The 265,818-nt window shown below is 43.5% G+C and overlaps 1 protein-coding gene and 2 non-coding genes across 5 annotated transcripts; 2 read left to right on the top strand and 1 right to left on the bottom strand.

Moving 5' to 3' along the window:
* Positions 1 to 22,557: 22,557 nt before the first annotated feature.
* trnaa-ugc lies at positions 22,558 to 22,629 on the bottom strand. The gene has a single exon. It is a non-coding gene; the product is annotated as a tRNA-Ala (tRNA).
* A 24,031-nt stretch (positions 22,630 to 46,660) lies between these two features.
* Positions 46,661 to 236,689, top strand: tsnare1 (T-SNARE Domain Containing 1). Of its 3 annotated transcripts, XR_006084846.1 has the most exons (13): positions 46,661 to 46,731; positions 79,360 to 79,484; positions 125,124 to 125,201; positions 131,242 to 131,311; positions 155,954 to 156,044; positions 157,442 to 157,516; positions 161,880 to 161,933; positions 172,157 to 172,345; positions 182,071 to 182,143; positions 183,731 to 183,813; positions 214,680 to 214,780; positions 234,541 to 234,653; positions 236,347 to 236,689. XR_006084846.1 is itself a non-coding variant. In XM_042332044.1 (12 exons), the coding sequence occupies exons 2-11, from the start codon at positions 79,400 to 79,402 to the stop codon at positions 214,773 to 214,775; spliced, it is 894 nt and encodes a 297-aa protein (XP_042187978.1). In that variant the 5' UTR covers positions 46,661 to 46,731; positions 79,363 to 79,399; the 3' UTR covers positions 214,776 to 214,780; positions 236,347 to 236,689. The 3 variants fall into 3 exon arrangements, 2 of the variants coding, with proteins under 2 accessions (XP_042187978.1, XP_007894950.1); XM_042332044.1 differs by lacking the exon at positions 234,541 to 234,653 and having other exon boundaries at positions 79,363 to 79,484; XM_007896759.1 differs by lacking the exon at positions 234,541 to 234,653.
* An 18,742-nt stretch (positions 236,690 to 255,431) lies between these two features.
* On the top strand, positions 255,432 to 255,503 carry trnav-cac. Its single transcript has one exon. It is a non-coding gene; the product is annotated as a tRNA-Val (tRNA).
* The last annotated feature ends 10,315 nt before the right edge of the window (positions 255,504 to 265,818 follow it).

Below are 265,818 nucleotides of genomic sequence, written 5' to 3'. Positions count from 1 at the left end.
TGGGTGAAGGACAACTTGAGAACAGATCTCACTTTAGAGGAATTACTGTACAAAGAGAGGTACAATAACAGGATTACTACGAAAGGTTTCCAATAAGGGTTGCATGGTTTAGGACTTGTTTAAGAAGCAGAATAGGGAGAGGATAAACTGGTTATTCTGAAACAATGAGATCAAATGGGCTGAAGGACCTTAGGTGTCCAAATCTCTCTTGTGGTATCCGGTATGTGGACAAATCAATAGTTTTCTGAGAGTTAATATTGCCAACTTGAAATTGAAAACTTGTTGTTTGACTCGCTGAACTGAGCCTTAAGTCTCCATGGAAGGTTGCTCCAAGATTGTATTACTTTCGCCCTTGTAGATGAAAGGAAACAGCTAGCTTAGGTGAAATTGTAAACTTGCCGACTTTGAAGTCCTTTCTCCTCTAAGACACAAATGGTTTCATGTTCGTTATACACTCAGTCCCTTTAGACAGGAAGAATTACATATTAATCAAAAATTCCAATCTTGCAGTTAATGGCCAGCATCCCCCTATCTGTTGAAAAACTTAACATGCGTAAAACTGAAGAGAAAGGAGATGGATAAATAGCGCAATAAAATACTGCAGAGGATTCGACTTACACTTTGGGATTTAGCTTGACATCTTATTTTATGCTGTCTTTATACCAACATATTAACACTGCGGAAGGAATTGTGCAGAGAGTTAAGCTGCACATTGAGCTTGAATCATGCTCCTAAAACAACCTGAAGCTAGTTTCAGGCACAGTGCACTTGTTCAGTATAAAGTTTCGCCCACAAAATATACAGTCAATTCACTTCATAGTATATTCTGTGAAGCGCTTTGAGATGTCTTAAAGGTGTAATAAGGTGCTATACCAAATGCAAAGATTATTATAAACACTCAGGATCCACTGATCCTCTGCTTCCCTCTCCACATCACTATATGTCGAGGGCAATCCTCTTCACTCCTGACAGTACAATCACAACATTTAAATTCTACACCCCTAACCTCTGGAACTCCCTCCCTCTACCCCTCTATGTCGCCTACCTCTCTATCTCTCTTTAAATGATCCTTGCAGCCTATTTTTTCCACTGTCACCTCTCCCTTCTCTACCTCCCATGTCCCAATGTGGGACTTGTACTCACAGCCTTCTGACCCAGATACGAGCTTGCTACCAACTGAGCCAGGCTGACACCTATTGCGTCATATATGTGGAGTCCTGCAGCTCAGTGATTAGAGCACTTTCCTCGCAAGTGAGAGACCTGGCTTCAATTCCTGGCAGGGCAAAATGTTGGGCAAGTTTCCTTACACCACACGCCTTTGTAGCAGTAAGTAGGAACCTGGATATTAATCAATTAGTGGATAGCTTTTATGGGGGTAATAATTCCTTAAAAAAAATTGGTCAATCCACGACAGTTTGTGGGATACTGCTGTGCGCAATTGGCTGCTACGTTTTGCCCACAAAATATACAGTCGATTCATTTTACAGTATATTCTGTGAAGCGCTTTGAGAGGTCTCGAAGATCTGATAAGGTTCTATATCAAATGCAAGGATTATTATTATTATTACAGAAAGTTGTGATACAATTACAATGTCTAATAAGTTTTAAAGAAATAATAATCCTTGCATTTTGATATAGTGCATTACCACGTCTTCTAGACGTCTCAAAGCTCTTCACAGAATATACTGTAAAGTGAATTGACTGTATATTTGTGGGAGAAACGTGGCAGCCAATTGCACACAACAGATAATAGAGTGGTTGAAAAATAAGACTTTTTGGTCACCCTGCACGATAAACATGAAGAATTCTGATATTTAGGGGTGCCTCTTCATTGAAAATAAATATTCTTAGCTGTGTAAACATGCATTCATTGTGTTTGTTATTATGTTCATTATTCATTATGTTCATTCATTATGTTTTTTAAAACATCCATTATGTTTTATATTATCCTGGCTTATATATCCCCTCCTCAGCCAAATATTTCCCTGAATTTAAATGATTTGGCTGCTCATGCTGTTCTCTATGGAATGTTGCAGGCTGCTGTGTTTGCCTCTAGAACTCATATTCATTTCTAATCAATTTCTTCTGCAAATCACTTTGGGATGCTTATTTTATGTGAAAGATGCTGTATAAATACAAGTTATTATCATTATGAATTGTTATTGCTACAAACCCATTCAGATTTCCATATTTAATGTTCAAGATAAGATACAGAGAAGCAACAGGGAACTGACCTTAGCTTGAGTGGAGGAGTTAGCATTGATTCATGCTCAATGGTATTCTTCTGTGCTGCATGTCATTCCTGCAATTTTAGAGATCAAATTTTGTAATCGTTCAGTTGAAATAGGGATCGAGTGATAACCTTCTTCTTCTACATATTGTTAACATGTCTTGACATAAGATAAATTTATGTCTAATGACCAACAAAAAATATTATTATTGTTATGTCAACTGCTTGTCTAATTGGGCACTATTTGGATTCCATATTGTGTGTCAAAACCAAATGTCATTTGGGCATTGAGTCTTTGGGCAAATATATAGTGGGGGAGTATAGGCCCACCTCTCAGTGATTCTATGCATGTTACATAGTTACAAAGAAACTTGCTGATGCTGCTGTTCCATATTGCTCACATCAATTTTTTATTATAAATAATAATAATCCTTACATTTTCTATAGCACTTCTCACATTGGAATTATGTTGCAGAGCATTTCACAGGAGTCATGCAAATTCTGTCCAAATGACATTGATGTTTCACATGCAAAAGCTTTTATATTTTAGAGACAGATATTTTAGGTAACATTTTTGCGATGTTACTTTTCTCCGTCCATTCTCCACCACCTCTGAACTCAAGATGTTCCCAGGGCAAGCACAATGGGTGACACTGATAATAATAATAATAATAATAATAATAATAATAATAATAATAATCCCTGCATGTGATATAGTGCCTTATCACGTCTTCAAGACATTTCACACCGCTTCACAGAATATACTGTAAAGTGAATTGACTATATATTTTGTGGGTGAAATGAGGCAGCCAACTGCGCACAGCAGTGTCCCACAAACAGTTGTAGACTGAATGAGCAAATTATTTTATGCATTTTGAAGGGATTATACCCCCGTAAAAGCAATCCTACAATCGACAAACAGCCGGGTTCTTACAGAGGCATATGGGAAGCGAACCCAGGTCCTCTCACTTGCGAAGAAAGTGCTCTACCCACTAAGCTACAGGAATCCACTCATCTCATTTCGAAACGTGGCTTCGCCCTATCTCTTTACCCCCCTTTCTCCAGCCCCCTCCCCTCCTGAGGCCTTCAACAGTTCAAAATAACCCTTTTTATTTAAATTCTTCGACCATTTCCACGTGTATGGCGAAGGTTGAATGATTATTGAGGGATGGAAAGGGCAAGTTAGCAGGATTTCCCTCAAGCGGAGTTGCCTCTAAGATGACATGCTTGACACTGAAACGTGATAATCAAGTCAACCCTAGGTAGTCCAGGTTCCTGAGCCAAGTAAATCCGCAGTACTCCAGGGCACTGGTCTACTGATGACAGCACAGCCAGCTTGGCTCAGCAGCAGGACTTGGAGGGATAGACATTGGACAGAGATTCTTCCAACTAAGCTCCTGTTCATGCTGCAAGCCAAAGCTCTATCAGGTAGGGTGGTCCTAGCTGGACAAGCAGTGGGAATCTTGCCAGGCAGTGCTGTCAATGGCAAGCTATGTGTTTTTAGCTCACCAGATGCCAGCAAATTACTCAAATACACACTCTGGGGTCCCTAAGCCTTGGCTCTTGCCAACTACTCCTAATACTCTCCTGGAATTAGGTAAGCAAGGTGCGTCCCTCTGGGGAGAGAATGCGCATTCCATTTCCAAACCCAAAGAAATTTCCATACGTAGGTGGAATACCTATGTGAAACTTTCAGTCTGTTTGAATAATCTTACATAAGATCATGGATTTCTGCATGAGTCAGACACCTGTCTGACCAAAAAAAGATTGAAGCAGACATTGTACGAGATAGAAATATTTAATACTTTAGATAAGAAAAGCTTGTGGATTCTGCAGCACCCCCCACCCCCCCCTTACCTTGCCCCAATTTTAATTATTAACTGTGAATATAAATCGTGACAGAATTAAAAGGTTAACATCCCACATGGCTGCCATATATGGGACATATTTGCGAAAATGTGTGGGAATATTTGTCTCCCATGACACCCCCGATGGCACACAATTTTTTTCATCCGGAATCTACACTCATTTACCTGAGAAGCTTCTTTCAGTGACACATCGCCCAGTGCCACTAAACAATTAAATCAGTAATTCACTGCCTGAAATCAAGTCTAAATTGAAGCAAAACTGCGCGCTACTCTAGTCAGGGAGTGTGCATAAGGCTGATCCGAGAGTCAGAGCAACGCAATTACTGCCCGATTTCCCTCTAATTGGTGGTATGTGCAGTTACAATGGCTGAAAATGGCTTGCAAAGCAGCTCAATAAAACGTCATGGGAGATGATGTGGTTTCAGTCACAAAAGGGAGATTCGAAAAAAGTTTATTGTCATTTTGACTGGAGCAGAGAAAGGTTAAGGGCTGACTCAATGAAGGTGTTCAAAACGGCCAAGGGTTGAGGCAGGCTAAACAGTAGCTGTTTATTTACACTGGTTGGTGAGTCAGTGACAAGAGGGCACTTATTTCAGGTAACCACAAAAGTAAATAAAGGGAGGTTAGAAAAACAATTATCCATATTATTCAGAGGGTGTTGAGGATGTGGAATCCTCTGCCTGCAGCTTATTGGGGGAAGACTGTATAAATCCTTGCAGAACAGAATTGGGTAGGTGCTTACATACAATACAAGTTAGATTTATGCAGCATCTTTCACGTCAGGAGGATATCTCAAAGTGTTTCAGCAAGCTAGCTGAGCACCTGCGAATGTGGGTGGGGGGTGGCAGGGAAGGAGCTGAAGAAGATGTGGTGGGAGAAACCATGACCAAAAGAAGAGTGTATTCATCCAGCATTTTCACTGTATCTCTTAACAACAGCAACAACAACAAAATTACATTTATAGAGCGCCTTTCACATCGGGAGGACGTCCCAAAGCGCTGAACAGTCAGGTGTCAGGGCCCCGTGCATGGGGGAGGGGGCTGGTGTAGGGGTGAGGGAAGGCAGAGAGGTGGGAGGGAGACCAAAGGCATGGTCGAAGAGAAAGGTCTTGAGACCGAGCTTGAAGGAGGCAAGGGAGGAAGTGATGCGAAGGGACTGTGGGATGGAGTTCCAGAGCATGGGGGCAGAAAGGCTGAAAGCCCGGCCACCGATGGTAGGGCGGGTCAGGCGGGAGACATGGGGCAGGCCGGAGCCCGATGAATGGTGGGAACAGGCAGGCTCGTAGGGAGTCAGCAGGTCAGAGAGGTAGGAGGGGGCAAGGCTATGGATGGCCTTAAAAGTGAGGATGAGGATCTTGAACTCGATCCTCTGGGGGATGGGGAGATAGTGAAGTCGGGCGAGGGTGGGAGTGATGGGGTACCGGAGCCTGGTGCGTGAGAGTACACGAGCTGCAGAGTTTTGGATGATCTGCAGCTTGTGAAGGGAAGAGTTGGGAAGGCCGATGAGGAGGGAGTTCCCGTAATCAAGCCTTGAGGTGACGAATGCATGGGTAACGGTTTCAGCAGAGAAAAGAAATAATAAAGGGTATGGGGGAGTGGATCAGAAGTGGACTGGGAGAGTGGAAGGGGTGGGGGGAGGCAATCAGGAGATTGGGACTATCTGAGGCGACTCATTTGGAAAGGTCCAGAGTGTTTGCTTGGGGTGCTGCTGGAATCTAACCAGCTAAAACCTCATAGCTTGCCATTGAGAGCACTGTCTGGCAAGCTTCCCACTGCTTGTTCAGGTAGGGCTACTGTATCCATTAAGTCTTTGGCCTGCAGGGTTAACAGAACCTGAGTGGGAGGAATCCCTGCTTACAGTGCTCTTCCCTGTCCTGCGGAGTGAGCCAGGTTGGCTGGTCTGTCATCAGCAGTGCTCTGGAGTACTGTGGACCCGCCTGGCTCAAAAATCGAGACTACCAACTACTGAGACCGCTAACGTGGGTTGACTCATTTCCGACACACTGTTGGCAAGTATAACACTTTGGTGCCAGCCTTCCTGAAGGAAACCGTGCATACCTCTCCACCACCCCACCTCTCCTGCCCGCCGTTCCCTTTCCTGCCCACCCTCTTCTCGCCCAGGAGGTTAACCACTGGGTGATCATTTAACATTCTCTGATTTAGGTTATGTAAAAAAAAATCCAATTCCACACAATCTACTGGCATATTATTCACCAATAATTCAAAAACCTTTTCGCCTTATTCATTTAACAAGCGGGGGATTGCTTGCAGTTCAGGTTTCCATGGCGACACGAGTGACTTGTTTACAATCTCTCAGCGCTTGTTCAGGGAAGGATGTTTATTCCATCGGTAAATTCCATAAAACCTCTTCTCTCTGAGATGATTCTCCGCAACAAAATTAAACAGCGGATACCAGCCAGGGAACAGCATGTTAGTAGACATTAGGTCAGAGGCATTAAGTCACCCAATGTTTTTTGCAGACATCTGAATGGTCAGAGTTCAGTGATTTGCGCTCATTTCAGTGTTTCTTTTCTGTGCCTCATTATCCACTGGAGAGGATGGTGTGAACTTGCTGTCCGATTCTGTCATCTACCCATCATTTTAGTGCATTTGGAGGCCTAAGGTTTCCACCTAGCCTGTGAAACTATTTTGTCTTAAAATCGAAGGTCATGTAAAATTGTGGAAAATTCTTAGTCTTTCTTTTGGAAGCCTTTTCAGAACTGTGGAAAAACGACTTCCAAATTAAGGTTGAATTTCAGGAAAATTTACGCAATTATTCATCGACCATCAAAAGGTGGCCTTATAGCCTAAGACTGGGAGAATTTCAGGGCTCATCTGGCTTCCAAATTCAGATTTAATTTAATTATTTTCTACAGTTCTTCATGATCTTACATTTTAAGTGTAAGTCTAAAACTAAGTGGAATTTCAGACCTTTAAAATCATTTTGGGAGAGCAGATTGAGATGTTAGCATGATTTAAATGCAACAACATATACTTGTATCTGGTGTCAGCCTGGCTCAGTCGGTAACACTTTCACTTCTGAGCCAGAAGGTTGTGAGATCAAGCCTCACATCGGGAGTTGGAACTCATACGGTGTAAGCTGATACTCTAATGCAGCGCAAGGGTTGTGTGCATTGTCAGAAGAGCATGGTTGAGATGTTAAGCCGAGGTCCTGTCCAACTATCCATGTGAGCATTAAATAATTTGAAAAGAGAAGGGAATTTGTCCTGGTGTACTGACCAACAATCCCTCAGATAAAATTGGTCACTCACTTCATGGCTATTTGTGGGATATTGCTGTATACAAATTGGCTGCTCTGTTCACATTACACTTCAAAGTAAATCCTATGGGGTACTTTAAGACGTGTTAATGATGTGATAAGGCAGTGTATGAAATGCAAGGATTATAATTTATTATCTAAAGCTTCTCTTGTATTTGTATGTGAGTATGGCACTCCTGTGATCGAAGAGGTGGTTGCCCTTTGCACAGCAGTTGTGCACTGGCTGGTGGCTCAGTTGCCTTGCAGTTTTTGGTTGGAGACACTCTGTCAGGATGTCTTAGGGAGTATTAGCATAAATCGGAGATCCTATTGGGGAGTTCCTCATCACTGACAGCAGTGGCTATCTATGGAGTACTATTAGTGACCAGCTAGAGTAAAACAACAACAAAATTACATTTATAGAGCGCCTTTCACGTCGGGAGGATATCCCAAAGCGCTGAACAGTCAGGTGTCAGGGCCCGAGCATGGGGAAGGGGTGGTGTTGTAGGGGTGAGGGAAGGCAAAAGCACGGTCGAAGAGAAAGGTCTTGAGACCGATCTTGAAGGAGGCAAGGGAGGAAGCGATGCGAAGGAACCGTGGGATGGAGTTCCAGAGTGTGGGGGCAGAAAGGCTGAAAGCTTGGCCACCGATGGTAGGGCGGGTCGGGCAGGAGACATGGAGCAGGCCGGAGCCCGATAAACGGAGGGAGCGGGCAGGCTCGTAGGGAGTCAGCAGGTCAGAGAGGTAGGAGGGGGCAAGGCTAAAAGAGTAAAGGCTTATTTTCATTGGAACAGAGAAAGTTGAGTGGAGCCCTGGTAGAGACATTTAATGATGAATGTCCAATGATCAAATCTCTAAAAACATACACAGTGCAGATGACGTGCACTCTCCAACTCACTTGATGTAGAAATTTGATCACTGATCATTTCTTCTTAAGTACTTTTGAAGAAATTTCATATTATTGACTCCATTAATGTTGTCACAAGATCACAAGACTGGTTTGGATTTAACAAGACTCTTCAGCCCATCTGATCTCATCCTTCCAGAAGACCAATGCTACCATCTTCCTGTTACAACATCAAGCTGCTTTTTTAAATGAATCCAGTGTCCTGGCATCAACCGTCTTTCCTGGCAACCTGTTCTACTCATTATTTATCCTCTGAGTAAAGACAACTTCCTGTTGTCCATCCTGAAGTTGCCCATTATAATTCAAAACCTATATCTTCTTGTTTTATTATCTATATTCTAAAATATTGTTCTGGGTTTAATTTTTCATTCCCGTTTAAAATATTATACATCTTTATGAGGTCCCTCTGAGTAATCTTCTCTCAAAACTGAAGAGCTTGTCTAATCATTGCTCATAGCTCATTCCTTTAACACTAGTGATCATCCTTCTTACTCTTGAATTAAATAATCCTCAAATTATGAATAAAATAGTTGCTAATTGAAGTGAAGGGGGCCATGGGGTAATAGGGAGGAAATAACACTGGGAGGAATTGTAGGAATTTTTGTAAATCAAATTAAAATGGATGTTAGACACAGAGCCCAAGAGATGTAGAGCCAATGATGCTGAGCAAATAGCATCTAATAACTTCTTCCATGATTAGAATATTAAAGGAATGGGTGAAGAGGATGTGAGAGCTGTATGGGATAAAAGTGTTCGTGAAGTTAGAGAAATACGAAACAAATAATTTTTTCGCAATATTAATGTGACCTTTTCTCTGATGCTATTTCAAAGCAATGTGGAGTTTTGTCCTCCAATTAATCGGACTTCTATTCCTTCTGCGTCCAGATTCACCCCCAAAAGGCTAATCATTTTGCTATTTCTGGGTCCATATCAAACTTGATATGACATCTGACACACAAGGAAACCCATCACCATGCTCAAGTTTCTGCAAAATTTCATGTTTGGTTTCCATTGTCTGCTACAGAACATGAATTTTTTCCCCAGAGAGATGCACCCAGCAAAGTTTGCACCTTGCAGAGTTTTAGGTGCAGTTTTGTAAGCATCAGGGCTTAGGAACCTCCAGAGTGTAATTGCTGTATTTTAACCATCTAAAACCGTGCAGCTTATTGGAGCTTATTGAAAGATTTCCGCTGCTTGCCTAGCAAGGACTATCCTACCTGTTAAGACTTCTGCTTGCAGGGTTAACAGAAACTCTTCCAAGTCCTGTTGACAAGCTCGTCTTCAATACAGTGGGCCACTCCATTCTCCTCCACTGCCTCTTCTCTCAAGGTTCTGCCCTTGAATAGTTTAGGTCTTATCTCTCACACCACCTCCAATTTGTCTCTGCCAACGGTTTCTCTTCCAGCCCCCAAACAGATTCATGTGGTGTTCCTCAGGGCTCTGTCCTCGGCCCCCTCCTCTTGAACTTCTACATGTTCCCCCTTGGTGACATAACTTGCAGACATGGGGTCAACTTCTACATGTACGCGGATGACACCCAACTCTATCTCTCTTCTTCCACCCTCGATTCCAGGACAACCGACATACTGGTAGACTGTCAGTCTGACATCAAGTCCTGGATGAAAGCCAACTTTCTACAGCTGAATGTCAGCAAGACTAAGGCCTCCTGATTGGCTTGCGCGAGTGCCTCAACACCTCAGGCACCTGCAGCATCAGCATTTATGGTTGCACACTCCACCTCACCATGCCAGTCAGGAACCTGGGCATCTTGTTCAATCCTCAACTGTCCTTTCCATGTCCCATATCTGTGCCATGAACCGTTCTGCCTTCCCCCACCTCCACAACATTGCCCTACTCCGCCATTTCCTCACCCCTCGGAAACCTTTATACACGCCATTTCCTCACCCCCCGGAAACCTTTATACACGCATTTGTCATCCCAATGCTCGACTACAGAAACTCCCTCCTTGTTGGCCTCCCCAACTCTTCCCTCCATAAGCTGCAGGTCATCCAGAACTCTGCAGCTTGTGTCCTCTCCCTCACCAGGCTCCATAACACCATCACTCCCACCCTCAGCCGACTCCACTGGCTCCCCATCCCTCAGATGATAGAATTCAAAATTCTTGTCCTCACTTTCAAGGCCCTTCACGGCCTTGCCACCCCCTACATCTCTGACCTGCTGACCCCCTATCAACCCGTCTGCTCCCTCTGCTCAGCAGGCTCCGGTCTGCTCCATGTCTCCCGTCCGACCTACCCTACCATCGTCGGCTGGGCTTTCAGCCTCTCTGCCCCCATTCTTTGGAACTCCATCCCACAGTCCCTTTGCCTTGCTCCCTCTCTTGTCTCCATCAAGGCACCACGCAACATCCTCCTTTTTGACTGTGCCTTCAGCCGCCCTCCAAACCCCTCTGCCCTCCCTCATCCCAACCCTGCCCTCCCACGCTCGGGTTCTGATCCCTGACTGTTCAGCACCTTGGGATGTCCTCCCGATGTGAAAGGCACTTTAGAAATTTTGTTGTTGTTGTTGTTACTCTGGCTGGCCTATCATAGGCTATGCCTTAGAGTACTGGCTCAGTACCAGGAATATCAAGATCACCACAGAGGCTTGACTCATTTGCATGACTGCATTGCCAAGCTAGTCACCTCGAAAACAGCACGGCCTATCCCTAATGACATGTATAACACAATAATGGAAACCATTCTGAAGGGCAGCCTGAAAGTGCACCTATACAGTAATAACTTAATAAGAAACAGCCAGCAAGCATTTAGAATAGGAAGATCATCGTTGACAAACCCTCTTGGCTTCTCTTTGAAGGTGCTAGGAGATAAAGTAGATCATGTTCTATATTTTATTTAGATTTTGAAAAAGGTCCTGGGAATATTCCGTGTGAAATACTCCACTTAATCAAACAAAAAAAACGGAGAAATCTGAGGTAAACACGGACTCGCTGTGTTTAGAGAGAGAGAGGGAGAGAGAGAGAGAGAGCACGCAAGAGAGTGAGATGAGAAAGAAAGAGAAAAGAGGAAAGAGAGTGAAAGAAAGAGAGAGAGAGAGAGAGAGAGAGAGAGAGAAAGAAAGAGAGAGAAAATGAAAGAAAGAGGGAGAGAGACAGAGGGGAGCATACATTATGTGCATTGAGTTTTCTGAGATTCAAGATGTGGACGATGTTGGTTGGCTTTTATTGCCTGTCTCTGGTTGCCCTGACTGAGTGACAATATCGGGTGTACCTAGTGTGATGGTATGTGTATGTGCGGGGTGCGGAGAAGGAACTGGAGTCATATGCAGACCGGACGGACCAAATCAGTGGCAGTTTCAATATAATCAGTTTTTTTAAAATACTTTTGTTTAAATTATTGGGAAGGGGGAGGAAGGAAGATTATCTAATAATAATCCTTGCATTTTATATAGCGCCTTATCACATTGGCAAGACATCTCAAAGTGCTTCACAGGATACCCTGTAGAGTGGTGTGACTGTATTTTGTGGGCAAAATGCAGCAGCCAATTGTGCACAGCAGTGTCCCACAAACAGTCATGGATTGAGTGACCAAATTATTATTATTGTTTGGGAGGGATTATCCCCCAGAAAGCGATCTGCCAATTGACTGACTAATCACCAGGTTCCTACTTACTGATAGGTCAACAGAGGTGTGTATGTAGAGTAAGGAAACTTGCCTAGGTTTTTGCCCTGCCCGAGAACCAAACCCAGGTCCTCTCGCTTGCTTATGAGACGAGTGTGCTAACCTCTATGCTATGGGATTCCGCTATAGAGAGAAAGAAAGAGAGAAAGAGCAGTCTGCTTTCAGACACAGTTACATCTGAGTGAAGGATGAACTTACATATCTACTAACTCTGCTATGAGCATTTCCACACCTAACGTAAGTGATGCCCGAATCTCTCTCTCGCTCTTGCTCTCTCTCTTGGCCTCAGCTAGATGTATCCAGTCTCTGAACCATCTCCTCTCAACTTCTGTCTCGAATAACGCTGCTAGTGTGCCTGTGCCCTGCAGATAGGGAGTCTCCATTGCCACTAACTTGTGTGTGTGGGAGCGGAGAGAGAGATGAAGGAAGGAGAGAGGGATGGAGAGAGAGAGAGGGAGGGAGAGTGCAAGGGAGGGAGAGAGAAGATAATCTACTTGGTTGGAAGTACCTAAATGGAGCTTCCATTGAAAAGTTGCATGATGATCTGAAGGCATATAACATAGAGGAGTTAGTGTTCGATTGTTATGATGTCCAACCTGTTCTGCTTCAAGCTCTTGAGTGCAGAATAGATGCTTCCAGGAAGGACTGTGAGATATGCATTCAGGAGTGAGTCACCATCTCAAAAGAAGGAGGTGTAAGAAATGAAAACCATTGGAATAATATTAAGCTAAGCTAGCAATGATATGGAGAGAAAAACAAAGCAGTGGTAATTCCTAGGCTATAATATGTTGTGTTGCAAGCTGTGCCACGCTTCTCTTCAAAGGCTGTTGCTAGGAAGCAGTGCCTCTCACCTGCTTATCCCCTCACTCACCCTTTCTTTACTGAACTATGAAAAGGGTTCATAGAAAGAAGGCTGCATAGACTGTCCGGAAAATGTAACATGTTACATGCATACCTTTTGGCTTCCTCTTCAAAGTATCAGGTACCAGGTATAAGCACAAGCCAGACAGGTATTGTACGTCCATTCCCAGCAAAACTAACATTGAACCCCTGCATGAAAAAATATCCCTTCTTCCACCATAAGTAAAACAATAATGGATATATAAATATATATGCAATAGTAATAAGCCTGCATTTGATATTGTATCTTTCACATAGGGAAGCAGCCTCAAAGGATTTAATGTAGAGTGCAGTGACTGCTTATTTTTGTAGGGGTAAATGGCAGCCAAGTTCACCACAGGAAGGTCCCAGAAACAGTAATGAACTGAATTGAATTATTAATTTTAACTGAGGTATCGTCGGCTAGGACACTTGGAGAAACTCCTTTCTCTTTTTGAATAGTGCCATGGGATCTTTAATGTCCACCTGAATAGGTAGATTGTTTTAAGGTCTCATCTGAAGAATGGTACTTCCAACAATGTAGCACTCCTCCACTACTGAATAGCTGTCAGCCTGAACTGAGAGTTCAAAGCCCCCCAATGTGGGAATTGAACCCACCACCTTCTGATTCAGAGGTGGGAGTGCTTCCAACGTGACTAGGCTGACACCTATATATGAGACTTATCTTTTTAATTCTAAAGTTAGATACTTATTGCACAAACTAGACATGGACAGATGCACCTCTCCATGTCCCCAGCAAGTTCTTTACAATCCAGTTTCAATCTTTTTCTTACACCATTATCAATGTCAGCCAAAGAATGGACTGAGTAAGCTAAGTGACCCCTTTGTGTCCGATTAGAGGTAATTGCAAATATGTCCGCTGGAAATTGACTTGACCACAAATAATTTTTAAAATATATTTTCTGATTCTCTCCCAAGGACCTTGAGTTTATGACTGCTGTAAAGCCACTTCAGAGTGTCCTTGTGAACAATTTACCAGAGCAGTTGCCTGAGAGAAACTGCAGATATTTGCTTAACCCACTGCTGTCTGAACCATGAAAACTTCCAACTTTGAATCTGTCTATTTCCTCAATCGATCATATGATTTGCTTTCAAAATATGCGGTGAAATTATTGGTGCTCCATATTGTGTTTGAGTGCAACATACCCTCTTCCAAAAATTCTGTACTTCGCTATCCCTTTTCCTGCTTTGAGAAAAACAACTTAAAATTCACCTTAAAATTTCTCCCTCTTGTTCAATCTCTTTACGAATTGTGCCACGGCTTCTTTGACATCTGTCTTAAGAAGCAGACAGAAACCATATTCAGTATCTCATCTGAAGGATGGTGTTTCCAGCAATGCATTGCTCCACTCAGTACTGCATTGGAGTGTCAGCCTAGACTACGAGCTCAATGTACTGATTGAGGAGTTTGAACCCTTCTCATTGAGAAGTGAGAGTGCTAACTTCCTAGTGGAACCAATACAGTGTAATAATAATAATAATCATAATAATCCTTGCATTTCATATAGCGCCTTATCACGTCTTCGAGACATCTCAAAGCGCTTCACAGAATATATTGTAAAGTGAATTGACTTTTGTGGGTGAAATGCGGCAACCCATTGCGCACTGCAGTATCCCTCAAATAGTCGTGGATCGAGTGACCAATTTATTACTTTTCTTTTAAGGAATTATTACCTCCGAAAAAATGATCCGACAATCGACTAACAACCGGGTTCCTACTTACTGCTAGGTAAACAGAAGCGTATGGAGTAAGGAAACTTGCCCATTGTTTTGCCAATCTACATTTGGTACTGTAAGCCAGAATGCTGGACGTATTTGCAAAACAGCTTGTGACTATAAAGGGAGGATGGTAGGGTGGGTATTCTGGAAGGATGGGATCAAATAGGCTGAAGTGCCTTCTTCCAAAGAAAGAAAAACTCCTTTGCAATCCTCTGAAAAGAAAGACTCATATTTACAATCTGAATTCTTTAAAACAATTCCCCCTAAAAATCGTCTGCTAATTTCTTTCCGGGGTGCTTCTTAATTTCACAGGCGTTTGAAGGATAAAGCAATGAAAGTGGTAGCATCCTGCAGCTTTTAGTTTGGATAATATATCATCAAACCTCGCTTAACAGCGGTGACTAAAATAATTGGATTGCACAGGTTCTTCGGCTGCAACACCCAAGTGTTCTCATTTGAGGTACTCAAATATGTGTTTGTGCTTTATCCAATGTACTTTTGCAACCACAATAGGATTTTTGATGACAGTGCTCATAAAATAAACAACACAGCCAGTCTGCTTCTAATTTGCAAAGGAAATAACCAGTAAGTTTGTGTCTCCCATGCGTCTCTCCAATCTGTACACATGTCATGTCCACCTCAGCTATTTCACAAGTCTCTGAGGCCCTCACTGTCTTAGCCTTAAGATGATTGCCTTAAAAGTTAAGATTATGCAAAATATTGGCAAAATTCTTAAACTTGTTTGTTAATAATGTTAATAATCAATGCAAATGAGGCAGCGACTGTAAAGTTGGCAATGTCTCAAAGGTCTTCTGATTATTATTAATTTGAAAAACTAACTGAATGTAGTGATTCATTTTCTTTAGTATATTGGAGTGAAATGAATAGAATGTGTCCCACCATGATGGTGGAGAGAGTGCACTCTCTATTTTAAACAAATGGAAATTTCCACACATCTGCGCAAGTTTCAATGGTTCAGTGGTTTGGATTCTCTTTAAATCATGGTGATGGAGTTTTGTGTGTCAAACACAGTGACGACCCAAATGAAAAAAAATCTTTGTGAAACATTTCAAGATGTCCATCCTACATGAAAGGTGCTACATTAAATTAATGGGCCAAATGGCCTCCTTCAGTGCTGTAGTTTCTAATTTCTCCTGTTCTAATATTGAATTGTAGGCATTTTGCTCTGTATGATTTCATGACTTTACAGTGGGTGTATTTTACATTATGGGAGGAGCATCCACTAAAAATGGAGTTGAAAGTCCTCACATTAATGTCACTTAGACATCTCAGCCCCATCCGTTTGGCCTAAGCCCAATTCCCAGAGTCATGGTTCTAATCCACGAGAGCACCCTCTCCTACAATTAGAACAACCGACCTTGTCATTCCACAAAAAGCTGTAGGAAAGTGAATTTTCCTTCAATTTATCGACAGTTGACTTTATGGTGTACAGTGAGGTACTGTGCTTGCAACTGATGTACTAAGGCTTGAAGATGTAATGCCACTAAAGCATTGCGATTCATGCCCACGGGAATTGAGTTTAGTTTGCTCCAGCCAAACAGATGGAGAAACAGACTCTTACCCAGATCTGACAGGGTGAAGGACATTGCATCAAATATTTCTTTTCCACAAGTACTTTGAGTCTCACTGCACTACTTTTGAGAGCTGAAATGTGAGCAGGATGAATGCTGTTATATCTGAGGATATACTGCCTGAGGAGCGCAGTGGGTCAGCACCATGGAGACTGGAATTGGAATGCAGCCATTACTGATGGACTGAAAGCCTCCTGTATGTCAACTTTCACCTCTCAGATCTGTGTGGTCATCCATCCAGCTTCAACTGATGGATTAAAACCTTCTTCTGTCTGGCAAGCCCTATGGTCCTGTGCGGTGAGTAAGAGCTGGGGCTCACAACACATTTTTAAGCATGACTAACTGTGTGGAGCTTCATGGCTGTTTGTGGAACATTGCTTGTGGGTAATTCGGCTGCTGCTTTCACAATCACTACACTTTACAGAAGTGGTTGAGGCATTCCCGACAATATAGGCACTACCTTAAATACAAAAGTTAATATTAAGTCAGAAAACTGACTGAATTTAAGAATTTGAGACAATTCAATCACCTGATAAAGCTCTATATTAAACGCAAGGATAATAACAGAGCTGCAGAATCTTGTAGGGAGTAGGAAGGAATTTAAGTACCAAGATAAAACTCTGAAACTATATAATCTTTGGCACTAAAGCCATTAAAATTTGGCAATGATGGGTGGGTCCTCAGTTAAATGTCACATCTGAAGGACAGCACCTCCAAACGTCCCAACATGAAGTTTGAACCCACAACCTTCTGACTCAGAAGCGAGAGTGTTACCAACTGAGTCAGCCTGATGCAGTCTATAATGGAATGGAGTCCTGTAGCTCAGCGGTTAGAGCACTCGCCTTGCAAGCGAGAGACCTGAGTTCAATTCCAGGCAGGGCGAAACCTTGGGCAAGTTTCCTTACTCCACACGCCTAATAATAATCCCTCCAAAACCCAAAACAATAATAAATTGGTCATATTCAATCTACGATTGTTTGTGGGACACTGCTGTGCGCAATTGGCTGCCGCGTTCGCCCACAAACATACAGTCAATTCACTTTACAGTGTATTCTGTGAAGCACTTTGGGAAGTCTAGAAGATGTGAAAAGCACTATAACAAATGCAAGGATTATTATTATTATTATTATAATCACACCTCCTATACTTTCACTGAAGCTTTTGAATGCATTTCCTTCTTCAAATAGCTTTTATGGAGGTCAGTGAGAGTTATATAATGGTATACCTTTTAGTGGGGTTCCCCCTCTCCACCAGTCAGTTTGTCATGATAAACGCCAGCAAGCTATGCGGCAAGAAAGCTGGCTGGTCAGTGGTGACTACTATCTTGTGTCAGGAAACCATCAAAAGGTACACAAACCTTCTACGCTGTATTTCTGGAAGCTAGAAGTGTACCTCACCTCTGGTCCACACAATACCCACATTCTATACAGACCCAGGTTACACTCACTATAGTTTTCTCTAGATTTCCAACGCAGCACTCTCCCAGAATACCAGAATATTCTTCATGCTGGTAACACCAATTAAATGGCTTTATTAAAAGCATCCACAACAAAAATTGAACAAACAGAACTGTTTACCCATAACTTGCTATACCTTCATGCTGTACCTGGGACAGAGGAATGTATCAGATCGAAAAGACCATAAAAAAAAGTTAAAAAAATCAATCCATCTCTGTCTCCTTTAGACCCTATCAATTTATTCATCAAATATCTATCTCAGACTTTGGTTCACAATGCAGCACTCTCCCAGTCCTGCAGGGCAGTGCACTGAACTTAAATGATCACTGAACTGGTAAAACCTTTTATAGACACACATGGTTTTGACCTCAATATTGCTTGAAATTGCAATTGGAACTTACTCTTCAATATCTTTGATTCATAAAATCTATGACAATTCATGAAATAATAGGACATCAGCCTGGCTCATTTGATAGCACTCTTGTCTCTGAGTCAGAAAGTTGTAGATTCAAATCCCCTTTCCCCACCTTCAACATCAGGACATTGAGCTCATAGCCAAAGCTGAACCTCCCAGTGTAGTACTTCTAACCCCAGTTCGGGTGCAAACCCTTCACTGTCCAACGCCTTGGATGTCCTCCTGACATGAAAGACACCATATAAATGCCATTTGTTGTTGCTATTTACTTGAAAGCTTCAGTGATGTTTTGACGTGACAAGACACTATCAAATGTAATTTTTTCTTTAATGTTTGAATTGATATTCTGTGTGTGGTATGTATTCGTTATAAATAGGGATAAAATTATTGTTTGAGAATTGGATAAAATAGTGTGTACTGTATCAGGAAAGATTTGGTAAGGGTTCCACTATCGCTCCTAATCTAGTCTTTCATCAGTGATCTAATTGCCATTTTACACTTTTGTCCGGTCCCTGTTGAGCAGTGCAACAAATGAACAATTTTGCATTGAGCTGTCTTGCTGTCTTGTGAACTCTTCACAATTTACTTTGTCTCCTGAGGGACATGCAAAACTACAGGCACAAGAGAAGAAAATGCTCAACTTTCTTCCTGACCCACAAAAATAATTGAGCAAAAACAAAACCCTCTAGGATACCAGTCCAATTTTGTAATCTATAATACTCAGTTGTTTCTTATTGAACAATTATTAATCCAGTATTCCAACCTTACCTTTAGCATGTTCATCCATCATTCTCATTTATATTGATCACCATGACCATACAATTATCAACCAACACCCATGGCCTTTAACCCCATGAAGTTTAATCCAATTCTCAACCTATATATGACCACTTGAGCCCATTCTCAGCCAATATATATGATTTTTAACCCCAGTCCCAACCAATACTAATGATAAGGAAGCTTGCTAGACAGTGTTTTCAATAGCAATCTATGTGGTTTTGGGTGGTAAAACTCCAGCACAATTGGAAGGATGCACCATGTTTATCTAATTTTGGAAAATATTAGGCACAGGTTGGCAAGAGTCAAAGGCTAGGGGACCTCAAGATGCATGATAGGGGTAACTGCTGGAGCTTAAATAGCTAAAACTGCATTGAGAGCAGTATCTAGCAAGCTTCCAACTCTTCATCCAGCTCGGACCATCCAGCCTGTTAAAGCTCTGGCTTGTGGGGTTAACAGGAGCCGAGTGGGAAATAGACTCAAAAGGTAATTAAATACTTGATAGGTAAAACCTGTCAACTTATAAAAAACAAGTGTGAGTCTCAATAACCTCCAGATCAATCATCATAAGCTGTACCAAAAGAGAGTTTTAGGACACAAATCAAAAATGCAATCACAGAAATAAAACTACAAAGAAAGCCTATTGACCTATTCTGATTTTCCCCTTTGTGAATCATATGCCCAGAATAAAAAAAATTGACTGCCACTATATCCTGTACTATATTTATCTGTCTTTATACTTATCGAAAGAAAAAAAAACCATCACGATACAGAAAGCTACAATTTTGGCCTTTTAGCGTTGCTTTAACTTCAGAAAAGTAATTATCCCCTTCACTGCTGTATACATCTTACAAGTGATAAGGTGCATCTTCTCAGTTGCTTTTTTTAAAATGTGTGCTGTTTTCCCCAGTCATTGGTATTGAACACATTTTAACAAAAGACATTCAGCTAATATCACTTAATCACAAGATTAGTTCAGATTAAGCAGACACTTCGATCCGTTCGATCTTATCGTTTCAAAATACCCTCCCTAACATACTCCCATCACTCATCAAGCTCTTTGCTAAATGAGCCTCAGCCACCCTTACTGGAAACCTGTTTTCTGTCATTGATCAACCTCTGGGTAAAGAAATACTTTCTGGTTTCTGTCCTGAAATTGCCCTTTACAACTCTAAAACCTATTTCCTCTTGTTCTACTGTCTCAGCACTGTCTAAAGTATTGTCTAAAGTAGACTCTGGGTTTACTTTCTCAAACCCCTTTAAAATGTTATACCTCTGTAAGGTACCCTCTGAATAGTCAAAAGTGAAGAGATCTAGCTTGTTTATTAATTTCTCATAGCTCATTCCTCTAACACTGGGGATCATCCTCATTGTTTTCCTCTGCACTACGTTTAGAGCCTTATTTTGCAGTGACCAGAACTTTATCCCAGAAGTGCTACGGGACGCTATCCTGTGTGAAAGGCGCTATATAAATGCAAGTTGTTGTTGTATACAGTACTCTAGATGCAGTCTGATTGCAGCAATACATAGCCTGAGTTTGAAATCTGGGTATCTAAACTCAACTAATTTAGCAACATAGCCCAGCATTCTGTTAGCCTTGTTTATCACTGCCTCACACTGTTTTAACGTAGTGAGAAATGAGTCAACTAACACCCCTAGATTTCTTTCAGCTTCCCCCTTGGTAAGTTCAGTCCCATCCATGTATTAAATGTGTTTCCCATTGAGTACTTGTATAACCTATTAAACTGGAAAAACAACAACAACTTGCATTTATGTAGCAACTTTTAACATAGGGTAAGGTCTTGGTAGGCTTTTCAGGACAGTTTCAGATGACGAGCAAGCCAGAGGGGAAAAGGAGAAGTGCCATAGGCACATTCAGGGGTAAGTTTTGAGGTGGGACTTCAAGACATAAAGAGAGTGGGTGAGGTGAAAGGATAGAGGGAGGAAGCTCCAGAGGTTAGCCACTAGGAACTGAAGTCTCACCCACTGATATTGGTGCAAAGAGTGTGGGGGATGTGCAACAAACCTGAGATAGCACAGTATTGAAGTTATAATAATAATAAATAAATAATAATAATAATAATCCTTGCATTTGATATAGCGCTTTTCACGTCGGGAGGACGTCCCAAAGCGCTTCACAGAACACACTGTAAAGTGAATTGACTGTATATTTGTGGGCAAACGCGGCAGCCAATTGCGCACAGCAATGTCCCACAAACAGTCGTAGATTGAAAATGACCAATTTATTATTGTTTTTGGTTTTGGAGGGATTATTATTAGACGTGTGGAGTACGGAAACTTGCCCAAGGTTTCGCCCTCTGCCTGGAATTGAACTCAGGTCTCTCACTTGCAAAGCGAGTGCTCTAACCACTGAGCTACAGGACTCCACCAGGGTCTAGATTTACTCCATTATACCATATTTCAGATTTTGGCAAATTTTGGACACACTGAAATGTTTTCTTGATAGAGTAAATCTAGTAAATCTAGTCCCTAGTGGAATTTCTACCCATATTAGTTTCTCAGTCTAGCTGTTCTATTGTAAAAAAAAGTGTGATTTTCCCCCGGAAATGGTTTTAATATATTGTTGTTAATAATAATATCCCTTGCATTTGATATGCACCTTATCACAAAACTGAAACATTTTAAAGGCTTTCACAGGATTTTTAAGGTAAAATGTAATGATTGTGCATTCATAGGTGCCACTTTGCATACAGCTATATCTTGCAAAGAACCTTAAAGTGAGTGACCAATTTTATTTGAAGAGGAAAGAACTGAAGGAGGGAGAAAGAATTGTTTTGAAGATCTATTTAAAAACCTTCTATGTCAGGTAATAGAGTATTGCAGCCTTAAAAGAGAGAGTTTGGCACAGGCAGAAATTAAGGGCTATTAAGGGCTTCAATCTCCAGCGAGAGGCGCTGTGCAGTTTACAAATACTGGTACAAAATCAAATTTTCTGATTGTACTTTCTGATCAGTTGTGCCGATGCATGCAAACTGCAGCCCTTTTTCAGTCACAAGGACTTGTGTGTACTTGTGTGTATATAATTTTTATCATTAATTACCATCTGTTTACTGATTCTAGAGGAAGGAAATGGCTACACGTACAGACCACTCATCAAATCCTTAGGGGTGTCCTGCAGAGATCCTACGGTACCTGTAATTAGAAACACTGTATGTGAGCCCACAACTTACACTGGTGAAAACAATGTGTTTCTGCTAAATGGTGTCAGCCTGGCTCAGTTGGTAGCACTCTCGCCTCTGAGTCAGAAGGTGGTGGGTTCAAGCCACATGTCATAACTTCAAGCTCACACATTCTAGGCTGACACTGTATTGCAATGTTGGGAGCAGTGCTATATTGTCGAAGGTGCTATCCTTCTGAAAGATGCTAAAACAAGGCCACACTTTCCTGTTTGGGTGGATATTAAAGATCTCACAGCACTATATGAAAAGAGAAAGGAGTTTCTCCTAGTGTCATGTCCAATAACCTCAAGATAATATTGATCCTGTTTGTGGGACATTGTTGTGTGCCTGCCTGCCTCCATCTACAAAATACTGTTAATAATAATAATAATCCTTGCATTTGATATAGCGCTTTTCACATCTTCTAGGCGTCTCAAAGCGCTTCACAGAATAGACTGTAAAGCGAATTGACTGTATATTTGTAGGAGAAATGCAGCAATCAATTGCGCACAGCAGTGTCCCACAAACAGTCGTGGGTTGAAACGACCAATTTATTATTGTATTTTTTTGGAGGGATTATTATCAGGTGTGGGGAGTAAGGAAACTTACCCAAGGTTTCACCCTGCCGGGAATCGAACCCAGGTCTCTCGCTTGCAAAGCGAGTGCTCTAACCACTGAGCTACAGGGCTCCACAAGTTGCTACACTTTGCATTATATTCTGTGCTACACTTTGAGAGGTCCTCCCCATTTTGATTTAGTGTTTGGAAACTGCACAGTGCCTTTCATTGGAGGTTGAAACTGACTAGCCTTTAACTTCTGCCTGTGCCAAACTCTCTCTTTCAAGGATGCAACATTCTATTATCTGACATAGAAGCTTTTTTGTAGATCTTCAAAACAATTATCTCTCCCTTCTTCCATTTTCCCTCCCTCCCAACAACATCAGCACAGAATGCATGGACATAAATCTTCCTGTTTTGTAGACAAAAGTAGAAATTGGATTGTCCTGGCCAACAATCCTTCAAATAAAATTGGCCATTCTCTTCAAAGCTGTTTGCAGGACATTGTTGTGCACACAATTAATTCCTTTAGCCCAACAATTCATACCAATGCACCTTCATATATTATGTGAAGGCTGCTATACAAATGCAAGTTGTGGTTGTACTTGCGAGTCAAACATGCAGAAAAGTTGGTTCTGTGCGTGACGAGTGGGGAACATTTACTGCATTTCAATAGCACCAATAGAAACTTCTATATTGAAAGCACGAACGACGAATGCGATTTGTTCCACTGTGACATGCGCTGCTAAAGTGTGTAACTACAAGGTTCCAGCTTCAACACAGTTGGCCCATCGAAGATAAGAGATGAAAGCATAAAGGGGGTAAGAGGGAAATGCTTTCATCCTGAAACATTTCCTTTGACAAAAAAAAACTATTTGGAAGAACAAAGGGCTGTGAGAGAATTATAATCTTCTGCAAATAATTCACTAATTTATTTTGTTAGAGAGGGAGAGGATATTTGGGAGGTTGATGTGAATAGGGACATCGGTGGGGAAGGTTACAGGGGTTTGGGTTTGGGGGGGGTGGTGGTTTGTGGGAGGAAAGCGACTGTGTAGTTTGAGAGGGTAGGAGAGTTGGGAAGAATAAGGAAGCGGTTTTACCTTTTGGAGGTAGGAAAGGCTGGCCTTGCAGAGAGAGTGGGAGATGGGGCCGTCGGTGTGGCTGCTCTGGGACAACCATCAACGAGTGCCACAATGAGCCCGGCGGAGGATGCCCTGGTTGGAGAATTGGGAGGCAGTGGAAGGGTCCAGGAGGGAGAGACAGTGAGGAGTTCAGGAGGAGAGAAGAAATAAGTGGGATTGGAGAAGATTGGGGAGTAGAAATGGGGACATTTTGGGTTGGGGCGGGTTGTTGTAGTTGTAATTTATTTACGCTGATTTGTTCTGGTGCAAATTGCGTTTTGATGAATTGTATCAACAACAACAACAATTTGCACTTGCATAGCACCCTCTATGCAGGGTAGAGTCTCAGAGTGCTTGTTGGAGGTGCAACAATAACAACATCAACAACAAGATTTCATTTATAGAGGGCCTTTCACGTCGGGAGGACGTCCCAAGGCGCTGGACAGTTGGGTCGGGACCCGAGCAGGGGGGGAAATGGTCAGGGTGAGGGGAGGGAAGGGAGGGAGCGAAGAGGGGGTAGAGAGTCGAAAGGGGAGCTGAAGGCACGGTCGAAGAGAAAGGTCTTGAGACCGGCCTTGAAGGAGGAAAGGGAGGAAGCGGCGAAGGCACTGGGGGATGGAGTTCCAGAGCCTAGGGGCTGAGAGGCTGAAGGCCCGGCCACCGATGGTAGGGCAGTTGGGGCATGGAAGAAAAGATTACAAACATTTCATCCCTGGGTTCAAGTGCTCATACTCTAGGCAGAAACTCGAATATATATATTGCTTGAGTTTGCTACATTGTCAGATTGAGTGTGAAAAAAAATTAGATTAAAAAAATGGATTGAAAATGTGAACCCAGAACAATACTGTAGGATGAACCAACAACAACAACAACTTGGATTTATATTGTGCCCTCCACGCCGGACGGCATCTCAGAGCACTTTACAGTAACGGATCCCGGGACCGAGCCAGGGGGAGGGGGAGGAAGGTGACCAAAGGCACGGTCAAAAAGAAAGGTCTTCACAGAGACCTGAAAATGGGAAGGGAGGGAGCGAGACAAAGGGAGTGAGGAAGGCAGTTTCAGAGCCTCGGGGCATAGTGGCTGAAGGCACAGCCGCCGAGGGTGGAGCGTAGGACTCGGGAGATGAGGAGGGGACCAGATCAGGAGGAATGAAGGCAACGGGTACTGTTTTGAGGAGAGAGGAGGTCAGAGAGGTAGGGGGGTGCAGAGGAGTGCAGAGACTTGAATACAAGGGTGAGGATCTTGAAATCAATCCTCTCTGAGATAGGCAGCCAGTGCAGTCTGGTAAGGACTGGGGTGATCGGTGAGCGGAGTTTCGTGCAGGTGAGAATGCGGGCAGCAGAGTTTTGAATGATTTGCATTTTATGGATGGTAGTGGATGGGAGACTGGTGAGGAGGGCATTAGAATAGTCCAGCCGAGAGGTGACAAAGGCAGAATAACAAATGGATGTACATTTAGAGTTGCAAAGGGCTATTTCAGTACAAACACCAGAAACTATTTCTTTACCTAGTGACAAACAGGACTGATAGCTGAGGCCAGGACACTGGACCCATAAAATATTAGCTCAATACTGCGAATGAAGAATGGTAGCGTGGGTTTCTGAAAGGATGAGATCAAATAGAGCAAATGGTTTTCTTCATCCACATGTTTGCTCAGCCAACACTGGCCTGCTTTGTGTTCCCTGCCTATCCGCCCCATCATCAGGAGGTGGGTTTTCAACAATTCTGCCCCACTCTCTGGAACTCAATCCCAGACTCCTTTCACTGATTCCTCCTCACCTTGAAAATCCACCTTTCATTTGGCATATAAAATTGATCATTCACTTTCACAGCTGTTTGTGTGACACTGTTGTGCACAAATTGGCTGCCACATTTGACCACAAACACATAGTCCCTATGCTATCCAGTAGTAAGGCGCTGTTTCAAATTGTAAGGATTATTTTAAGGGGTACAAAGAGAGGAGGTATTGTAAGAAAGTGGTATTGTAAGATCTGCTATAATCTATTATGGCAAAATGGCTGGGCAGGCAGAATGTCCTACTCCTGTTCTGGTGTTATTAAGTCCATTACTGTATAATAATTTTTAAAAAATGCAATGCTCAGAGCAGTTTCTAGCTGATCAGCTGCAAACACAGGTTGGTCAGAACATGCAAACAGCTGCTGTGAGTGGCCTTGGATGAATGCTTTTTTGCAGTCTGGCATTTGCTGCATGCAAATATCAAAGGAGACCATGTTAAGAAAAGCAGAGAGTGCGAGAGAGAGAATGAGAGAGCTATCAACAATCTAAAAGAGCAGCAAAATCTAAAATTAACTGATGAAAAAATAGGTCAATTGCCTTTAGAGTCACATTTTGTTTGTGTGTGTGTATGTGTGTGGAGATGACAATATCATTATCTATATGAGAAGTTTTGGATGCGGGTTTGGCATTTTTAGTAGTGATTTCCCCCAAGACGAGAAATATAAATGAGATCTCAAGCAACATGAATCTCGCAGGAGGGCTGGCCATAACATTACCGGGAAGAGCAGGTTTTAGGGGCAGTATGAGTTGTGGTAGTTCAGGATAGATGAGAAATGGAGAGTGAGAGAGAGGGAGAGAGAGAGAGAATGAGAAAGAAAACATTTTTATTGCACCTGATCACAACAAAATGTTTCAAAGAGCTTCAAAACAGTGACAATCTTTTTTTTATTATTATTATTAATAAGTGGTACAGATATTTTACACACGACAGGATTCAACAAAAGGGTAAATGAAGTGAATGATCAATGTATCTGGAGGATTGTTGACCAGGACCATGGGAGAAAACTCTCTTCTCTTTTCTAATATATTCTTTGAGGTGCTTTCAGATGTCTCGAAGACCTGATAAGGCCCTATATCAAATGCAAGGATTATTATATTATAATATGACGGGATCTTTAACATCCAGGGAGTTTTAACGTCTGAGTTTTAACCATCTGATCTCATTTAACATAATGTATCACAATTCCAGCAGCAGATTTAAAATTAAATGATAAATGACTAAACAAAACCCATCTTGCTGAATAGCCTGCACTGTATGGCTCTCAACAGGAATATAATTGTTTCATAGAATTATTTCTATTCCATCAGCTGACTGTCAAGCGTGACCATTCGTAGTTCTGGACTTAAGAAATGTGACAACTTGTGAATTTTAGTTATATATTTTTCTATGTGACAAATGAACTGTAGTAAAGTTTGAAGAATTGGATGTTATTTTCTTAAACAGATAGTTTTAATTTATCATTTTTGTCATCAATTTATCTCCTCCAAATTTCTCCCTACTCCTAAAGGCATTTAGCTCCTGTTAGGTTCAGCCTAGCTCGGTTGAGTTTTTGAGCTTACAATCTAGCCCGACATTCGAATGCAGTGCTGGGGGAGTGCTGCATTGTTGGAGATACTGTCCTCGAGATCAGACATGAAACCAAGTTCCTATCTGCTTGTATCGGTGGACTTTAAAGATCCTGTGATACTTTTGAAAAAAATAATGAATTTCTGCTGTTGTCCTGGCCAACTATCCTCCAGATTTTGTGGTGGGATCTGCGAAGCTGTGAGCTAATTTGGTTGCTATTTATTTTATTATTTTTATTATTTTTATTATTATTATTATTATTATTTTACTAATATTATTTTTATATTATTATATTATTATTATATCTGGAATTATTATTTTACTAATATTATTTTTATATTATTATATTATTATATCTGGAATTCCATCCCCCAATCACTCCGCCTTGCCCTCTCCTTACACTGTCCAGTGCCTTGGGATGTCTTCCCGATGTGAAAGGCGCTATACAAATGTAATCTTGTTGTTGTTGCTATGTTCATCGACAAAAATCCAGTTACTGCTTTGGACAGCAATTACCTTTGCAATGTTTCAATGTTACTTACATTACATTAAATGCAAGAATTATGTTCCCTACCGTGAATACCAAATCGATTCTCAGTCTTTCATCCTAAAGACTGATTTCCTGATAATCAATATTAACAGCAGTTTACATTTATAATCTCGGTACTCAAATAGGTTCCTCATTTGCCTACAAAGAGTCACTACACTCAGCAGCTATTACCTGTGAAACACCCGTCAAAGTTATAGGCTCAATAATAAATGCATGGATTATTATCATTATAATTTTCCCAATGCTACCATGTTACCAAATTGGAGCTGTGTAGAGAGTTACTATGGACTAGCTACAGAAACCTGTGCAGACAGATAATGGTATGGTAGGTACAGTATGCACACTGCATTAAATTCTATGGGAGGGGTGTTTTACACAGTGAACATATTGCCTACAAAATACAAAATCACTACACTTTATAGTAAATCCTATGAAGTACTTTGAAATGTTTTGATGACGTGATAAGGTGCTGTATCATATGCAAAGATTATTATTTGTTATGAATTCATGAGCTGTTACACCATAGGATGCCTCCCATCCTTTGGAGCCATTAATACTAATAACAGCCTGTTGGCTATTAATTAGCTCTGAGCGCAATACTGCAATGCTTCTCTGCTTGTCTGTAAATTTTAAGTTAAAACTCATTCTCCTTGCCAAAGTTCTGCAATGTTCCTTTTTNAACCTTCCCTTGAGGAAATTACAAAAACAATAACTTTGTACAGAGCCTTACACGTAGGGCAACATCTCGAAGCGTTTTACAGAGATGGTGCTGGACAGGAAGGAGCAGGGACGCAAGGATAAAGAGGAAGCTTTCCACAAGACTTTTAAAGTCAGATAGGGAGGGGGTCTCTGATTTAAGTGGGGATAGTGTACAATTTGCCTACAAATATGCAGGCACTACATTTCACAGTAAAATCCTATGAAGTGCTTTGAGACATCTTGACAATGTGATAAGACACAATATCAAATGCAATGATTATTAATATTGTATGATGAGCCCAACTCAATATTAAATTAGGTGTCAGCTTGGCTCAATTTGTAGCATTGTCTCACCTCTGAGTCAGAAGGTTGTGGGTTCAAGTCCCATGTCAGGACTTTGAGCTCATATAGTCTAGGTTGACGCTGCAGTGCAGTGCTGGAGGAGTGCTGCTTTGCTGGAGATGTCATTCTTCAGAAGAGTCATTAAACTGAGGTCTCATCTGCCTTTTCATTTGGATGTTAAAGGATGCCATGGTACTACTTGAAGAGAAAAGAAAGTTTCTCCTGATGTCCTGGCCAACAAACCCCTCCAATAAAATTAGTCATTCACTTTATGGCTCTTTGTGGAACATTGCTGTGTGCGAAATGGACTGTGACGTTTGCCTATGAAATTTTATGTGACCACATTTTACAGTATATGTTGTGAAGAGCTTTAGGACGCTTTCAAATCCCACATGAAGACCTCTTTAACTGTGTTTTCAGCCATCTTTCCCTCCATCCACCCCCAGCCCACTGCCCAAAGCTCCTACCCAACTCAGGGTGAAATATAAGTGTAAATTATTGTTTTAGTTCAAATGTAATTACTTGTTGCAATTTAACAATATGACAAAGTAGATGAGATGGGTCGAATGGCTCTGTTGTGCTCCTGTGTTCCTAACAGCATCGACCTGAAGGGCAGCTCCCCAGCCTGTATGTCTCAGCCACCCAATCACTCAACACACTGACTGAACTGATCCATTCTGGGCAGCTACAATTTGGTTTGAATTTCCAAAACAATTGCAGAGGGGTCCAGTTCTCAGAGATAGCTGCTAAAAATAGACATGGCAGTATAATTCTGTTTAGTTTGTAGATATTTCATTCAAAAGCACTATTTACAAAGTTGTTGTGCACTGTTCTGTACAGCAGCAAACTTGTGACCTCCCTAAGCAATCAGACAAACTTTACATTTATCTCGTGGAATACTTAAAATGCTGCGGTGTTTCAAACACTCATGTGATTTGCAAACATGGTCACAGAGGAGAAATTGCGAAACTCACATCTATGAGACTGGCTACTGATGTTCTGGTTAAAGATAACTACATCTACTACAATTTATGGAGCAGTAGTAGTAATCCTTGCATTTGGTAGAGTGCCTTATCTCATCTTTGAAACATGTCATAAGCACTTCAGACGATTTACTCTAGAGTGTAGTGACTGTGTATTTTGTAGGCGAATGCAGGACCATACTCAATTTCCAGGACTCTGCAGCCCCTGCCCTCTTCTCCACCACACTAAGCGGGCCTATCTCTCCCATCACTATTGCAATGCAATCCTCATTCGGCTTATCCCCCAGGAATGGAAATTAAGATCCTCATCCCCATGTTCAAATGCCCCACCTTACCTCTGAGATCTCCTGCAATTTTACTGCTCCATTTACTTTGTCTGCTCAGCAAACGCCTGCCTGCTCCTCGTCCCCTGTCTAATCTTCCCAACCATCAATGAGCGAGCATTAGTCATTCTGCCCCTACTCTCTGGAATTCCCCTCTCCTTCAATATACACCTGAAGATCTCTTGCTTTGACTGTGCTTGGGCTCCTCTCCAGCTCCCACCTCAGCTCCCACCCACCCAAGCTCGGACACCCAGTTAGCTGTATGAAGTGATTGAGACATCCTCCTAATGTGAAAGGCACTTTTTTAATTTAAAATGTAAAAAAATGAGTATTGATAATCCTTTTTTGATTTAAAAAATAAAAAATTAAGTAATTCAAGTCAGCTGCGTGGGATGTAGCTCTTCAAACAAGTAATTCTACCCAATCAATTGATAAGACTTGTAACATAAAACCGGGTTGTTCAAACGTCTCAAAGGTTTGCTCTCCGATAACTTGTTTTTTTTTCCTCTTGCAAGTCTTGCCGACAAAAGGCAAAGGGCTCACATCGCTATGGTTACAATGAGTAAGCGAGCTCACACTTTCCATTCTTACAGGAGCATCGGCTGGCTACATTGTTCAAGTCAACAAGACTGAGCAGCTTTGCCACCACAATCAACACTCATAGAATAAATACCCAGAGTTTCATCCCTCCTGTGGGAGATAAGCTTTTCCCTTAAGCTGTTTGTAGGTTAGCGGGGGTTACTAACTTATTACCTGTTATCAAAGCAGAAAGGGTCAATGCATTGAAGAGGAATCTCGATGGATGAATGAAGGAGACCACAATAGAGGGATATGGGAGAAGGGATTGGGAAGTGTGGATCTTCGCGTAAAGCTTAAGCACCAATATGGACTAGTTCTAATTTCATTATTTTATGAAGAAAGAAGCAACCACCTTAAGTTATATTAAGTGTCAGCCTGGCTCAGTTGATGTTGAATCTAGGTCAGATCTAGAATCATAGAATTATACAGCACAGAAGGAGGCCGTTCAGCCCATCGTATCTGTGCTGCCTCTTTGAAAAGAGCCATCCAAATCAATCCCACTCTCTAGCTCTCTCCCCATAGCCCTGCAAATTGATCCTCCCCAAATAATTATCTACTTCTCTCTTAAAAGTTGTTATCAAATTGGCTTCCACCACATTTTCAGGCCATGAATTCCAGATCTGGACAACTTACTGTGTGAAAAAATGTTTCCTCAGCTCCCCTCTGTTTCTTTTAACAACTATTTTAAATCGGTGTCCTTGGGTTACCGACCCACCCGCCAGTGGAAATAGTTTCTTCTTGTTCACCCTTTTCAATCCCCTCATAATTTTGAAAATTTCTATTGAGTCTCCTCTTAACCTCCTCTGATCCAAGGAGAATAATCCTAGTTTCTCCAGCCTTTCCTGACAACTGAATTACCTCATTCCTCGTACCATCCTGGTACATCGCCTTTGCACTGTCTCCAATGCCTTGACAACCTTCCTAAAGTGTGATGCCCAGAACTGAACAAGTATTCCAGCTGAGGTCTAACCAATGTTTTATAAAGGTTCATCATAACTTCCTGACTTTTGTATTCTATGCTCCTATTTACAAAGCCAAGTATCCCATATGCTTTTTTAACAGCTTTATCTATCTGTCCTGCCACCTTCAAAGATTTACTTATATGAAACGCCAGGTCTCTCTGTTCTTTTACCCACTTTAAAATTCTAGATCAAAAACAGCAATGGTCCCAATACCGACCCCTGGGGGACACCACTGGACAACCGTTCACCACCACTCTCTGCTTTCTGTCTCCCAGTCAGTTCTGTTTCCATGCTGCCACTGTCCCTTTAATACCATGGGCTTCTATTTTGCTTACAAGTCTCTTATGTGGTACTTTATCAAATGCCTTTTGAAAATACATAAAACCTACATCAACTGCACTACCTTCATCTGCCCTCTCCATTAATTCATCAAAAAACTCTGTCAGGTTTGTTATACATGATTTCCTTTTAACAAATCCGTGTTGGCTGTCCTTTATTAACCCATATTTTTCTAAGTGAAAATTTATTTGTCCTGGATTATAGTCTCTAGAAGTTTCTCCACTGCTGATGTTAGGCTGACTGGCCTATAGTTCCCGGATTTATCCTTCTGCCCTGTTTGTACAGGGGAGTAACACAACCATCCAGTCCTCTGGCATCACCCCGGTGTCCAAGGAGGATTGAAAGATTGTGGCCAGAGCCTCTATTATTTCTGTCCTTACCTTACTTCCCTCAGTAACCGAGGATGCATCCTGTCTGGACCGGGTGACTTATCTACCTGAGCACTGTCAACCTTTTTAGTACTTCCTCTCGGTTTATTCTCATTGTATCCAATTTCTCTATCCTCTCCTCCGATACTGTGGCATTGGCTGCATCCTCTTCTTTTGTGCAAAGTACTCATTCAGTACGTCATCCATGCCCTCTGCCTCCACAAGAAGATTTCCTTTTGGTCCCTAATTGGCCTCACTCTACCTTTGACTAACCTTTTATTCTTTATAAGCTTATAAAATGCCTTAGTGTTTCCTTTTATGTTACCCACTAGTCTTTTCTCATACAATCTCTTTGCCCCTCTTATTTCCTTTTCAGTTCTTCTCTGTACTTTCTATATACTATTTGATTATCTTCTGTGTTTTGGACTGGATATTTATCATAAGCCTTCTTTTTCTGTTTTACTTTAATTCCAATTTCCTTATTCATCCAGGAAGGTTTGGATGCTCTACCTTTCCCCTTTGAACTCCCTTCTCACTCCCTTCATCTCGCTCCCTCTCTTCCTATGTTCAGGTCTCTGCTGAAGACCTTTCTTTTCGACCGCGCATTTGGTCACCTTCCTCCCCCTCCCCCTGGCTCAGCCCCAGGATCCGTTACTGTGAAGTGCTCTGAGACGCCATCTGGCATGGAGGGCACTATATAAATCCAAGTTGTTGTTGTTGTGGGAATGTATTTGTTCTGTCCTCCTTGAAGGCTTCCCATTGCTCGTTAGCTGTTTTACCTGCCAATCTTTCTTCCCAGTCCACCTTGGCTTGGTCCCTTTTCAACTCACTGAAATTAGCCCTCTTCCACTTGAGTATCTTCACCTTTGATTGGTCCTTGTCCCTTTCCATAAGTACTCTAAGTCTGATGATGTTGTGATCATTTCTCCTTCTGAAATCTGATTCACTTGCTCACTTCATTCCCCAGAACTAGATCCAGCACTGCTTCCTTCCTCGTTAGGCTGGAAACATACTGATCCAGAAAGTTATTCTGCATACATTTCAGGAATCCTTCCCCATCCTTCCCCCTCCTTCCCCTTTACACTGTTAATTTGCCATTCTATGTTAGAATAATTGAAGTCTCCCATTATCACTACTCTATTGGTTTTGCATCTTTCTGAAATTTGCTTACAGATTTGCTCGTCTATCTCCTTCCCACTATTTGGTTTGAGTTTATATTATATCCTGTGAAGAAGTGCTTTGAGATGTCCTCCCGATATGAAAGGCACTATGTCAAACATAAGGAAATTACTGAGAAGGATTCATAAGATCAACATTGTCACTGGAAGAGTTAGAGGCCGATCATTTTCCGACAGAGGGGAATTCATATATAGGACTACAATGCTATTTCAGATTAAGACCATGACAACATTTAAAAGTAAATTGGATAAATATTTGAAATGGTTGAAAAGTATGTAGTGATCTTGCGACAAATTGGGATTTAGAGCAGAGCAGATGGTTTCAGTTGGGAACAGGAGGCTCTATGGCTGAATGGAGAAGCAGTTTGATATCAATCTTATTTGTTAGATGGTTTTATGAAGTCCCTAAAAAAGGAATCGAGTTTTCCAAAATTCTGTACAATCTTAAACATTTGATATAGAGCTTTTCACATCGTAAGGATTCTCAAAACACTTCACAAGATTTACTGTAAAGTGTAGTAGTTGACTATATTTTGCAGGTGTACTGTTGAGAGAGTCAATAGATATTTATAGAGGGAATCACAAAAGCATTCGTCAATGGACTCAATTTAGTTCAATATTTAGCTCAGGGTGGTCCAACTTCGAACCACGTCAGGCCCCTGGGATGCTTTTATCCAGCCCCCAACCCACTTCCAACTTCATTGTCCAACAAGCAAATATAGGCAACACAAAGGTCTCGACAGGAGATAGTCACTGGGGATTCAGGCTCCCCACGCTAGCTCCTGCCTCCCATTCTGACTACCTTCCAGTTGCTCTCTGAGATGCCTTGTGGAGAGCAACAGGAAAAGAGCAGGAGCATGAGGTAAGTGCATTTGTGTAATGTATTATGTATTTTTTATTATTCAATATTATCTGCATTTAATGGTAGATACACGTGTTGTAAAAAATGTAGGGCTTCAGTAATTGAATAGTGGACCGTTGCTTTAAATGTTGCTTCCTGTCTTAACCAATATGTTATATTAGCCGAGCAAATAAAATCATCTTGTTCCATGCAAAAATACTATTTCTTAGAAAGAGGGGTGTGCATGGGATATGAATCTGCGAAGAGGGACACAGTAAAAAATGTTTGGGGACCTTTGCTTAAAAGTTTCCAAGCATTCATGTCACCTACGCATGGAGAATGGACATTCTCCTCATGGAAGGATGCACCAACGAGCATTCTGGAATGTATTGCTGGAGGGCGGTGAGAGCCATGGCTTGTGCATTGGGAGCACTGTTAGGGTTTAACCAGCAAAAAACACAAAGCTTGCCATTGATAGCATTGTCTGGCAAGCTAACCACTGCTTATCCAGCTAGGACCCCCTACCCTTTAGGTCTTTGGCTTGTAGGGTTAACAGGACCTAACTGGAAAAAAAAATGCTGCCTCAGTCATTTTGCATTTACAGTGGAATTGGTTACATCAGCACTATCCTTACTTTGTGATAATTAAATATGTAAAAAATGTGAATTTCTAGTAATTAATATGTAAGTAGTGCCTGAGGAGAAACATGCCAACCAAATCAACTATTGTTGAAGATTTTGACCATACTGAGACACCAGCAATAATGCAGCACTGAAATGTCTTTGTCCCCTGCAAAACTCATCTGAAATAGGGGTCAATATAACCAGAAGGCCTGCAATTTCACAGAGGCTTAGCAATAAGACCATTTTATCTTAAATGTTATTATGGCACAGAAAAGAAAACTTAAATTCAGTTTTCTTTTAGATTTAAGCATAGTTAAAAAAACTGGCTTCCAAATTATGACTTAATTTATAAATGTTCTGCACAATCTTAAAAGATTAAAAACAAATCTGTGTGATTGATAGTCCTAGCATTCGATATAGCGTCAATCATATCATCAAAACCTTTCACGGAATTTATTGTGTATTTTGTAGACGAATGTACAGACTATTTATGTACTGCAAGATCCCCAAAACAGTCATGAAGTGAATGATCAATTTTATTTGAAGAAATGTTGGCCAAAACACCAGCAGAGTCTCCCTTCTCTTTTGAAGTAGAATCACAGGAACGTTAATGTCCACTTGAACAGACAGACAAAAGTTCAGTTTAATGTGTCAATTAAAGGGCGGCACTTCTGACAATGGAGTGTCAGAAGACCATGGAGTTCAAAGTCCTGACATAGGGCTTGAACCCACAAACCCACAATAAAATTGATCATTTGTTTCATGGCTGTTTGTGGGACATTGCTATGCACAATTGTGCTGCGGTATTTGCCAACAAATACAATGCATTTGATCATATATCCTATGATGCGCTTTGAGATGTCCTTCTGATGTGATAAGGAGCTATACCAAATACAATGATTATTTATATTCTGATACTGAGGTAGGGGTGCAACAAACTGAGTGAGCCAGACTGACACCAAATAATCCTTGCAATTTTACATAGCACTTAGAATTCCAAAGTACCTCAAAGGTCTTTAAGGGGAATTGCTGCTTTATGTAGCAATTCTGTATTTGTAGACAAAGGTGATTTCCAAATACACACAGCAAGACTCCCCACAGCCAAGATGAATTCATCATCACAGAAACAGGCCATTCAGTGCATTCAGTCTGCTTTAGGGTTCTTCTCCAACAAGACACAGCGTCTAATCCAGGCTATCCTCACTATCCCCTCCCCTCACTCTCTACCATTCCTCTCAAGTGTTAAATACTCAAGTCAAAAATTTGTCACAACAACAACAACAACAATATTACATTTGTAAAGCACCTCTCACATCAGGAGGACTACCAAAGGCGCTGGACAGACAGAGTTACGGACCTGAGCTGGGGGTCCGGGTGGGAGAGAGTGGAGGGCAGAGGGGGAAGCAGGGAGATCAAAAGCACAGTCGAAGAGGAGGGTCTTGAGATTGGTCTTGAAGCCGCCAAGGGAGGGGGTAAGGCGGAGGGACTGCGGGATGGAATTCCACAGGGTGGGAGCAGAGTAATGGAAGGCCCGCCCGCCAATAGTGAGATGAGCAAGGCAGGGGAAAAAACAGGCCAGAGCCCGCTGAGTGGAGAGAGCAAGCAAGATCTCCAGAGCACACATTAAGGCTCATTTTCTCCTTTTGCACAGGTCCACTAAACCAAATCATAATGACCAAGTATTCAAACCCAAATTAAGTCACCCTCACAATTCCTGGTTAAGTCTCCTCTCACAGGAATGTGCACAATTTATTGTGAGAAATACAAAGTGGGAATTAGAATACCTTGAAATAAAAACTGAATGCATGAATTTCATATGATTCATATGGACTGATTTATCTGGATTGATTATCATGGTTATGAAGAAGAGCCTTATGATTTTTGAACAAAACCACGATTATTATAAACTAGCTGTACCCGTTGCAGCTACGCTTGGAACCAAAGGATCCAATATCGAATGTAGATTTCAGTGATACCACTCACAAACCATTTGACAAAACATAAACACAGTGTGTACACTTTAAGCAAAACTGCCATAAATGTTTGATGAGCTTGTTTAGGTCATAGCTCATCAATGATAGAAGATCCTACCAAAGGGTCATAGCTCATGAATGATAGAAGATCTTATCAAAGCTACGCTAACGAAAGGGGTTTACTGTGTGATCGTCAATTCCTCGAGTTATTGCAAGGTTTCCGTGTAGACAGCATTTGCAGATTTTCCTCCTTCAGCCATGATGTACAGGTTTTGAGATGAACCTAATTGTGAGCATCCAACATAGAATTGTCATTGGGAAAAACAGGGTGTATTCAAGAGAAGGCCAGCAAACCTGCCCGTGTGCTTTGTTAATTGACATGGCAAAACACATTTGAACAGGGAATTGAAGCCTTTTGAACTCAAACGGGTAGTCACTTGAGAACAGTGGGATGCGAGGAATAAATACATCTTCCCTTTTGAACTGAACAGTCAGAATAGTTGCTTCTATAACGTGGCATCAACTGCTTTACTACCAACCTTGCGCATTGCATAGCTTCAGTGCATCTAGATTCCTCAGCAGCATGACTATGTATCCAACCTTGAGTATGAGTTTGTGTGGAGGCATACCGGTTGGTTCCAAAGAGTTTAAAAACTCAGTTGGGTAGTTGACACCATTTTCAATGTCAGGAACAGTATCTATGGACTTGCGCACAGTTTCTTGGCCAGGGATGTCACTGACTAGCTGGAAATTGATCTTGCTGGCAGACTGATTTTCTGGAGCAAGGATTGCTCATTGACACAATCACTTATGGTTTGTGTAGTTATGGCTGAGGTTCGCGAAAAAATTGTTTTTGAGCTCTGTTATATCTTGTGCAATGGTCCCACAACCTTTGGGGATCTGAATTTAGTCATCTTTGGATCCACTTGAACTTTGCCATCCCCAATTTACAGAAGGAGGTCAGCATATGCCCCAGCTGCAGAACTGCGATGAAGATGGACTTGCATTTTTATCCCAAGGCTCATCTTCTCCACACAAACCCACAGCCTGGAAGACTTAAGACTGGCAGTCAGGTCATCAGCATGGGTACCACATTGTATGACAGGTAGTATCTGGTGGAAGTCTCCTGACAAAATAAGTGTCATCTCTCCCATTATCTGGGTGTTTTCCCTGATGTCCTGAAGTGTCCTGTCCAGAGCCTCAAAGGCACGATTGTGCGACATGGTGCATTCATCCCACATGATGGTTTTACATTCCTTGATAAATGTGGCTGCAGCTGTACCCTTCTTGATATTGCACACTGGATCCTCTTTATGAGAAAGGTTCAGTGGCAGCTTGAAGGCAGAATAGGCTGTTCTGCCACTAGTAAGTAGAGTTGCTGCAGTATCAGAGGACGCAACAGCAAGTGCATTTGGCCCCTGGACCAAGATGAGATTGAAGAGGTATGTTTTTCTTGTTTTTCCAGGTGCATCAAGAAAGATAATGCCTCCTTCATTGTGTCAACTTTGCGAAGGATTCTCTGATCTTCTATCAGCTTGATCTTCTATCAGGGTCGATTCTCTCTTCTGGACAAAGTGATGCATTTCATCTTGGTTATAGTTGATTTCCCACAAAATTTCTCTGACATCTTCTGTTATGTGAGTACAGGGCAGAACATAGTATGGCGATGCCTTTCCCCCCAATGCCATTAGCTTGTCTTCAAGTGTATGAGAGCCTGGTTGAAGACGGCATCACTCTAGTCCAACTCAGTTTGTGGATTTGACTACGTAGTTGATGGAAAACTTCTTCTGAGATGCTTTCTTTGTGGCTTTTCCACAGCTGTCTTGGATTAGACTGACCACAGGTGTGCAGCATGATGGCAAACAAATCCCTCAGTCTGATGGTAGACAGTGCCACAGCTGCTTCTTCTAATGTCGAGTTCCAGTGGGCATCATCTTCTAGGAGACTCTTGCAATGGCATGCTTCTTGGAAAGTATTGCAGACTTCGTCATCAACAGTTTTAAGCTCCTTATAGCTTGTTGGGCATCTCACAGCGTGCAGCAAAAGCATTAGGAAGTAGCATTCAAAGTTGTTTGAATGCACTTTGTATACCCTGCCGAGTGTGTCACTGGATAGCCTTCAACAGGAGTACCTTGAACCCTTCTCTTCCACTTCTTGTTTTGAAGAATGCAGTTAGTGTAGTTTTCGGAGGTTCAAATGAATGTTCCCGAACATTTGCTTGCGTAAAAATTTTCAAGGTGAACCTGAAGGTGTTGAACCACTGGATGTCAATTATGTATGTGGATGATTATCCTATAATCTTCTGCAGTCATTCTTTCCATTGCGGACGTGAAGCTCCTGACACATGTGTTACTATCGTGAAGCATGTTTTACAGATCTAATATGAGGGCTTTGTTCAACGCCAGAACATTGCTTCAACATTGCATGGCTCAGTTCACCATGAAGTAGATCTGCAAGAATTTTGACGACTCATTAGGCAAAGTGTTTAGAGATCCTGATAAGTGATACATTTGGCCTTGCACTTTAAATGTAGTCTGGCTCTTTAATTTCTCTAATTGCGCCAAAAAAGGTCATCTGGAAGCACAAATTGTGTTGCCTAAAGTTTACTAGAAAATGCTTAGAATCACTTGATGTGTCATCCAGCAGATTTTCAGGGGTGTAGGTGGCTCTGTGATTTGCTCTGCTTTCACCTTACTAAGCGAGCAATACATGGAAGGAACTTCTTTTGCCCATTTCATGGCTCCACAGTGGGCACATACATTCGACATTTACCCAATATGACCCAAAACGCCACTCATGTGTGATGAGTTTGTTTAGATCATAGCTCATCTATGATAGAAGATCTCCAAAAACAAAAATACCCAGGACACTCCCAGATGCAAGACCTTTCCGATGAGGTATAAATCATGTATCTACGTCAATCGGTTATTGAGATCTTGGCTGATACACATACACACACACACACACATACACACACAGACATTGTCATTTTATTAGTGTAAATTAATCACAATGTTTGCTCTATATATTAGAGATTAATTAAAGGCGCACTGAAAATATTGCATAATGGAAATTACACTCTCTATTATGATATCTATAATCAAGGTTATAATGAAATACCTGGCAGAAAACAAATCCTGTGTTCCAACCCAAATTAAGTCACCTCCCCCATTTCTGGGTTAAGTCTCCTCTCACAGAAACCTCAGAGCCTCATTTCCCTGTTTCCAAGTTAAGTGCAATGCACAGGAGGTAACATCAATAGTGACCTGACCCACACTCTTGAGTGTCCTATAATGAGGGTACATACACACAGTACTCAATGGCATCGACTGTGAAAGTTGCCTTTGGCTACCGATTAGCTTGATGCCAGGATGTTCTGCAGATTGGATGTCCATTGCCATATGCCCAACTTCGCAGACTTCACCATTGGGAACGAGATGGATATTGGGCAGTGGGTCCATTTCACTAAATATCAAATTAATCTCAGTAACTCCTTGGTCACTGGGACCAGGAATCTGTCCCACTCAGCTCTTGTTAAGCCTGCAAGCCAACACTCTAATGGATAGTGTGGTTCTTGCTGGACAAGCAGCAAGACACTTGCTAGACAGTGCTCTCAATGGCAAGCTATGTAACTTTTAGCAATTACCCTCTCTGAGTTCCCTAAGCTTTGTCAACCTTGGAATAGGGGTGTGCATGCATTTCATTCCAAACACAAGGCAATTTTTTGTGTATATGTAGTTTGGTTTGGATACTCCTAAGCATGTTCATGGGTTTTCATATGTTTCAGATATCCGACTGACTAAAACATATATATAGAAAATAGTAGTGTATTATTGTAGTGTAGATAGAAAAACAATTATTTATAATTAACCTTTGTGAGATATGTACTGCATGCTAACGTTACTGAATATAATTTTGGGAGAGAGAGCAGCTGATCGCATTATGCATTGCAGAATGTGCTGGAGGACGTTCATATTTTAAATTATTTACAAGAGATGGAAAAATTATATTGGGGATAGAGTCACCTTTTGTAGTAAGGGAGGCTGCAAAGTTATTATAATTGTAGATTAAATTGGAATCAGTGGAAGCTTTACATTCCTTATTTTCCACTTTATGGGAATCGCAAATAGTTCCTACCTGAAAATATCCCATGATATGAGTAAGTAGCCTGGCTTGTGTCAGCTTAGCTCAGTTGGTAGCACTCTTTCTTTTGGGACAAGGCAGCTGTATTTCCCTTGTGCACATGAGTTTTCACGTGGTAGCCTATTACACAAATTGGGTCCCATAGCTTCTGTCAGCCTACATTAGTTAGTAGCACTCTCTCCTCTGAGTCAGAAAATTGTGGGTTCAAGCCTATGTCAGGGTCCTGAACATATAGTCTAGATCAGTGATGGCCAACCCATGGTTTGCAGACCGTTAAGTAATGGTCAGCCGAACATTTGCTCTAGTCTAAGTAACGTATTCAATCAACAGTGCGTTTCTAGTTTTTTCTTGATTGTTGAAGGTGTTGTCCTTTGGATGAGATGCTAAAACCGAGGTGCACTGTTTGAAAAAAGCAGGGAGTTTCTTCTGGTGTCCTGGCTAACAATCTTCCAGATAAGAATAGTCATTCACTTCATGGCTGTTTGTGGTACAGTGCTATGTGCATATTAGCTGTGGCATTCCCCTACAAAATGGACAGTTATTACACCTTCACAGTAAATCCTGTGAAACACTTTGTGATGTCCTCCCGATGTGAAAAGTGCTAAATTAAACTCAAGGAACATTATTATTTATTATTATTGTTATGATAATACAGTCCCAAATTATACAAGAGTTGGAGCTGGGGTTGTGAGGGTTGAACATAGATTGCCTCCTATTTGTCACTTAAGGCATTTAGTCCACTGATTCATCTGTTATCCTTTCTTCAAGATGAGAATCCCTACTGTATCCTTTGTCACTTCACTCCTTCTGATTCAAAGCACCAGACCACTTACAAGACTAAATTTGACATTGTCTGACTCTTCAGTGTTAACCAAAAGAAAGAAGCCTTTCTGGAGGAAGCTATTAAGTTGAACAATTCTCTGCAACAGCAGAGAGCAGGCAATTCTTTCATCACTGTTGTATGTTAACCAATTCCATGTTGTACCAAATCTAATGTTGTAGTTCAGTGATGTTACTTTGTGTTTTTCTATGTAGTAACATAACAATCTCCATTGTCACAAGGTTGTGGGCTGCAACTTGAGTCCAGGAGTGTTGTAGTCCAGGCTGACACTCCAGCACAGTACTAGGGAGTTCGCTGCACTATTGGAGATTCAGTCTTGTTAAACCAAGGTCTTAAAGAACCTATTATACTATTCGAAAAGAGGATGGAGGTGCCTGACAGTTCTCCACATTGATTATTCACTTCATGGCTGTTTGTATGACTTTACTGTGAGCAGAATGGCTTTCTCTGATCGCCTACCAACCATCATTTCCAGTAAATAACTTTGAGGTGTTTCCATGTTGTAAGTGCTATATCAAGCATTGTTATATATTAAAAGATTACATTTTACCCCTCTTCGATTTGTAAATTTACAAATTTCAAAATTGTAAATAAATATTAATGATTATTAGTTAACTAACTACATTTCTCTTCCTCTACCCAAATTGGTTGCTGTTAATCATTCAAGCCAAAACCCTAATGGGAAGGTTGATCCTGTCTAAGAAGAAGCACGCAAGTGCTCAACAGTGCTCATAATGGCATGCTTTTAGCTGGTAAACCTTCATCAGGACCCCCACAGAAATTTAAGACAGATATTGTCTTAAAATTCAAAAGTGATTTTTGAAGCTAGATCAATAGAATTCAAACAAAATTAACATTGTGGACCTCACAAAATTGTTACATGGAGTGATGTGGCACAGAAATGGGACATTCCCCCTAAAGAGTCCATGCTTGTGCAGATACCAAGTGAAGCTGCCTTCTTTTTTCAAATAGAGTCGCAGAACAAGCAAATACGGGAACTTTGATTTCATGTCTAATTTGAAGGGCAACACCTTCAACAATGGAACACACCTCCACCATTGCATTGGAGTATCATCCTAGACTTGAAGACCTAACGTGGGGCTTGAATCCACAATCTTCCGACTCAAAGGCGAGAGTATTATCAACTGAGCTTGACTGACATATCTTATATATCTCTTATATAAGATCCCCTCTGTGATGTCTCTTTTGAAGAACCCTAGCTTATCTTTTCGTACTTAGTAGCTCATCTCTTTAGTACCCGATTACTGTGCTGCAGCTCACATGATGTTGTGGTGAACAGGCCTGCCATACACTGGGTGTTGCCTGACTAGAGGTCTGGATATCTTGTACAATACATGATGATCTGCTCAACTGATTTAATGATATGGCCCAGCATTCGCATTTGCCTTGTTTGCTGCTGCATCACACAATTTGGACACGTTGAGCGACAAGTTAATTAATATCCTCAAGGTATCCTTTAATGTTCCCATGATAAGTTCTATCCTATCTTTGGAATACATTTCCCTTGTATCGAAGACACAGAGCAATATCTCACCTGAAGTAAGTAGGCGGCTGCTTTGCACAATTTTCAAGCAATGGGGATAAATTTCAACGGGAATGCCTAAATAAACAGGACTAGCTAGCGCAAATAAGGATTCAAATGTACATTTGACTTTTAGATCATTAGAGATCATTGGAAAGGTCATTTCACTTGTAGCATTATTCACAGATTGTCAGCTGTGGGAAATACCACCCACCTGGTTCAGGAAACTGAGGTTGCTGTGGTGATGTGCTGTACTATAACCAGCTCTCTCTGTCAGTACTGATTAGGGAGTGCTTTCTGTCAGTAGGTGGTAGATCAGAGAAAGCTCCACTTACGGTGTGCCCAGCATTCCTCGCTAAGGAATTTCAGCTTGGAGGATTGTTTTTCTAAAAAAATTAAGATACAAGATCAACAGTAATTGTTGCACTATATAATTAATATATCAGGAGGAAATCTCAAACACTTCACAGGAGCTATTGTAAGATGGCACACCATTAGGGATAATTGGTAAAATTTAGCCTGAATTTGGATTCTGGCTCTTATTTTAAAAGAAATGACTTCCAGAATTTTTTGTGACCTTAACATTTTAAAATAGTTTTGCTGGCTAATCTATGTCTTCAGACCTCAGATGCCAAACAAAATGCAGCACGGTTGTACAGTACATGACAACTAACAAATGATGGAGTAAAATTCCACCAGCATTTACTGTATTTACTTAGGATTTTAGAGTGCCCAGAATTTGAGAGACTGTTGAATTGAGACTTTCCTGAAGACTTCAAAGAAAGTTACAGAATTTTTTTAAAATTAAGAATGTAATAATAATAGCTATTTGATATAGTGCCTTATTATTGTCAAAAGGTCTCAAACGGTTTCACAGAGGCTTTCTGTAAAATGTAGTGACTGTATATTTTGTAGGGGAATGTGGTAGACAATTTGCGCATAGCAATTTCCCAGCCATGAATGACCAATTTTGTTTGAGGGATTGTTGGCTTGGACACTGGGAGAAACTCTCTTCTTTTTTTGGAAGAAGGCCATGGGATTTTTAACATCCACCAGAAGAGGCTGATGAGATGTCCCTTCAGATTAACATCTCATTTGAATGATGCAAAGATCCCCCAGCATTGTATTGAAATATTAGTCGAGAGCACAAACTCAAAGTGCCTATATGACGTTTGGTTCCAAACCTTCTGACACAGAGGCAAGAGAGCTACCAGCTGTGCCAGACTGTCACACCATTTATGCTAAATTCAAAATACTCTGAAATACTACATAAATAGGGTAAATCTAGATCCAGGGGGAATTTCCCCCCATTTATCTTGATTCTTTTTTCAAAAGGTGCTGAGTTTATTATACCAATAGTGTGATGGCACAAGCTCGGGTGAGTTAAAGGGAAGGTTAGAAGATGTTTTGATTAAAAAAAATAATAAATTGGTAATTTTCAATCCATGACTGTTTGTGGGACACTGCTGTGCGCAATTGGCTGCCGCGTTTCGCCCACAAATATATGGTCACTTCACTTTACAGTCTATTCTGTGAAGTGCTTTGAGACTTTAAGAAGACGTGAAAAGCGCTATATCAAATGCAAGGATTATTATTATTATTATGATTCATGTATAGTTATTGGGTCAAAGAATGCTTTGCTACAAGAGCCTGTTGAAGCTTAGACCATTACAAGTCAAATAAGCTAATAAGATGAACACAAAAACAGAAGGCGCTGGGAACACTCAGCAGGTCAGGCAACATCTATGGAGAAAGGAAAGTGAGTCAATGTTTCAGGGCCATGACCGTTCGTCAGAACTGGGGCATGTTGGGAGGGAGAAGTTTTTGAGGACAAACAGAGACAAACAGACAAACAGATAGGCAGGGCAAGGAAGACAAAAAAGAAAATGGGGTAGAGGACAGGGGATGACGGGTTAAAGCGGTGTTAATGATGCAGAACAAAGTGGGGGATTGCACGAAAGTAGTGGGAAGTGGGAGGGGGAATGTGAGCTGTTATGCTCTGAAATTGTTGAAATCAATATTGAGATCAGAGGGCTGTAAGGTCCCTAGCAATTAAATGAGGTGCTGTTTCTCGAACTTGCGCTGTAGCTCATTGGAACCAGCGAAGGAGACCGTGGATGGAGAGTTGAAGTGCGAGTGGGAGGGAGAGTTGAAGTGTCAAGAAACTGGAAGCTCAGGGTTGTGCTTGCGGACAGAACGGAGGTGTTCGGCAAATCCATCACCCAATCTGCGTTTCGTCTCCCCAATGTAGAGGAGACCACATCGTGAGCAGCGAATACAGTAAACTACATTGGTGATAGTACACATAAATCACTGTCTCTGAAATCTATGTTTGGGGCTTTGGACAGTGGTATGGGAGGAGGTGAAAGGGCAGGTATTGTATCTCCTGTGCTGGCATGGGAAGGTATCAGGGAGAGCAGAGGAATTGTTGGTGATGGAGGAATGAACCAGGGAGTGACGGAGGGAAAGATCCCTTCGGAATGCTGAGAGGGGAGGGAAAGATATGTTTAGTGGAAAAGATGAACAATTGTGCAGTGCACTATGCACAGCGTTAAGGAAACTGGGAGGAAATTGTTTTGGTCGTACAGGACTCACTGAGGAAAAGCAGCGGGAAGAGCATGAAAATATTCTTTGATAGGTTAGAAAAATCTGAAAATCCTCAATCTTTAAAACTATTGTCTTAAATGTTATAAGATAATATCTGATAAGCAATAAGAGTGTTGCATAGATTTACATAAAATCTACTTCAATGAACCAGGCTATTCGGACAAACTATGTCACTCCATGTTAAATTGAAAGCTTATTATTGGGGATGGGGCAGTCAGGGTGGCTGCTGTTGGACAGTCAATGTTGTGTGCCACCACGAGCCCAGTGGAGGATTCCCAGGCGAGAACGGAGAGAGGAGATGTGGGACAGTCTAGGAGGGAGAGGACGGAAAGAAAGGAGAAGTGAGCAGGAGCAATGGATGAGGGCGTTTTGGGAGAGATGGCACTTCGGGCCATCATCCTTCCGATGTGAAAGGCGCTATACAAATGTAATTTTGTTGTTGTTATTATTATTAAGCACAGGTTGTTTTTTTTTCAAAAGTACAATATTTGGGATTCTGCAATTGCCCAAAGGATTCGGTCAAGAAACAAAAAAAAAACATGGACAGGAAATGGCTAAACCAGGAATTCCCTGGGTCATTCATCACTAATTGCAAACATTTCCTGGAAAAGGTAAAGGTACATTGAAATGACCCACAGCACTGAAGCCTTGAGGCTGGGTGAAGGAGCACAGTGGCCGCGGGGCTTGCTGGGAGTTGTAGTCTGGTCGCGCGTGAAGTCTCGGTGACGGCCACTTTCTTCCCGGAGCGAACTACGAGCCCCGGCGTGCGCCGCGCGACGCCGGTCACGTGGGAGCGGGCCACTGGGATTGTTCCTGGTTGCCTCTGAGCTCTGGCAGAACCCAGTCACCACAGGGGTAGGTGCTTGTTTTATATCAAAATGCATATTTATTCCTTCAGCCGGTAGCAAACCTGCGATGCCTTTGGTTGCATACTTGACAGGGGTTATCTTTTGCAGCAGTTGGCTGCTTTATTCCTCTCTTGTTTCTCTTCCCCCCCCCCCCTCCAGCTCTCTCTCCAATATAATGAGTCATTTTGCTCATATCTACTTATGGCAGAGAAAGGATGTCTGTCTCATCACTGCCTCTCCTTCCCAGGGCATTGCTTTCTGTTAGCATAAGTACGTAGTTAGTTCTCCCCTGAATAAATCTTTCTGTTTTGCAGGCCATTGGTTCCTGCACTGTGCTGAGATAGGAGAAAGGGAGAGAGAGAGAGAGTGACTAGTGTGGGGATATTGAACACAAACTGTTGTTTTTGTTTTGTTTGTTGCAGGCAACAGAAATGTTGTGTAATGTGGTAGTTGCAATCCAATACACAGACCAGGAAATTTGGCGTGTTGTTCTAAATTTAATTTGCAGCCTGAGTTATCTCAGTGGGTTACAAGGCTGTAACAGCACAGCTGAGAGGTGTGTTTCATGTCCTGCGGTATGTAAGTCCGGCTTAGTTTACTTTGCAAACACTGTAACTAACAGCCAACAGCTCATTCCATAACCTCACCATTAGCTTTTGGAAATAAGAAAGGCGCTTTCCAACCAAGTCATGTGGGTGTTGCACCATCGTGGGAAATAGTTAAGTGATGAGTTGGGTAAGGCACAAATATTGCGACCAGGAGTTAAAGGAGGTTTGTGATGAGAACTGAGTGAAAGGCAAGATTGGGTCAAAATGTAACTGGAAAGTAGCCCAGGGCTGATACAGCGGTGAGGAGTGATAGAACTACATAGAATGTTAGAGAAAGGAAACAGTCCATTCAGTCCAAGAAGTTTTGTGTCGATGTTTATACTCCACATGAGCCTCAATCTCTCCCAATCCCCTGATGCTAACACACTGGAAGTAAAGGCAACTTGTACTCATATTGGGATTTGCGCATATCAATATTTCATGAATATTGAAGAAAATTTTGTTTCAGTAATATTTCTTGCCTCCCCTATCTTCGCAACACTGCCCGACTCCGCCCGTGTCTCACCCCTCAGACAGCCGAAACCCTTATACACGCACGCATTACAACAACAACAACTTGGATTTATATAGCGCCCTCCACGCCAGACGGCATCTCAAAGCTCTTCGCAGTAAAGGATCCAAGGACTGAGCCAGGGGGGAAGAAAGTGACCAAAGGCGCGGTCGAAAAGAAAGGTCTTCAGCAGAGACCTGAAAGTAGGAAGAGAGGGAGCGAGACGAAGGGAGTGAGGAAGGGAGTTCCAGAGCCTCAGGGCGTAGTGGCTGAAGGCACAGCCGCCAACGGTGGAGCGGAGGATTCAGGGGACGAGGAGACCAGACCCGGAGAAACGAAGGCCACGGGCACTGTTTTGAGGAGAGAGGAGGTCAGAGAGGTAGGGGGGTGCGGAGGAGTGGAGGGATTTGAAAACAGGGGTGAGGATCTTGAAATCGATCCTCTCTGGGATAGGCAGCCAGTGCAGTCTGGCAAGAACTGGGGTAATCATGGAGCGGAGTTTGGTGCGGGCGAGAATGCGGGCGGCAGAGTTTTGAATAATCTGGATTTTATGGATGGTAGGCTGGCGAAGAGGACGTTTGAATAGTGCAGCCGAGAGATGACGAGGCATGGACCAGGGTTTCAGCAGCCTTTGGAGTGAGGTATTGGTGGCTTCCATCTTGTCAACGTTCAGCTAAAGGAAATTCTTGGTTTTCCATGTGGAGGTGGGGTACATGGAAATATCAGCTTAGTTTCGATACTCTTTTAAGCATGGTGATGGGTTTCCGCGGGGATTGTTGGGATGGTGGAAGTGGCGCAAATGGGAAATTGGCTTCGCTCGGCCTAAACTGAGCTCCTCCGACCAATTCTTGGTAGGGGCTGTAACTATTCAAATTAACATTCTTAGTATTTTAAACGTAACTACATGTTCAAGAAATGTGTATCTATAGTTTCCAAAAATGCCCACTTGTAAGGCAGTGATATCTTGTCCATGAGTGTAATGACTTTACAAAAATGGTTCCCATCATAATGGACAAAGTGCAGATCTGAAGCAACTCAAGCATGAAGCCGTGCATACCAGATTTTTACTGCTGAAGGGGACACACAGGGTGCCTCAACTTAGGGCGTAGGAAGAAGCATCGTAAACAAGCAACCTACCAAGTAAGAACCTTCATAAGAAGGATGCCGAGAAATGAGTCCAGCATTAAAAATGGCACTAGTCAAAAGGTCATTTTGCCAAAGACCGACATCTTAAATCATGTTGTGAGGAAGATACGTTGCTTTCAGTGCTTTTGCTGCTCTAACTAATCAATAAACATCAAGCCTCATTCATGAAATGATTTGTGTGCCTTGTGTTTAATATTAAGTTCTGGATATTGGAGTCCTATAGCTCAGTGGTTAGAGCACTCGCCTCACAAGTGAGATGACCTGGGTTCGATTCCCACCAGGGCGAAACGTTGGACAAGTTTCCTTACTCCACACGCCTCTGTTTACCTAGCAGTAAGTAGGAAACTGTTTGTTAGTTGATTGGCGGAATGCTTTCCCGGGGATAAAATCCCCCCCAAAATAAAATAAATAATAATTTAGTCACTAAATCCATGACTGTTTGTGGGACACTGCTCTGTGCAATTGGCTGCCTCGTTTCACTCACAAAATATGCAGTCAATTTACTTTACAGTATATTCTATGAAGCGCATTGAGATGTCTCGAAGACTTAATAAGGCCCTATATCAAATGCAAGGAATGTTATTATCTCAGGTTGGTTTGGATACTCTTAAGCATGGTAATGGGTTTCTGAATGTTTCAGATACCCGGGTGACCAAAAGCATTTAATATCCACCTGAACAGGTAAACAGTTGAACGTCTCATCCAAAGGATGGCACCTCTGACAGTGCAGTGCACCCCTATTATTGTGCTGGAATGTTAGTCTAGGCTATAAGAATTTGAAGAATGGCACAGTGGTTACAACTTAAAAGATAAATCACCAGACTCGAACGGTCCAAAGCCCAGACTGCTGAGGGAGGTTATTGATAAAATGGTAGAGGCTCTGGCTATAGTCAATGTTGATTTGTGAATTGTACTTGAGACCAACTTGATTCTCTTGCTTCTTGAATTATCTTTTCATCATCCTTTTAGTGACTGGGAGTGATAGACTTACCTGATGTGGAAGGCCATGAACCGCAGAGTCCTGGATAGGTTTTTGTAGGAAGGAGCTGGGAGTCTGGTGAGCAAAGCACTGGAATAATAGCGTGTGAGAGAGAGAACTGTATAATATTTGTTTTATTACACAGGGACTCAATAGGTGGACCACAATGCTCTTGTCCTGTCTATTCATTTGTTACATCTAGGCTCGCCAACGCCAACTCCCTGCTTGTCGGCCTTCCCAACTCTTCCCTCCACAAGCTGCAGATCATTCAGAACTCTGCAGCTTGTGTACTCTCCCGCACCAGCTCCGTGATCCTATCAACCCCACTCTTGGGGAATCCTCTTCCTAGCCTTCAAAGCCCTTCATGACCTTCCTACCTCTGTGACCTGGTAACGCCATATCAGCCTGCTCCTCATCCCCCTCCCGGCATGCCCCACCATTGAGGGTTGGCTTCAGCCTACCCTTTGAAACTCCTTCCCACATTCCCTACGCCTTGATCCCTCCCTTGCTTCCTTCAAGGCAAGTCTCAAGACTCCTCTTTGACCTCTCCTTCAGCCACCCTCCTACCCCTACCCTCGCTGCCCTCCACCCCTCCTGATCTCAACCACCAGCTCGTCTCCAAATCCCTGACTGTCCAGAATCTTGGATGACCTCCCGATGTGAAAGGCGCTATACAAATGTAATTTGTGGTGGTGGTGTTATTCCCATGTTAGCCAGAGGCATTATATAGTGGCCTGATGCGGAAGCACATATAGTAAGATATCCTTTGGGATAGGAAGGAAAGTTCAAATAGGACATGAGATATCAGACAGAATGTGGCAAGAAGTTGGAACCAAACGTCTGAGTTGGGCTCAGATCCTAAGTTGACAGTAAAAGATACACAGTATGTGTGTTCTCCCTTACCCACATCAATGCAGAAGTAAAGTTGGTCTGTAATGTGCCTCACTTCCCTTACTTTCTGCTAAATCTCATAACTTTTTATATTTTGTGGGCGACTATATTTCACCTACAAAATATAGTCAATTCACTTTCCAGTATAGTCTGTGAAGCGCTTTGGGTCATCTGGAAGACACGATAAGGCACTACATCAAATGCAAGGATTATTATAACCTGTCAATTCTGTACTAAACTATATCTGCCACCTTGCTGCCAATTTCCTGAAATCCCTCTTCTGTGGGTTTGTGCAAGTTGATTTTCGTCATTTCTTCAAGTTTGTTGTCATCTGTAAATTTGGATGCCTTTGGCTTGATGCCAACCAATGTCTGAGAGAATAATGTTGAAAAAGATTACACAGAACTTATGTAAATGTAATGCTCAGGCATTTTTTCTATAAAAAAAGTAAGATGTAGTGATGCTGTGTGCCCACTAGATGGTGCGTGCTTAGATTTTTGGTTCCATGGCTCATTGAGTTCAATAAAGATGTTGAGTGGGATTAAGCAAAGTGGTTAAAGTGCAAACCATATCAAGAAGATGTTAGAAGAAAATTATAGAGAACGTCTAGGTGTCTATATCTGACACTATCATTCCCGGATTACTCTCTGAATCCTATGTGTCGTAGGATTCAGAGAGTAAACCGGGAATGATTGTGTCAGATATAGCACTGCACCAAGCGAAGAGCATAGGTTGAGGGAGATGAAATGTAGGATAAACATTAGCAAATTTTTTTTTTACATAGAGCGAGCAAAATCAACTGCTGGGTTGATCAGTGCTGGAGGCCAGGGTGTTAGATTCAGTCTAGCTCAGTTGGTAGTACTCACCTCTTGAGTCAGAAGGTTGTGGGTTCTGGTTCACTTTGAGTTTCTGATCTAGGGTGACACTCTGGTGCAATGACAGGTAGTGGAGGTCCATTCCTCAGGTGAGATGTCAGAAACCCCATGGCACTATACAAACAGAGAAGGGAGTTTCTCTTTGCAGTGTCCAGGCCAACAACCCCCGAAATAAAATTGGTCATTCCCTTCAACGCTGTTTGTGGGACATTGCTGTGCACAAATTGACTGCTGCGTTCACCTACGAATACACAGTCACTACACTTTACAGTGAATCCCGTGAAGCGAAGCGACGTGATTAAGGTGGTACATCAAATGAAGGATTATTATTTTATTACCGTTTACTTAATAAACCGTTTGATGGGAGGGCAGGTATTCAAATCTTCTTTGTGTAAATCTATCTTGCGGTTTTGTGAGTCGAGCTTTTCAGTTCCCCAATCTGAAAACCAAAAGCCACAGCTTGAGCTTTGTGGGGAAGACCAGTGTATCTGTGGTTAAAAAAGCAGCTTCAAAAAGTTAATGAGAAAATAGGCTCAAAATTAAGGCTGTGTTTAAGATTAGCTAATTCTAGACTTTCTGAAATGCCAACAAAGTAGATCGAGACCCAGGTGAATTTTTTTATCCCATTGCATTGTTTTGGGGAGGGGTGTTGTGAATGGGAGAGTGGAATTAAGACCATGTAGCTCAAGTGGAGAAAAGTACCAGTGGAGTCGCTATGAACCGGAGAGCCTATTTCTGTGCTGTATAGCTCAGTGATCTTCAAATGCTGACAATAATAACGGAGCTCCCCAGTACCTTATCTTAATTTCCTAATGTGTGACTGTACAGAGTGATCTTTGCATTGGCAATGGGTAAAGGGGGAGTAGGGGCTCACATTTGTTTGTGTAATGTGTGTGAGAGGAGATGTGGCAGATGAATAAAAATCTGATTCCTCACGAAACACAAGTCTGGAGGCGATGATGAGCTGGTTGCTGATAGTAAACTTGACCTGCCACTTGTCACTGCAATCCGTGCTTGAGAAGATTTAAATATTGGAGATTTTGTGCAAAACTGGGGAAGAGAGAGAGAGAGAGAAAGAGAGAGAATATCTGGAGTCCACTGTTGGTGTCACTGAAGGTTTATTAATTACTTGTCTGGGCTTGACATCTCGGCAACTCCGGGGAACAAGAAAGTCAACATCAGAGTTAAAAACAGGCACATCTCCAATGAACTACTTTCCGATGGTGGCAGGGAATTAAATTGATTCATTTCACTACAGATTGAGTGTGGGACCTCTCCAGTGCCAGAGAACAATGAACTGTTTCGTGATATTGGACTCTGCTTGAACCAGATCTAAACTGGATAATAATAATAAAAATAATAATCCTTGCATTTGGTTTAGCACCTTTCACGTTGGCAAGAAGTCCCAAAGTGCTTCATTAACTGTGAAGTGTCGTGACTGTGTATTTGTAACATAGCAGCCAATGTGTGCACAATGGTTTCGCACAAATAGCGATGAAATGGCACTTGGAGAAATTCCTTTCTCTTTTTGAATATTGCCGTGGGATCTTTAATGTCTGTTGAAACTGGCAGATAGCACCTTCAACATTGTATCACAACCCCCACATTGTATTCTAGTTCCAAGTCTCCATGTGGGCTTTGAACCCACAACCTTCTGACTCAGAGGCACGAGCGCGACCAACTGAGCCGGGCTGACACACCGCACTACATTGTCAGGTGGAGATTCTGAAAGGATAATTCTCAAATGGGCTGAGGGGCGTCTTCATCAGAATCCCTCTCTCTCACTCTCTCTGTCCCTCTCTCTCTCTCTCGTAATTTTTGAGTTCAAAATCTAGGCCGCTACTGCAGCGTTGTGCTGGGGAGCACTGTATTGTTGGAGGCTTACAAAAATCATACAAAACTCTGCCGCTCGCATTCTTACCCGCACCAAACTGCTCCCCGATTACCCCAGTCCTTGCCAGACTGCACTGGCTGCCTGTTCCAGAGAGGATCGACTTCAAGATCCTCATTCCTTGTCTTCAAATCCCTCCACTCCTCTGCACCCCCCTACCTCTCTGACCTCCTCTTTCCTCACAACAGTGCCCGTTGCCTTCGTTCCACCGAGTCTGGCCTCCTCCTTGTTCCCCGAGTCCTCCGCTCCACCCTCGGCGGCTGTGCCTTCAGCCACTATGCCCCGAGGCTCTGGAACTCCCTTCCTCACTCCTTTCGCCTCGCCCCCTCTCTTCCTATTTTCAGGTCTCTGCTGAAGACCTTTCTTTTTGACTGCGCCTTTGGTCACCTTCCTCCCCCTCCCCCTGGCTCGGCCCCGGGATCCGTTACTGTGAAGCGCTCTGAGACGCCATCCGGCATGGAGGGCGCTATATAAATCTAAGTTGTTGTTGACATGTTTCTGTGTTTCTTACCAATACTAGACTTTTAGGAATGAATGAAGCCATGACATTTAGTAACTGATTTGATAATACATTGAATCCGTCCTTTAAGAAAGATTAGATTTTCCATCCGGTTAATCTATATCCAAGTTGTGAGCCTTCAAAGTCAGCCTGCTTTGAGATAAATTACAGAGCTTGGCTCCTTGTCTTCTCTGCATCTCTGGCGCTATTTAGCACTGCTTGAGAGCCATCTGTTGCCTCCTCCCCTTCATCTGTGGCTCTCAGTGAGATCCGCTGCTCCGCATGTCTCTAGTCGTGGCCTTCATTGCCCGGTAGGATGTTGCTAATAAGCTGAGATTTGGACACATTCCTTCCAAAATGCTTGATCGATTAGAAATGAAGTGCGTGCTGTTATGTAGGCAACTGTAGCAGCTAATCTGAATCCAGCAACATCCCACCAAAGAACAATGAGATGAGGAGCCAATTCCTCCAAATTCCCAGGAAAGTTTGAGCCAGGATAATTTGAGGGCTGGTGAGAGAGAACATTCATACTTTTTTGAAATATGTTTTGGGGTTAAGGGGTTGGAAGCGGACAGGTCATCCCGGATAGTTCTAGGTTGGCGTTGGCAAAGGCCAGCGAGTGTACAGAAATATTACAGCTGTCCCTTTGGCACAAGTGTCTTATCTTATCCACAAGCTTAGCCCCGAGGTTCCACTTTGGCCTTTTTAAAGCTTGGGCTTTGTACAGGATGGCAATGGGCAGATTTAGACCAGAGTTCAGTAATGCCAGGCTCTGACGCCTAGCTAATTGAGGGTGTCGGAGCTTGAACCTACTTTCCAGGTTATTCACCGTCCTGGATCGTGACAACTTGAATGCAGTTCGCATTACTAATGGTATCTTGTTTGACAAAGTGACCTATGATCCCATTCATTCCTATTAATAACTGACCCGATGGTCCAGGCAAAAAAGCAAAACATCTGCACTGCGCTTTTTTCCCTTGGAAGCGAAACCATTTCCTCTGTACTCAAATGTATGGCATTTATTTCAACTCTTGTAAGTATGCTACCTGATGACCGATCATTTCTCATCCTGACATGAAAGATCCCATTGGACGACTTGATAAGAGAAAGGAGTTTCTTCCCGGTATCCTGGATGACAATCCCCCAGATAAAATTGGTCAACAACAACAACTTGGATTTATATAGCGCCCTCCATGCCAGACGGCGTCTCAGAGCGCTTCACAGTAACGGATCCCGGGGCCAAGCGAGGGGGAGGAAAGTGACCAAAGGTACGGTCGAAAAGAAAGGTCTTCAGCTGAGACCTGAACATAGGAATAGAGGGGGCAGTCATTCACTTTGTGACTGTTTATGAAACATTGGGATGCACAAAATGTCTGCTGCGTTCACCCACAAAATGCACAATCACTACATTTAACAGTAAATCCTGTGAAGAGCTTTGAGACATAATCCCAACTTGCTAAGATATTATGCAATGCAATTTACATTTATGTAACATGGAGCATGTAATATACAAATTACATTTATATATTATATGCCCTATGGCCTCCGCCCTGCCTGGCCCATCATTGTTAGTCGGGCCTTCAGCCTTTCTGCCTCTGCCCTCTGGAATCCCTTCGCCTCGCCCTCGTCCTTGCCTCCTCCAAGGCCAGTCTCTTTGATTGTGCCTTCGGTCACCCTTCAATCCCCTAACCTTCCCCATCTTGCCCTCCACTCCTCTCAAATCCAACCCCCAGCTCACATGCAAACCCCTCGACTGTTCAGCGACTAGGAATGTCCTGATCTGAAAGGCGCTATATAAATGTAATTTCTTGTTATTGTATAGCGTCTCTCACATCGGGAAGATGTCTCAAAGCGCTTAAGCTTGCTGGTCAAGCACCTGAGCTGGGGGTGGGGGCTGAAGAAGAACAGCAAGATTAGATTTGTACAGCCCCTTTCACGTTGGTGGGGACGTTCCAAGGCACTGAAAGAGGGGAAAAAGGACCGATAGCACGGTCAAAGCTTCTTTGAAGAAACGTCCATCTTTGGATTTTTTTTAAAGAAAGGTTTGATTGACATTAACATTCCAGCAATATCTTATGTTCTGCAAATAGGCTGTTCTGTGTTGAAGAGAAAATATTCCAAGCTGTAGCACATTGCAACCTGCTCCTGAATACAGTATTAGGCACCTCCCTGTGAAGACACAACAATGATCCAGCTGGGATGTATTCAGATGAAATAAAAAAAAACGTCGCTCAGTTTTGGGCATTTGTGGGACATTGCTGTGTGCAATTGGCTGCCGTGTTTCACTTGTAAAACACACAGTCAATATATTTTACTGTATTTCCTGTGAAGCGTCTTGAATACGTGATAAAGCGCTCTATCAAATGCAAGGATTAATATTTACTTAAGACCTATGAGGTTTTCTACTATACTGTGGTCGATGTATCAAAAAGGGGTCACTTTATAAGCAGGTACAGAAGTTTAATAGGCTGAAAAGTGAAACTGAAACAATAGGTTCAGGTAGACAACAACTGTATTTATGTAGCACCCTTCACGCCGGACGGCGTCTCAGAGATCAAGGCAGCAGGATTGGAGTGTATGGGTCCAGGGATAATATAATAATTGTTGCATTTGATATAGCACCTTATCACGTCTTCAAGACGTCTCAAAACGTTTCAGAGAATATACTGTAAAGTGAATAGACTGTATATTTTATGGACAAACTGTCAAGAGATGTGAAGAGGACTTTAGGACAGCCACCGAGATGTCTTCCTGTATATACAACAGGTAAATCAGCAGCTGGGAAGTGATTCCAAAGATGCAATTACATGGATTACAACAAGGAAACAAGCCATTCAGTCCAACTAGCGTGTCGAACAGGCGCTATATCAAATGTAAGGATTATTATTATTGAAGGGAAGTCAAAACCAGGATGGCTGACTTGGTTTAGGAAAGAGTTTGATGCTGTAATAGGAAGAGGTTTAGGAGAGATGGGATGTGGAATGGTAAGTGCTCTGAAGACAGCTTCTCACCATCAGCTTTGAAGTATAGAATCTGTAACAGGGCTGACTGAGAAAATGACACTAGCGCAATATCTCCCTTTGTAATGCTGAGGATTATGAGAGAATGCAGAGGCATATGGTTCTCATGGTATGATGCACAAGTCTAGCTCACGCATTTTGCATTGACCAATCCCTTCCTTTCTGACTTTTGATTCTTTTTCCCTTTTACGGGGTGGGGGGAGTAGGGAAACAGGTGCAAAGATGTGATTGTTGCTTTCAACAAAAGGGAAAATACTGCGGATGTTGAAAATCACTGGGAACACTTAGCAGATCAGGCAGCATCTATGGATATAGGAAAGTGAGTTAACGTTTCAGTCGATGACCTTTCGTCAGAACTGAAACAATGACATTGAATCTTTTAGGGATATCGCCTTCTGCCTTCTCTTTACATTCTGATTTCTGTTTAGGTGAGACTTGTTTGTAAGGTGGAACTCCTTTTTAGGGTATTCCCTTTTCTTGGGTCTTAGATACTATTATGTGCTGTGTATACAGAGGACTTAAAGGTGCCGATAGTGAAAAGCATTTATTACACAATTAATCCTTTTCTTTGGGTGATTTCATAATTCTAAAGGTATCTGTAATTCCTCTGTATACATGCTTTAATGCAGTTGGCCTCTGTGTGTCTCAGTTGTGTGTGTCTGTGTGGGAAGGGAGGAGTAAACCGCATGTGTGCGCATGGAGCAAAATATACTCAGGATAAACATACTTATAACTGACACTCCTAGCACAATGCTCTTGGAGTCCTGTAGCTCAGTGGTTAGAGCACTCGCTTTCAATTCCAGGCAGAGGGCGAAACCTTGGGCAAGTTTCCTTACTCCACACGCCTAATAATAATCTCTCCAAAAAACAAAAACAATAATAAATTGGTCATTTTCAATCTACGACTGTTTGTGGGACATTGCTGTGCGCAATTGGTTGCCGCGTTCGCCCACAAATATACAGTCAATTCACTTTACAGTGTGTTCTGTGAAGCGCTTCGGGACGTCCTCCCGATGTGAAAAGCGCTATATTAAATGCAAGGATTATTATTATTATTAAAGAGTTGGAAGGTTACATGTTCAAATCTCACATGGGATTTGGGGTTCACATTCTAAGCTAACGCTCAGATTCAGAGTTGGGCGGTGAGGGGAGTGCTGCACTGCTGGGTAAAGTACATCAGAGAGAGTAAAATATTTATTTTGCCCACAAAATATACAGTCAGTTCACTTTACAGTATATTCTGTGAAGCGCTTTGAGACATCCTGAAAACATGATAAGGCGCTATATCAAATGCAAGGATTATTATTTATTATTATTTAAACAAGTGCACCACTGTAGAAAACCCTGTTAGACTGATGCCTTCGCCTTTGTTTTCCGTCGCAAAGCGTTTCATCGGCATCATTGGGCCGGGGCAGCACGAAGACCGACAACCAGATTGACGACTCGGGTAATGTAATTTTCAGAGAGCGGCTGCCTGTGTTGTACTAGCACTGAGTGCAGATCATAAGAAAAATGTAGTGATGTTGCTAGACAGTATGTATGACAATGTATCCCTTTGATTCAGGCGATCTTTCCAATCTCTTCCTCCTGAAGCTCAGAGGTGCCTTAAGGGAAATAACTTGGAGTCTTCTGAAATGGAAAATTGTTGCCTGTTATCTTATTCAATATACTGTGTTGTTTCTAAACATAGTGTGAGTTTCTACCCTCCAATTATTCTTGCAGCTGGTAGGAATCCAAGCTTTAAACCATAGCCTTAAAAGTAAGGCTGCAAGAAATTCTGATTCTCTAGTTGTACCTAATATATCATCCTGCTTACACTGGGGATTAGCCATTGCAAAGTTTCCAGTGCCGAGGTGGAGCATGTCTGGTCAGGATACTCTTAATAAAATAATGATTAATCCTTGTATTTCATATAGTCCCTTACCATGCTGTGCCAGATTTTTATTATGAACAACAAAATTACATTTTTAAGCTCTTTTCACGTCGGGAGGACAACCCAAAGCGCTGAACAGTCAGGTGTCGGGGCCCGAGCATAGGGGATGGGTGGTGTAGGGGTGAGGGAAGGCAGAGAGGTGGGAGGGAGACCAAAAGCACGGTCGAAGAGAAGGGTCTTGAGATCGGCCTTGAAGGAGGCAAGGGAGGAAGCGAGGTGAAGGGACCGTGGGTTGGAGTTCCAGAGTGCGGGGCAGAGAGGCTGAAAGCCCGGCCACCGATGGTTGGGCGGGAGACATGGAGCAGGCCAGAGCCCGATGAACGGAGTGTAGTGACCTTGTATTTGTAGGCAAATGTGGCAGTCAATTTGCGCACACTAATCCCCCTCCGCCCCCATTTAATTGTTGTTCAGAATGGCAGTGGGTTTTAGTGTGCATGTGATTCACCAAAAAAAAGTCATTCTCATTACCCTGCTTATACTGCCTCTGTTGGACCCCCTCCCCCTCTAATGTTACAGTAACTAAAACTGTCTGTCATCTTTATCCAATATTGGCAAAAGCACCAGTAATTAGGCTTGGGGACTCCAAGGTGTGTGTTGGGGTACGGCAGCCATTCATTGCCCGCTGAGCCTACTCTGGTACTTTATTGTATTATAACAGAACTTTTCCTTTTCTCTTCAATACCCTTACTTCCCAAGTACCACCTATCTCCCTTTTAAAATCTCAATTGATGCTGCTTATATGCCTCTCTGGGGCAGAGTTTTCACATTCTCACAACAACTTGTATTGGCACGACGTCTCAGAGTGCTTTACAGTGGAGAATAATGATCCTTGTATTTTGATATAGCGCCTTATCATGTCTTTGAGACGTCTCAAAGCGCTTCACAGAATATACTGTAAAGTGAATTGACTATGTTTTGTGAGCAATACAAGGCCAATTGTGCACAGCAGTGTCACACAAACAGACGTGGATTGAGTGACCACTTTTTTTTGAAGGATTCATTATCCCTGAAAAAGTGATCCACTGATCGACTAACAACCGGGTTATTCCTTACTGCTGGGTAAACAGAGGAGTGTGGAGTAAGAAAACTTGCCCGGCGTTTTGCCCTGCTGGAATTGAACCCAGGTCTCTTGCTTGTAAGGCGAGTGCTCTAGCCACTGGACTCCACGAATAGAATGACACTTAGCAGGGAAGTGGGGGCGGGGGGGGGGGAGGGCACGGTTGAAGAGGTAGATTTTGAGGCAGAACAAAGACGGATAGAGAGGGTTAGATGGAAGAGTAGAGGGAGGGAGTTCAGAGTTTAGGGGCTAGAATTGGAAAGCTCTCTCGGTGAAGAAATATTTTCTGGTTTTACCTCTCGCGCTCTAATAATGGTGCCATATTTCAGATCTCTCCCTCAACGAGAGGGTAGAGCCATCCACTGCCTAGTTTGTGAACTCCCCTCATTACTTTTAAACACTTCAATCAAATCAACACTTTACTACAACAACAACAAGATTACATTTGTATAGAACCTTTCACATCGGGAGGACCTTAATCTCTTCAGCTCTAAGAAACATAGCTTATATTTATTTAGCTAAGTCCTGCCTTTTTGGGGGGGTCAGCCGGTTGTCTGACACTTGCGGAAATCCATCACCATGCTCAAGAGTATCGAAAACCAAGGCTATCAACAATTTCCATGCATTCCACCTACACATGGAAATCCAGAGATAGAATTTTGGTATGAAATGCGCACCCTCTCCCTGGAGGGACGCAGGTTGGCAAGAGCCAAGGCTTGGGGACTCCAAGGTGTGTGTTGGGGTACTGCTGGATTCTAACCAGCTAAAACCGCACAGCTTGCCATTGATATTGATGTCCGGCAAGCTTTCCCACTGCTTGCCCAGCTGGGACCACCATACCCATTAATGCTTTGGCTTACAGGGTTACCCCCCCTCCCTCCCCTCAAGGAGGATAGTCATCCCAGGAATTCTTCCAGTGAATCGTCACTGGAAGCCCTTTAAGGCCAGTAATGTTCATAGCCTAAATTAATGCAGATCTGCAATGGAGCAATTTCCTCCAGCAGGTATCATCCTTGTTTGTGCTTTTGTTTCGTGCTGAAATGAAAGAAGGATGGGAAATCAGTGGGAGTAAAATTGAAGGTGTTTGTATGAACCTGATTAGATTCAGTTTGATTCACACAGTGTTTACAAATTGCTGTGGGATGGATTCTTCATTGTTAAGTTTTGTATCTCCACGACTGGTCGGAGAATCAATGTCGGTGTAATTTGTGAGCACTGTGCATATCACAGTATCTCATCGTCCGCATCATAAAGGAAACCAATTCTCTCAGCTACAGATTGTATTAGAAGAGCCTTTTTCTAAGGAACTCATTCGAACTGTGTGTCTTGTCGTAAGGGGAGGGAAACAAATTTTTAAAATTTTCATCAACTTTCCTTTTAAAAATATGGCAGAAAATAGGTTCAGTTGCCTCTTTCATCTTCTCAATCCTGGACTTCCACCATCCTCCTGTCATAGATGTTCACCGGCTCATTCATTTAAGATATTTATTCATTAGAAACAGAAATTTTCTGCTTGGGAAGAAGCCATACTTTTATTTAAATGGTTGTTTGTCTTGTTCATTCTTGAATAGCACTCTTGAGTCAGAAGGTTTCAGATTCCAGCTTCCATGTGGGGATCTTGAACTCGCTGTCCAGGCTGACATTCCGTTCTAGTGCCGGGGGAATGGGTGTTTGATTGGAGGTGCCGTCCTTCAGTTGAAACGTTAAACTGAGGTCCTCGGGATCAAACTCCCGTCACTGCTGAGCACTCCGGGTCGCTACCTGATGTGAAGGGTGCTGTATAAATACAAGTTGTTGTTGTTGTTGTCCTGTCTACCTGTTCAGATGGATGTTATAAAAATCCCATCACGCTGTTTGAAGAGAGATAGGAGTTTCTCCCGTGTCCTGGCTAACAATCCACCAGATAAAACTAGCTATTAACTTTAGGCTGTTTGTGGGACATTGCTGTGTGAAACTGGCTGCCGCATTCACTTACAAATAGTCTCTAAAAGTAATAGTAATTACTGTGAAGTGCTTTGAGGTTGCTCTCGACATTATAGACACTGTACCAAATGCAAGAATTATTTTAATGTACCCATTCAACTGGAAAGGATAAGACTGTCCATTGCAGTGAAACCAATTTGCTGCCATCAATGGGTACTTTTGTTGTAGAATATTATGATGAAGGGTCCATTTGGTTATTCTCCCCCCCCCTTCCACCGACCACAGAGTCTGACTCGCCTGAAGGCATTCGATCTCTGAGAGTTGCAGGCACAATGCAGTACAATTGATGCCCTTTTCATTACAAATTACCTGAAGTATAGGTACGTGCTTTTACTGTAGTAAAGTGCGACTTGAAAGAGCAGCAGTGACATTCTGCATTAGTATTTATTGACTGTGCTTGAAACTTGGCAGACTTGCTTAACTGGGAGGTGGTAGGGGAAGAAACACTGTCTATGAGGAGTTAATGCCCGGTAGGCGGGGGGTAGCTGGCTACAACCATTGTACCCGAGTCGATTTATTTTCAAGAAGCTAATGAGATGACACACTTCACTCTGTATCCTAGAATGAATGACGAGGCGGGTTGAGGGCCAATAATAACAATCCTTGCCTTTGATATAACCTCAGGAGGATGTCTCGACATGCTTTATAAGATTATATATTGTTAATGTACAGTGACTGTATTTCATAGGTGATTGATGTGGCCAGTTTGCAACAGCAATGACCCACGAACCTCTGTTAAGTGAATGACCAATTTGATCTGAGAATGCAAACCTAGAATAGGTTGCACCAGGACAGCTGAACAAGAGGACACAGGTTTAGGGTTGCAAGTGGTGATTTTAGGGCACACATCAGGGACTATTTCTTAGTCAGAGTTTAATTCATGGCTGGAATGGAATTACCAGTTAGGGGGATTGAGGCCAGGATTCTGGGACTTGTTTAAAAAAGCAACTCAATACTGTTCACTTTGTCTCGACGAATGGCTTCTCCTCCACCCCCCGTACTGTCTCATGTGGTGTCCCTCAGGGCTCTGTCCTCGGTCCCCTCCTCTTCACCCTCTATATGCTCCCCCTCGGTGACATCATCCGCAGACATGGAGTTAACTTCCACATGTATGCGGATGACACCCAACTCTACCTTTCCTCCTCTACTCTCAACTCCACGACCCCCGATGTCCTGACAGCCTGCCTGTCCGACATCGAGTCCTGGACGAGAGACAACTTTCTTCAGCTCAACGTGCGAAAAACCGAGGCCCTCCTGATTGGCTCACGTCAGCGCCTCCGCACCTCAGGCGCTGACACCATCAGCATCCAAGGCTGCACTCTCCACCTCTCAAAGCCAGTCAGGAACCTCGGCGTTTTGTTCGACCCTGAGCTGTCCTTTCTCCCTCACATCCGCACCACAACTGGCACCGCCTTCCATCACCTCCGGAACATCGCCAGACTACGCCATTACCTCACCCCTCACGCTGCTGAAACCCTGGTTCACGCCTTTGTCACCTCAAGGCTGGACTATGGGAACTCTCTCCTCGCCGGCCTTCCCGCCACCTCCCTCCACAAGCTGCAGGTCATTCAGAACTCTGCAGCTCGTGTACTGTCCCGCACCAGGCTTCGGGACCACATCACTCCCACCCTCGCTCGCCTCCACTGGCTCCCCATCCCCCAGAGGATTGATTTCAAGATCCTCATCCTCACCTACAAGGCCATTCACGGCCTTGCTCCCTCCTACCTCTCCAACCTACTATCCCCCTACCTACCTGCCCGTACCCTCCGTTCCTCTGGCTCCGGTCTGCTCCACGTCCCCCGCCCCAACCGCCCTACCATCGGTGGTCGGGCCTTCAGCCTCTCAGCCCCGAGGCTCTGGAACTCCATCCCCAGTGCCTTCGCCGCCTCCTCCCTTTCCTCCTTCAAGGCCGGTCTCAAAACCTTTCTCTTTGACCGAGCCTTCAGCTCCCCTCTCGACTCTCTACCCCCTCCTCGCTCCCTCCCTTCCCTCCCCTCACCCTGACCATTTCCCCCTCCTTGCTCCCTCCCTTCCCTCCCTCACCTGACCATTTCCCCCCTGCTCGGGTCATGACCCAACTGTGCAGCGCCTTGGGACGTCCTCCTGACGTGAAAGGCGCTTTATAAATGGAATCTTGTTGTTGTTGTTGTTGTGATGGAAATAAGGTAGAGGAGGTATTCGTGAAGGATGAAATGAGCCCACATAACGTTGTACAGCAAACTTCACCTACATCCTAGCAACTTGCAACACCTCCAGTTCAGGATGCTGTGTCTAGCCCACATCCGTGGAATGACCCACTCCATCTTCCCCCACCTCCACAACATCGCCTGGCTGTGCCACTGCCTCACCCCTCAGGCTGCGAAACCCTAATCCATGTATATATCACATCTAGGCTCGACTACGCCAATTCCCTGCTTGTTGACCTTCTTCCCTCCACAAGCTGCATATCATTCAGAACTCTGTAGCTTGTGTCCTCTCCTACACCAGACTCTGTGACCCCACATAAGAAAGGCGTGATACAAATGTAATTTGTTGTTGTTAGTTTTCTTACACACTTTATTTACTCCTTACAACTCTTTCAGTTTAGCTCAGTCGATAGCACTCTGACCAGGAAGGTTGGCTCTGGGAATTTGAGCTCACGGTCTTGGCAGACAGTTCAGTTTATTGTTTGAGGTGCTGTCCTTTGGATGAAACCTAGCTGAGAATATTGTTTACTGTTATTACTCATTTTTTTGTTCTTATTGCTGTATTGCTCAGCAGTTATTCCTCTGCCAGAGACTAACTGAGTCTGCCTCTCCTGCAGCGGGACCTTGAGGACGAGCCATAGATCAATGGTCTAATCCCTCAATCGATCTATCTTCTCAGTTCCCACACTGATACACACTGATACAGGATACACCACCACTTATCTTTGACCCCCTTGTAAGATTCCTAGCCTTTGTGGGAAGATGCTTGGAGTTTGGCCTTGGTAATGTGTAGTCTTGCTGTCTTTGCTAATTTATGACCTTGTGGCTATGTAGCCTAATGAACAAAGCGTTTTGTATTAACAAATCCTTTCGAACTCCATCCCTCAGTCCCTTGGCCTTGCCCTCTTCCTTCAAGACCTGTCTCAAGACTCTCCTCTTTGACCGCATTTTGGTGACCCTCCTACCCCTACCCTTGTTGCCCTCCACCTTTCCTGATACCCAATGCCCAGCTTGGGTCCAAATCCCTGCATGTCCAGTGCCTTGGGACATCTTCCCGATGTGAAAGGCGCTATACAAATGTAATTTGTTGTTGTTTCCCAGGATTTTACTATAAAGTGAAGTGATTCTGTGTTTTGTAGGGGGATGCAACAGCCAATTTGCACATAGTAATATCCTGGCCCAATAGAAAAGTGTGGAAATATTTGCCCAAAATTGCAGGGAGGTTTGAAAATTTTGCGGGGGTTGGTTGGTGCTGTTGAGGTACATTTTACTGCCAACCTACATTTTTTCACTAATTAATAAAAACTAAACAGGAGGAATTAACACATTGGTGCAAAAAATACTAATTGCTTCTTTAACAAAAATTGGGTGGCCCTTTTTTTTTGGTGGGGGAGGGGTGGAAAGGGAAACCAGCGAGACTACAGGAGCTCACCACCTCCTGTCTCTCAGGGTCCTGCACTGCACACAGACACAGAGACCCAGCGAGAGACGCACACACAGGCACACTCAGAGACACACACACAGGCACATTCAGAGACACACACTCAGAGACACACACAAACACATAGAAAGAGACACACAGACTCGCACAGAAACACACAGAGGAGAGGGAGACAAATAGACACACTCACAAACACAGAGAGAGAGATGCACAGACACACAGACATTCACAAACACATAGAAAGAGACACAGACTCACACACACACAGATAATCACAACAGCGGGGCTTCTGAGTGAAGCCCATTTGTCGCTTGTGCCGCAACACGCAAGCGCGTCCGGAGCCACCCTGCTCACAGTGACATCAGGTAAACAGCAATCAGGCTCGCGGGCCAGAAACGACATTTATACAGGGTTTGTAGCGGAGGATGGTTGTTTAAGGCGGATTCCATGGAAAAAGTGAGGCCGCACCTTTCTTTTGGCCCAGGTAATATCCCGTAAACGGCCAAGAAATGAGCGACGTATTTGGAGGATTATTGGCCAGGCCACTGGAAGAAACTCCTTTCTCTTTTCTAGTGCCATTGGATCTTTAATGTCCACCTGAAAAAGGCACATGGGATCTTGGTTTAATGTCCCATCCAAAGGACGGCACCTCTGACAGTGCAGCATACTCTCAGTACTGCATTGCAGTATTAATCTAGACTTTTGAGTTTAGTCTCGACATGGAGCTTGATCTCACAGCCTTCTGACTCAAAGGCGAGAATGCTATCAGCTAAGATAGGCTGACACCTAAGTATATATGCATTTACACATGGGTACTGCCACATGCATATGAGACCTTATTGGAGATACTGAAGCTATGCTTAGGCTCTGATATTTACTACTCTTTGAAATTTTCACGTTTCGCCCACAAAATATACAGTCAATTCACTTTACAGTATATTCTGTGAAGCACTTTGAAGACATGATAAGGCGCTATATCAAATGCAAGTATTATTTATATTATTAAATTTGTTCAAAGATTTGAGGACTTAAAGAGTAAACGAGACAGAGCATTGAGAAAGGGAGTTCCAGAGTTTAGCCCAAGTTAGCTGAGCTAGGGGAGGGGAGCATACATAGAACTCTTTCAGGTTTGGATAATCTTAAAACAGGGTGTTTGGCTTCCATATGTGTCAGACATGGCCGACCAAAAGAAAATTTCTCTCTAGACCCCCTATTCTAGATCCCCGTGGAGTCCTGTAGCTCAGAGGTTAGAGCATTCGCCTTGCAAGCAGGACACCTGGGTTCAATTTCAGGCAGGACGAAACCCTGGGCAAGTTTCCTTACGCCACACGCCTAATAATAATCCCTCCAAAAAGCAAAACAATAATAAATTGGTCATTTTCAATCCACAACTGTTTGTGGGACACGTTGTGCCGCGTTTCTCCCACAAATATACAGTCAATTCACTTTACAGCATATTCTGTGAAGCACTTTGAGACGAAGAAGACGTGAAAAGTGCTGTATCAAATGCAAGGATTATTATTATTATTCTCTGATAAATAGTGTAAAGCTCTTAGAGACGTTTTGTGATGAAACATTCTAATAGTCCAAGGCTTTTATTCTCTCTTTTGGTTTTGTTCCTCTGCCACTTGCAGTTAGTGTTAGCTGCTGGATTCAGTTCTTTCTATTGTGTCCTCCTTCAGTATTAAACCGTCTCTCTCCGTCTGTGCAGACTTGGTCATATCATTGGGCCGCAAAGCAGATTCTTCCCTTCAATTCGTACAGCACATTGCACTGAGTTGTGATTCGGGCAAACCCGTCTCTGTTCCCTTTGGAGCTTGATGTTGATGTGATTTGATGAACTCGAGTATCGAGGCTGCAAAATGCCCAGTGTAACCCTTGTGTTGTAAAGGATGGAAGCAGTGATCTGTGCGCTTCATGTTGTTTGGTTCAGAAGCTGAGGCACCTTTTAGCTTGAAATCGACTGTAATTCCTGATGACCTGAAGAAACATTTTTCTGGGGAAGTGCTTGACAAGACATGGCCCTGACGTTTTGAAGGGACTGACTGCTGGCCAATTATCTTTATTTTTTTGCTTTCAGTTTGCATGCAATGGAATATATAGCAATGCAGTCAGCAAAGAAACAAGGAAAGGACGGCATCTACAACATTGCAGGGCTCTCCCAGACAGTGGGAGCTCAAAGTCTTCTTAAGTGAGGCATAAATCCCCAACCTGCTGGCTCTGAGGCGAGAACCAGGCTGACATAGCCATGTAGAAGCATTGTCACAGATGCCCATGTGCCAGTCTCAGTGGCTCACCGTTCACAGTAGGCACATCCCCAATTGCTCACTTCGGCTCAGTTTTCAATGAGGCGGAAAGTTTGAGTAAGAAAAGGAAGCCAATTAAATAGATAACCTTTGACCTTCAATGCATTCATTATAAGGACATTGTTTCAATGGGATTAAAATGTGAATAAACTGGGCGAGTGCTGATTGGAGCTTTGTTTGCTTTGTGCAAATTATCCTATCAGTTCCCCCCCCCCCCCACCACCCACCGGCCGCACAAATGTGGAATTAATATTATGTGAATGAGATAATAAGTGTCAGTTTGGACTGTGAGGTCAAAGTCCTAACATGCAGCTTATACCCAAAATCTTCAGATTCACAGGTGAGAGTGAGAGATGGAGATGGGACATGTAAGAAGGTCCGAACCCCTCAGAGCAACAACAACAAATTACATTTGTATAGTGCCTTGCCTGTCAGGAGGACCTCCCAAGATACAGGACAGTCAGGGATCCGCACCTGAGCTGGTTAGGATCAGGATGGGGTGGATAGGGGTAGGATGGTGACCGAAGGCATGGTCGAAAAGAAGGGTCTTGAGATGGGTCTTGAAGGTGACAAGGGAGGCAGCAAAGAGGAGGGAATTTGGGACGGAGTTCCAGAGGGTGGGGGCAGAGTGACTGAAGTCCCACCCGCCAATGGTGGGGTGGGCAAGGCGTGGAGGAACAGGATCTTGAACTGTACCCTCTGAGTGATGGAGAGCCAGTGGAGCCCAGGCGAGGATAGGGATGATAGGATCGCGGAGCCTGGTACGGGAGAGGACACAGGCCGCAGAGTTCTGGATCATCTGCAGCCTGTGGAGGGAGGAATTGAGTAGGCCGACAAGCAGCGAGTTTGCATAGTCAAGCCTGGATGTGATGAATGTGTGGATGAGGGTCTCGGCGGCCTGCAGTGTGAGAGAGTGGCGGAGCTGGGCAATGTTGCGGAGGTGGGGAAAGGCAGAGCAGGTCGTAGCTTGGATGTGGAGTATGAAGGACAATTGAGGGTCGAATAGGAGGCTGAGGTTCTGTATTGGCTCCATGAGGTGCAGTGTGTATCCATGAAGAGTGATGCTGTCAGTGCCCGAGGTTTGGAGGCGCTGACAACTGACATTCAACTGAAGGAAGTTTGCTCTCATCCAGAACTTGATGTCTGTGAGGACAGCAGTGGTCCTGGAGTCCAGGATGGAGGTGGAGAGGTAGAGTTGGGTATCATCTGGTTACATGTGGAAATTGACCCCATGTCTACAGATGATGTCACCAAGAAGGAGCATGTAAATGTTGAAAAGGAGGGGACCAAGGACAGAGCACTGAGGGATGCCACACGTGACCGAGCGGGGGCTGGAAGAGAAGCTGTTAGTGGAGACAAAGTGGAGATGGTTGGAGAGTTAGGATTTGAACCAGGCAAGGGCAGGTCCGTGATGGTTGAGCTGAGAGGCGGTGGAGGAGGATAGAATGGTCGACAGTGACAGAGAGGTCGAGGAGGACAAACAGGCAGAGAGAGAGTCCATCATAGATGGACAGAATGTCATCACCCAGCACAGACAGGACAAAGCCAATGGCTTTCTTCTGTGCTGTAAATTCCTGTGGTTCTAAGTGACTTGTGCTCTTCCCGAACATCAAAATGTTGTTTCTTAATTTCTCTTGGTTTCTTTGCTGACTGCGCTGCTTTTTGTTTCATTGCACACAAACTTCATTTCTTGACTCCATCCAGGAGTTCCTCTGATTCACTCTCTCTGTCACCTTGACTGCCCCAAGGGCTATGTTTTTGATCTGTTAGTCATCTTTCTCCCTACCCACTCCTCTTGGCTTTTACATGTAGCTTAAGTGCCAAGCCGGCATTGTTAAGCACCTTGGAACATCCTCCCAATGTGTAAAATGCTATATAAATGTAAATTTGTATTGCATTGTGTCCTTAATCCTTACATATCTTTACGTACATCTTGGTCCTGGGTCTCATGCCATCCTAGTCTCTTTTATTTCTCGCTCCTTCTCCTGTGTTTTGTTTCTCACTATCTCTTTGCTCCTCCATCAGCTTTTCTCTCTGAGGGTGAAGTTATTTCAACCCATCATGCTTCCTCACTCTTGACCCCTCACCCCCTGGCTCTTTCACCTCTTTTATCTCCCTTTTTCTCATCCTCTTTTGATCCCATTTTGCTGCAATTGAAACAGACTCGGGTTGTATACAAAGGGCTCTTTGTAAATGACTTCCTTGCAGATAGTCAATTTTCGTAACACTGAAACCTTGAGCAGTTTCTAATAAAAATAGGACCAGAACTCCAGGGTTACTGCGGCAACCCTCATAATCCATCAGCAGAGTACATTTGTCAAGACAAATATGATAGGTGTGCTCCTCGTGGAGCTTATTAGATGTCTAGCTCTTCTGCCACTAAATCCCCTTCTTGAGCGAGATGGAAGTTGCTGGGAGGAAAACACAGCAGAAGAAATAAATGGCTGTTTGTAGTAGACACTGACTTCTACTGACCAGCCCTATCCAACTCAACCCAATTCAATTGTCCTCTAAGGATGGTAGTCAAATTATTAAATAATACACTAATAATAATCCTTACATTTGATATAGCGAATTTCACATCAAGTGGAAGTCTCAAAGCGTTTTATAGGATATATTATAAAATGTATTGCGATGTTGAATACCATTTGATTATTATTGGGGTGATAATGATAATCCTTGCATTTGACGCACGTTGAAACATCTCAAAGTGCTTCAAATGTTTTCTATAAAACGTAGTGATTGCAAACGGGCAGCTATATAGAATAATAATCCTTGCATTCGATCAAGTGCCTTATCACGTCATTGAGACGTCTCAAAGCACTTCAAAGGATATACTGTAAAGAAAGTGGCTTGACTGTGTATTTTGTGCAGCAGTGTCCCACAAACGGCCATTTGTTTCAAATTTGGGGAATTGTAGCACTCTGGAGAAACTCCCTTTGAATAGTAATTAGGATTAGTTCACCAGAACAAGCAGGTGGGATCTTGGTTTTGAAGTCGCACCTAAAGGAAGCAAATTAAAAAGGGATGCTGATTTGGAAATGAATCGATTTTGAATATAGTATGGCTCTTCAGTCTTGAGAGAAGACACAGAGGGGACCTTTATAGAGATGTACACAACTTTTAAATGACCTGAAAAAGAAAATCCAGAACCATACTTTGGGATGATCAAAACAAGCAGACAAAGTGGACATGGGGTTAGAGTTTGTAAAGGGCAATTTTAGGACCGATAAAGGAAATCTTCCTGATACCCAGAGGATAATTAACAACTGGAACAGATTCCCAGGAAAGATGAGTGAGGTCAGGACACTGGATATATTTTTTAAAAAGTTTGGTGGCAGAATGGGAGGGTAGGTATTCTGGAATACCTCCTTTGTGGGTTTCAAGAGGGAAGTGGATTGGTATATGAAAGTTTAGAGACTAGAAAGAGTATTGGGGTTAGGGCAGAGCAGTGGGATTGAAAGTGTGGCTTGCCCAGAGAGACGGCACAGATGCTTGGCCTCCTGGTAAATATCCAAGGTTACAGGTTTGAAACCAAGTCAGCTGAATGACCTTCTTAATCCAAACTGATCTTCTGATCTATTGTTATGTAGGCAATGAACCTTATCGGTCTGGTCAACTTGACAGAGAAGACAGCCTATTGAAATTGCATCGCAGGATGAATCCGTCTGCTCCAGTCCCAATTCCCTGCTCAGTCCCTGCACCCTTTTATATTATTTCTCTTCAAATGCTTATCCAATTCCCTTTTTAAGTTGCTGTTGCAGTCTCGGCTTCAAGAGCCACTCGTGGCAGGGCAGTCCGTGTTCTGGTGATCACTCATTTTAATCCCCCCCACAACCCTTCTGCTGAAAGTTTGTGCCCACCCTGCACCCCTCCTGCCCCTGCTCCCTTGTCACCTATTTACCAACCTGCGGGAATAATCTTAAAGCGAATATCACAAAAAGAAAAGCATTTTTCTCCTTGAGCGAATTGGTAGAGGGTTTTTCTATATTGTAATTTCTTTCTTCATGACAATGCTTTTTCTTAACGCTCTTAACTCCTGCACAGACAAGTAACCAATTGGGAGGGAGGTTAGAAGCACAATTTAAGATGTTTTTCCCAACTTCTCTTAGCACAAAACGAACACCCAATTTACTATGTCCCTTTCTGTTAGGGATAATGTGCCTATAATAAGCCTTTACATCTAACAGTATGATCCCTGTTACTAGTGGAGCCAAGTAAAAATAATAATTCTTGCATTTGCTAACACCTTTCACATGAGAGAATCTCTCAAAGAGCCTCAGGATTTTACTGTAAAGTGCCTGTATATCTAGTGAATAAGACAGCCAATTTGCGCTGCAGAACGCACCTGGACCAAATCAAACCTAACGGTCCATCAGCAGAATTGGCTTTACCACATTAGGACTTACCGTTCCACCTTCGCCTCTGCCAAATCATCCTTTTATTCCAAGATAATCTTGGAGGCCAAGGACAATCCCAGGCTCCTCTTCTCCACCACTAACTGCCTCCTCTGTCCACTACCCTAGCATCACCTGCGAGGAGATGTTGGACTTCCTCGAATCCAAAATCGAGGGGATTTGTTCAGCTACCTCTCCCCGTCCACCGCTACCCCCTCGCCACCTTCCTCTCACGCCCTGGCCCCCACCCATACCTCCCTACACATCTTCGACCCTGTCTCCCACTCTTCCCTCACCTCCATCATCTCAAAAAGGAAGCCCACCACCTGCTCCCTCGATCCCATCCCCACCCGTCTCCTCATCTCCCAGCTCCACCTTCTGGCCCCTCTTTTAACCAACATCATCAACCTCTTCTTATCCACTGGCACTGTTTCCACCTCTCTAAAAACAGCTGTCATCACCCTCATCCTCTAGAACCCTTCCCTGGACCCATCCCTACTCTCCAGCTATCGCCCCATCTCCAACCTCCCATTTCTCTCCAAGGCCCTGGAATGAGTCATCGTGTCCCAGCTTCACTCTTTCCTCTCTTGCCATTTCCTCTTTGAACCCCCCACAGCACGGAAACAGCCCTGGTCAATGTCACTAACAACATTCTGAACATCTGCGACCAGGGCTCTCTCTGCCTCCTTGTCCTCCTCGACCTCTCTGCTGCCTTCGACACTGTTGACCATTCTATCCTCCTACACCTCGTCTTTTCTCAGCTCAATCTTCCCGGACTTGCCCTTGCCTGGTTCAAATCCTAGCTCTCCCACTGTCTCCACTTTGTCGCCATTACAGGCTTCTTCTCCAACCCCCTGCACCGTCACGTGCAACTCCCTCCCTTGCCTCCTTCAAGACCCATCTCAAGATGCTCCTCTTCGACGTGCCTTCGGTCATCCTCCTTCACCCCTGCCCTCCATCCTCCCCGATCCTCCGATCTGATTGTCCAGCGCCTTGGGACATCCTCCCAACATGAAAGGCGCTATACAAATGTAATTTTGTTGTTGTTTCTACCAACTGAGACACGCTGACACTTAATTAAACACAGAGATTAGGATCCATAAAATCCCAATATCTGACATAAAGCAATGCCAATGCTTTTGCCCCCTCCTTCCGTTTCCCCACTTCTCCCGGCCAAACTGTAGGTGACTTATCTTCTATCTATCTATTTTCTTCTATCTATACTATTAAAATGGCAATGTCTGTCTGCGCGTCTGCACTGTGGCATCCTGTGTCACTGAGCACGCACATAGCCAAGCGGCGGGAACAAATTAAAGAACACAGATGAAGCTAAGCCACGGCAACAACAACAAAATTACATTTTTAAAGCGCTTTTCATGTCGGGAGGACGTCCCAGTGATTGTACATTATACATTTATATTTATCATTATAAAGCTGCCGAGGTGAAAATCAAATCTTTCAACGATAAGTAATAATGCTAGACAAAAGAGAGAAGTCCCATTAAATGAAACTGAATAACAAAGAACAGTGCATTTCTAATCTAAAAGAACTGCAACAGCACACCAAAATGAGTTGCCCACTCAAAGAACAGCACGGCCAAAGAAAGTCCTCCCACAGGAGTCCTCCCAGATGAGTATAGATAAAGATGAAATGTCTGTCTGTATGACAATCTACCTTCCACATTGGATCCTTTGGTTGCAGGCATAGCTGCAACGGGTACAGCTAGTCTGATAAAGTTAGAAAACATAGTGTCACTGGAAGCTCTGAGGCCCTGCTGGAGATTCTGCTTGCCTGGCTAATTAGGGAGGAATGCCTGTCAAATGAGGATGGGGGAGAGGAGGAGAAGCGGAGACTGGAATTATTTTTGATTTGTGGCTCTCTCCCATGTTTTCTTTTTTGCCTCAGAACTCTGCGGTCATCTCCTCAGAGCACCGCTTGACAATTATTTTGACAGTGCCAGTTGTGAAGAGATAGCCTGGCTGATGAAAGGGTGAGTGGAAAAGAGAACAGCTGAGCAGACTTTGCAGATTGGCAATGGAGTGCCAACTTGTGTATATAGACCGACCACTATGTCTCTCCCAACCACTTCCAAATTGCCAGCCGTCACCTTGTGTTAATTATTAAGCTGGGCACTTGGAGTTGTTGTTTGGACATAGTTGTAATTTTCCTCAAAAGGGACAATGCGTTCGCCCACAAATATACAGTCAATTCACTTTACAGTGTGTTCTGTGAAGCGCTTTGGGACGTCCTCCCGACGTGAAAAGCGCTATATCAAATGCAAGGATTATTATTATTATTATTATAATGCTATTTTCACTGACAATGCAGACATGAGAGAAGAAAGTCAATGTGTCTACTCAGTGTAACAACTTTTTTTTCTCTCTCTAGTTTTACAAGGTTGTTCCAGTTCTTCTCTTCTGTGGGTTGGGGGGAACGGGGAATTGAGATTAGCAAAATATAGCAGCGACTGGTGGAGGGGAGGTAGGGGCTGAGTGGGTAGGCAGAAAGGAAGGCAGCTGTCAAAAACACCAATTGAGTTTAGTTTCAATGATGCTTCCATACAACAGAAATGTTCTGGTTGCCCATGAGGGGGTGGAGACCGAAGAAGATCATCAAGGCATGATTCCTCCACTCCATCCCTCTCCCCCAGTATTAAGACAATGGGATGGGCTCGCTAGAAATATAAAACAACATGGCTAGGGAAGAAATGGATTATATTATTTTGTTGGTCAGCCAAGTATCTGACACACATGAAAACTCACCACCATATTTAAACCAAACTGAGATTTCCATGCATGCCACCTATACATGTAAATTCTAGAGATGTTTATTGAGTGGAATGCATAATCTCTCTCTTGGGACGTATCCTGTTTATCTACGTTCGGAGAGTATTAGGTGCAGATTTGCAGAGCCATGAATGTGTGTTGAGATACTGCTGGTGTCTAACCCGCTAATACCGCATAGCATAGCTTTTAGCTGGCAAGCTATCAGCAGTACTGCGGGAGGTGCAGTGCTAGGGAACAACTGCATTGTCGGAGATGCTGTTGTTTGGATGAGATGTTGAACCAAGGTGCTGCCTGCCTATTCGGGTCAACATTAACAATCTTGTGGCACTATTCAAAAAGAGAAAGGATTTTCTCTCAGTGGTGTCCTATATGAAACGCCAGGATAATTATTGGTTTGTAAATTACAGTGGTTCTATGAGGATCGACATAATATGATAGGGCTCTTCAACTTTGAAAAGAGACAACTTGGACAGGGATATTAGATACTAAATGGTACATGGGTGATGATGAGAGCACTGTTTGCAATTCCGCAAGATGCCTCGAGAACATCACAAATCCGTGATCCATTCCCAGCCACTAGCTGCTGTTTATGCTCATTCAAAACTATTTTGAGTGCAACCTGCACTTACTTATACAGTGTAATTCATATGGGGTGGGGGTGTGTGGTGTTGTTTCATTGTAGCTTGAAGTGTTTTAAGAAGTCGATTGATATCTATCCCGAGCAGAGAAGAAAAGGAGGGGAAGAGGGAGAAATGAAAGAATGTTGACCAAGTGCACGGTCAAACAGATATATATTCTATAGGTAGCAAGTGGATGGAGTTCCAGAGCACAGGTTAATGCATTAGTGGTTGAAGCGTTACCTAGTGATGATGATGTGGAGAAATAGATCCAAGTCAGTTGAATGGAGGGCGTAGGCAGCAGAATAGGTCTGGAGAAAAAGCAGATATACAAAGGAGCAAAACTTTTTAACATTAGGAGACAGGTTTGAAGTTGGTGTACTGGCAGTCCGTGGAAATTGAAGAGGATGGCTAGCTGGCTGGATAGGGTTGGGGAGGAAGAGTGAGGCTGGGGTGGTCGTGGGGAAAGAGGGGCCTGGGGAGGTAATGGACATTGGAAGCCTGTTGTGTGAGAGAATACAGGCTGCGAAGTTTTGGTTGAGTTAGTCGGAGCTTATGAAGGAAAAACCTCCCTCAGAGGATTACGATGATGAATGGTAAAGAAAATAATGCCGGGGGGATGATTGTCAGGATGATTCAGGATGCTGACGGGTACAATAGAGAATGTATGAAAAAAACATAGTGTACTATAAGTTTAGGATTGAAGCAGAACAGCTGCAGGGTGATATTATCTATGATTAGGTCTGTGTTGCTTTTGCCCATCAGTAGCCACATTTCCCTGCAGTTCCCTCAGAATCCGATCAGGCAGTCCGAAATATTCCTTGTGTACAACAGCACTAGCCTCAGGTGTAGCCTCTTGCATGATCCATCTCTCCACCACCACCCCCAAGCTCTTTCAGTCTGTTTGTGGTGAACAAGACAAAACATTGTTGGTCTTCGCTAATTGGAGAGATGTTTATCTTGCTTAAAGCAGAAAAGTACTCATGAGATGAAGGCAGAATTGGTTTTGTTCGCTTCACAAATGCAATCTCAGCAACGGCAGAACTGGTCCAGTTTTGAACGATCTTCAGAACTAAGTTTGTCTGCGAGGCAGAGCAATCTTGAGGGCAAAGAGTATTAAAAGAGAGAGCATCTTAAATTGTCACCTTGGTATAGTTGCAAACTCCTTTGTTGTACATCAGCCGAAAGTTGAATGTGCCAAAGGTGGAAGAACAACAACAAATTACATTACTCCTTTGCCTCCAGTTTGACAGATGGTTTTCACCCAGTGGGGAGTCTACAATTTGCAAGATTCACAAGAGTTTCTGAATCCCTCAGTCAGTCTTTTTTGGTGGTCACCTGAGTGTCTGACACATGTATAAACCCATCAATCTGTTTAAGCGTATCCAAACCAAACTGGGAGTTCCACATGTAAAATGTCTTTGTGTCTGGAATGAATATGCACTTTTCCTAAAGGGACACATCCTGCTTATCCAAATTCTGGGGTATATTTGGTGCAGGTTGGCATAAGCCGTGGGGTCTGGAGATCCCTGAGTTTGCGTTTGGTTGATGCTGGACTTAACCAGCTAAAATCACATAACTTGCCATTGAAAGTAGTGTCTAGCAAACTTCCTGCTGCTTGTCCAGAGAGGACCACCCTATCTGGTGGGGGTTTGGCTTGCACGGTTAACTGGAGCTGAGAGGGAAGAATACTGACTCCCTGTATCTGATTTTCACTTCCTGGAGGAATGGTGCACCTGCCACCATTGGCGTTTGCTCAGCAAACATTGGAGGTTGAATGCACAATGCAAGGTCCCACGGACCACCTTCAGGCCAGCAAACAAGTTTATCTGGCGAATTGTTAGTCAGGACATGTGGAGAAGCTGCTTCAGCCTTTTGTGGAGTGTCAAAGGTTCTTCAACATCTGCCCACCTGAAGAAGGAAGGCAGGTTTAACATCTCAGCTGAATCTTTGCACCAGGCTTCGGGACCACATCACACCCACCCTCGCTCGCCTCCACTGGCTCCCCATCCCCCAGAGGATTGATTTCAAGATCCTCATCCTCACCTATAAGGCCATCCATGGCCTTGCTCCCTCCTACCTCTCTGACCTACTATCCCCCTACCTACCTGCCCGTACCCTCCGTTCCTCCGGCTCCGGTCTGCTCCACGTCCCCCGCCCCCATCGCCCTATCATCGGTAGTTGGGCCTTCAGCCTCTCATCCCCCAGGCTCTGGAACTCTATCCCCCAGTGCCTTCGCCGCTTCCTCCCTTTCCTCCTTCAAGGCCGGTCTCAAAACCTTTCTCTTTGACCGAGCCTTCAGCTCCCCTCTCGACTCTCTTCCCCCTCCTCGCTCCCTCCCTTCCCTCCCCTCACCCTGACCATTTCCCCCTGCTCGGGTCCTGACCCAACTGTGCAGCGCCTTGGGACGTCCCCTCCTGACGTGAAAGGCGCTTTATAAATGGAATCTTGTTGTTGTTGTTGTTGATTGGTTCCTACTGCAAGAACCTCAAGCTTCAGTGTGCAGTAAAAGAATTGCAGGGGAAATGTCTGCTCAGAAGCATTCACCACCAGTTCCCTGAAGAGTTTTTGTCTGCTGAGTTTGGTGGATTCTTTTGGAGAGCTTCTGATAACAAAGGAACTCCCAGTCTTTACTTCTCAGACTTTATCCACCAGAGTGGCTTCTTTACAGTGGATATTCAGTAACAGGAACGTAAGCTAAACCATATGATCAGAAGGAAATTGTGCTCAATCCCAGCAGATGAAAGGGACTCAATTCACCAATGCTCTTTGGGAAAAGGATGTAGCTGGTGAAGCTGCGAGAGAGATGGTGGGGGGGTGGTGAGAGGGGGAGGGAAGTAAAGGGAGATAGCTGAAGGATAGCCAGAGATAGGACTTTAAAAGAGTTTTCTGGGACAAAGAGCAAGATGCTAAACATCGGGGGGCTAATGTGCATGAAGCCAGCGAGTCAGGGCCAGAAGTGAGAAGTGTACCACACATCCGGCATATTGCACGTGTCCACCTTACGCCTGCATTGACCTGAGATATACTGAAGACGATATTTCTGCATGTCCATCTATCGCAGGTTTGGCTCCTGCTTCGACTTTGTAAGGTGCTTTGTGAGGGTCTCCTGACGTGAAAGTCGCTGTATAAATTGTTGTCCTACGCAGTTCTGTGCATTTTGGTAGTATTGGTTTCTCTTTGGGATTTGGCAGGATCAGAATTGCCTCTTTGGGAAGGTAAAGGGAGGCTAACACAGATTTGGTTGGAAGGGTGCGGGTAGACTTTCTTTCTGCTCTAGCATGCGATAGCATGAGACCAACCTGAGGCATTCGAGGGTGAGTTGTTCAAAGCTTTTCTTTGTTGTGTTGGAACGCACTCTGTAGGTTGAACCCATGTTATGTGAGGTAGGTTTGTATCCTAAGGCTGAGGGTCAGCGAGCAATTATTCTGACCTTGAATTATACTCTCTTAACACGTGTTTGCACATACAATCTTTTGATGTGGTTTAGATCAAATGATCGTTCTAACAGGGATGTGTCTGTTCCCCAGCAGTGTTCAGAGGCCCACAACTTGGTCTGCCATCAGCAACATGTCATACGGGGCTATCGATGGCAGTGGCTTTGGTGCCCGGAATCCATTCGGGGGACCTTCCAGGCAAGGATACCAGCCTGTAGGTAAGTGTGACGGTCTTTCGTTAAAAAAAATTCACTATTATTATAATAGTAATAATAATAAAAAAACCTTCAATTTATTAGAGAGCCTAAAATGTTGTATCATTTCAAGAGCATTTCACAGGTAATTGCTGTACTGATGCATTTGTTGGCGAACACAGCAGCCAATTTTCTCACAGCAAGGTCCCAAAATCAGCTAGGCAGGGAATGAGCAATTTTACCAGGTGTTGTGGGACAGTTAACGGCTACAAGAAGCGGCAGACGGGATCACAGTTTAACGTCTTATCTGAAGGATAGCACCTCCAAAAATACAGCCTTTGTCGCCCATTCTCCTAAAAGCACTGAACTGGATGATCAATCTGGACTATGAGCTCAAAACTTTCTGGCCTTGAGGCAAGAGTGCAACCAAATGATCCGAGTGGTTGTTATGTAGAAACATGGTTGTACAAGATCTTTGCGCTCAGACCATCTGTCCAGAATTTAAGCATAAAAAAAATCCTCGCAACTCCATCTCACATCCAACATCGAAAATTCACCAGGGAGTTAGATAGCTATTTGGTGAAAAATTCTATTGAGTTATCAGCCTGGTTCAGTGTAGCACTTTCACTTCTGAGTCAGAAAGTTATAGGTTCAAGCTCCATGATGGGACTTTGAACTCACAGTCTAGGCTGGCATTCCAGTGCAGGAGCATGGGTTGTCAGAGATGTCGTCCTTCAGATGATACATTAAAACAAGTTCGACTACAAAACACAGAGTCATTGCACTTTACAGTGAATCTTAAGAAGCACTTTTAGACGTCCTGCCGACATGAGAGGTGCTTTGTCAAATGTAAGGAATATTTATATGAGTTTTGAAGGATCCAGGTGGACCAACTGCAACAATCTTGAGTAGCTCTCCCTGCGAATGTTCCTAAATGTTTCTCTGGAGTGCCTGGAGCCCTGACAATCCACATCAGTGAAACCTGTGAACTCAATCTTCTGAGATGAACCAAGCTTGAAGCTGCATATGAGACTCTGACACTGTTACACAGAAATGTATCTGACTCACTTCATGAATGTATGTCACCAGGTTGCTAATGTCTCTCTGCTAAAAGTTGGGTTCCGAAGGAGTGTTACGAATTCTGTAGGAAACCATGCAGCATAGGACAAAGCAAAGCCATCAGAATACAACAACAACAACAACAAGATTCCATTTATAAAGCGCCTTTCACGTCAGGAGGACGTCCCAAGGCGCTGCACAGTTGGGTCATGACCCGAGCAGGGGGGAAATGGTCAGGGTGAGGGGAGGGAAGGGAGGGAGCGAGGAGGGGGAAGAGAGTCGAGAGGGGAGCTGAAGGCACGGTCAAAGAGAAAGGTTTTGAGACCGGCCTTGAAGGAGGAAAGGGAAGAAGGAAGGCGAAGGCACTGGGGGATGGAGTTCCAGAGCCTCGGGGCTGAGAGGCTGAAGGCCCGACCACCGATGGTAGGGCGGTTGGGGCGGGGGACGTGGAGCAGACCGGAGCCAGAGGAACGGAGGGTACGGGCAGGTAGGTAAGGGGATAGTAGGTTGGAGAGGTAGGAGGGAGCAAGGCCGTGAATGGCCTTGTAGGTGAGGATGAGGATCTTGAAATCAATCCTCTGGGGGATGGGGAGCCAGTGGAGGCGAGCGAGGATGGGAGTGATGTGGTCCCGAAGCCTGGTGCGGGACAGTACACGAGCTGCAGAGTTCTGAATGACCTGCAGCTTGTGGAGGGAGGTGGCGGGAAGGCCGGCGAGGAGAGCGTTCCCATAGTCCAGCCTTGAGGTGACAAAGGCGTGAACCAGGGTTTCGGCAGCGTGAGGGGTGAGGTAGTGCCGTAGTCTGGCGATGTTCCGGACAACAGCTGATTTCATTTTTGGTTCTGACTTAAACATCACCATGCTTAAGAGTATCCAAACCAGGCTGAAAGTTCCACATGTGCATGCCACTTACATATGTAATTTCTTGATGTCTGGAATGGGACCCCTTTTCCAGACCACCTGCCATTCTGTCATCTTGTCACAGCACCACTTTTTTTTAACAAGTCCAGCATCCTGGCCTCCGCCAGCCTACCTGGTGACCCCTGTCAGTTACACTCTGTGTGTAGAAATACCTCTAAAAGAGCAATTGCTCTTTGCAATCCTGAATCTCTGCCCATTTGTCCTACTGCTTTGCGTTATCTGATAGTAATAATCCTTGCATTTGCATTCTCACATCATTTAAGTGTCTCAAAAGTTCACTTCACTGTAGAGTATATTGACTGGATTTGTTTGTGGGACATTGCTGTGAAGCGCTTTGAGATGCTGCCCCACTTGAAGGGTGTTATATAAATACAAGTTGTTGTTGAGACATCCTCCCGGTGTGAAAGGCACTGTGTCAATTGCAAGAATTATTATTTGGTTGTAGACTTGCATAAATGATTAAAATAAATGACCTGCAATAAATAAAAAAAAACAGAAAAAGCCTGTTTTTTGTATTGAACTGCGAGATACAGATTTGCAAGCTGCTGTGCAATGGGGCTGATCTTAGGATATCTCTGACCCAAAGGTTTGAAGTAAAGGTCATGTCCTGGTGTTAGGGTTTCACAACACTGCAAATAAAAAGACATCAAATGCTCTTGTGTTCCCATGCACCAGTCTTTGGCTTGAAAGCTGATCGCTCCAAAGGGACTCCGCTAACGAAAACTGTTCGCAGCTTCCCGCCTTTGCCAGCATCTTCTGCCTCTGGGAGCTTTCTCACTGAGTTTAACTGTTGCTTGTCCGGGGGAAATGTGCGCACCTCTGCTCTGTCCTGTGCTTGCTTACGTGATGAATCGCACAATGTGGTGATGATAAAGATAATGAAGAAGATGGTGATGAAGGAGACAATGCTGATGAAGACTATCTGAAGACTTCATTCAGATATTGACAAAGATGAATTTGACAAAGAATACAAAAATGAAGAAGACAAAGATGACAAGATAACTATCATGGAGAAGCACCACCTTTCCCATAGAACATCTCAAAGCGCTTCACAGAGACCTAAGGAGAGTCTGAGCATGGTGGGAGATGGGGGGGGGGGGGAGGTTGGGGGTAGGGAATAAAGTGGGGAGGTGACTGAAGCAACAATCAACGAGGCATAGATTTTTAAGAAAGGTTTTGAAAGTGGAGAAGAGGGTGAAGCAGAGGCTTTGGGAGAGTTTCAGATGGTGGGCCAGAGTGCTTGAAGACTCACCCACCAATGGTGAAGGGAGTGAAACCACAGGAGATTAGAGGTCGGGTGGGCGCAAGTAGGTGGAGGCATTTAGAAGTTTGAACAAGAGTTCTTAAAAGAGGTATTGAAGACTCCATTGGCTCCCTGCCCCCCAGCGATTGATTTTGAGATCCTCATTCTCATTTTTATATCCCTTAACGGTCTCACCCACCCTATCTGCAATCCCTTTCAACCCAATCGACCCAGTCTCTCCCTTCATTCAGCGAACACAGGCCTGCTTCATGTGTCCTGCTCTATTTGCGTTACCATCGGCGGGCAAGCTTTCAGTTCTTCTGCTCACGCTTTCTGGTACTCCATCATGAACCCTCCCCTCTTTTAAGGCATATCTCAAAATGTACCTCTCAGGTTGCTCTTTCACTCATCTTTCCCCTCCTCATCGCCCCCCTCAGAACCCACCCCCAGCTCGGGTGCCTCATCCAGCATTGTAAATTGCTAGAGAAATCCTCCAGACATGAAAGGCACTCTATAAATAGAAATCCCCATGTATTGTGTAAAGTCACTTACATTTAAGTCTCATTAAAGGAAATTTCCCAGAGATGTAGAAACCATAGGAAAGTGTGACCCAATGCCTGCAACAAATTCTGGTCCGTGTGGTTCCACGTATAGTTCCTGCTCAATTGAACCATCAAAGTGTGTGTGAGATTCAAATGGATATTGTGCATTAATGTGTGTAAGTCACTGCAGATCATGGTTTCCACAAACCACTCTATGTAACTAGCTTTAGCTGCTATAGTTATCATTTGGTTAATGTACAACTATTATTTGAGGACATGGTTCCGGCCCCGGTGTGTAACCTTTTGAGCGTTTCCTCACAGAAACCTGTTCGTTTTATCATAGCCTCGACCTTTTAATTGGTCCAGACATCTTTTGAACGCTATTGATTTTGTCTTGCATTTGTCAGCTGTGTGCCTTCAATACATTCTATCCTATTACCTCTTGTTGTTTTCTTGTGTAGTTGGAAACAAAGTTGTACATCTGCCCAAGTCCTGTTGAATTTCCTATTATTAATAAGTTTTGCATAATTCCTACTTTGCATAAGTCATATTAAATGGATAATCCCAATTGATACGACTTATGTGAGGTTTACTGTACCACCAAATTCCTAACCTGCAAGACCGTTTTGCATTAGTGAAAAGTTCTGGACATTTCTTAAATACTAACTCCAGTATGAGAGGGAGAAAGTGTGCATTATAGTCCAGACACATGTAATTTCTATGTGTAGGTGGCATACAGATGTGGAACTCTCAGTCTGGATTCCATCCTCTTCCACAAGTGTCAGACAACCAGCTGGTGAAAAAAAAATTAAGATTGAATTCATGTATTTTTCACAATTGTGAGCGATCTTTAATTTCAAGACACAGTGGTCTCGTAGACTAAGACCATGTGGAATTTGAGGCCTTGGTCCTCTAGTATTGCCATGCCTGTATTGCCTTGTGCTGCACTGCTGCCTTTCTCCACTAGGGGGCGCCACATTAATCTCTCTTGGATGAGTTTACAAGTGTACTGTGGTGACAGCTCTTGTGTCAATGAGTCTCTCCAGCCTCAACCAGGTGTGTGCAAGGCTTGAGTGTTGTTTACTGCTTAGCAAATGATCATAATTAACCCCTTGCTTTTCGTCATATAACATTTTAAATGGGATTCTACGTCTAGCTTGGGTGACTTTGCCAGCATTGTCAAGCGCTTTGCGATGGCCTCCCAAAATGAAACTGCTATATAAATGCAGATTATATTGTAGTGTACTTTACAGTAAAATCCTATGAAGCGCTAGATGCTTTGGTGACACGATAAGGCACTATATCAAATGAAAGCATTATTATCATTAATAATAATAAAAATACCAGGGTTGACTTTTTTCAGTATTGACTGATTAGCGGCACTGAATGCACCTGTTTTCGTTTCTTTTGCACATCTACGATTTTTCCCACCCTTTCCCATCTGTTGTGATTCCATTCCCCATCTGTCCCAAACATCGGTCGCTGGGTAGACACGCTTAAATAGGGATGTACCGGACCTCAAAGGACCATTGCAGCCAATCTGCTTCTGCATCAAATCATAGACCTCTTCAGCACAGGACGAGGCCATTTATTCCATCATACCTGTGCTAGTACGTTGTGAGAGCTATCTGCTTAGACCCACTCCCCTGCCTGTTCCACATATCCTCTTATAGTTTGCCATTTCAGATGTTTGTTTGTAAATTTGTCACACCCTTCTGTTGATTTCTATGCCATTAGTCTCATTTCCTTTTGAATTGACTGATGCAGTCTATCCTCACTCCTCTGCTACCCGGACTACTCTGTTCCACTCATTACATAAAATTACGTAGAACGGTAGAGCATTGAAACAGGCCATTTGGCCCAACTAGTCTACTAATCCCCCCTCCTACAGGATCACTATTGGGACAGACACTAGGGTAAAAAGGGATAATCTGATTGCTGCTCCAGTTGTCTATTTGCTGGTGAACAAATCCATTCCTTGTTGGATTCTGCTTCACAATGAGAGGAAGGGTAGACTTTGAAGGATCAAAAAGCAGTTGCCCTGTGAACACTTTACTGCCACAAACCAGTTATCACCACTTTTCTCTCTCTCCCATGCAAAGGGCTCCGAACATCACATAGTTTCAGAATCTTGCCACATGTAATCATCTCAAAGTACTTCATACAGTAAGTTGCGATGAGGTGAGGCGACTATATGTGATCAGGCACAACAGCAGCTGATCAACAACACGCTGCGAGCCACATTGAGATCATGATAATGATCTCTGAATTTGATAACAGCGGCATTCATGTTGGGAGGAAGTTCCAAGCATTTCAAGATTTTATTGTAAAATGCAGTTAATGTCTATTTTGTGGGCAAAGGCAGGAGACAATTTAAGCACAGCAACCCACCACAAAGTGAATGATCAATATCCAGCACCTTGGGACGTCCTCCTGACGTGAAAGGCGCTATACAAATGTAACTTTGTTGTTATTGTATTGTTTTGGGGATTACTGGCCAGGACACGGAGAGAATTTTTGAATAGTGCACCTGATGTCCAACTAAACGGGTAGATGAGGTCTTGGTTTAATGTCTCTCATCCGAAAGACGACACTTCTGTCAGTGCTGCTACAAACTGAGCCAAAATGATGTTCTGTATCTGAAATACCCATCAAACACAGTGAATCAGAGCAACAGGCAAAGTAGTTGTGTGCGATGTGGGATCTGGCATCTCTGGCTGATACTGAAGCTTGGGAGCCAGGATCAGTGCTCTGTACTGATAATCCATCACTGTCAGCTTTGTGGTGTAAGGACTGCATTTGGCAGTCTTAACAGAATGACAACTAAATCAAATGTATATTAACATGTAGATTAAATCCAAATTTAACAACTGCTCCATTAGCTTGGTGATTGCGTGAGACAATTATTCTGTACTTAGCGCAGGAGATAAATGCCCTACATTCTACCAATGCTCCGCAGGGGGTTGAAGGCGGCAGTGATATCTGTATAGTGGACACCGGTCCTTTGGTTTCAAACAGTGACTCACTGCACTTCAGTCACTGTGGGAAAGAGAGAATTTTCAAGGAACAAGGAGGGGGCCAGAGCCAGTAGAGTGGAGGCAGTGGGTAGTGTTGTGAAGAGAGAGGAGGTTGGAGAGATACGGGTGTACTAAGGCGTAGATTGAGGATTTTGAAGTTGATCTGTTGATCTCTGACAGGAAGCCAGTGGAGTTTGGGATAATCGGGGTGTGGAGCTTAGTGCGGGTAAAAATGTGGGCGACGGAGTTTTGGATGAGTTGAATTTTGTGAATAGTGGAGGAGGGGAGACTGATGAGGAGGACGTTTGAGTAGTGCAGCTGAAAGGTAACACAGGCTTGGACAAGGGACGAGAAGAAAACCCATTTGCAGAAATGTAGTGCTCCGCGACCCCATCACCCCAACCCTCGCCTGATTCCACTGGCTCCCCATCCCCCAGAGGATCGAATTCAAGATCCTCGTCCTCACCTTCAAGGCAATCCATGGCCTTGCCCCCTCCTACCTCTCTGACCTGCTGACTCTCTACCATCCTTTCCTCTCCCTCTGTTTGGTGGGCTGCTCCATATCTCCCACCTGACCCGCCCTAACATCGGTAGCCGGGCTTTCAGCCTTTCTGCCCCCACACTTTGGAACTCCATTCCACAGTCCCTTCGCCTCGCTTCCTTCCTTGCCTCCTTCAAGGCCGGTCTCAAGATCATTCTCTTCGATCATGCCTTTGGTCTCCCTCCCACCTCTCTGCCTTCCCTCACCCCTACACCACCCCTCCCCTCCCCCATGCTCGGGCCCCGACTGTTCAGCGCTTTGGGACGTTCTCCCGACGTGAAAGGTGCTCTATAAATGTAATTTTGTTGTTGTTGCTGGCGATTAGTAAGATAAGACTTAAACCAAGCGATTGCGGTCCCACTGAGGTGAATGATAGAGAAGAGGTGGTGGAGGACAATGGCGTGATCGACTGTGTTGAACGCAGCGGAGAGGTGCAGAGGGAGGTGAGAGGGAGTCATGGTCACAGATAGAGAGGACATCGTTTGTGACTTTCAGTGTCACAACCAACTTCCTGAGGAAGCACTGTCGCTCTGTGGGCAGGGCGGAACCGGACTGGAGGGGTTCGAGTAGGGAGTGGAGAGAGAAGTGTGCGTGAAGTTGGTTGGCAACAACGCATTCCAAAGATTTGGCCAGGAAGGGCTTGTTTGAGATAGGGCATTAGTGCACGAGGTTGGAGGGATTGAGGGTAGATCTTTTAAGGCGGGCGGTGATGACGGTGGTTTTGAGGGGGAGTGAGACTGATCCTGAGGAGAGTGGCTTATTAATGGTGTCTGCCAGCAGTGGACAGAGAAGGGGAGCTGGGTGATCAGCAGTTGGGTGGGAAGGGGGTCGAGGCAGCAGTGGGTTTCATCGGGATGTTGGAGAATGAGAGGGAGGAAGGAGAAATGGGGGCAAAGGAATGTAGGATGGGGGCTGTGTTAGGAACTGAGCGGGGGGTGAAGGAGACAGAATGTGGGGAGGGGGAAGGTAGGGGAAACAGGCTAGGCGGATGTTTTCTATTTTAGAGGTAAGGTAAGTGCTTACTAAAGCAAATTTCAGACACAAAGCAAATGATAAATTTATCTGGAGGATTCCCGGCCAGGGCACCGAGTGTAACTCGTCTTTTGGAATAGTGTCATGGCATCTTTAACATCTGTTAACAACTTTGCATCTGAAGGACAGCATCTCCAGAAAGCAAATTACCATCAGCACCATATTGGAGCGTCAGCCTACAGTGTGAGCTCAAAGTCCCCGACCACAATCCAGAGGCTGACAGCTGGTCAGAAAGTTTTGGGTTGCAGCTTCATATCGAGACTTGAGTTGAAGCTTGAACTCCAGTGCAGTCTATACCAGTGACTGATTGTTTGTTTGTAGACAAATTCTGCCTGAATTTGCACTCCCACAATTGGCTGTGAAGTGAGTGAATAATTTACCTGGGATCTGTGCAAACCAAAATTTTCTTCACCATTGGGATATCCAACTGAAAGCCTGCCTGTTCAGTTGGTCATTCATTACGCAGTCTGAGTCTTATACACAGCAATTTCCCCAGATTAATTTATAATACAAATATTCCTTGCATTTGACATAATGCCTGATCGTGTCGTGAAAAATTCTCAAAGCGTTTCAAGATTTATCCTAAGGCGGTGTGACTGTGTATTTTGCAAGGGAATGAGGCAGCTAATGAGTGAGTGACCAGTTTTATTTGGGAATTGGTGACCACAACTCCGGAAGAAATTTCCTTTTCTTTTTGAATAGCTCCATGGGAGCTTCAACGCTGATTTGTTATTCAAATTGCTGTTTATGGGGCCTTGGAAGTGTGCAAAATGATTGACATGTTTGCCTACCAAAAAAAAGCCACCGAATGGCTGTTGACAAGCAATTCAGGAAGATTTTGACAGGTTAAGATACTGCAATAATAATAATCCTTGCATTTGATTTTTTCATGCAGCGAGTTGTTTGGATCTGGAATGCATTGCCTGACAGGGTAGTTGAAGTTGATTCAATAACAACTTTTTAGAGAGAAGTAGATAAGTTTGCAGGGCTATGGGGAGAGAGTGGGGGAGTGGGATTGATTTGGATAGCTTTTTTCAAAGAGCCGATACAGACACGATGGGCCAACTGGCCTCCTTCTGTGCTGCATGATTCTATGATATAGTACATTCAGTGGATCCTTTCAGCCACCTCCGCCCTCCTAACTGCCACCCCCTTCCCATCTCTCCCTCACACTCCATCCCCTACCCATCCCTCCCTCCACACCTTTGAACTTGTCACCCCCTCCTCTCTCACCACCACTATAACCCGCATAAAGCTCACCACCTACTCCCTCCACCCCATCCCTACTTCTCTCCTTACCTCCGAACTCCACCTCCTCGGCCCTTTACTCTCTGATCTCGTCAACCTCTCCCTGTCAACTGGCACAGTTTCCACCCCCAAACAACAGCTGTCATCACCCCTATCCTTAAAAAAAAACCTTGGCGTGACACTGTGGACCACTCTATCCTCCTCCACCGCCTCTCACCTTAACCTTCAAGGTTCTGCCCTTGAATGGTTCAGATCCTATCTCTCACACCGGCTCCACTTTGTCTCCACAAATGGCTTCTCCTCCAGCCCCTGCACCATCTCGGGCGGTGTTCCTCCGGGCTCTGTCCTCAATCCTCTCCACTTCAACCTGTACATGCATGCTCTTGGTGACATCATCTGCAGACATGGGGTCAACTTCCACATGACTGCCTGCCAGTCATCAAGTTCTGAATGAGAGCCAACTTTCTACAGTTGAACAACAGCAAGACCGAGGCTCTCCTGATTGGCTCGGGCCAGCTCCTCCGCACATCAGGCACTGGTGGCATCAGCATCCATGGATGCACTCTCCGCCTCACCAAGCCAGTCAGAAACCTAGGCGTCTTGTTCGACCCTCAACTACCCTTTCTCTCCCAAATCTGTGCCATGACCCGCACTGCCTCCCCCCCACCGCCGCAACATTGTCTGACTCCATCACTGCCTTACCCCTTGGGCCGCCAAAACCCTCATACATGCCTTCATTATAACCAGGCTCGACTATGCTAGCGCCCTGCTTGTCGGCCTTCCCAACTCTTCCATCCACAAGCTGCAGATCATCCAGAACTTTGCAACTCGTGTCCTCTCCCGCACCAGGTTCCGTGACCCCATCGCACCTACCCTCGCCTGGTCCACTGGCTCCCCATCCCTCAGAGGATCGAGTTCAAAATTCTCGTCCTCACCTTCAAGGCCCTCCGCGTCCTTGGTCCCTCTTACCTCTCTGATCTGCTAACCCTTATCAACTTGTCTGCTCCCTCCGCTCAGCAAGCTCTGGCCTGCTTCATGTCCCTCGGACGGCCTGCCCCACCATCGGTGGTCGGGCCTTCAGCCTCTATACCCCCAGCATTGTATTGTACATTATCAGTTCAAAAGGTCTCATAGCGCTTCACAGTTATTACTGTTAATTTTAATGATTGTGTATTTGTAAACAAACGTGGCAGCCAATTTGCACATAGCATTGTCCTACAAACAGCCATGAGGTGAGTTACCGATTGCATACCCTTAGTTGCATACCCTTAGTTGGAACTATGTATGCATACCTTAGTTGGAACTTAATGCATACCCTTAGTTGGAACTTAATTACAATGACAGTTAATACGTCGGGAGGATGTCTTAGCTGCATAAAAGAACTGGAAGTGCTATCCTTCAAATGAGGCATTTGCCCAAACTGATGTCTGCCTATTCCGGTGGTTATTGTTGACGTTAAATGATCCTATGGCACTGCTTCAAAGAACAACAGAAAGTTTGGTCTGCTCCTTGGACAATATTCCTCCCTCATCTAAAGTACATTTTTTTGTAAAAACAGATTAATTGGTCATTCCTTTCATTCTGTTTGTGGGATGTTGGCTGGTTTGACTCTATGTTTGCCCATATAACAACAATCACTGGACTTCAATTAAACTGAGCGCTTTGAGTTGATAAGGCACTGTGTGAAACGCAAAGTACTGTTAAAACCCTGTGATGGATTAACTTGAATCAGATCATTGTTTAAACAAATCTCCAGAAGGGAAGTAGATAGATAATGGGCTACTAAATGAATTCATGGGAATAAAAGGTTAGAGCAAAATGCAATCCTTTCACTTTTATTGTTTTACACGCAAACTGCGAATAATGATAAATCCTCCCATTCAATGTAGTGTCGATGAATAACACAAAAAGGGCTTCATGGATAATTTTGCTGTCAAATTTAGGGATTTTGGTTTAGTGTCTCTTTGCCTTTCCTATTTTCCACTTTTGTGCTCTGCTCCTCCACTTGGCTAACACATCCCCGGGCCATCAGCTACTATTGCAGCCCTAACCTCTGCATCTCCCTCCCTCTATCCCTCCCTCTGCACCTTGGAGATGGAGTTAGCTTCAGAGCGGGCAACAGATAGGGTGGTCCTAGCTGGACAAGCAGTGGAAAAACTTGCTGAACAGCAATATCAATGACAAGCTATGCAGCGTTAGCTGGTTAGACTCCAGCAGTACCCAACGCATGCTCTGGGGTCTCCAAGCCTTGACTCTTGCCAACCTGTGCCTAATACTTTCCGGAATTAGGTAAGCAAGATGTGTCCTTCCAAGGAGAGAGTGCACCTTCCATTCCAACAGTCTATCTCTGGGATTTCCATGTCTAGGTGGGATGCATAGAAATCTCAGCTTGGTTTGGATACTCTTAAGCATGGTAATGGGTTTCTGCATGTGTCAGACACCTAGCTGAACAAAAAAAACTCACTCTTTATCTGTCTTTAAACCCTGTCTTGAAAAAATATCCTTTTGACTGCACCTACACTCTCCTCTCCCCTCCCTCTTCTCCCTTGCTTGGAATCCGATCCCATCCTTGTGAAGTGCGCTGAGACATGATCTTTCGTGAAGGTCCTATATAAACACAAGTTGCTGTTATCTCTTCGGCAAACAAAGGATCAGGTGGATTTTTCTAATTTTGCATGTTCCTATGTTTCTATATGTTTACGGCCCAAACATTGCTGGATGTTGTTTCTTTAGCACAGATGTTGAAGATCGGAAAGCTTGCCAGAACATATTGTTTCATACAGATCTGATTGAGGTGTTTTAAATGAGGAAGGGAATTGACAAGCTAGATAGTGGATGGCTCTTCTGTCTTCACAGAACATTGGCGCTATACACCGTTACCAGACCCCAGCGTTACACAGTCTCAGCAGTGCGCAGATCATAACAGATGGCTAAGATTTGACGGTAAAATGGATCACTTAGTTGTTTTCTCCTGAAAGGCTCCTGAGCCTAAAACAGGTGGTGTTTCCTTTTGTTCAAAATCATCACTTCAGGTGACTGAAGTAAACTCATTAATAATGATGAGTTTACTTCCAACGTGTCGACGCAGACTTTGGGACCGGTGCTACTACTGCAGTAACAGGATGTTGAAGCATTTTGGAAGCTACGCTGAATCTGCATGGGCTCAGGTCACCTGTCTTACACCTATCCTGGTGTAGATAGTGGGATGGATTATGGACATCGAATGCCCAGCAAAGTGCAAATCGACGGAAAGTCTCAAAGGACCTCTGAGGATTCACTGCAAAGTCCAGTGACTATTATAGTGAACGTAGCAGCCAATTTGCATACAGCAATGTTCCACAAATAGCCATGAAGTAAATAACCACTTTTATCTGGTTGGAGGAGGAGGATTGTTGACTGGGGCATTAGGAGAAACACATTCATGTTAATATTATGGTCGGTAAACTCAAAACCAATTCAGAATTTTCATCAGTTTCACTTAGCAAAAGAAAAGTCATACATCTATTACCAAATCAAATACAGGAGTATGCAAATGTCTGTGTATTAATCAGTAATGATCTTTCCCTGTAGCTAATTTACATTTACATTTTAAATTTATTAAATCCCCTTAATCCAATTACACCACCGTACCTGCTCTTTAATCTTCTCGTTTTATGGTCTTTTTTTTACAAAACACAATTTGCTAAGTTATCATTAAAGAGCTGTAGCACCTCCAGGTTGCGCTTCACACGAAGGATTGAAATACATGGTTAAATCTCTCGCAGAGACGTTTAGGTTTTAGGGTAAAGTTCCTTCTTTAGGAAGCTGTGGACTGCATTGGCACATTGCATGTAAATGAGTTGCACAAAGTGGAAGTGGGGTTTGAAAAGGCCCCTTCCTAATGACTGCCTTCGAGCTGCAATGACTTGCAGGTGCCTGTAATGATTTCTGCAATTATTCCATGTTGTGCAAGGCTTTAAAGGCTGGAGAAACCGCACTAAATATCCCGATAATTACCACAATCCGACCCCTTCTTCAACACAGTTACCAAGAAAGACTTGACAGCTTGGAGCTTTTTTCTCTAGAGTTGAGATGATTGAGAGGGGACCTGACAGAGGTGTTTAACATTGTGAAATTATTTGATAGGGAGGATGTTGATAGGCTGTTTCCACTTGTTGATGAGTCCAGAATGCGAGGACATAAACACAAGCTAGCTAGTAGCAGATTGAATGCCAGAAATTGTGGTTCAAACGAATAGCATCAATGTATTTAAGCAGAAACTTGATGCTTAGTGGAGGGAGAAGTGAATAGAAAGGTGTAAGTGAAGGGAATAGAAGTGAGGACTCTTATCGTGTATGTACACCGCATGGACTCATTGGACTGAATACCACAAATTAATATTTCCTCTATTCACTCTCCGAAGACGCGATAAGGCACTATATCAAATGCAAGGGATATTATTATTATTGCTGCCCCTTTTGTTCCCCCCCCCACCATCACTTTAAGCTTTGTGTCACCTAAATAACAGCAGTCACTCTACTTCAAAGTAACTGCATGCAGAGAGCATTGAGCCATAGCTTCTTTTTAAGCAATTTCAACCTAATAAGGAGCTTTGATGGAATGCAAGTACCACTTGATTTTATTTATAATTGTAGGGATATTTTTTGCTCTGTGAGTCACAGGAAGGTTTTGTTGGAACGTGAAAGAGAGAGAATTTTTAATAAAGTGTTTAACTAAGGTAAGATGAACGAGGAAATCCATAATTAAGTTGCTGAAACGAGGTCTTTATCAAAGCTCCAAATCCTCAGTTTTCAAATGTGATATTAATAAAAATAATTATTGTATTTGATACAGCACCGAAACATCATTAAGTCTCAAAGCAGCAAATTCCCGTTAAGTATAGTGACTGTGTATTTGTGGGGAAGAACAGCAGTCAATTTGCACAAAGCAAGGTTCCACAAACAACTATGAGACTTGACCAGCTGGGAACACCATACCCAATAGTGCTTTGGCTTTCAGGGTTAACAGGATTTGAGTGGGTAGAACTCTGCTCCCAGTGACTGCCCCTCCATGTCCTGCTGCTGAGTCAGGTTGGCTGGGCTGTTGTCAGAAGTGTTCTGGAGTCCTGTGGACTTGCCTAACTCAGGAACTGGACTGCCAGGACCACCCCAGATGATTGGCTTGACTCTGATATTCCGTTGCCAAGTACGTCAACGTGGAACCAGCTCAGCTCCAAGAAGACCACACTAACATTCTTCCCCTTACACTTTCCGAGAAGAGAATGGCATTCAGTGGCGGTATTGATACACCCAACAGAGTGGGTGTTAATGGTGCCGGAGCTCATTAATACCCAACAGAAAGGTCCCCCTTCAGTTCGCTTGTGGAAACTGGATGCCATCTTACTCTTGCAGCTGGCTCCTCCTGATTGTTCACTGGGACAATCCCCTGAATTTCCAGGATTATTTTCAGACGATAAACGGCCACATCCATCCAGGCACACTCTTGATGTCATTTCCCCTTCATTCTTCCCTGTTATAAAAATGAATGAAATTAAAACTCTCTGCTGTGCGCTCCAACAGATTACATGTTCTCGTCTAGGGGGTCATAGGACTAAAGCTCCATTCACTAGGCATTAAGCTTTGCCTGAGCTAAATTAAAATGTCATCGCTCTTGACACTTCACTTTGATCTTCACACCACCATAATGGGTGTAAGGTTCCTGCAAGATATGAGAGTAATAGGTGTCTGTAAGAAAGTTCTCTTAACTTTGTTAAGAGAACTTTGTGATCTCATTGTTTTTTAAAAAACAAGAAAGCCTTGATACCATTCAATCCCCAAGATTTATTCTGCCCATTAACCTAGGTTATGGTGAGGTGGGCTGCAGGAGGGGGCTGAAGAGAGAGGGAATTGACTAAACTAAGCGTGTAGCTTTTACTATTTTGTTAAGAGAACTTTCTTACAGACACCTATTACTCTCATCCTCCCAATACAACAACAACTTGCGCTTATGTAGCTCCCTCCATGCAGGGTAGTGTCTCAAGAGTGTTTGATAACAATATTATATATTACATTATTAGAATATTAAATAATACTAATTGACTTATCGTCTTTGACCTGTCCTTCAAATTCCTTAATTGCCTCCCCCCCCACCCAGTCATATTCTCCCACCTGTGCTCTCCGCTGGCCGCGATCTCTGTTCTGTTTTTTTCTCTCTCTTCCCCTTCACACACTGGGAGGCTGAGCCTTCAGTCTCTGTGCCCTTTTCTCAGATGAGGATGAGAGGTGCTTTCTCCCTAGACACCTCTGCCATGCCCCTTCTTTTCCTTCTTCAAAACCTTCTTAATAATAACAACAGTAATAAAATAATCCTTGCACTTAATATCATGCCTTTCACATCAAATTGACATCTGAAAGTAATTTACTGGTTTTACTGTAAATCCAAATGACCTATTCCTGTTGCCTTTCATTCTGAGCTTGTAACCATGACCCCACTGGGTGCACCTCTTGAGCATATCGACAGACATAGATTCTAGCTTGTCTATGTATGATCATTTGTTGTGCACAGATTGGCTGCCATGTTGGCCTACCCCCAAAAAGTAGATGCAGCCATGACATTTAACAGTAATTGCTGTTAACTGTTGAGGTTGTTTGACATGTTTGCCTCCAAAGTACACAATGGGTATGCTGTTACACAATGGGTACACTTTACAGCATATCCTATGAAGCACTTTGAGATGTTGTTCCAATATGAAAGGCTCTACGTCAAATGCAAGTATTTTTTTTTAAATGTGCTTGAAAAATGCTCGCTCTAATGTCTGGATCAGTGTCAGGTGTCACCATGTCATAGTTTAGCTTTAAGTGCTGACACGGTGTGCAAAGAAGTATCTTGCTGCGACGCAGTGTGGGCTTTCAGATGTGTTTGCTTGTGATCAGAGAAGCATTCGTTCAGATTATAATTTCACTTCTTAACCACTCAATCATCATTAAGCGAGGGTCTTATGGTACGCCTGCTCTCTGAACATACTTCAAAATTTCCCGGCCTCTAATCCTTCCTTGAACGCCTTTGATTTGCAATTTGCGAGGATTTGACTTTGACATTATTGCCCATGAGGACATCTTTAGGTTTTCAGAAGTATATCTTAGTAATTAAGCCCTAGTGGACTGTGCGGTGAATGTACAGACTTCAAGTACTGCGGTTGAATAGAATGGGGCCCTGTTCAGTTTTATAAAATCCCTCTCGAGATGCATGTCTGAAGCACTTCAAAGGTAGTATTTTGAAAGGGAGGCCAGCTTGACAAACTACAATGTCTATTTCCTGTGTCCTTATGTAAGAAACTCTGAGCCCAGTCTTATTAATGCAGAGGTAAAACCCTGCTGGTTTAGGATTCTGTTATGTAAATGATATTAATCCTTACATTTGGTACAGTGCCTCTCATGTAAGGAAGACATTTCATAGTGCTTCACAGGATTTACTGTAAAGTGTAGTGACTGTGTATTTTGTAGGCAAATGTGCTGCCAGTTCGCACACAGCAATGCCCCACAAACAGCCGTGACGTGAATGACCAATTTTATTTGGAAAATTGTTGGCCAGCAAGTTGTGAGAAACTCCCTTCTCTTTTAACATTCAAGATCTCACTTGGCGCTGTTCAAAAAAGAGAGGAAGTTTCTCCTGGTGTCTTGGTCAACAGTCCTCCCAGATAAAATTGGTCATTCTCTTCAAGGCTTAGTTGTCCTAGCTGTTGCTGTGCAGGAAGAAGCTGGGCTATAGAGATCCAGAACATTGCAGGTTCAATCCCAGACTTGTGTTGAGTTCTCCGATGTCAGCAGAGCATCTGGAATTGCTCTCAGGCCAGAGGAGGGAGAATTTCAGCTTAGGTCCTTCTTCCTGAGCCCTGAAATTTCTCATTGTGTTAGCCTTCAGTCCATTACCCTAAAATTTAAGACTGCTTGTTTTGTTTTTTCAGGTCACTTGGTAGCAGTCTCGACTTTGGGTCAGAAAGGTGTAGGGTCATTGTCTGTTTGATTCTGGATTCCAGATTCGAGCTCCTGAACAAAGCTTAGTACTCCAGAGGACCAGAATGGGGGTCAGGGCGATGTCGTTCTTTAGGTAACGCATTAAAAAATCCAGGTCCCATCTGGCTGTGTTTTAGGCACATATCAAAGATCCTGTGACACTGTTGGTAAATGGATGGGAGTTTCCCCTAGTAGGACTGCCCACCTATTAGAGTTTTGGCTTGCAGGGTTAACAGGAGCTGAGTGGGATAAATCCCAGCCCCCCCAGTGAAAGCCGTATCAACGTTTTAGCAGCTTAACTATCAGATGATTAATCAATTATTTAATTTTCTGTCGTTTATGAATTTTAATTGATCTGTTGCAATGGATTAATCAATCAATTAATCTGGCTCGGCAGCAGCAACTTTCCAGAGAGCTTCAAGCCTTTGATTCTCGCCTCTCTTCCTGTTATCTTCTCTCCCGCCTTCCCCCTTCCTCCAGGCACGGCAAGATCAAAGAGAAGGGAGCAGCGTTCTCAGTTGTTGCTTAAAATTGGCTAACGATGAGATAAGTTAATGAATTACTTGCAGATTTTTTGAATCGTGTTCCAGATGTCTCTTTAATATTCTATGCACTTTGCCATGTTGAAGGTTGTTCTTCCTCTTAACTCAGTGCAAATGAAGCTCATTTATAAGAACCTGCTGGGACTCCCCTTAACATACATTGTTATTAGGCATTCTTATTATCCAGACTTCCCAGAATATCCAGCAGTACTTCCATTGTCTACTCCAGCTACTCCAACACGCAGAATAATATTTTTGTTGGACTCCCGATGTCACTTTAGGAGAGAGAAAAAAAATAGCATTATTTTTGAGTGCTCTGGAGATACTATGGAAAGGTTTTTTATTCCCACAAACTGTCATGAGTCGCCTCTCCCCCCATGACCTCTACCGCTACATTCTTTGTTCTTTGCACAACGCATTTTTTATTTTCTTATGTTCCTCCGTTCCTTGTAAGGCCATTGCACAAGATCATAAGATCCTTAAGCCCCATTTGATCCCATCCTTCCAGGATGCACACCTTACCAATCCTCCCATCACAGCATCAAGCTCTTTCTTCAACAAGTCCATTGTTCTACCTAGTAACATCATGATATTGGCTTCTGTGTAAAGAGATTTTTCCTGGTGCCTGCCCTAAACCTGCCCTTCACAAACCTGAACCAGTGCCCGTTTGTCCTGGTTCCATGTTTGCTTTCAATATCCTATTCTATTAAGAGTGTTGCACACAGAGATCCTCCCTGGAATATCTTTTGAGACACAGTTAGCGATAGTTCAAAGCTCTTAACGGAGGGGATTATCCCCATTTTTCTCCTTTGCTCTGCTTCAAAAGCCTGGACATTCTCCCTTCCCATCCCAATATCAGGACAAACAAAATCCTGATCTACTTGGGACCACTTTGGACCATCTCAGAATGTCTGGTACGGTGTTGCTGTTTGGTGCATATATATATAGTTTGGGTGAGGACAAGACATGGACTTGCCTTTGATATCCTCTTCCCCCGTGTACAGTGACAAGTTTCTGCATGTGTCAGACACATGGCTGATAAAAAAAATCTATCTGGGCAACAAAGGTTTGAATCTAGTTTACACATTCAAGATATCATTTTAGGGGAGAAATTCCACCCAAGTCTAAATTTACTCTGTCAATATAGTACTTCAGAGCATCCAGAGATTGTCAAATTCTTCAATTCAGTCTTAATTTTAGAAGCCTTTTTTGTAAGTTTCCTTTGGAGACTGACAGAAAACTGACAAAGTTAAGACTCAATTCAACAAATGGACAAATTCTGCAATGTTCTGAAATGCTACATAAATAGAGTAAATCTAGATCCCCTTATATTTTTAATCTAAAAAGTATATGAAAGATTGTATATCATTGTGCCATTGCTTGTCAGTATTATCAAACTAAGTTAAAGGAGCCATTTTCATTTTTCTTTTACCTCACGTTCATTACCAGTGGAATCACTAATATAGCAATTGTTTAAACAAGCTTTCAGTCAATTTACATCTGCTCTCTGAAGCTCTCTCCCTAAATTCCTTCCTCTGCATTTGCCCTCCCTCTCTGCTTTCTAAACCCTTCTAAATCCCTACTGCTTCCCTGTTTGGGCTCCCACCCGTGCCTGTGTGAAGCACTTTGAGGTGTTTTCCTGTGTGAAAAATGACTGTTTGCCTTTATTGTCAATGTGTTAAATTGACTTAAATGAAAAATCAATGTGTATTGCTGGAAATTCTTAAATCCAGACCTCTCCTTGCTCCACCCTCCCTTCTTCCTTCCCTCCGTCCTTCTCCCTTGACTCATGGAGTTTAATGGGAGTTGAGTAGATTACATTGAACGTAAACTGGCTGCAAGCCTACTGCAGGGCTTAGTATTTGCACAAAGCCCAACTTTGGCTGTGGATACACATTAATGCTGCTAATTTATGAATAAGAATGAACCACATACTATATCTCTCTGCAAACTGCTGTAGAAAGCTCTTCCTGAACGTATGTACATCTACTTCCCTGCAACACCAGGGTGAGGGGAGGGAGGGAGCAAGGAGGAGGAGGGGGGGGGTAGAGAGTCGAGGGGGGGGAAAGAGGCTTTTCCTCTACACAACAGTTGAAGAAAATGACTTGATAAATAAAGGAGCTTCAGCTGGCTCTTGTATATACTCAGTCTCAGTTTCCCATCTGCACAGGTCAACTTGAGAGAGTTGCAAAAATTCCTCTGTGACTTACCGGCTTTACATTTTCGCACAAAAGTTTGTAGAATAATAGTAATGACCTTGGCATTTGATAAAGTACCTTTCATGTCGGGAGGCCGTCTCAAAGCACTAAACAGGATTTAACTGTGAATAGCAGCCAATTTGCACACAGCAGTGTCCCACAAACAGCCATGAAGTGAATGACACTTTGGATTTAGATGAGCAGGGTGCGTCCTTCTGTAGAGACAGTGCCCATTCCAGGCACAGGGAAATTTTCATGCATATGTGGCATACAAATGTGGAAATCTAACTTTGGTTTGGATACTCTTAAGTGTTAGATACCCAGCTGATCAAAAAGTAAAATTCTGATAAAGAGCCATTCTTTATGCTTTTTTAAAAAAAAATTTAATACGTTCAATTATATTTCTGATTCTATTCCCTGTGGACCTATGCCCGGGATTAGGTGTAATATCAGAAATATAATTGGATGTATTAAATCTTTTTAAAAAAATACAAAACAAAGAAAGAATGTCTCTTTATCAGATTTTTACTTTTGACCAATGAACAAAGACTACTGGAGGAAATGGGCCTGTTTTCACTGGACAACAACAACAACAACACGATTCCATTTATAGAGCGCCTTTCACGTCGGGAGGACATCCCAAGGCGCTGTACAGTTGGGTCAGGACCCGAGCAGGGGGGAAATGGTCAGAGTGAGCGGAGGGAAGGGAGGGAGCGAGGAGGGGGTAGAGAGTCGAGAGGGGAGCTGAAGGCACTGTCAAAGAGAAAGGTCTTGAGACCGGCCTTGAACAACAACAACAACAACAAGATTCCATTTATAGAGCGCCTTTCACGTCAGGAGGACGTCCCAAGGCGCTGCACAGTTGGGTCATGACCCGAGCAGGGGGGAAATGGTCAGGGTGAGGGGAGGGAAGGGAGGGAGCGAGGAGGAGGAAGAGAGTCGAGAGGGGAGCTGAAGGCACGGTCAAAGAGAAAGGTTTTGAGACCGGCCTTGAAGGAGGAAAGGGAGGAGGCGGCGAAGGCACTGGGGGATGGAGTTCCAGAGCCTCGGGGCTGAGAGGCTGAAGGCCCGACCACCGATAGTAGGGCGGTTGGGGCGGGGGACGTGGAGCAGACCGGAGCCAGAGGAACGGAGGGTACGGGCAGGTAGGTAGGGGGATAGTAGGTTGGAGAGGTAGGAGGGAGCAAGGCCGTGAATGGCCTTGTAGGTGAGGATGAGGATCTTGAAATCAATCCTCTGGGGGATGGGGAGCCAGTGGAGGCGAGCGAGGGTTGGAGTGATGTGGTCCCGAAGCCTGGTGCGGGACAGTACACGAGCTGCAGAGTTCTGAATGACCTGCAGCTTGTGGAGGGTGGTGGCGGGAAGGCCGGCGAGGAGAGAGTTCCCATAGTCCAGCCTTGAGGTGACAAAGGCGTGAACCAGGGTTTCAGCAGCGTGAGGGGTGAGGTAGTGCCGTAATCTGGCGATATTCCGGAGGTGATGGAAGGCGGTGCCAGTTGTGGTGCGGATGTGAGGGAGAAAGGACAGCTCAGGGTCGAACAAAACGCCGAGGTTCCTGACTGGCTTTGAGAGGTGGAGAGTGCAGCCTTGGATGCTGATGGTGTCAGCGCCTGAGGTGCGGAGGCGCTGACGTGAGCCAATCAGGAGGGCCTCGGTTTTTCACACGTTGAGCTGAAGAAAGTTGTCTCTCGTCCAGGACTCGATGTCGGACAGGAGGAAAGGGAGGAGGAAAGGGAGGAGGCAAGGCGAAGGCACTGGGGAATGGAGTTCGAGAGCCTAGGGGCTGAGAGGCTGAAGGCCCGGCCACCGATGGTAGGGCGGTTGGGGCGGGGGATGTGGAGCAGACTGGAGCCAGAGGAATGGAGGGTACGGGCAGGTAGGTAGGGGGATAGTAGGTTGGAGAGGTAGGAGGGAGCAAGGCCGTGAATGGCCTTGTAGGTGAGGATGAGGATCTTGAATTCGAGCGTAAAGTAGAGACCTGAGAGTGGTCTTTTAAATGATCAGCAGTTTTGAAAAAATAGATAAAGCAAAATTATTCCCACTGGTAAGTGAGTCAGTGACTAGAGGGCGGCAATTTAAAATAATTAGCAATTATTTTTCCCCACAGAGAGCTGTTAGGATATGGTGTGGCTGCTGGGAGCAATGGTCAAGGCAGAATCCATAGGGGCTTCCAAGAGAGAGTGAGGTAGATATCTAAAAATGAGTCATTTGCAATGGATTGGGGGGAGGGAAAAGCAGATAAATGGGATAGAGCGGATTTGCCTTTCGAATAGCAATCATAAATATGATGGGCCGAATGGCCTTCTTCTGTGCTGTAAAGTTCTGTAGTTCTGTGGCAAAGGATTAGGATTAGGAAGGGCGGGTGGCTTGTTGGACAAGCAAGCACCAATGTGAATGATTTGAATGATTCCCTACAGTGTTGTACATTTCTATGTGTTGTGTGCATAGGTGCAGAAATGCTTACACTTCATCCTGCTTGATTGGTAACCTGCCTTTATTTTAGCTCTTGGTGTGTGCCGGGATAGGGGGGGGAGGGAGAGGTTGGAATTTTGCTCGCCATCCATCCCAGCCCCTCTCAAGCACATTGAGATGTTAATCTACGCAAATTCACTGTATGAATGCAAGTTATTGTTGTTGTGAGCAACTTTGTACTGATAACACCTCAACTGCTGCTGCAGTCAATTGGAAGCAGTTTAGCTGGGATGGGGAGAGGGTGGAAGAGGGGAGATGAGGGGGTGCGGAGTGAATGGTTTGGTTAGAAGTAACCTGTGCAGTGTCACATTACGCCTGCCCAACAGTTTGTAAATGCAGCCAGAAGTAGAAGAATAAGGATTTATTATTCCCCCAAAATGACATCTTTGGGCAAAGAAATACACACACACACACTTTACAATGCCCTAGTTAAAAAAAATTGAAAATTTACTTTTATGTTTTCAACAAATGCTTATGCTTTGTGATAACTGGGAATTTAGTTCTTAAGCTCCAGTCACAGCGGGAAGTCCAAAAAGATACTGTTTGGCTTTTAATGAACTTAAGATATTTACTTTGCAAAAAAAAAACTCTTTCTATGTCTTTTGCTGTCTGTGATTACTGTTATTCAGAGCCCTGAAAATGGATTACTAATTCCCGGCCTTTCCGAACAGTTTCATGCAGAGAACGATGTGAAGGGATAAGCACATCAGTCACCGCAGAAGGCAAAACGCTGAGCAGAAGTTATTCATTGAAGTTAATTCCCATTGCAGACGCAAATTGAAGTGTGGGCAGGAGAGAGACTGCACCGTTCTGCTGACTGCACCGGCCTATCCTTTGTCCCTTCCATGTTCAGCAGCAAATATTTGAAAAGAAAAGCATCTCGACTCTGGGGATTAATTTAGTTTGTCTCCGCTCAATTACTCCAGATGCTCTTATCTTGAGGAGAGCACTGAGTGCTGATTGGAAGGGTACAGTTTTCTTAGCTGAGAGAGAGAGCATGAGCAAGTGAGAGGAGTCTTCCTGTGTATTTACAGTAGGCTGCTAACGTGACAAATGAAAGGTCCTTGATGGCTACTTTCATTGTCGGCATTTCTCCACCGCTGAGTGAAGTTGTGCCCTGAACAGGCAGCAACGGGAATGAACGTGCGAGATCCACTCAATGCAAACGGAAAACTTGAGTGGGTACACGATATCGATGTTCACAATTTGTATGAGGGAGGAGGGAGAGCATTGATAAGGTAAATAAGCAAACTATTTCCATTGGTCAGGGAGTAGAGGGCATGAATAAGTTAATAATAAAATCTTTGCATTTGATCGTCACTTATCGATATCCTCAATATCTCAAAGCACTTTGTGGGATTTCGTTATGATACACACACGATTTCGTGTGTGTATTTTGTAGGCGAACACGGCAGGCAATTTTCACACAGCAAGGTCCTACAAACAGCCAAAGATCTGAATAACGTACCAAATTTAGTGGATTAAGCGGAATCCGCAATTGCTTTCAAAAAGGAAACGAGGCCAAATATTAGAAGAAGCATTTCATTTTTTTGGTGCTCATTAATGCATACCTGCTGTGTCTGATGCAAGCGTCTTGTCATGTTGGAAACTTGTTGGGGGCTTCATGCAGTGGGTCTTACAAACGTGCTCTGTGACACTGGGTGTTCACTGGGATTAGCAATTTCTGGCATTTTGTGCTGCGGAGAGAGCAGTGAGTTGAGAGTTGGAGGGTGGGGTGGTAGATTGGAATGCAGCACTCTCCCCAGTACTGTGTTGGATCATCAGCCTGAACTGTGTGCTTATCCTGCATGAAGGGCACTACTTAAATGCAAGTTGTTGTTGAGCCTCACTCAAGCTGTTGTGTGATGTCAATGCAAAGTCTTCCACTGGAGCGTTGGATGTGGTCCTTGCTTGGAGCAAGTACCTCTTGTGATAATGACCAGAGCTGCTCGCTCTTCACGTTGAGCCTCACTCCTGGGTGGCTTCGATTGCAGCTGACAGAATGATGCCAGGTCTCTGCCCTTCTCGCTGCAGGAGGCCGGCAAAGTGGTGCCAGGTGCTGTGGAACTTGATCCATTATTGAGTTCTTGGCTCTAAGTCCAAGACACTCGGAAACATAACTAGTCTTAGGCCATGAGACTATTACCTATTAAAAGCTTAAATAAATTGATTGTTCACTTCACAAAATTGGTTTGATCTCATCCTTCCAAAACAGCCACCGTGTCATCCTCCCATCTCAGTGTCAAGCTGTTTTGTTTTAAACAAGTGCCAGCTTCTTGGCCTCAACCACCCTTCCTAGTAACCTCAGTTCCAGTCGTTATGTTATACAACTCGCATGAAGGGCATATGTAAATGCAAGTTGCTGTTAATCAACAGCTGGGTAAAAGTTTGTGACTGTTTGTGAGACTTTGGCTGCCTTGTTCCACTATAAATACAGTCATGACATCTTAGAGCAATCCAGTGTGAGTGCAAGTGTATTGTATGTTATGTTTGTGGGGATTATATGTGTATTCGTGTTTTTGTTGCATGTTTATGTGCATATATGTCCAATGCCTTGGAACATCCTCCTGATGTGAAAGGGGCTATATCATTGCAATTTATTGTTGGTGGTGCTGTTGGTGTGTGTGTTGGGTTGTGGGTGTTATGTGTACATGAGTATAGCCTGGAGCAGTAATTCTGTGGCATGACGATGTGGATCTTATCTGAGCTTGAACAGTAATCACTGTATAACAAATCCACCTCTTCGCTCTCTTAATATTTTAGATAAAAGAACACCCCACTCCTCCCCTCGCCTCCTCAAGTTTTGATTTTACTTCAAAACTAAATATTTCAAGAGCTTTGGTTGATTATTTTGCACCTGTAATGTTTGTGCTGATGAATTCTCAGATGTTTCTGCAGCTATTCCAGACCATGAATGTCCCTTGTGTTCAAATATAACAGCACAAAATAAACAACAGCGAGTCTGGAATTCTGATCCTGTTCCATAACAGATACTAAGAATTCACTTTCCTGTGCTGAGGTATTCACAAGTTTTGTTTTCCCTCTACTTAACACAGTCGGAATGAGCAGGACCAGGAAAAATCTGCAGATTATGTTCTTTAGCAATGCATACAAAGAAACACACAATTGTAACACATCACAGAGTGAGTCACGGCAAAGAGAAAAATGAAATAGGTCTGCTGGGTGTCCCTTCCTTTCTCTGGAGACTCCAAGCTCCGGCACCTCTGCTCAGATTTGGGAATCCCACAATGTTACACATTTCAGATAAGCGATTGACAGTTAATAATAATAATAATCGTAAATCTAAAGCCCTATCGGGAGGATGGTCCCAGCTGGACAAGGACTATCATTACTAATAATAATTCTTGCATTTGATATAGATCACATTGTCGAGACCTCTCAAAGGTCTTGCAGTGTAGCGACTGTGTACTTTACATGAACGTGGCAGTCAATTTGTGCGTGGCAAGTAGCAGGAAGCTAGTCAGATAGTGGGGTATCCTCCTGACATAAAAGGCGCTATGCAAATGTAATTTGTAATTTGTTGTTGCTCTCGAGTGTAAGAATGGGATCCAATGGACAATGTTGTGTTTTTTTTGTTGTACCAAATACTATATTTTCTAATAAATATATATTTTCAAAAGAACAAAAAAAACTAAATCTTGTGTCATGCTTAATTCTTTTCAGAACTAGGTAAGCAGGGTGGGAGAGAGTGTGCATTCCATTCCAGACATGGGAAAATGTGTTGGGTATGCATATGTGGAACTCTGTGTGGTTTCAATATGGTTTTCCTCAGGTGTCAGAGACCTGGAAGACCAAACAGAAAAGTTTGTTTATCCTCAAAGTGGCACCCACTGCTCTCGATGTTTGCCCAGGGATGAGTGGGCAATAAGCACTGTATCAGACCTCCAGATATTCTCTTCTGGCAATGTTGGACACAAAACCGTTTTGTCAGCTCTCCTTAGTCTTATTATGCATGGACGTATTTCTAACCAGGAAGAAATCCTGGCTTTGAATCTAATTTGCATTCCTTAACAGCGTTGCTTGATAAGGAATCCAGTTCTCATTGGGGAGGGGTGAGGTGGAGAGAAATTCTTTCTGATAACGATCTGCCAGAGCTTTGGGCCAACTCGATCAGCTTCTGAAGTTTGTCAGTGTTTACAACCCCAGTGCACTCTCACCCCAAGCCTTGGCTCTCGCCAACCTGAACCCAAACTCTCCGGGGTTAGATGAACAGGATGCCCATCTCTCTTGAGCGAACGTAGGAATACAACAACAACAACAAGATTCCATTTATTGAGTGCCTTTCACGTCGGGAGGACGTCCCAAGGCGCTGTACATTTGGGTCAGGACCCGAGCAAGGGGGAAATGGTCAGGGTGAGGGGAGGGAAGGGAGGGAGCGAGGAGGGGATAGAGAGTCGAGAGGGGAGCTGAAGGCACGGTCAAAGAGAAAGGTCTTGAGACCGGCCTTGAAGGAGGAAAGGGAGGAAGCAAGGCGAAGGCACTGGGAGATAGAGTTCCAGAGCCTAGGGGCTGAGAGGCTGAAGGCCCGGCCACCGTGGTAGGGCGGTTGGGGTGGGGGCTGTAGAGCAGACCGGAGCCAGAGGAACGGAGGGTACGGGCAGGTAGGTAGGGGGATAGTAGGTCGGAGAGGTAGGAGGGAGCAAGGCCGTGAATGGCCTTGTAGGTGAGGATGAGGATCTTGAATTCGATCCTCTGGGGGATGGGGAGCCAGTGGAGGCGAGCGAGGGTGGGAGTGATGTGGTCCCGAAGCCTGGTGCGGGACAGTACACGAGCTGCAGAGTTCTGAATGACCTGCAGCTTGTGGAGGGAGGTGCCGGGAAGGCCGGCGAGGAGAGAGTTCCCATAGTCCAGCCTTGAGGTGATAAAGGCGTGGACCAGTGTTTCAGCAGCGTGAGGGGTGAGGTAGTGCCGTAGTCTGGCGACATTCCGGAGGTGATGGAAGGCGGTGCCAGTTGTGGCGCGGATATGAGGGAGAAAGGACAGCTCAGGGTCGAACAGAACCCCGAGGTTCCTGACTGGCTTTGAGAGGTGGAGAGTGCAGCCTTGGATGCTGATGCTGTCAGCGCCTGAGGTGCGGAGGCGCTGACGTGAGCCAATCAGGAGGGCCTCAGTTTTGCGCACGTTGAGCTGAAGAAAGTTATCTCTCGTCCAGGACTCGATGTCGGACAGGCAGGCTGTCAGGACATCGGTGGTCGTGGAGTTGAGGGTAGAGGAGGAAAGGTAGAGTTGGGTGTCATCCGCATACATGTGGAAGTTAACCCCATGTCTGCGGATGATGTCACCAAGGGGGAGCATATAGAGGGTGAAGAGGAGGGGACCGAGGACAGAGCCCTGAGGGACACCGCACGAGACAGTGCGGGGGCCGGAGGAAAAACCATTTGTGGAGACAAAGTGAAGACGGTGGGAGAGGTACGACCTAAACCACTCAAGGACAGGGCCTTGAAGGTTTAGGTGGGAGGACAAGCGGTGGAGGAGGATAGCATGGTCGACCGTATCGAATGCTGCCGATAGGTCGAGGAGGACGAGGAGGCAGAGGGAGCCCTGGTCACAGATGGTCAGGATGTCATTGGTGACCTTGACCAGGGCAGTTTCTGTGCTATGGGCAGCACGGAAACCCAACTGAAGGGGTTCGAATAGTGAATGGTTGGAGAGGAAAGAGCGCAGCTGGGAGGCGACAACTCGTTCCAGGACCTTGGACAGGAAGGGGAGGTTGGAGATGGGCCGGTAGCTTGATAGCTGCGACGCATCAAGGGAGGGTTTTTTTAAGGTGGGAGTGATGGTGGCAGTTTTTAAGGGAATGGGAATAGAGCCAGAGGAGAGGGACAGGTTGACGATGTCTGTGATATGTGGGGCAAGGAGGTGGAGCTGGGAGATAAGGAGTGGGGATGGGGTCAAGGGAGCAGGTGGTGGGTTTCAGGGATAGGATGAGTTTGGTGACAGAGGGTGGGGAAACGGGTACGAAGGTGTGTAGGGGAGGATGGGTAGGAGTCGGAGTGTGGGAGGGAAGGGGTGGGTGGATGTTGGAGGGGAAGTGACCGCGGAGCGAATTCCCTTGATCTTGGATTCAAGGAAATCCAGCATCTCCTCGCAGTGAAGGTTGGAGGAGATGACCTGCGCGGGGTGGCGGGGGGGACGGAGGAGTTGGGATGTGGTAGAGAACAGTAGCCTGGGGTTGTCCTTCGCCTCCAGGATTATCCTGGAGTAGAAGGACGATTTGGCCGAGGCTAGAGTGGAGCGGTAGATTTTGAGGAGGTCCAGCCAGATTTGTCGGTGGACCGTTAGGCCAGATTTGACCCAGGTGCGTTCAGCGGCCCGCACCTGGCTCTTCAGTGAGCGGAGGTGGGTGGTGAACCAGGGGGAGGAGCGAGAGTAGGAGACAGTACGGGAGGTGATAGGGGCAAGAGTGTCAAGTGTGGAGGAGAGGGTGTTGTGGAGGAGGGTGAGAGCAGAAGAGGGGTCGGTGAGGGTTGAAGGCCAGAGGGAGAGGAGTTCAGAGGACTCCAAGGCAGAGGTTAGGGAATGAGGGGTTAACTTCTTCCAGGGGCGGTAGAAGATGGTGGTGGGTCTGGTGGAGGTGGGGAGGGGGGTGGAGGTGGTGAAGGAGATGAAGTGGTGGTCGGAGATGGCCTTGTCGGTGATGGTGACATCCGAGACACTGAGGCCCCGGGTGATCACCAAGTCGAGTGGGTGGCCGTGACTGTGAGTGGGGGAGTTGATGTGGAGGGAGAGGTTGAGTGAGGAGAGCAGGGAAGAGAAATCTGAGGAGATTGAGCAGGAGGGTTGAAGTGCAGGTTAAAGTCGCCCAGGATGATGAGGCGATCAGAGCAGAGGCAGAGAGATGTGAGAAGTGTTGAGATATCAGAGATAAAGGTGGGAGAGGTTTTAGGGGGCCGGTAGAGGAGGAGGATTTTAAGTGAGAGGAAGGAGGGGTGGGAGAGGGTGAGGTGCTCAAAAGAGGGGAAAGAGCCAGAGGAGTAGGGGGATAGGGCAAGTGGTGTCCTTGAGATAAGGGCAACACCACCGCCACGGCGGTTGGGGCGAGGGATGTGGTGGGAGGTGTAGCCGGGTGGTGTGGCCTCCGTGAGGGGGAAGGTGTCGCCTGGGGTGAGCCAGGTTTCCGTTAAGGCCATGATATCAACGTTCTCATCAAGGATGAGATCGTTGATGACCAGGGCCTTGTTACAGAGGGAGCGGACGTTTTGTAGTCCGATGTGGAGGGAGCGGTTGACAGAAGGGTGTGTGGGAGGGGAGGGGGTCCAGGTTGTGAGGCAGGGGTGGGGGAAATGGGGATGAGGGAGGAGAGGTTGGCTCCCCGGGTCTGTGTCCGGGGTGGCTGGCGAGTGTGGTGGGGAATGGGGCAGTCGGTGTGGCTGCTGCTGGACAGCCAACGCCGAGTGCCACGGTGAGCCCGGCGGAGGATTCCCAGGCTGGAGCAGAGGGAGGTTGTGGGAGGGTCAAGTGGGGATAGAAGGCGAGAGGGACGGAGAGAGAGGAGGAGAGAGCGGGAGAGATGCAGAGGGGGGAGGGTTTGGGGGTAGAGAGGGGTGAGGGGGTGAGGGTCATAGCGGCAGCCATATTGCGCACACGGGGACCGGGAGCAAGCGGTCAGGTGGATGGACACATTATCCCATGGGCTGGGGCAGCCAACCTAACAGGGCCATGGTGGGCCCTGATGTGAGCCCTGGGGGGGGGGGGGGCGCAGAGGATTTTTGTTTTTGTTGCGCGCGCACACTTCTGAAAACTACAACTATGACGTCAGCTCCTCCCCGCGCTGTCCTGGCGCCGCTCCCTGTATCCAGATTTCTACCACCCTTTTGAGTGAAAAAATGCTTCGTGATTTCACTCTTACATGACCTGGTTCTAATTTCAAGACTATGCCTCCTTGTTTGGGATTCCCGCACCAGAGGAAGCAGTTTTCTCTTTATCATCTTAAATACCTCAATCAAATCACCCCTCAATTTTTTAAACTTAAGGGAATACAATCCAAGATTACATAGCCTTTCCTCGTAACAACCCTTTTAGGCCTGATAACATTCTGGTTAACCTGTGCTGCACCCCCTCCAGGGACAATCTATCTTTCCTGAGGTGTGGTGCCCAAAACTGAACGCAGTACTCCAGATGGGATCTGACTAACTCTCTGTACAGCTGAAGCATCATTTCTTCCTCTTTGTATTCCAGGCCCTTGAGATAAAAGCCAACATTCCATTCACCTTTTTGATTACTTTTTGCACCTGAGAACTAGTTTTTAGTGATTTGTGAATATGGATACCCAAATCTCTTTGTTTCTCCACAGTTCTTAATTTCTCTCCATCAAGAAAATATTCTGCTTCCATCTTTTTTCAGTCCATAGAGGATGACCTTGCACTTCCCTACATTGAACTCCATTTGCCACAGCTTTGCCCACTCACTTAATTTGTCTAAGTCCCTTTGTAACTTCCTACTCCCATTTACACAGTTTACTGAGCCTCCTAGCTTAGTGTCCTATCTTAGGAGAGAGAAGGAGCATTGCATTGCTCTGTTCCCAGATGAAGGGAATAGATGAAGGGAATCCACAAAACCGCATATTTGTGGAACCCCGAACTGCTGACACTCCACTCCGCCCAAGCACTGCACGGGAACATCAGCCTGGACTGTTCACAAACCCAATTTGTGTACTATCTGAGCACCGCCGCTTGCTGTAGTTACACATGCTGTGAATTGATAATTACAGATTAATTCAGTCGAGTCTAGTTGAACATCTTTTGCTTGCTACGCGTTGTCTACCTGTTTGTTGCCTAAAGTGGGAGATAATTGAAGCTCACCACTAACCCTAATTGCTGTAATTCACATTAAATAGAATTTTTTTTAGATTAGTTATTGATTTAATCTCAGGCTTCATCAAACTATTGAAGCTCTTGTGCTTTTTTTTTGATAATGTGATTTCAGTCTCTATGTCTATTTCACAAGCCTGGGAATGCACGTCTGTCAGCACTGTAATACAATGGAATAGGTTTGGTGACGACACGCATTGAGCAGCTCAGTGTTATATAAGCCAGTCACATTACCGTGGGGAGATTTGGATCAATTCCAAATGGATAGTTTATTCAGAATTGATCTTACAGATCATCCAACAACAACAAAATTACATTTCACATCGGGACGACGTCCCAGGGCGCTGAACAGTCAGGGATAAGGACCTGAGCGTGGAGGGGCCGGGTTGGGATGAGGGAGGGTAGAGAGGTAGAAGGGCGGCTGAAGGCACGGTTGAAAAGAGGATCTTGAGTCGTGCCTTGAAGTAGGCAAGGCGAAGGGACTGTGGATGGAGTGCCAAAGAGTGGGGGCAGAGAGGCTGAAAGCCCGGCCACCGATGGTAGGGCGGGTTGGGTGGGAGACTTGGAGCAGGCCGGAGCCCGCTGAACAGAAGGATCGGTCAGGTTGATAGGGGGTTAGCAAGTCAGAGATGAAGGGAGGGCAAGGCCGTGGAGGGTGTTGAAAGTGAGGACGATGTACACTCCACCTCACCAAGCCAGTCAAAGACTGATGTCAGCCTGGCTCGGCCCATAGCATTCTCTAGCCTCCTGAATCAGAGTGTTGTGAGTTCTAGCCCCATGGCATGTACTGAGCTCACAGTCCAGGATGATGCTCCAATGCAGTGCTGGGGCACTGATGCATTGTTAGAGGTGCCATCCTTCAGACGAGATGTAAAACCAAGGTCCTGTCTGCCTGTTCAGATGAACATTATAAAGATCCCATAGCACTATTTGACAAGAGATTGCCCCAATGTTCTGACCAACAATCCCCCAGATCATTTGTGGCTGCTAATCTTACTGTGTTGTGTGCAAAGTGGCTGCTGGCTTTACTGCAAATACACAGTGACTCTATGTGACGGCAATTATTACAAAGCAGCTTGAGGTCTCTCAGTATTTAAGGTACTGTAAAAAACCTGTAAAAATGCAACGTTTCTCTTTCTACAACCATTAACATGCTAGTTCCCAAGCATGACAGGTCCTATGTGCTGTCTCGTCCTGCTCCGGTGGATTTAATGCCTTGTTGTATCTTGATTGTTTGGAGATTGTGTCTAATCTTTACATTCCCCACATTACACTCAGGCAGTACTTCCCCTCTCCATGTCATTAGGTACTCAATCTGCCATGCTGCTGTTCAGGGGCCCATCACCTTCACCTGGAATTACTGTATCGAAATCCTTCATAAACTTTCTCAGACTGCGAGCTTTAGGTGTCAGCCTGGCTCAGTTGTGGTACTCTCGCCTCCATGTCAGAAGGTTGTGAGTTCAAGCCCCATTTCAGGACTTTGAATTCACATACTCTAGGCTGATGCTCCAATACAGTGCTGGGGGTATGCTGTATTGCTGGAAATGTTGTCCTTCAGATGAGACATTAAACCGAGGTCCCATCTGCCTGGTCAGCTGGACACTTGAAGATCCCTCGGCAATATTTGAAAAGAGAAGAGAGTTTCTCCTGATGTCATGGCCAACAATCCCTCAAATGAAATTAATCAGCACACATCATGACTGTTTGTGGGATATTGCTGCGTGCAAATTGTCTGCTACGTATGCCTACAAAAGTACACAGTCAATGCACTTTGCAGTAATTCCAGTGAAGTACAAGAATTTAAAACATTTAAACCATTTTCAAACCTCCATAGTACAAAGTGACAAAGCATTGATGCAGGTTCCCCTGAAGTACTGGGTACAAATCTGGTCATAGGTTTTGTTTTTGGTTAGCCTGGTTACTGGAACACGCAGAAACTCATCACCGTGCTTAAGAGTATCCAAACTAGAGAGTTCCATGCATGCCACCTAGACATGGAAATTTCTCTGTGTCTGGAATGGAATGCTCACTCTCTCCCCGGAGGAACGCACCCTTTCTACCTAATTCCAGAGATTATTAGGTGCAGGTTGTCAAGAGCTAATTATTGGCTACTCAAATTCGTAGTAAAAACTTGTGAAGCACATTGATACGTCTCGATGTTATATCAAATGAAAGGGTTATTACTGTTTTATTGTCCAACCAGACCACTGGACAGTCTTTGGCCGTACAAACACTCTGGGCACTACCATGAGTAAGGGACGCTATATAAATGAAAAGTTGTTGTTATCACGCAGTGAACAGAACGAGATCAAGTAACTTAACGCCAGCATTGCAGAGAGCAGTTGCCAAACAGTTGTTTACTCCCCTCCTCCCACTCCCAAAGAAATGTTTACATGAATTATATTCTCCTAAATTTGCATGATTAATTAATATCAATTAATAGGGCCTTCTGTTCGTGAATCAGTCTGGGAGTAACTGTCAGTAAATCTGAACGTCAGGCCACATTTTGCATATTACTACGTTGTTCCCTCTGTTTTTTTAACTCTGATCATCAGCAGGATGTTGAGGCTTGTAATCCCTTGCGGTTTTAGCTGTGTTCACAACTATAGCGTTTAAGATCACGAAAGAGTATTTTTGTGAAGGTGGGGGAGGGGGCAGGGAGAGAATTCTTAATTACACCTCAATTTGGAAGCCAGCTTTTCCACATTTCTTAAAAAGAAGAAAACCGGCTGCCAAATTAAGACTGAAGTTTTGGCCAGTCCTGATGGTGCGGTAGATCGAGAAACATTTTACATCTGAATCCAGGTCTATGCTGAGTTTCACGGTTGGAGCTGCTAAATTGGCCCTCCCCTTCCTAGAGTTAACAGAAGACAGGGATCAACTGGGTGGAGTCTGAAGGGTGTGGGATCCAGCCTCACTTTGGAACTTTAATAAAAAATAATTATCTTTATCTTTGATATAGTAATCCCAATAATCCCAAGATTTGTCCACAAATATACACAGATAGTCACACCACTTCACTGTATATCCTGTGAAGGTCTCTGGGATGACTTGATGACATGATAAAGTGTTATGATTCTTTTGTAATGATTTTTATATTTGTTATTATTATTATAAGCCTATTAAATCAGATGGGATTACTGCTCGAGGTCTCTAATTGGTTGTAAAGCATTTTTGAGACATTCATGTTCAAGGTGCTTTATAAGTACAAATTGTTGTTGTTGTGGGTTCATGCCCCAATGAGCACTTTGAGCTCATGATGCAGTGTAGTACTGGATTGTCAGAGGTGCTGTCTCTCAGGCCAGATGCTAAAGTGTGGTACCCAATACCCTCTCAAGTGACATGTTAAAGTTGACATGGCACAATTACATATAAAATATTAATTCACTTCATGGGACCTTACAGTGTACAGATAGCCTGCTGGGCTTGCCTACAAATTCCCAGTTAAAATACTTAACAGCAATTACCTGTAAAATGCTTTGAGATTTTTTGATGTTAATAAGTGATATATAAAGTGTTAAAAGTTTTTGACTTTGGGAAGGGTTGTTAACTTTTACGTGGTAAAATCAACCTCTGAAGGAGACACACAGTGGAGGAGATGTCCAAGAATAAACCCATTTACAGCCATCATTATAAGCAAGTGTGGCAGCTGTTTTCAAGTTCGTCAACATATAGCAGAATGGGACCACTTTACTTCCCATAACATTCAATTATTTAAATAGGCACTACTGCTAAACTATGGTTGCTGGCTCTTCAGCAATGTCCTATTATGCATTATTCCTTGAGAAATTCTGTGTGTGTGTGTCTGTTTTTAAAAATCTCTTTCACCACAACAATACCCAGAGGCAAATCCTTAACATGTATGAATGAAGTGCTCACTGAGGGAGTGTCTTTCCACAATCCCTTGCATATAAACTGCACAGTCACTGCACTTTACAATCTGTGAAGGACTTTGAGATGTCCTCCTGGCATGAAACATAATAATAATATTAATCCTTGTATTTGGTATAGCGCTTTTCACGTCTTCTAGACATCTCAAAACGCTTCACAGAACATACTGTAAAATGAATTGACTGTAACTTGGTGGGTGAAACGTGGCAGTTAACTGCACACAGCAGTGTCCCACAAACAGTCATGGAATGAGTGATTTTTTTTGCTATATTACCTGTATGGATCATCATTATTATTCAAGTAGGGCATGAACTCACAACCTTCTGACTCAAGGCGAGAGTGCTACCAAATAAGCCACGCTGACACCAGTGTTTTAAAGCCACGTGAAAGTATGCCAGAATAACTCTGCACACTTTGCACACTTGTTTCAAAACAATTCACACAACTAATAAGTCTGAAGGAGAGTGACGTGCAGATAATGTAAAGTTAACTTATTCTCAACACCGCTGCTGAGTTTACATTGGTCACAGTGTGTGAGTCAGTGTTGATGTAAGCCATTAAGTGAACGCCATTTGTCAAGGGAACGTTAACAGAAAAAAATGTGACTGATGACAAATTTTTTTNCTGATCACACACTGTCAACAACATTGGTGGAAGATGGATTAAAGCATTAGGGAAAGCGTTAAAAAAAATGCTATTAAATGCTATTAATTTTCCGGACGAAAAACTAATATTGTGACAGGACTGCCAGGGATTTATAATTTTGATTGACAGAAAAGCAAGATGAGGTTCCAGAAAGTGAGGGGGAGTAAGGAGTCAGGTGGGCGAGTCTCTAGTTGAGACTTTTCTGCTCCTTCAGGTGGTGAGAATGCGGCTGAGGCACCATCCATTCTTTTAAAAATATAATAATCTTTGCATTTGAGATAGAGATTGTCTCAAAGCCTGTCACAGGATTTATTATGAAGGTTTGCGACTGTATTTGTAGGTAAACGTGGCAGCTAATTTTGCGCATTGCAATGTCCCACAAAGAAAGTGAATGACCATTTACTTTTATCAGGGGACTTGAGCAGGACACCGAGGTAAACTATCTTCTGTTTTCAAACAATGCAGTAAGATTTTCAACTTAAACAGCCAGACGGAATCTTGGTTCAACATCTCATCTGAAGTACGTCACTTCTGACACTGCAGCGCATTTCACCCACCACTGCAAACTGGAGGGTCAACTCAGATTCATCATCTGCCCATTCAGGTGGATGATAAAGATCTATGATTCTATGATCTCATGATACTACTCAAAAAACAGACGGGAGTTTCTTCTAGTGTCCTGCCAACAATGATCCAAATAAAAATTGGTCATTCGATTCATGGGTAGGATATTGCCGTGTGCAAATGAGCCACTGTGTTTTGTCGACAAATGTGCAGTCTTTACAGTACAATCCTCTGCACTTTGAGACATCCTCACAAAGTGAAAGGCATTATACCAAATGCAAAGATTATTATTACATTGTTATTATAGTACCAACGTGGGGGCTTGAACCAAAGCTTTCTGTCTCAGAGGCAAGAGTGCTACCGACTGAGCTGACACTTTTAAAAGGGAATTTATACAATTTTCCAGCACAGAAAGAGGCCATTTATGTGTGCCGGCTTTCTTTACCAGAGTCATTCATCCAGTCTGACTCCTCTCCTTTCACCTGCTCTCATACCTTTCTATACTATTGCTTTTTTAAGTATATGTCTAAATTTATCTGCTTTATATGACCCGAACTTGAGTATAGAGAGTACAATTTCCAAGTTTGCAGATGATACTAAGCTAGAAAAAGTAGTAAGTGGTGAGGAGGACAGAAGCAGACTGCACGTGGACATAGACAGACTTGTAAAATGGGCAGATGAGGTTTAATGTGGTGAAATACGAAGTGATGCATTTTGGAAGGAAGAATGAGGAGTGGCAAAATAAGCTAGATGGTAACAACAACAACTTGGATTTATATAGTGCCCTCCACGCCGGACGGCGTCTCAGAGCGCTTTAAGAGGTACAATCTTAAAGCGGGTGAAAGAACAGAGAGACCTGCACATATAAGTAAATCTTTGAAGGTGCAGGACAGGTGTTAAAAANGCATACGGGATACTCGGCTTTATAAATAGGGGCATAAAATACAAAAGTCAGGAAGTTATGATGAACCTTTATAAAACACTGGTTAGGCCTCAGCTGGAGTACTGTGTTCAGTTCTGGGCACCACACTTCATGAGGGATGTCAAGGCATTGGAGAGGATGCAAAGGAGATTTACCAGAATGACACCAGGAATAAAGGACTTCAGTTATCAGGAGAGGCTAGAGAAGCTAGAATTATTCTCCTTGGAGCAGAGAAGGTTAAGAGGAGACTTAATAGAAGTTTTCAAAATTATGAGGATATTCGATAGAGTGAACAAGGAGAAACTAATTCCACTGGCGGGTGGGTCGGTAACCCGAGGACACCGATTTAAAATAGTTGTTAAAAGAAACAGAGGGGAGGTGAGGAGAATGTTTTTTTCACACAGTGAGTTGTTCGGATCCGGAATGCATTGCCTGAAAGGGTGGTGGAAGCCAATTCAATAACAACTTTTAAGAGAGAAGTAGATAATTATTTGGGGAGGACAAGTTTGCAGGGTTATGGGGAGAGAGTGGGGGAGTGATTTGGATAGCTCTTTTCAAAGAGCCGGCATAGACACGATGGGCCGAATGGCCTCCTTCTGAGCTGTATAATTCTATGATTCTATGATTCTAACCAGTGTCTTTTGGTTGTGTTTCATATCTAATAACCCTGTGTGTGTAATAATTCTTCTAACCTTTTTTGTTCCTCTTTTTGCTCTTAAATGACCTTCAATTTATGCCTTCTGTCACTGACTCACTGACCAGTGGAAATAGTTCTGGTCTGTTCATCTTAAGAAACCCCATCATAGTTTTGGGGTTTTTCGGTATTCTTGTCATCATTGCAGTGAAAACAGTCCCAGCTTCTTCTGAGGGAAGTGGCTGCAAAACGACTGGGATTTAACAGAATTCCCTTACTAAGGGATCCCACTAAGAGATAATAATAATAATCCTTGCTTTTGATACAGCGCTTTACACGTCTTCTAGACGTCTCAAAGCGCTTCACAGAATATACTGTAAAGTGAATTGATTGTATATTTGTGGGCAAAGCACAGCAGCCAATTTTGAGCACAGCAGTGTCCCACAAACAGTCGTGGACTGAGTGACCAAATTATTATTGTGTTTGTTTTCTTCAGGGATTATTGTCAGGCGTGTGGAGTAAGGAAATTTGCCCAAGGTTTCACCCTGACGGGAATCCAACCCGGGTCTCTCGCTTGCCAGGCTCTAACCACTGAGCTACAGTAACCTGCCCAATTCAGCCCATTCACTGTGGTCTGTGTCTAATCAGCTGTTCCTGCTCTTTACTGCTACTAATAATCATTGTACTCATCCTAACATTTGACATAGCGTTTTACCATTTCTTCGAGACGTCCCAAAGTGCTTCAAAGAATAAACTGAAGTGAATTGGCTGTACATCACATGGGTGAAAATTTGAAGCTCATTTTTGCAACAATCAGTGAAATGTTATCAACACAATTGTGCAATGTTGTCTATCATGGACACTTTCAGCAACAACAACTTGTATTGACACAGCGACACTCACGTAGGGTAGCGTCCCAGATCACTTGAAGGTGGCGGAGCACGACTCCGAGCCGGAGGAGTGGGGAGGTGACCGTAAGAACGGTCAAATAGGAATTATCTAGGAGATATCGCAAGTTAGACCTCCATTGATTGAAAGGATGTTCACAGGAGGTAAACAATTCAAAATGAGTAATGTAGAAGCTTTCGCACCGAGCAAAGACGAAGGAGGCTCGGCTTTTGGTGGCGATCTCACTGCCAGCGGGAAGAGAGCTGGGAAGGTGTCACAGGCATCCTTGTGAGGAGAGACAGAGTGGAAGTGTTTCCAGCTCCTGCTTAATATGGGAACTGCTTTGTGACTTGTTATAAATCAAAATGCCGCTCCTAGACAATCACAACCTCATATTTCATGCACAGACTTTGCTTCTTGACAACATTTGACAACGCTCCCATTAACTGCTCTGTCATGCCAGTCACAACTGGAGCAGGTCTGCCCTCATGGTCTGTAAGCCCATCATTGATTCCGTATAAAGGAGAGAACCTTACAGTGAGTTATGTACCTTGTAGTATGTACGCACAGTAAATTGTATAGTATACGTATGTACAAACCTTACAGTAAGTTATGTAGCTTACACTGCATATGTATTGTATGTGTTTGAACCTTGGAGTACATTACAGTATATATATATTGCACTGTATTTATGAAACACAGTAATCTGTGTACTGCACTGTAGATATGAACCTTGTATGTAGGCTACTCTTTTTCACGCCCAAGTTAATTCACGCAATATCCACCACAAACCATTGTTGAGGTCAGAGATTATTATAAAAGGCGGGTAGAGAGTTGGCATGGTCAAACCTTAATGTGATAAAAGCATGGATAAGGGTCTCCATGGCCTCAGGGGAGAGCTAGTAGTGGATGCTTCTATGCGGGCTCAAAATTCACCCCGTCTTATCCTTAAAACTATTTCATCTTAATCTTAGAAATTTGGCTCTTCTTGCTAAAGAGAAGTGGACAGTCTGGATTCATAAATATTACACAGAGAGCAGCATGCAGTAATGTGTGGTTTTAGATTTATGCCTATTTAATTTTGTCCTCGTAAACCTGAAATATGGCCAGCAGCAATAACAGCATAATATGTGTAGAAGGGATAGAGAACCATTTATATTTAGTCACCAAGAAAGTTTAATATAAACCACACTGATAAATTCTTTATAATGAATGATTTGCATTGAGACCACTTCATCTTCCCACACCCGCTCCCTCAGTAGACATCGGTAGACTGGTTCTTTCTAGACTTAGTGCAGAGGAGAGCGCAAGGCTGATACCTTGTATTGGGGCATGGGAATTTGAGGAATGATTGGATAGATTATGGCTCTTCAATCAGAAAACAGACGTCTGAGAGTGGGTTTTCTCCAATAGCAGGGAATAGACTGACCTTGTCTGGTTTTACTGGATCCCCATCCCCTAGAGGATCGAGTTTAAAATCCTCGTCCTCAGCTTTAAAGCCCTCCACCGTCTTGCTCCACCCTACCTTCGTGAGCTCCTAAAGCCCCACCAACTCCCCCCGCTCCCCCCTCTCAGCGGGTACTGGCCTGCTCCATGTCCCTCGCCTTGCCTGTTCCAACATCGAAGGTCGTGACTAGCATTTCTGCACCTACCCTCTAGAACAACAACAACAACAACTTGGATTTATAGAACTTGTCCCCCCTCGCCTCCATCAAGGCCCATCTCAAGATCTTCCTGTTCGTCCTTGCCTTCATTCATCTATCCACCTCCACCCCCCTTGCCCTCCACCTCTCTTGACTCCAGTTCGCAGCTGAGTACAAACCCTTGACTGTCCAGCACCTTGAAATGTCCTCCTGATGTGAAAGGCACTATATCAATGCAATTTGTTGTTGTTGTAGTTGACCTAACAAGGAATAGACTGACCCTATAATAATAATAAAATAATAATCCTTGCATTTGATACAGCGCCTTATCATGCCTTTGGGACGTCTCAAGTGCTTCACAGAATATACTGTAAAGTGAATTGATGTATTTTGTGGGCGAAACACGGCAGCCAATTGTGTACAGCAGTGTCCCACCAACAGTCATGGATTGAGTGACCAAATTATTACTAAAATATATATATTTGGAGGGATCATTACCACTGGAAAAGCGATCCACCAGTCGACTAACAACCAGGTTCCTACTTACTGCTAGGTAAACAGAGGCGTGTAGAGTAAGCAAAGTTGCCTAACTTTTTGCTCTGCCCAGGAATCAAACCCAGGTCTTCTCCCATAGACTAACCCAATAGCAAAGAATAGACTGACCCAACAGCAGGGAATGGATGAACCTCATAAAAGAGAATACACTGTCCTGATAACAGGGAATACAATGACTGATTCCCAGGAGTGAAGGGGGATGTAAATATAAGTACTTTCTCCAGGAGTTAAACTGGCTTTGTGAAGTTAAGTTTGGGAACAAGGGAGCTCAGCACTTGTCAATGTTTCCCGCTGTCTAGTGCGTCTCCACAGGTGGTTCAACGACAGTCACTTTGCCTTCACATGGCTGCAGTGTGTTTCAGGCGTTTAGGATAATGTCAGCGAAGAGAGAGCGAGATGCTTTGAATGAAGAGTAACAGGCTGTACAATAGAAACGTTGTATATCATGCCTGCATACCCTGCATAGTAATCAAGACAACATTGTTTCCTATTGCTGGGACCTGCACGTCAGTGATGTCCTGCATGACTTGAGAGATTTATTCAATATATAATGACAAGTCTGAGATATAGTCACGTTAGACTCTTCACATATATTGATGGTGAGTTGTTCGCTGGCCCCTGCAGTTCTGTGAAATAAATGACAATCCTTGTATTAAACATAGCATTTTTGCATGTTGAAACACTTCAAAGACTTTTCCTCAATGTGTAGTCTGTGTATTTTGTAGGCAAACATGGTAACGAAAGTGCGCACAGCAGTGTCTCAAAAACAGCCACAAAGTGAAAGACCAATTTTTTTAATTTGGGGGATTGTTGGCCAGGACACCGGGAGAAACTCCCATCTCATTTCAAATAGCCCACAGGATCTTTGATGTCCACTTGGACAGGAAGCAGGGAGGTTGGTTTAATGTCTGACACAAAGGACTGCACCTCCGACATTGCTATCCCCCCCCACCACCGATACTGGAGTGTCAGTCTTGACTGTGAATTCACTGCCCCGACATAGGGCATAAGTCTTCAGCTGTCTGACCCAGAGATAAGCGTGCTACCAACTGAGCCAGGCTCTGTTATGGTTTTAGCTGGTCAGACTCCAGCAGTACACCAACGCACGCTCTGGGGTCCCCAAGCCTTGGCTCTTGCCAACTTGAGCCTAATACTTTCCGGAATTAAGTAAGCAGGATGCATCCCACCAGGGAGAGAGTGCACATTCCAGCAATCTATCTCTGGGATTTCCATGTGTAGATGGGACGCAGGGAATTCTCAGTTTGATTTGTATACTCTTAAACATGGTGATGAGTTTCCACATGTGTCAGACACCCAAGCTGGCCCCAAAAAATGACACTTAACCTTAACTACTCTTTTCAACCCATTTGCGTGGCAATACATCTCAAATAATTGGTTAGTTCTAGCTATTTACTTGCTTGCTCATTCAACAAACCTTTTCATTAAAGTCCAGTCAGTATTCATTCCATTATTCAGTGGAGTCAATAAACTGCATATTTATTGAAAGGGGTCGGCATTGTGAACAGCTGTTAAAAAAACAAGTCTGTGGATTAATTATTTGTTTAAAACCAATCAGAAGGGAATTGATTCCATTATTTAAAGCACTGAGTATTTCCATTATTCATTAAATTAATTTGCTAACTTACTCAATAATGTTATTATACATCTGACTGTTCTACAACATTAAAAAACAGTAAGCACCTGAGCATGTGAATAATTCTGACACCAGAGGCCAGAATTCCCCTCAGTCTGAGTCTACGAGATTGTTCTGTCCTAAAGTTTAAGATGACACAGAATTATAGAAAATTCTTTTGTTTTGATTTGGAATTTGAGATCAACAGTTACTTGGGTAGTAGATGTTTTAAGAGGAGTGGCCAAAAAGACAGGACATTGTCTTTATTTATTAAAAGATCTGCTACGGTCTAAATAAACTAAATAAACTAGTGGAACAGGCTCGGTGGGCTGAATGTTGTCCTCCACTTCCTGTTTTTCTATATACAATGGGTTTGCTTACAAAATACAAAATACAATAAATCATGTGAAGATCTTTGATACAACTTGATCATGTGGTAAGGCGTCATATCAAATGCAAATATTATTCTGTTTTTATCCCCACGGAAAAAAAGAGACGGCTTTCCAAATCGAGACTGAATTTAGGAATCAACCACAATTTGTTGAATTCATTCTCAGTCTTGAAACCATTTTTCTTTTAGTTCTTAAGAGAAATTTCCAGAAAAAAAAGGCTTCCAAAATTAAGGCTGTGTGTAATAGCCTGCCAAGCTCTGGATGTTCTGAAATGCTGCAGTAATAGAGTAAATCTAGACTCCGGTAAAATTTCTACCCCCTTATTTTTTACGTCACTGATACATTAAAATAATAAAAACATTAAAATAATAAAAATGTTTGCATTTGATATAGTGCCTGATATTGAGAACATCTCAAAAGCATTGAATCTAGACCCAGATGGAATTTCTCCCTTAAATGGTCTTGTCTTACAGGCTAAAGTAGGTAGAATTTCAGACTTCCAAGATATAGAACAAAAGGACATGAACAATAATTACAATCCATGCATTATATAGGACCTTTCAGGTCATGAGGACATAATAAAGCACTTTATACTGTAAATTGTATAACGGTGTACATTATGAGCGAATTGGCAGTCAATTTGTGCACAGCAATGTCCCATAAACAGCTATGAGGGTTTTTGGCCAGGATACTGGAAGGAACTGGAAGAATAGTGCTGTGCAATCTTTAACGTCAATCTAATACAAGGATAGCAGCTCCAATAATGAGGCGGGCCTCCTAACACTCCATTGGAGGGTCAAGCTAGATTAGATAGGTTAGGGTTGCAAAGACAGGATCAGGGTACAGATACTAGTATATATTACTATCCTAATTAATGACTGGCATAGGGGCTACTAGGATTGGTGGCTGAGGCTAAGACACTGGGATTAATTTAAAAAGAAGCTCGATGCTGCAATGGCAGGACGGTAGGATGGATATTCTGGGATGAAATCAAATGGGCCGAATGGCCTTTTTCATCCAAGCTAACCTTGTAATCTTGTGATTATGGACAGGAGTCTGGATTGCAGTACAGTATAATATAAATCTGTTTTACTGTTGATGGAAGTGAAGTGGGTACCAGCGTTTAATAGAGACCATTGTTGAATGCAATGGGAGAGGGAGGAGAGGTGGGGTGGGTGGAAGGAGGGGAGCAGCAGAGAAAACACAACCCATTATTAGATTTAAATTACATTTCCCTGTGGCGAAGCCTTTATGTGCTGGTGTATGAAAATAGTAATTTAACCATTAATTCCAGCAGCATTCACAGGAGTTATTGTACAGCCGGATATATTTTTCCTGGAATCCTCTCAGCTATGCTGAAGGCACGTTTATTGCTCATTTGCTTTAAGAGCTCATGGCTTTAATGGAGGCCCTGGCAGAGGCTTTATCATCCGCTAACAAATTTCTCCTCACCTCCTCCTATAAGAAACACTTGCCTGGATGGTTACATTCCATAATAACAAACCAAATCTCTGGGATATCCCTACAAACTCTCCAGGGTTAGGTTAGCAGGTTTCGTCCCTCTGGGGAGAGAGTGCTGTGCTCCATACCAGTAACGGGGAGCTTTTCATGAATGTGTATGTGGGTAGAACTCTTCAGTAACTTGTTTCGGAGGCTCTTCCAGCACGGTGATGGATTATCGTGTGTGTCCCAACAACCTGAAAAAAACAAATGCAGATTTTTAAAAAATTAGTCTCAGTCTGTTTCTCTTTCTTTTTCTCTCTTTCAGGCTAAAGGTCTTGTGCTTTTGGTATTGCTAGTAGGATTCCCCCCACCTTTTATCAATCGCGTAACGTCGACTAGACGTTTTAACCCAATCTGTGCCCTGACCATCAGATGATTCACCAGATTATTCACCCACTCACCTCACGGTCGGGATGGGGGTCGCGATTGTCTGCCAAAAGAGAAAAACAGTTACTACACCTGACATTAATTGCTGTGAAGTGCTTTGAGATGTTTTGGCATGATACAAAGCATGGGAAAAATCGAGTGTTGTTTCTCTCACAATAACTTCAGTGAGATGCCTCACTCCTCACCCTGCTCTGATTTGAGTACTGTTCACCCGAAGTGTTTCTGCCCCCATTATTGACTGATGTCAGCAAAGTTGACGCACATGAGGCCGAATGGAATTGTTAGCCAATGTCAATTAATTGAATGCTTACTTTTTTCTCTTCCCCCCTCCTCCTTTCCCTATTCCCCCTTTCTCCCCTCTCCAAAACAGCATCACAGATTGATCCGAACGAAATCCAAGAAGTCTTTCAGGAGCTCACAGCAAACATCTTCCGCATCAACACAAATGGTGAGTTAGTTTCCTCCATTGTTCGTAGCCTCAGACCAGTGGCTGGTTCTGATGATCAGAAGGAGAAGTTTAGGAAGATATTTGTAATAAATGGACGAGATTTCATACTTTGTGTCAGGTAAGAGAAGATCCTTTCACAATTAGATACCAACGAAGATTGGTCACAGTGAGATCGTTGTAATTGGCGGAGAAGCTGAGAAATGTATTATGTAAAAGGGGGCATGATAGGGAAACAACAGAGATTTTTATGATAACACAAAGAAGGAGAAATAATTTCCACTGGTCAGTGAGTCAGTAATTAGAGGGCACAGAATTAAAGGATTTCAGAATCCTCTCAGTCTATTTTTTAGTCAGCCAGGTGTCTGACTCATGTAGAAACTCATCACCATAGTTAAAAATATCCAAACCAGACTGAGATTTAAGGTGATTGCCCAAAGAGTAAACAGGGAAGTTAGGAGGGTGGCCAAAGGCACGGTCGATGATGGGGTGGGCCAGGCGGGGGATGTGGAGCAGGCCAGAGCCTGATGAGTGGAGGGAGTGGACAGGTTGATAAGCGGTTAGCAGGTCACAGAGGTAGGAAGAAGCAAGGCCATGGAGGTTGAGGACAAGGCTTTTGAACTCTCTCCTCTAAGGGGTTGGGGAGCCAGTGGAGCCGGGTGAGGGTGGGGGTGACAGGGTCACGGGGCCTGGTGCGGGAGAGGACACGAGCTGTAGAGTTCTCGATGATCTGCAGCTTGTGGAGGGAAGAGTTGGGAAAGCCGACAAATAGGGAGTTGGCGTAGTCGATCCTAGATGTAATGAAGGCGTGTATGAGGGTTTCGGTGGCCTGAGGGATGAAGCAGTGGCGGAGTTGGCAATGTGAAGGTGGCGGAAGGCTGAGCGGGTCATGACACGGATGTGGGAGAAAACAACAAAATTACATTTGAAAAGCGTCTTTCACATCGGGAGGATGTCCCAAGACGCTTGACAGACAGAGTTACGGACTGAAGCTGGGGGTCGAGGTGTGGGAGGGTGGAGGGCAGGTCGAGCTGGGGGAAGCAGGACGATTGAAAGCACAGTTGAAGAGGAGGATCTTGAGATGGGTCTTAAAGGTGGTAAGGGAGTTCCAGACGGTGGGGGCAGAGTGGTGGAAGGCCCGCCCGCCAATAGTGGTGTGCGCGAGGTGGGGGATGTGATGCAGGCTGGAGCCCGCTGAGCGGAGGGAGTGAACAGGATGGTAGGGGGTTAGGAGGTCGCAGAGGTAAGGGGGAGCAAGACCGTGGAGGGCTTTGAAGGTGAAGACCAGGATCTTGAACTGTATCCTCTGTATCCCTCACGACCACATCACTCCCACCCTCGCTCGCCTCCACTGGCTTCCCATCCCTCAGAGGATCGAATTCAAGATCCTCATCCTCACCTACAAGGCCATTCACGGCCTTGCTCCCTCCTACCTCTCCGACCTACTATCCCCCTACCTGCCTGCCCGTACCCTCCGTTCCTCTGGCTCTGGTCTGCTCCACATCCCCCGCCCCAACCTGGCCTAGGGGCCAGGCCTTCAGCCTCTCAGCCCCTAGGCTCTGGAACTCCATCCCCCAGTGTCTTCGCCTTGCTTCCTTCCTTTCCTCCTTCAAGGCCGGTCTCAAGACCTTTCTCTTTGACCGTGCCTTCAGCTCCCCTCTCGACTCTCTACCCCCTCCTCGCTACCTCCCTTCCCTCCCCTCACCCTGACCATCTCCCCCCTGCTCGGGTCCTGACCCAACTGTCCAGCGCCTTGGGACATCCTCCCGACGTGAAAGGCGCTCTATAAATGGAATCTTGTTGTTGTTGTTGATGGGAAGCCATTGGAGTTGGGCAAGAATGGGGTGATAGGTTTACGGAACCACATGTGGGAGAGGACACGGGCTGCAGAGTTCTGGATGATCTGCAGCTTATGGAGCGAGGAGTTGGGGAGGCCGACGAGCAATGAGTTTGCATAGTCAAGCTTTGATGTCATGAAAGCATGTATGAGGGTCTCAGCAGCCTACGGTGTGAGACAGTGGCGCAGCCGGGCGACATTGCAGAAGGGGGAAGGCAGAGCCGGTCATGGTGCAGATGTGGGGTGGAAAGGATAGTTGAAAGTCAAACAAGATGCCAAGTTTCCAGACTGACTCCGTAAGGTGGAGTGTGCAACCATAGATGGTGATGCTGTCAGTGCCTGAGGTGTGGAGGCGGTGGCGGGAGCCAATCAGGAGAGCCTCGGTCTTGTTGACATTCAACTGGAGAAAGTTAGTTCTCATCCAGGACTTGATGTTTGATAGACATTCTGTCAAGACAGCAGCTGTCCTGGATTTGAGGGTGAAGGCAGAGAGACAGAGATCAGGGTCATCCGCAAACATGTGGAAGTTGACCCCACGTCTACAGATGATGTCACCAAGAGGAAGCATGTATATGGACATGCCAAGGACAGAGCTCTGAGGAACGCTGCACGAGATAGTGTGGGGGCTGAAGGAGAAGCTGTTTGTGGACACAAGGTGGAAACGGTGTGAACCACTCAAGGACAGAACCTTGAAGGTTAAGGTGAGAGGAGAGGCGGTGGAGGAGAATAGATTGGTCAATGGTATCGAAGGCAGCAGAGAGGTTAAGGAGGATGAGGAGACAGGGAGTCCTGATCACAGATGGACGGAATGTCATTTGTCACTTTGAGCAGGGCTATTGTGGGCAGCATGGAAACTCGATTGGAGGGGTTTGTATAGGTAGTACCGGGTGAGGAAGGAGTGAAGCTGGGAAGCACAACACATTCCAGGACCTTGGAAAGGAAAGGGAGGTTGAAGATGGGACGTTAAATTGAAAGCAGGGATGGGACCAGGGAAGGTTTTTTTGAGGAATGGGACTAAACAGGCTCTTTCAGGTACGATGGGCTGAATGGCCTCCATCTGTGCTGTTTGTTGGGCATTGCTGTGTGCTATTTGACTGCTGGATTCACTATACAAAGCACAGACACTACACTTTGTATTAAATGTGAAGCTGTTTGAGAGGTCCTCCTGATGTGAAAGGTGCGAGATTAAAAGCAAAGATTACTATTTTAATCAGATTGCACTATGCTAGCAACAGGCACAAATTTAGGATGTTGTTAGATCCATTCAAAGGCTCATCACATGTAAAAAAAGCCCATAATCATTATTATAGGGGGTGTTGGAATAATAACCATGGGGTTATTTCAGTGCTGCTGACAGTCAGGAGAAATGCAGCACTGAATAAATGATCAGGAAGACAGTATAGCCTTTATAGCAGTTCTCATCTGACCCCTTCTGAATCTCTCAAGGTATGACGTAGGATGGAGATGATTCCCTCTATGACTTGAGGGGGGGTGAGGGGGTGGGAGGCACTGCATTGCTGATTGCTGTTGACTGGAAGTAGATACAATTTGATCAGAGGCCACTATAATTCTCTCTGTACTGGGGTCACTGCATGAAATGGGAGCTGCTCTTCCTGCTAGCTTGATTCGTGGAGAGGAGACTCAGCGATCAGAATAATGCTGTGGGACCCCCGGCATAACAATAATAATAATACTTGCAGGAAACCTTGGGCAAGTTTCCTTACTCTACACACCTGATAATAATACCTCAAGAAACAAAATAAAAAACAATAATAATTTGGTCACTCAGTCCACAACTGTTTGTGGGATGCTGCTGTGCACAGTTGGCTGCCGCATTTCGTCCACAAAATATACAGTCAATTCACTTTACAGTATACTCTGAGACGTCTAGACAACATGAAAAGTGCTATATCAAATGCAAGGATTATTATTATTTGAAATAGTGCCTTATCACGGCTTTGAGACTTCTCAAAGCGCTTCCCTCAATATATACTTCTTGCAGGTCCGAATGTCATTGGGCCCATCATGCATATTAGAAGTCTGGCTTCCAATGTGAAATGTGCTGCTTTGTTGTTATTGTATCTACAGTAGGCAATGAGGACAACTCACTGGAAGCTGTATAAGGCAAGGCCTTAACTATTTAGATTGGAGCACTGAGTGCGTTTCTGCTCTTATGATTATTATTATTGTCCTTGAGTAAATCACAGAGGTGAATAAGCAAGGTAATTCCAGGTATTAAGAGACCTTTCCTTGACAACAGCAACAACAACAACTTGGATTTATATAGCGCCCTCCACGCCGGACAGCGTCTCAGAGCGCTTTACAGTAACGGATCCCGGGGCCGAGCCAGGGGGAGGTGGGGGGGAAGGTGACCAAAGGTGCAGTCGAAAAGAAAGGTCTTCAGCAGAGATCTGAAAATGGGAAGGGAGGGAGTGAGACGAAGGGAGTGAGGAAGGCAGTTCCAGAGCCTCGGGGCATAGTGGCTGAAAGCACGTCCGCCGAGGGTGGAGCGGAGGACTCGGGGCACGAGGAGGAGGCCAGACCTGGAGGAACGAAGGCAACGGGCACTGTTTTGAGGAGAGAGGAGGTCAGAGAGGTAGGGGGGTGGAGAGAAGTGCAGGGACTTGAATATAGGGGTGAGGATCTTGAAATCGACAAAAGGATTGTGACAAAAGGGTCAAGGAAATTGTTTCTGTTTTCTTTGAATCGTGGAGAATTCAAAGTGCCCCAGATTGAAGTTTTCCAGGATATGAAGGAGCATCAAAGGAGCTGTTAGCCCATTATCACTGTACTGAATGATTCAAATCCCAGAAGTAGGGTGGACGGGGGATGTTGTTGAGACGCAGGTTGACAATGGGAAAGATAAGAGGAAGAAGGAAAGGCAAGCAGAACACTGAGGGACGACTAATAAAGCAGTCAGTGAGGTTTGCAAAAGGATTGCATTTTTGGGGGTCAGTTGGTATCTTGGCATACACAAATGCTAAAGACTATCTAAATGAGATAGAGTTCAACTTGTGCATGGGAATTTTATGGCTATGGATAGCGCTTTCATCTCTTGAGTCAGAAGGTTGTGGGTTCAAGCTCCATATCAGGGACTCTGGGCTCCCTGTGGAGGCTGACGCTCCAGTGCAGTGCTGGGGGAAAGCACTTCACTGACGGAGATACCATAATAATAATTCTTGCATTTGATGTAGCGCCTTGTCACACCGTCGAGTTGTCTCAAAGCGTTTCACTGAATATACTGTAAAGTGAATTGACTGTATTTTGTTGGCAAAACATGGCAACCAATTGTGCACAGCAGTGTCCCACAAACAGTTACGGATTGAGTGACCAAATTATTATTATTTTGATGAACCCTCATACTTTGGATGAGTGTTGAATCAAGGTTTTCGTCTGTTCAGATGGATGTTAAAGATCCCATGATACTCTTCGAAGAGAGAAGGAAGTTTCTCCCCCAGAGAGAAAAAAATGTTTTTTCAATTCATGGTTGTTTACAGGACATTGCTGTGTGGACTCCAGTGCTCGGGAGAAATGCAGAGCTGTTACAACAACAACAAGATTCCATTTATTGAGCGCCTTTCACGTCGGGAGGACGTCCCAAGGCGCTGTACAGTTGGGTCAGGACCCGAGCAGGGGGAAATGCTCAGGGTGAGGGGAGGGAAGGGAGGGAGCGAGGAGGGGGTAGAGAGTCGAGAGGGGAGCTGAAGGCACGGTCAAAGAGAAAGGTCTTGAGACCGGCCTTGAAGGAGGAAAGGGAGGAGGCGGCGAAGGCACTGGGGGATAGAGTTCCAGAGCCTAGGGGCTGAGAGGCTGAAGGCCCGGCCACCGATGGTAGGGCGGTTGGGGCGGGGGATGTGGAGCAGACCGGAGCCAGAGGAACGGAGGGTACGGGCAGGTAGGTAGGGGGATAGTAGGTTGGAGAGGTAGGAGGGAGCAAGGCCGTGAATGGCCTTGTAGGTGAGGGTGAAGATCTTGAATTCGATCCTCTGCATTTTATAGAAATCCTCTATGAAGCACTTTTGAAATGCTACAAAGTGATAAGGCACTGTATCAAATGCAAGGATTATTAAGTAAGTCGTATGATTCTTTTACTAAGCGGTAAGATTGCTGATGGCTGAACCAAACTGAAGAAATTTAAGCCTTTATTTGGCCTTTGCTTTGGTCTCTCTTTCTCAGGTTTAATTTCCTCCCACCTTCCCTTCACAGTGACTTCCCTGGAAAAGAGTCTGCCAGCCTTGGGGACACCCAGTGACACTCAGCAGTTGAGAGATGGACTGTAAGTAACTTTTCCTTGCCGTATAGATTTTTGTGAAGAGACTAATAGCGTTGTCTGAGGCTGTGCTCGGGCCTCGATGTGTAATTTTATATACCTGTGAATAATGGACACGGTGCAAAATAGCCATCGATTTCACCACTCTGTGACCGACTGGACTGGGAGCACTGTGCGAGAAACGAAAGAAACTTAAGATCGTCATAAACAGTGGAGCTTGAAACTGGCTTTGGCTTCTCCGTCAAGGGCACAGAGAGCGAGGTTGAGGGTTGAAATAGGGGACATGCACGAGTTTGGTTTGTTAAGATGACAAATTCAGACTGATTGTACTCGGGATACTTCTGACTGAATGCAATTACTCCGTAATAAGGATGAATGAACCATTCTGTAGGGTTTGGCTTAAAGGGAAAGTCACTTTATTATTCACTTATTTTGATTTTCTGCAAGATCCACTCAATGGGTTGAGGGCATTGAGTGATGGAGATTGAACGAACGTCTGATTTCTTTTTCTGCAATCACCGGCTCATCCCAGTCCTCTCCAGACTGGCTGGAGTCAGTCACCTTTTTACATCAGGAGCTAACATGAAGTTGGGCAGTTTTGCTACCTCACGTTGAGTTAAGATCTTCACAGACGTTAGGCTCAAGCTGAGCAGTGATCTGTTCGTTCAGCTCTGGAGCACTGCAAAACCAAGCGGGCCCTAGAGGCAGTGTAGAGGAGAGAGTCAAGGGTGATCCTCGGTGTTAGAGGAATGAGTTGTAAGTAGTGTTGGTGGAAATCAATACAAATCAGCAAATATTCATATTGGTTGTTTTTTGTGAAGTTTCACAAATCAGCAAAAATAAATGTTTTTTTATTGTATATGCTGCTCAATTATTTTCTCTTTGGGCACCTTGACCACAGCCTCTTCTCTCTGGAGTGCTGTTCCACGGGCTGTTGGCCCTTCAGTAGCTCCTTGCCCAAGTTGCCATTGTTTATATGTGAGCCTCAGCAGTAAGTGTCGGCAGACTGTATCTAAATTCAATGTGAATGGAGGGATCAGGACAGGACACTTATGACAGCGTCTCATAGTGCTCGCATGCTAAGACTAGGTGGCATCTCAGGCCTCTGACTTCCAAATGTCTTCTCTGATTTTTATTCTGTCCTTTGTACACTGCTTCTACGACCATTAAAACACAAAGATTGAATTGGTGGCTTGTAGCATTCCTCCCTAAAGCCCTTTATTCTCCATGTTCTTGCTTGTTAATTAGTAATAGGCTGGGACAGACTGGCCTCTTGGGCCTAGTTAGAAATTATTTTTTTAATATTAATGTAGCTTCACAAGGCTATGTGTGGCAGATAGGAACCTTCCCATAGACATCCCACCGATAAAGATAGTTTCCCATTGGATCAAAAGTGTGCATGCTGATACAAATGTGAGAATGTAGAAATTCACGTTTATACTTTTTCCCCCCCATGTCATTGCTGTTATCTGAACAAGCGCTCACTTTGTAGGTTTGTGTCTTGTATTCTACCACGCCTTGTACTTGTGTTCAGAGTGTGGTCACAGTGCTCACTGTAGTGACGTTAAAGGGTGTGGAAAGCTATACTTTCGCCCACAAAATACACAGTCAATTCATTTTACAATATATTCTGTGAAGCGCTTTGAGACGTCTCAATGACTTGATAAGATGTTATATTAAATGCAAGGATTATTATTATTATTACTTCAGACAACAGGGAGCTGGAACAGCACTTGAGGTCTTGATGGGTGTGACGAAAGGGCATTGATGTTAAAAAATCTGCCAAGACCTGATAAAGAGTGATGGCTCAGAAAAGTGTCAGGTTGACTCAGTTTGTAGCAATCTCACATCTGAGAAAGTTGTGGGTTCAAGTCAGAATTCAGAACTCACATAGTCTATCCTCACACTCCAATACAGTGATGGAGAGAGCACTGCATTGTTGAAGGTGTAACCCTTTGGATGAAATGGTAAACCTAGGTCCGTCTACTTGCTCAGGTGGATGTTAAAGATATGTTGATGCTATTCAAAAAGAGAAGTTAATTTCTCCTTGCGACTTGACCAACAAACCCAAACAACAATGTTGTTGTTATTCAAGACTTTTCTGTGCGTAAATTGGTTTGCCTGCAAAATACACAGTCACTTCACTTTACAGGGGAGGAGGAGGAGAAGGTGAAGAGAAATTTGAGGTGCCCTCTTTCAGCTCCTTTAGATAAAATGTCAAACAAATGTCCATTCTGACCGTTTTAAGGTGGGCCTTGGCAATCTTTCACCCCTTCCCTTGCTTCTCTTCTTGAATAGGATGCTCAAAGTCCATCTTAACAGGCAGGTGGGACATTGATTTAACATCTCATCCGAAGGGCAGCGCCACCGAGAGTGCGCTGGGAGTGCCAGCCTGGACTGGGAGCTTAAAGGCCCCAATTTGGGGCTGGAACCGTGTGGCCCAGAGCACTACAGGCTAAACCAAGGAGATACCTGGCCAAGGTGAAACCGTGCACAAAATGACCAGTAGTATTTGCCGTCGAGCAATCTCAACAACTATCTGAGTTGCTGGAAAATGCCCTAAACTGCAAGGATCATCCAAGGTGGATTGGCATTTTATATTAAATTGAATGCATTCCTGCACAGTTTAGTGGGATTGACTAATGGAACCATTAATAGCGGCCTTATCTTCAGAGCAAGACTCTGGGAATTGACAAATAGACAGTGTTCCAGGTTGCAGTAAAATACTGCCGTCACTATCTCAGTGGAATTACTCCATAGGATTAAGTGATAAACAGCAGATTATTCATGAATGGAATAAATGGGTTATGTACAATTATCTTTTAAACCATCTGGATTAAGGATGCTTTGCAATGTTATTTTGGGTGGGGGTGGGGGGGTGGTTTAAGGGGCTCATAGAGTGATTTTTTACCCGAGGCGTTTTTATTTCGAGTGAGCACCTATCTCGCATGTTCTTCAGGCCAATCCATCCTCTTGTTCGAGATCCCTAGCAGAGCAGTTACCTTCTTGGGGCCTGCACAAATCAGATTGTTCACTCAGTCTAGTTATCCTCATTGTGTGGGAGAAGTAAGCACTATCCTTTTGAAGCTGAGCTGGCTCCAAGGTAATTTGCTTGGCAACAGAATCCTGGAATTGAGTCTGTGGTGATCTCGATATTCCAGTTCCTGAGCCCCACGGGTCTACAGTACCTCAGGGCACTGCTGATGTCAGACCAGCCAAGCTGGCTCATTGGTAGGACTTGGAGGGGCAGACAAGTTACTGGGAGCAGGGATTCTTCTCACTTGGCTCCTGTTAACCCTGCAAGTCAAAGCTCTAACAAGAAAGGTAATCCTAGCTGGACAAGCAGGAGGAAATTTGCAACAGTAATATCAATTGAAGCTGTGCAATGTTAGATGGTTAAACTCCAGTAGTTACCCCAATACACACCCTGGGGTCCCTGAGCCTTCCTCTTGCTAACCTGGGCCGAATACTCTCCAGAGTTAGGTTAGCAGGGTATGTCCCATGCAAAATACGCAGTCTTTAGAGTATATCCTGTGAAGGCTTTGATTCATCTCCTGATATGAAAGGCTGAATATCAAATGTGCACAATATTGTTATTTCCACATCTCCGTTCAATCCTGGTTGGCCTGCCACCCTCTGTTAATGCTTCCCCCCACTTATTCAAGGAGTAACGGCACTGGCACAGCAAAGCCAAAGTAAGATCAACATAATCTTTAAAGTAGAGCCAAGATGATTTTATTTGAATCCAGAACATATTTCCTTCACACAGAGGCTTGCGAGGATGTATCCCAGAAGCTACTTGCTGCCGAATTGATTAAGCTGTTTAGAAGGGAGGCAGCAAACATTCTCGGGTGCGGTGAAAATTGTTTCTCTATACATGGTGCGGTTCCCATGATAACAAGAAGGTTCAATACAGCACTGAACTGTTTACAGCAGGGACGAGACAAATCCCATTGACTGAGGCAGCGTGCAGTTGATCATCTCTCAAGCTAAAAATGGCCGACTTACGGGTTTTTAGGTCGCCGTCAATGTCACTTCCTTCTTACTGCGCTTATGCAGCAAACAAGAAGTGACATCAGTGGAGGCCTGATAATTCGGGCGTCAGCCATTAATGTTTAATAATCATAATAAGAATGCTTACATTTGGTACAAAGCCTTTCGGGTCAGGAGGACGTCCCAAAGCACTTCACAGGATATACTGTAAAGTGGTGTGACTTGTGTTTTATGTTTTTTTTAGCTCAGGAAGCACAGCACATTAGCGGTGAAGCCATCTTATTACAAGGTGAGTTGGGATTTTATTTATCCCAGTCACCACCTTCTAACCTCCACTCTTATTTTTTAACGGTGAAAAGAAAACAAATTAACGATTACCTTCCTGGTGTAATCATTTGCAAGATTAATTTCCACAAGTTGCAGCGAAATAACATTGCTCTGTATGTGATATCGTTTAAAAATGTTTTTATCGAATTTAATGATGTTTGAATACCCTGGGACCAAGACACTTATTAGTCTGAGCAGCCTTTGCACATTGGAAAATGTGGGGAAATACTTTTCACTCTTGCCAGTTAATTGGTGTCAAGCCTCCAAACACTGGAGCCACTTAGCCAAAGCATCCTTCGGTTCTGTTGCATTTGTTCTGCCTGTGTTGTCATTGTGATTCACATGGTGATTCACAGGCTTTGTTTCAGGTGCCTGCCAGTGCACTGAAGAATTATTTAATGAAGCTCCTCAGTTGAACGTATATGTATGTGTGCGTGTGTGTGTGTTTTTTTGCTTTTGTCTTTATTTAACAGAATGTGATCGGTAAAATTCCTGGCAAGGTAAATAGTTCATTTGTCACCCTGGCTCAGTGGATAGCTCTCTCACCTCTGAGTCAAAAGGTTGTACATTCAAGCCCCGTGTCAGGGATGCATGTAGTCTAGACTCATACTCCAATCCAGGGCTTGGGGCATTGCTGCACTGATCGAGGTATCTGCCGGTTCAGGTGGATGTTAAAGATCCCATGGCACTACTTGAAAAGCAAACCAAGTTTCCTCCAGTGGCTTGGCAAACAATCTCCCTGTCATTCATTTCATGGCAATTTATGGGCTATTACTGTGCAAGATTGGCTGTTGCATTACAAAAATACAAAATACAAAGTCACCGCATTTTATACTATTACTCCTGACACTGTGTAAAATGCAGTAATAATAAATAATCCTTGCATTTGATATAGTGCCTTATCACGTCGTCGAGACATCTCAAAGTTCATCACAGGATGTATTGTAAAGTGGAGTGACTGTGTATTTTGGCAGTGAAATATGGCAGCCATTTGCACACAGCAATGTCCCACAAACAGCCATGCAAGGATCATTATTATAATAATTATATTTTTACCTCGAGGCATAATGGAGGGAGAAATTCAACTTGGATTTAGATTGACCCTGGATAACATTTCAGATCAAGCTAATCTTCTTTAGTTCTCAGAAAAAAAGGTACAGAAAAAAATGGCTTCAGAATTAAGGCTGTTTTTAAGAATTTGGCAAATTCTGAAATGCTCTGTTAATAGATCAATGACTGTGTATTTTGTAGATGAACAGAACAGCTAATTGTAAACAGCAGTGACTCACAAACAACCAAGAAATGAATGACCAATTTTATCCTGGGGGATTCTTGGCCAGGACACTGGGAGAAATTCCTCTTTTCGATTCGTGCCATGGGATCTTTAATGTCAAACTAAATATCTCATTCAAAGGACGGTACCTCTGTACCAGTGTAGCATCTGCTTTGACATTTTGCAGAACAGAAATCAGTCCCAGCGTATGACTGTCCCCCTTCACCCAGTCACAGTAGACAGACACAGAGGCCCAGGGTGTTTCATAAATCATGCCGACGGTGCCAAGATAATTGCACTGACACACGACTCTTGTGGGTTTACTACCCAGCACAGCGCTGTGGTATTACATGCTTAATTACTGTGATGTATCCAGTTCCCACTCATTCCCGCCGATGAATAAAACATTTCATGACACTTCCTCTAATGCTGCAGGAGCTATCTGTGGCCGGGGCCCTACCTCCTGCCGGGAAGCCAAAGCATTTCTCCACCCTTGCCCTTGTCTGTCATTTCCCATGTTTCAAAACTCGCTACTTTCCTCCCTGGGATAACCTTGGATTTCGCTAAAGCTTGATACTTTCCCCTCAGCTGAAGCTAGTCAGAATTGGAGGCAGGCACAGTAACAACACAGTGTGCAAAGAGGTTGGAATCCTGTAATAATAATAATAATCTTTTCATTTGATAAAATACCTTTCACCTTGGGAGGGGATCTCAAAATGCTTCACGGATTTAGCATAAAGTGCAGCACGTTGTGTAGTCAACTGCAGCAGCCAATTTTCACACAGCAATGTCCCACAAAGAGAAAGGGAGTTTCTCTCACTGTCCTGGCCAACAATCCAACCTTCCAACCTCCAGATAAAATTGATCATTCACATTACAGCTCTTTCTGGGACAATTCTCCCGCACAAATTGGCTGCTGCATTGGCCTACTTTGGAAGTGCTTTGAGACATTTCGACATGACAAGCTGCTGTATCAAGCACAAGGATTATTAGTATTATTATCACTGTGATGAGTCCATTCAAAGGAGTTCTGAGATGTGGAATATTATCTGGCAGAGGTGCCACTGACTAGAGGGAGGCACTTTGCGGCAAAGTTAGCGGGCCTGACAATTATAAGAGGCAGATGAGCCGCAGAGAGTTGAAAGGACAGGATGGCCAGAGCATCCGCAGTTCATTTTGCTAATGATTCCATCACCGGTGATGTTTATCTGGCACTGTCAAACACGATAGCTTCTCCACTTGCCACTTGTCCTCTCATTAATGTCCTGAGGGTTCAGTGTCTCTGCACAAATATCCAAGCGGCCAGAAGAAAGGGAACAACAAAACAGAAGTTGGTCATAATACTGTTAAGTAGTGTAATCCTGTCACCCCCCCCCCCCCCAATCTCTGCCTCAATTCTTCTGTCTGTATCTATCTGTCTGCCTGCCTGCCTATCTATGTGTCACTTGATGACATTACTCTTTGACCGTGCCTATGGTCACCTCCTCCATTTCCCCTGCTTGGCATCAAGCTCTGCCATTGTTAAGCGCTCCAAGACCCTGCCCCCCCCCACCACCCCTTGCAACCCAGATACTCTCAAGTCTGAGGCAGTGGTTGTGGATTTAAGCTCTACACCGGGGCTTTGAACTCAAGTCTAGGTTGTGAAAAGGTTCATGTAGAAAAACAGGTGTCACAGACACGATGGACTGAATGGTTTGTTTCGGAGCTGTAAATTTCTATGTTGCTGTTACTGTGCTGTAGGGTTTCTTCATCTGGGACTGAGGTAAACGCTGAAGGAATTGAATTAAAAGGAACTTTACCAAGGCTTCTGTAACCTTCAAATGCCCCTGAGTGAGAAAATCTTCCTCCATTTCCCAGTGGCAGCCTCCCTCCCCCAACCCTCCCTCCCTCCCTTCTGGGAGCAAAAGTGAACACGAGATGATTGATACAGAATTTGTATTTGATGTGAGATTACGCTTCATAGATGCAATTGCGAACGGGGAAACTATTCCCAGCAAAAGCAATTAATGTTGTGTCAATTAGCTCCTTCCAAAGGAAACCTGTGTAAACTTACAGGGGTGCATGTGAAGGTTACAAGGACAAGCCAGACCTACTTAAAGTCAGCTTTTGTCTGCTCAATAAAATGCTGGTTATTTTTAGGGGTTCAATTCTCATGCTGATGAACAGTTGGGGGAGATTTGGTTAAAAAAAGAAGGCAGCTGGATTTGAGGAAAAGTCAATAAAAAAACATCAGCCTCCAAGTTTTGTTGTCATTGAACGAACACCACATCAGAATCCACACAAATCCCACGCTCCCAGATCGCTGACAACAAATGCAGGCTCAGGTTCACTGGGGTCTGAGGCCTGATACCCCTCGAGACCTTACTTAACCTGTCGGAGGGTTGTCATAGAATTTAAGATTGTGCCCAAACTTAGAGTATTCTTACATTCATTCTTAATTTGGAAGCATTTTTCCAGTCGTTATAGTGTGTATTTATAAATGTAAGTGAGTGAACGTGAGTGTATTCATGAGGGAGTGTGAATGTGTGTGTGTTTATGTGTTAGTGTGAGGGAAGGAATGAGGGTCGGAAGGAATGTGTGTGTGAATATCGGTGTGTGTCTGTGTCTCGCAATGGGAGTTTTGTGAGATCTTGCTCCCTCCTGATGACAGGGTCCAGCCCTCGAGGTTAAGCGTGCACTAGCTCAGACCCCATGCCAAGCTCTCCTTCTGCTACTCTGACAAGATTGTCACAAGGCTCCAAAGGGCAACTCTTGCTATGCAAATGTGACAGCTTCCCCAAACCAATACTATAACCTTCCTCTGACCGCTCATTTCTTGTCACAGTATCTTCTGGAAGATACTGCTTTTGCCCATTTAATCATCATCTCACTTGTCTGAACCATTAAAATATTATTAAAGTAATGTTCTCTCCCAACTCTTTTAATGGCACAGTACAGTTGATCCTCATTTGCAACTTGTGTGCTGAAGTTATTTTGTATAAAACTTTACAACTTGTTGGCAAGTCAAAAAGAAGGGGCATAAGAGAGTCAGTAGTAGCCATGAACAGAAGAGGAGGATTTTCTCCTAAAGGGTGGTGAGAATGTGGACCGCAATGCCGGAAGTTTATAATACAATAATAATCCTTGCATTTGATATTATGGCTTATCACATCGTTGAGACGTCTCAAAGCGCTTCATAGAATGAACTGTAAAGTGAATTGACTCTGTATGAAACTGGGTGGGTGAAACTGTGGTTGAAGCAACATTATTAAGAGGAAACTTGGCAATAATAACAATCTTTTGATTTGATACAGCGCCTTTCACATCAGGGAGATGTCTCAAGAGGGCTTCACTGGATTCACTGTAAAGTGTAGTGACTGTGGTTTGGAGGCAAATGCGGACGCCAATTTACACATAGCAATGACCTGTAAACATTGTGAAGTGAATAGCCAATTTTATTTGGGGGAATTCCAGATTCTGCCCCAATATTGGGAATCAGAAGGAAGTTTCTCCCAGTGTCCTGGCCAAAAGTCCCCCAGATAGACATCATGGCTGTTTGTGGGATGTTGCTGTGCACAAATTTGTCTCTGTGTTTGCCTATAAATACAGTGACTGCACTTGAATTTATTAGTAAAGGTCTTTTTGACATTTTTACGTTATAAGTGCTATATCAAATGCAAGCGTTATATACAAATATTATACGCGCATAAACCCGCATAGATATACATAAATAGGTATACAATGAAAGATGCATATCAAGACACAAATACACACTTAATAATGTTACAATAAAAATAATCACAGATATAGAAATACACACACACACACATCAATACAGAACGCTCATGGAGATTGTATTCATAAGATCACAAGATTGGTTCAGATGAAGAGGCTCTTTGGCCCATTTGATGTCATTTTTTCAGAATATCCTTCTTCCCATCTTCCCATCACAGCATCAAGCTGTGTTCTTTTTATATGAATCTAGTGTATAATTGTGAAATTTACAACTCTAAACCAATGTCATCTTGTTCTACTTTTGGTGCATCCAAAACTATTGTTCTGGGTTTAGTTTCTCAGACCCGTTTAAAATGTTATCAATCTCTAGTATAATAATAATATTTAATAATAATAATCCTTGAATTTCATATAGCGCTTTATCATGTTTTTGAGACGTCTCAAAGCGCTTTGCAGAATATTCTGTCAAGTGAATGGACTCTATATTTGCAGGCGAAATATGGCACAGCAGTGTCCCACAAACAGTCGTGAATTAAGTGACCAAATTATTATTGTTATAATTTTTTTGTTGAGGGGATTATTAAAAGGTCCTGTCTGAAATGTCTACTTTCAAGAGTGAAGAGCCCCAGCTTATCTAAATTGTTGCTCATAGCTCATTCCTCTAACGTTCGTGATCATCCCAGTAACTCTTCTCTCACTGCCTCAACAACGTAAAGGCTATAGATAAACTGAAACCTGTCATGCTTTACATGGTAAAAAAAATTGACGTCCTGTGGACATGGACTGAAGCTCAGATGAGGGACAATGAACAGACAGTTCATATTTAATTACTTGACACAGAGAGCAATGAACGTGCGACTATATAAAGTCATCCCTGACTGCAGCTTACACTAGCCCTTGTCAGTGTTAACTTTTTCTGTGACAGTCATTCTGTCAGGGGGAGTGAGCAGCGGAGCAGAAAACAAGGCTAATTTATCTTCCATCCAGACTTCCTCTTTTGTGTTAAGGTGTCAGCCTGGCTCGGTCAGGAGCACTGTCATGGGTTCAAGACCCCACATCATAACTTTGAATTTATATATTCTAGGCTGACACTCCAATAAGTGCTAAGGGTGTGCTGTATTTTTGGAGGATTTTTCGGATGAAACATTATTATAATAACATATAATAATAATAATAATCCTTGCATTTGGTATAGCGTCTTTCACATTGGGAGGACGTTCCAAAGTGCATCATAAGATATACTGTAAAGTGCAGTGACTGCATTTGTGGGTGATCGCCAAGTAAAATGCCTCTTTGGCTGTTTGGGGGACATTGCTGTGTACAAATTAGCTGCTTCATTTACCACACGTTACATTAAATCCTATGAAGCGCTTTGAGACGTCCTAATGTGAAAGGTGCTATATCAAATGAAAGAATTATTAATTTGTAGACTTTTTCCATTTGCCATTGCCTGATTTATTTGTATAATTTACATGTCAGCATTGCAGGTTCACTGCTCCCTATGACCCTCTTGTCTCAGCCTTGTGGAGCATTTCATTAGCAAGATGCAAAGCAAAGTAATTGAATGACTTTTTTCTACTGAGTGTTCTCAGATATGTGTGTATTACACGGTTAAGTTAAGGGGTCTGAAATTACTCATGTTCTTAAATTGTATCGGTAGGGAGGGGAACAGGGCGGTAGAGCTGTATAGTTGGAGGTGCCATCCTTTGGACGTTAAACCTAGATCCAATCTGCTTGTTCACATGGATATTAAAGATCCTGTGACACTATTTGAAAAGAGAAGGTAGCTACTCCTGGTGTCCTGGCCAACAATCCTCCAGATAAAACTGGTCATTCACTTTTTGGCTGTTAGTGGGGTTTTGCTGGGCACAAACTGACTACCGCGTAACCTGCAAATACACAGTCACTGCACTTTACAATAATTAGTCTAAAGGTATTTGAAGTTATGTGCGCTGTCTCAAATGCAAAGGTTATTATTGATTCATGTTATGAAAAAGGTCTCAAAAGTTAAGATTTGGAACATTCCTCAATTCAGGTATAATTTGCAAGCCTGGTTTTCTTGATGGTCTTTTTAAGCGCTGGGAAAAAATCAGCTCCCAATTTAAGACTTTTTCCAAAATAGAAAGTTGGAGACTCGGAGAGAGAAAGATCCTCCAGAGAGACAAACAGAACTCTGAGCGAGAAAGGGACTCAGAGAGAAAAAAAGAAAGAGGAAGGGACAGAAAATCTGAGAAAGAATCAAAGATAACAACAGAGACTAGCAGAGAGGAAAAGAAGGGCTGGCACAATGTGGTAATATAGAGGTAGTGTTAAGTACTGATGAAAGAAGCTTTTGATTAGCACTGTATACAATTTATATTTTATGTGATCACTCACTGTCCACATTGAGACTGGTCTCAATCAGTATGGATAACTGGCTTTCCACAATCATCTGAAATGTTAAGTTGAAGAAGATGTATTTACCCTTGGTTTACTCTGGAACAGGACTCAAAACCTTTTATGTTAAATTTAACAAAGTCCTGTAATTATCTACGCAGCACAGTAATAGATTTAAATGCTGTATTTTTCAGTGTTTGTGTAATGAGCATTCAGAACCTGTATATTTGAGAATTGCAGGGAAAGTTGATAATTGGTGTGACAAGATATCCATTTTAAATTTTTCGCAGCAGCGATGAAAGCACAATTACACCAGTGACAGATACAATAAGTCACAGGGAGGATAGTAGCGTTGAATAGCACATGGAGACAATCTTTAATTAACTCTTCATTTAAATCACTTAGAAGGCTGTTCTGACCGTCTCGTAATTAATCCTACGTACAGCCTATTTCTTCCAACAGGCGCACAGAATGGGTGGGGGGGTTGCTCCCAAAGATTTCCTGCACAGAGGGTACAGAGCAGAATTGACCTGCGTCTAACATTTTACAGGATTCAATGAGAAGGGCACGCGTCCCTCCAACAGGAGAAAGAGAGAGAGAGACAGTGCGCTCCCCATTACGAACAAAGGGTACATTTCAATGTATTGTTGGGAGCTCAGTAGCGATTGGTTTGGATACTATTAAGCACGGTGTTTCAGATTCTGCATGTGTCAAGAACTTCTCTCCCTCCCCCATCTGTAGCCTCGTACTATAGGGGGCAATGGGGGGCTAAAGGATTTTCCGTATTAATAGCACTACATTTGCTAGCATTAGCAAGCTCCCAGTTTAGCAAGAACGCTGCAGCAAAATTCCCTGTTAGTTTTCAAAGGAAATGAAAGGAACGTACGAAATGGAGCCAATGTGTTAAGCAGAGATAGGGAGTCAGGTCGGTATCAGTAGTGTTCAGTGCATTGTAGGAGTGCGGATTAAGGATCTGTTGAGTTTTTGTGTGATGCTAAACTGGTCAGTTTGTTATTGGCGGCTGCCAGTAGGTGTGTGCTGGGAATAGAAAACATCTGATATTCCCACTGGAGTTTTGTGGGCCTCTAATCTTCTGGAAAATAGCCTGAAACATTGAAGCAAGTCAGGCACTGGAGCAAAAACAAAAACAGACAATATTGGAAATCTGAAATAAGAATATGTATAAATAATCATTAATCCTTGTACTTGAGACAACATTTGCAGCTGTTTCAATGAGGTTTTCGATTTTGGACACTTTGATGCTCGGTTGCTGTCCAGGATCTCGTTAGAAGAGTGCAGAAGAGAGTAATGAGATTAACTTTCATTTGCTTCCAAACGTAGATGGCTCCCTTATGTCCTAGCAGATTGACTTTATAAGAGCCCTGTCTTTGCCCCATCCCCATCACTGCGATCTCTTCTTTAACCCCTTCCCCGCACAGCCTTCCCCGGGCCTACTCCATTCACTCCAACTCTAGGCTGCTTCATGTCCCTCACCCCTTCTCCCACCCCACCATCAGTGGGCGAGCTTTCTATCATGTTCCCTCCCCAGGCTGTGGATCCCTCGTCCAAAATCCCTGTGCCTCACATCCTCACCCTCATTCTCCACTCCAAAAACCCATCTGAAAATCTTTGACCGCCTTATTCTCTCTTAAGCTCTTTATAACAACAACAAATTGCATTTTATGTCAGGAGGAAGTCGCAAGGTGCTGGACAATCAGGGTTTTGAACCCAAGCAGGGGAGCAAGGCAAAGGGTTTGTGGGATCAAGTTCCAAAGGTTACGGGCAAAGAGGCTGAAGGCCCGACAACGATGATGGGGCGGGCCGGGCGGGGGACATGGAGCAGGTCGGAGCCTGCTGAGCAGAGGGAGCAGACAGGTTGATATGAGGTTATCAGGTCACAGAGGAAGGAGCAAGACCGTGAATGGCCTTGAAGGCAAGGATGAGGATTTTGAACACTTCTGGAGGATGGGGAACCAGTGGAGCCGAATGAGGGTGGAGGTGATAGGGTCACGGAGCCTGGCAGGGGAGAGGACATGGGCTGCAGAGTTCTGGATGATCTGCAGCTTGTAAAGGGAAGAGTTGGAAAGGCTGACAAACAGGGAGCTGGCGTAGTCGAGCTTGGATGCAATAAATGCATGGATGAGGGATTCAGCGGTCTGAGGAGTGAGGCAGTGGTGGAGGTGGGGGAAAGCAGAGCGGATCATGGCACAGATGTGGGTTAGAAAGGACAGTTGAGGGGCAAACAGGATGCCAAGATTCTGGACCGGCTCAGTGAGGTGGAGTGTGCATCTATGGATGGTGATGCTGCCAGTGCCTGAGGTGTGGCAGCGCTGAAGGGAACCAATTAGGAATGCCTCGGCCTTGTTGACTTTCAACTGGAAGAGAAGAGACTTTCACACAGAAGGGAAGTTCTTCTATGTGAAAGGTGCAAATTATTGTTCTCAATGCTGGAGGAATCAGCTTTGAGGATCGACCGAGTAAGCTCAGATGGGAGAGTGACTATATGGACACTATCAGATATGCTACAGGAGTCAGGGTTAGGAAGAGCAAGTTATGGACAGGCACCAGGAAATATTTCTTTGCACAGAGGGACGGTCAGTAATAATAATAATAATAAACTTTGCATTTGATATTACTATAAAGTGTAGTGACTGTGTATTTGTAGGCAGACCAACAACAACTTGACTTATATAGCGCCCTCCACGGAGGTTAGCGTCTGAGACCGCCAGGCTATCAACAGCTGGAAGTGCGACTGAGGCTAGGACACTGGATTCATGCAATAAACAGCTTGTAACAGGGAAACAGGGGTCAGCAATATTTACATTCATGTTCATCCATTGCGCTAACCATCAAACAATGGCTGCATTGACCATAGTTGTATCTCGCTGTGGCAGTGAGTTTCCGGAGGGCTAAGGGCTGCCTGCCTCTGTCCTGGTGTTGCTCGATCACCCAGAGGCTGCCTTTCTTCAAAAGGGGGAGGGGTGTAGGTAGCAGTTCAGATTTTCTTGAATGTGTATGAAGTGTGCATGTCATGTGGGGTTTTAGGTGCAACAAGGCATTTAAATGCATGCAAGAAAAAAAAATTGTAAAAATCTACACTTTGTGTCTGAGCGTCCTCAGGGAGGTGCAGAGCGTGACCTTTTATCGAATAATTTTTTGACTGCCGCAGTTAGGATTCAGGACAGCACAAACAGACATGAAATGAAAGGCACATGTTTATCCTCTCGTGTAGAGCTTTGTCCTACTTTTCCCTGATCACTGCCTCCAATGGGAGATCCCATTATAAAGATCCTGGTCTCGACCTTCACAGATTCGCTCCTCGCTTCCACTGCAATCTTCTCCATGCCTCTCATATCAATACCCTCCACTCTTCCGATTCTAGTCCACCACTTGTTCCTCACTCCCGTTACTCACCGTTCACCCTTCTCTTTGGAACTCTCTCAAAATTCCTTTGCCTGACTCATTCTCTCCCTGCCATCAAAATTTATGTTGTGTCCATTAAAATCTCCTCTCCACTACTCTGCCTCCTTTGCCATTGTAAAGAAATTCGAGAAAGGTACAATGTACGTAAGAGCAACGCAAGGCAAACAAATTTGTAGCATAAGATTGGTGCTTTTAGCGATTAGCAGACCACAAGAGAGGTTTGGAGGAAAAGGTTCTTTGGCCCATTTGATCCTATTCTTTCACAATACCTCCACCTCAGTGTCTAGCCTTGACAGATTCTCACTCCAGTGCATATCTGACTCAAGTGGGCATCCTGCGGGATACAGCTCACACTTTGAGCACTGACTGGCATGTTGAAGGGAACAATAATAATCTTTCTATTTGCTATAATGCCCACCACGTAGAACCACTTTACAGTAAAGACTGTTCAGTCTAGTGACTGTATATTTGTAAGCAACCGTGGCAGCCAGTCTTGGTATGGTATGTACCACAAAGCAGCCACTCACAATTTTATCAGCCACAGGTAGACAGGAGTTCATCTTAATTTCTTATCTGAAGGGCAGCACCTCTGATAACACAGCGCTTCCCCCACCCTGAGACCAGCGCTGAGCTAGGAGCGTCAGCCTGAACTATGGGCTCAATGTCGCTGATAGTGGTGAAGATGGGGATTGAAGACGGGTGGAAAATAGTTGCTCATGTGATGAATTTATGTCCCTGTACTGAGCCACTTCCTCATTGCAGCAGAGAACAGAGGATAAAACGAGAGGTGAGAAAGAGAACAAAAGATGAAATGCAAATATGATTGTGCAGCTTATGCTGTTGGGAGACAAAAAAAACTAATTAAAGTTATTTTTAATTGAGTAAAAACCAAGATTGTTTTTGGAACAATACCACACCATTCAAATACCAGGGATAATTCAAGATCTTTTATAATTAACATGAAAATGGAGATCCACATAATTTTAGCCAACAGTCAACTTTTAGTGAATTGCAGTGATACAGGGCGTAGTGTAAAATAAAAGCTTTTTTTTCTCTCTCTTCGCTTGGGCGCAGATTATTAAATGAATTGAATTGCCTTTGATAATGGACCCAGTGGTGTCTGCTGATGTGTTGAGTTTTTCCTTTGGGACGCGTGTCCTATTAATGAGGCGCAGCGTCTTTGTAAACTGGAATAATTGCTTGCAATTCTTTGTATTTTGTCTGCCTGCGTGGGCTATTGTGTGCGGGCACTAATCCCGTTGCTTTAACTGGGACACAATTGCAGTTCAAGAAAGGGAGAAATTTTGTATTGTCATCTGGTTGGGGGTGGGGGGCCTCACAAGGAATTACTCGCAGATGCATTGATTGATTTTGGAAGCAAACTCATTTTGCGCTAGCCCGGTCTCACAAAACACCCCGTGACCAAATAATCTGGGGCCAATCAGGAGAAACTCCCTTCTCATATTGTCAAATAGTGTCACAGGATCTTTCATTTTAACTTGAAAGAGAGAGAGAGACAAGAACCCAGTGCAACATTTCAACCGAATGATGATGTATCTGGCAGTGAAGTGCTCCCCCACTGCTGTTCTGGATTATCACCCTCAGCAAGGGGCTTGAATCAACAACCTGTTGTGTCTAGAAGTGAGACCACTAACTGAGACAGATAATAATCAATCAATGCAAGAAAAAATTGGTCATTCATTTCACGGTTAGGACATTGCTGCATGCAAATTTGCTGCAGGGTTTGCCTATAAAATGCAAAGTCACTGCACTTTACAGTAAATCCAGTGAAGCTTTTTGAGATGTCTTCCAAACGTAAAAGGCATTTTATCAAATGCAAGGATTATTATTTTATTCATCCAGTCTCAACAGCTGCTTGTGGTAATAAATTCCACGCTTCAACAACCCTCTTTTGTTTGGTCACCTGGGTGTCTGACACGTGCACAAACCCATCACCATGCTTAAGAGTATCCAAACCAGACGACATGCCACATACAACAACAGCTTGCACTTATATAACACCCTCCACGTATGGTAGCGCCTCAGAGCACTTTACACATACAAACGCCTTTCATAATCTTTCATAGAGATTCGCAACTGGATATGTAAATAGTGAATCTGCAGGTACGTATCTCAGGCCGACCCTTTAAGAACTCATCTTTTGTGAAAATTGATCATTTGATGGACAGAACACAAGGAGAAACTCCCTTATCTTTTCCAAAAGTGCTGCAGGACCTTCAACGTTTGATAATGATGCACGTCCCCCACTGCTGTACTGAATTGTCAGCCTTAATGTAAGTCTTGAACCAACAACCTTTCGCTCAGAAGGCGAGAGTGCTACTCAGCTGGCACCTGTCTTTCAAATCTTTCAAAAAGTAACTGAATAGGCACCCAGCTGGTAAATATATTGAGGGACGAGTGGTAGGGGGTGAAGAGAGCTGGAAAGAAGGATTAAGGAGAAAGAAAGGATGACTTAGAAAAACAGGTATCAGTGGCACAGATACGATGGGCCAAAATGTTTCCGTCCTTGCTGAAAATGTCAGTGTTTCTGATTTCTGTAGTAATGTGTAGTTTCACATCAGTATCCAGCAGATTAAGGTGGTTAATCACCAGCAGAAGCACCAGTTACCTTGGACATTTGATTTTAATTACATTGCAGACTGCCAAGGGAAATTTTGACGGTAAACTGAGAATTCGGGTCGTATTAATATATATAATTATGTTAAGAAGTACAATAGGATGGAGCAAGACTGTTATTCCCCAGTCTACCATCTTTAATCAACTTCAGTGATTCAATTTATTGAAATAAAATTACCCTCTACCTCATGAACTTGATTTGCAAGTTGCCATCTATCATTATTTGCCAACAGAGTACACAGCGTGAAGGAAGCAGAATAATTAGAGTTTACCATGGACAGTATATGTCAACATCGCTCTCCTTCCCTCCCGACTACCTCTTGGAGTCGGACACTGTACGTGTGAGGCTACAAGAAAAAAATCTTGCTTGCTTGCAAGTGTCCTGTCCTAAGAAAGTCTTAAAGTTAATTATAGTGAAGTGTAATAATTATTGTGAAGTGTAATAGTGATTTTTTTTGTAGCAAGACACAGCAGCCATTTTGCACAAAGCAAAGATCCAAAAACAACTATGAATTGAATGAACGATTAATTTGGAGAATTGCAGGCCAGGACCCTGGAAAAAANCTCCTGCTTCTTTCTGAATAGTCTTGGGGTCTTTAACGTCCATCCAAGAACAGGCAGTAAAATCATAGAATCATAACCATAGAATTATACAGCACAGAAGGCCTATCATGTCTGGCTGACTCTTTGAAAAGAGCTATCCAATTCAATCCCACTCCCCTGCGCTCTCCCCGTAGCCCTGCAAACTTGTCCTCCCTAAATAATTATCTAACTTTAATGTACTTTCCAATGTACATTCTCAATCAGCTGTGGGTAGAACCATAGCTGATTTGAATTCTTCCAAATTCAATTGCTACATTCAACGTGAATTATCTTTTGACATATGGCACTATAACAATGCAAGCTCTCTCTCTTTCTAGAGGAATGTAGCCCCTCTCTGCCACCTCCTTCAGCCCTGTTCTATGACCATGCCCTCTGCTTCTCCAACTCTGGTCTGCTGCTCATTCCTCACATCCTCTGTCTAGTTGGAGATCTGCACAGAGAATTGATTTGATTCCTACATTCCATGGTTAAGCATGAACTTCAAGTTAGTTATCTCAAAGGAGACCCCATATCCTAAAGAAGATATGAAGCCCCTGGAAATGTTCATCTTACAAGAAAGTTGCTACGTCAATGCAGGCTGCTGTTGCTGGAAGTACACTGGGGCGAGTAATTCTGAATGGGTCTCAATTTGCTCTCTTTCTGTCAGAGCGATCAGAATTTGGTAAATTCTTCAGAACAACCTTAACTTTGAAGTTGTCTTTTCCATAAATTTCTATTAAGAACCAGAGGAAAAAAGCAGCTTGTGAATCAAGACTGAATTCAACAATTTGCTAAGTGCTGCGTAAATAGAATTAATTTTAACCCTGGTGAAATTCGCCCCCGATAAGAGCCGAGGAGAGAATGTTCACAGGTTTTGCAACCACTTGAACATTGCAAAGTAACTCGGAGTATTTGTCACAAGGTAGATAAACAGCGACTCAAGATTTTCTTGACTGCGGTCAGCACACACACACACAAATCTCTCATTCGAAACCATGCTTTTCCTCTTTCCCCGAGGGGCTAAGAGCAGCAAAAGACAAACTCCGAGCAGCTCACTCTTTCTCAGTTCACCGGAACAGTGCGGGTGAATTAAAGATCTTTCTAGCTGTGAACCTTGTCTCTAAGGGCACATTAAGCATCCTCACGGTTGATACATCGCCCAGAACGACCGGACCTTAGCTTCAAGGTCTCAAATGAAGAAAGGCAACTCCGATAATAAAGCAACTCCATTGAGAAGGAATAGAGATATACTTTATTTTTGGCAAGAGGGTGTCTCACCCCTGTGGAAACCCATACCACATTTAAGAATATCCAAACCAGGCTGAGAGCTCCATGCACCTACACATGTTAAGTGAATGTGAGGAGGATAGGAAGAGGGGTGAAGGCTCATGTGAAGTATAAAGGTCTGCATGGAATAGTTGGGCCGAATGGCCTGTTTCCGTGCTGTAACCTGTATGTAATTCTATGTACCATCCTTCTATCACGTCCCCTATCATTATTCTTTGTACCAGAGGGATAAACTGCAATTTAACAGTCTTGTGTAACCGAGCTCACGTGGGGGTTGAACCCACAGACCTTCTGAACCGGAGGCGTGAGTGCTACCTACTGGACTAGGCTGACAGAAGGCTTTCATGTACTTTTAGCACGAGTTAAGACTGAGCTGAAACAATCTTTACATGTCTGAGAGTTAGCTAGTTGGGGTGGGAAGAACAGAGGGAATCACAAACAAGCCCCTCAACTAGAGTCTGCACGCACTCTCCAGCAAGAGTTACTGGACAGGAATCCAGGCTGAATTTGCTCTTTAGCATAAGACATCAAGACCAATTATATCCGCATTTACACGCCCCCATCATATTAGCTCATCTAATTATACCTGAGCCCTTCCCAGTATATAGAGCTGGCAACACTATGAATAATTTATCAGTTAAATAGTAACAACATTTTACAGTGAAATCCTGTGAAGCGCTTTGAGACATTGTGACAACGTGATAAGGTGCTATATCAGATGCAAGGTTTATTATCACTCTGTGACCCAGGTAAAACTATATGGAAGCCCCATTATAACCTGTTTGGGATCCATAAAATCCCGAGCCATTGTATAACAAGCCTGCGATAGCTGACTTCACTGAACTGCTGTGTCAAATTGCTGCCACGTCCGTCCACAAAAGCACAGTCACTACACCCACAGGAAATTCTGTAAAACATTTCAACGCTACGGGCGCTGAATGGTATGATGGACATAATGCAACGTTACAGACTCAAATTCATGGATCATTATTTCACAATATGATGTGAGGAAAGGCCTGTCAGAACTGATTTTTTTTTATCCATTCAAGAAAATAAGATTTGAGAAGAGATCGAGCAAGCGCGAGAGAAGGAGGGCATGTCATCCAGAACTTTAAATGGCTGAAAGGCATGGATAATGTAGATGTAAGCGGGTTATTTAAGTTAAACTGTGATTGCAGAAGTAGTCGGCATGAGTACAAAATTGGTCTGCCTGGAGGAGAAACAGAGATTAGAAAAAAAGTAATTTTTTTTCCTAGGAAAGTGTGTTATGTGGAATGAAGTTCTATCGAATGTAATTAACGCTTAGCCGATGGATTTCTTTAAAAGTAGCTGGATGTGTATTTGGTTATAAATGGGATTGAAGGTTATAGAAATATTGGCCTTCTGAGGAATACTGGTAATTTTCCTTCTTCAATTCCTTAAAGGCACAGGTCTCCCACAGATCTCACCATCGGGGTTACATAAGCCAATTTCAGAACAGGCACCAGAAGATTGCTTTCCACAGAGGGTAATTAACGTGTGCCAGCCTGGCTCGGTTCATAGCACTTTCATCTCTGATTCAGAAGGTTGTGGGTTCAAGCTCCACATCAGGACTTTGAGCTCACATCTAATCTAGTGTAGTGCTGGTGCTGCAATACATTGGCTGAGCTGCCATTGTTCAGATGAGGTATTAAATCGAGCTCCCATCTGCCTGTTCAAGGGAGTTTCTCCAGATTTCCTGGCCAGCAATCCTCTCAAAATAAAATTTCTCATTCACTTCATGCCTCACCTATCAGCAATGTTTAATGGAGATTTAGATATATATTTAAAGAGGAAGAATATATAGAAAAGTATGAAGGAAAAAACAGGGAATTGGATTTGGAGTCGACAACCCTTGTGGAGAAGCAGTGAGGCTGAAATAAACTGAGCGGCAGCTTTCTGTGCTGCAATTTTTATATTTCTTTGTAATGGCTTAAAAGGGTTTGCTATAGAATCTTAAAATGATTTTGGTTAAAGGAGGGAGGAGATTTTTTTTACACACATGCAGGGTTTGCAGGCTGTGGAAATCCTGACCTAGAGCAAAGGTTGAGGCGGAATCTGTATAACAACAACAAATTACATTTGTGTAGCGCCTTTCACATCCGGAGGACGTTCCAAGGTGCCGGATAGTCAGGAATTTGGACCCAAGCAGGGGATGGGATCAGGAGGGATGGAGGGCAGGGAGGGAAGGGGTAGGAGGATGGACGAAGGTGCGATCGAAGAGGAGGATCTTGAGACGTGTCTTGAAGGAGGCAAGGGAGGGAGCGAGGCAAAGGGACTTGGGAGGGTGTTCCAAAAGGTGGGGGCAGAGAGGCTAAAAGAGAGTTTAAGAGAAACTTCTTTTTGCAGAGAGTGTTCAGAATTTGGAACTCACTGCCAGAAACTGGGATCGAAGCAGGAAGCATAAATGTATTTAAGAGGATACTCGATGCATATAAGAGGAAGAAAAGAATAGAGGGTTATGGGAGGGGGTTCAGTAGGGCTGGAAGCTCATGTGGAGTATAAGCACCAGTGCAGACTGGTTCACAATTTTTACTTCTAAATTATTATTTTAAAAAATACTAAAAACAAATCCCAGTTAGGAATGATCATCTTTATTGAAAGGGAAGAAGATAAAAGCTGGCAAATGTGCAGACAAGCTGTGTGAAATGAGCTGAAGTGGAAAATGGGAGAGAGAGGTTCTTCATACACACACACACACACAAAATTAGGATTAAGAAAATAGCGAGTGAGAGAGGATTATAAGATTAACTCGAGCCTTGGGGAAGATTAGCTCCGGGCTTGGGAATGTTCCTACAGCTGTTTTTATTCATGTCCCTTTTTGTGTTCATCATGCTGAAATGGGGCTGTCTCAGTCACCTCGCTTTAGAAGGGCCGTGTGATTTGCAAGTCAAATTACAAGATCAGCGCAGACAAATGTGAGCAGGTTGGTCTGCATGTGGGGCCGTTGTTTACTCCAAGATCTAGAGAAGGGATCCAAGGTCCTGGAGTTCAAACATGTGCCTGAAACGTGAATCTGTTTTGCATCTAAACAACGCTCTAAGGACAATAGGATTTTCACCTGTTGTCCTGGCCATCAATCCCTCAGGTAAAATTGGTCTTTCACTACATGGCTATTTGTGGGATATTGGTGTGCACAAATTGGCTGCCGTGTTCATCTATAAATACAGTCACTACACGTAACTTTGACTCTTGTGAAGGGTTTTGAGATGTCTGCCTATTGTGAAAGACACAACATTAAATGCATTATTATTATTTTATTATTGGTGGAGGGGGGAGAAATTCCACCTGAATCTAAGATGTCCCCAGCTGTCACTCCATCTCTGTAAGATGCTTTTAATTTTAATTGCGCCTCTTTTATCCCACAAATATCCCACAAATAGCCATGTAGTGAAAGACCAATTTTACCTGAAGGATTGATGGCCAGGACAACAGGTGAAACTCCCATTGTCCTTAGAGCATTGTTTAGATGCAAAACAGATTGCTTTTAGACATTCGCACAACATGAAAGGCATTGTACATGTGCAAATCATTGTTGATGTCTCCCTGTTCTGGTGGATGTTGAGGACCTCATACACTATTTGAGAAGGAGAAGGGTTTCTTCCAGTGTCTGGCCCGACAAACTCCAGAAATAATTGGTTGTTCGCTTCATATCTATTTGTGGGACATTGCTGTGCAATTTAGCTGTCGTGTTGGCCTATAACATACACAGTCATTACAGTTGCTAAATATTGTGCTATATGAAGAGCAAGGATGATTATTATTATCGTTGTTACTGAAGACAGCTTTCTGATTTTTTTTCCCTTCAGATGAAATTGGAATAGAAACAGGAAAAAAAAAGAAATTCTATGTAAAAGGGCGACAAGGAGGAAAAGACAGGGAAGTGGGACGCAGGATGGAGAGCACTTTCAGAGAGCCAGATAGAATAAAATATAAAGCGTCTCTTTTCATGATTGTTTAAGTTACGTTAACATCAGAGTTTGTAACGCAAAATGGGCTGAATGACCTCCTTCTGCGCAGTAAGTTGCAGTGATTCTGGAAGGAGGCCATTCAGAGCCTGTTCCACATTTGATTAGATTTTGAGAAGTCTCTTCATGGCGTTTTCACCATGACTGGTGTTTCAGCCTCTTTTAAAAATGCCAGTCAATTCTGGATTCTTTGTTCACTGGTGCAGTGCATTCCACATTCTCACCATACGCTGTGAGACCAAACCCTTTCTGATCTCCGGGTGTGGTCAGTGTGTGTATCAGTTTATAGTAGTCCACATTCCCCCCAAGCCCTTGGTTGTCTCTCTGATGGTTCCTAATGGTCCGTCACTTCCTAATCGCAATTGATCAGACATTTAGGACTGATTTTCACCATGAGCGACCACGATCAAATATCACGATTAATCATAATTTAAAAGGAGCATGTCAAAATCTTTAGATAAATTCAAATAAAAAGCTTCCCAAGGTTTCAATTTTTAACCAGTGATTTTTAATTTTAATTGTGATTCTCTCCATGGTTGTTTAAGTAATTTTAAGCTCCTGCTCAGCCTTGGTAAAGCACTTTGGGATATTCTCCTAATGCGAAAGGCACTATACAAGTATGAATTGTTGTTGTTGATTTTAGCTATTTGATGTGAAACACTTTTTTTGTTGAGAATCACATTTTCTCTCTCTACCTCCCTCTGTATCCCTTTCTCTTTCTCTCTCTCTCTTTCTCCCTTTCTTTGTCCTTCCCTTTCCATCCGTTCGTCCTCCTCCATCCCTCCCTCTTCCCCCTCTTTTCCTCCCTCCCTCTATCTGTCATTCTCCCTCTCCTTCTGACCCTCTCTCCATTCATCCCTCTCTTTCTCCATTCTCTCTTCTCCCTCTCCCTCTCTCCCCCATTCGTTCTCCCACTCTCTTACTTTGTCCTCCCTCTCGGTCTCTCTTGCTCCTCGTTTTTCCTTCCCTTCTCCCTCTTTTCCTTCCTCCCCATCTCTCTCTCTTTCTCTCATGCCTCCCTCCCTCTGTCCCTCTTCTGTTTGACCTCAGGCACTCTACACAGCAAGAGACCAATAAAACAATCAGCTCCTCCACAAAGTACATCAAACAGCTCTTGGAAATCGTACGTGGTTCGTCCAGGGTAAGTGCAGCCACAGGTTTAACGGCCGCTTTGAATGTCATGCAAATGAGCCCTGAACCAAAGCGTAATTTCTAGAAAATTAAAAACGGCAAGATTTGCATATAAAATATAATTACTTCTCAGCCTGGCTGCTATCCAGTCTAACTAATAGTTCCGTGCTACTTTCCCTGCGCCTTGAATTATTAAGCGGTTCTAATCCTTTTTTTTATTATTAATTTATTAATATTGAAACCTCTGTTTAATATGCAAATTCCCCCCTTCCCCCTGGTGTCCATAGCTAAACTGACATTTCCACAGTTGTAACATAGTTTATTATTTTTAAATCAAGCTCCCGACTGCCTGTTCAGATGGACGTTAAAGATCCCATGGCACGATTTGAAAAGAAAAGGGAGTTTCTCCTGGTGTCCTGGCCAACAATCCTCCAAATCAAATTGGTCATTACATCACGGCTGTGGACAAGTTGGCTGCCAGGTTCACCCATAAAATACAGTCGCTACACTTTACCGTATATCCCGTGAAACGTTTTGAAACATTCTCCCAAAGTGAGAGGTTCCATACCAAATGTAAGGATTATTATTTCAGTAAACTTCTGAGAACTTGACTCTGGCTTCACTTGGCACTGCTGCTTAAGTCTCAATATCCCATCCACATTTATTGAAGTATTTATGTACAGATGCCTAACTTGCCGTTCTGGATAACTTGTCACTGAGCCCTTTTTCCTCAGAGAGACAAGTTATCAGGCGTTTACTGTTTCATTATTATTTCAGCCTTCAACCATGAGGTACAAATTTGCAACTCACTTTGAGCCAATGTAAATGACTTGAGCTAGTTAATCTGATAAAATGGAATAAACAATAATACACTCAAGCTATGTCCAGCGGGAAGGGGGGAGAGAGCCAGGTTTTTGAAACTCTTTCACTGGTTGTGGATTTGAGGATGAGAGAGGATGAAGGCGAGATTGTCACCGCAGGGATTGAAAGGAGAGATTGGGAAGAACGTCTTCTCTCAAGGGGTTGTCAGGAGCTGGAATGATTTGCCAGGAGTGGCTTGTTACAGCTGAGTCAATGAGGGGGCATTTTTTAAAAAATTGGATAAGCAAACCAAACTGAGAATGCATCCTACCTAAACAAGGAAATTCCTGTGTATTGGACTGGAATGCGCACTCTCTCCTGGAGGGACACATCCTTCTTAAGTTATTCCAGAGAGTATTAAGCACAGGCTGGCAACAGCTTTTTTGGGAGATTCCAGTTGTAAATTTGGCTGTCATGTTCGTCTGTACTCTAGACCACACCATGCTTTGAGACATCTCATTGTTAGAATAAAATACAAGGATTATTTTTATTGTTATTGTGTTACACTGATGGGCTGACCATTAATGATTGTTTTTGTCTCCGCAGAGAGAATGGCTACAATTAGATAGACTGAAGAACCAGCTCTCAGACTCTGTCCAACGCTATGGACAAGTGCAAAAGGTAATAATTTAATTTTTGAAGCTCTCTGAGCTGTTTTGTCTGTATTTCTCCAGATTACTGTTGGCGACGGACCAGACAGCCTGGCTCATCAGAAGCATCCAGAAAAGCCAGGTGGAGAAAGGGATTCTTCCCATTTGGCTCTTGCTAATCCTAAAGTCCCAGGGAGTACATTGGGCACAGGTTAGCAAGAAGATTGAGGGACCCCAGAGTGTATGGTTGGATGCACTGCTTGAGTTTAACTAGTTAAAACCACTCAGCATTGCAAACACAGCTTGTCACACTCTGGCTTGCAGGATTAGCAGGAGCCAAATGGGAAGAATTCCTTTTTCCTGCATCCTGGCCCCAAACACCCTTCCTGACGTCAAATAAAGCGACTGAACCTGACTGACTCTTTTTCCACCGTTCCGCTCTTAGCAGAATGAGCCCAGAGTAAAATCGATGCTTCTGTCAGGAGATAAAATGAACTTTACATTCCAGAATAATTTCATATTCCTTTATTACCTATAGTAACTAATGTGTTTTAATCAAATGCACTATACTTTCCTATAATAGGTTCACGACTATCATCTTTCATTCGCAATTAATTTGTTCCTCGACTACACCTAATGGGACAATTACTCATTCTATTGTTATTAGAACCTTTCTGGGGAGCTGGTGGGAGGTTGGTCTCTATTCCACTACTTCACCTTTTCTTTCTAAAGGCTCGGATGTGCCTCATTGTGAAGCATCTTTTCCTTTGTCAATCCATGTTCCAGTCTGTCCAAACAATGAATGATTCATAGACTTCCTCCTTCACCATCGGCGGGAGCTTTCAGCCAATAAACAATAGCAGTTATTTATTCCATGGCTGTTTGTGGGACATTGCTGTGTGCACCTTGGCTGCAAAATTTGTGCACAAAAGATACAATCACTCCACTTTGCACACTTATATAATAATATATATAATAATATATAATAATAAATAATAATCCTTGCATTTGATATAACGCTTTTCACATCTTCTAGACTTCTCAAAGCACTTCACAGAATATACTTTAAAGTGAATTGACTGTATATTTGTGGGCGATGCTGTGTATATCTGTGAAATGGTTGGGTCGTCCCCTGATAGTGTTACATCAAATATAAGGATTATTATTATGGCGCGGTTTTCTGCAACTCCATCTTGGCGTCTCCTTCATGCCACCTCCCTCCCTGCCTCCAAAACCCACCTTAAGACCCACCTTTTATGCACACAAAATATACAGTCGATTGACTTTACAGTATATTCAGTGAAGCACTTTGAGACGTCTTGAAGGCGTGTTAAGGTGTTATACTGGTTAAGACATTAACCAAGTTCCTGTCCAGGTGGACATTAAAGATCCTACGGCATTACTCATAGAGAGAAGGGAATTTCTCTCTGTTTCCTGGCCAACAATCCCTCAAATAAAATGAGTCCCTGAATCCATAGCTGTTTGTGGGACATTACTGTGCCCAACTGCCATGCTTCGCTCATATAATATACAGTCAATCCATTTTGCAGCGAATCCTGTGAATCGCTTTGAGACATCTTGATGACATGACAAGACGCTATATCAAATGCGAGAATTATTATTATCAAATGTGCTCACATATCTGATAAGCAGACTGATCTGGACTGCGGCCTGAAACTCCCTTGTTTCGGGTGACACAGTTTTCCTTATTAACAAAACCTTTCAATAATTCATATAGTAGAATTATTAGATCTTGTCCTGTCTCTTCCGGTAAGTTCTTGGAGCTATATATACCCTAACTCTTTCTGTGTCACTTTGGTGTGGGAGCCAGCAACAGCCTTCACTAACCCCTCACTAACAGTGTTATCCATTCATTCCTGTTGTTACGACTTTCATTCCTAGCCCAGTGCCACTATCTCACTTCCAACAGTGAGAACCAGCATCCCCACGCCACTACTTCCTTTGAGTCACAGCATCTGTTCACATACTATATAGGTCAGTGCGAATCATTAGGCAAGTTCCCTTATTCCACACACATACTCACACCTCTGTTCACCTAGCAGCAAGTAGGAACCCGGTTGCTGGTTGATTGGCATGGTCACCTCTGAGTCACAAGTGTGGTCTAGACTGACACACTGAGCACACTGGGGCAACACTGCATTATTGGAAATGCAGTGCTGGGGGAGAGCTATTGTTGGAGGTGCAGACCTTCGGTTGAGCTGCTGAACCAAGGTCCCATCTGCCTGGATGTTAAACAACCAAATCCCATGTTACAGATCCCATGGCACTGCTTGAAAAGGGAGTTTCTGTCAGTGTCATGGTCAACAATCCCAAAGGTTTAAAAACAAGCATTTTCTGTTCGTGGGACGTTATTGTCCACAAATTGGCTGCTACATTTACTTACAAAACATGATGTCATTACACCTTACAGTAATATCTTGCAAAACACTTTGTGGGGTCATTTCCTAATGTTTGAAAGACGCTATATCAAATGCAAGGATGATAATGATAATGATTATTAGTAGTAACCATTTGGTGAAGCAGAAATTCTCATCCCACTGCCTTCCCCTTTAACTCCAAATTGCTGCCTCCTCCCCCATTTTCAGCTGCGTCAGAACTGAATTATCACGACGAACATTTTTGTTGTCAATGCCTTGAAGATGTATTGTGTTGAGGATCAAGGCCTTGAAATGGATAGAAGCCAGTGCTTAAATTAACAAGGAAATGGATTATTTGATGGGCTGAAGATCTATGAATTATCTGAACAACTCACTAATGGACATGGCTTCTGCCATTTCTCATCTTATATCTGTACTTAAGTATGGTGACTTGTCGAGCACAAATTATAAATAAAAGTTATTATGTCCATTTGCTCAACAAAAAGATAATAATTTACCGAATAAATGAATATGCTCTCATTTTGGCATCAAAATAAAAGATACAGAACTTTATTGATTCGCTCGGAGAATAGTGCAGGTTAATAAATGTTCTACATTTTAATAATTTCTATAAATACACTTTACAGTGCCTGAGAACATAAGAACATAAGGCATTAAAAGGCCATGTGTCCCTCAGGACCGCTCATTCCGAAGACCAAGCAAAATATTACAGTTTTGCAGTGCAGGAGGGGGCTATTCGGCCCATCGTGCTTGTGCCATCTCACTGAAAGAGCTACCTGTTTAGTCCCACTGCCTTATCCCATAGCTTTTCATTGCCATGGTGGTGTCAGCCTGACTCAGTTGTTAGCGCTCTCGACTCGAAGTTGATGGCTGTGGCTTCAAGCCTCACATCATGAATTTAAGTTCTAGGCTGACACTCCAGTGCAGTGCTGAGGGACAGTTGTATTGTTGGAGAGGTGGTCCTTCGGATGAAATGCTGAACCAAAGTCCCATCTGCCTGGATGTTAAAGATCCCGTGGCACTACTGGGAAAGAGAAGGGAGTTTCTCCTACTATCCTGGCTGTTGGTGGGGTATTGCTGTGTGCAAATTAGTTGCCGCATTCACTTACAAATTAGACAGTCACTGGACTTTGCAGTAAACCCTCCCAATGTGGAAAGCGCTCTATCAAATGCAAAGTTTTTTTTTTGGCAAGCTCTGGAGCTTTAGTTGGTTAAACTCCAGCAGTACCCCAGCACACACAAGGGTTCCCTCAAGCCTTGGCTCATATCAAGGCATATCTAATCGGGATTAAGTGAGCAGTGTGCGTTCCTCCAAAGGGAAATCTCCATGCTTAGGTGGCATGCATGGAACGCTCAATCTGGTTTGGTTACTCTTAAGCCTGGTGATAGGTTTCTGTATCTGGGCTAACCCCCCCCAAAAATGTTTTTCTTATTCAAATATTTAAAAGGCACTCTCCTTTAAAAGGCTATTATGAATACTGCTTCAACCAGCCGTTTGCTCAGACAATCCACATTCTAATGAGCCTCTGCAAAAAACAATTTCTCCTTTTGTTTTTCTGAGCTTTTTTCGCTCCCTTCCTTACCTCGTTCAAGGTCTGTCTCTTCCAACCACCCTCAGCTCACCCACACTCCCCCCCCACTCGGATACTCGGATACCAAGCCAGGATTGTTAATTGCCTTGGGCCGCCTTCCCAACTTGAAAGGCACTATATAAATCTACATGTGTATCGTAATGATGTTGTAATGTTTCATCTCATCCCCAAAATTTCACCTTGTCTTAACCTGCAACGCCATTATGTCTTAAAATGTAATATCACGCAGAATTTGGGGAAATTATTTAATTATTCTTAATTTGAAAACATTTTTTTCCTTAGCTCTGGGTGGAATTTCTCCCATCGACTCTCTTTTCAGCCGCTCAGAGAGTGTTTGCTTGTCTGAAGGACTTTGTGGCTCGCATTGGCTGGAGACTGAATTATTTTCTCGTTTTTTATACAGAAAGTTGCTGAGAAGTCCAAAGCCTTCCTTCCCTCCGCACAGAAGGGCAGACAGGTGGGTGAAGAGGGGAAATTTTATTTCATGGTCAAGAAATTAAATTCATAATTCATATAGGAATTCATAATTATCCCATTTAACAAATTTGATTGTTTTTCCATTATTTTTAATAATTATTAATCATTGCTGTGGGCAAATTGGCTGCCACATTCACTCCAAATATATTGGCATTGCAATTAACACTTATTACTGTGAAGCACTTTGAGACATTTTTACATGTACCCACAACAGACTCGGAGATTTTTAATGATAATGCACAGTCACTATGCTTGATAACGCTTGATAATAATTCCCTGTAGGGTAGACTTTATATATCAAACGTAAGGATTATTCTTTATCACTATTACCATTCCCCCGTTGGCACATTGAAAAAGAATTACTTAATTTCCCAAAGGATAGCGGTAACCATTAACAGCACATTGGTACAGCCCCAAGCTCCAAATACCATCCTGGTGACGTGAGCGAGAGTGGAAGTCGATTCAGTTGATTTTGTTGAAAGACCAGCGGTAAAATCAGTAAAAGACTTTTTTCAGTCAAATTATTTGGGCTGCGTCTAGACAAGGAATCAATTAGATTGCAATGATTTTTAATTGAATGTATAACTCCCTTCATAAAAGTGACACGTGGTGAAATGCAGTGAAAAGTTGTATTGTGTGGGGATTGGCCATGAATGAGGCCCAAGCTTTCAGATGTGATGGAATGTATTTGTTGGGTGAATTTAGGAAATATCCCGGAGAAAAAATTCTACTCCTCCCTCCTTCCCTCCCTTCATTCAAAACATAGCTCTTTGATCGTACTTTTGGTCATCTGTCCCCGTCCCCACCCATCTCGTAACCCATCCCTCTGCCTCTGCATTGTCAAGTTGTTACAGAAGTGAAAGACGCATTCTAAATGTAAATTGTATTGTATCTTTCACAACGCATTTGATAAATATCAAACCTGTTTTATTATTCTTTCAGTTGGCTTGGCTCACAGAGGTAAGGCGGGATCGGGCGGGGTAGGGCTGGGCAAAGCAGTGGAGATTTTTGTGGGGAGGATCTTGAACTCGATCCTGGGGGACGGGAGCCAGTGGAGCCAAGCGAAGGTGAGGGGGTGATGGGCTCAGGGAGCTGCAGAGTTCTATCTGGTCTATAGCTTGTGTAGGGAATAAATGGAGAATCCAGCAAGCTGGGCGTTCGAGGAGTGGAGCCTGGAGATGATGAAGGAAGAAACAAATTGAATAATGTGAAGGCGTTCAAGTGAAGCACTGCCCCGAGTTGTGTCTGCGCTGCACTCTGCACCTCGGGCTGCTCCGCCACATGATATGATTATAAAGTCGCCCAAAATGGATTTCAGGTATTCGTCAAGGTTTCTTCTGACCTCAAGGCTTCACAGAATCAGTTATGCTCTGGGCAGCCGAGCGGGAAATGAATTGCAGACAGTAAATCATGCTCGCAGTTACTTAATCAGGTAAAGTGTGGTGGGGAGAGAGCAAGAGGGAGAGCAATGGTAGGGGTAGTGGTGGTAAATACTTTGGATGTGGCCTCCTTGGTTACTTCATTCGAAATCAGCTCTCCAGAATTTCAGGTTGTAGACCTGATATTCCACCTAGTCTTAGCCTGCAAAGCTACTTTGTCATAACTTTAAAATGGTCCAGAATTGTGGAAAAATCTTAAATTAATTTGGGATCCGGTTTTCCACAATTCTTAAAATGATACCGGCTTCCAACTTAACACTGGATTTAAGAATTTTCCATAATTTAAGATTTAAGGTCTTAAGGTTAGGCCTGGGTGGGATTTTGGCCTTCAGTGCGTCTTAACCCTCATTAAAAACAACATTTTTTTAAACAATAAAAACAATCCCAGTTAGGGGCAAATTGATAGCAGCAAAGAGAAGATTCACTTTCAGAAGCAAATGTATTTCCACTATCTTCAATATCTTCTTCCTCTCAAAATATGTTTCCTTGCTACTCTTTGTCAACAACAACAAATTATAATCCTTGCATTTTGATATATCGCTTTTCACGTCTTCTAGACAGAAAAGCACTTCACAGAATATACTGTAAAGTGAGTTGACTGTATATTTGTGGGTGAAACGCGGCAGCCAATTGTGCGCAGCAGTGTCCTACAAACAGTCTTTATGGAAAATTCTTAAATCCAGTGTTAAATTGGAAGCCGGTATCTTTTTAAGAATTGTGGAAAACTGAATCCCAAATTAATTTAAGATTTTTCCACAATTCTGGACCAACAAACAAAATTGAGTGACCAAATTATTATATTTTACCAATTTTTTTTGCATTTATATATAAACAGTTATATACAGTTACATTTATATAGCGCATTGGAAGTTAGTCCCAAGGTGCTGGACAGTTAAGGTTTGCACCCGAGCTGGGGTGTTAGAATCATGAGGGTTGGATTTAATGACGTTGTCGTTCCTCAGTTTAACTCACCTTTGCTCTGTGTAGATGACACTTTTTGTTTAACCTTGGAGATTTCACGGAACATTAGAGCACAAGAAGGAGGCTATTTGGCCCCTTGTATGTTGCTATCACCACTCCCACCCACCCACCCCTCCCCACCAACCCACTCCACAGGGGCTATCTACCCTAATCCCAAATCTGTTTCTTTTTCTTCCCACAAATTATACTGACAACTCACTTTACAGTATATTCGGTGAAGCATTTCAGACATCTCGAAGACGTGACGAGGCCCTACACCAAATGCAAGGATTATTATTGTTTCTATAATTCCAAACAATACCCACAAAACAACAACAAAATTACATTTGAATAGCGCCTTTCACGTTGGGAGGACGTCCCAAGTCGCTGGACAGACAGAGTTATGGACCCGAGCTGAGGGTCGGGGTCAGAGATGGTGGAGGGCAGGGGGAGAAGCAGGGAGATCGAAAGCATGGTTGAAGTGGAGGATCTTGAGGTGGGTCTTGAAGGTAGCGAGAGAGGGGGCAGACGGAGGGACTGTGGGATAGAGTTCCAGAGGGTGGGTGCAGAGGGGTGGAAGGCCCACCAGCCGATCGTGGCGAGCAAGGCGGGGGACATGAAGCAGGCAGGAGCCTGCTGAGTGGAGGGAGTAAACGGTGGTAAGGGGTTAGGAGGTCGGAGAGGTAGGAGGGAACAAGACCGTGGAGGGTTTTGAAGATGAGGACCAGGATCTTGAACTGTATCCTCTGTGTGATGAGAAGCCATTAGAGTTGGGCGAGGATGGTGATGATAGGATCGTGGAGCTTAGTGCAGGAGAGGACATGGGCTGCAGAGTTCTGGATGATCTGCAGTTTGTGAAGGGAGGAGTTGGGGAGGCCGACAAGCAGTGAGTTTGCATAGTCGAGCCTCGATTTAATGAAGACGTGTATGAGGGTTTCGGCGAATTGCGGTGTGAGACTAAAGACTTCAATTGCCTTATATGTATGTCATCTACACATGGAATTCTTCCTGTAATGAAATGCTTACTCCCCAGAAGAACACAACTTGTTATAAAAGAGCCTGAATAATCTAGGACTGTCCACGTGGTTGCTTTGCCACTGCTAGAGTTAGCTAACTTCAAACTAACTCATGGATAACAGCAACAGCTTGATTTTATGTAGCGTCCTTCACCTAGGATAATGTCTCAGGAGTGCTTCACTGTGGAAGGATTGGATACCGAGCAAGGCAGAAGGTGAAAGGGGAGGTGCCCATAGATGTGGTTGAACAGGTAGGGTGAGGCGGAGGGATTGAGTCAGGGAGTTCCAGAGATTAGGGGCATAGTGGCTGAAGGCATGGTCACTGATGGTGATGTGGAGAGGTTGGCGGACACACAGTGTGTCAGAGAGGTAGGGAGGTACTAGGATGCAAAGGAATTTGTACGCGAGTGATTATTTTGAAATCAATCAACAAGAATAAGGTAGAGAGGCAGCGTTGCTTTGCCCTCAGCTTATGTTATGGCTGATAGCAACTCACAATAGATCTGTAAGGGTTTAGCATTTCTGTCTGTGATAAGAGCAATGTGCGCCAATATGGTGCACTGAATGGAGTCCTGCAGCTTAGTGGTTAGAGCACTCGCCTTGCAAGCAAAAGGATTTGGGTTAGATTCCCGGCAGGGCGAAACCTTGGGCAAGTTTCCTTTCTCCACACGCCTCTGTTTACCTAGTAGTATGTAGGAACCCGGTTGTTAGTTGATTGGTGGATGGCTTTTCTGGGGATAGTAATCACTTAAAAAAATGTTTAATGAATAATAATGATAATTCAGTACTCAATCCACGAGTGTTGGGACACTTCTGTGCGCAATTGGCTGCCGCATTTTGCCCACAAAATATATGTAGTCATTTTAATTTATAGTATATTCTGTGAAGCGCTTTGAGACGTTTCGAAGATGTGATAAGGCGCTATATCAAATGCAAGGATTATTATTATTATTATTGTGTGTCAGATACTCCGGGCGCTGAAAGTGCTGCAGATTTCCCCGGGGTTGTAAGTGCCAGGTGTTTGAGTTGGGAAGGTGGTTGGTCAGATCACTCGGCCCTTGGACGGACTTTGTGAACTGCACTTCCATTCACTTTATAGAATCACAGAAGGTAGCCATTCGAATATTGTAACTGTGCTGGTGCCAGCTCCCTCAACAACAACAACAACTTGGATTTATATAGCGCCCTCCATACCGGACGGCGTCTCAGAGCGCTTCACAGTAACGGATCCCGGGGCCGAGCCAGGGGGAGGGGGAGGAAGGTGACCAAAGGTGCGGTCGAAAAGAAAGGTCTTCAGCCGAGACCTGAAAATAGGAAGAGAGGGGGCGAGGCGAAGGGAGTGAGGAAGGGAGTTCCAGAGCCTCGGGGCATAGTGGCTGAAGGCATGGCCGCCGAGGGTGGAACGGAGGACTCGGGGGACAAGGAGGAGGCCAGACTCGGTGGAACGAAGGCAACGGGCACTGTTTTGAGAAGAGAGGAGGTTAGAGAGGTAGGGGGGTGCAGAGGAGTGGAGGGATTTGAAGACAAGGATGAGGATCTTGAAGTCGATCCTCTCTGGGACAGGGGGGAGCCAGTGCAGTCTGGCAAGGACTGGGGTAATCGTGGAGTGGAGTTTGGTGCGGGTAAGAATGCGCGTGGCAGAGTTTTGTATAATCTGGATTTTATGGAAGGTAGTGGAGAGGAGGCCGTCGAGGTGGTTGATTGAATAGTCCAGCCAAGAGGTGACAAAGGCATGGACTAGGTTTTCAGCAGCTTTTGGAGAGAGGTATTGGCAGAGACGGGCGATGCGTCGGAGGTGGAAGAAAGCGGTTCTGGTGAGGGACCGGATGTGGGGGAGGAAGGATAATTGGAGGTTGAACCTGACCCTAGGTTGCGTCAATAGAGCTATCTGGTTTAATCTCATTCTCCTGCTATTCCCCTATTGTGTGAGTGTTGTGTTGATACTTGCCCCTCCGTTAGAGAGCTATCTACTGTTATCCCATTACCCTGTACCCTTCAATATTATTTTCCTCAAGAAGCTGTCAAATTGTAGTTGCTAAATTTACCAAGTCGGTGAGTCAGTAATGAGAGAGCATCAATTTAAGATAGCTAGCAAACAGGCAAATGGGGAGAGTGATTAGGATATGGAATGCTCTGCTGGGAGCAGTAGTTGAGTCAGAATTCTTATTAGCTTTATTGTCCAACTAAACAGGCAGTTGGGACCTCAGTTTAATATCTAATCTGAAGGATGACACCTGTGACATTGCAATATACCCCAAGAACAACAATGAGTGTCAGTCTAGACTATGAGTTAAAAGTCCGACATGGGATTTGAACTCACCACCTTCTGAAACAGAGGTGAGAGTACAGCTGAGCTAGGCTGGCACAACAACCAATGGGCAGAGATCTTTGTGCTGTTCTTCTTGGTCTAGCTGTGAACCCAGGTAACAGATCAAAGAGCAAGTCTGCTACTCATTACAGCCCATTTCCTGACATTTCTTTAATAATAATAATAATAATCCTTGCATTTGATATAGCGCTTTTCACGTCGGGAGGACGTCCCAAAGCGCTTTACAGAATATACTGTAAAGTGAATTGACTGTATATTTGTGGGCGAACGCGGCAGCCAATTGCGCACAGCAGTGTCTCACAAACAGTTGTGGATTGAAAATGACCAATTTATTATTGTTTGGGTTTTGGAGGGATTATTATTAGGCGTGTGGAGTAAGGAAACTTGCCCAAGGTCTCGCCCTGCCTGGAATTGAACTCAGGTCTCTCGCTTGCAAAGCGAGTGCTCTAACCACTGAGCTACAGGACTCCACTTTAAATCAGTAACAAGCTTATTTTACCATGAAACTGATAGCAGGTTTCAATGCAGAATTTGGATATGCTCAGTCAGACACGTTAATTTTAATGCATTCCCATTTGGAGGTATTAATGAAATGTTGGGGAAAAATCATTTTAACCTTCAGTAGCAACATTCCACTTTTTCTTGAAATTTGATTTAAAAGTAGCATGTGCATTGTCAAGAGTTTTTCCTTTCCGTAATAGCTTCTTGCCCATGGCTGACAAGACACAATTCCACCCCTTAAATTTCTCGCACATATTTTACAAGGTCAGTATTGCTGTGGGAAGGGCTTTACTGTCGAACCAAAAGCTCGTGAAATACAACTGAACACAAACTGGGTGACAGAGACTGCTCTCTGGAGTGCAGTGTAATACCAAATCTACTCCACCAGCCAAAGAGAATATCAAAACAAATAAGACGAAGCAAGTGGATAACCCAATAATTTAGCCACAGTTTCAGGGGTCAGCCTGGCTCAGTTGTTAGCACTCACTCTCGCCTCTGTGTCAGAGGGTTGTGGGTTCAAGCCCCAACATCGGAGACATTGAGCTGCTCGGTTGGAGATCTTTTTTTGTGGTCAGCGGAAACCCACATGGCTCCCTCCCTGCAGCCGCTTGCTGTGTTTGCCAGAAATTCACCTCATTGCTTAATCTTGGACTTTGCAAATGGGCTGGAGGAAGCCGCTCTTCTGCATGCCGAAGAGCTTAGTGACTCTGGATGAGACATTAAACCAAGGTCCCATCTACCTTTTCAGTTGGACGTTAAATATCCTGTGGAGATATATGAGAGTTTCTCTTGGTGTCCTGGCAAACAATCCCCTAGATAAAAAAATAAATCAGATGCTTCATGGCTGTTTGTGGTACATTGATGTGCACAAATTAGCTACTGCATTTGCCAACAAAAGCAGTCATTACACTTTACAGCAAAATTCTGCGAGGCACTTTGAGACATTTTGAAAGTGCAATAAAGGTGCTATATTAAATGCAAATATATTTTGTCACATGCTATTTTTGATATGCACAAACCTTAATAATTATCAGCTCCAATCTGTTAAACATCAGATTGTCATTTGATAATTATCAGCTAGTTTTAAGAACTGCATAAAGCTAGCTTCCTTATTAAGACAGTGTTTAAGAATTCCCCATATTCTTACATTTTAACACATTGCCTTAAGACGAAAGATGATCATGTTTTCTTTTTAGGCTTCAGAGGCATTATTCTGAACCTGTTTAGTTTATGAAAGCCTTTAAATGTGGAATTTATTGCAAAATTCTCCTGCCAGCCTCCTATGTGCTGCTGATCAGCAGGCTATGGCCCCAATTCACAGCACACATGCCCAGGAACTGACACCGAGACATGCGTGAAATCACAAAGTGCTGGATATGCCAGCTTTGCCTCTGGTATGTGCTGTCATGTCACCCCTAGGCAGCAACACCTCGTGAGCATCTAATTTGGTATCACATCCACCACTTAAACAAGACGCGCACTTATTATAACCTCGCTCAATCGGTAGCCCCTCTCCGGCCTCTGATTCGGAAGGTTGTGAGTTCAAGTCCCAGGTCGGAACTTTGAACTTGCTTTCCAGTGCAGTGTTTGGGGGTGGGGTGGTGGGGTGGGGGGGGAATTGGGGGGAGCTCTGCATTGTCACAGGTGCGAATATAGAAAATAGAAAGCAGTTTCTCTCAGTGTCTCACTTTTTCTCTCTCCAGGACACACTCAGCTTACTATCTGTTGATTACCCGCTGTGTAAAGAAATATTTCCTGGTCTCTGTCCTGAAATTGCCCTTTGCTTCCCTTCAACTCATGCTTCATGTCCTGCTGCCTTGGCACACTGAAAGTATTGTTCCAGGTTCTCTTTCTCAGTCCCATTTCACATTGATGGTGTTCATCGATGCACTGATATTGTAGCTGAGAGCATGTCATGACATCATCTGGTGAAGATTCGCATTGCAGGAGTGAGTGAGTGCGAGATTGACAGGAACGCTTGATATGTGAATTCAGGATGATGTTATATACCTTTGAAAACAGGAGGGACAAATTGAGTTTCCCAGCTGGAGGGCAATGTCTCCAGCTGAGAAAGCAGGGAGAAGTTGAACAGATTGATTTAACCACTTCATGGAGAGGGTGGTGCAAGTGTGGAATAGCTTACTCAGTGTGGTACTCAGAGTTTGATGGAGAATTAGATAAGTGTGTAACGGCAATAGATATTGGAGGAGACAGTTACACTGAACACTGGAGGAGAGAGTTCCAAAAGAGAGCAGGGGAGGAGATAGGGAGGAGTGAAAGAGTAAACGAAGGGTGGGAGGGAGGGAGAGAGGATGGAGAGGGTAAAAGCAAGAGTATGGAAGGAAGGGAGGAGATGGGAGGGGAAGAAGGTAGAAGAGAGAAAGGAAGTGGAGAGGGGGGCAGTACAAGGAGGAGATATAAAATAACTAAAGTGAGTTCAGTAATGTGATGTAATAAGGAACCTTGTGTAATATTAGAGAGACTCATAAAGAGGTGACCTCATAAAGAGGTGTTTCACTGTCACAAAATAAACCTTTGATTTTAAACATTGTCGTTTCCATAATAAAACTTCGAAAGATTTTCGAGAGAACTGTGTTAATAATTTGACACAGCAAAAGTAACCAGCGTCGCAGAACTCAGAGGACGAATACCTCTACCCACCCCACCTGGGACACCTGAGCTCCACTAACAGGACCCTTAACTAACTGGAGAATTATAAGGAATGGGCGGGTGGAAAGCCTTGTGAAGGCAATGCCAAAATGGAGGTAAGTCATCCAGTCACTGGGAGCAGTGATTTTTCCCACTGAGCTCCTGTCAACCCTGCAAGCCAAAGCTCCGAAGGCTTAGGGTGCTCCTATCCTAGACAGTGAGTTCAAAGTCCCAACTTAAGACTTGAAATAATGATTTTCTGACTCAGAAGCGAGAGTGCTACCAACTGAGCCAGGTTGACACAGATGGTTTCAAGGCAGAGGAATTTTGAGTTTCCGTATAGACCCTCCCAAAAATAGGAAATAAAATCTTTAAGATAACTAGCACCTGCCTTGCTCCGATAGTCTCCTCTCTCGGTGTGTAAATCAAAGGCAATAGAGTAGCTCATAAAATGCCTCGTAAGCCCCAAGTCAGTGAAGGCCATCCCACTGTGGCAGTACATGGGAAAGAAAAGGTTTCATTAGTTTTTGCAGTTAAGTTTCCAATGATGTCCAACTAGGCAAAGCTGTTAGCGACAGATATTGCACTGTGCAATTGTCACCTCCTCGGGCATAATAGTCCCACCAAGAATCTCAGCAAAGCTAGGCAACCAACCCTTAGTTATTTGATATTCACAGGCTGTGCTCAGCTGGGCGTTAACAACAAAAATCTAACTGAAATGGAAAGTGACCTTTCATGTGGTGTGCAGTATAAATAGGATATTGAGTTTTCCCGTTAAAACACTCAGCATGTGTAAGTGTGTGTGTGTGTGTGTGTGTGCTTTTTATGTTTTTCTATCGGTTTCTCAATAAAGCCACCGTCAGAGGTATTTTCTGCAGAGTTCAGCCATTTGTAATGTTTATTATTTGGGACTGGGTTAGAATGATTCAGGGGAGCTGGGGTATCAAAGAGGGACCAGTGTTGTTGAACATTGCAGCACAGAAATAGGCTGCTCGGCCCATCCAGTCTGCTGGTGTTTTTCTCCACATGAGCCACTTGCGCTCCCCAGCCTTTTAATATTTTTCAATCATCTATTTAATTCCCTATTATAATAAATTACAGCGTCAGCTCCCACTAACTGACTGTGGCAGAGGGATTCCACATTTCATCATCATAATCCTTGCACTTGATATAGAGCCTTTTAATGTCATCGAGACGTAATTTGTGGGTGAAACAGTATTGTAACACCTATTGTACACATGAAAACTGGGGTACTTTTTTTTGCTAATCGTGAATTATGGACTCGGATTTTTTTTCTTCTCTGTTACAGAGTGCCAAGAACAATTTTACAGAGATCAGCGATGAGGACGCCTTCCTCGGCAGAGGGTCCAGTAGCTGGCAGACCCCGGGTCAGCCACAGGATCCGGCTCAGAGTCAGGACCAGGCGTTTCTTTCAGAGATCACAGAAGAGGAACTGGAGAACGTAAAAGAAAGAGAGGAGGCGATTCTACAGATTGAGGTCAGTGGTCACGTCACGTGGACTGTCTTTGCTCAGTTTTTAATTTCTTTGTGTGTGTATGGTGTGGGGGTGGGGGAGGGAGGGTTTCACTGATTTTAACAGGATCCTGGTGAAGTTGAGACAAGTGTTGGTAGTGCTCTTGCCTCTTGAGTCAGAAGGTTGTAGTTCAAACCACATGTTGGGATTCTCAATATCTAGGCTGGCGCTCCATTGCATTGTTGAGAGTGTAATTTAAAGCATCCTTCAGATGAGACATTAAACTGAGGCCCTGATCAGGTGGATGTCGTAGGTGGATCCCAATGCACAAGAGAAGGGAGTTTCTCCTGATTTTCTGGCCAACAATCCCCCAGATAAAATTCAATTCAAGGCTGTTTGAGGGACATTGGCTGTATGCAAATTGGCCACAATGTTTCCTACAAATACACAGGTACTCCACTTTACAGTAAATCATATAAAGTGCTTTGAGACATACTCCCGGCATGAAAGGTGCTATATCAAATATAAGATTTGATTTGTGGAGTCCTGTAGCTCAGTGGTTAGAGCACTCGTCTTGCAAGCGGGACACCTGGGTTCAATTCCAGGCAGAGGGCGAAATCTTGGGCAAGTTTCCTTACTCCACACAGAGCCTAATAATATTCCCTCCAAAACAAAAAACAATAATAAATTGGTCATTTTCAATCCATGACTGTTTGTGGGACATTGCTGTGCCAATTGGTTGCCGCGTTTTGCCCACAAATATACAGTCAATTCACTTTACAGTCTATTCTGTGAGGCGCTTTGAGACATCGAGAAGACGTGAAAAGCGCTATATCAAATGCAAAGATTATTATAAGATTTATTATTTACAAGATGATCGCAAGACTGGTTTGGATGAAGAACACCCTTCGATCCATCTGATCTCATCCTTCTAGAATACCCACACTACAGCCTTCCCACCACAGCATCGAGCTGGTTTTATTAACTGAGTCCACCCTTCTTGGCAACCTGGTCCAGTCGCTAATTACCCAAAGAAAAACTTCCTGGTGTCTGTCCTAGAATTGCCTTTTGTAACTATAAATCTGTGTCCTCTTGTTCTACTGTCTCAGTGCATCCTAAAGTGTTCTGGGTTTACTTTTAAAATTTGTAATCACCTAAACAAAGTCCCCTCTCCTTTCAAGAGCCCCAGCTTGTCTAATTATTGCTCATAGCTTATTCCTCTAACACTAGAGATCATCTTTGCTGTTCTTCTCTGCAGCATCTCAAGAGCCTGGGTTGCCTCTTTATGTTGCAGCGAGCAGAAATGTTTTGCAATAAGGCGTATGAGTGTCATTATAGCCTTCAATATAGAACCCGTGAAATGTTATACCAGTTAACGTCTCATTGTCAGCTGACTTGTAGTGCACGTGCAACCTGAATTTTATTGCCCTAGATATTGATCAGAGAGCAGCAGGAAAACCTGTACTGGGTGGTAATGTGAGTGAGCCAGGCAAGGCTGGTTACATACCTTGAGATTTCTTCACGATCTCAGCAAAAAGGTTGCAAATCAGCTCTCACTCTCCCTCCTCACGTCTCCTTGTATTGTGGTTTTATAAATAGCTTTAAAAGGTCATTGCAAGTCGAGATAAGATGGCGTGCCGCTGGGAGATACTTGGTTATAATAATAATAATAATCCTGTTCTTGAGAGAGAGAGAAAGAGAGAGGGTCAAATAGAGAAAGACAGGGTCAGAGGGAGAGAGGGGGTCAGAAAGAGACAGAAGATAAGATTTTAATAATAATAATAATAATAATCCTGGCCTGAGAGTGTGGGTCAGAAAGAGAGAGAGAGAAGTCAGAGCCTCAGACAGGAGAGGGAGAGAGAGAGTCAGAGACCCAGTTTAGAGAGGGAGAACGTCAGACACGGAAAGAGAGAGGAGCAGCAAAACAAAGAGGGAGTGTAAGAGACACAAAAGAGAGAGAGAGAGATAATTAGATGCAGAGGCAAGAGGAATGAGAGAGGGTCAGACAGAGCAGAGAAAGGCAGGGGCTGGTGGGGAGAGAGGTACAGACCCAGAGGAGGGAGACAGAAAGAGATAGACACAGAGGAGAGAGGGAAAGAGTCAGAGATAGAAAATGGGGAGAGAAACCAGTTGGGGCCATGATACTGGAGCTCCAGTGAGTTCAGTAAATTGTGTGATGACCTGATACGCCCACTGTTTTCATATGCACACTTGGGCTTACTTGTTACTTGCATATTTTAATTGGTCTAGCTTTACAGCTCTAAACACAGCTGTAGGAACCCTCCTATTGTCACATATGTATGGCAACCAGCCCAGGCCAAGTGATGACATGATGATTGGCGGGTATGATATCTGCTGCTGTACAGCAACAATGAGGCACATTTCAAAGCTGCAGGACATGACCGCTTGACGGAGCACAAATTCAGGGAACAATAGAGGGATGAAATGGAGAAGAAGACAGATTGAGAAGTAGCAAATGCAGACAGGCACAAAGTCTTTGTGTTTCTTATGTCAGCCTTCATTATAGTTGTGGTCCAGAGCAGTTTGTCTGCATCGCATGTGAGCTTATCAAACCAAGTGCCTGAGCTGGCCTTGGATACACAGCTGACAAGTGATGGATGGATCCAGCATAGACAGAAGTGAAGGAAGGTGATGGCTTCCCAGGGCTCTGGAGACAGTGCAGAGAAGAGCAACAAGGATGATCGTCAATGTTAGAGAGATGAGCTATGATGAAAGATTGAATAAGCTTTGAAAAGAGTAACCAAGAGAAGACATTAATAGGAATACATCAAATGGTATAGAATCATAGACTTTTACAGCTCAGAGTGAGGTAATTTGGCCCATCGTGCTTGCGCTGGCTTTGAAAAAGCTATCCAACTACTCCTCCCCCGCTCTTACCCCTTATCCCTACAGTTTTTTTCTTTTTTAACTACCTATCCAATTGTAGATGGGATTGAGAAAATAAACCTAGAACTATAGAGTGGAGCTCTGTTATAACATCATGTTAGAATCTAAAAATTCCCACTGTAGGTTGGGTGTTCTGGAAGGATGAAATCAAGAGTCTTCTTCATGGAATCCCAAGCCCAAGGGTCTTCTTCATGGAATCCTCAATCGATTTCTCATTTTTAGCTTTCATGTCTCGAAGCTCTTCACAGAATCGCTTTGAATATAGTGTGTAGCACTAAGAACCATAGACTCATAGAGATTAAAATGGAGCAAAAGTTCAGCAAAACACTCTGGCGATAGACATTCCTCTTGGGTCTAGCTTTATTTTGATTAAAATAATCTCAGAATGTGTGCAGCTTGGAAAATTGTGAATCCAGTTTTAATTTTGAAACTGTGCGCAATTTGGCTTCTGCGTTCACCTACAAAATACGCAGTTGTTGCCCTTTACAGTAAATCCTTTTAAGCATTTTGAGACGTCCTCCAGATATTAAAGATGCTGTATCAAATGCAGGGAGTATTATTTATTAAGCGAGTTTTATGTGGTTCTTAAAGGAATTTAGGGAAAACAAGCTTCAAAATTAAAGATTGTATTTCAAAAATTGACAAATCTAGGATGCCCTGAAATATAACAATAAAAGCATAAATCCAGATTCGGATGGAATTTTACCCTAACTGTTCCTTAGTTATGACCATGGATAAATGGGAAAGACTTTGTTGACAAAACAACATCCTCACTTGTGTAATTTCTGTCAAGTGACTGTGTATTTTTCATGTAAACTCATATATACGTGTATATATATATAGTGGAGTACTGTAGTTCAGTGGTTAGAGCACTCGCCTCGCAAACAAGAGACCTGGGTTTGATTCCTGGCAGGGCGAAATGTTGGGCAAGTTTCCTTACTCCACACGCTTCTGTTTACCTCGGAGTAAATAGGATCCCGATTGTTAGTGGATTCATAGATTCATAGTTTCATAGAATGTTACGGTACAGAAGGAGGCCATTCAGCCTATCGAGTCTGTGCCGGCTCTTTGACAGAGCAAGTCACTTTCACTAACCCCAATCACCAGCTTTCTCCCCATAACCCTGCAAACCCGTCTTCCCCAGATACCAATCCAGTTCTCTCTTAAAAGCTGTTATCGAATTGGACTTCACTACCCTTTCAGGCAGATCATTCCAAATTCGAACAACTCGCTGAGTGAAAAAATTTCTTCTAACCTCCCCTCTGCTTCTTTTGGTAGATATCTTAAGACTGTGACTACGGGTCACAGACACACCTACCAGCGGAAACAGCTTTTCCTTATCTAGCCTGTCGAAACCTTTCATGATCTTGAAGACCTCTATCAGGTCCCTGCGTAACCTTCTCTGCTCTAATGGGAAAAGTCCTAACTTCTCCAGCCTGTCCTCATAGCTAAGGTTCCCCATTCGTGGTATCATTCTCGTGAATCTGCTCTGCGCCCTTTCCAGTGCCTTAATGTCCTTCCTGAAGTAAGGTGCCCAGAACTGGACGCAGTACTCCAGCTGAGGCCTAACCTGGATTGGCAGATTGCTTTTCCTTAGGTAATAATTTCTTCAAAAACAAAGTAATAATAAATTGGTCACTGCAATCCACGACTGTTTGTGGAACACTGCTGTGCACAATTGGCTGCTGCGTTTCGCCCACAAAATATACAGTCAATTCACTTTATAGTATATTCTATGAAGCGCTTTGGGACGTCTCGAAGACATGATAGGACGCTATATCAAATACAAGGATTATTATTATTATATACAGCAAATGTCTCAGAAACAACCATGAGGTGAATGAACAGATTATCTGAAGAATCTAAACTTCAGATAAACTGGTCAGTTCCCCACTCCCCCCGTCCATGCTCAGTGTCTGCCCCTGTCTTCAAGAAACGCTCCAAAACACTTAAGTGAAAGCATCATGTAAAACGCTAGCCAGGATACTGTGCAAACCTCCCTTTTCTGGAACGCATTGTTGCAGGTCAACGTCGGTCACACCTCTCCCTCCTCTCCCTTCTCGAGCCCCTGAGGTCTAGTTTTCGCCCTGCCCACAGCGCAGAGACAGCGCTTGCCAAAGTCACAAACGACATCCTCTCTATCTGTGACTAGGCCTCCCTCTGCCTCCTCGTCCTCCTGGATCTCTGCCGCGTTCTACACAGTTGACCACGCCATCCCCCTCCACTGCCTCTCCTCCTCATCCACCTAAGTGGGACCACACCGGCATGGTTTGAGTCCTATTTAACCAACCACCTCCATTTCATTTGGACAAATAGTTTCTCCTCCCGCTGCCTACCCAGTCACCTGCGTGGTACCCCAGGACTCCATCCTTGGCCCCCTTTTTTTCTTCCATCTATTAGCTCCCTCTTGGCTATGTCATCCAGAGACACGGAGTAAACTTCTACATGTATGCGGATGACACACAAAGCTACTTTGCCTCCTCCAGCTGCGACTCCAGGTCTGCCGATGTTCTATCAGCTTGTCTGGCAGACATCAGGGCCTGGATGAGTGCAAACTTCCTGCGGCTGAATGTGACAAGATGGAAGCCATACTCCTTGGCTCCCTTTAAGGTCTTCACTCCTGCGGATCTGACATCCTCACACCCCAGCCTCTCCCTCAGACTCACAGAACCAGTGATTAATCTAGACGTCCGGTTCGACCCCCAGCTGTCCTTCTTTCCCCACGTCCAGTCCCTGACCAGGACCACCTTCCGTCACATTACCCACCTCCGATCATACTTACCCCAAATGCAGCCAAAACCCTCGTGCATGCGTTTGTCACCACACGCTTGGATTACTCCAACGCACTCCTCACTGGTTCTCCCCAGCTCCACCATTCAAAAAATCCAACTCATTCAGAGCTCTGCCACCCGCATACTGACCTGGACCAAACACTGTAGCAACATCTCACCAGTTCTGGCCAGGCTCCACTGGCTCCCCATCACCGAACAGATCAACTTCAAGATCCTCACACTCGTTTTCAAATCCCTTCACTCTTTGGTACCTCCCTCCCTCTCCGACCTCCATCACTCCCCAACACACCACCTGGCTCCTCCACTCGACTGGCACTGGCCTCCTGTTTGTCCCTCGCACCTTTCAATCCACCATTGGCAATCGTGCATTCAGCTACTGTGCCCTGAAATTCTGGAACATTCTCCCTCCACCTTGCCCCTTCTCTCCCCTTTTCCAAGTCCTGCCTGACAACCTTCCTTTTCGACTGTGGTTACGGTCACCTCCCCTATCCCCCCGGCTCGGAGTCAGGCTCCGTCACAGTTCGGTGCTCTGAGATACTGCCCTGTATGGAGGGCACTATATAAGTGCAACTTGTTCTCTGTTCCAATAGTGTTGGGGGAGAGCAGGTATGTCTACCTGAAGGACAGGCAAGATGGAGCCTCAGTATTATTAAAAATAATATTAATAATCCTTGGATTTGATATAGCGCCTTAATTAAAAAAAGTAATTGACAGGATAGATAGTGGATACTTTTCCCTGTCGTGAAAGGATGCTTTGCATGCAGGCAAAGCCTTAGAATCAGTTGAGACATCTCAAAGTGCTTCAGAGAATATATTGAAAAGTGGAGTGACTACATATTGTGGGCGAAACGTAAAAATAAATATTAATTTGTAACTTCTACAGCACATTCACCTAGGAAATACTACACAACACTTTGCAGGATTCCTGTGAAACTCTGTGAGATGTTCTTTCAACATACGATGCTGGTTCAAATATAAGGAATATTATTCTAGGTTTATTTACATAACACAAATCCCTGTGTGTGTGTTTGTGTGTGCATGTGCGTGCGTGGGATGTAGTTTTAACATTTATAGGTTGATTATATTTCGGGGGTGCGGTGTAATCCCAACCCAGAACAGTAATCATGACACAAATTCCTGTTTTCATATCTTTGCGATATGCTGCTGTTCCTATGCCCTCCCAGCTCTCTCTATATGTGTGTGTGTTTGTCCTCCTGATGTTAAAGATGCTATATAAATACAATTTATTGTTGTTTTTGTCTGTGGCTATGGCTCTGTGTGTGTATTGCGTGTGCGTGTGTGCAAGCACGCAAGATATGATGCAAGATCAAATTTATAGTTTGATTACATTTCTGGGTTGGGGTGTAATCATCTTGCATCAGCTGTTCAGCCCGCTGTGAATGTAATCTTTGTTTAACAGAGATTTTAGGCAGAGCCCTTGCTTTCCTCTCATCCAGTTGTCAGAGAAATTCTTCGGTAAAGAATCACTTAACAAATCCAATGGGCCTATGTTTTGTTAAACCTCACTGATGTTTCTCTGAGTAGGGGTGTTTAACCCAGTGATAACTGGTCTGTTCACCATTCAGCTCACTGAGTCTGCTCCACCAGTTTATTTGATCTTGACAAATCTTTTAATCCCAAAGTTCTACCATTTGCCCATACCCTTCAATACCTATATGACCGAATCGGTGTCTGTCTCTTTAAAATATCCCTATCAATTCCCCTCTATGGCATTCTGGGGCAGACCATTCTACATCTTCACAACCCTCTGTGTGCAGAAAAACTTTATGACTTCAGTTCTAACCATCTTAGTGCTGATTCTAAGGCTCTGCCCCTTTGCAAAGGATCCTTTTACCACTGGGGAAAGTGATTCACTATCTAACTTGTCAATTACGTTTGTTAAAAATAATGTTTCCATATCAGACTTTATATTATTTTATTTATTGCTGCATTCTGAAAAATAACTTGCAATTTCTATAGTGCCTTATACGTCAACATGTCTCAAGGAACTATACAGTATCTAATGTGAAGTGCAGTGAACGTTCATTTTGAGGGTGAGTGCAGCAACGATATTGTGCACAGAAACCATTTTGTGCTCAGCAATTGCCAACAAAACAGCTGAGAAATGAGTGACCAATTTATCTACAGACAGTGAGGGAAACTTTTTTCTCTTTTCCAATTTGGTGGAGAGCCCATTATCCACACTGGTTGGACCAGCACCATTGTGGATAAACAACCAGTAATAGGTCATCACTGAGGATAATAAGTACACAGAATACAAAGTGGATATATTGTTGACCAAAAATGTCTTTCTTCAGATGTTATATTGCCAGAACAAGAGCACATTGTGCAATCTCTTCACTCGCATCCATTTTCACTCTTTCCTTTTCTCTCTCTTGAGTCTCTAATAATAATCTGTTTTTTTCACCTACCATTAAAATGCCACACAGTACTTCATAGGAAACACTGTAGAGTGCAGTGACTGTGTGCTTGAAAGCAAACGCAGCAGCCAATGCATTGGCCCACAAACAGACATAAAGTGAACAACCAACTTTGTTGGGCGGGGGAGGTGTTTAGGACGTTGGGAGAAACTCCCTTCTCTTTTCGATTAGTGGTATAGAACCTTTAGCATCCACCTGAACAGGCAGGTGGGACCTCAGATTAACATCACATCCAACGGACAGCACCTCAACGGACAGCCTCTCCCCCCCCCCCCCCCCCCCCAGCCAGTACCTCACTGGAGCATCAGCCTAGAATGTGAGCTCCATTTCCTAACATGAGGCTTGAACCACAAGCTTCTGACTCTGACTGGAGATGTAGCTTTAAAATATACGAGGAAGATAAATATGCTATTGATAACTGAGGTAACGTTCCCTCGGCAGAAACACTGCAATGGCTTTAAATATATGAGGAAGATAAATATGCTAAACATTAATTTACGCCTATGAAAAATTAATGAGACTTATCCTTGTTAATGTGATAGGTAATAAGGAAATATTTACTTCTGTTGCTTTAGGACTCTTGTAACATCTTCCTGACGTAAAAGGCACTATATCAATTGCAAGTATTATTATTATTATAAATAAATAATCCTTGCACTTGATATGGCCCCATTAACAATAAACCGTCTTAAAGCGCTTCGCTGCTAATTGTTGTCAAGTGTAGTGACTGTGTATTTCTAGGCAGACACAGCAGCCAGTGACGTGATAAATCGCTATGTCAAATACAAGGAGAATTATTATTTAGAATCCAAGAATTTTTAAAAGAGAACTGGACAAATGTTTGAACAAAATATTCAAATATTTGTAAATAGGGTATTACTGTGTTGAAACAGTACTCTCAGAGACACTAGATTGAATGGTTCTGTTCTGTAGAATTGTACAATTTTAAGAGCAAACTTTTTTGCTGATTTATTCTGACTTAGTGCTGCACAGGCTTGGAGCATGTCAGATATCTGAAGACTAACTGGTGACTATTCTGGTATTCTCTTGCGTATGTGAGTAAGTGTGTGTGTGGGGAGGGTGGGGGTTGGGGGCAATATTCAGAGGCAATCCTCTATGGTGGTCTTGGTAATCTGGTTCCTGAGCCAGGTGGGTCTACACTACTCCAGGGGCACTATTGATGCCACACCAGCCAAATTGGCTTATTGGAGGGGCAGAGACTCTTCTCACTTGGCTCTTGTTACACCCTGCAAGCCAAAGCATAATGGATAGTGTAGCCCAAGCTGAGCAAGCAGCAGGGAACTTGACACACAGTGCTTTCAATGACAAGCTATGGGGTTTCAGTTGGTTAAACTCCAACGGTTACCTCAATGCACACTCTGGGTTTCTCAAGCCTTGGTAATTTCTGGCCCTCTGGGGGACTCCAATTTGAAGAAAAGGACATATCCATGCATAGGTGGAAGGCATATGTTGAACTCTGAGTCTGTTTTGGATGCTCTTAAGCATGTTGATGGGTTTCTACATATGTCAGACACCCAGCTGACCAGAAAAATAAAGCAATATAGTCTGCGCTGTAATTCACTGACTCTCAGGCATTTTGTCCCAACAGGCGGACATGCTCGATGTGAACCAGATTATCAAGGATCTTGCAATGCTGGTGCATGAACAAGGAGATAACATTGGTGAGTATCAACACCAAATCATGGTTCCTTACCTCATTGACACACCTACATTTATGTTTCATTCTCCTTAACCCACCCCACCCCCCAACTCCCCCATTTAGTTTCCCACGTCACACTGGGGTGGATAAGCACAATGTTTCATTACACATCTGATATGCTAGTTATCATGCTAGTTAAAATAATACCTTATCACTTCATCAAAACATCTCAAAGCGCTTTATAGGATTTGTACTGTAAGGTGGAATGCCAGTAATTATAGGCGAATATGGCAGACTTGAAGAATTACTGGCTAGACCACAAGGATAAAAGTCTCTTCTCTTTTAAAATAATGCTCCTGGATCTTTTTCCACCCAAATAGCAGAAGGAGTCTTCAGTTTAACATGTCTTCTGAAGGACAGGACCTCTGACAAAGCAGCACACCTCCAGCACTGTATTGGAGTGTCAGCCTAGCTCAAAGTCTGGACATGGGATTTGAACCCATAACCTTCTGGCTCAGTAGTGAGAGTGCTACTGACTGAGTCAGGCTGACGCACAATGATTATTAAGTATCGTTGAAACAAATTACCTCGAGGGGAACTCCGAAATGGTCTGCCGGTTTCACATCTAACAGAGTGAATCCCACTTGTGGAATTATTGTGTGCAGCCTGTGTCCTTCGATTCAGTCAGCAAGTTGTACAATGTGAGTTGGGACCTCATAAGCCAAGTGGTTCCCCTTGAATCCATTCTTCACGACTAATCCTAATGAGATCGGTCTCTTTTCCTTCAGCCTCTGCCAAGTGCATAGTGAAGGAGCTCAGACCGGCCCGCCTCACTCACATCACTGACAAGGACCGGATGGTCTTTCAAGGGTTCACTTCACCTTTCCTGCTTGTCTGCCTTACTCACTACCTATTGAGTTGGATGCATACAGCAACACTTATATACGGAATTATTTTCTGTTTCTTGCTGATGTCTTGCCTTTTACCAAGATGCCGGTGAACGTAACCTTAAAAGCACCGTAGGATCATCATAATAATAATCATAATCCTTGTATCTGATATAATGCCTTAGGACAGCACCTTGGAACAACCTCCCGACGTGAAGGGCACTTCAGAGCACTTCACCTGATTCACTGTAAACTGTAGGCCAATTTGCACACAGACAGATTGCACACAGGTAATCACCAATTTTATCTGCGGAATCGATGGTCAAGACACTGGGAGAAACTCCCTTCTCTTTTCAAATAGTGCCATGGGATCTTTAATATCTACCCAAACAGGCAGATGAGATATCAATTTAATGGTTCTTTGAGAAAACTTGTTGCAATGCAAACCTGATAATGCTTGCCTCAGTTTTGATATATAACGTGCGCCCCCACACCATTGACTCCTGAACATAGTGACTTCCTGCTCCAAGAAAACCTGGAAGTATTAGGGAGGAGGTGTCTGGAAAGTGAATTTACTGTATATTTTGTGGGCAAAATGATTACAACTCAGTCTCGCTTTTACAGAACACCCCCCTCCCGCCCCCCTCCTCCCTCCACCTTATTATAACAGGGCTGTACTGATGGTGGGACTCTAGTTATATCTCACCGACCTTGGCTTACAGATAGCATCGAAGCCAACATCGAGAGGGCAGCTTCAAACGTGGACGCAGCCAACGAGCAGCTAGCGAAAGCCAGTCAGCACCAGGTAAGCCTGCAATCCGCACAAACACAAGCAAACGTGATCCATGTGGAAGGGGTTCAGTTTGGAGCCTGTTAAGCACTGTGGTGGGTTTCCTCATGTTTCAGCCACTCCAAAATAAACCTCACACCAACCTGCAGGATACTTGTGACTGAACTTGGTTCATTTGAAACAATGGGGTCTAAAATGCGTTTGTTTTTCTGATCTCAGTTGCAGCCATTAATCATTGGTAACTAAGAAACAGTTCACAGAATCTGAGGTGGAAACTTTGTCCTTAATACTTATTCTTCACGGCAGCTTTTAATTAAACTCCCTCCAGGTCTTTTGGGCTATATATTTCCTGTATATTTCTGGTGAATGCAGCAGGCTAATTTACACACAGCATGTCCCTTAGTCATGAAGTGAATCACCAATTTTATTTCTATGTCTGGGGAGATTGTTGGCTAAGACACTGGGAGAAACTTATGTCTCCAAAACATCGTAGATGCAAGGTCAATTGACAGGACCTAGGTAGGTTCTCAGCTAAAGGACATTCTTTCTGACAATGCAATGCAAATTAGCTGCTGTGTTTGTCTGCAAAACACTTATTGTGCTCAACAGTAAATACTGTAAAGTGCTTTTTTTGTTGTTATAGGCATTGTATCAAATGCAAGGTTTATTGTTGTCCGTAACTCAAACCACAGACCCAAATCAGTTGTGAAGCTCAGTCTGTTCATTACTCTTCCAAAGGTTAAAAGTTGCCAACAGCCAAATTGTTGCAGCTGTTTGTGTTTCTCGATTAATTCCATAAAGAGCAGAGTATTTGTTAATGGGAGAGAATGCTTGCCATAAAAAAATAGGAAGAGGACTAGATCATTCAGCTGGTGAGCCTGCTCCACCACTGTATCAGATCATGGCTGATCTTGACCTTGAACCTACGACGTTTTGGGAACAATGAATTCCACATTTCCACAACCCTCTGTGTGAAATTTGTTTTTCTGTTTTCACTCCTGTCTGGTTTAGTTCCACTGTTTGGATGATGTCTTGTTCTACATTCCCACACAGGAAGAAGTCTCTCTCTATCCATTTTGTCAAATCCCTTTTATTAGTTTATTGATCGGATCATCCCACAACCTTCTAAACTCAAGGAACTGTAACTCACGTTTGCCCAACCTCTCCTCAAAATATATGATAATCCTTGCATTTGTTCTTGCACCTGTCACATCGTCGAGATGTCTAAAAGAACTTCACAGGATTTACTGCATATTGCAGTGTATTTGTAGGTACCAGCATTATAATTACACTTAAACGGAAATTCCGTTTCACTGATCTAGACTTCTCCCCCATTGGCCCAGCTTGGGTTTTAGTGTAACATTAAAGTGCTTTGTGACATTTCAACCTTGGAGGCATTGGATCAAATGCAAAGTTTATTATCGTACCTTGCTAATCGAATCACCAACCAGCGTAAAATATTCTTTCGTTATTTATCCTCTCTCAAAACCTTCCATAATATTGAAAACTTGTGTGAGATCTCCTGTTAAAGTGACGGGATTACAGTGGCACTTCAGCGAATATTCTGTTAGCAGCTGATATCTTGGAATTACTGTATTTTCACTGGTCTGTTCAAGGATTAATAATAAGGATTTGGTTTGATGTGCACAAGTTTGCAAAGACAGTGGGGCTTACTCTCTGAGCTTAGCTCTCTCACCTCTGGGACACAGGATTGATGATTTAAGATCTACATCAGAGCAGGCCTACGAAAGAAAGAAAAACAATATTTTCTTGTTAAGAACTTTGAGGTATTTTGATACAACCAAATTTGCAGAAGACAAATTTCAGGACCGTCACCAGGAAGCATTTCTTTATCCAGATCAAAACTTGCATGAAGCAGGTAAAAAGGAAGGGTAATTGAGGACAGGACTCTGAAATTATTTACAACACGGCTTGATACTGTGATGGGAGGGTGGATATTCTGGAAGGATGAGATCTTTTTCATCCAAACTTCTCGTGATAAGGAGTAATAAAATTACAAAAATTCTCTTTCTTACAATATCTGTCTGGCATCGACACGGACGGTTTGCAAAGCTACTTTTACAGAATAGCTTTCCATCATAGCCCGAGCAACGAGATCCAGTTGCCACTTTACATCTCATTGTACTAGGGGGTCAAGTCTAGACTGTGTGAGCTCAAATTCCCAATTTGGGGGTTTGAACCCATGACCTTTTGACCCAGAGGTGAGAGCATTACCAACTGAGCCAGGCTGAAAACTTGCAATCAACAACAAATTGCATTTATACAGCGCCCTACATGCGGGGCAGTGTTTCGGAGCGCTTAATCACCTTGAGACGGGATACAGTTCAGGACTTGAATTCAGAAAATAGCTGTCACTGAGCCCACAAGCAACAGTACAGTGTTTTACGTAAACGCAATGCAGCGCAATGTTCACGATTCCAAATTCAGACAGATGGGTCTTGTTTGAAATGGAAATGGCCCTGTGGCACCCCGAGCAATATTGTTTTGTTTTGGTGGAGGAATTTTACGAGTCTTTTGTGTTCTTGATCAAAGTAATTGAAGTCGGGCATAGGTGCGTTTCCCAATTCATTTACATATGGCATGTTAAATCAAATCTGTCTCACTAGATCACAGCATGCACATTCTGCTCCCAGCTGTGTACTTTGTCAGTATGACACAGTATGAACAGGGCAGTTTTCTTTGCGTTGCTGATAAAAAGGTTTATTTTTCAGATGGTGAGATTTTAACAAGCGCGACGACAATGAAGGGGTGTCAGTTTAGCTGTTAGCTCTCTCACCTCTGAGCAGAAGAATGTGGGTTCAAGCCCCACGTCTGGACTTTGAGCTTACAACAACAACAACAACTTGGATTTATATAGCGCCCTCCACGCCGGACGGCGTCTCAGAGCGCTTTACAGTAGCGGATCCCGGGGCCGAGCCAGGGGGAGTGGGGGGAAGGTGACCAAAGGCGCGGTCGAAAAGAAAGGTCTTCAGCAGAGACCTGAAAATGGAAACGGAGGGAGCGAGACGAAGGGATTTAAGAAGGGAATTCCAGAGCCTCGGGGCATAGAGGCTGAAGGCACGGCCGCCGAGGGTGGAGCGGAGGACTCGGGGGACGAGGAGGAGGCCAGACCCGGAGAAACGAAGGCAACAGGTACTGTTTTGAGCAGAGAGGAGGTCAGAGAGGAGGGAGGTGCAGAGGAGTGCAGGGACTTGAATACAAGGGTGAGGATCTTGAAATCGATCCTCTGTGGGATAGGCAGCCAGTGCAGTCTGGCAAGGACTGGGGTGATCGGGGAGTGGAGTTTGATGCAGGTGAGAATGCGGGCGGCAGAGTTTTGAATGATCTGAATTTTATGGATGGTAGTCGATGGGAGGCCGGCGAGGAGGGCATTTGAATAGTCCAGACGAAAGGTGACAAGGTCATGGACCAGGGTTTCAGCGGCTTTTGAGGAGAGGTATTGGTGGAGACGGGCGATGCGTCGGATGTGGTAGAATGCGGTGCTGATGAGGGACCGGATGTGGAGGAGGAAGGATAGTTGGGGGTCGAACCTGACACCTAGGTTGCGTACGGGTTCAGAGAGTTTTAGGGGGAGGTTGGGTAGGTGGAGGAGGTGAGAGCCGTGAGATTTTAGACTTTGACGAGAGCCGAAGAGTATCGCTTCCGTCTCATCAACGTTCAGCTGAAGAAAATTTGCGCTCATCCAGCCCCTGAGATCTGACAGGCAGGCTGACAGAACATCAGGGGACTGGGGGTCGCAAAAAGAGGTGGAAAAATAGAGTTGACAGTTACAGTTGACAGTTAGACTTACAGTCTAGGTTGACGCTCCATTGCGGTGCTCGCACATACAAGAGAGACCTGGCACCCTCAGAAGCGCCATCTTTCAGATTCAACGTTAAATCGAGGTCCCGTCTGTCTGTTCGGGCAAACGTTCGGAGATGTGGTGGTACTACAGTACTTGATAGGAAAAGATAATTTTTTCACCTACCCAAGGAAAAATTCATTTGATCATTCACCTCATGGTTGCTGTGGAATCTTGCTGTATGCAAATTAGCTGCAAACACGGTCACTATACCGTACCGTAATATCCTGTGAAGCATCGATAACTTAAGGTACTGTATTAAATGCACGGATGATAATGATTATCTCACTTTCAAGTACTGGCTTGGCTCAGTTGGTAGCAGCATGTATTCCTTCCTTCGCCTCTCTCAAGGTCCGTCTGAAGACCTTCCTGTGTGATCATGCCTTCGAATCTAATCCCCAGCTCGAGTGCAAAGCCTCGACTGCCCAGCACCTTGGGACACCCTCCTGATGTGAAAAGTGATATATAAATGCACTTTGTTCCTTTTTGTTGTGTTAAAAGGGTGCAGGTTCCAGCCACCGCTGGACTTTTATTTCAAGGCTGATATTCCAGTGCAGAGCTGGGAGCATGTCCGAGGTGCTGGCCAACCTCTGGATGATATCTTCAAACAAGGTTCCCATCTGGTGCCTGTTAAGGTGGACATTAAAAGATCTCATGGCATTGGGATCATTGGAAAACAGAAGGGAGTTTCAATCCCCCAGATAAAATTATAGTGCACTTGGCTGTTTGTTGGAGCTTGTTGTACTGCTGCATTCACTTGCAAAGGATCCAACAACTGGGCGATGTTGCGAAGGTGGAGGAAGGCAGAGCGGGTCATGGCATGGATGTGGGTTAGAAAGGATAGTTGAGGGTCAAACAAGATACCAAGGTTCTGGACTGGCTTAGTAAGGTAGAGTGTGCAACCACTGATGGTGATGCTATCAGCGCCTGAGGTGTGGAGACGCTGACGGGAGCCAATCAGGAGAACCTAGATCTTGTTGACGCTCAATTGAAGAAAGTTAGCTCTCATCCAGAAATTGATGTCTGACATACTGACTGGGCCAAACTCCATACCTCCATCTCACCAGTTCTGGCCAGGCCCCACTGGCTCCCCAAAACCGAATGGTTCGACTTCAAGATCCTCACACTCGTATTCAAATCCCTTCACTCCCTGGCACCTCCTTAACTCTCTGACCTCCTCGGTCCCCAATCCACCACCTGGAACCTCCGCTCGACTGGAACCGGCCTCCTACTTGTCCTTCACATCCTCCAGGGCTCCACCATCGGAGGTCGCACTTTCAGCCACTATGCCCCCAAACTCTGGAATAATCTCCCTCAATCCCTCCGCCTTGCCCCCTCTCTCCCTTTTTCAAGTCCTGCCTGAAGACCTTTATCGAGCGTGCTGATGATCACTCCCCCCCATCCCATCTGCGCCCCCGGCTCGGAGTCAGGTTCTGCCACTGTTAAGCGCTCTGAGACGCTACCCTACACGGAGAGTGCTATGAAAGTGCAAGTTGTTGGTGTATATCAAATACAAGGATTATTATTATTATTACGTCCACATGAGTATTTAAAAAAAATTGTATTGGCTGATTCAGTCAGATGATGGCATTGACTTGCACTGTTTGGCATTACCGGTGGAATTTATCTCAGCTCGCAATCCTAACTCCACACTAACTTTCCTCCGTCCTCCCTACAATTTTCAAATGTTTTCATTTTGTGCAGTTAATGTGCAGCAAAGGGAACTGCAGGGGCAGCAAAGTACTGAGTTTTATTTTACTTCAGAGAAAGAAGCCAAGAACCTCAGTGAAATTCAGTGTTTTTGTTCTTTTTACTTCTCGTACCTTCTTTTCCTCTGTGTGTTGTGAGACATGATAGTATGATACCACAGGTGATAAATCTAATACATTGCTGCTCCTTTAAGGCTATAACTCTGAATATGTTTCTACTGAGAGGAGTGCTGAACAAAAGTAAAATGAACAACACATTAAAGCAGTATAAATAAGGCTTCCCTGTTGGTTTAAGAAATATTCCTCTCATGTCTTGTAGGATGTAAATTTCTCAGGTGTACAACAGCAACAAAATTACATTTATAAAGCGCCTTTCACGTCGGGAGGACGTCCCAAGTAGGGAATTAGGAATTGGGAGGAAAGGTATAAATAATAATAAGCCTCGAATTTGATACAGTGTCGATAATGGCAAAACTTCTTAAAAGTATTTTGTAGACAATTTAGACACAGCAAGATCCCCACAAATAATGCTGAGATGTTCGACTGACTTATTTTGTGGATTGTTGATCAGGACACCAGACAAAACTCTCTTCTCCAATAATTTCATGGGATCTTTAATGTTCTGAATAGGCAGATGGAAGTTCAATTTAATGTTTCATCTGAAAGATGGCACCCTCGACAATGCCAAGTTCATTCCTTCTCCGCACCCCCCCAGCACTTCACTGAAGTGTCAGTCTGGACTGTGAGCGAAAGTCCCGATGTGGGGTTCTGCCTATAAGAATTGGCAATGATTACTTATGAAGTGCTTTAAATCGTAGCAACCAGATGAGGCGTTATTAAAAGCACTGGAGTAGAGTGAAATCGCAGATTGAAGAGTTTTAGTCTCTGACAGGTTATTTTAGGAAATATTATTTGTCACTGTTTTCTGTCACAAACCTCCGCTCAGCAGGCTCTAGCCTGCTCCACGTGCCCTGCTCGGCCGGTCCCACTTTCGGGGGTCGGACCTTTACCCTCTCTGCTCCCACCCCTTTGGAACTCCATCCCACATTCCCTTTGCCTCACTCCCTCCCTTGCCTCCTTCAAGGCACATCTCAAGACCCTCCTCTTCGACCGCGCCTTCGGCCACCCGCCTATGCTCCCTGCCCTCCACTCTCCATGATACCAAACTCCCCCCGCTCTTGTCCAAATCCCTGACTGTCCAGCGCCTTGGAACATCTTCCTGATATGAAAGGTGCTATACAAATGTAATTTTGTATTGTATTGTATCAGAAACAATTAAACGTGCCCCACAATTCAGCTTGAAGGTAAAAGAACAGAAGTGAGGAGGGGGTAAAAACTGCGGTATGGAATGTGCTGCACCGCTGAGAATTATCGCCTCAACTAAAATTGCAGGCAAAGCAATCGCAAATTATCACTGGAGGTGGAAAGCCTCCCCCAACCACCCAAATTTGTCAGGATGGTTGGGTTTCAAAGAAGGTATTTAAATTTGCACTAGCACCATTGATGCCCAGTCCACTGCTGGCTGTCACTGGGACATTTTGAGTCCTGGCTTCAGTGTACTTGGTACTTTATGGAATGGGATCATTATCACACCACAGCATTGCCACCCCACTGCAGTGTATCCATACTCTGTTCTGCCCTCAACGACTTCGAATGCATCTTAACCTCCGTGAAGACCTGGAGGAACTATAAGGAGCCCCCAGCCCAAGACAGATGGCTACTCATTTATTTGGAGCAATTAATTATTGACACCACCCAAGACGGAGGGTTCTTCTGTGCAGCCTTCTGTTCATCTGCTTCCGCATTGCTCCGTGTTGAAGGAACGTACATTGGAAGGCAGGAATCTCCAGGACCAGAAGGGACCATTGCAAATCCATATGGACAGTCCTCAATGTTCAAAGAACACACCGTGGTCGAGCTCAGTCACGTCGATCATTGGGTTCACTGGGTTTCATTTCTTTCAGGACAGATTTGCACTTTGGCTCAGTTTGCTAGCGCTGGGTCAGAAGGTTAGTTCAAGCCCAGTGGCAGGTCTTTGAGCGCAAGGTCCAGGGTGACACTACAGTGCAACATATGGGGAGGCTTCAGAACACTGCATTGTCGGAGGCACTGTGAAACGTTCAACCAGAGTCCCATCTGCTTGTTATCACGTGACACTATTGGAAAAGTGCACGGGAATTTCTTATGGTGCCGACTGATAAAATTGGTCGTCCACCTCACGGCTGTTTGCGGGGGCTTCCTGTTCATAGGATGTGCTGTAAAGTGGATTGATTGCGTATTTTGTGGGTCAAATTTGAAATTGAAAAGGAGAAGGGAGTTTCTGCCAGTGTCCTGGCCAACGTTCCCAAGATAAAAATAATGGTTATTAATCACCTCACGGTTGTGTGTGGGACATTGCTTCCAGCAAATTGGGCTGCTGCGTTTGCTCACAAAACACATAGTCACTCCACTTTGTTTTTATTATTTTTATTATTATTATAGAGTACGCCTGGCGTCTTCAGAAACAAAATTTAATTTGAAAAATTAGTTTCCACTTTTGAAACTCGAGTGCTTTTGTGAGCACCGCGGTTTGGGGGGATTTTGCCAGTTAAGGTTTACGGTGCTTGAAAGTGTCGAGAATTTCATCACCCAGGGAACCAGACGTGAATCTTGCACAAAAGAGTCCCACAGGTCTCCACATTAAGTAAATCCTTCATCCCAGCCATTAACTTTAAAGGTCACATTCTTCAGGGTTTTTTTTTCCAAATATCACACATTCGAACTGTGCAATAAAACTTTCATTACTTTGGATGCCACATCTTGTGTCACTGCCAAGTGTTGTTGGTATCTAATGCCTCACATTCAAACAAAATTCACGCCCAAAAGATCACCCCCGGCTGAAATAGTTCCCCTTGCTGGCATTCTTGCATTTGGTATAAAATCTTTGCACTTGGTAGAACATGTTTCACATCAGAGGGACGTTTCGCAATCCTTCACAGGAGTCCGCACTCCATTCCCGACACAGGGAAATTTCCACACTGCAAGTAGCAAACACATATATGCAACTCTCAACAGTCCTGATACTCTTAAGCGTGATCATAGTTCTTCCACACATGTCAGACACCTGGCATTTCTCTGCTTTTCTCCAAAAGATTATGCTGCCAATCAGCTCAGTATGTAAATCTGATTTTTTTTTCCTTTTGGGGAATAGCTTAGGATATGTGATTACTCACGGAGGTCACTGCTGGACAGTGCAACAGTGTATACATGAGCATAGCGCCCTAGCATTACTTGTGCCCGGAATGGGCTCAAGTACAAGTTGGATGCTGAATAAAGCTCCATCGATTCTCCATCCTTAACCTTCCAATTTCACAAGCATATCCCTAACTACACCAACCAGAGGTGTAGAAAGGTGGCGTTCTTTGGATGAGATGTCAGTATTCACGTGAATGTTAAAAATCCCATGGCACTATTTGAAAAGCGAAAGAGGTTTTTTCCGGTATCTTGGCCAACAATCACCCAAATAAAATTGGTCAGTCATTCAATGACTGTGCGCAATTTGGCTGTTGTGTTCACTCACTAAACACACAGCCACTACACTTTACAGTATATCCTGTGAAGTGCTTTGAGACATGAAATGCACTCTACGAAATGCAAGGATTATTATTTTTTCATTCATTGACATAAGAAACCACACAGCCGCTAATTAAAATCTTAACCCCCAGCATTGCCTTAGAACTGCCTGATGCTGCCCTTCCTCCCTCCCCCTTTCCTCTCTGCTCACTCCTGGGTTTGGATCCAGTTTTGTTTATAATCAGCAATTCCATTCAAACTAATGAATTCTTTCCTTTCGTCCTCATTTCCCAAACACACATACACTCTTCTCCAACAAATTGAGGATTAATACAGTCCCAGGGGTTCGGAAGATGAATGGAGCCTTGGAGGAGCTGATGACGGAGACTGCTGCTGTACACTTGAGACCTGAAGCAGCCCTGGAGAAACAATCTAGCTCAAATATAAGACAGAGAGAAAAAAGTCACTGTAACTATATCCCCAAGCTATGAGTGTGACAAGCTAGTCAGAGAAGCCATGGAACCTATGGCTTTGTCATTGGTATCGCAGTTACCCAGTTTATCTTCCACCCTGGAGTTCAAACAGTCCCAGAAGCCTTCAGCACCTTAAAGTGGAGGCCAATGTTTAGTTTTATTTGTTTTTAGTTGCTGTTCATCTCTTTTTTTCATGAAATTGCTCTGAGGATCCCTTTAAAACCGTTCGTAAAGAAACAGTTTTTCTTTAGTTTCTTCATTGAGCTAACCCACAACAAGTGTTCACACTCACATGCACTCACACATGTGCGCATGCACACACACACAAACACACATGTATGCATACACAAACAAATGCACACATGCATATACATTGTTGACTGAAATCATCACTCTACTTTAATCATATGGGACACTGCTGTGCGCATTTGGTTGCTGCGTTTCACCCACAAAATACACAGTCAGTCCACTTTACAGTATATTCTGTGAAGTGCTTTGAGACGTCTCAATGACTGATAAGGCGCTTATATCAAATGCAAGGATTATTATTATTTTAAAATTTCTTTGTATTTAAATGAAATTATTATCTTAAAAGTCTTTTTATGTTTTCAGACACCAAGATAATCAAGCTCAGAGACAGAATGTTCTGTTTAAGAAACCATTATATAGCAATGTGCATGATACAGAAAGTTAGATTACCAATCTGGGGATCAAGGGAATGTGATTTTCTTTCTGCCTATTATCTCTTTGTCTTCTATCCTCCGGAGGACTGTTCCAACTTTAGGCTAGTTAGTGACTGATACTTATACCCCATAACAACATGTTTTTCAATCTTGTGCTCAACCATCCTGCTTCAATCTATCATTATTTTTTAATTGTCTTACAATTTTCATCCGTTATACTTTTCTTACAAGCAGCTACCTTTATCAAATGCTGACCTTAATGATTAACCCATACTGTACTTTAGAGAGACAAGAATGTAACAACTCACATTGGCTACCCGCTTGCTGCTGCATACCAAGCCCCTCTAATCCTTTATTCTTTCTCTACCATTCTGGCAAAATTATTGATTGACACAGACACTATTCATTTATATCAAAGTTACAAAAGTTCTTAGCGCAATCTCATTGAAAGGCATAGTAGTAGGAACATAAAGTAACTTCCATTATAAGCAAATGCATAATGAACAACATAATAGTCAGTCTATTTATAATAGTCAATCTAACAAAATCTAATGGTTTATAATGTTAAAATGATTACAAATATATGTGTTGTACTGGCAAAGCTTAGCAATAGTGTATATATATATTCCTATGGTGCATGATTCTTATGTCAACAACAACACGTCCATGATGCTTCAACGTACATGCGTACACATGTTAGGGTATAAATGGAGAAAATCGTCTCTATTCCAAAATTAATCTTAAAATGTTGAGACAGTTCATTTAGGCCTCAGAATGTGCAAAATTTAAGGTCCCTAAGATAATCAGAAGAGCCTTGAGTTACTGCTTGGATTCCTTATTAAGTGTCGGTGTATGTATTGGATACTTACAGCAGTGCCCCACAAATAGCCGTGAAGTGAACGATCAATTTTATCTGGGGCCCCTTCCGCACTGGACTGGATTGTCAGCCTATACTGTGAGCTCAAAGTCCCAAAGTGGGACTTGAACCCACAACCTTCGGACCCAGAGGTGAAACTCAATTCCCCTTCAGATGAACAACTTCTGATGTCCTCCTCATTTAAACTTGATGCATTTTGCCTGAAAGCTGCAATAGATTTTTAACAACCATAGTAGTTGTAAAAGCTCCCGCTGCTTCCATCCACTGAACGGTACCTGTCGAGTGAGTAGTGAGAGGCGATTAATCTCGCCAATTACTCCTGATGAATTTAGCTTCCACTGTAACTTCAGTATACAACCGTTTGTAAAATGCATCAATTAATCCCCCTGGGATATGTCTGAGGTAAGAGCATCTGAGAGGAAGCCATTTCAGATCTCACCCAAGTTAAGGTCTGCTCTTTATTAATCAACCGGTGAATGTAATGATAAATCGGAATGGTTAGGATGCACGCACTGGCTCTTTCAACTCTTGGCATCAGGCTACAGGGATTCTTTTCACATAATACCTTAAACGTTGTGTCTGCCTGGCTCAGTCAATAACACTCTCGAGTCCGAAAGTCGTAGGATCAAAGCACTTTCAAGACCTCAAAAACATCGAACTCACAGTCTAGGCTCACACTGCATCGCAGAGCTGTACTTCATTGTGGGAAGTGCATGTTCCAGTGGGTATTGAATATCGCATGGGTCCTCATTTGAAAAGACAAGGGAGTTCCTCATAGTGTCCTGGCCAACAATCCCCCAGATAAAATTCATCATTCATACTGTAAAGTGTGCTAACTGTGCATCTTTCAGGCAAATGGTGGAGAGATCCATTACAGGGTGGGCATAGCCTTAAAAACAGAATTAAGGTCAGGAAGCATTTTTTTACATAGAGGCTTGTGAAGATGTGGAAATCTCTGCCTCGGAAAGCTGTTACAACAACAACAAAATTACATTTGTAGAGCCTTTCGGGTCAGGAGGACATCCCAAGGCGCTGAACAATCAGGGATCAGGCCCCGTGCGTGTGGTGGCAGGGTTGGGATGAGGGAGGGTAGAGAGATAGGAGGGCAACTGAAGGCTCGGTTGAAAAGGAGGATCTTGAGTCGTGCCTTGAAGGAGGGAAGAGGGGGGGAGCAAGGCGAGGGGGTTGTGGGATGGAGTTCCAGAGGGTGGGGGCAGAGAGGCTGAAATCCCGGCCACCAATGGTAGGGCAGGAGACATGGAGCAGGCCAGAGCCTGCTGAACAGAGGGAGCGGACAGGTTGATAGGGCGTTAGCAGGTCAGAAAGATAGGAGGGGGAAAAGCTGTGGAGGGCCTTGAAAGTGAGGACAAGGATTTTGAATTCTATCCTCTGAGCGATGAGAAGCCAGTGGAGCTGGGCGAGGGTGGGGGTGATGGGGTCACTGAGCCTGGTGCGGGAGAGGACACGAGCTGCAGAGTTCTGGATGATCTGCAGCTTGTGGAGGGAAGAGTTGGCGAGGCCAACAGGGAGGAAGTTTCCGTAGTTGAGCCTTGAGGTGATGAACATGTGTATGAGGGTTTTGGCGGCCTGAGGTGTGAGGCAATGGTGGAGTCGGGCAATGTTGCGGAGGTGGTATAAGGCAGAGCAGATCATGGCACAGATATGGGGGAGAAAGTAAGTTGAGGGTCAAACAAGACGCCCAGGTTCCTGACTGGCTTGGTGAGGTGGAGTGTGCAACCGGGGATGCTGATGCTACCAGTGCCTGAGATGTGGAGGCTCTTCCATTGGCCAATCAGGAGAGCCTCATTCTTGCTGACATTCAGCTGTAGAAAGTTGGTTCTCATCCAACACGACGTCTGACAGACAGTCTGTCAAGACGTCAGTTCTCCTGGAATCGAGAATGGAGGCAAAGAACAATTCAAGTTACAGGTGGAATCAATCGTTTTCTGAAACAAGAGGCAGACAAAGACTTGGCTAATAGAGGTATTAAGGGGCATGACGAAAGGCAGGGCATTGGGAAAAGATCTGCTAAGATGTAATGAACTGGTAGAACAGGCTAGATGGGCTGAATGGAATGCTCCTGTCCCTGGTTTCCTATATAGGATATAGGTTGGTTGGTATCTTTCAATGCCATAACATTTTTTGTTTTCTGACCATGCTCCAAGCGCAACAATGGAAGACACGTGGAAGACACCAGCAGCAGATTGATCCACGATTTGTTGTAAATTGATGTTGGCACCTCTGTGTTGCTTTCTTATGAACATTTTAATGTTCAAATCCAGCCAGGAAAATGGAAACCATCTGCTCCCAATATTAATTCAATTAATTTTCAGTGTTCTTCGAAGCTTCTCACCTCTTCCACATTGGAGACACATGTGCCTCCCATTCTCATTAGTTGAAGCTTTGTAGTGGGGCTTCAAAAATGTTACAGCAGTGACAGTTACAGGGCAGCAAAACCGCTCTCTTAATTACTGCTTTGTGCCAGAGCCTCGGGCACCATGCCTCAACAGGGAGATTTTAAGATTTCTTGTCAAAGTGCTGTCACATCTATTTGTGTTCAAGTGAAAACATCCAAATACAGTTATTACACTGTGTAAACGAAAGGCTTCTGAACATGAGTGTGACATATGTTTTTCCCCTCGCTTCTAAATTTTATAATAATAATACTTGCATTTGATATAGCGTCTTATACATCATGAAGACCTCTCAGCGCTTTACTGGGTAGTGTAGTGAGCTTGTATTTTGATGAGGCGGCCAATTCGAGCACGGCAATTTCACATGAACAGTCAGTGAAGCGAATTACCAATTTTATCCAGAGAATTGTTGGCCAAGCAAAAACTCCCTTCTCTTTAATAATAATATTAATCCTTGCTACAGCATCTATCAATGTCTCAAAGCTCTTCATTGGTAATCTTTGTTAAGTGTTAATGATAGTGGTTCATTCTCAGCCTAGTTGGTAGCTGGTACATGGCTGTTCGGTGGGACCTCTCATTGCATTTCCACATTTTCCACCAAAACCCAAAGCCAATTATACTCCGCAGCTTGACAGACACATGCTTTGCAAAACACAAATTTTAAAGGCCATATTTAAGAACTTTGGCAAATTCTGGGCATTCTGAAGTTAGAGTAGAGCAAATTTCTACCCCATAGTCTGGGCTGACATTCCAGTGCAGTGCTGGTTGGAATTAGTGTATTGTTAAACCTTACATAATCTTTATATTTGGTATTGTGACTTTCACATCAGGAGGATGCCTCAAAGCCAATCACAGGATGTACTGTAAAGGGCAGTGATTGTATTTTGTGGACAAACATGGCAGACAATTTGCACACAGCAATATCCCACAAATAGCCATGAAGTGAATGTCCAATTTTAACTGGGGATTGTAGACCAGGAGAAACTCCCTTCTCTTTTCAAATAGCACCGTGGAATCTATAATGTCCACCTGAACAGGCAGAGATGGGTCCTCGATTTAAGTCTCATCCGAAGGACGTCACTATCGACAATGCAGCATTCCCTAGTGTCACCCTAGACTATATGAGTTTGAAGTCCCAATGTAGAGCTTGAAACCACAACCTTCTGACTCAGAGGCAAGAGTGCTACCAACTGAGACAGGTTGGAGGTGATGTCCTTCGGATCAGATATTAATCTGGGCTGGGTGGGTGGGGTCCTATCTGACAGGGCAAAAGCAACCCGCTTACTTTGCCTGAAGTAAGCTCACTGCAAAAATAGAAAAAAGTTTGCAGACTAGAAGGACGCTTGCAGGCATCACTTCTCACTGTGCCTTCACGTTTCTTCCTCGTGCCCTCTACAGCAGCAAAAGCTTACTGACATTGTTCTGCGTATACTATGCAGAACCCTGTGCACACAATCATCTATTAATCTTACCGGCCCGACATGGTAATCTGTCATGTACTGCTATTTCCGCTTTGTCACAAAGATGTCACAGACTTTCATTTTATCTTAATATTCTAGGGTAATTTGCATCACCCAGATACAGTAATAGCTGGAGACGTAGGAATGGCTAGAGACACAAGAGAAAGGAGGCGAATTAAGCTGTCATTAAGCAACCACTTTGGTTTTGTCGCATTGTGTCAGCCTGGCGCAGTTGGTAGTAGGTGAGTCAGAAGGTTGTGGATTCAAGTCACTTTAAGCTACAGGCTAGGGTAACACTCCAATAGTGACTGTATTAGAAGTGCTGCACTATGAGAGGTGCCATTCCTCAGATGACATGTTAAACCGAGGGCCAGACTACCTGTTTAGATGGATGCGAAAGAACCCATAGCACAATTCAAAAAGAAAAGGGAGTTTCTCCTGGTATACCTGTCAACAATCCCCCAAATAAAATTGGTCATTCACTTCATGACTGTTTATGGAATAGTGCTGTGCGCAAACTAGCTGCATTTCACCCACAAATCACACAGTCACTTTACGCTTTACAGTAAATCCTGTGAAACACTTTGAAACATTCTCCTGACATGAAAGGCACTATCAAATGCAAAGATTTCATTGTTTTTGCCTTGTACTTTTTAGGACAGATGCCAGGAAGTGTTTCTTTGCCCAGCGGGTTAATGAATAGCCCCAGGGGGGTAACCCAGGAAGATGGTGGAGTCTGGGACATTGGACTTATTTAAGAAATGGTTGTATGTTGCAATGGGAAGACAGTAAGGTGGGCATTGTAGAAGTATGAGATCAAATGAGCCATAGGGCCTTCTCCATCCGAACCATTATCTAATTATTCAGCATTCTTCACATAAACCATCCTATCAAAGTGATGATATGAAATGTTAGTCCAAGAAAGCGTGAAGCTTGATTCTGAAAGAAGTAGCTGGAATATATAAATAGGCTTACCGTTTTCCAATTTAATTGGTAAAAATTAGCATTTGCCGAGTTTGTCAATTTTATCCAAATCACGGAAAATGATTTCCTCTCGTTAACCACTATTCTTTTGAAAACATTTTTTTTATTGCTTCGACTTCAAAAATGGCCAACTTCTGGGTCGTATGGTCACCACTGATGTCACATCTTGTGTGTTGCACAGGAGAGGAATGTGCAGGCAATGTTGCAAATGTCACACTCTGCACATCGGGCTGGAAGTGTCATTAACGGCGCACAAATTGATGTCCATGGAAACCTTACACCCCAGAAATCGGCCATGGAAGATGTCACTAAAAATCGGAGAAAAAAATCAAATAAAGCTCGTTATTATCTTGGAAAATGTTAACAAGACAAATCAATAAAAATAAAACCAGAGAGCACCAGCCCTGTATGTAAGCATTCTCCTGTTATTTGGCAGTGAGATCAGTTATAACAATAAATAATAATAATCCTTGCATTTGATATAGTGACTTATCACGTCTTCGAGACGTCTCAAAGTGCTTCACAGGATATACTGTAAAGTGTAGTGTTTGTGTACTGTGGGTGCTATATAAGAACATGCATTTTTTTATAGTACAAATTGTCAGAGTGCTTTACAGTAATTATTGCCTGATGCAGTGGGTGAGTGTGTGGCAGTGGGTGAGTGTGGCTTGTATGTAGTTTGAGGTTTAGGGGTGAAATGAAGACAGAGGACATCAGAGCACAAGCGTTTACATCTGTGGAGTCGAGTCTTGTCTTGTTTAATGTGTGTGTGTGACAGACGATTAACACTGGTATTATCAATTGTTGTCAAGTTGTGTTACTCAGTGGATCAAAGGGGAGATTAGGAGAAATTGTTTTGCATTAGAGGATTATCAGGATGTGCAATGCCCTGCCAGCTCTATTTGAAAAGAGAAAGAAGTTTCTCCTGTTGTTTTTAAAACGTTTTTTAAAAAATTGGTCATTCGCTTTAAATTGTTTCACCTACAAACACAGTCATTGCGCCTGACAGCACCTCCCTGGGAAGCGCTTTGAAATCTGTCAATGATACATGCTCTGTATCAAATATGAGGAATATTATTGTAAACTGATTTTCAAAGCAAGTCTGATTTACCCTCCTCCAAGCAACTCCCTTGTTAGTACAAATTTATTTTTAATTCAAGGCGGCGAAAAGTGCAACCACAGTCATGCCATTAAATCACCATCAATCCCTCCTGAATAAGGAGGAGTGGAGAACTGGAGGGCACAGACGTAAAATTAACAATCCTTTTCCCAGACAGAGCAGTGGTGTGCGATGGAGCCTCACAGCTACAGTGCTTAATGATGGCTTGATTTACTGCTATGAAACAAGAGCTTGATGAAAATCTGGTCACAGTCCAAGTAAAATTGTGGGTTGAGAGATTGACACTTTGTCAGAATGTTCTCACAGGTCCAGGTTGACAATCGGAGAGGGAAAACGCAGGCTGGAGGGGAAAATGGAGCACTAGATTTGTGGAGATGTTTGGGTGGACGTTACAGATCACACAGACGTTTGGATAACATCAAGGGTCAGTAGGTTTCTCGCAGTGTCCTAGCTACAGCAATCCTCCAGATAAAATTGGTCATTCATTTCATGGCTAGTTGAGGGACATTGCTATGAGCAAATTGGCTGGCAACTTCCACCTACAAATACTCGGTCACTACACTTTACAATACATTTGCATGAGGACGTCTCAAAGCAATTTCACGTGGATAAAAACTGAAGTTATGCACATCCACCTATGATGATGTTAGATACAAATGGAATTTCTCCTTTATAGCCAGGAATTGCCAAAGGCACTGTGCATAAACACTAAGTGTAATCTCCAGAGCTGTGGGGCTTAAGAAAGGACACTGTTCAGCCAACTGTATAGAGAAATGGTGCCTGGTGTGATTATTGCACGTGTTTAGAGGATGATTGTGAATACTTAGAGGCAACCTAGAGAAGAGACGTAACTACAGGTTACTTGCAGACTATGTGTCAATCATTAATCATCTAAGACTGTGATCTTGAAAACTCTGTGAAGAACTGAAAATCATTGCTTTCTGAGGCTTAAGGATTAGGCTACGGTTCAATTTGTTTGGTCAGTTGGGTGACTGACATATGCAGAAACAGATCATCATTCTTAAGAGTATACAAACCAGACTGCTATGTATGTCACCTACACATGGAAATTTTTCTGTGTCTAGAATGGAATGCACACCCTGCTTACCTTATTCCAAAGTTTTAACACAGGTTGGTGCGAAAAGAGAGCCAAGGCTTGGGGACCCCACAGTATACATTGTGGTACTGCTGGAGTCTATCCAGCTGAAACCACATAGCCTGTCAGTGCTATCACTGGCAGGGTTCCTGTACTTGACCGGCTAGCCTGGTAGGATTTGGCTTACAACAACAACAAAATTACATCGTTATAGTGCCTTTCACATCGGAAGGACATTCCAAGATTTTGGACATTCAGTGTTTCAGACTTGGGATCGGGGAGGGTGGAGAGCAGGGTAGGGATCGAGTATGACAGAAGGCACGGACGAAGAGGAGAGTCTTGAGACGGGTCTTGAAGGAGGCAAGTGAGAGATAGAGGGCGTAAGTATACGTGAGAGAGGCAGAGATAGTGAGAGAGAGAAAACGAGAAACTCAGAGACAGCAAGAGAGAGAAAAAGTGCTGAACATTAAAGCAACTTGAGATTGTCTCTGAGTGCTCTATCGGTCATCTTAAGCACCTGTTAAGTGCCTTGGGACTTCCTCCCGATGTGAGAGGCGCTGTGTAAATGTAAATTTGTGTTGTGTGGTAACTGTTTTCAGAGGAGAAATCGTATTATGACCGCGAATAAGCTGAGTGTGGAGAATCCCAGTAACAGTTCATGTGTCAGAGCCATTGTCTGCTGTGGTACGATTTAATACTGTATATAGATACAGTGGAGCCTTGTTGTATCAATGCTTTAGATCCATAAAATCCCATCTCAATCACTCATTATAAAAGCCCTGTAGCAAGGCATGACAGAGGTTCTCACTGCCACTGTTCCTGCTCTAAAAGAATAAAGGACTGATTTTCGGGTCACTGCAGCTTTCTATGTGTGGCGCAATCGCAAAGCAAGAAATGATGTTGATGGTACTCTGGCTCCCTCTGCCTCCTCGACCTCTCTGCTGCCTTTGAAAACGTGGACCACTCCATCCTCCTCCACCGCCTCTCCTCTCACCTCAACCTTCACTGTCTCCAATTTGTCTCCACCAATGATTGTTCTTCCAGCCCCTGCACAGTCTCGTGAGGTGTCCCTCAGGGCTATGTCCTCAGTCCCCTCATCTTCAACTTCTACATGCTCCCCTTTGGTGATATCACCCGCAGACATGGGGTCAACTTCCACATGTACGCGGATGACACCCAATTATTTCTCTTTGCCTCTACCCTGAATTCCAGGACCACTGCTGTCCTGACAATGATTCTTGGATGAGAGCCAACTTTTTACAGCTAAATGTCAGCAAAACCGAGGGCCTCCTGATTGACTCACGCCAGCGCCTCCACACCTCAGGAATTGGCAGCATCGGCATCCAAGGGTGCACACTCCACCTCACCAAGCCAGTCGGAAACCTGGGTGGCTTGGTCAACCCTCAACTGTCCTTTCTCCCCCATATTCGTCCCATGACCCGCTCTGCCTTCCCCCACATTCGCAGCATTGGCCGACTACGCCACTGTCTCACCCCTCAGGCCGCCGAAACCTTTATGCACAAATTTGTCACCTTAAGGCTCGACTACAGAAACTCCCTCCTTGTCGGCCTCCCCAAATCTTCCCTCCACAAGCTACAGATCAACCAGAACTCTGCAGCTCGTGTCCTCTCCTGCACTAGGCTCCGTAACCCCATCACCCCCACCCTCGCCCGGCTCCACTGGCTCCCCATCCCTCAGAGGAGAGAATTCAAAATCCTCATCCTCACTTTCAAGGCCCTCCATGGCCTTGCCGCCTCCTACACCTCTGACTTGCTAACCCCCTAACAATCTGTCCACTCCCTCCACTCAGCAGGCTCTGGCGTGCTCCATGTCTTCCGCCCGATCCACCCTACCCTCGGTGGCCAGACTTTCAGCCTCTCTGCCCCCACCCTTTGGAATTCCACAGTGCCTTCGTCTTGCTCCCTTACTTGCCTTCTTTAAGGCACAACTCAAAACCCTCCTTTTTGACTGTGCCTTCAACCGTCCTCCTAGCCCCTCTGCCCTCCCTCATCCCAACCCTGCACCCCCATGCCCGGGTCCTGATCCCTGACTATTGGGTGCCTTGGGATGTCCTCCCAACGTGAAAGGCGCTTTACAAGTGTAATTTTGTTGTTGTTGTTGTTGAGCCATTTATTAGCGCAGGAGGCTAAACTGGCTGCGCTCATGCAGAGAGAATGGTTGCCATAGATCAACTGTGTTAAAACCCAATTTGCGTTATAAAAAAATGGGGTTGCACTGTTATATACGCAGGTTACCCATGTACATGGGGGCATTTCTTTGACATAACTTGAGGACAACCATGCTGAGAAAGCGCTGGATGGGTAACTGTTGTCTCACTCCGTAAGTAAAAAAAGCTCCTTCAGGACGTAAATGAGTATGACTGGAATGGAGGGACCCCTTTGCTGTATGATTGTACATGGGAATCATGTAAAGTGTGTGGAGACTCTGCTGGGTGAGCTAATACAATAATTGTAATGCTTGCATCTCATATAGCAACTTATGTTAGAAATGTCTCAGCTAATGTTATTTTAGGATGTAATGGCTAATTTGTAGACACTATGAGGGCTGCAGATTTGTCATGGTAGAAAAAAGTCACGGATACCGTGATTTTTCTGTTTGTTCATGACAAAACCATATATTTCCCGAATTAACCTTGAGAGAGACCAGTGCATGTGGTGGCCTCTCTCAACGTTATCACAGGAAATTCAAACTGTTTTCACGAGGTTGGCACACTCGCTCACACAGCCCAGTTGCTTCCTTGCTTCAATTTAGCAGGGAGGTGGCTGGGCTGGGTTAGGGAATGTGGCGGCCTCTCTCAAGGTTAATGCAGGAAATTAAAAGTGTTCTCACGGACACTTGCATACAGCCCAGCTGCTTTCCGTACTCCAAGGTAAAGGTTTTTCGCATTCCGGTTTAGACGTTGGAAATTGGGAGGATGAAGAGAGAAAGTTGAATTTCCATACCCATGACTTCTCCCAACATTTCCTCGTAAGCCAGTGACATTCACTAAATTTACTGTAACTGCTCCATGTTTTTTGACAAACAATGTCATGCCAAATCTGCAGCCCTAACTATGAGGTAGAGACCACAAGACCGTAAGACATAGGAGTAGGAGTAGGCCATTCGGCCCCTCGAGCCTGCCCCGCCATTTAATAAGTTCATGGCTGATCTTCTAACCTAATTCCATTTACCTGCCCTATCCCCATATCCCTTAATCTCTCTATCCTTTAGAAATCCATCAACTTCAGTCTTGAATATGTTCAAGGGCTGAGCATCCACAGCCTTCTGGGGTAGAGAATTCCACAAATTCACCACCCTCTGAGTGAAGAAATGTTTCCTCAACTCCGTTCGTAGCATGTAATTGATGAAGCAGGACAGAAGGACACGAGCAGAGATTAAAGAAAAATAATACCAGATAAATATAAAATACTTTTAATGTGTTTCCTGCAAGCTGAACGGCTTTCACGTTAAAATAGCTGACTTCTCGGTCATTAGATTATTACCACAGTCACTTCCTGCACACTACATACACCAACTGCACCACACGCACCCAGCGCACAGTAAGTGATGAGGACAAAGATCTGATGTCCTGGACGGGAGCCATTTTACTTCCCCACACTTAATTAAAAAAACTAACTTCCAGGCCAGATGTATGCATGCACTGTGAAACCACCTTTCGTGCCTCATTATAGGTGAGGATTTTGTGGATTCCAACTTTATTGAGGCTCTTCTTGAGTGGTTCATGTCTGCAAATGGGTCAAAGGTGAGAGATCTGATCATTGACTCCACTTTGTCTCCACTAACTGCTTCTCCTCCAGTCCCCACACAATCACGTGTGGCATCCCTCAGGGCTCTGTCCTTGGCTTTCTACTTTTCAACATCTACACGTTCACTCTTGATGACATTATCCGCAGACATGGGGTCAACTTCCACATGCATGTGGTTGATACCCAACTTTACCTTTTTGCCTCCACCCTCACCTCCCCCCACAGACCCTTCGCCTGCCCCCTCCCTTGTCTGCTTCAAGACCTATCTGAAGACCCTCCTTTTAGACCGTGCCTTCTGTCGCTCTCCTACCCCTACCCTCCCCACCCTCCACCCCTCCTGATCCCAGCCACCAACTCATGTACGGATCCTTGACTGTCCAGCGCCTTGGGACATCCTCCTGATGTGAAAGGTGCTTTACAAATGTAATTTGTTATTGTTGTTGTAAAGTGTACCTCCTCCAGAAAGCTCAGTGGACGTGCTGTGAGAGGTCCCCACTGCCAGTAGGTGGTAATGGAGCAGAGTTCCTGTGGGACGACATAATGTACTCTAAAGGTCACTGACAAAGGTCGCTCGCTATTTGTGTGACTTGGTTTCTCCAGGTTGACCTACAAATACACAGTCACTATATTTCTTAGCAAGTATCGTGAAGCACTTTGAGACGTTTCGACATGATAAACAATCCATTATCAAATGCAGGGTCATTAAGAAGGAATCTGGTTAAGATGTACCACGTTTTAGACCTCAAAATACGGCTCTAAGTCTAACAATCCCTCTCCGTCAATATCTCGGCAAGGTTTTTCTACTCTCCCTAGCCTGACTTGTGTTCTCCTGCAAAGTTCTGTCAAGACCATCATTAAAAATCACCAGAGAGTTTCCTTAACCTCGCAGACCAACTCCATTTCTGTGATCACTCGGCTTAGTTTATTGACACTATCTGCCCCTGCACAGGTATGAACCTGACCTTGTGGCATTGTGGGAACTGGGCTCGTGGGATTAGACTCAAGGACTTTGTGAGCTCAGCAAGAAAAAGCATCTAATGATATACTTATGTATTGTACTCACCTCTCCCTCCCAATCTGGTGTTGTCTCGAAATCTGTAACTCATTCTTCATTCCTGTATTTTTATTTGTGTATTTAGTTGTTTTTGTGTGTGTTTTGTGTGTGTGTGTGTGTCTGTCTTTAAACAGATAAAAAGTGTCACGAAAATTAATATTCCTTGCATTTGATACAGTGCCTTGAAAGTCAAAACACCTCATGCTGTTTGCCAAGTAATTGCTGTCAGGGGTATTTGTAGGCAAACACAGCAGCCAATTTGCACACAGCAGTGTCCCAACAAACAGCAATGAAGCGAATGACCAATTGTATCTGGAGGATTGTTGGCCAGGATACTGGAAGAAATGCCTTTTTCTCTTTTTAGTAACTTAGGATCTTTAACTTGAATAGGTAGAAGAGATCTTGGCTTAATGTCTCATCGAAGAAACATTCTCTCTCTCTGATGTTCTCTCTCTGACATTCTGTTTCTCTCTGGCATTCTCACTCTGCTTTCTCTTCCTAACTTTCTATCTCCCTCTGGCGTCCTCTCTGATATTCTCTCTTTCTGTGACTCTCTACCTCCCTATCTCTAACCCTAGGGGCAAATTCCTGTTGCAAATCCCTGAAGCAAATGTAGCAAATTCCTGAACTTACCCCTCATTGCTGGTTCACACTCCCGCTGGTTGGTGAATCATGTACCTAGTAACCTCACACGCATCCATGTAACTACATTCACATTGTCCCCCGCAACACACACTATCTCTTTCCTCACTTCCACATCGCAAATAGGTGAACTTGGTGTGTGGGGATATATTGATGTACTATGGTATCACTGCTGAACCTATTGCCAACCCACCAGTTTTCAAACACTAACAGCAGTCTCCCCCCACTCTCCACTTTCAACCTCAACTCATCTGATTTTGGAACCAGCAATAAATCCTTTTTTATTCAATCCCCACCTCCCCCCAATCCAATGGTTGTTCTATTTAAAACAAATATGCAGTGCGGCCTCCTCCAGTTAAACAATGTGGAGAGTAAGTGGGAATTAATGTGAAAATCTCCCCCAGCCACTGATGGGAATGAGAGCATTCCCTTATCGTGTTTAAACCTTATTGTGAAGATTGCTGCAGTGTTAAAAATAAGAACATTTCTGAAGAGCGTAGATTTCCCGAATTGCCTTTTTGTGCGTCACACAATCGCATGGAGACCAGCTTGTGGTGAAGCTTGTGGCGGAAGCAGGACTGATGCACGTCAGCGTAGAGGGCGCTGGGCTCTAGTCTTTGCAAGGGCAACAAAGACAATTGTCAGGATGGAGCATGCACAGGAGACTCAGCAAAACCAGGGAGGAAGTTGAAGGGATGCAGATAGCTGGGCCAAGTTAATAATAATAATAATCCTTACATTTGATATAGCGCCTTGTCATGTCGTTGAGAAGCCTCAAAGTTCTTCACAGAATATATTGTAAAATGGATTGACTGTGTATTTTATGGACGAAACGAGGCAGACAATTGTGTGGCCTACAAACATTCGTGGATTGAGTGACCATTTTTTTTGAGGGATTATGTGATCCGCCAATCGACTAATAGTTGGATTTTTACTTACTGCAAGATAAACCGAGGCATGTGGAGTAAGGAACCTTGCCTAAGGTTTAGCAATCCCTGGGAATCAAGCCCAGGTCCTCTTGCGTGCTAGGCGAGTGCCAACCACTGCGCTACAGGATTCCATGAGTTGTGTAAGAGAAGACTAGAGGAGGAAAAATGGGACTGAATCTGTGCAGTTCCTGGCGGGTTTTTTTAACAGATGGTTTCAGCACAATCCACATTGACAATCCACTTTGAATGCTCAGCATCTCGTAGGCTAATTTCCATCAAGTTGCATCCCCAGTGTGCTTCATCTCTGTAACCCAAGCCATATACCATGCTCTGAGATGCTACCCTACGTGGAGGACAGTATATAAGTGCAAATTGTTGTTGTTATTGTACACTTCCCATGTGGGGTTTTGGTGGGGTGGGGGGTCACAGACCTGTACCGATAGACAGAAAATTGTTATATGTTGCCTGATAGGAAATAATATACTAATAATCCTTCCTTTGATATTGTGCCTTTCATATCAGGAAGACATCTTAAAGAGTTTCACAGGATTTTACTGCACAGTGGAATAACTGTAAGTGAACATGGCAGTTAATTTGTGCATAGCAATGCCTCACTACCATGAAATGAATGAACAATTTTTTTAAGTGGGGGATTGTTGGCCAGGATACCAGTAGAAATTCCCTTCTCTTTTCTAGTAGTGCCATGGGATCTTTAACGTCCACCTGAACAGGCAGAAGAAACCTCAGTTTAATATCTCATCCAAAGGACCTCACCTATGATAATGCATGCACCCTGACACTGCACTAGAACGATAGCGAGACTGAGCTCAAAGTCCAGACGTGGGGCTGGAACCCCAAACTATCTAAGAGAGGTTGATATGTATTAGCATGGCCACTACAGATCCAAGCTGGAGCTCGCTTTCCCCTTCTTACCCCACCGCCCCACCGTTGTGCTAAGTTTGACTCATCTCTACTCTCCCATCCAACATTCCTATTCAGATGCCATCCATCTCTTCCCGCTTCTTCCCTATAATTCTCTCCCTTTCCTATTCCGTCTTAGATTGACGATGGCTCTTCTCTTCTACCCTCCCAACCCCATCATTTTTATGTCCACCTCTTTCAGTTCCTACACAGATCGAGTCTCATTCCCTCCTCCCTCCCACCCCCATCTTCTTGGTATTTGACTGGACTCAACCCAGCTCTGACACTTATCCCGCTCTCCCCCACAGCTTTACTGAGATTCCTGTATGATCTTCTATCCGGATTATCTATATTTTTCTTCGACTTCAGTTCTGACTTCTGTCTGGAATTTGAGAGGGCCTGGGATTTTCCACCATCAGTACGTAGTTTGGGTGCACTTTAAAGTCTGGTAAATCTCTCCACCAGTATCTCAATTGTTCGTAGGGGTGACATGGCGACCAATCCAACAGCAAGAGATGGGATAATCAGTTACTACTTTTTACTACTTTTTACACTGAAACAGGCAGAGTAAGAAGCTGCTTGTACCTATCATCCTACCAATCAAGATAGCTTATTTCCCATTAAATCCACGAACCTTAATCTCTTTACAAATTTCCACATTCACAGCTTTATGAAATGTGTCATATTGCTTGGTTGGCTGTAGGTTGGCCCAGTTTGAGCACAGTCTGAAAGGACTGAGATGCCCTTGGCATTTGCCTGTGTTAACACAATGTTAATTAAATTGAGGCACTCATTAAGAAATACTGCAAATGATACTCCTTAGGAACAGGAGGAGACCATTCAATCGGTCAAATTATCAGATCATGGCAGGCCTTTTAATCCCATTTCCCCTGCTTTACTTCAGTCAATTATCGACTGAAAGTATCGGGAATGTTGTGTTAAAATTGATAGTAACTCAAGCCTGCATGAATAGGCAATTATCCTTACATTTGATATGGTGAATTGCCACACCGATGAAACAAAACAACTTGGACTTATATCGCCCTCATCACATTGGATAGCATCTCAGAGGGCTGCACTCTTCAACCGTGCCTTCAGCTCCCCTCTCGACTCTCTACCCCCTCTTCGCTCCCTCCCTTCCCTCACCCTGACCATTTCCCCTCTGCTCGGGTCCCAACCCAATTGTCCAGCGCCTTGGGACGTCCTCCTGACGTGAAAGGCACTCTATAAATGAAATCTTGTTGTTGCACAGTAGTGGAGTTGGATGCCGAGGAAAGTGGAGGGGTAAGTTTAAAGGTGGAATTTGAAGATAGATAAAGGGGGTGAGGCAGACAGGTAGAGGCAGGAAGTTTCAGAGGTTAAGTTCGTAGAGGCTAAAGACTCAGCCTTGATGGTGGAGTGGAGGGGCCAAGTGACACATCGCAAGCCTGTGCCATGATCTGATACCTGAACAGACTCAATGGGCTGAATGGCCAATTCATGTTCCTATAGGGTAAAATTTGCAGTTTAATACATACCTTAACATTAATATCAACATAAAGATTAATTATCATTTGTAGTATTCAGTCGAAGCAAATATTCCCTATTTTACACAAATCATACTGTAATTCCTTGACTGACCACAGGTGACAGTATCCCCAAACAGTTTCAAATTGTTCTGCCACTATCTTGGATTCAGCCAAAGGTGTGCTTTAAGTTGTTTCATCATTACCCTGTTGGGCAATGGTATCTTTATGGGGGCCAACAGTGGCGCAAAATAAATCTAAAGAAATATGCATCGTACTTAGAATATCTAGAGTGGGGAATAATAAAACGAAAATACATTAGATGCCATTTCAAAGGGAGCGATAACATTGGCTGAAACATTCTTGTTTGGTTTGTTTCAGTTCCATATCTTATCAATATGCTCAGTTATTATTGTTATTATTTTGTATTGTACTGTATTCTACATTCTATCTTTTTCTGAGGTTTAGGGTTACTCATTGCAATCGATATACCGCTTTTTACATCAGGAGTAAGTGTTTGTTCTAATATCCTGAACATCATTCCTCCAAATCAATGAGCCCTGCAACCTCAAGACACTTGATGAGACCTATTGGGAAGAATTTGTCGATCTTCATGTATTAATATATCTCCTACACTCCATTATTAATTAATCTTACACACATCTCAGTAAGATTTAGAAAGAACTTGTATTTTTATACCGCATTGTCACATTGAAACATCTCCGAATGGCTCCCACCATCACCTCCAATGACAGTCCCTGCACTTGACAGAGAAGAACTCTAATAGAGGTGTTAAAATCATAAAAGGGTCCCAAAAGATTAGCATAAAAAGGCTATTCCCACTTGTTCCCATAAGTATAAGATAGTGACTGAGGGATCTAAAATAACAATAATAATAATATCCTTGCATTTAATGTAGCGTCTTATTACGTCATCGAGATACCTCAAAGCTCCTCACAGGATATACTGTAAAGTGGATTGTCTATGTGTATTTTGTGGGTGAAATGAGGCAGTCATTTTGTACACTACAATGTCCCACAAACAGCCATGGAGTAAGTGACCAATTTTATTTGGGGGATTGTTGGCCAGGACACCAGGAGAAATTCCCTTCTCCTTTTGAATAGTGCCATGGGATCTTTAACATCCACCTGAACAGGCAGACATTACCTCAGTTTAACATCTCATCCAAAGGATAGCACCTCCGACAATGCAACCCACCCACAGCACTGCATTGGAGTGTCAGCTTAGACTATGAGATTCCAAGTCCTGTTGCGGGGTTTGAATCCACAAACTTCTGATTCAGAGGTGAGAATGCTACTACTAACCCAGCCTGACACACTCGGAGAATTTTTTTNAGGAGGAACTACTTCACATAGAGGATAATGAGATTGTGCAACTCAAAGTGGTGGTTGAATCAGAAAGTATAGACATATTTAAGGGTAAACTAGATATACAGATGAGTGAGAAGGGAATAAAGGGAATGAGGGAGCAAGGAGTTCTTCATGTATCCCTTTATTATACTCGTGGAATGTAAACATGACTGAAGACACATTGGGCAGAATGCCTTGTTTCCGTGTAAATCTATGTAAATCATTGTAAATTTAGGAGACTTTCAACAAGGTTAGAAGCTATAAAAATGCTAATTGTTTGTAAATTTCACTGAGATTTGGGGGAGGGGGAGAAGAAAAGATTCAATGAAGCAGGAAAGAATCCCATTAATGTTAACAATCCTTTGTTTTCAATTGTTTTGTTCCAACAGTGAGTGCTGATTAAATTGAAGGAGGGAGCAGGTGTTGTCCCATTATTTGGAATTAGTGAGTCTGAAAGTGCAGGAAGGCTATAGTAACATTGGGAGAAACCCAGGGTGCTTCAGTAATCGTATTAGTGGAGCTCCTTCACGCTGTCAGATTCAGTCATTCCTCAAAAGATATCTCACTCAACAGTGCTATCAAGATTGATTAAAACAGTTCAATACAAATTAAATTCCTTTCTTCTGTTTTCCAACAACGCTGTGCTCACCGTGCACTGCACTGAAGTGTGAGTCAGCCTAGATTATCTGAGTGTTACATGGAGCTTCCAACGTGGAAATTCCACAAAGGTCTAGATTTACTCTTATTTATGTAGCATTTTAGAGCGTGCAGAGTTTGTCAAATTGTTCAATTCAACCTTTACTTTGAAAGCCGCTTTTCTGTTTGTCCTCAAAATAAAGTTACACAAAAAGGCTACAAAATTATGACTGCCTTGAAGAAGTTGTTAAATTCTAGACGTTCTGTAATGCAACATCAATAGAGCAAATCTAGACCCAGGTGGAATTGCCACCACATATTGTTTTCGGCACTTTATATGTAGCAGGTGATATATTACCTTTTAATTGGTGTAACGTAATGAAATTCCATCAGCAGAGTGCCTTCTGGGGTAAACCTAATTGATCTGAATTAACAAATGTTCACTTTTAACCTTTATCAAGGTGCACCCTGTGACTGTTCATGAGGGCTCATCGAATGTCAGCCGAGCTCAATCATCACTTCAGTTGGTAGCATTCTTTCCTCTTGAGTCAGGCGGTGGTGGGTTCAAGCCCCACTTGGCTGACACTCCAGTGCAGTGCTGGGGGAGCGCTGCATTTGTCACAAATGTCATCATTTGTATGAGATGTTAAACTGAGTCTGGCTTTTCAGGTGGACGTTAAAGATCCTGATGACCTGGCCAACAGTCCCCAAGATAAAATTGGTTATTCACTCCATGGCTGTTCGTAAGGCATTGCTGTGCGAAATTGGCTGCCATGTTCGCCTACAATCCCTTCTCAGCTCCAGTGGAAAAAAGTTATTACATTGTCTTAAGTCTTCATAACTGAAAACCCCCTTAATCCCTGGTAGCATCAGAGCGAATGCGCGCTACACTTTTTCTATTGCTTTTTATATCCTTTATATTGCGGTGCAGCCTTGCTGTAGTGGAGAGCACACATTAGTCAGATGAAGAAGTTTTGAGAGGCAAGGCATTGGGGGCAAGTTGTGACAGATTCACGTTTTGGCAGGTAGAGGCTGAATTCACATTTATAATTACTGAAGAAATTAAATTGTAAATTCATGTCTCAGGGTTTCCTGTGGGACGCCTCATAAACGTCGAACTTCATAGAAATAACATCATTATAAAATTGCTTTCAGCTTTTACAGTTTCTGGCAGTGTGAGATTAAGATCGGATATTAATGTGTGCCCGTTAAATCTCCTCTTTAACATGGACGGCTGTTTGTACTTAAGACAACTTCATAGGAATGGGAAGAGCCCAGCCTGCCTGTTCCACCAGTTTATTACAGCACATAACCCTGTACACCTCAATACGCTTTGCTGGCCAACTACAGTATCTATTATCCGAATTTAAATAACCCCGTTGATTTAATGAATAAAAATCCTTGCATTTGATAACAGCACCTTTCAGGTAGGGATGCCATCTCAAACTGCATCACAGGATTTGACAGTGTGTTTTGTAGGCAAACACAAGAGCCAATTTATGCACAGCAATATCCCCATATAGCCATGAAGTGAATGATCAATTTTACATGGGGGATTTTTGGCCAGGACACTGGGAGAAACTCCCAGGACCTTGGATAACATCTCATCCGAAGGATGGCATTGCCAACAAGTTACCACCAGTAATAATTAACATGTTTTACATGCTACAATTGCACCCCGACTGTGATAATCACTTATTTGATCTAACGCCTGTTAGAATCTAAGGTTCACAGGTACATCAAATGACCTGCCTCCATCGGTCCATTCCACCAGACTCTCTGAGTGTGTGACATTCATCTCTCTCTCTCTCTCTTCCTTTCTTCCAGAAACGAGCCCGGAAGATGAAATGCTGCTTTATCCTATCAGGCTTGGTTATTCTGACTGTCACCATCATAATTATCGTGGTTTCTGTGAAACAATGAGTCAGGTAAGGACTTAATTCCTTTTGCTCAGTCTCACAACTGAGTGAAAGGTAGAGAATGAACAGAATATATCTCACTGGTCTTGTCACCCTGACATAGAGGGCTGAACACAATACTTTACTTACTGCAGCCTTTCTAACCTTCTCCAGTCTCCGCTGCTGCTGAAAGGAGGTGTGTTTTGGGGGGGAGAAGAATAAACCCTGTTTTTTATTTTGTAATATTTTCCCTTCCCTGACAACCAGTGGAAGAAACATTGCAATTTTCACTCCATGGTTAAGGTAACTCCTCAGTTCTCCCAGCACCTTCCTATTTCTGATACTCTTTTACCCCTGCTCCTCTGCTCACCCCGTTTGCTCGGCAAACTCAGGCTTGCTGCCTGCTTTCCCCCACTCCGCACCACCTTCAGTGGCTGAACCTTCAGTTATTACACCCTGATATCCCTCCTCCCACTTACTTTTCCGTCTCACACCTACGCCCATTTCTTGCTTGCTCGGCTTTCTAATCCATCTTTGTACAGGGCTCAGAGATGTTATCCTGTGTGTGAACAATAAATAACAATAATTCGGTCACTCAATCCATGACTGTTTGTGGGACACTTCTGTGCACAATTGGCTGCCGCGTTTCGCAATTTGTTGTTATCTCAGCAAACCAAAGGCCTAACAGTTAGGGTGATCCTAGCTCAACAATTTGCAGGGAACTTGTAAGGAGAGAAGGGTGTTTCTCCTGTATCCTGTAAAGCAATTTGAGTTGCCCTTGTGATGTGTAAGGTGCTATATCAGTTGCAATGATTCTTGTTATTATAAATCTGTTCGCCATGAAAATTAATCCGATGTTCCCACTGAATGGCTTCTTGAAGGAGGTTGTTTTCCCTCAAAAAGAAGGATAAAATAATATATAGAACAACATACAGATACAATATAAAACAATTAAAAATCCAGCTACAATATAGAATATTTGAAACAAGAATATTGTGCTCTGACTGAAACTGCTCGACTGCCTTGAAGTAGCCTCCAGTGTATCTCAGTTTTGTTATACCCAGCCTCTAGGAATTCTAAATAACATGTATATTTCTTCATTTTGTTGGCCCCCATAAAGATATCATTTCCCAACAGGGTAATGCTGAAACAATATAAAGTGCACTGCTCCAATGTATAGTGGAGACTCCAGGAGCCCTCTCAATACAATCATTAGAACAATCGAGGCAAATGAGCATTCCAGCCAATCTGCTCTGTCTTTTGGCACTGCTTGGCTGACTTAAAGTGGTTTGGAGATTTCCTCCTCCTGAGAAAGGCATTAAATCAAATGCAAGTTTCATTATTATTTTATCACAGACTTCCAGCTTTTCTAGAGGACACATTTAATGCTGCATAAAACTGTAGGTTTTGCTGATTTTCTCTCTGGCTGGTTGGGATTCTCTTCTTTTCTGAACTAACGTCTTCCCTATCACAGCCCGTTCTGGTTGCTCTTTGCTCTACTTATCGCTCATGAAAGATTTTTGGAACTGTTAACTGACAGAAGGCCAGTCAACAACGACAACAACTTGTATTTATACAACGCCCCTCATGCAGGGTAATGTCCCAGGGCACTTGAAAACCACAGGCCTCTCCATGATTCCATCAGACTCTTCATGTGAATCCATTTGGGTGGGAGGGGAGGGAGGATAACAAGGTGGGCTCTGAAAGTGGGAAAGAATTATTTGAGTCGGTGTACTCTGGGATGGAGTTCCAGAGAGCGGGGGCAAAATGTCTGAAACCTGGCGATAGTGTTGGCCATGAAACAGGGCAATTTTTACTGAACAAAGTGATTAGATGGGGAAATAGAGAAGGAGTTTGGCCAGCAGGCATTGGTTTAGTCAAACTGGACATGAAATAGTGAATGAGGGTCTTGGCAGCTCAGAGTAACAGTAGTGGTGGAAGTGGGGCAATGTTGCAGAGGTGAGGGAAAGCTGAAATAGTGAGAGCATAGATTTAGGGTTATAAAGGACACCGGTGGGTGAAAGAAGGCACTGAGCTCCACAACAGCTCCACGAGCTGCAGTATTGTCGAGACTTCTCAAAGTGCTTCACAGGATTTACTGTAAAGTATGTATGATTGTGGGCGAAACAGCAGAACAAGTTCGGTGCCTGAATGGCTGCCTCCTGTGCCTACAAGACTCGGCATCAAGGCGGGAGAGCTGCTCTCTCTCAGTCTGAGAGTCACAGTCTGGTTTTGTGGCTTGATATGTGCTTTTCCAGGTAACCAGGTTTTATCCATTGTGCTTCTGGTCTGACAGCAGCAAGAGGAGAGTGAGTCAGACAGGCCCGGCACAACAGCTCCAAAACAGTCATCTTTGTACCATTTCCAATGTAAGGGACAGTAACACGGCTCATCAGAGGAGCAGCTCTCACCCACCCACCAGAGCCCTGTCTTGGGGAACACTCCCGGCCTGGATTTTATAGATACTTCTGATTCATGTGTTGTGTTTCAGAAATTTGTGGTTTTACCCCGAATCAGGAAGTCAATTCACTTTGCAGTATATCCTGTGAAGCGCTTTGCGTCTAGAGGGATATAAAAAGCAATAGAAAAAGTGTATTGCGCACTCACTTTGATGCTACCAGGGATTAAGGGAATTTTCAGTTATGCAGCGTCTTGACAACGTGATAAGGCGCAAGCTATATCAAATGTAAGGATTATTATTATTATTTCTGGATGGATTCTACAGCCGTCTTAATCCCGCCTCTACAGATCTATGGTAGAGTACTGGTTATCCAATGTCCATTTACCCACATGTCCGTATATCCCCTTGAGCTCCGATGTGGAACTGGACACGGAGTTACAGTACTGGATAAGTTCCATTGTGCTCATGCGTGAAATTGTTATGGCTGCTCTAACCCGCTAAGTCACTTGAAATATCAATCATTTGCCCACAACAGGTTCTATTTTGCCTGCAGCGTGTTAGTCTTGTAAAGGCACATCTCAATTGTTTTTGTTTACAGTGTAGGGTTAGAGTAGATAGGTGTCAAAGGACCCCAGAGTGTGCGTTGGGTTATTGCTGGATTTCAACCAGCTAAAACCACATAGTTTTCAGTCCTCACACTTGTCTTCAAATCCCTTCATGCCCTGGCACCTCCCTCCCTCTCCGACCTGCTTACCCTACAACCTGCTGCCTCAGTTCGACTGGCTCGAGCCTTCTGCGTATCCCTTATGCCCTCCGTTCTATCATTGGTGACCACGCTTTCAGCCACTACGCCCCGAAACTCTGGAACGCTCTTCCTCTATCCCGACTTGCCCTTTCCTTCCCCATCTTCAGGTCATGCCTGAAGACCTTCCTATTTGACCATGCCTCTGATCACCTCCCCATCCCCCTCCCTCCAGCTCAGCATTGTGCTCCGCCACTGTCAAGCTCTCAGGGACACTATCTTGCATGAGGGGCGCTATATAAATGCAAATTGTTGTTGTAGCTTGCCATTGAGAGCAATGTCTGGCAAGCCTCTAGCTATTTGTCCAGCCAGGACCAGCCGACACATAAGGGCTTTGGGTTACATGGTTACCGAAAGCTAATCGGGAAGAGTCCCAGCCCCAATTTGTGGATGGTTCAGCCCTTCAAAGTCCTGATGGTGCACCAGGCTGGCTGGTCTGTCAACAGCAGTGTTCTGCAGACCTGCCTGACTACTGGATTGCAGTGGGCTGAATGGATTCCTTCTGCACTGTCAGTGTGCTGTCCAGTGTGCTGATGGATAGAATTTAGTTCCCCAAACTTTTCGAAGATTCACGAATCCCTTCTTCATCACTGTCGGCTGTCTCCCAGTGTTTTTAGAGCATGTCATTAACATCCAGTTTTATGGGCCATCTCTGAATATGAGACTGTTGTGGACATTTATTATAAAACATAATTTTTCATTACTCGCTGTCAGCGTTCCAGACAGTAATAAGGGCATCCGGCATTTTGCTATGTGAAGACGCCATTTAACATGGAGAAGAGGGAATGTGCACTTTTATGTCGCTTATAACATTAAAAACATCTCAAAGCGCTTTTTTTAAAACAGCAAAGAGGGTAGTTTTACACGCTATAAACCCGCACATTCACAACCACATAGTGAATGACTGATTAATCGCTTTGGCAACAACTCCTTTCTCTCTTCATGGCATCTTTAACATCAACCTGAGAACTGGCAGATTTCAGGTTAACAAGAGGTTAAGACTGAAGTTAAGATTTTTATGCAATTTTGTCCAATCAAACATTAAGACAAAATGGTCTCACGGACTAAACCTAGGCCGGATTTGGGCCTTAGCTACTTTAATTAATCCCACACTGCAGCTCTTATTCTCTCCCACGCTTCCTAATAGCAGGGAGCTTTATCAGCCCTATGGCAATAACACTTCAAAGACCTATTTCAGTGCTCAGAAGTTTCCTGCAGAGAGAAACGCTGCACCTGGCTGTAATTAATAATAGTTCTTGCATTTGATATAGCACCTTTCACGTCAAGAGGACATCACAAAACACTTCAAATGATTTACTATGAAGTGTAGTGACTGTATTTTAGAGATGAATACGGCAGCCAATTTGCACACAATAAGATTTGGACTCATGCTCTAGTCCAGTGCTTGGGGGAGTGCTGCAGTGTCGGAATCTGTCCTTAGAATGAGATGTTAAATTAAGGTCCACTGGTGTCCTAGATGACAATCGCTTGAGTAAAATTAATTATTCACTCCACGGCTCTTTGTGGGACATTGTTGTGTGCAAATTGGCTGCCATGTTCACCTACAAAATACAGAGTCACTACACTGTACAGTAAATCCAGTGATGTGATTTGAGACCTCGTCCTGATCTGAAAGGTGACAAATCAAAGGCAACAATTATTATAAGAAAAACAAGGTGCACTTTCTGCGAGGATAATGTCTCAAAGCAATTTGCAGGAATAGAGCGGAAACATAAGGAAGGTGAGAAGTGTGATGTTGTGAGTTGACGAAAGGCACAGACAGATTTTTTTTCCGAAGAGTGGATTGTCAGGCGAGACTGCAAGTCATTCACCCGACCTGGAGTCTTCGATCTGTAACCTTCAGACTCCAAGGCAAGATTGCGCGTAGACTGAGTGAGACTGAGGTCTGGGAGACCCGCAAGTGTGCAGACTGCTGGAGGATGTGATGCTCATTGAGTGGGCTGTAGCTCAGCATGGCTGTATCTTTGACTGACCCCTTTCAGCAATGCTGTGAATCAAGATGAGCACTCAAGTGTGGGACGTCTTGTAAAAAGGAGCTGCTGTCAACACAAAAGCCATTAATGACAAGATGGCAGGAGGAGGCAGCAGCTGTCCTCTATGTTGCGTTAAGCGCTCTGTTTGTTTTCAGTCCCGGCAGGCAGACTTTTTTTGTGAAGTACTGAATCTGTTTACTATGTCCCCGGCGACCCATTCTGACCCCTCTTTCTCCCCTCCTGACTCCTCTTTCTCCCCTCCCCTCCTCTCTTGTCATGTACACCTCATCTAGACGCAAGAAGGCAGACAGGGAACCTGCTCTCAGTCCTAGCCAGTCCCACTCTCACAAACTCCCAGCACATGTTACCAGGAAGGGAGGTGAGCATATTTATCGGATACCCCGCAAATATTTTAGGGCCGGGGAGGGATGATGAGCCAGTCCAAGGCCGTTCAGGTCCGAGGGGAGGCAGATAGTGTGGTGATATCAAGGAAACAAACTCCTCACAGGATTTTTATTGTAAAACGTAGTGACTGTGTATTTGTAGGCAAACATGGCAGCCAATTTGCATAAAGCAATGTCCCAACAACAGCCATGAAGTGAAATGACAACTTTTATATGAACGATTGTTGGCTATAGGATTTTTAACATCCATTGAACAAGCAAACGGACCTTGGTTTAATGTCTCAGCTGAACAACAGCACCTCCAACACTTTACAGGAGTGTCAGCCTAGACTATGGGAATTCAAAGTCCCCACCTGGGTGATTGTTGACCAGAACAACGGGAAGTTGTTCTCTTTTGTAGTGCCATATGGAATCTTTAATGTCCATTTGAAGTGGGACGCGAGAAGTGGAGTCCTGTGGCTCAGCGGTTAGAGCACTCGCTTTGCAAGAGAGACTTGGGTTCGATTCCCGGCAGGGTGAAACCTTGGACAAGTTTCCTTACTCCACACGCCTGATAATAATCCCTCAAGAAAAAAAACAATAATAAATTGGTCACTTCAATCCACGACTGTTTGTGGGACACTGCTGTGCACAATTGGCTGCCGCATTTTGCCCACAAATATACAGTCAATTCACTTTACAGTCTATTCTGTGAAGCGCTTAAGAGACGTCTAGAAGACGTGAAAAGCGCTATATCAAATGCAAGGGTTATTATTATTAAGTTAATTTGACCTCTCATCTGAAAGATGGTATCTCTGACAATACACTTCTTCCTCAAAGCCTGAAGTGGGGCTCGAACCCACAACCTTCTGACACTACGTCAAGAGTAATACGAGAACCAGAGCTAGGAACTGACTTGGCGTAAGTGTGCACACACTCAGTGTAAGTGGCAACTAATTTAGCAAGCCAACATTTCTGGCAACAAAAAGGAATGTGATGTAACGAGAGGACAATTATTTATTATATTATTTAACATGTTGAGCAGATGCTGCAATGGTAAATAAATAACAATAATCCTTGCATTTAGTATACCAGCTTTCATGTTAGGAGGACATCCCAAATCCCTTCACAGGATGTACTATCAAGTGCAGTGACTGTGTGTTTTGTGATAGCTCTGTGCTATTGTGATTCCGTTACTCGTACAGGAGCAACACAATGGTGCAGCAGGAGATAAGTCAAAGCGTCCTTATCTCCACTCGCCTTTTCATCCATACATCTTGATCTGGCACTCAGGTGGCGCAGGATTGTGATCGTTGAGAAAATACACCATTTAATAATGATGAAGGAATCGCTGATATGTCTGTTCACCAGAGATAATAAGCCTCACATGAAGCTGTTTTTTCATCGAGTGATAAATCACAGTAATGAATGATGTGACAATTGGCAACTTTATTACAGGAAAATTGCTGGTAATTTTTCTTTTTTGCTAAAAAAAATTGAAATCAATAGGAGCTTTGAAGGGTTTAAAATGAATGTTTATTTGACAAGGAGGGTTTTAGATGTTCAGAGTGTCCCAAGTAAAATCTGTTATTCTGGATACCAAAGCTTTGCTAAGTGGGGGTAAGCGGTGTCTCTTTGACATGGATTCCAATATATTTCCCTGCCAACTTTTGCTTGGTGAAGTACCTAAATAAAGGCACCATTATTAGTTAAATGGGATGAAAATCTGATGTGATGCTTATCCCCAGGGATAAATATCTCATGTTGCAAAATGCCAAATGTCATACGAGGCTTAACCCTGGTCATAAACATCACCTTTTGCAAAATGCCAATTGTGACATGACGCTTAACCGCAGTAATAAATAGCACATGTTGCAAAATGTCAAATGTGATATGATGCTTAACCCTGGTGAGAATTATCCTGTTTTTTATCTGCATTTTCACCCTTATTTGTGCAAGGTTGTGCAAACATTGATTGGAATCCAAACACTACAGCAAGGCGAACCTCCAAAAGTTGGAAAGAGTCAGAGAGAAAAACATGATAAATTATGAGGATAGGATTAGGGGATGCCCTGGAAAACCCCGCAAAATTATAAGGAAGGAAAACAAATTGAATTTAACAATTTTTTTTCAAAATTTCTTAAATACAAGGCTAAGATTGTGAAGGATTTCAGCTCTGAGGGTGTTGTATACATCACTTAGTGCAAATGTGAGATTTTGTAGTCACCTGATTTGTGGCATTGAGAGCTTTTACTTGATAATAATGTGGGAAATTGCTGTGTGCAAATTACAGTTATTGGATTTTACAGTACATCCCGTGAAGGAATATTATTAATAAAGCGTGGAACTAAAGCGTGGAGTCCTATAGCTCAGTGGTTAGAGCACTCGCCTTGCAAGCATAACATAACATGCAGGAATAGGCCATTCGGCCCTTCGAGTCTGCCCCGCCATTCAATCATGGCTGATCTTCTAATCTAACTCCAGCTAATAACCTAACCCTGCCTTATCCCCAGATCCCTAATCCCTTTTGCAATAAGAAATCTATCTATCTCAGTCTTGAATATGTTCAAGGACTGAGCGTCAACAGCCCTTTAGGGTAGTGAGTTCCATACATTCACCACCCTTTGAGTGAAGAAGTTCTTCCTCAACTCAGTGCAAAAGGGCTGGCCTTTGATTTTAAGGTTGTGACCCCTGGTTTTAGTTTCTCCAACCAGGGGAAACAATCTCCCACTATCTACTCTATCATGCCCTTTGATGATCTTATAGGTTTCTATAAGATCCCCTCTAATTCTTCTATATTCTAGAGAATATAGGTCCAAATTGGTCAGCCTATCCTCGTAACTCATCCCCTTCATCCTTGGTACTAACCTAGTAAATCTACGCTGCACCCCCTCCAAGGCAAGTACATCCTTCCTTAAATGAGGAGACCAAAACTGCACACAGTATTTCAGGTGTGGTCTCACCAGGGCCCTATACAGTTGCAGCAAGACTTCCCTATTCTTATACTCTAATCCTTTCATAATGAATGCTAACATACCGTTCGCCTTCCTAATTGTTTGCTGCACCTGCAGACTAACTTTCTGTGATTGGTGTACAAGGACACCCAAGTCCCTCTGGACGCTAACACATTTCAATCTCTCCCCTTCCAAAAAATAACCCGCTCTACTGTTTTTGCTACCTAGGTGGATGACTTCGCACTTCCCTACATTATACTTCATCTGCCACCTACCTGTCCAATCACCTAACCTATCTATGTCTCGCTGCATTTTTTTAATGTCGTCCTCTGTGTTGACACTTCCTCCTAGTTTTGTGTCATCCGCAAGACACCTGGGTTTAATTCCAGGCAGGGCGAAACCTTGGGCAAGTTTCCTTACTCCACACGCCTAATAATAATCCCTCCAAAACAAAACAATAATAAATTAGTCATTTTCAATTCACGACTGATTGTGCGACACTGCTGTGCGCAATTGGCTGCCGTGTTTTGCCCACAAATATACGGTCAATTCACTTTACAGTCTATTCTGTGAAGCGCTTTGAGATGTCGAGAAGATGTGAAAAGCGCTATATTAAATGCAAGGATTATTATTAATAATAATAATATTGTTAATAATAATAGTAAATAAAAGTAGATGTTTGTCTGGCTCAGTTGATAGTGCTCTTCCTTCTGGGTCAGAAGGTTGTGGGTTCAAGCTCTAGGTCAGGAGATCCTCTTATGCCTGTCCAGGTGGATGTTAAAGATCCTCGAGTCAGATAATTTGAAAAGAGAAGGGAGATTCTTCCGGTGTCTTGGCCAACAATCTCCCAGGTTAAAAAAAAATGGTCATTCACTTCATAGGCTGTTTGTGGAACATCACTGTGTGCACATTAGCTGTTGTATTTGCCTACAAATATAGTCACAAATACTTTGCAGTAAATCCTGTGAAGTGTTTTAATATGCCATCCTGATGTGAAAGCACTATATCAAATGTAAGGATTAATAATTGCATTTGAATTTGATATAATATATAAATAATAATAATAGATATATATTTATTATTTATGAATTTGATATAGCATATATTACATCAAACTGGCTCAAAGCACTTCACAGGAACTTTCTATGAAGTGTAGGACTGTGTTTTGTAGATGAACGCGGGAGCCAACTGTGCACATCAGTGTCCCGCAAACAGCCATGAACTCAATGACTAATTATATCCAGCAGATAATTGGGCAAAATGCCGGGAGGCTCTTTTTTTCTTCTCTTTTTTTTGGTCAGCCAGTTGTCTGATACATCTGCAAACCCATCGTCATACCACATGTGGAAACTCATCATCATGCTTAAGAGTATCCAAACCAATCAGAATTCCACGCATCCCACCTATACATGGAAATTCCCAAGTAGTTTATTGGAATGGAATGCGCACTCTCTTCCTAGGGGGATGCATCCTGCTTACCCAATTCCGGAGATTATTAGACGCAGTTTAGTAAGAGCTAAAGCCTGGGACCCCAGAGTATGTGATGGGGTCCCACTGGAGTCTAACCAGCTAAGAATGCACAGCTCCTTTCGAATAGTGCTGTGGGAATGAGCAGACGAGACCTTGGTTTATTGTCATCTTGTACAATGGACGGACGTGCCTATCGTGAAACATCGCTTTTTTTTCTGCAGCTGCAAAATTTGCCCTCGAAATAGTTAAATGGCGACAGCTTGTTGCAAGCAGGTCGCTGACGAATGCGGAATAAATGTGTCGACTTCGCACTCTGTCAGTCTTATCGCTTTGACATTCGCTCACACATCAACAAAAAATCTGGGATGAAAATGTGAGAGAATACTGTTTTTCTCGTGCACTTCCCCACCCCCAACCCCACACCCCAGCCTTCCTCAGCAGTTTTGGTTTAAACTGCAAAATCTGACATCCAGGAATCTCCTCCTGCTTTCACATTGAACGTGGTGCCGGCCTGTGTCTATTTCTCTACAGCCAGCGGGTGATGTGAGTGACAGATGGCTGTGTCCGCAGCTTGAGCTGCAGGGCTGTTCTTTTCACCCACACTGCAGAGTCTCTGCTGCTTTGTATTACCCCCACAATTTTACCCAGTGGGCCAGCGACAAGTTGGGATTTGTCTATTGTCTTGTGTGTATTATTATTATTAATTATTATTAATAAGGAAGACAGCTCAGAGATCTTCACAGGAGTTTTGCTGCGAAGTCTGGTGCCTATATTTTTAGGTGAACGCGACAGCCAATTTGACTCACAGTTTATATTGATATTTCAGTGTAGTGCTGGGGGTGTTCTGCACTATCGGAGGTACAGTCCTTCGGGGGGTTTAAAACTGAGAAATCCCATCTGCCTGTTCAGGTGGATGTTAAAGATCCTATGGCACTACGCAAGAAGAGAAGGGAGTTTTTATAATAGTTTCTCCCAATGTCGTGTCCATCAATCCCCCAAATACAAATTGAACATTCACTCCATGGCTGTTTGTGGAACACTGCTGTGCGCAACTTGACTGCCCGGTTTGCCTACAAAATACACAGTCACTACACTTATAGTAAAATCCTGTGGATTGCACTTTGAGACATCTCAACGACGTGATAAGGTCATATGCAAGGATTATCATTATTAATATTAAAACTCAAGATTGTGGAAGTTTCTTTTAACTCCGTCTTAATTTGGAAACCATTTCTCTTTTTTTAAAAAACTGTAGGAAGAAGAAATTATTTTTTTTAAATTATCATACGCAAGCGAGGAAGCACTTATATTGTGACAAGGAGAGAGAAATCCAAAGAGAGAGAGAGACCCAAAGACAGAAAGAGACCCAACATAGAGAGAAAGACCCAGGAGAGGAGAGAAAGAGACCCAGACAGGGAGAGAAAGAACGAGAGAGACGTAAGAGAGATAAAGAGACCCAATGAGAAAGACTCAGTGAGAGAGAAATACAGAACAAGCAAGAAGGATCAAACAAGAGAGACCTAGAGTGAGAGATATGAAAAGAAGAAAACAAGCTGTGAAGCTGACTCACATGTCACCAGTGACTTGTTGTCAAGAAAAAATGTTTTCTTTGTCTTTAACAGATGTACATTAAAGGAGGAGGAGGCGGGGGAGAGAGAGAGAGAGAGAGAGAAGACTGTTAGTCTTATTTATCTGCATTCATGAATATGAATGTCTAGTAATGTAGCACAGCGGGAATATTTGAGCACTGTTCAAAGACCTTGGTGGAAGGGGTTACTGTGTGGCAGTCTGCTACCAGTACCATGACATAAAAAGCAATTCTGCTGTCAAAGCGACTGACGCACTGCCTTAAGTATTGTGGCCTATTTCTGAGCGCGTCTTAGGTAACTGGACAAGAGTGAAGCTCCCATAGGGAAAGGTCTGGTCTTTATGGGATTCATGTATCAATGTGTGTCATGACCATCTCTTTAGCTCTATCCCTTACATCATCCCCTGGTGACATTAACAGTTGAGATTTGTGTATCAGTGCATGTCACGACCTTCTCTTTAGCTCTACTCCTTACATTATCCCATGCGGAAATTAACAGGAGGAGATAAACACAGAGCAAGATTGCTGCTCCACAGATGGGTTCCTTAAGGGGCCTGACCCTCACGTCCCGAATCATCTCTGAGAGCTGCAGCCGTCTGACACGGATATAATGAACACATTTATGCCGCATTTTATCCACAGCTTCCTTCCAGTGGCTGACCACTGGGGATTGAAGGAGTCTGTGAAAGTGTTGGAGTGTTTTTACGCTTCCACCAGTTGCTGTCAGCCTCCCTCAGACGATGGCACTCTCGCTTCTGAGTTGAAGGTTGTAGGTTTAAGACCCGCTTAAGGGATTTTAAGCTTACACAGTCTAGGCTGGCACTCCAGTGAAGTGCTGCTGGTGCGGGATGGGAGGAGGAGGCACAAGCTAGCTTTGTCGGAGGTGCCGTCCTTCAGATGAGACATTTTAAATTCAAGATCTCGTCTCACTATTCCCATGGCACAATTCGAAAAGAGAAGGAAGTTTCTCCCAGCATCCTGGCCAACAGTCCCCCAGATCAAATTGGTTATTCACTTCATCGTTATTGTGCACAAATTGGCTGCCACATTCACCTACAAAATACACAGTCACTACATTTTAGAGTTTATCCTGTGAAGCACTTTGAGAAGTCCTCCTGACATGAAAGGCACTGGATCAAATGCAAGAATACGTTATTTTTGTGAAACCTTTCTTTGTGCAAAATGGTGTCCACCTACTAAAAAACAGTCACGAGTCAACAGTAACAACCTATGTGTTTACAGTTAACACTGAAATCGTGAATGGAGCATCATTCATGTCAAAATTGGTTTTAAACTTTTGCAGCAACTTGCGCGCTGACTCTGCAGTGGAAATCCTATACAAAAGGGAAAAGAAGCAACGAATCTTGAAAAGATTAATGTTCAAAACCCAAGCTGAGTAAGCCTTTTGAATGTGGACACGATCTGCTTTTTCAAGTGTTAATCTAAAGTCTGAAATTCTTAACAGCAGACTTGTTAAAATTCTGAAAAGTAATGGATTTCCTCGTTAAAATTCCAATATTCGTTGGTTTTTACTTGTGGAATATATACAGCCAAGCTTATTGTCAATTTGACATAGCTACTCCTGTTCTGGCAGAGCTACAATGCTCTCTACGAGGAGGGAGTTCAATCTTCATGTACTCCAGTGCAGAATCATTTCTGTCGCCGACACCTTTGGTTTATCCATTCCTGTAAGAATACATTTTGGCTTGTGAACAATGAGTTAGAGTAGGGGAAATTACAGCATGCGAGGAGACCATTTGGAGCCTATAGTAATGCTAACTGCTCCACTGGAGCTGTCCACTCATAATCCTAATTTTGAGTACGCTCGACAACTGGATAAAGTGCTGTATCAAACACAAGGATTGTTATTGCTATAGCCTGCCTCAGTTGTGTACACTTTTGCCTCTTAAGTCAGAAGGTTGTGGGTTCAAGCCCCGTTTGCGCTCATAATCCAGGCTGGACTGACGGAGTTGCCTTCCTGCTAATAAGACATTAAACCCAGGTCTTGTCTGTCTCTTCAGATGGACCTTAAAGATCCTGGAAACCTATTTGAAAGGTGAAAGAGGTTTTTCCCTGTGTCCCTAGATTAAAAAAATATCATTCCCCATATGGCTGTTTGTGGGAGATCGATGTTCGGACAATTGGTTGTCACATTCCCCTAAAAAATATACAGTCACTACACTTTACATTGAGCAAATCCTCCTTTAAATTGTTACTGTTCACCGTTTGATTGGTTGTAAGAGTTCTGTAGCTTATTGGTTAGAGCACTCGCCTCACAAGCGAGAGGACTTGGGTTCCATTCCTGGGCAGGGCAAAACTTTGAGCAAGTTTCCTCACTCCACACACCTCTATTTACCTAGCAGTAAGTAGGAACCTGGTTGTTAAATGATTGGTGGATCGCTTTTCCCGGGATAATAATCGCTCCAAAAAATAAGAATAAAATAATAATAATTTGGTCACCCAATCCAAGACTGTTTGTCGGACGCTGCTGTGCGTAATTGGCTGCTGCATTGCGCCCACAAAATATACAGTCAGTTCACTTTGCAGTGTATTCTGTGAAGCACTTTGAGATGTTGCGAAGACATGATAAGGCACTGTATTCAAATGCAAGGATTATAATTATTAACAGTAATATTATTAATATTATCATGGAGTGCAAGACTTAGCTTTCAATTTCCTGACAATCTGTTTTCCTTCTTAACTTGTGTTTCCATCGTAGTCTTTGAGCAGTCGCAGAACCTGAGGAAACATCTGACGCCCACTGAGATTGTTTTAACATGAGGTTTGCTCTCAGAATTTACCGAGATTACCGTCTGGCTGCTCAGTGGGATGACAGATTTAGCAAGTCAACCCTTAGTGCTCCTGAACTACATACCTTCCGACTGCCTTGGTTGTATTTCCATCTGTTTGTATGTCCTGTCCTCTTACTTTCCCTTTTGCCACCAATCCTCTATTTTCTTTGCTCACCATTGGCAGGCGAGCTTTTAGGACTTTGACCCCTCCCTTCCCCCCCCACCCCTCACTCCAGACCTCTGGAACTCCCTCCCTCACACTCTTAAGGCTGAGGGGAAAATTCCTGAGGTGACGTTCCTGAGGCAGCTGTGAAGAAGGTAAAGATCCTGAGATCCATCCCATGGCTTTCCAGGATCTGTGTAGGCCTCATAAAAAAAACTACATAGAAGTGATGGTATTTGACACATATAAGTGTGAAACAGTCTCGCGCTTAAGACACGAGTTTCCAATGTTCAATTAAAATTAGGTGTATTTTTTTCCACTGATGTAGAGATCCGTGTTGTTCAGGCGGGTGGGCAGGGTGAGGTGGGGGGGTGGTGGGGGAAGAGGGATGGGGGAGGTTGGCGTAAGCAAACGAGTCAGATAGTAACGACTCGACCCAGGTCAGAGAGGTAAAAACTTTAGGCAAGTTTCCTTACTCCACACACACGCTTCTGTTTACTTACAATACAACACAAAATTACGTTTGTATAGCGGTACTTATTTAGCAGTAAGTAGAAACCCAATTGTTAGTTGATTGGCGGATTGCTTTTTCGGGGGTAATAATACCTCCAAAAAATAATAATCATAAAATAATAATAATTTTGTCACTCAAGCCACGGCTGTTTGTGGGACACTGCTCTGCGTACGCAATTCACTGTCGTGTTTCGCCCATAAAATGTACAATTCGATTTACAATAGTGTTCCATGAAACGCTTTGAGACGTCTCAACGACGTGTTAAGGCACTATATCAAATGCAAGTACAATTATATTATTATTATTATCCTTTGGGTGAGCCATTAAATTGAGGTCATGTCTGTGCTTATTCAGGTAGGCATGAAAGATCCTATAACACTTTTCAAGAAGAAAAGGGAGTTTTTCCCAATGTCCTGGCCAACAGTCCACCAGATAAAATTGGTCACTCACTCCATGGCTGTTTGTGGGACATTGCTGTGTGCAGATTGTCCATGAAGTGCTTGGAGACATTATTATTTATTATTATCTTATTCCTTTGAAGCCATTCATGATCTTATCCCTCCTTACTATCCATGTTACAACATTATTCCCTCTGCTGCATTTCCTACTCTTATCTCCTGCCAGTTCCTCATCCGCTCTATCCCATTATGCAACCACTATGCTCCCTCCAACTCGCTTAATAATAATAATAATAATAATAATCCTTGCATTTGATATACTGCCTTATCACGTCTTCACAGAATATACTGTAAAGTGAATTGACTGTGTATTTTGTGGCGAAACACGGCAGCCAATTGCACATAACAGCGGCCCACAAGCAGTCATAGATTGAATGACCAAATTTTTTTAATTATTTTTTTGAAGGAATTATTACGATAAATAATGCTTGCATTTGATATGCCTTTCCCATCGGGAGGTTGCCTCAAAGTGATACAGAGGATTTACTGTAAGGTGAAGTGACTGTGTATTTCTTAGCCTTCCAAAATCGCTTCACTTTTTCATCTTCTCCATTCCTAATTTCAAAAACCCTTTGATTGTGCTTTTGGTCAACACCTTGAAGCATCTCCTCTTTCATTCTCTGATCAGTAGCCTCTGCTGCTTCTGTGAAGTGCTTCAAGACCTTCCCCCCCTGTGAAAACTGAATGTTTCCCTTTGAAAAATCACAATGAATTCTGCCTGTCCAGCCTCCTAGCCAGTATATTCCACATGCTCGTAACTCTCTGTGAAAACGTTCATGAAGGAGTGATCATTCAGGTACATTATTCAAAAGGTATCAACCTGCCTCAGTCGGTACACTCTTGCCTCTGAGGCAAAAGATTGTGGGTTCAAGCCCTCATCTTGGTACTTTGAACTCGCTGACCCTCGAGTGTAGTGCTGGGTGACTGCTGCAATGTTGGAGATCCCATCTCTCTGTTCAGATGGATGTTTAACTCGAAAGGATAATGGAGTTTTTTCCAGTGTCTTGACCCTCATAAAATTGGTCATTCACTTCATTGTAGTCTGTGGGATATTATTGTGAGTAACTTGGCTGCTGTATCATTCTGCAAAAAAAATACACAGTCACTACACTTTACAGTAAATTCTGTAATGTGCTTTCATATCTGATGTGAAAGGCGCTATATCAAGGATATAGCAAGGATTATTTTATTTTATAAATTTTATTTATGGCTGGGTTAACTGCAGCACAAAATCTGGTCTGTAACAGACAGACAGACAGACAGACAGACAGCAGAATAAAAATCTCAATTAAGGACCAACACACTTCCTCTCTGTGGTATCTCCCAGGACAGGTTTCACAATCAGGGAGCGAGACAGATAGCGAGCGAGCACTAGACGATTGGAAGAAAGCTGTCTCTTCTCATTTTCATTTGGGTGTGTGCCACTGTTTGTATACAGGCACACTGGAGATCCCATCGAGGGTTATTTTCTGAGTGTTTTGTACTCTGCTCATGTCAAGTAATGAAAAGTTCAGTTCCATTTGTCGATAGTCTTTTCTGGCCCGAACAAGTCAATTCACTGGTGACATCCACAGGCGTCAATGAAAAAATAAAACTTGAAATTCCATCTGTGAGACCCTTTTCACTCAAAGTTGTGGGAAATTCAACTCCATGTCTTGAATTCTTTCTAAGAAACTGCTGAAAAACTTTCATCAAATTAAGATCAAATTTGAAATTGTAATAAATAAAATAATACGCTATTTATAACAAAATAATACAATAATAATTGCTTTCAAGTGTCAGCTCGGCTCATTCGGTAACACTCTCACTTTTGACTTGGAAGGTTGTGGGTTTCAAGCCCCCACATTAGGTCTTTGAGATAAAAAAAAATGGTCATTCACTTCTTTTGGCTGTTTGTGGGACATTGGTGTGTGAAAATTAGCTGCTGTGTTCTCCACATGCAGAGTATATCCGGTAACGCGCTTTGAGATATTTCGAAAACATGGTGAGGCACTGTATTAAAAGTAACAACAATAGCAACAGCAAATTGCATCTAAAATGAAAGATTTATTCTTATTATAAAGTTGCAGCTTGGATATTAAGGTATTTTGCATGATCAAAGAAGGGGAGGACACAGAAAGAAAGTGTTGCCAGAGTGGAATTAATATGAATAGTATTCAAATCTTTGAAATAGATGAGCTAAGAACTGAGTCCTCCACAATTAAATGCCAGATTAAGCAAGGAAGTGGGTTGTCGGATTTTTGTGGCATGTCAAGATCAAGGTTCAAAATCTTCCAGACAGCGGGTGTCCCACTGGGATAAAGATTTTGAGAGACAGATCTGAAATTATGTAGCAAAAGTGAGTGAGGATCGGAATTAACAAGACATGGGGGAGGGGGAGAGAGAGCAGGAAAAAAACACACTCTCCTTTGAAGTGACATTTTGGCGAGCAAAAGTGGGTGGGAAACGAGAAACATTTCACGATCAGAATTTTTTTTAAAAAGTGAGCAGGGATGAAAAAGAGCTTTAGCATAATAAAAGGGAGATTAAGCTTGCTTTGAATTCAGACTTTGAAAGTATCAGTGGATGAATTTAGCTGATCCCACCCGACATATGTACTTTTAAAAAAAAATCAGAGACTTTTGAACAAATGTCTGAAAGTAACACGGACACATTCAATAATTAATTAAGTTTCGCGTACAAAATGCACAATCACTACACTTTACAGTATTTGCTGTGAAGCATTTTGAGACGTCTCGATGACGTGATAAGGCGCTATATCAAATGCAAGGAATATTATGATAATCAATACATTTGATACCGTGGATACGCCTACAACATCAGAATGGCATAATGCTCTTCATAGAGTTTTTCTGGAAAGTATAGTAACCGTGTATTTGTAAACTAATGCATTTCAGGACAGCAATGTTGCACAAACAGCCATGAAGTGGATGTCCAATTTTTTGGATCTGGAGGATTGTTGACCAGGACACTGATAGAAACCGGGAGTAACTCCTCTCTATTTTCGAATAGTGCCATGGAATCTTTAACATCCACTTGAATGGGCAGATGGAGTCCGAGGTTTTATTGTCTCTTCCGAAGGACACAGTAATAAGGCTACTCAAACAGTGATCTTGCACTATACAATGCATTGCTTGATGTGATAACTGAGAATCCTTCGATTTGACACAACACCTATAATGTCAAAATGTCTCGAAAAGTAATTGTGGTCAGACCCAACTCACAATCTAGGCTAACGTTCTAATACAGTGCCGGAAAAGCGCTGTATTGTCAGAGGTGCCGTCCTTTGGTTGAGATGTTAAAAACTGATGCCTGTCTGCCTGTTCAGGTGGACATTAACAATCCTGTGGCACTACTCAAAAAGACAAGGGAGTTTCTCCCAGTGTCCTGGACATCAATAGCCCCAATGAAAAAAAATGGTCATTCACTTCATAGCTGTTTGCTGTGCGTAAATTGGCTGCCATATTTCCCTACAAAATGCACAGTCACTACGCTTTACAATAAATTGTGCAAAGCGCTTTGGGGCATCCTGACTTAAAAGGCACCACATCAAATTCAAGGTTTAATATTATCATAGGTTACAAAACTAGCTGCCACATTTTCCTAGAAAAATAATTGCTGAACATATGCAGTGCCTTGAGACGTTTGTGACGTGATAAAGGGGCTAGAAAATACAAAATTCTTCCCCCCAACAATGGCTTTGTGACTGCGTTTGAGGGGCTGTTGCCTAACTCCCCAAAGGCAGGTATGTACAGGGAGCTGAACGTTATTGCAAGACTCTAGTACAATTGACCATTCACTTCTCGGTCACCTTGTTGAGAATTCACTGAAGACATCCAGCCGACTCAGGCAATTTATCACACATCTGCCAGACATATGTCTGAATAAGCAAGCTGTCACCGGGGGGACTCTTATCAGTCACATTAGATTCCGGGACCCTGACATTTACAAGGCAGCAGACGGCAAGGCTGTGTTTGAATAAAGTGAGGAAGTCGTGCTTAACCATTTGATCAGTGCTGCTTTATTCAGGCTGAAAGGAGGGCAACTCGGTGACAGCAATCCTTCACGCTTGATGCAAACGTGGGAACATCTCAGAGCACTTTGCGCGTGTGTCAGGTCTGACTCTGCGAGCGTAAAGATGCCGTCCCACTGTTAGCAGACAGAAGGCCCGGGATTGTTTCTCTGAATGCAAGTGTGCCATAGTCTCTCCCCACCCAACGTCTCCGACCTCCTCAAGCCCTACCGACCGTGTTGTTCCCTTTTCTCAGCAGGAATTGGCCTAGGGTGAGGAGGGAGTTGACCATAGGCACGATTAAAGGACTTCAAGACATTTAGAGAGAAGGGATGGGGGAAAAACAGAAGGGTAGAGGAAGGAGTTCCAGAGGTTAGTGGCATAGAATCTGACCAGGTGCGTGTAGAAAAGTCATCAACTTTTATCTTTTTTTGAAACATTCATATGATGTTCTTTAAACTTCACATCCGGCAGCATTTCACCGTTCACAATAAAGACTTGGGGATGACAGGGAGGTGGGGGGAGTTTTGCGAAGAAATATTCTCATTTGTAAATATTGTTACACAGGTTGGATTAGTCAAAGAGGCTGAACACGTTTCCTATGTAAATCAACTTTATCGCACACAGTTCCTGCATAACAAGCAATTCCGTGGGTTTGCGGGAGTTAATTTAAGTTGTCTGGGAAGGAAGCCACAGAGTTGACCTGCCTCTTCCTGGATATCCCACCTTCAATATGGACAACTCTAGAGCCGGAGTTAGTAATCCTTATTGCACTGGGATGATGCAAGACTGAAGTGCCTGGAGCTGCAGCTAGCAGATAAGTGAGCCATTATACCTCACTGGGCTCTGCCTGACTGCTTTGCCTCTGTAAGCATTACTGATCCTAAAGCACAGTTTTGATTGCTCTATCGCTGAGGCTTTTTTTTCCTCACTAAGCAAACTTTCACAGTCTGGTCATAACTAACACACAGCAGCCAACTCGCGTCAATAAGTGTAGCAGGCAGGTCAGGGCACTAAAGCAACCGTGACGGGAGAGTGAAGAACTGTGTTTTTTGTGCAATGCTTCCTAACCGGAAATGACAGCGATAAAATAAATAGAGGTCCTTGCATTTGATATAGTGGCTGTAATGTCTCGGAAGTGCTTCATGGGAATTTTTGTAGTGACTGTATTTGTACGCAAATCGGTATCCCACCAACAGCCATGAAGTGAATGACCAATTTTATCTGGGGGATTGCTGGCCAGAACAGCAGCAGAAACTCTGAATAGGCTCACTGAATCATTGACATCAACCTGAACAGCAGATGGGATCTCGCTTGGTAGCGCTCTCATATCTGAGTCAGAAAAGTTGTGGATTCAAGCCCCCCCACGCTGGGACTTGAGCTCACAGTCTAAGTAAACACTCCAGTGTATTGCTGGAGGGGGGGACATTGCATTACTGTATTGTCGGAGGTACCGTCCTTCATGTAAGATGTTGAACTGAGCTCAGGTGACTAGCTTTTTTTTATCTGGGGGATTGTTAAGCTAAATTCTAGGAGAAACTCACTTGTCTTTTCAAATAGACTTATAATATTCACTCGAAAAGGCAGGCAGACCTCGGTTTAGCGTCTCACCCACAGATGTCACCTCCAACAATACAGCTGTGAAGCATCAGTCTAGACTAGGAGCTCAGAGTTCCAATGTGGGGCTTGAACCCAACAACCATCTGACTCGGAAGCGAATTGGGAGAACGGGAGAATGGATTTGACTCACTTCTGATTCAGAAGGTTATAGGTTCAAGCTCCATGGCAAGGCTTTGAAATCGCACTGTGTGGGCTGCCCTGACACACCCGGAAACCCATCACCATACTTTTGAGTATCCAAAGCAGACTGATAGTTCCACATATACATAGAAATGTTTCTGTGTCTGGAATGGAATGTGCACTCTCTCCCTCAAGAGTATTAGGTGTAGGTTGGTAAGAACCAGGGCTCAGGTGGAGAAAGGCAGACTGGATGGGCTGAATGACTTGTTTCCATGCTGTAACATTCCCTTATTTTCTCTCTTGTCTCTCTTTCTTCATTTTGCAGACAGCCCACGTTTATTCAACATTTTAATGACTGATAACAAGAGGAAGGGGCAGCCCCACATGCGAAGGAATCATAACCAGCTTTGTCCAGTGCGGACGACTCCTTGTCTCTTGGTTGTGCCAGAGGCGCCACGACGCAGCGAGAAAGAACCAAAGTTGTGACGTTACACTATTCCTGCCTCGAAAAAGGACGGAAACTGGGCCTGGCAGCAGCAGCAGCCACCTTCCCTCTTACCTCAAACACATACAGAGCTGATTTGTTCTGTCGTTCCTGCACATATCTATAAACCTCAATGAGTTTCTCAGTTTTCTCACCTCCCCTCAACAACATTCATTCTGGGGTCCCCAAGCCTTGGTTCTTACCAACCTACACCTAACACTCTCGAGGGAGAGAGTGCATATTCCAGACACATGGAAATTTTTGTGTGTAGGTGGCATACGTATGTGGAACTCTCAGCTTTGGATACTTTCATGATGGGTTTCCATGTGTGTCAGGACAGCTCACACTGTGAGTTCAAAGCCCTGCCATGGGGCTTGAACCCACAACCTTCTGAGTCAGAGGTGATATTTCTACCTATTGAGACAGGCTGACACCTGTTGGCAAGAGCCAAGGCTTGAAGGGCCTTAGCATGTGTGTTGGAGGGGGGCTACTATTGCAGTTTACCCAGCTAAAACTGCATAGCTTGCCATTGTGATCACTGACTGGCAAGCTTCCCGCTGTTTGTCCAGCTGGACCACCATACCCATTAGTGCTTTGGCCTGCAGGGTTAACAGGGAATAATCTCTGCTCTCAGTCACTGGTCTGCTCCAACAAAGTCTGACTGATGAGCCAGGCTGGCTGCTCTGTCACCAGCAGTGCCCTGGAGTACTGGGATCCCTCTTGGCTCAGGAACCGAGACCGCCACAGTCGGTTGACTCAATTTTGCAATTCTATCTCGCCAGGCATGTCACCTGAAACATTAACCTAGCGTTCTCTTTCACATACTGGTCGATGCTGCTGCATTTTCAATAGTCTATGTATTTTTTCCAATGATAAGAGTTTCTTTTTTAAATTCGCACTTTTCAAAAGGGTTGTTGACTGCTGCCCATTCACTTAATATAATTAAAGTTCATGTAACTACGCTTCCTCACTGTTGCCTGTCTGTGTATCTAGCTCTGTACGTGTGTGTCTGGGTCTTTGTGTGTGTGGTATACATTTGTGTGTGTAAATATTTATGTAATCTACATTTGCATGTGTATGTGTGTGTAGCATATGTGTGTGTGCATGTATGTACATACACTATATATGTATGTGTGTGAACACGTGTGTGTTTATACGTCTATGTATGTGTATGTTTGTGGATATGTGTGCTCATGTATGCGTATGTACATGCGTGTATGGGTGTGCGTACATGTACGTGTTGGGTGAGTGGGTGGTATATTCTGCTTTTAATTGCTGCAAGCACTGAATAAAATTTGGTTACAATTAAACTGGAATAACAGTGTTGGTGAAAGATTGTCTCCAGATCCCAGTGTCCCAGTAAAACTCCCCATTTAAGCCTTAACCAGCCCTGCACTTGCTGTTTAACGCAATCGGCAGCCACCAAGGGTTATTCTGTCAGAAGACGAAGAGACCAGCTGTATTTTTGTAGGTAACACATACCTGAGACCTCATTATCTTCGCAGTTTACCACTTTCGTTTCTTAATCCAGTTTTAGAAATGCATGTATTGTACAGCACCATTTACCTATGGGCTATTTACTCCAACCAGTCCGTGCTGGTCTTTATACTGCACATGATTTTCCTTCTCCCTCACCTTCCCTCCTTCATCCAGGGAGTGAAGGGGTAAGAGGGTGACTGAAGGCACAGTCGAAGGGGAAGGTCTTGAGACACACCTTGAAGGAGGCAAAGGAGGGAGCAAGTCGAAGGGACTGGGATGGAGTTCCAAAGGGTGGGGACAGAGAGGCTGAAGGCCCGACCACTAATGGTGAGGTGGGCCGGGCGGGGGACGTGGAACAGGCCGGAGCCTGCTGAGCGGAGGATATGGCGTTGGCAGGTCACAGATGTAGGAAGGAGCAAGGCCATGGATGGCTTTGTAAGGTGAAGACAGGGTTTTGAACTCTATCCTCTGGGGAATGGGGAGCCAGGTGCGGGTGGGAGTGATAGCCAGGCGGGGAGAGCAGCTTGGACTAGATTGTCTGGAGTCCTTCACATGAGATATTCAACTGGGCTTTCTTTCTTTCTTTCTTTCTTTCTTTCTTGCTTGCTTGCTTGCTTGCTTGCTTCCGGTGGACAAATTGGCTGCAGGATTCACTTACAAATTGTACGGTCACTACACTTTAATGGAGTTCCATAGGTTAGTGGTTAGAGCACTCGCCTCGCAAGCAAGAGGAGCTGGATTTGATTCCTGGCAGGGCGAAATGTTGGGCAAGTTTCCTTAACCCACACGCCTCTGTTGACCTAGCAGTAACTAGGAACCTGGCTGTTAGCTGATTGGCGGCAGATTGCTTTTCCGGGCATAATAATCCCTTCAAAAAAAATTAAAGAATAATAATTATAATTTGGTCACTCAATCCATGACCTTTTGTGGGACACTGCTGTGAGCAATTTGCTGCAGCATTTCACCCACAAAATATACAGTCAATTCACTTTACAGTATATTCTGTGAAGCGCTTTGAGACGGTTCGAAGATGTGATAAGCCGCTATATAAATGCAAGGATTACTTTACAGTGAAATGCTGTGAAGAGTCGTGATAAGCTGTATATCGAATGCAATGATTATTATATACCAGGAACCCTAAATGTTATTGTTATCTCAAAGTGACGATATGAAAGGTCATGTTGTATATTAGCAGAACTGGTGAATGTTACTGTTGAAAGAATCGGACGGAAATTAATATTAATAAGACCCTTTGGGCCCCATAAATATTTATAAGCTTTTTGCCGCTAATATTGATAAGATGACAAAGAAAGGCAACTCTGAAATGCTCATTAACAGCCACATCACGTGCTGGAGTGGAAAACAAGTTACAGGAGAGGAACTTCACAATAACATTTGGCTTCCTCAGTTTTCAAAGAGGAAAAATAACCCTTTTGGTAATATTAATATTTGGTTTTGCAGTCTTTTCACAAAGCAACATTTAACACTCCTGCTGAGGTCTGCAATTCCACCTCACTTTAGCCTGCCAGACCAACCAAAACTTAAGATCGCAATTTAAGATCACCTTACAGTTTGCAGCCATGTGAACTTAAGATCTACTTCAGATGAAGTGTTCAACCGAGGACCTAATTGCCTGTTCAGGTGGTTATTAAAGATCCTATGGCCCTGTTCAAAAAGAGAAGAGAATTTATTCTGACCACTAATCTCCCACATAAAATCGGTCACTCTTTCACTGCTGGTCGTGGGTTTATTGCTGTGTGCAAATTGTCTGCTATGTTCACCTATAAATGCATGGTCATTGTACTTAGCAGAAAATGTTATGAAGTGCATTAAGAAGCCTCAACGATGTGATAAGGTGCTGTGCGTTATCAAGTATCAGCCGCATCTAGGTACTATACCAAAATGTAAGGATGATTTGACAGAGTACTGGGGAATCTGCCGCTCTGCTTCAAAATACAGGAGCACACGCAATGTTCTGTTAGTTAAAAAATAAATGAGCTATAAAAATGTTCTGGTGTTTATAACATCTCAAAGCACTTCACAGAAATAATAAAAATAATCTTTACATTTGATATAGTGCCATGTCATCGAGATGTGCTGTGAAGTGTAGTGACTGCATTTGTAGGAAAACGTAGCAACCAATTTGTGAACAGTAATGTCTTGCAAACAACTATGAAATGAATGAACAATTTTATCTGTGGATTTATTACCTTTACAGCAGTACACAGATGGAGTCCTGTAGCTCAGAGGTTAGAGCACTCGCTTTGCAAGCGAGAGACCTGAGTTCAATTCCAGGCAGGGCGAAACCTTGGGCAAGTTTCCTTACTCCACACGCCTAATAATCCCTCCAAAAACCAAAAACAATAATAAAATTGGTCATTTTCAATCTACGACTGTTTGTGAGACATTGCTGTGCGCAATTGGCTGCCGCGTTCACCCACAAATATACAGTCAATTCACTTTACAGTGTGTTCTGTGAAGCGTTTTGGGACGTCCTCCCGACGTGAAAAGCGCTATATCAAATGCAAGGATTATTATTATTATTATTACATTTGCAGGCAAGCACATCAGTCATTGTGCACACAGCAAAGTCTCACAAACAAGTATGAAGCAAGAAGTGCTGCAGAAACTTTAGCTGTCAGCCTGGCTCAGTTGGTAGCACTGTCGCCTCTGAGTCAGAAGGTTGTTGGTTCGAACTCCACACTGGGACTTTGAGCTCATAGGCTAACGTTCCAGCCCAGTGCCCGGGAGGAGTGCTGCACTGTCAAAGGTGCCATCTTTCGCATGAGACATTAAACCTAGCTCCCGACTGTCTGTTCAGGTGAGTGTTTATGATCTCGTCACTATTGAAAAAGAGAAGGTAGCTTTACCGTGGCCGAAAAACCTCCAGATAAAATTAGTCATTGACTTGTGGAATATTCCTGTGTGCAAATTGTATGCCATATTCTTCTTCAAACACAGTTTCTGCACTGTATAGGATACTTTATAAAATGCTTCAAGATACAATAAATACTTACCAAAATGCAAGCATAATTATTGTTATTGAACTTGAAGAACAGACTGATGGGACTTGGTTTAACATCTTGTGCTCTCCAGCACTGTACTAAAGTGTCGGCCTGGCTTATGAGCTCAAAGTCCCAACATGGGGCTTGAACCCACAGCCTTCGGAATCTGAGGCGAGAGTGCTTCCAACTGAGGCAGGTGTTCCCTTTTGTTGGAAAGAGTTTTACTGGTTTCTTTACTCTGAATAGCAGCTCGGATTTTGAGAGTGGATTTAATCAACATTATCTACTGTTCCCTTTCTTCATAATTTTTATCTGTGAATTTGAGCGTGCTTTCTTAGGAGAAGGAATGACATCAAAGGAATCTCTGTGGGATACGGCTGACTTAGTGTGTCATGTCATAAAATGATACAGCACTGGAGGGAAATGAAAAAAAATCTTATCTGAGCTGCTTTGAAAGTTCTAGAAAAATTGTTTCAAAGAAGTTAGACAAAACACAAGTAATTTCACAAATCAACTCAATTTCCCTTCAAGAACTGAACAAGTTTCATCAGCTTTCTGAGCACTCGCTTCCCCTGTTCCATGAAGGACTACATAAGGTGAAGACCAGTTTGGGAAATGTAACACCAATCAAAAATAATCCTTACATTGAGTAAAGCCCCTTTCATAACAGGAGGATGTCTCAAATCACGTTAATCGTAGGCAAATGTGGCAGCCAATTTGTGAATAACAACGTCCCACAAGCAGTCATGAAGTGAACCAATTTCATTGGGGCATTGTTGACTACAGACACCGGGATAAACTCCCTTCTTTTTTCGAAGAGTGCAGTGTAATCTTTAATGCCCATCTGAATAAACAGATCATTTTTTAATGTTTCATCCAAAAGACGGTACCTTCGACAATTCAGCGCTCCCACCAGCACTGAACTGGAGAATCAGTCAGTCAGCCAGCTTCAGGATGTTTATATGAGTAAATTGACTGCCATGCAATAAAAAAGTCACTACAATTGCCAGCAATTAATTACCTTTTCCACATTATAAGTGCTGTAACAAGTGCGAAGTTAGGCTACAATGTTACGAGGTGAGGCCATAACACTGAGGTTCGTGCCTGAACTTGGAATGAAAACCTGTTACTGCTCAGGGCCATTTATGCATGAGCAGATGTAAGCGTAAAAGATTTTCTTTCTAGCAATTTTATAAGCAGCATAAACGTCTGCATATGAGGCCTCAAACTCCCACTACTTTGCTCCTGTACTTAAATTTGGTGAATTGTTATGACGGTGAATGAGGGTCACAACAGAATAACAAATGACAATTGCTGCCTTTAACATAGTGCTCATAATGTCAAAATGTCCCACGGAAAATTTAAATAGATGGTTGTGTTTATATTTGTAGGCGATACGTAAATAGGTGCATAGAAATTTATTGTGGTCTGATACATGTGGAAATCCATCTCCATGTCTAAGAGTATCCAAACCAGTCAGAAATGTCTGTATCCCACTTACACACGGAGATTTCCTTAAATGGAATGTGCACTCTCTTCCTGGAGCGACTTGGAATTTTCCAAGTTAGAAGTGTTGGAACAGGAGGAGACCGTTCGGCTAATATAACCTGCTGGGTCCTGGTCTGCAGCGACAACAACAACAACAAATTGCATTTATAAAGTGCCTTTTACGTTGGGAGGTTGAACACACAACTTTCTGACTCAGAGAGGTACTAATTTGAGCCATGGTTGACACATTCAAGAGCTGTCTTCAAAATATACAAAGCTGTCAGCCAGAAGCTTCCTGACGTCAGGTCACCCAAAGAACCAGCTTGAGGTAGAGGGTTCCTGACAAGTGAATTGATTCCAGCCCAGGGCCAGCAAGAGAAATTCCCAGCACGTCTAGTTCCAGAAGTAAGTCGTAACTAAGTACTTGCTGCAGCCTAGGCCTAGAGCTGCTATGAGTCACATCGTTGTCGTCGTTATAGCTTGCTATCTGGCTCCCTTCTGCTTTCCGCTGTTGCTCACTCATTGTTCCCTTAGGCCACATCTGGCTTGACAAATCTCAAAAGCACACATGGTGGGATATGCTAACTCATTCCACCCCTGAGAAGAGTCTGTGTCAGCAAGGCTGGTGCCATTACAATGCTGCCTCCAGACTCGATTGCTTGCATGCTCCCAGGTCAACCGTCCCAGGGCTTTTATAGATGGAGGCAGCAGATTGGTGCTAATTACCTTTGACAGAACAGAAGGGCTTCTTCAGCAGTTTCAGGAAACCACGACTCTGATGCACCATGGCACAGCATGAATGCATACATTCAGGGTATTAAAGCTATCCTTTAATGCACTCCTCACTGGTCTCCTTAGTCCAACCATCCATAAGATTTGGCTGATCCAAATGTCCACCACCCTGCACTTGACTCCGTCCTCCCATCACCCAGTGCTCGCCAGGATCCATTGACTCTTGTTCTCACCCTCACCTATAAATCCCTTCCTGCCGTAGCACCTTCCTCACTCTATGATCTCCTCCTCCTATGCCCACCCCCATTGCTCAGGCTAATTCTGTCCATTGCAAGTCCCTCTCCCCTTCAGTACCAAGTCTTCAGCTCTGCCCTTTGGTTGCCAAATCTTCAGCTATGCCCTTTAGCTCCCAACATCTGACACTTGTTTGAAATTTGAGGCAGGCGAGTTTTTGTTTTGAAATTATAGGTCCTTTGTTTTTTTCTGCTCAGTATTTATCTGTGCAATTGATCTGTGAAAGAGGGTAATAATTTACTGAGCTTCTTGCTCTAAAGTATTATTTTTAGCCTGGGAGAGCATAGAATTCCATCGCTGGTATTGTGTGCATATTAATAATAATTATACTCCTTGCATTTAGTATAATGCCTTATCACGTCTTTGAGACGTCTCAAAACACTTCATAGAATATACTGTAAACTGAATTGACTATATATTCTGTAGGTGAAATGCAGCAGCCGATTGCGCACAGCAGTTTCCTGCAAACAGTGATGAATTGACTGACCAAATTATTATTACTAATTTTTTTTAGGGATTATTAACCCCAGAAAACGATCTGCCAATTGACTAATGACTGTGTTCCTACTTCCTGTAAGGTTAAACAGAAGCATATAAAGAAACTTGCCTATGATTTTGCTTTGCCCGGGAATCGAACCCGAGTCCTCTAGTTTGAGAGGCGAGTGCTCTAACCATTATGGGATATTGGCTGTCACATTCACCTACAAAAAAGGTAGTCACTACACTTTACAAAAATCCTGTGAAGCATTTTGAGACATTTTCCCGCCGTGAAAAGACCTATATTAAATGCAAGGAATATTTTTGATTATTTAACAACAATTGACATTTATACAGTGCGTTTCACATTAGAGCATCTTAACAGTTGACTCAGAGCTTGAGCTGTGTGTGTTGGAGAGGGAAGGGTGTGTGCGCACAGAGATGAGGAAGGAAGCCAAAATGGAGGTTGAAAAGGAAAGATGAGTCTTAAACCTCACAGAATTTAATGCCGTTTCACAGACAGAAAAGGGATTGAGGAGAGACACGACACAGGATTCCAAAATACCCAGGAGAATGAATAATGCAGATGTGAGAAGATTATTCAACATGAGCTGTGAGTGTGGAGAGAGGAGAAGCAAGTAGACATAAAGGAACCAGCTTCAGGCAAGACTTCAGATTAGAAATAATTTGTTTCCCACAGAGTAATAGGTGTGTGCAATAGACTCCCCACTAATGTGATGAGCAGCATCCATGAACAAAAAGGAGCTGAGTCTTAGCCTGTCAGAGCATTTTGTCTTTAATTTTAAGATAGTGTGGATGTGGGAATATTTTCTTAAATAAATCCCAGTCTCAGTTTGGAAGCTGTTTTTTTCTGCTTCCTTAAAAACGAGACCATTTTTATAAATTAGGACTGTAAATTCCTTTCTCCTTGCCCCTTCGCTTAAATCCACTTTATCCAGTTTCCCTCACAAAATACACAGTCTATCCACTTTACAAGATATTCTCTGAAGCACTTTGAGATGACTTAGTGATGTGATAAGGCGCTATATCAAATGCAAGGATTATTAATTAAGACCTAGCTATTTGACTGTACTTACAGCCACCTTCTCCCTATTCTTTGGGGAGTCCTGTAGCTCAGTGGTTAGACCACTCGCCTCGCAAGCGAGAGACCTGGATTAGATTCCCGGCAGGGCGAAACCTTGGGCAAGTTTTCTTACTCCACATGCCTGATAATAATTCCTCAAGAAAAAAAAATAAATAAATTGTTCACTTCAATCCATGACGGTTTGTGGGACACTGCCATGTGCAATTGGCTGCCGCGTTTGGCCCACAAATATACAGTTAATTCACTTTACAGTATATTCTGCGAAGCACTTTGAGTGGTCTAGAAGACGTGAAAAGCACTGTTTCAAATGCAAAGATTAAATGAAAGCCCTGACGGGATCTTAAACTCACAACCTTCTGACTCAGAGGCGAGAGTGTTATTTAATGACTGAGCCAGGCTGACACACAGTATTACTTTTCTCAGAATGGTGCCTGTGATACAGATCTTGTGTTGAGTGGATACAACAACAACAACAACATTACATTTGTATAGCGCCTTTCACATTGGGAGGATGTCCCAATGCGTTGGACAATCAGTGTTTCGGACCCGAGCTAGTGGTCAGGATCAGGGAAGGTGGAGGCGGGGGGGAGGAGGGTGATCAAAGGCACGATTGAAGAGGAGGGTCTTGAGATGGGTTTTGAAGAAGGCAAGGGAGGGGGGCGCTGCAAAGCGACTGCAAGATGGAGTTCCAGAGGGTGGGGGCAGAGTGGCAGAAAGCCCGTCTGCTGATGGTGGGCTGGGCAAGGCAGTAGATGTGAAGCAGGCTGAGCTAAGGGAGCGAGCAGGTCGGTAGGGGATTAGGAGGTTGCAGAGGTAGGTGGGAGCGAGGCCATGGAGGACTTTGAAGGTGAGGGCCAGTATCTTGAACTGTATACTTTGTGTGAGGAAGCCAGTGGAGTTGGGCGAGGATGGGGGTCCTTCAAAACTCTGCCGCCCGCATTCTCACCCATACCAAACTCCGCTCCCCGATCACCCCAGTCCTTGCCAGATTGCACTGGCTGCCTATCCCAGAGAGGATCGACTTCAAGATTCTCACCCTTGTATTCAAATCCCTCCACTCCTCTGTACCCCTGACCTCTCTGACCTCCTCTGTCCTCAAAACAGTATCCGTTGCCTTTGTTCCTCCGGGTCTGGCCTCCTCCTCGTTCCCCCAAGTCCTCCGCTCCACCCTCGGCAGCCGTGCCTTCAGCCACTATGCCCTGAGGCTCTGAAATTCTCTTCCTCACTCCCTTCGCCTCAGCCCCTCTCTTCCTATTTTCAGGTCTCTGCTGAAGACCTTTCTCTTCGACCGCGCCTTTGGTCACTTTCCTCCCCCTCCCCCTGGCTCAGCCCCGGGATCCGTTACTGAGAAGTGCTCTGAGACGCCATCCTGCGTGGAGGGCGCTATATAAATCCAAGTTGTTGTTGTTGTTGTATAGGGTCACGGAGCCTGGTGCGGTAGGGAACAAGGACTGCAGAGTTCTGGATGATCTGCAGCCTCTGGAGGGAGGAGTTGGGGAGGCTGACAAGCAGGGAGTTTGCATCGTGAAGTCTGGATGTTTGAATGCATGTATGAGTTTCTCGGCAGCATGTAGTGGGAGACAGTAGCAGAGCCGGGCGATGTTGCAGAGTGGGGGAAGGCAGAGCAGGACATGACACGGAAGAACAGAATCTACATGATAGAAAGACCTGTCCTTATTTTAAAATGTTTCAGCGTGCCCAACTATTTATGTAATTTCCACTTGTTAGCGTTCCTCTCCATTCCTGGTCTGGGCATGTTCACACTGGAAAAGAGAAGATTGAGAGTTGACATGATTGCTGTCTTTAAGATTCTAAAGGGGCTATACAATATAGATCATGACAGACTGTTTCAACATGTCCAGAATAGTAAAACCAGAGGACATGGCCTGCGATTGAAGGGGGGGAAATTCAGAACGAATATCTGCAAACACCATTTCAGTGAGTGAATAGTGAACCTATGGAACAAGCTTCCTCGGGAGTCAGTTGAAGCAGGAAGTGTTGATTCTTTCAAATACAGATTAGATATTTTTCTTTTAGGAAATAACATTATGGGATACAGGAGGCCCTGCAAATAGCCACGAGGTGAACAACCAACTAATCTGAAAAAGCCAAGACACTTAAAGAAACTCCTTTCTCTTCTCCTAATAGAATGGGCAGATAGAATCTCAGGTATAATGTCTGATCCAAAGGAGGCACCTCTGACACTGCAGCTTCCTACTCCCCCTACCCCATACTGCACTGGAGTGCTAGCCTACACACTACAATCTCAAATCGTATCTGCTAGTTCACCTACAAAACACACAGTTACCATATTTCACAGTAAATCCTGTGAAGTGTTTTGACACTTCATATTTGACATCCCCAATATGAAAGGTGCCGTATCAATTGCAAGGATTGTTATGGGCACAGCCTTCTGATTGATAGTGCTGACATAGCTGACCCAGGATTTGACCGAGACACGCCTCGATAATCACCTTCAAGTGCCTGAGAGAAATTAATGATGCAGAAATGCATGACAGCAGTGACCTTCACAGTTACAGCTAACATGTTGTCAATGATAGGAAATGTTTCAGCTTCCCTGGAGCTTGACTTTTGTGTCCGTTCCATTTTGCGCACCATTTCTCCCTCTCTCCTGCCAATGGAAACTAACCGTTGCTTGTTAACAAAGGTTAATCGGTTCACTTCCACTTGTTAAAGTGATACATTAGCAGATAATACCACATTTACACACCTACAGTGATGCCATTGTAACAATTTAGCACCTACATACATGGGGTAAAATCCCACCTGGGTCTGGATTTACTCTACTAATTTACCATTTCAGAACATCCAGAATTTGGGAAATTCTTAAATACAGCCATAAATGTTGTAGCTGTTTTTTTCTGTAAATTTCTTTTAAAAAAAACTTTTAAAAACTACCTATCACCAGGCTTAAGAGTATCTCAACCAGATTGAGAGTTCCAAATATCTTTGCCATCTGTATTTCCCTGTATCAGGAATGGAAGGGAGGGACACACCCCTTTTACCTAATTCCAGAGAGTGTTAGGAGCAGGTTGGCAAGGCTCAGGGAGTCCAGAATATGTGTTGGGGTTCTGCTGGAGGTTTACCAGGTAAAACCATGTACAGATAGTTTGTCATTGAGAATACTGTCTACTAAGCTTGCTGCATGTTTTCTATGTTTTTGTTCACCAAAAACAGCCATGAAGTGAATGACTAATTTTATCCAGCCAGAACACCACGAGAAACTTTCTTCTCTTTTCAGACAGTGCCATGGGGGTGTTTGTCATCTACCTGAAGGGTAGACAGATGGGGTCTTGGTTTAACATCAACTGAAAGAATGGTTATTTTTGAAGTTGTTAATGTATTGAATTAAGAATTATCTCCCCCCCCACCCCACCCTCCCCACTCCTCTCCTCCCCCAACACACTTTACATCTTGGGCAGCAAGATAACTTTGGAAGGAGACTCGTCTGGTCTCTCCAGAAAAGACAAGAGTGAATTTCGAAGACAACAGAATGTTTTCTCCTCTGAAAACGATCACGGCCTGCTCCCTGCAATGTGAATGCAGCTGCTTCTTGTTAGCACTTTCAGTTTTTCGTGAAAGCGAGGACAGCGAGTGGATGTGACAAGAGGGCTTCACTGTAATACCATGCGGTTTCCTCCTGAGAAACATTCCAGATGACTGAGACTCAAAACAAATGACTGTTATAAGAGAAGACAAACAACTTGGTCACTGACTGGGTCTGCAATTTGCTGGAGTGTTTATCGCACGACACGCTTGCATATTAGCTGTGAGCTATTGGCTCCAATGGTTTGACAATGATATTTGATTGTGCTTGGAAAGAAAATGGTTGGGAATTAAACCCAGGAGGAAAAAATAATAATAATATTAATAATACTCAGCAAGCTCAGTTGGTTGTACTGCACCTCATTGGTCAGAAGGGTCAAGTCCCAAGTCAGGACTTGCGTTCAGGCTGACACTGCAGTTCAATGTTTCAGATGAGATATCAAGACTGATGTCACCTTTTCCTGTTCAGGTGGACATTAAGGATCCACAAACACTGTTGGAAAATAGAAGGGATTGCTCCTGGTGTCTTGACCAATGGTCCCCCAGATAGAATAAGTCACTCACTTCATACAGGCTCAGAAACACTATCCTGGTCAAGGATATAAATGCAAGTTGTTGTTGTTGTTCATGGCTGGTTGTGGGATATTGCTACATGCAAATTGGCTTCTGTGCTCGTGTACAAATACACAATCACTAAACTTTGCCACCACAAGCACTTTGAGACATTTCGCTGCTATGGTCGCCAAGTTGAATCCAAGGCTTATTATTGTGTTGGGTATAGCGTCTTGTTGAAACATCTCAAAGCGCTTCAGTATTATATTTTTGGAACAGTGTCATAGGTTCTTCGACATCCATTTGAATAGGCCAATGGAACTTCAGTTTAACATCTTATGTAAAGGACAGCACCTCTGGCAATGCATCTCTCCCTCACCCCTGCACAACACTGGTGTACCAGGCTAGACTATGAGCTCAAGTCCCAACATTGGGTTTGAACCCAACCTTTTGATTTAGAGAGCAGATTCCGGCCAACTGAGCCAGGCTTTGTCTGATGCACAGCCTTATTCCAAAAGCAGTGCTTTATGTGTATAATCTCCTATTAAGCATACAGTTCAACAGTCCTTCACAGGTTAAATGCTAAACTGTTAATTATTCACTTAGTTTGAGAGTCGCCAGAAATTAATTTTGATGAGCTTATTATTCAAGTGACACAATCCATTTAACCTCTTACTCAACTGTAGAAACCACTGGAGATAATATACAAGATTCACATTGATTTCATCGGCATTTGGAGTGATTCTGGAGAATATCAAACAACTTGCTGGAATGTAGAGAATACAAGATTGCACTTTGAATCACAATGATAGATTTTAGAAGAAAATGATTGAGAATGGAAATATCTTAAATAATATAAAAGAGTAAATGAATAAATATGAAATATAGTATAATTTCACCCACAAAATATACAGTCAATCCACTTTACAATATATTCTGTGCACCTCTTTGAGACGTTTTAATGAGTTGATAAGATGCTATATCACATGCAAGGAATATTATTATTATAATTATGTATCAATATAAACAATATTGAAGGCACAATTTTACAGGATTTTTTAATTAACAATTCTAAGTGGATCCACTACCCGCAATTTAAGACAACAACTACAAGGAAATGGAAAAATTGCAGGGGTACTGGTGGAAAAATAACAATAATCCTTGCATTTGATGTATTTCACATCAGGAGGATGTTTCAAAGCATTTCAAAGGATATACTGTAAAGTGTAGTGACTGTTATTTTGTAGGCAAAACGGAAGTAAACGGATTGCTCTATCAAAGAACCATGATGGGCCAATTGTTTTCCTCTGTGCTATAAAGTTTTATGTTATATGTATAAGGCTGTCTGGGATGGAGTTCATACTCTCTGCTTGCTGGAGGATTTGGTGCGGGTTGGAAGCAAGTTGCTCTTTAGTAAATTTGAAAGAATCCACTGTGAAGCTAGCAGTACAGTGCTAAAACTGCACTTGTGTGTATGTGTGTGTTCTGGGACGCTACCCCATGTGAAGGGCATTATATAAATGCAAGTTGTTGTTGGGGGTGGTGGGGGGTTTGATCCGTGTATTAAAGAGTTGTGAAGGTCTATGGAACTTCTATTTCAACTGGCTGATGTGACAGAAACAATTTACTCAACTAAAGCTACTACCCCTGGTATTTTGTACCTGGCGTTCAAAGCAGTCAATTGATAAAGAGTTTTTGTCAACACATGAGCAGTGGCCTCTGCAAGAGCCTTTCATGAACCAAATGAATGTAGAAGGGTGACACCTATAGAACAGAAAAAAATTCTTGATGTTAGTTGGCATTTTGTGCTTCAGAAGAAGAATGGAAAAAAGCCGGAATTGAACAGCACAGAATGGAACCAGCGTTTGATTTATGTTAAACACAAGAATAAATATTTAATTAATGTGATTACTGAGAACAACCACCCTGCTCTTGTCATTTGTTCCTTTTTTTGTTTTAAGCAAAATGCATCTCAAGGCTGCCACCGCACAAAGCTTTTGCTGATCTACGAAAACTGCAGATTCCAGCAATTCTCCTGCAAACGAACATTAGCAGAACAATTCTCTGTATTAATTGCAACAGACCATTGAAGAGCCTCATGAATGGGCCCCTGTGTTGTGTTTTGGCATTGAGCGGTTGCTCAACAATGCGCTTTGCACTAGGGATATAGCTAAATCCAATAAATCAATCTGAAAACTTTTTATCTTACCACGAGTGTTATGTAAGAAGGAAGGGATTTGCTTGCACTTTTATAGCACCTTATCACGTGGCTTCATCTCAAAGTGCTTTCGAATAATGACTTTCAAGTGTAGTGACTATAGGCTTGTAAGGCAAACACATCTTTTTGTAAATGGCAAGTTCCCACAAACAACCAGGAGATAATGGACCAGCCAGCCTGGCTCACCTGCAAGATTTGGAAAGTACTGGGTGTAGGGATTCTTCCAGCTCATCTTGTATTAATGCTGCCAGCCCAAACCCCAGTGCTCTCAATGGTTTTAGCTGGTTGAATGACAGTGCGCATTTCAATCCAGATATAGGGCAATTTCCATGTGTAGGCGGCACACATATGTGGAACTCCAGCTGCTTGTTCAGCTGGGACCTAACCATCCTTTAGTGCTTTGGCTTGCAGTGTTCACGATACATTTCATGTCTCGGGGACAACTTAAAGTGCTTCACACAACTGGCTGAATACCTACAGATGTCCAGTTTTTGTTTCAAATATCTGACAGAGTGTCGTGGACCAGTAATGTTGACTCGCATTCCTTTCTCCATAGATGCTGCCTGACCTTCTGAGTGTTCCCAGCCACTTTTGTTTTGGTTTCAGATTTTCAATATCTGCAGTATTTTGCATTTTGGCTGAATACCTAAGCTGGGGGTGGGGGATTGTGGGGAGGGGCAACTAGGAGTGTGAGTGTGACTAGGGCAAAGCAGAGCGACTCCAAGATGGAATTCAAGAGAGCAGGGGCAGAATGCTTAAAAACTCACCCAGCGATTATGGAGTTGATCAAATGGGGGACATGAAGCAGACCAGTTTTCTTGAGCGGAATAAGAGCCAAGTTGGAAAAATCCCTGCCCCAGTGACTTGTCCGCCCCTCAAAGTCCTGCCAATGAGCCAGGCCGGCTGGGCTCCCATCAGCAGTGCCCTGGAATACTTCAAATCTGCCTGGCTCAGAAACTAGACTGCCGAGACCACCATAGAGGGTTGACTTGATTCCAACATTCCTTTGCCAAGCACATCACCCTAGAACTGGCCCAGCTCCAAGGAGACCATACTTACCCTGTGCCACCTTCTAGGATAGTTCAGATCTCAGGGAAAGGGCAAACTGGAAACACCTTAAAAACCTTTCCCTTTGACTGTGCCTTTGGCTGACACCCTCAAACATCCCCTCCTTTCCTTTTGCTCCAGTGAGCACTAGGGCTTCAAGACAAACATCCCTTGTGGGAGATCATAGAACCATAGAAATTTACAGCACAGAAAAAGACTATTTGGCTCATCGTGTCTGTGCTGGTTCTTTTCTGAGCAATCCTTCCAATTACATTTACCTGTACCCATCTAGTTTACTCCTCTGAGTTCTTAATCGTTAGACCCTATCTATGTATGTGTTGTTGTTGTGGCTGGATAGAGAGATTTCTAAGTGAAATTATATTCACCTTTTTTCACACAAAGCGTAGTGGAAATCAGGAACTCTCTCTTCCAAATGGCTGTTTGTTTAATATACTTTTGTTAGGGTATCAAGGGAATGGAACAAAGGCAGGCAAGTGGAGTTTTGGTACAGATCAGCCATAATCTAATGGAATGGCAGAACAGGCTCAAGGGGCCGATGGCCAGCTCCTGTTTCTATGTTTATATCACATCCCTCTTTGGTGTCTCTACATGGCCAGCAGCTTAGGATGAGAACTGACAGGACTAATCATGCATTTTGGTGCATATTCAAATGTCATCCATTGCTGAGATTTTAACCATGACTCTAGCAATGTGGAACTGTAACTGAAGAGTTTGTGCTATGCCCTATTTGTGCCTTCAACCCTACAGGCTTCACTAGCAAACAGTATAATGTGACAAACAATATAGCTACTGAAGACATTTATCCTGATCAAGCTGCCAGCTGAGACTCATTCCATCTATGATGTTTGCTAAACTTATTTTTACTTAGAATTGTTTTGGTCAGCTGGGTAACTGATATAAAATAATAATAATAATAATGATTCTTGCATTTGATATTGACTTGATTCCATTGCTCAGCTCCAAGGAGATCCCACTTTCTCACCTTCCTCCCCCACCAAGGAAGATGGTCACTTGTCACTAATTCAGAACAATCACACCTTCAAGGTCTGATCCAAATTATTTATTAATGGGGAATCTTTCATCATACATATCCAAGACTCCCCAATGAGGGGCTCTTTCTTTCCCAGAACCAGAATATACGTCACAACCACACACAAGAACTCCAGACACTATTTGCTTCCCAAGCGGATTCAAGCAGAATTCCTTGTTAAGAACATAAGAACATAGGAACATAAGAATTAGGAGCAGGAGTAGGCCATTCGGCCCCTCGAGCCTGCCCCGCCATTTGATAAGATCATGGCTGATTTTCAGACCTAACTCTAATTACCTACCCTATTCCCATATCCCCTAATCCCTGTCTTTTTTAAAAATCTATCAGTCTCAGACTTGAAGTTGTTCAAGGACTGAGCATCTACAGCCTTCTGGGGTAGTGAATTCCATAAATTTACTGCCCTCTGAGTGAAGAAATGTTTCCTCAACTCTGTTCTAATAGACTGACCCTTAATTTTAAGACTGTGACCCCTGGTTATAGATTCTCCTACCAGAGGAAACAGACCCTCAGTGTCTACTTTATCCAGCCCTTTAAGAATCTTATATGTTTCAATAAGATCTCCCCTAATTCTTCTGTACTCTAGAGAATACAACCCTAGTTTATTCAGCCTATTCTCGTAGGTCAGTCCCCTCATCCCAGGAACTAACCGAGTGAATCTACGCTGCACCCCCTCTAGGGCAAGCATGTTCTTTTTTAAATAAGGAGACCAAAACTGCACACAATACTCTAGGTGTGGTCTCACCAGGGCCCTATACAGTTGCAGCAAGACTTCCCTACTCTTGTACTCTAAACCTTTTGCAATAAACGCTAACATGCTTCGCCTTCTTAGTTGCTTGTTGCACCTGCAAACTAATTTTTGTAAACTAATAAGAAGCATGAAATAAGAAATTAAAAATTATTTGTTCCGATTGAATACAGACTGTGCTTGCGGTTTAGGAAACTTACGCCCTTTTCCACCCTTCAGGTTCACTCTATGGCTGAATACCTATAAACAATCTGTTAGAGTCTGCGCGATGATGACATTGAAGCTCTTTTCCAGAGGAACAACCCACTCAGAATGACTGGGAAAAAAGGCCTTGAGAGCATATTTGCTTCAAATTGGATTTTGCTGGGTTTAAGTACTCCAATTAGATATAAGTCGCAGTTCTTCTGAGAGGGACGTCTTGAACATCAGGAGGACCAGACTGATTGACAGGGAAGAGAATAAAATAACAGCAACATAATTTATCGGTCGATCTGCTTGGTCTCCAAGGATTCCTCAGCAGATGGTTTGGCCACACCAGTAATGTACTCAAAATTGTTATTGATTTATCGTTTGTGACTCGTAACCTTTCCAGACAAGACTGCAAGTTGGATCTGTGGGGAGCTATAATTTACATTCCAAAAGAGATCATAATATACTTCTTTTGATCTGTCTGGAAATTTAAACACAGTTCAACCTCGGACAGTTTTCCAAATGGAAGGACTGCTGCAATCCATTCAGATCCATGAATGTAATCCCAAAGTAGGGCTTGATTCCTCAGCCTACTGACTCAGAGGCAAGAATGCTATCAACTAAGCGAGCTGACACCTGTTTAAGGCCTCTCAATGCCTTTTTTTCTGGTCATTCTGAGCAGCTTGATGCTCTGGAGAAGAACTTCAATGTCATCATTGCGGAGACTCTAACAGATTGTTTATAGGTTTTCAGCTGTAGAGTGAATGCGAAGGGTGGGAAAAAAAGTTTCCTCGCACCGCAAGCACAGTCTGTATTCAATCAGAACAAATAGTTTTTAATTTCTCATTTCATGCTTTTTAACAAGGAATCCTGCTTAAATCCTGTACTTGGGAGAAACTCGCTTGGTTGAATAGAATTACGAGATCTTTAAAGTCCATCCAAACAAGCAGATGTGGAGTCCTGTAGCTCAGTGGTTAGAGCACTCGCCTCACAAGCGAGAGACCTGGGTTCGAATCCCGGCAGGGCAAAACCTTGGGCAAGTTTCCTTAATCCACATGGCTGATAATAATCCCTCAAGAAAAAGAACAGTAATAAATTGGTCACTTCAATCCACGACTGTTTGTGGGACACTGCTGTGCGCAATTGGCTGCCAGGTTTCTCCCACAAATATATAGTCGATTCACCTTACAGTATATTCTGTGAAGCGCTTTGAGACGTCTAGAAGACGTGAAAAGCAAGCACTATATCAAATGCAAGGATTATTATTATTAGATATGATCTAATTTTTACGTCCCAGCCGAAGGACGGCACTTACAGCAATGCAATGATTCCCCCAGTACTGCACTGATGCAAAAGTCGAGACAAATTTCCTCATAATTCTGAGCCATTCTCATAATTTGGCCCAGATGCGTTAAATATCTCTTCCTGATCGCAAGGATTCATGTTGATTGATGGAATATGAAAAAAAATCTACATTTCAATAATAATATCTGAAGTGTGATATTAATAGAATGTAATAATACAGTGCAGGGTTTCCTTTGTAGCTTGCAGTCAGATAAAACCTGCAGTGAAACCTATTTGTATCAAGTTACCGAATTTGATCTCAGGAGAGGTGCTGCCTTGTGCTATTTGCCATTTGGCTCACCGCAGGCAAAAGAATACTCCTGTCAAAAAGACAAGACTCCAGCTTCCATGACCTCCAGCTGTGCACATAATAGAAGATAACACAAGCTGAAGTACATCCTATTATTGCCGTGTTAGGTGGTAGATTGCCCAGGTAGGACTGCTCTACTTAAAATCGAGGACAGTCTGCACCTCGAGGTCTCATTGATAAACTTTGCATTTACTGAGAACCTTTCCCTCCTGGTTCTCCTCACCCAGCTGCCCTACTCTCCCCCTACCCCGTCCCCCGCCTCCCTTTACCACCTGTAGAAGAGCAGGAACCCTGTCTGATTTTACCTTCCCTGACCTTGGGAAAGCCCTGGAGCCAATTTAGCCTCCCTTACTCTAGCAAATCAGCAAGGGATTGGGATTGGAACCAGGGATTACTTGGTTCTGTAACTCTGTCCACTACACCATCAGGGCTGGCGAAGGAGGGAACCATGGTTTTATCTGTCTATTCAGGTGGACATTTAGATCCTATGATACTAATTCAAAACGAAAAGCTGGTTTCTTCCTTTCTTCCAATCCTCAAAATAAATTGGTCATTCACTTCAGGGCTGTTGGTGGAACTTTTTCTGGGTGCAAATTAGCTGTTGTGTTCATGTAGAAATACACAGTCACTAAATGGAGAGAAAGTAGCTGGAAAGAGCTTTATTTTCAGCATTATAGGCTATGTACAAAGCAAATTGTGTGCCTCGAGCTAGATATTACTAAATAATTTGCATTTTACACAGTTTTAGAAAAGATTAGCTGAGGCGAGACAATAATTGAATTTCAATGACATCATCAGAAGCCCCTAATTCAATTAGCACATTGCATATTACTGACTATCTCACATTTAAGTTGTTGCATCAAAAACTCATTACTAAAGAGTTGCAAGAAGATCAGATGCACTACTGAAGTAAATTAGTTTTCCATCACAAGGAAAAATGCAAATACATAAAAGTCTTGTTTGAATTAAAATCGTCCTTTAAAACCATTTTCGCAAGATCACAAGAGAGATGTTCAGAGGAAGAAAGCCCTTCCAGAATACCTCTATCCCTCTTTTACATAAAAGGCATTTTATAAATGTAAATATTGTTTTCAACAGTATAACTCTGAGTATAGTTAAAAGGCAAACAAATTATTATGGGGGAACATTGCCTTGACTCTTAGCATTTAGACTGCTGGCAAATACATCAAGAATCCATCTTATCTCTACTGGTCAGTCACTCACATTTTCAACTGTGACTCGACAACAAACCACAGTAATGCACAACTCAACAACAGCAATTTACAATAATGTACAACTTTTTCAAATAAAATGCACATTTTAAATAGAATGCAGTTCACACAGTTGACTAGATGCCAGAGTTGTGGTGGGTGGCTAGGAGGAGCTGAGGAAGGGGATGGGAAGAGGTGACTGAAAGTTCTGTTGAAAGATAGGTCTAAAGACAGATTTCTAAGGGGGGTGCGATGAGGGGCGAGGTGTAGGGGGTGGGCAGTGAGGGGTGAGGTGGAGGGGGGGTGAGGGGCGAAGTGGAGGGCAGGGGTTTTGATAGACAAGGTGGAGGGATGGAGTTCTGCAATGGATTTAAAGAGAGCGGGAGGAGAATGGCTGAAAGCTCAGCCCCAATGGTGGGATAGATCGGGGGTTACGTTAAGTTTTCTGAATGGCATGGCAGCAGTGCTGCAGGAGGTAGAGTGAGGTGAGGCTGTGGAAAAATTTGAACGTGATGGTGAAGTTCTTGAATGCTATGTACTGGTGGATGGAGTGTCATTGGAGCCATACGGAGGCTACACGTAGGGGTTATATTGTGCAGGTTACAATCAGAGATTACATAGCACAATGGTTGTAACAGTGGAACTGAGCTCTCTATATCATGGTCTGTCAGCCCAGCTCAGTTGATAACACTCTCACCACTGAGTCTGAAGGTTGGCAGTTCAAACCCCACGTTGAGACTTTGAACTGATACTCCAGTGCAATGTCGGGGGTGTGCAGCAATGTTGGAGTTGTTGTCCTTGACATGAAACCAGGGTCCTGTCTGCCTGTTCAAGATAAAGATCCCAAGGCACTATTCAAAAAGGTATTTTGCCTGGTGTCCTGGCTAACAATATCTCAGATAAGATTAGTCATTCACTTCTCGGCAGCTTGTGTACAATTTGGCTACCACATTTGTCCACAAATACACAGTAACTACACTGCACAGTAAAATTATGTTAAGCACTCTAAGATATTTCAATGATGTGATAAGGTGCTATATCAAATGCTAGGATTATTTATATTATAATTTATATTAAAAGAATGTTTGCTACTCCAATGATCAGTCATGGATGAATTAGCCTTCCGAGAAGATCATTTAGATGTAGATAATAATAATAATCCTTGCATTTGATATAGGGCTCTTCAAGTCTCAAAGAGCTTCACAGAATATACTGTAAAGTGAATTGACTGTATATTTGTGGGCGAAATGCAGCAGCCAATTGCGCACAGTAGTTCCCACAAACAGTCATGGATTGAAGTGACCAATTTTATTATTGTTTTTTTCTTGAGGGATTATTATCAGGCGTGTGGAGTAAGGAAACTTGCCCAAGGTTTAGCGCTGCTGGGAATCAAACCCAGGTCCTTGCTTGAGTGGCGAGAACTCTAACCACTGAGCTATACGACTCCTCAAAGGATCGGGACATATTTGTCATTATAAATCTTTCTGATGAAAAGAAAGACAGATCTACATATGATTCATAACAAACATAAACTCTGCTTTAAATAGTCCTTTGTGCGTCTTAGGGGATCAAACTGGTAACTATTTTGGATCCAAAGCCTGCTGAAAGAAATGATGCGTAAACACAGCTCAAGCAGTGAAGCACAAATCTGCCCTCAGTTCTTGGATGCCAGCCATCAATCTGAGAAAGAAGTAGACTATTGTCTTCTTCATTGGTTTCAGTGTTTCAGTTTTATTAGACTTGAGTTCCCCAGGTGATAAAGTGTGCTACAATGAAGCTTGTTTATCCTATGTGATCTGAGTGCAAAGGTCAGGAGTTGACAGCTCTTCAAAAGGCAAAATACTGCAGATGATGGAAATCTGAAATAAAAGCAGAAGTCGCTGGAAACACTCAGCAGATCAGGCAGCATCTGTGGAGAGAGGAAAACGAGTTAACGTTTCAGGTCGATGACCTTTCATCAGAACTCAAGAACCAGGATTTCAGCCTCGCTGCCTCCACTCTCTGGAACTCCATCGCACAATCCCTTCTGCTTGCTCCCTTCCTTGCCTCAAGGCACAACTCAGGACCCTCCTTTTCGACCGTACTTTCAGCCGCCCTCCTACCTCTCTGCCCTCCCTCACTCCAACCCTGCCCCGCCACACTCGGGTCCTGATACTCGACTGTTCAACGCTTTGGAACGTCCTCCCAACATGAAAGGCGTTTTACAAATGTAATTTTGTTGTTGTTGTTGTTAATGGCTGGAAATCTGCAATTGTGTTTTTCTTAATTGATGATTGTAGGTATCCTGACAGTTATTTTGGGTGAAAAGTTCTATCTGAGTCTGCATTTACTTTGTTTGTGTAGCACTGGGAGCATCCAGAGTGTGGCATGTACTTACATAGAATCTTAAATCTGTAAGTTTCTTTTACGAACCACAGGGGACCAGCTTCAAAGTTGATACTCGATTGAATAATCTGGACGTTCTGTGACACTACATGAGCAGAGTGATTTTTTGGACCCTGGTGGAAATATTCTCTGAATATGACTAACACCACCAACCACCAACAACAATAATTTGCTTTTAGATAGTGCCTATTTAAATACAGTAGGCACTTTATGCTAGTATGCCTGGTTCTAGCAGTCTGCCTATTGCATAAATAGGCATAAAGTTTATGCAACAGACTTTTTCCATTTTCACATTGTGTAATGTCTCAGAGTGCTTTACAGGGACGGAATTGGATGCCGAACAAGGAGGAGAAACAAGGCAACAGATTATTAAATAAATAAATGAATAAATAGAGGCTTTTGAGGCGTCTCGAGGCATAATAAGGCACTATAATAAATGCAAGGATTATTAAAAATGCAAGGATTATTAATAGGTACATTCAAAGAGGTAGGATTTGAGGTGAAAGACAGAAAGAGAGGGGATGAGATGGAGTGGCAGATGGAGGGAGTTCTAGAGGTTAGAGGCATAGGAACTGATGGCCTGGCCACAGATTGTGGCGTGTAGGGCATGGGGGAGTGAGGTATACTGCAAGCCCGAGTCAGTCAAATAAATGGGGCAAGCAGAGGAGTAGTCCAGAGAGTAGAGAGATAAGGGGGTGCCAGGGCGTAGATGGATCAACAGGACATTAGCAACATATTCCAGGAAAATCTCTGATATCTTGTCACATACTTGCTTCTTCTCATTAATCACTAATGCTATATAAAATTGTGTTCAGATTCAGATATGAAGAAGTGAATTTAATTTCTTCCTCAGGTATGGACTCAAAAGCTCTGCATTATCCACAAACGTAATAAATCATTTAAACATGCTTTGTGTGTGAAACAGCAACTTTAAGGACACTATAAGAACACTCCAATGCAGTGCCCCAAGACTACTCTGCATGAAGAGCACTGTATAAATGCTTGTTGTTGTATTGTTAATTTTCTATGATTCTGTGGGGTACGGGGATAGGGGGGAGCAGTGGGATTGAATGGACAGCTTGTTCTGACCTGGTGCAAATTTAGTGGGTGGATTGACCTCCTTCTGGACTGTAAATTTCTGGTCCTTCAAAGAAACTTACAGAAAAAAAGAGCTTATAATTTAAAACCGAATTTATGAATTTACAAATAGTGGATGCTCTGAGTTGTTGCCAAGAAATTATACTGAATCCTGTTTAGAATTTGTTCCCCAGTGCCCCGGTTTCTTTGTATAGTGTATTACTCAAAGCAAGGCACTTCTGACAATGTTCTCCACCCTAATCTCATGTGTGTCAGTCTGGCTCAGTTGGCAGCACCCTCACCTCTGCCAGAGGTTGTGGGTTCAAGCCCCACACTTTGAACTCACAAGCTGACACTCCAATGCAGTGCTGGGGGAGCACTGGATTGTCAGAGGTTATGTCCTTCACATGAGATGCTAAAACCGAATACCCCAATGCACACTCAGGGGTCCCCAAGCCTTGGCTCTTGCCAACCTCCACCTAATACTTTCCAGAAACAGGTAAACTGGATGTGTCTCTCCAGGAAGAGAGAGTGCACATTTCGTTCCAACAATCTATCTCTGTAATTTCCATGTGTAGGTGAGATGCATGCAATTCTCAGATGATTTGGGTACTCTATAGCAAGGTGATGGGTTTCCACATGTGTCAGACACCTGGCTGAACAAAATTTATTTGTATATGCAAAAGTGGAAATCATTTTGCACACATAATAGTCCATAGATAGTCATGAAGTGAATGACCAATTTTATCTGAGGGATTGTTGTTCAGGACATTGGGAGAAACATCATTCTCTTTTTTGAATGGATCTTTCAAACAATGGAATGTATTGGAACAGGCAGACAGGACCCGGGTTTGATACCTTACCAAAAGATGGCACCTCTGGCAATGCACTGCATTGTAGTGTCAGCCTAGACTGTGAGCACAAAGAAACAAACGTGAGAGCTTGAACCCACAGACTTCTGCCAGGCAGACACCTAAGTACAGCTTGCATATCAAGCTGACCTGAGGAAATCACAGTTTCGAAATAGGTTGAATTTCTCAATTAATCTTTTGAGAACTGCTGTGAAGCAGACCCCTTTGGAGAAAAGCCTGTTTTGTGATCTCTTGTTTGTGTTTAATAATCTCACTCTGTGGATGCACCCTCCAAATGTCATGTAAATAGCAGCAGGCTCTCCTGCGTTCAGGAGCAAAATCAATTACCCATTTAACACAATCTCCATGCACAAGTACATACAATCGCTAGCTGCTTTCTGCTCCTTTGCTCCATTACCCAAGCAAAGGAATAAATTGATAAGATAAAAAAACAGAGGGGAAAAAATGCATTTGATACAGTGCCTTAAACACTTTGCAAATCTCAATGGTAATTATTGTCAAGCCTAGTTTGTGTCTATTTTCGTAGGCAAACGTTGCAGCCATTTTACGCACACTTGCACAAGCTGCCAAAAATATCTGTGAAGTGAATAATAAGAAGAAAAATATAAGATCGTAAGAATTTGCTAGGCGAAAGAAGACCAAGGTCTATCTGGTTCGCTTTCCACCATCCTGGCAGTCGCTTGACTTATTGTGTCCCAAACAATATACTGTATCCCAAGATACTATTTTCTAGCAGAAATTTATCTAATTTGTTCTTGAAACAAACAACATCTTCTGCTTCCGCTGTCTCCCTAGGGAGCCTGTTCCATAAATTTACTACTCGCTCACTGAAGTAGTGTTTCCGCAAATTTGTTCCGAATTTATCCCCTTCAATCGCAGGCTGTGTCTTCTGGTTCTACTGTTCAGTACAAGATAAAACGGCTTATCATGGTCTACATTATCTATTCCCTTCAGAATCTTAAAGACCGTAATCATATTGCCCTTCAACATTCTCTTAATAATAATCTTTGCATTGATACAGCGCCTTATGATGTCTTTGAAACATCTCAAAGCACTTCACAGAATATACTGTAAAGTGAATTCACTGTGTATTTTGTGCGAAACGCAGTAACCAATTGTGCACAGTAGTGTCTCACAAACAGTCGTGGATTGAGTGACCAAATTATTATTATTTTTTTTGAAGGGATTATTATCCCCAGAAAAGCGATCCGCCAATCGTCTAACAACCAGGTTCTTACTTACTGCTGGGTAAACAGAGGCGTGTGGAGTAAGGAAACTTGCCCAGAGTTTCGCCCTGCCTGGGAATCGAACCAGGTCCTCTCGCTTGCGAGGTGAGTGCTCTAACCACTGAACTACAGTATTCCACAACAATGTTATCTGCAGGTTTTGGGTTACCTACAAATGCAATCACTACATTTGACAGTAAAATCCTGAGAAATGCTGTAAGACAATTATAAGGTGCTATATCAAATGGAAGGATTACTACTATTTTGTTATTGTTGTGGTCAGGATCCGGATGTGTTGTTGTCAGGGGCCGGTATGAAGGACAGCTGTAGGTCGAACCTGACACCTAGGTTGTGCACATCACCTTGGAACCAGTTCAGCTTCAAGCAAAACTCATTAACCTCCCTCCCCTCTTCCCCCAGAGGATCATAATAGAATGAGAGAGAGATCTCTCGCCCTCAAAAAACTTTCCCTCGACTCATGCTCAGATCCAAATCCCTGACTGTCCAGGGCCTTGGACCGTCCTCCCGACTTGAAAGGCACTATACAAATGTAATCTGTATTGTTATTGTTGGCCATGACATTGGGAGAAACACTCTTCTTTTACCAATTATGTTTTTGATATCTTTACATGACCAGGAATTTGGTTGTTGAGATGTGGCATTAAAGATCTGGTAAACCAGTTGTCCCCCAGCAATGGCAATAGAATGTTGCCCTTGAAGGGAGATAAGGGGGGGTTAGGTGTCAGGTTGGTCAGTTGGTAGCACTCTCACTCACCTCTGAGTCAGGAAGCTTTGGGGTTTCTTCCACAACCTAGCCAATAAAATTGGTCACTCACTTCATTAATATTTGTGTTCATATTGGCTGTCATGTTCATCCAGAAAACTTTACAGTGCGCTTTATTGTGAAGTGTTTGGGGACGTCTTCCTGACGCAAAAGGTTCTATACCAAATATAAGGTTTATTATTATTATTGAATGAACATTTTGCTCTGAGAGTCGTGCACACAATGTTCTTTTCCTGCACTGTAAATTTCTATGATTCTACCAGATTTTAGTGTAAAATGTAATGATTGCATTGACGGCAGGCATTTTTGACTGCCATTGAATAGGTGGGCCGAGTTGTCTGTTTCCATGCTATATTGCTCCATATGTTACTGCTTGTGGGACACTGCTGTGCACAAATGGCTGCCGAGTTTCATCCACCAAGTATACAATATACAGTATATTCTGTGAAGTGCTATGAGATGTCTAGAAGATGTGATAAGGTGCTGAATCAGAAATGCAAGGATTATTATTATTATTATATTTACCTTATCAAACCCCTCAACATTTTTAAACACCCAATACTCCATTCAAAGCCTCTCAGAAGGTTAATCTTACCTTAGCTAAACAGCAAGAACAGTGGGCCAGTGAAAAGGTTGAAATGAATTGTTTTTACATAGTGCACTTGCTCAGAGCAATAATAAACCAGAAACGAATGACACTTCACATCTCAATGTTTTCAGATCAGTAATAGAGAACTGTCACCTGCTCTCACACATCTCCGGTTTGTAGCAGGCTGCTCAGCTGGAATGAGTTGGAGGCTCTCTAATGGGCAAATGTGAAACTCATTACATTTTACAGGTGATAGTGATCTCCTGGCCATGAGAACACAAACCGTTTTGGGAAATGGAAAATGTGAGTGGATCCAGCAAGCTCACTGCTATCTGCGGTGGTGTCAGCCTAGCTTTGTTCATAGCGTTCTCGCACATTGGGTCACGAGGTTGTGGGTTGGTTCAAGCCTCCATATTAGGGCTTAAGCTAATAATCTTGGTTGATGCTCCAGTTTAGTGCTGGGAGAGTACTGCAATGTTGGAGCTGCTAGCCTTCAGATTAAATGCAAAACCGGGGTATTATACACCTGTTTTCAGGTGGACGTAAAAGCTTCCATTTAACTAATTAAAAAAGCGAAGGGAGTTTCTTCCTCTGTACTGGCTGTCAATCCTCCAGCTGAACTGATCATTCATCTTATGGCTGTTTGTGGAACCTTGCTTTGTGCAACATGTATTGTTCAGCAAGATATGAATGTGATGAACATTTGGTTAGAAAACAGAGCGTAAGAGCTTAGAAAGCCATCAACTGACCCCCCCTTCCACTCGATGGCTGAGAATATTTATGATAATAATCATAATACTTCACTTTGATATAGCACCTTTCACATTGGGAGGATTTCTCAAAGTGCTTCACAAAGTGCAGTTACTGTATTTTGTAGGCGAATGCGTCAACTAATTTACGCACAGCAATGTCCCATCACCAAGAGGCTTTGAGATACTGTTCCTCGCATTCCAAAATCCTTACCTGTTGCACCTTCTCTCCCTGACTTCCACCTCAAAAATTACTGTAAAGTAAATGTATTTTCTAAGATTGTAGGTGAGAAAGGATTGTAGGTGAATGCGATAGCCAATTTGCACACAGCAATGTCCCACAAACAGGCATAACGTCGATGACCAACTTATTTGTGGGATTGTTGGCCAGGACACTGGAAGAAATGTTAGAAGTCAAAGGATATAATGCAAATTTTCAGAATTATGAACAGTTTTGGTAGAGAGAGAGAGACTATTTCAAATCTGCCCAGGGTCTAACCAACTTCTGCAACCTTACAACCAGCTGGCTCCACAGCTGGACTGTGGAGTCCTGTAGCTCAGTGGTTAGAGCACTCGCTTTGCAAGCGAGAGACCTGAGTTCAATTCCAGGCAGAGGGCGAAACCTTGGGCAAGTTTCCTTACTCCACACGCCTAATAATAATCCCTCCAAAACTAAAAACAATAATAAATTGGTCATTTTCAATCTACGACTGTTTGTGGGACATTGCTGTGCGCAATTGGCTGCGCGGTCGCCCACAAATATACAGTCAATTCACTTTACAGTGTGTTCTGTGAA

The sequence above is a fragment of the Callorhinchus milii genome, unplaced genomic scaffold (genome assembly GCF_018977255.1).
Source record: "Callorhinchus milii isolate IMCB2004 unplaced genomic scaffold, IMCB_Cmil_1.0 Scaffold2, whole genome shotgun sequence".
Taxonomy (NCBI): Eukaryota; Metazoa; Chordata; class Chondrichthyes; order Chimaeriformes; family Callorhinchidae; genus Callorhinchus; species Callorhinchus milii.
The sequence above is the reverse complement of the archived record's forward strand: the minus strand, read 5'-3'. Positions and strand labels throughout refer to the sequence as shown.

Coding starts and splice junctions, on each gene's coding strand:
- tsnare1 (XM_042332044.1), top strand. CDS start 79,400: ATGTCATACGGGGCTATCGATGGCAGTGGCTTTGGTGCCCGGAATCCA. Junction 156,045..157,441: donor TCGTACGTGGTTCGTCCAGG/GTAAGTGCAGCC, acceptor TTGTCTCCGCAG/AGAGAATGGCTACAATTAGA. Junction 172,346..182,070: donor AGGCGATTCTACAGATTGAG/GTCAGTGGTCAC, acceptor TTGTCCCAACAG/GCGGACATGCTCGATGTGAA.